We start from the raw sequence: 288,358 nt of genomic DNA, 5'->3' as shown, positions 1-288,358 counted from the left end.
CTGCATCGGCAGGCGGACTCTCAACCACTGCGCCACCAGGGAAGCCCAGACCTACCTTTTTTATGAGTGAAAAATAAAATTCTACAATTGTTTCATGACAGGAATCCCCACAAGTAATTAAAATATAGGTAGGTCACTTTAAAAGTGTCAGGGTAAGGGAGTAAAAAGGGCTTGAATTATCTTACTGAATTCATTGAAGAAGTGAATCAGAACAAATAAGAATAATTTCAATTTATTACATAATTTTTAAAGAAGCAGTAAAATTATTTTTAAAGGGGTCCCCTGAAAAAAAGCATGCCCTCCCTTTTATGAACAGAGACCACCCTCATGCAACAGTAAACTTGGCAAGATATTTCAGAATTATTTTGACAAAGCAAAAGAAAAGTTCCTAATGAAACTATAGTTATGTCACAAAAATGGAGAGACTGCATTAAGTATTCATATTTGTTTTAATGTCCCAAACCATGACTTTAAAATTTTTAAAAATTTAAATGCTATGTATGTTCCATAATTCTTTCCACAGGTCCCCATGTCAGTAAAGGTAATATAGCACTTCACACAGTGTCCAGAAACAAGCATAGTTATTGGTGTAGAATAAGTGCCCACTAAATTTCCTTGTATTAATTAATGAATTAATGTAGCTAATGAGAGGGAGATCTGTCACCTGAAGAAAAATAGTATCAGCCTGGCTGGCAATCATTTCAAAGTTAATTAAAAATCTTCCAGCTCATTTCACTTGACCTGACGGGTTTTCTTTTATGTCCTAAGTGTGTGAGCCCATAACAATTTTCAAGATTCATGTGCAAGGTACCACAAGATACAGCCCACATCCCCACCCCAACCTACCTAATAAATGGAAAATACTAGAACATGAAAGATAATAACAAATGAAGTAGGGATGCTGAATTCTAAAGATATATTCCCAGCACAGGTATCATTACATTCTTATTACTGATTTGTCTTTTCAAAGTACTTCATGCTGGTCTCCCTGTACCTGGTTGGCTTCCTATCGCTGTTCTTGAATCTTCTTTGCTTGAGATGCATATATGTAGTTTTCATGTTAAAAGCTAAGATAAAGGGGCTTCTCTGGTGGCGCAGTGGTTGCGAGTCCGCCTGCCGATGCAGGGGACACGGGTTTGTGCCCCGGTCCGCGAAGATCCCACATGCCGCGGAGCGGCTGGGCCCGTGAGCCACGGCCGCTGAACCTGCGCGTCCGGAGCCTGTGCTCCGCAACAGGAGAGGCTACAACAGTGAGAGGCCCGCGTATCGCAAAAAAAAAAAAAAAAAGCTAAGCTAAATGGTGCTATAATGAAAAGCACTCTGTGAGATATGAGTGCATTTGACATGGGCTTTAAAGGATAGAAGTGACCTCAACAGATACATGGAGACAACAGATGGTATTCACTGTAGAAGGATGAGGATAAGCAAAGGTATGGAGACTGGGAAGTCAAAACCTTTTCAGCACTTAGATACCCTTTGATTCTAAGTAAATAATGCTACCAATTGTGAAAGGAGGTATATTAAAACACACCTGTATGTAGGTACACACCTGTTAATTTTGGAGAATGCAATAGCCTTGACTTAGGTAAGCCACCCATCAACCAAAACAGGGAACGCCCAAGGAAGCATGAGTCATAACATTTTCTTGACTATTTAGCTGTAACGTTATTGGTCAAATGTATTGTTTAATACACACCCACATACACCCCAATAACAAAAAGAGTCATTTACTTTTTGACAAAAGGCTATCGTCAGGGCATAGCTATGAAATATGAGGAATCTCTAATAATCATACTATGGATATTATCAATACCTGGGGAAGATATGGCGACTGCCTCCACAATGTCCTCTCCAAATGGCTTCCAGAATCTAGTCTTCCTGGTAGGATGTGGCAAAATGATACCCTTGACCCTAATTGTAAGGAAGGTTAGACATAGTCTAGTCTCCAAGAACAGTTGTGACAGCAATTTCTCTGGTAGTACTAGACAATGGCTCATAGTACAGTCCTCTAATTACATGTATAGCTCCTCAGAAAAATAAAAAAATATGTTTTTGGATCTGACAAGCTCAATAAAGGACGTCTGTGATTCAGATTGGAGTGTTTATTCAGCTCACACATTAAATACACATGTTGATTTCTTCAAAAAATATTTACACATCTACTAAATGTTAGTCACTGTGCTAGGTGATGGAGCAGAAAGAAGAATAAAAAGATGCATAAGACTGAATTCCTCCCTCCAAAGGAATTTACAATCATACAAGGGAAAAACAAGGGAGAGAGAAAGCATGGAGGGAAAAGTTCACCTGTGACTCTTTAAATTTATATTTTTTATTTTTATCAAACACATGTATTTGATTCTTTGACCAAGTAGTTCTATAAGGCTTTCCCTATCTCCTTTAACTTTCCATTTAATAAACACAAATGTGTCATTCTTCCAAAAGGTGCGTGGAAGAGACAGCACAGATTTCTAACATGGGGTTAGTATGGAAAGAGATCGTCTGTTTGAGACTCTCCTAAGTAGGAGGGTTTGCTTGGGAATCACCATCTGGCCTAAATTTCACTAATATGAAGAAAAACCCATTAATCTGCATAATACTAAAGCATGATCTTTTCTTGTTTTCTAGACATCATCTGGAAGGAACTGATAATTGAACATGCAGAAAATCCCCATGTGGATAATCAAGAATTGGTTGCAAATGTATTGACATGTTTCCTAGATGACTGTGATTTCTCCTGATTCTCCCAACTCACTTAAAAAGATGACAATTTAGGAAATAAATTAGAGGCCAATCTTAAATTAATGGCCTAAGCATGACACTTACTTTGAATGTTTGAATTGATGATGTGTTCTTTGTTAGTAATAAAAGTATTACTTTTAAAATAGTATTAAAAAGTAGTATTTTTAAGTATTAGAAATTTGAACATATCTTGAGGAGGAGATTTGTAAATAATGTATATATTTTATAATATATATAAAGATACTACTATAGTTATTCATTTTATTTATTTTTTCCAGCTTTATGGGTATACTTGACAAATAATTCATTTTATTTAAATTAAATGCATTCCATCTACTACCACCTACATTCTTCAGGCTAAATACTGTACTAGACATTTGACAAACATCAATCCATCTTATCATCATAGCAACTCTTTGAATTAGATATACATAGGTCCATTTTATTACTCAGAAAACTGAGGCTCAGACTCCTGGGATAAGATGGGAGACTGAAACTTCTTCAAAGAAATTCTATCTTACTTCACCTAACAGAATGATCAAAAAACTTACTAGCAACCACCAAACTAGAAAAGGTGTTTAAGCTAATGCTACAGACCTCAGTAACAGGTGTCCAAAGAAAGAAACAGGAGATTCAGGAGCTGAGCAAAGGAGCAACTGGATCACCTCCTAACACCACCTCCACTATCCAGACATTTTAATGAATCCTGAGAATTCTCACTTATCTCAAGTCCAGAGGAAAGCAAACTGAGCAACCACCCTTGTCTTCCTCTTCTTTTTTTATAATCATTCTTTTTAGTAAGGAGCTATGGAAACTGGAAAAGAAGAGGATAAAACAAGGAAAGTGAATAGCGAGGCTGGTTTTCTTTAGCCAGTTAACAAATGAAGCCTTCAGTGCTGTACATAGTCTGCTCCATTGGAACGGTACACATATCCAAAAGAGGTGGAGTGAAACTTGGTTCTCAGCAAAACCTAGGTGCTATAACACAGACACCACCTCCTCCCACACACAGTCACACTACAGGCCACATTTCCTCAAGTTAAAGAAGAGAAAATGGAGAACAAAACCCCCCAGCTCCACATGAAAATTCAGAGGGAAAACGTGGTCTCAGAGCTGAAAGAGAGTCAAGAAATCTCTTGCATTTTATGGGAGCAAATAGCTCCCTGGTCAGGGAGCTAGATCCCGTATGCCGCAACTAAAGGTCCTGCAGGTTGCAAAGAAGATCCTGCGTGCTGCAACTAAGATCCGGTGCAGCCAAATAAATAAATAAATATTTTAAAAAATATATTATTCTGAGAAGGGGTCTATAGACTTCACCAAAGGGCCAAAAGGGTCTATGGCACTAAAAGTACCCCTACAGTCGTATCTCAGAAAAGCCTGCTGCTCCTCCAACATTACATGACGTGTAGAAAAGACCCATGCAAGTAAAGGATCCTGAAGTTGAATCTTCATTAGTGTTACAACAAATTGATCACTGGTTGTAGCTGAAACAGCATTTTCAAATGAGAGATAGAACCTGAGTGTTGATCTTGTCCGAATAACAAGATAGGGCTCCTGACACTATGGAGCAGTCATACTGTCACTAGAATGCCTCCCCAGAATTCCATGCGAGAAAGACACAGTCTGTCTTGCGTAAGCTACTATATTTGGGGTCCTCTTTTTACAGCAACCTAATCTGTTCCCTAACTAATATATTACTTTTTCAATATAACTCCCAAGAGATAAAATAATTTCCCACCACTGGCAATAGAAAGATGGATGAAGAAGGAGAAGAGAGCAGAGTTTGAGGCCAAAAAGGACCTTACCATTTATGGTAACCCAGAATTTAACCCACTGACTCCTAGTGAATGGTAGAACTGGGGAGATTTACATACTCATTATTAGCATTTTCCTTCACAGTATCTAATCTCCCTCAAATATCGAATCTGTTACAAATACAAATATTCAAGTGAAAAATTTTTTTCACATTAACCCCATAATTGCAATGAAAAATATACCTAAATTTTTAAAACTTTTCCATCAAAAAATGAAAAGCGTCTCCAATATTTGTTCAGCCCTGCAACAAAAGTAACATCATCATTCCTTACTCAAAACTCTCCAAAATCTTCATTTTATGACACTTTAAAAGATGAAAGATTTCATTAAAAAATCAGTGGATTTTTGGATGAAAAATCCTGGCATGAATTTATACCTTGCCCAAAGTTGTTTGATAATTGCTTTGGAAATTTGAACTCTGGGTATTTTGTTCCTTTAATGTAAAAGCAATCAGACCAGAAGTGATGAAACAACTGGTAGTCTGAGCACACCCACTTCCCAGGTGGTGCTCCTGCTGTGGATACCGTGAAGTGGGTTCAGTAATTTAACCACGTCAGAGAAGAAAATAAAGCTCAAGGATTCTAGGGCAGCCATACATCACCTCTAAGAGCATCCATGGGAAAATGGGGAGGCCTGGACCATCCCCACCTGGCACCCTCAGGACAGAGCCTTGAAGAAAAGGCTTGAAAGCTACAAGCCGTGTGGCTGACAGGGTCTTGGTGCTCTGGACTGGTGTCAGGTCTGAGCCTCTGAGGTAGGAGAGCCGAGTTCAGGACATTGGACCACCAGAGACCTCCCAGTTCCACATAATATCAGTCGGCGAGAGCTCTTCCAGAGATCTCCGTCTCAAGTTAAGACCCAGCTCCACCCAATGGCCAGCAAGCTCCAGTGCTGGATGCCCCAGGCCAAACAACTACCAAGACAGGAACACAACCCCACCTTAGCAGAGAGGCTGCCTACAATCATACTAAGTTCACAGACACCCCAAAACACACCACTGGATGCAGCCTGCCCACCAGAAAGACAAGATTCAGCCCCACCCACCAGAACACAGGCACCAGTCCCCTCCACCAGGAAGCCTACACAAGCCACTGAACCAACCATATCAACTGGGGGCAGACACCAAAAACAATGGGAACTATGAACCTGCAGCCTGCGAAAAGGAGATCCCAAACAGAGTAAGTTAAGCAAAATGAGAAGATGCAGAAATACACAGCAGATGAAGGAGCAAGGTAAAAACCCACCAGACAAAACAAATGAAGAGGAAATAGGCAGTCTACCTGAAAAAGAATTCAGAGTAATGATAGTAAAGATGATCCAAAATCTTGGAAATAGAATGGACAAAATATAAGAAACATTTCACAAGGACTTAGAAGAACTAAAGAGCAAACAAACAATGATAAACAACACAATAAATGAAATTTAAAATTCTCTAGAAGGAATCAATAGCAGAACAACTGAGGCAGAAGAAAGGATAAGTGACCTGGAAGATAAAATAGTGGAAATAAATACCTCAGAGCAGAATAAAGAAAAAGGAATGAAAAGAATTGAGGACAGTCTCAGAGACCTCTGGGACAACAGTAAACGCACCAACATTTGAATTACAGGGGTCCCAGAAGAAGAAGAGAAAAAGAAAGGGTCTGAGAAAATATTTGAAGAGATTATAGTGGAAAACTTCCCTAACATGGGAAAGGAAATAATCAAGTCCAGGAAGTGCAGAGAGTCCCATACAGGATAAACCCAAGAAGAAACATGCCAAGACACATATTAATCAAACTATCAAAAATTAAATACAGAGAAAAAACATTAAAAGCAGCAAGGGAAAAGCAACAAATAACATAAAAGGGAATCCCCATAAGGTTAACAGCTGATCTTTCAGCAGAAACTCTGCAAGCCAGAAGGGAGTGGCAGGACATGTTTAAAGTGATGAAAGGGAAAAACTTACAACCAAGACTACTCTACCCAGCAAGGATCTCATTTAAATTCGACAGAGAAATTAAAACCTTTACAAACAAGCAAAAATTAAGAGAATTCAGCAACACCAAACCAGCTTTACAACAAATGCTAATGGAACTTCTCTAGGCAGGAAACACAAGAGAAGGAAAAGACCTACAAAAACAAATCCAAAACAATTAAGAAAATGGTAATAGGAACAGACATATCAACAATTACTTTAAATGTAAATGGATTAAATACTCCAACCAAAAGACATAGTGTGGGTGAATGGATACAAAAACAAGACCTGTATATATGCTGTCTACAAAAGACCCACTTCAGACCTAGGGACACACACAGACTGAAAGTGAGGGAATGGAAAAAGATATTCCATGCAAATGAAAAACAAAAGAAAGCTGGAGTAGCAGTTCTCATATCAGATAAATAGACTTTAAAATAAAGACTATTACAAGACACAAAGAAGGACACTACATAATGATCAAGGGATCAATCCAAGAAGAAGATATAACAATGGTAAATATATCTACACCCAACATAGGAGCACCTCAATACCTAAGGCAAATGCTAACAGTCATTTGCCTTATGGCTGTTAGCTAAAAGGGGAAATTGACAGTAACACAATCATAGTAGGGGACTTTAATACCCCACTTTCACCAATGGACAGATCATCCAAAATGAAAATAAATAAGGAAACACAAGCTTTAAATGACACATTAAACAAGATGGACTTAATTGATATTTATAGGACATTCCATCCCAAAACAACAGAATACACATTTTTCTCAAGTGCTCATGGAACATTCTCCAGGATAGATTATATCTTGGGTCACAAATCAAGCCTTGGTAAATTTAAGAAAATTGAAATCAAGTATTAATTATCTTTTCTGACCACAACACTATAAGACTAGATATCAATTACAGGGAAAAAAGCTGTAAAAAATACAAACACATGGAGGCTAAACAATACGTTACTAAATAACCAAGATATCACTGAAGAAATAAAAGAGGAAATCAAAAAACACCTAGAAACAAATGACGATGAAAACACGACGACCCAAAACCTATGGGATGCAGCAAAAGCAGTTCTAAGAGGGAAGTTTGTAACAATACAATCTTACCTCAAGAAAGAAGGAAAATCTCAAATAAACAACCGAACCTTACACCTAAAGCAATTAGGCAAAGAAGAACAATAAAACCCCAAAGTTAGCAGAAGGAAAGAAATCATAAAGATCAGATCAGAAATAAATGAAAAAGAAATGAAGGAAACAATAGCTAAGATCAATAAAACTAAAGGCTGGTTCTTTCTGAAGATAAACAACATTGATAAAGCACTAGCCAGACTCATCAAGAAAGAAAGGGAGAAGACTCAAATCAACAGAATTTGAAATGAAAAAGGAGAGGTAACAACTGACACTGCAGAAATACAAAGGATCATGAGAGATTACTACAAGCAACTATATGCCAATAAAATGGACAATCTGGAAGAAATGGACAAATTCTTAGAAAAGCACAACATTCCGAGACTCAACCAGGAAGAAATAGAAAATATAAACAGACCAATCACAAGCACTGAAATTGAAAGTGTGATTAAAAATCTTCCAACAAACAAAAGCCCAGGACCAGATGGCTTCATAGGCGAATTCTTCTCTAAAAAACATTTAGAGAAGAGCTAACACCTACCCTTCTCAAACTCTTCCAAAATATAGCAGAGGGAGGAACACTCCCAAACTCATTCTACGAGGCCACCATCACCCTGATACCAAAACCAGACAAAGATGTCACAAAAAAAGAAAACTACAGGCCAATATCACTGATGAACATAGATGCAAAAATCCTCAACAAAATACTAGCAAACAGAATCCAACAGCACATTAAAAGGATCATACACAATGATCAAGTGCCGTTTATCCCAGGAATGTAAGGATTCTTCAATATATGCAAATCAATCAATGTGATAAACCATATTAACAAATTGAAGGAGAAAAACCATATGATCATCTCAGTAGATGCAGAAAAAGCTTTTGACAAAATTCAACACCCATTTATGATAAAAACCCTCCAGAAAGTAGGCATAGAGGGAACTTACCTCAACATAATAAAGGCTATATATGACAAACCCACAACCAACATCGTTCTCAATGGTGAAAAACTGAAACCATTTCTTCTAAGATCAGGAAAAAGACAAGGTTGTCCACTCTCACCACTATTATTCAACATAGTTTTGGAAGTTTTAGCCATAGCAATCAGAGAAGAAAAAGAAATAAAAGGAATACAAATCGGAAAAGAAGAAGTAAAGCTGTCACTGTTTGCAGATGACATGATACCAAATCTAGAGAATCCTAAAGATGCTACCAGAAAACTACTAGAGCTAATCAATGAATTTGGTAAAGTAGCAGGATACAAAATTAATGCACAGAAATCTCTTGCATTCATATACACCAATGATGAAAAATCTGAAAGAGAAATTAAGGAAACATTCCCATTTACCATTGCAACAAAAAGTATAAAATACCTAGGAATAAACATACCTAAGGAGACAAAAGACGTGTATGCAGAAGACTGTAAGACACTGATGAAAGAAACGAAAGATGATAAAAACAGATGGAGAGATATACCATGTTCTTGGATTGGAAGAATCAACATTGTGAAAATGACTACCCAAAGCAATCTACAGATTCAGTGCAATCCCTATCAAACTACCAATGGCATTTTTCACAGAACTAGAACAACAAATTTCACAATTTGTATGGAAACACAAAATACCCCGAATAGTCAAAGCAATCTTGAGAAAGAAAAACAGAGCTGGAGGAATCAGGCTCCCAGACTTCTGACTATACTACAAAGTTACAGTAATCAAGACAGTATGGTACTGGCACAAAAACAGAAAGATAGATCAATGGAACAGGATAGAAAGCCCAGAGATAGACCCACACACATATGGTCACCTTATCTTTGATAAAGGAGGCAAGACTATACAATGGAGAAAAGACAGCCTCTTCAATAAGTGGTGGTGTGAAAACTGGACAGCTACATGTAAAAGAATGAAATTAGAAATCTCTGTAACACCATACACAAAAATAAACTAAAAATGGACTAAAGACCTAAATGTAAGGCCAGACACTATCAAACTCTTAGAGGAAAACATAAGCAGAACACTCTATGATATAAATCACAGCAAGATCCTTTTTGACCCACCTCCTAGAGAAATGGAAATAAAAACAAAAATAAACAAATGTTACCTAATGAATTTTTTTTTTTTTTTTTTTTTTGTGGTACGTGGGCCTCTCACTGTTGTGGTCTCTCCCGTTGTGGAGCACAGGCTCTGGACCAGCAGGCTCAGCGGCCATGGCTCACGGGTCCTGCCCCTCCACGGCATGTGGGATCTTCCCGGACCAGGGCACGAACCCGTGTCCCCTGCATTGGCAGGCAGTCTCTCAACCACTGCGTCACCAAGGAAGCCCCCTAATGAAATTTAAAAGCTTTTGCACAGCAAAGTAAACTGTGAGCAAGACGAAAAGATAACCCTCAGAATGGGAGAAAATATTTGCAAACGAAGCAACTGACAAAGGATTAATCTCCAAAATTTACAAGCAACTCATGTAGCTCAATCAAAAAAACAAACAACCCAATCCAAAACTGGGCAGAAGACCTAAATAGACATTTCCCCAAAGAAGATATACAGATTGCCAACAAACACATGAAAGGATGCTCAACAACACTAATCATTAGAGAAATGCATGTCAAAACTACAATGAGGTATCACCTCACACTGGTCAGAATGGCCATCATCAAAAAATCTATAAACAATAAATGCTGGAAAGCGTTTGGAGAAAAGGGAACCCTCTTGCACTGTTGGTGGGAATGTAAATTGATACAGCCACTATGGAGAACTGTATGGAGGTTCCTTAAAAAACTAAAAATAGAACTACCATATGACCCAGCAATCCCACTATTGGGCATATACCCTGAGACAACCATAATTCAAAGAGTCATGTACCACAATGTCCATTGCATCACTATTTACAGTAGCCAGGACATGGAAGCAACCTAACTATCCATTGACAGATGAATGGATAAAGAAGATGTGGCACATATATACAACGGAATATTACTCAACCATAAAAAGAAACGAAATTGAGTTATTTGTAGTGAGGTGGATGGACCTAGAGTCTGTCATACAAAGTGAAGTAACTCAGAAAGCGAAAAATAAATAACGTATGCTAAGACATATATATGGAATCTAAAAAAAAGGTTCTGATGAACATAGGGGCAGGACAGGAATAAAGACGCAGCCATAGAGAATGGACTTGAGGAGACATGGAGGGGGAGGGGTAAGCTGGGACGAAGTGGGAGAGTGGCATGGACATATATACACTACCAAATGTAAAATAGATAGCTATTGGGAAGCAGCTGCATAGCACAGGGAGATCAGCTCGGTGCTTTGTGACCACTTAGAGGGGTGGGTTAGGGAGGGTGGGAGGGAGACGCAAGAGGGAGGGGATATGGAGATATATGTGTACATATAGCTGATTCACTTTGTTATACAGCAGAAACTAACACAATATTGTAAAGCAATTATACTTCAAAAAAGATGTTTAAAAAAAAAAAAAAAGATAGTGCAGGGCTCCCTAAGACTAAGAATTGGCAAACTAGGCTGGTAGGCCCCTTGCCTGAATTTATAAAAAAAATTTTATTGGAACGATTTAAAAAAAGAAAGCAATAGACCGACTGATGGACGGACGGCTGCCCGGGACAGAAAGGCTAAATTGATTACCCACCCAGCACAGCATCTTACAGGAAAAGAATAGCACTTCCTAGAGGAATATGAGCGTAACAGGAAGGTTTCATTGACTCTGAATTAAAATTTTAACCTGTCCCCTGAACAGCTACAGGATTTGGAAGCTGAATCAATGTTATCAGATGAGTTAGGATTCAAACCAGACCTCCTGTTACAGTTTGTTCAGAATACGTCCAACCCACTGGGACAGGGACTAGTAGAATCAGAAGCTAAAGACATTACTTGCTTGTCCCTCCTTCCAGTGACTGAGGCCTCAGAATGAAGTCGGCTAATGTTTCCAGATAATACTCTAAATATACTAACTCCTCCAAGGAGGTTCCTTACTGAGCTGTGTTGAGAAGCCTTCAGGTGAATGTGGGTCCAGACAGAGAAGAGACGAGGGCTCAGATTGTACAGAAGCCTCCGGAGTCTTTGTCCACTCCAGAGTCTCTTAGCTTGTTGCAAGATCTATAGCCAAGTGATAGCACTTCTTTTATTCTTCTTAACCTACCAAGAGTCTGGGCTCTTCAGCTGAACACTTCGTGTTTGTACAAGATGAGGCAAAGGATTCAGGGAATGATTTCTTCTCCAGTGAGAGCACAGACAGTAGCATTCCATGGATCCTCCGGGTTCAGGAGTTGGCCCATGACAGTTTGATTGCTGCTACTCGTGCACAACCGGCAAAGAATGCGCAAACCAGCAACAATGGAGAAATGTCCTCCTTGCTTCTGATGATGGGCAACCCCAAGATTCTGGGCCCCTTCCTCAAATGGAGAAGAAGCTAAGTGTACAGTTGAAGGCTGTGACCAGACATTTGTGTGGCCAGCTCACTTTAAGTACCACCTCAAAACTGATTGAGGGCTTCCGTGGTGGCGCAGTGGTTGAGAGTCCGCCTGCTGATGCAGGAGACACGGGTTCGTGCCCCGGTCCGGGAAGATCCCACATGCCGCGGAGTGGCTGGGCCCGTGAGCCATGGCCGATGAGCCTCGTGTCCGGAGCCTGTGCTCCGCAACAGGAGAGGCCACAACAGTGAGAGGCCCGCGTACCGCAAAAAAAAAAAAAACAACAACAACTGATCGAAATGACGCTCCTTTATCTGCCCTGCAGCAGGTTGTGGGAAAAGCTTCTATGTGCTGCAGAGACTGAAGGGACACATGAGGACCTACAATGGGGAGAAGCCCTTTATGTGTCCTGAGTCTAACTGTGGTAAGCAGTTCACTACAGCTGGAAACCTGAAGAACCACCTGCGCGTCCACACAGGAGAGAAACCTTTCCTTTGTGAAGCCGAAGGATGCGGCAGTTCCTTTGGTGAGTATTCTAGTCTTCCAAAACATTTGGTGTTTCAGTCAGGAGAGAAGCCACATCAGTGTTAAGTCCGTGGGAAGACCTTCTCTCAGAGTGGGAGCAGGAATGTGCATGTGAGAAAGCATCACTTGCAGATGGGAGCAGCTGGGAGTCAAGAGCAGGAACAAACTGATGAGCCACTAATGGGCAGTACTTTGCTCGAAGAGCCTTCAGTAACCAGTAAAACCTGGTGTCTGAATTCTCAGCCCAACCTTGGTGGAGAGTCCTTGAAACTACCGAATACCGATTCTATCCTAGGAGTTGATGATGAGGTGCTCACTGAAGGATCCCCATGTCCTCTGTCTTCAGTGCCTGATGTGACACATCATTTGGTGACCATGCAGTCATGGAGGCACCCATGTGAGGTTTCTGTCTCAACTGCCATAGATCCACAGGAGTCACTAAACCAAGGAGATCTAACTGACAGACATGAGCATGGGCGCTGACTTCTCTGATCCCAGAGCGCATGTAGTGGGAACAGGACGCTTATGGCTCACAGTCTGCCAGAACCAAAATTAATCTGTGAAGGACAAGACCCCACTTTTGCCTCTGTTCATCTTTCCTGGCCTAAAAGATGAATGTAGGAGTGCTTCTCTTCGACTACCATCTAATTCAGTCAAGGAAGAAGCAGTGAATGTGGGCTGGGTCACTGTACCTACCTCTCTTCCCACTGCAAAATTTTGGGATAGGCTTATCCCAAAAGTGAATCTGATTATGTGTTGGCTGAAGTTTCTCAGTAAGACTGTTGAGGGAAGGTTTTCCTTTGAAGAGTTTTCATCGCAGACTGAGCTGTCTTTTCACATGCGTGAACTAAATCCTGCCACCAACCATAAAACTTCACCAAGAAGTTGAGCTTTCAAGATGCCTTGTTGCTTTGTAGAAAGGAGTGATGTCAGTTCTGTTGTGACATTCTCCCTTTAGCAACCTGAGTAAGAGACTCTCTGTCACTGGTCTGCAAAAACATTAATTACTTCAATTCCTGCTTGCTCCAGGCTGAGGTACTATCTTGTCCTAAACACCTCTACTTGGCCACTTTGCTTTCTTTGTTTATGGAACATACAGTAGCATGTTTAGAGGTTGTTTGATTTTGCTTTTTGGGTCTTTTTTTTAAGTTAAAAATCACATGATTCAGAGGTTCAATTGTTTTTCCTTTAAAAAAAAAAAACAAAACGAAACAGCCAGTCCAAAAAAAGGAAAAGCAATATATACATCAAGTTGACTTTGTACCTGTGATCTGATCCTAATATTTCCTGTGGCTATTACTTTCAGATGATGTACCTCATCCATTAAAGTTCTCAACTCACAAGAAGCAAATGCCTATCTTTTTAGAAGTTATATATCAGAGATGGTTTCTCAAAGAGGAGTTAACTTTTTAAAAAAATTTTTTCCAAAACACTAACTTTCCAAATGGACTCTCTTTCCCCAGTAGCTGTCAAGGAACACATGGTGAGTCTCCAAGTTCACAACCAGCCCAGACTCTTTACTTGCCTAAAAATGAAGATCCCAAGAATCACAACTAGATAGAGAAGACCTGTGGTCCTTCTTCCTGAAATGTCCTTGCCTAACCTCTTGGCTTGGATATCCCCTCTTCATCTTTCAGAGCCTTTGTGTTCTTGCATCTCCAATAGCCCCAGGTGGAATTAGCTGCTTTGTCTTCTGTTTCCATAGCACTTGAGTTATGTCCCTGTTTCAGCACTTGCTATCTACTATTTGAATCTGTTTATATGGCTGTCTCCTCAACTAAATTGAGTTCTTCAAGGTTAGGGCCAGAGTGGTCAGTCCTCTGGGTGATGCAAGGATAATGTGGGTGTGGAATCACAAAACAGGAGCCAGGGAGAACAAAGTTTGATAGGGAGAGTGGGAGGCACAGTCCAGAGTAACTCCTCACGCCAACCTTCACCTGCAGTGACTTTTTCCTTTTAATCTGTTCAGTTTTAATGCAGAAGGTTAAAGGCGTAAGGTTCAGGGCCAAAATATTTACCAATTTTAGTAAGATAATTTTCTTGTACAAAAATCAAGGTAATCTAAGGTTTATCTCCAACTGTGCCTTTAACCCAGGCTGACTCATCACACATTGTGTAACCAGCACTAGCACTCAGTAAAATTGAAAGCTAGGTCCCATGCTTCCTCTTCTAGCAACTGTCTTCCACCCTTTCACTTTGCTTTTCCTGAATTTGTTCTTTGCTCCCACAACCTGCCACACGCCCATCTCAGTTTATCACACTAGGACTTCCTGATTTTTTTCCACTGGAAATCACTGGGACTGAAGCCTGGTCCATTATCAGGCTTCATAATGCATCTCTGCAACTCAAATCCCACATCTCAGTGATTTGGAGGAAAGCTGAAGAGATGGCATTGCTCTTCTCCTCCGAAGAGTTGAGGCAGGTATGCGTGGCCTCACATAGAACATGGAGCCCCACCAGGAAGGCTCCATGAGTTGCCGGGTCTCATTATGTGGTACTTATAATGCCCTCATCTGAGTGGACAGTCATCCCAGTGAGCTACTAGGTGGGATAACCCGTCTGTATCAGCCACCAAAGAGGATCCTAATAAGGAAAACAACTCTGCAGATATGAGACACTGTAAGACTGAATTCTCTACTTTCTATTCTTCACTCAGATTAGGAAGAAACACCCCTTCATGATCAGAAAGAGGGTCCCCTCCTCAACCTTAATTAGGCTCCCTCTACTGGGTGGGGGCATGTGGAATGTCATGAATGACATCAAATGCAGAGGCCCAGTTTGGGAATTATTGTGAATGATTCGTATGGTCCTTCCCAGAGGTCTCTGCTCTCATCTGGTGAATCATTCAGGTTTTAGTACAGACAAGGAAATCTCTCTAGTTATTTTTTTCATTTTAAAATTATTTTTAATTGTGGTAAGAGACATACAACGTAAAATTTACCGTCTTAACCATTTTTTTAAAAAATTAAGTAGAGTTGGGACTTCCCTGGTGGTGCAGTGGTTAGCAATCCACCTGCCAATGCAAGGGACACGGGTTCAAGCCCTGGTCCGGGAAGATCCCACATGTCACGGAGGAACTGAGCCTGTGTGCCACAACTACCGAGCCTGCACTCTAGAGCCCATGAGCCACAACTACTGAAGCCCGCGTGTCTGGAGCCTGTGCTCCACAACAAGAGAGGCCAGCGCAGTGAGAGGTCCGCACACCAGAACGAGGAGTGACCCCCGCTCACCGCAACTAGAGAAAAGACTGTGCGCAGCAGCGAAGACCCAACACAGCCAAAAATAAATAAATAAATTTTAAAAATGTAAGTAGAGTTGATTTACGACGTTGTGTTAGTTTCTGGTGTATAACAAAGTGATTCAGTCATATATATATGTATGTATAAATATATATTCTTTTTCAGATTCTTTTCCATTACAGGTTATTACAAGATAGTGAATATAGCTCTCTGTGCTATGTAGTAGGACCTTGTTGTTTAACTATTTTATATAAAGTAATGTGTATCTATTCATCCCAAGCTCCTAATTGATCCCTCCCTACCCCTTTCCTCTTTGGTAACCATAGTTTGTTTTCTATGTCTTTAACCATTTTTAAGTGTACAGTTCAGTGGTATTAAGTACATTTACATTGTCGTATAACCACCATCACCATCCATCTCCAGAACTCTTTTCATTTTGCAAAACTGACACTCTGTACCCATTAAGCAATAATACCCCAAACTCCCTCTTTCCAGTTCCTGGGAATCACCATTCTATTTTTTATCTCTTTGAATTTGATTACCTTAGGTACCTCACATAAATTGAATCATGTAGTATTTCACTCAATGTAATATCCTCGAGGTTCATCCATGTTGTAGCATGTGTCAGAATTTTCTTCCTTTTTAAGTCTGAATAATATTCCAGTGTCTGTATATACCACAGTTTGTTTATCCATTTGTCTGTTGATGGACACTTAGATTGCTTCCACCCCTTGGCTATTGTGCATAATGCTATAAATATGGGTATACAAGTCTCTCTTCAAGTCCCTGCTTTCAATTCTTTTGGGTACATATGCAGAAGTGGAATTGCTGGATAACATGATAATTCTATTTTTAATTATTTGAGGACCTACCATACTGTTTTCCATAGCAGCTGTACCATTTTACATTCCCCAAAACAGTGTGAAAATGTTATAGTATCTCCATATCCTTTCCAACACTTGTTATTTCTGTTTTGTTTTTCTATAGTAGCCATGCTAATGGATGTGAGGTTGTATAGTTATTTCAAGCAGAAAGGGAATTAGATAAAAATTGTTTGAAGTACTGAAGCAGCAAACTCTATACTGAGCTTCCAGAATGATTCCCAGAACACCATAAACTGATCCACTAGGGAAGCTATTACATTTGTCACAATTACAAAAGAGGGAACCAAAATGTTATTGGAACTACTGAGTTCAATAATAATCTACCATTACTGTCATACCAATTAACTATGACTACAACAACAACACTTAACATGACCACAAATCTTCATTAGCCTTACTTACATCAAGTGGTATTTATAGCTCATGAGCTTGTGGTTGGCTGATCTTGGCTGGGCTTGTGGTTGGGCAGCTCAAATGAGGCAGCTCTGCTCCATATGTCTCTCATCTACCTTCTGGGGCCACTGGGCTTATGGAGCAGGTTCATCTCATGGTGATGTCAGAAGCGACATCAGATGTGTAAAAAAGAAAAGTGGCAGAACTTAAAAGACAGATCTTGACAGCAATGAAATGCAAAACAGTAAATATTAGTACAGCACCTGTTATGGTTAAAGGGTCCAGTAGGACCAATTTTTAAACAAAATTTTCTTATTTTAAAACATTTAATTTTAAAATGCATAAGACACCTGCCTTTTATTTTTTTATTTTTTAATACATCTTTATTGGAGTATAATTGCTTTACAATGTTGCATTAGTTTCTGCTGTACAACAAAGTGAATCCACTCTATGTATACATATATCCCCATATCACCTCCCTCTTGAGCCTCCCTTCCACACTCCCTATCCCACCATTCTAGGTCGTCTCAAAGCACCGAGCTGATCTCCCTGTGCTTTGCAGCAGCTTCCCACTCGCTATCTACTTTACATTTGGTAGTGTATATATGTCCATGCCTCTCTCTCACTTTGTCACAGCTTACCCTTCCCCCTCCCCATATCCTCAAGTCCATTCTCTAGTAACACCTGCCTTTTAAAGAAGTATTTTCTGGTACCGAGACTTTCCTGGTGGTCCAGTGGTAAACAATCAACCTTCCAATACAGGGGACGTGGGCTCGATCCCTGGTCAGGGAACTAAGATCCCACATGCCACAAGGCAGCTAAGCCCACGGACCACAACTACTGAGCTCGCACGCCTCAACAAGAGAGCCCACATGCTGCAAACTACAGAGCCCACGTGCCCTGGAACCTGCATGCCACAACTAGAGAGAGAAAACCCGCATGCCACAACTAGAGAGAAGCCTGAGCGCCACAACGAAAGATCCAGCATGCCTCAACAAAGAACCTGCATGCCGCAAACAAGACCCAATGCAGCCAAAAATAAATAAATAAGATAAATAAATAAATAAATAAATTTTTTTAATTATTAAAAAAAGAAATGCTTTCTGATACTAATTTTACGTTATATTATTGAAGCATTCAGTAGAAAGCTAAATTATTAATAAATTAATTCATCAAAATTAGGTTTCAGAAAGTCTGCCCTATGACCTTTTCATAGCAGTATGATTCTGTAAGAGACAAACAGGTTTAGAAACCTAGAATGAGTCTTGTTTCTAATAATGACTACTGATTGTTTCTTTTTTTCTTTTTTTAAATTTATTTTAAAATTAAAGTATAGTTGAATTACAATGTTGTGTTAATTACTGCTTTACAGCAAAGTGACTCAGTTATACATACATACATATATATATATATATATATATAAAAATATATATATACATTCTTTTTCATATTCTTTTCCATTATGGTTTACCACAGGATATTGAATAGAGTTCCCTGTGCTATACAGTAGGACCTTGTTGTTTATCCATTCTATACATACCAGTTTGCATCTGCTAATCCCAAACTCCTAATCTAACCCTCTCTCATCCTACTGAATTTTTCTGATAACATGAAAGACAACACTCTATATCTTAATTTGAATACTTGACCATTTTACAATAGCAGCCAAATATACATAACATATAAATGATTATTGGTATCATTAATATGATCTAATACTTGGAGTGGGGAGAAACTCTTATGCTTTCTTACATGGGCTATGTGATCTTTAATGCCAGCTCAAATTATATAGTTGAAGATAATAAAAAATACATGACTATCTCTAATCATAAAGTTCATTAAAATATATGTTGCCCTTTGACAACAAATGGATTTGTGTAATCAGCTAAAACTCACTATAGTACACACAAATACTGTGTCCAGAAAATATTCTTTGTTTTAAAAGAAACAATTTCCAGATATTGGTGAAGTTGACCAATGTCTTTTAAAACTTTGTAACTGAGACTTTCCTCTGACAGCACATTTCATGTTTCCATCCAAGTCACTTCTTGGTTATATTTTACATTGAAACCAAAAAGCATTGCAGCCTGTTTTAGAATGTAGCCGTTGATCAACACAGGAGTGTTGTTCATCTCAGTAGCAAGATGCTTCTGGGCAGGGAATGAATGACTGCAAAATACCTCATAGCAAGACAAACCAACACATGAAAACTGTGCTGTCTGGTCATTAAGATCCATTAAGTGGTCTGAGTGAGTTTCAAAAATTTATCTTCAGGAAATGACAAATAAGATAGTTTCCAGAGAGCCCTTTTTTACTGTATTCTCTTCCTGACCTGATTTTGCAGAAACCTGGTGGCATGACCTTCAGGGCATGGAGGAAACATGCTGTTTATAAATATAGTTTTTAATACATTTTAATGTTATGATCATTGATTCTTTGTTTTGAATGATATACTTAACGTTATTTTAAAGCAAGCATCAGGGAACACCAACATTATTAGGTAACTATAGAATAAAGATGATAAAATTCCTACTAAAGTTAGCTTAAAAACAACTTCACCCAAACCTTTAAGACATCTTGATAAATTCTCGGTTAGTGAAAACAAGCAGAGCAGTCAACAAGGTATTCTAGAGTCTAATCTCTTATCTACAAACTTTTGCTCCTGTTCTTCATTCTAAACAGAATTCCATAAAACTGTCTCCTTGCCCTATCACAAGCTAAATATTTTTAAAGGCAACTCAACATCTGAAGAAGTGTATGTGTGTGCGTGTGTGTGTGTGTGTGTACAGGGATGTCCTAGTTAGGACTCAAAAACCCAGATATCCAAATAAGCTAACCCCAATGCAGATACACAAAGCATATAAAAGAATCTCATAAAATATAGTGGTAGGAATGTACCAAGCCTGTATAAAACTGGAACTGGGGAATGGAAAGTTATCTGGAACCAAGGCTACACTCTCTACTTCCCAGGAGCCATGTGACCTACCACTTGGTCCTCTCTCTCTTAACTAGATTCTTCTACTTATCGGAACATGGTCGTCAGACATGACTTCATAGCTTGGCTTCTCAGCTCCAGTGACAACCACCAGCTAGAATGTTCCTTTATGTTTCTTAGTTCCAGTTACTAAGAAAGGGACTGTGATTAGATCAACCTCGTGCCCTGTGATGGGCCCTCTTTGGGTTCTCTGGAATTATCAGTTAGATCAAAAAAGACATCACAAATATGGTTCCACAGCCATAACGGGCAGGACAAGCAAAAACAGATATGTGTAGTATGACATCTGTATGCCTGTATAATTATTACTTGTATGGTACATTACATACAGCTTCACAATATTACATTTTAAAATTTACTCTTTGTCTTAGTCAAAATTCAACCAGAGAATAGAAAACGTAGTTACATGTTAACGACAGAGGCACTTTAATACAGGAAATTGATAATACAGGTGATGGAAAAGGTGAAAGGGAAATGGGAGACAGTTGAGGCAACTCAGAGATGAGTAAAAGCAGAGAGCTGTTGGGCTTGAGAGACAAAAGGAGGAGGAGGTGGCATTACTGGAACCCAGGGCCATACTTCCCCAGCAAAAGCTAGAAGCACAGTCTGCTTAAATGCAGAGAGCTGAGTCATGAAAGAGGCTGGAGATGCTGCTGAGGCAGAGAGAAGAGAAATACTCTAGCTTTTCCCTTCATCCCACTTTTCAGTCTCCTCCTGTAACTGCCATTCACCTGATGCTCCTGACATGGGAACCTGGTGTCTTAGCTCAGGCTGCCATAACAAAATACCATAGATTGGGTGACTTAAAGAACAGACATGTATTTCTCACAGTTCTTAAGGCTGGAAAGCCCCAAATCAAGGTGCCAGCATGATCATTTTTTGGTGAGGATTCTCTCCCTGGCTTGTAGAATGCTGCTTTCTTTGTGTTTTCACATGGCCAGTGGGAGCAGGTAGGTAGAGATTGCTCTCTCCCCTTCTCATAAGGCCACAGTCCTATTGGATTAGGGCCCCACTCTTATGACCTCATTTAACCTTAATTACCCCCTGAAGACCCTATCTCCAGATACAGTCATATTCAATACATGCTTCAATATATCAATTTGACAGGACACAGTTTAATCCATAGCACCCAGAACATGCAGCCGCTTGTCACCTCCACTCAACTGTGATACAGAAAGAGCAAGAAATAGATCTGAGGACAATAGGACAAGTACTTCACAATACGGCAAGGTAAATATTATCACTCTTACTTTACAAATTAAGAAGCAGGGGCAAATTAAGTAAACTTGTTCAAGCTAGTAAATGACAGCACCAGATTCTAACCCAGGTCTTCTAATTCCAAATCCAGTTGATGATAACTTCCACTGAGTCTTCACTACATATTTCATCTACCCTGAGCTCACCGTTCTCTGAGTTTCCATACTAGTTTTATTCTTTATCTTGAAATTCATCAATGAGTACTATCTCATTTTCTTTCCATCATTCTTGTGAGGAATATCTCATTATTACACATCTCTCCAAATGAACTGAAAGTACCTTAAGATCTGGGATCAAACAGCCCCATCCTTTTGTCTAGTTGCTGAATAACTACTTTGATTAATTAATTTTCTCCCACAATATTTGCTACAGTATTATTGAGGAGGGTTCTATTATTTCATGTTAATAAAATCCTTCATTTATTTTGCAAAATGCCATAGTTCTCTAGTCACCAAAAAAAAATTTCTTTGACTCAAGGGGATCATCTATATAAATATTGTTTATTATTTTAGATGTAATTCCATAGAATGGCCTATTGGTATGAATCAGGATCTTTAAACACTTTCCAGTTTCCCTCTTAACTGAGTTATCTGTCAAGGTTATCTTTTATCTTCTTCATTATTCATCCCCTTTTGTCATAACTGTTCTGCAAATATCTGGCTTGGTCACTATTGATCAGCAACATGTCATGCCATCCTTTGCATATAAAATTTATAGAAAAATCAGAAATTTCTTTGCAAAAGCTCCTGAGGGAAAAATGATAAAGATTTCTTTCCTCATTACCCTCTATGTCATGAAATATGCCATGTATTTTGCAATCAGTCAGAATATTATAAGCATAATGAAATATGAAAGAAGACCAACATTTAGAGTACTTGTATTAAAATATCAAAATCACGCTACCTTTTACTTTAGCCTATCTCAGCTGCCAGTTCCTGGACCCCTTCATGACTAGTACATCTTTTCCTCAAGTGTCTAACTCCTGATCACCAGCAATTATTCTTCCTCATTACTTCCTCTGGCACCACTGCATAAACTCCAGCCCTTGGAGACCTCCAGTGAAATGACCCCCCACTTCCTCGCAATCTACTCCTCCACTCCCTCCTACCTTTACTGCCTTCTTTGCCCAAAAGGTCCTTTTCTGCATCTTTATTCAAGCTGCTGAACATTCTTGGAGAAAACAATGTAATCAGGCTAAACAATCTGTGGTTTTTGTCTTTCAGGGAGGGGAGGGTGGAGGGTTTTTGTCTTTTGTTTCTGTTCTTGTTTTCAGGGGGATGAGGGCTTCAGGTTCTCCTAAATTTTAGGGAAGGTTGATGGTTTCGTCAGACCCAAACTATACTTAATTTTTTTTTAAGATTCCTTTGATGTGGACCATTTTTTAAAGTCTTTATTGAATTTGTTACAATATTGCTTCTGTTTTATGTTTTTGGGTTTTTGGCCACGAGGCACATGGGATCTTAACTGCCTGACCAGGGATTGAACGTGCACCCCCTGCATTGGAAGGCAAAGTCTTAACCACTGGACCGCCAGGGAAGTCCCCTTAATTTTTCAATTTTATGCACTTGTAATCTAAAATTTCAAGTTATACAAAAGGGTATAGTGGGCAAAATAAGTCTCCCTCCAACCCCTGACCCTTTGTTCCCCCAGTTCTCTTCCCCAGGAGCAACCAGTGTTTTCATTTTTTTCATCTCCTTTGTGGCATCAAACTTCTGTGTACCCAGGAAGCAGAGGAGAATCGGCTAGCGGTAAACACTAATAAATCTGTATTGTATGTGTACTTACACACGTATTTTACACAAATGGGAGCATACTAGGCACACTTTTCTCCACTTTTTTTTTTCCACATATGGTGTGTGTGATACTTCTCTATGTGTGGTCATACTATAATTTCTTTATCTAGTATTTAATTAATAGATATTTAGGTTCTCATCTTTTATCACTACAAATAGTAGCTGTAATAAATATCATTGAAAGAGTAATATTAACAATAACTGACATACATTGAGACTTTACTATGTGCAAGGCACTGTTCAAAGCCTACTGTATGTTTTAACTCAGTTCACACTCTTAACAACCCTATGTGAGATATGACATAATTTACAGGTGTCGCATTTACAGTGGTAGAGCCTGGCCTCCAACCCAGGCAGTGAGGCCCAAAGCCTATCAAATTCACATAGATATTTGCACCTCTAAACACAAATATCTCTAGTATAAACTCCTGTAAGTGAAATTTGTGGATCATAGAGTGTTTACATTTTAAATTCTGCCAGATATTTTCAGAAGTACTAGATACCCTTCAATTTCACTCTACTCCTAGGGAAGCCATGCTGGCTTCTACAACACTTTTTCTTGGCACTCTCGGCGCTCACACATGGGAACCCAGAAGCGCAGGGAAGTTTAATACCCATGGTGCCAACCTTGACCGGTGGGAGCCAATTGATAAGTTCTTCTCTGTTATTGCCCTAGGCAGAAACTTCTGGGCTGAACTTCCTAAGGCTCCTGAGATCTCGCGCATTGAGCAGCAGTCTTCTAAAGCAGCAAACAACCATATAGCACGTCTTTGCACTGGCTTTTCTTCCTTATTTTTCACTCTCCTGTGCCTCACTCTTGCCCCCTGACATCACTTCCCAAATAGAGTATCTGCAGCAAAGCATTTGTCTTGACCCTACTTTCTCTTTAAAAGTAGTAAATGCAGGGGTGCACCCCCCCACCCCCACCCCAGATCTCGCCTTCAGCCCCTTCTGTCACTGGGACTGTTGCCGGCTGATGGTTCACAGCTGAGTACCTTTCAGGTGTGGCCCTGGCCAAAAAGAGCTGCTTCCCCCAAGCTGACAGCCCATCCCCCCAGCCCAACCCAATGACTGGTAGAGTTGGGGGTAAAGTAGCCTTGCCTCAATTTGAGACATCTTCGAAAGGCAAGCTCAGCTCCAGAGATTTCCATGGAACCCCCAAACCCTCTGTTGCAACTGTGTCACAGTTCATCCTCTCCCTCGCTCACTCCTGCTTTCCTCACTCCCTTACAGGTGTTGCTGTCGAGAACACTCCTCAGTATACCTCCTGCATGTAAATATCCACCCCAGAGTACGTTTCCTAGGAAACATGATCTAAGATACTAAACCAAGACAACTGGTACCAGTAGTAGACCTAGAAAGCAGGCCCTTGGGATGGGACTTGGGAACTGCATCACTCACAGCAATAAGACCCCACTGCAATTCCTGAGACTCTCAGTTGCCAGAGGTCGAGATGAAGTGCAGGTGGAAGGCGAAGTGCTGGGACATGCAGTAGCAGTGGTACTTAGTGGTGGTCATGTTAATGATAACGATTGTCAAGGTGGCCCCAAATATTTTTGATTTGAAAGGTTTTGTAAAGACTAAACAAGTGGATTGCGCAGGGATATAATGACCGCTGGTCTTCAGCGGTCCCCAACTTTTTGGCACGAGGGACTGATTTCACGGAAGACAATTTTTCCACGGACGGGGGCGGGGGGGGGGGTGGATGATTCAGGTGGTAATGCGAGCGATGGGGAGCGGCAGATGAAGCTTTGCTTGCTCTCCCGCTGCTCACCTCCTGCTGTGCAACCTGGTTCCTAACAGGCCCCAGGGGTCGGGGACCTGGGCTTTAGACGTATCCTGGATTCTTTAAATATTGACGGAGGCACCAGTCACTGCATTTTTCTCTGGATTAGGTATTACTTCTGATTCAGTCTTGGCTGAGGGCTGGAAGGACAGTTTCAGAGGTTTACAGAATGCCTGGTCTATCAGCACAACATTACCTTTAATGAGGGGACCCATTTTGTGGCAAAAGTGGTGTGTCAGTGGGTACATGAGCATGAGACACACTCGCTTTGTCACATACTTCTTTAGCACAAAGTGTCTAGCTTATTAGATGGTTAAATGACCTTCAATACGTTCGGGCAATTCTCCATTTCAAGGACAATGTTCTGAGAAGGTGGGAGAGAGCACAGTCCCAGAAATGTGGGGAAAGCTTTGAATCAGTGACCTATACGTGGCGCTAATTCCCAATGGTTGGCGTACATAGATCCAGAAAACAAGAGGTAGAAGAGAGATTAGTCCCTCTCATCATCATTACCAGTGACATATTTTCAGATTTTGTGCTTCTCTTTTCTGAAATTTTGGGCTTTGTCAGATTAACTTCTCATTCTCAAGGGACCACTTGTAGTAGAGAATGAAATAAGAATTTCACTGAACTTGCAACTATTAATACCATCTGGTCTCTTTGGGCTCCTTGTGCCAGTGGACCAGCAAAGGCAGAGGTTACTCTACTGTTAGAGAAAAATAGACTCTGATTATCATGAGAAGCTAGGCAGGATTTTTGTAACTCAAAGGATTCATGGGGGCATCTCTTGGTGCTTCCGTGCCTACTTAAGTTGTGAATAGGTAATTGCAGCAGCCATAGTCCACCATGGCCTGATCACTGCTCAGACCCCTCAGAGTCACCTTCATCCACCAACGCAGTCAAGCAACCTGGACTAGCTGAAGATATATAAATGGTAAGCAAATGCATTAAACAGCGTTAATCGTTAGGGAGATTCAAATCAAAGCTACAATGAAATACAACTCACTTCCATTAGGATGGTTATTATTTTAAAATGGAAAATAACAAGTGTTGGGGAGGATGTAGAGAAATTGAACCCTGTGCATTGCTGGTGGGAATGCACAATGGTGCAGCCACTGTGGAAAATAGTATGGTGGTTCCTCAAAAAATTAAACATGGAACTACCATATGATCCAGCAATTCCATTCCCATGTATATAAACAAGAAAATTGAAAGCAAGGACTCAGATACTTGTGCATCAATGTTCACAGCAGCATTATTCTTAATAGCTAGAAGGTGGAAACAACCCAAGTGTTCATCAACATATGAATGGATAAACAAAATTGTGTGTGTGTGTGTGTGTGTGTGTGTGTATTTGTGTATATATAATGGAATATTAGTCAGCCGTAATAAGGAATGAAGTTCTGATACCTGCTTTAATATAGAAAGCATTATGCTAAGTGAAATAAGCCAGACACAATAGGGCAAATATTGTGTGATTCCACTTACATGAGGTACTTAGAACAGGCAAGGTCATAGAGATCAGAAGTATAATAGAGGTTACCAGAGGCTAAGGGAAGAGGGACATGGAAAGTTATTTAAGTGGATATAAAGTTTCTGTTTGGGATGATGAAATAGTTCTGGAGGGCTTCCCTGGTGGTGCAGTGGTTAAGAATCCGCCTGCCAATGCAGTGGACATGGGTTCGAGCCCTGGTCGGGGAAGATCCCACATGCCATGGAGCAACAAAGCCCACGAGCCACAACTACTGAGCCCACGTGCCACAACTACTTAGCCCGTGTGCCACAACTACTGAAGCCCACGTGCCTAGAGCCCATGATCCGCAACAAGAGAAGCTACCACAAGAAGCCCACACAACACACAAAGAGTAACCCCCACTCACCGCAACTAGAGAAAGCCCCCCGCGCAGCAATGAAGACCCAACGCAGCCAAAAGTAAATAAATTAAATAAATAAATAGATAGATAGATAGATAAATAAATAGTTCTGGAAATGGATACTATTGATGGTTGTGCAATATTGTGAATATACTTAATGCCACTGAATTGTTCACTTCAAAACAGTTAAAATAATGACTTTTATGTTATGTATATTTTACCACAGTAAAAAATTCAAAAAAGGTTAAAAATAGTACATCTAGATAAAAATTCCATGATACTGATGCTTTACCTACTTGTTATCAAGGATACAATTAGATAGAAAATTAGACAAAGCAAAGACAATTTACTGGAGTTTTACATTTTTGTTCCATTTGTGAATGGCATAGCCTTCCGGAATACCAGTTAGAATGTGGATAAAAAGATTCCCACTTACTTTGCTTTATCTCTACGTGTGAACACACTACATACTATAAGAATAAGTCATTGTACAATTAAGTTGAAAGTGATAGCAAAATTATTCACTGAACCAGTATGTATTTCATTACTCACTAATCCAGCTATGGAAATTATACATGCCAGATAAATATGAATTTTACCAGTTTTACACCTTTTAGGGCATAGGCAGTCTTTCAAAAAATTTCCATGAGTAGTTAGTTCCCTTCTGTATTCGTATGCAGTATGGTAATTTCTTCGTCTAAGTGCATCAACGTATTCCTTGGGAATCCCCTCAGAGGTTGACAAAAATGATAAATTTGCTGTTGATGCAAGATCAGTTATTTTTTTTGTGTGTAATTTCACAAGAAATTTCAAAGATAAAACTCTGCCATATAACCTGCAATAGTAGAAAATATGCAAATGCACTCATAAACTGGTGCAGAGGATGTGTGGAAGAACTGATAAACAGTATAACAAAAAAACCATATGTTTTTGTTTTTATTACTTAACTGAAATATTCTCAGTGACACAGACATTGCTTTTGCAATACATAAAGGCAATTGCTTCTATATTTAGAATTAGCCATCTAGGGTATGGAATATTGATGATTATTTCCCCTGAGATCATATAAACCATTTTAATATGTTAATGTAGTTACTATTTCACGAAGATAATACTTATTTCTTTCACAATTATAACTCAGATAAATCACTCTTTTTAGCATCTTGCTTTGTCATTTTATTCTGCTCAATTTTATCTTAAAATTACTGCCACCCTTGGTTCTTTTTCTGTGATAATTCTATCTTTTCTTTTGATTTTACTTATTTACTGTTCATTGCATTAACCACTTTTTTGATTAACCAACTACCAGCAAGTAATGTGTCAGCAGAGTGTTCACTCTTAGATTAGTGTAGAAGGGCTCTGTCTTAATGACACCTTAGTATTCCTAAAATGTGTCATGAAAAGCTGAAAAATTTTAATAGTACAAAATTTATCATTTGCTATATAAACACATGAAAGTGTGGTGAAGTACAGAATAGCAGTGCCTGATACCTTGTGTTGCACTTATAGTAATGTTGGCATAAGCTGATATGATTTATAAAATAAATGACTATTTCTTGCCTTTGTATTTTTTAAATTTTTATTTTAAAAATAGAATGAATTGTTTGTTTTCTTGTTTTTTTGTTCAAATGTGAGGTTTTTGTTATTATTGTTTTAATAAAAGATGGGGGAAGGGAATACAAATATAACACTTTGCTTTTCAGACTTTCCAGGAATTAGGAAGCAACAAGAGAAGCTTTAAAATATATATTTTACAACTTTATTGAGGTAAAATTAACACATAATAAACAGCACATATTTAAAGTGCTGTTTATTGATGAGTTTATTGATGAATTTTGACGTATAACTACACCCATGAAATCAACCCCCAAAGTTCCTCATCCCCCTTTGTAATCCTATCCTCTCTATTCTTCATCCCTATCCCCAAGCAACCCTGATCTGCTTTTATCATTGTAAACTAGTTTTTTATTTTCTAGAATTTTATACAAATGAAATGCTACAATAAGTACTCTTCTTGTTTGGCTTCTTTCACTCAGTATAATTACTTCGAGACTCATCCATGTTGTCGCATGTATCAGTAGTTTGTTCCTTTCTATTGCTGAGTAGGATTCCATTGTATGGATAGAAAACAACTTGTTTATTGATAGAATTCTGGATTGTTTACAGTTTGGGGCTATTACAAATAAAACTGTCATGAATATATATATATAAATATTTATATGGAAATACGCTTTCATCTCTCTTGGGAGTAGAATGGATGCATTATACAGTAGGTATAAATTTAACTTTTTAAGAATCTACCAGCAGTTTCCAAAGTGGTTGTACCATTTTACATCCCCACCATCAGTGTATCAGAGTTCCTATTGCTCCACCTCCTCACCAAGAGTTAGTATGTTCAGTCTTTTTAATTTTAGATATTCTAGTGGGCATAAATTTTACAAGGACAAACTTGTGAGTGGCAGAGCTAGGATTTGAACCCAGGTAGCCTGGGTCCGGAAGAAAAGTTCTTATCTAGTACGTATTATACTGCCTCTCTCCATAGTTGCTAGCTTGGGTATGCAATAACTTTATATAACATTATTTCTGTGGGAAGATGTATTCTGATCTCCAGTCTTTTTTGCAAATTTCTATTAGAATACAACCTGTTCATAAATTGGTAACTACCCACAGATTAATACACTTCCATCTGGAATATGGAATATGCTCAAGGCCTTACCAATAATAGAATGGCAACTTTATTAGAAATATGTTTTAATAACAAAATATTTAATAAGTACACATGAGTTAAAGCTCATCAGTGATGCTCATATCCAGCCACTTATAGACAATGTGAGTGTTTTTCTTCTCACTTGATTATTTTGAGAGAGGAAGCAATCAATGAAAGAGAAAAAGGAGGAGACAATATATTAGTTCATTTTAGAAAGATGTAGAGGTGTCCTGTTATTTGTGCACTCACTTGAAGCATGTGACAAATTATGCCACTTCTGTCATTGCCTACTTATTATCTTTCCTCAAAAACTGACTGAGCATCTGTTAAGACTCTTGGTTACGAATAACAGGAGCCCAACCTAAACCAAATAGGAAATTTACCAGCTCATGTAACTTGGAAGTTTAACGGGTGAACTTCAGGCATGGCTGAATCTAAGAACTCGAGATGATGTCATTATAATTCTGCTTTCCCTCATCATTCAGTTATACTTTCTCCTGTGCTGACTTAGGTTCTCTCGAAGAAGTGTCAAAGTTGGCCACCGGCAACCCCAGGAGACAGATCATACCACAGGTCAAGGGCTCCAATGAAAGTCCCAAATAACACTCTCAGATGTTAAGATTGGCCCATGTTAGGTCAAGTAGCCATCCCTACTCCAATAACTCAGCATAGGAAGGTGGAATGGTATACTCCAATTCAGCCCCTGGTTGAACCCTGTTTGGAGCAAAATCAGGGTGATGCTACCAAAGGAAGGAGAAAAAATTTCTTTTTTCCTATTACTCCATTTTTTCTCTTCCCCCACTTTCCTTTCTGGGAAAGGACTTGAACCAAGTCCTCTTTGAACTTTTTCAAGAGACTCACTGTTAACTTGATAGTAATAAACAAAAAAGCAAGTTCTCTATTGTTATGGTTGAATTGTATTCCCCCAAAATTTGTATGTTGAAATCCTAACCTCCAGTACCTTAGAATGTAACAGTTAGAGACAGAGTCTTTACAGAGGTAATCAAGTTAAAACGAGGTATTATGGTAGGCCCTAATCCACTCTAACCAGTGTCCTTATAAAAAAGGAGAAATTTGGAGATGCACACATATTGGGTTGGCCAAAAAGTTCATTCGGGTTTTTCCATAAGATGTTATGGGGAATGGGAACATATGTATATGTATAACTGATTCACTTTGTTATAAAGCAGAAACTAACACACCATTGTAAAGTAATTATACCCCAATAAAGATGTTAAAAAAAAAAAAAAAAAAGATGTTACGGGAAAACCTGAACGAACTTTTTGGCCAACCCAATATATGGAGAAGGCAATGTATACATGGGGGAGGGAGACAGGCAGGGAGATATATGTAGGTAGACAGATAATAGAAGAATATATAGGTGGAGGTAAATTATTGGTAGTTATTGGCTTGGGTGAGTATTAGTCATATCTTTTGGGGGGATGGGAAGTAAAATTTTTAAAAATAAAATAAAAAGTTAAAGAAGGATTGTTCATGGATCAGTGATGGCAATGTATTATGGTTAATTCAGTTCTGTTTACCTGTGATCTAAATAAAACATAGTATGTAGATAGAAATCAATATAAGAATAGGGTCAATTACTTCCAAACTACAAGAATTAAAAAAAAAGAAAGTAAAAGTTAAGAGGGAAAAGGGAAAAGCACCCCCAAATATCTATTACTTTTTTTGAGGTGTTTTTTTTTTTATACTCTTCATTGCAGACTAGAGAAAACTTCTTCATGCCCCAATTACTAGAAACCAGTGACCTAGACTGAGCCCCCCAGAATCCCAAAAGGGTTAGAATCTCATCATTCAACTTCACATACTGTCTTTGGAACTGGGGCAAAGGGCTTGTATTTGTCTTGACTGACTGCATGTTCTTGAAAATGAAAATTCCAGTGACGGTTAGCATTAATGCTATTGCACCTTAGAAACACATGGCTTAAGATGCATGTTAGCAGAAATCAGTCTGAAGATGTCACTCAACAAAAACATTTCCAGAAGCTTAGCACTTAATTGGCCTTATTAGCACCATCTGCTCATCAGTCTTGCTTGTGGAAAAGTGTTTTCATCAGATAGCAACAAGTTGAAAACAAGGCAGATCACCACACTTTTTGAATTTGACACCACATTTCGCATGCCTCTTATCGCAGTTTTAAATCATCAAATTAAATAAGTGTGTCGAATCATAGCGCTTGCATTACATGTTAGACCCTGGTTTTCTTTGATCCCTCAGGCATGTACATGTGTCCAAAAGTCTTTTTTCCCCCAGATCTGCCTTCATCGGATTGCTTAGCCAGACATTTGGGGAAATCTTCTTTTAGGAGTAATATTGGAGCACAATTGTTTACACACTCCATTTTTTCATTCTATATATCCAGTTAGGTGTAGAAGATCATGCAGAAATTAAAATCAGATGCTGGGTGAAGATTTGAACTAAAATTACTCCTACTATAAAGGCATTTTGACAACTAAGCACTAAAAATAAGAGAGTTTACTGTATGGAGTCCCTGCCTTCCATGTTTACTTTAATATTATGAATTTACCGTAAGTTATTTTTAAGATATTTATATAATAAAATAAAGAAATATTGTAGTTAATCATTATAATGCTCATTTAAGAATTCGATTCAAAATTTAGAAGTTAAAATTAAGCCTTCACATCACTTTTTACATGGAAAAATAACAAACTGATAATTTGTAAAAATGACAATTTAGCCAAAGCAAACATAACACTTATTAAGAAAGAGAATATAAACAGCAGCTTTCTTTCTTAGCCATCTTGGCTGTTGATATAACTGTTTATATTGTACCAAATTAGTATTTTTTATTGAAAAAATAAAGTGATAAACAAGAAAAATAATACTATCCTCAGAGTTCTATCCAGAATATAAGACTCTGTCAGGGGAAAACAGTAAAAATGAATTTTAGAAAGATATAAGTTTAAGCTTGTTCTTCTCTTTTTTTTATAAGAGAGAGACACACACACAAACCCTGAAGTTTAGAATACATTACAGCATCAATAATGGCAATAAAATATAGCATTTTTGTAGACTGATAAAACCAAAGGGATTTAGAATAATGGCTAAAAGCTGCTTTGTTTCCAACCTATAAAATGCTAATATTTATATCTTTCTCCTATGATTGTTGTGCTAATTACAGGAGATACTTGTTACAGATCTGGCACATACTCAGTAAACAGCAGCCATTGTTATTGTAAACCATGCATTAACAGTTTGTAAATAAATATTGTAAATAAGCATTAGGCTATTTCAGGAGATTTTCTCTATTTCCTGTTTCTATAATTCACAATTTTAGCATTTCTCACCAAACACCTTGCTAGTTTTATTCCACATTGCAGCAAAGACTTATTAAGACTTGCTAAAAAGGGTTCACAAAAATAATGTAGTGCACTTGTTAGTCTTGTACACGGTAAATATATAAATATTTTAAACCAATTACATCCACACATTTTAGCTTGCATCATTCTTAATTTTTAAAATTTTCTATGAAAATATATAATCTGATAATCTGCAAAGGATTTCTTATTCATGACAATTAGCACAGACCACATTTCATCTCTTTTTTTTTTTAAAGATTTTTTGATGTGGACCATTTTTTTTTAAAGCCTTTATTGAATTTGTTACAATATTCTGTTTTATGTTTTGTTTTTTTGGCCCCAAGGCATGTGGGATCTTAGCTCCCTGACCAGGAATCGAACCCACACCCCCTGCATTGGAAGGCGAAGTCTTAACCACTGGACCACCAGGGAAGCCCCTCATCTCATGTTTAACAGCTTTGCGTAAAATTGCATTATAAGCCCAAAACAATTTTAATGTGCATATAAATTACTGAAATGAAACACAGTTTATGGTAATACATTTATTAAGAAAATGTGTTCAAATTAATCTTAACATCATCTATGTGGTACTCCCACCAAAAATGTTTTATGTGAATCTTATCATAAGAGAAAAAAATCATATTAATCCAAACTGAGGAACAGTCTACCAAACATTTGGCCTGGACTCTTCTATGAGATCAATGTCACGAAGGACCGAAATATTGGGGGAGTGTTCTAGACTAAGGGAGATTAAAGAGACTTGAAAACCAAATGCAATGTAGGATCTATGACCAGGTTCTAAAGCAGAGTTAAACCTGATTTATATTGGATATTATTAGGACATTGGGACAGTAGGAATGATTTGGAAATAGACTGCATATTAGAGAATAATAATGGACGCATGTCAAATTTGGTAAGTGTGATAAATAGGCTTGTTATTATGTAGAATGTCCTTGTTCTTGAGAGATACATGCTGAAGCATCAGGACATCTGCAACTAACTTTTAAAATAAGTAAGGGAATTCCCTGGTGGTCCAGGGGTTAGGACTTGGCTTTCACTGCCGAGGGTGTGGGTTCAATCCCTGGTCGGGGAACTAAGATCCCTTCAAGCTGCGTGGCCAAAAAAAGAGAAAAAATATAAATATATATAGAGAAGCAAATATGGCAAAATGTTAATTTTTGAACGTATATAAATAATATATGGTTGTTCACTGTACTAGTCGTTCAACTTTTCTATAGGTTTGAAATTTTTCAAAGTATAAAGTTGAGAGTAAAAAAGCTAAACCATCTAATTTTAAAAGTATACCTTATCTAACAATAACTGGGTGTTCCCTCCTCCTTTCTCACCCATGCCCTCCTGCCCGCATGTCCCCTCATGGTACCAGTTGTCTGTTGGCTAAATTGTCCTGTCATTGCCCAGGGTTTCTGGTGTCATGCAGAAACCACTCACACAATAAGTCCACTGTAGCTATTGACGTGTTCTCTTTCATAAGACAGCATTCATTCTCAAGTGCACATGATTTATTTAGTTCAGACCATCTGCGTGCATGCTTTTTTTTGTCTTTGACTATTCAAACCAGAATTTGTATGTTATTCCAATTAAAATAAAAATTTTATAAAACCCATGGGGAGGATCTTTATTACCTGTAAAAAATTATTTGTTTTTCAGTTATCCACCTTTGAATTAAGGGATCACCCTTTGCCTCACAAGATTGCAGTGAGGATTAAATGAACAGATGTACAAAAACTTGGGGCCAAGAGGCTGGCACTCAGTAAATTTATTGACATTTAATAAATTGTGGCAATTATTATTACCCTAACCTTAATTTAAGGAGCAGAGTCATCTTTGTTGTTTGCAAGGAAAATAGCCAGGTACTATGCATGAGAATTCACAATTAAGTCGAATTATCATCTCTAGTGACAGAAAGTGTGCAAAGCCTCACAAAAATCTTCTACTCTGAGCAAAATGACCTCTATTATAGATATTACCTGGTCAATAGGAAGCTGGTATTATGGAAATTCACAGGTGATATTAAAGTAAGCTAACTCGTTATATCTACAGTCTTTAATCCTAAAATCTTTCTCAGGTAAGCGCTACCTCTGACTTGTAGAGGTAACAGGCGATTCTTTTTCTTTTTCTTTTTCATGCCTCCAGCACAAGTAGATGCTCAATAAATGTTTCCATTAAAGTAAAAATGCAAGAACAAATAGAATGTTTGCATGCTAATGGGAATGACCATGAAGAGGGAAAAAATGATAATGTAGGAGAGAGAAGAGTTGATGGAGATGTACTTTAATAGAAGAGAAGATGAGATTGGCCTTTAAAAGGAGGCTATTTGTTCATTGAAAAATTACACTTCACTTGCATGAAGATATGAAAAGAGATGTTGGAGGTTTGAGGAGAAAAGAGAAGGTATGAATTTGTCACCTAAGAGAGTGGTAAAGTGAATGGACTAGGAGAACACAGGACGATTCTCAAAAATCATTAAGGGCCCAATGAGGTTAATGATCATGAATTTCCATTGAGACCAAAAGCACAGCTGTGTGTTGTTTCCTAGCTCTGTTCAGTTGTGGGGTTGCAGGCACTCAGCAGCAATGGCTAGATTAATCAGGGTTGTGGTTTTGCTATGGCAGTGATGAGGTAAGAGAGAAGGGCAAGGGATTTGAGGATGAATGAAAGTAAGTGATTATAGTGCTTATATAGTGATTTACATAGTGATTATATAGGATCAATGGACTGAGGTTCTGGTTAGATCCAAAGCTTGTTAAAGTTACTCTACAGAGAAATGAGTTAGAAAAGAGGTTATCAGGGCTTCCCTGGTGGCGCAGTGGTTGGGAGTCCACCTGCCGATGCAGGGGACGCGGGTTCGTGCCCCGGTCCGGGAGGATCCCACAGGCCGCGGAGCGGCTGGGCCTGTGGGCCATGGCCGCTGGGCCTGTGCGTCTGGAGCCTGTGCTCCGCAACGGGAGAGGCCACAGCAGTGAGAGGCCAGCGTACCAAAAAGAAAAGAGGTTGTCAGAGAATAGCATGCAGCAAATTGAGATTATGAAGCCATTGCAATTATTGGTAATGAGAAAGTCTAGGCTATAATTATGGGATGAGGAGCTAAGGTAGGGTCAAGATTATTAGAAGAGAGATGTGAAGGAACTAAGTGACCAGAGTGTTGGAAGGATCACCCACATGTTTATTGGCATTACCAAGAATTAAGATAGGAGTAGTGTACAGTGGGTCAGGAGATAAAACTAAGAAATGATGAACTGTGACCCGGGGTCCAGAAGACGGAAGTAATAAGGGAGGTAGTAGGGATAGTCTGATGACATGAGACTCACATCTGAGTATTTTTTAGGGAAGAGGGAGAGTGAGAATGCTCTAAAAGTGGTGATAAAGAATAGACCACATACTCCCCCCACCCTAACCCCAATCCTATAGGAGAAAAAACATCTTATCACTTGATAGTGTAGAAGTAGACTCAGGAGGGAGTCAGGTTTCGATTAGAGCAAGGAAGTGAGGGGAACCTTCAGAGAAGGTTGAGGATATAGAACAATTTGTTGATGATGGATCCATAAGTTCCAAAGGACATAGTGTTAGAGGTTTCAGAAGTTAGGGATAAGTGGGAGAAAGGAATTAAATAGAGGGTGTGAACAGTGTATGAATTCAAGTAGGAAATGATTAGGAAGGGGAGTCTGGGACTACTTGCAGTTTTAATATGAAATTAATTTTTGTGGGTTCACAGCAGATATTGGTGGCAAAGCTGTGATTAGGGAGTAATGTTTTTAGGGCTTCCTCTTTTCCGTACAGATGAAAGCGAAGACATCTAGGAAGGGACAGTCTTACGGCAAACACAAAGAGTGCCCTCTTGGCCTCTGACAACAGAGATTAGATTCCTTGGAATTGCATTATATCTATACAGTGGCTTGGAGAAAATACTAGGTGCTCAATAAATGCTCACTGAAGGAATGAATGAAACATGAATGAATGAAAACTTCCTTTTCGCTCTCTCAGAGGTGTTAGCATGTTTACACCTGCAGATATTTCAGTGCATTTCCCAAAGCTACTCCTCGGTCCTTAACACCCATGGGATTTCCTTCTCTCTCCCTCTTGGAATTGGAAATTTGAGAGCAGCTGAACGACGTTTAAATTTATCAAACAGATTTCTCCTTTAAGTAAACACCACCCTAGGTGAGGAGGAGGGGAAGTTTTGTGACTTCCCAGTTCCTTTTCTTGAGAAAGTTAGATATTAAGTAACTTCCTGAAGCATTCAGTCTCCCGTCACTGCCCCACCCTCCTTCCTCTCCACCACCTCCCATTCCCTTGATCCACCTCTGCTAACCCTAGCCCAATCTTGTAAGATGGATAATAATTCATATATCCATTTTTGTGATCCCTATGTCACTACTGTTGCCTAAAGATCAGGTAGCATAGTACAATTATGACTATCATCACATATATACCAGATGAACTTTGAAATAAGATTAACATGATTACAATACTTTTAGTATTACTAGCCTTTGCATACACATGATTCAACCATGCCAAACATTATTAGATAGAAGAATAAAAACTACTACTTCTGACTTCTGACAGATCCCTCTTCAACAATTATATAATATCTCTTTCTGTTTCCCAAGTGTTTCTCTTCATTTCCTTAAAGTATGGCACTGTCAAATAACTGTAATAAAGTGGCTGCCCTGTGGTAATAGTGATATTACTATCATTAATAATGTTCAAGGAGTTTATTCATAAATAAGAACTGAATCTGCATATAGCTCTGCTGCCCAAATTAACCCATCATATTCATTCATTTCCAATAAGTATTTATTGAGCACCTACTATGTATCAGTCACATGATATTTTTACCCTAGGTATATTTACCCAAAACCATGTTAGATAGTGAATTTTCCAATCCCTTTTTACCCTTTTCCAAAATATAACTTCTTATAAAATAGTTATATTTCAATAGCATTACTAAGTGAAATGATAAATATCATGCACAGTAAATTTTGAAGAAAAAAGTATATAGACACTTTAGTGCATTTCTCATTAACATTTAACTCTCAAGAGTCAGTGCTTAATCTAACCATTTGCCCAGACTTTATTAGAATGTTCTTCTTTTAACTCAACCTCCATAGGTTAACTCTTCTTTTTTTTTTTTTTTTTCCCCGATACACAGGCCTCTCACTGTTGTGGACTCTCCCGTTGCGGAGCACAGGCTCCGGATGCACAGGCTTAGTGGCCATGGCTCACGGGCCCAGCCGCTCCGCTGCATGTGGGATCTTCCCAGACCAGGGCATGAACCCATGTCCCCTGCATCGGCAGGCAGACTCTCAACCACTGCGCCACCAGGGAAGCCCCATAGGTTAACTTTTTATGCTATTTGATTTATGTGCTTTGGTTTTGTCAGTCGTTAGCCTAAATAATTTTAAAAGCTCTTGAATAAGTGAGAATTAATCAAATGGTTATTTCAATTAATTCACTTTTCAGTTTTTCAAAATCATATTTCAAATGATTATGAAAAGTTTCTCAGATCTCTCTCTCTCTCTCTCACACACACACACATACACACAGACTCATACACATACACACATTAAAACACTGTAATTTAGATTTAACTTGTTTTTCATTCTAAAGTCCAGTATTAAGAATTTGATAGTCTAACCATTTCAAAATGCTTAATGTTAAAATTTTAAAACCATTAACACAGATGGCATGTTTTTCATTCCTGAGGGAAATGAGATTAAAATCTTTACTGCTGTTTAATTGAAAGAAATTTCAAGAGAATCCCTATTATTGGGCCATTTTCCCGGATTTATTTTCCAAAGGCAAGGTTTTAGCTTAAAATGACTATATTGCACACTGTTGTCTGTTTCTTTCATATTTCAAGAATATTGTTTCAATATATTTCAAGATATTGTTCAGTTATTAAAGTTAAAGCATATTGCATTGCACCACTTTGATGCAACAGTAATTTCCAGTTTACTTAAGTGAAATTTAACTTCCTCATAAAATGTTAAAATATATCTATTAAGATATTACAATGTCAGATAAACCAATACCTATTTTTTCAATATTGTTCATATCAATAGAGACTTTAAGTATTTTAAATGTCAACAGTTATTAAATATACTCTTTCTGAAATAGAAATTAAATTTTTATAAAGTAAAAATTCCAATAACCATTAAGTGTATTGACACGAATATTAATGTTCATGTTTATTATTCTAAAATTGTTACAAAAGAAATAAAGTCCTTTGTTTAAAACAACTCTAATGAGAACAAAGTTGAAAGCAGACTTCCCAATTACAATTTACATTTTAATTTTGAAATAATATCCTTGAAAGTCTAACATTAGTTAGACTAAATTCATTTTTTAAAGATTAAATGCATTTTTTATCATTTTACATTATATATAATTTAAAAATAGTAACCTTATCCTACTTTGGTGATAGGCTGACATTTCTACTTATTATTATCTGTATTAGGTGCATTCTTTTAAGCCACTTCAAGTATTTTCGGAACAAGGCAAAGCATAAAATAAACAAATGCATTACATATATGGCTGACATTTTTTCTCCAACATGTCTAAATGCCTCGTGAGATCTCAAGAGCTGAAGATAAAAGCAAACACTACACAGTTCTATTTACCACAGTCTTTCATGGGAGTTGTAAGAAGCTGAAACAATACTTTGTTTTATATTCAAGTAGAAGGTGGTAAGATACTAAATTATTGCAATAAGCAATCTTACAGATAGGGTTTGAACATAACCAAAGATTATTAGCTTACAGAAGAGCTACAAGTTTGCTGTCACTTTTATTTTATTATTCTTTATGACAATACAAGCTTTACAAACACTTCTAGTTCTTACCAAGGCGTCCTCAACCAAGGCGTGACTGATCAAAATATCAAAAAAGAAAGCCAACTGTTTCTCCCACTCCCATCCCACTCCACCCTCTCACCATCCTCAGAAGCAATTCTGACCATAATCTCTCCCTCCCACTCTACCAACCCATTCTCAATGCATTCCTAGGATTCTGCAACCACTAAAATCCTAAGGCTAATTAAAAATCAAGGCAGATATGATTAGTTGCCTATCTATTGTTATTTCACCAATTCTTTATAGTTTATATATCAATATAAGAGACCTTGAGTTTTTTCCAGCAGCAGCATTTTCATAGAAGGTGGACTCTCCTTCCAGGCCAGGACATGGACCATAATTGGCATAAGCCAGGAGTGTAAACTCATTCTCCTTTGTTAATGTTTGGTATGAGTCAGTTCTGGCTAGTTCTGAACAATGAGATGAGGGGAAATCTGTTGGGTGCACTTTGGGGAAGAATTTTGCTCAAAGAAAGATGAACCTATTTTTCTTCCTTGAAAGTTTGAAGATGAAGCCATCTTGCGACCATGAGGTGGTAAGTCTGGAATAATAGGCCAACATTCTGAGGATGACAGAGAGGAGTGAGCCTGGATCATTGAGTTCCACATCTGGAACACCCTATTGGCAGGTTCCTTGTTTTCTGAGATAATTGAATGTCTTTATGGATTATGGATTATAGATTTAATGGCTGGGTAATCTGCTACTTGCAGCAGAAATCGTCTTAACTGATTTTTTGAAAATTAAAAGATGACACCTTGCCTGTTCCTCCTAACTTCAAGCATTATCTAAAGCCTTTTAATGACACCCCCTTTGAGGAGAAATGTTTTCATCTCCCATTCTTTTTCCTCTCTTATGCTGTGCACCTATTCTTGTTTCTAGCAAGATTTTGTTACTTGAAAGGAAGCTTTATGAAATTATAAAGAATTAAGTACATGCAAAGTCCCCATTGTAAGTACCCTTCCCCTACCATTGTGATACGCCAAGTTTTAAAGTATTCAGTCTCCTCCCAAACCCCACCACCAACATTAGAATGTGTTTTCAGAAAGGAATATTAGATAGTTATAACCTTAGTATGCTCTTAAAATAAGATGCTGGATTCCCGTATGCAGTGATTTTTCAACGTGTATACACAGATCATCTGCATCAGCAGCACCTGCAGGGCTCGTTAAAACAGAGTACTCAGTCCCATCCTAGAACTGGTGAAACTGAAGTCTCTAAAGGTGGGACCCAGGAATATGTATTTTAACAAGTTCCCCCATTAAAGGTTGAGAACCACAGGCTTAAGGTGACTTATTTTGAATAGAGTTAGGTTAGAGGTAAAGGAGACTTTGAGATGCGATGCCTGAGATCCTTAAATAATCCTGAAGTGGGCCAGCTGGGGGTTTTCTTGGCCATTTGCCAAGTTCCTTGACCGTGAACATACGAACTTCTAAACTTTCATCAGGAAAGTACAGCACAGTAAGTCTTCCCCCTTCTAATGAAGTTATTTATATAAATGATAACAAGGAAATAACATAGTTCATGGAACACTAATTTTTCTTTTAACTTACATTGGGTCACCTCTGATAGAAACTGCCTTTCAGTGCTCCACATGAGAAAGTAAAACTATTAATCAACGATTGTTAGGAAGGAAGCAACAACCAGTTTGTGGATATGGCTTTGTACCTAGACAAATCTCTTTTCTTTATGCCTCCCCTAAGATAAGTGGTCGGGCTGGGATAGAGAGCAGGGGATCTCTAATTTCTGGCGTTTTAAAATAGTTCAACCCTTAAGAAAAGAGACTTCATCACCAGAGGGTTCAGTAACTAGTATGAGTAATATTGCATATTCATTAATGTTACATTGAGCAGACAATAAAGAGACTTTGCTTAAAAATAATTATGACTGACATCTGAAACTTTCACTCACTAGCTTACAAAATGACCAATTATTTCCAGGGATCTAGCAAGGAAAAGTAATTTCCCCAGATCATTGGCCAAAAAGTCCCCTAAAACACATGGCAATCAAGGAATTTGGTTGAGTTGCACCTGAGATGTAGATACCCGAATAACTTCACCAGTTTATCTCCATTGTTCTGCACCCTCTGGATCTTCAGAAGACTCAGGAGCTAAAAAGAAGGCCTCTCAAAAACGGAAGATGGGGACTTCCCTGGTGGCGTAGTGGTTAAGAATCCACCTGCCAGGCTTCCGGGAAGATGGCGGAAGAGTAAGACGTGGAGATCACCTTCCTCCCCACAGATACACCAGAAATACATCTACACATGGAACAACTCCTACAGAACACCTACTGAACGCTGGCAGAAGACCTCAGACCTCCCAAAAGGCAAGAAACCCCCCACGTACCTGGGTAGGGCAAAAGAAAAAAGAATAAACAGAGACAAAAGGATAGGGACGGGACCTGCACCAGTGGGAGGGAGCTGTGAAGGAGGAAATGTTTCCACACAGGAGGAAGGCCCTTCTCGGGCGGAGACTGCGGGTGGCGGAGGGGGAAAGCTTTGGAGCCGCGGAGGAGAGCGCAGCCACAGGGGTGCGGAGGGCAAAGCGGACAGATTCCTGCACAGAGGATCAGGGCCGACCGGCACTCACCAGCCCGAGAGGCTTGTCTGCTCACCCGCCGGGGCGGGCGGGGCTGGGAGTTGAGGCTCGGCTTCGGTCGGAGCGCCGGGAGAGGACTGGGGTTGGTGGCGTGAACACAGCCTGCAGGTGGTTACTGCGCCACGGCCAGCCGGAAGGGAGTGCGGGGAAAAGTCTGGACCTGCCGAAGAGGCAAGAGACTTTTTCTTACCTCTTTGTTTCCTGGTGCGCGAGGAGAGGGGATTAAGAGCGCTGCTTAAAGGAGCTCCAGAGACGGGCGCGAGCCGCCGCTAAAAGCGCAGACCCCAGAGGCGGGCATGAGACGCTAAGGCTGCTGTTGCCGCCACCAAGAAGCCTGTGTGCGAGTACAGGTCACTATCCACACCCCCCTTCCGGGGAGCCTGTGCAGCCCGCCACTGCCAGGGTCCCGGGATCCAGGAACAACTTCCCACAGGAGAATGCACGGCGCGCGCCAGGCTGGTGCAACCTCACGCCGGCCTCTGCCGCCGCAGGCTAGCCCCGCCCTCCGTGCCCCGCCCTCCCCCCCCCCCCCCCCCGGCCTGAGTGAGCCAGAGCCCCCGAATCAGCGGCTCCTTTAACCCCGTCCCGTCTGAGCGAAGAACAGACACCCTCAGGCGACCTACACGCAGAGGTGGGGCCAAATCCAAAGCTGAGCCCCTGGGAGCTGTGAGAACAAAGAAGAGAAAGGGAAATCTCTCCCAGCAGCCTCAGAAGCAGCGGATTAAAGCTCCACAATCAACTTGATGTACCCTGCATCTGTGGAATACATGAACAGACAACCAATCATCCCCAATTAAGGAGGTGGACTTTGAGAGCAAGATTTATTATTTTTTCCCCTTTTCCTCTTTTTGTGAGTGTGTATGTGTATGCTTCTGTGTGAGATTTTGTCTGTATAGCTTTGCTTCCACCATCTGTCTTAGGGTTCTATCTGTCCATTTTTTTAAAATTTTTTTCTTAAAAATTATTTTTTATTTTAATAACTTTATTTTACTTTATCTTCTTTCATTCTTTCCTTCCTTCCCTCCTTTAGACAACGAATCATCCCAAATTGAGGAGGTGGACTTTGAGAGCAAGATTTATGATATTTTTCCCCTTTTCCTCTTTTTGTGAGTGTGTATGTGTATGCTTCTTGTGAGATTTTGTCTGTATAGCTTTGCTTCCACCATTTGTCCTAGGGTTTTATCTGTCCATTTTATTTTTGCTTTTTTAATTTTTTTCTCTTAATAATTATTTTTTTATTTTAATAACTTTATTATATTTTACCTTACTTTATTTTACTTTATCTCCTTTCTTTTTTTCCTTCCTTCCCTCCTTCCTTTCTTCCTCCCTCCCTCCCTCCTTTCTTTCTTTCTCTCTCTCTTTCTACTTCTACTAATTCTTTCTTTCTACTTTTTCTCCCTTTTATTCTGAGCCATGTGGATGAAAGGCTCTTGGTGCAGCAGCCAGGAGTCAGTGCTGTGCCTCTGAGGTGGGAGAGCCAACTTCAGGACACTGGTCCACAAGAGACCTCCCAGCTCCACATAATATCAAATGGTGAAAATCTCACAGACATCTCCATCTCAACACCAGCACCCAGCTTCACTCAACGACCAGCAAGCTACAGTGCTGGACATCCTATGCCAAACAACTAGCAAGACAGGAACACAACCCCACCCATTAGCAGAGAGGCTGCCTAAAATCATAATAAGTCCACAGACACCCCAAAACACACCACCAAACGTGGACCTGCCCACCAGAAAGACAAGATCCAGCCTCGTCCACCAGAACACAGACACTAGTGCCCTCCACCAGGAAGCTTACACAACACACTGAACCAACCTTAGCCACTGGGGACAGACACCAAAAACAACGGGAACTACGAACCTGCAGCCTGCAAAAAGGAGACTCCAAACACAGTAAGATAAGCAAAATGGGAAGACAGAAAAACACACTGCAGATGAAGGAGCAAGATAAAAACCCACCAGACATAACAAATGAAGAGGAAATAGGCAGTCTACCTGAAAAAGAATTCAGAATAATGATAGTAAAGATGATCCAAAATCTTGGAAATAGAATAGACAAAATGCAAGAAACATTTAACAAGGACCTAGAAGAACTAAAGATGAAACAAACAACGACGAACAACACAATAAATGAAATTAAAAATACTCTAGATGGGATCAATAGCAGAATAACTGAGGCAGAAGAACGGATAAGTGACCTGGAAGATAAAATAGTGGAAATAACTACTGCAGAGCAGAGTAAAGAAAAAAGAATGAAAAGAACTGAGGACAGTCTTAGAGACCTCTGGGACAACATCAAATGCACCAACATTCGAATTATAGGGGTTCCAGAAGAAGAGAAAAAGAAAGGGACTGAGAAAATATTTGAAGAGATTATAGTTGAAAACTTCCCTAATATGGGAAAAGAAATAGTTAATCAAGTCCAGGAACCACAGAGAGTCCCATACAGGATAAATCCAAGGAGAAATACGCCAAGACACATATTAATCAAACTGTCAAAAATTAAATACAAAGAAAACATATTAAAAGCAGCAAGGGAAAAACAACAAATAACACACAAGGAAATTCCTATAAGGTTAACAGCTGATCTCTCAGCAGAAACTCTGCAAGCCAGAAGGGACTGGCAGGACATATTTAAAGTGATGAAGGAGAAAAACCTGCAACCAAGATTACTCTACCCAGCAAGGATCTCATTCAGATTTGATGGAAAAATTAAAACCTTTACAGACAAGCAAAAGCTGAGAGAGTTCAGCACCACCAAACCAGCTTTACAACAAATGCTAAAGGAACTTCTCTAGGCAAGAAACACAAGAGAAGGAAAAGACCTACAATAACAAACCCAAAACAATTAAGAAAATGGGAATAGGAACATACATATCGATAATTACCTTAAATGTAAATGGGCTAAATGCTCCCACCAAAAGACACAGATTGGCTGAATGGATACAAAAACAAGACTCATATATTTGCTGTCTACAAGAGACCCACTTCAGACCTAGAGACACATACAGACTGAAAGTGAGATGATGGAATAAGATATTTCATGCAAATGGAAACCAAAAGAAAGCTGGAGTAGCAATTGTCATATCAGACAAAATAGACTTCAGTGCAATCCATATCAAACTACCAATGGCATTTTTCACAGAACTAGAACAAAAACTTTCACAATTTGTATGGAAACACAAAAGACCCCAAATAGCCAAAGCAATCTTGAGAATGAAAAATGGAGCTGGAGGAATCAGGCTCCCTGACTTCAGACTATACTACAAAGCTACAGTAATCAAGACAGTATGGTACTGGCACAAAATCAGAAAGATCAACGGAACAGGATAGAAAGCCCAGAGATAAATCCACGCACATATTGTCACCTTATCTTTGATAAAGGAGGCAGGAATGTACAGTGGAGAAAGGACAGCCTCTTCAATAAGTGGTGCTGGGAAAACTGGACAGGTACATGTAAATGTATGAGATTCGATCACTCCCTAACGCCGTACACAAAAATAAGCTCAAAATGGATTAAACACCTAAATGTAAGGCCAGAAACTATCAAACTCTTAGAGGAAAACATAGGCAGAACACTCTATGACATAAATCACAGCAAGATCCTTTTTGACCCACCTCCTAAAGAAATGGAAATAAAAGGAAATATAAACAAATGGGACCTAATGAAACTTCAAAGCTTTTGCACAGCAAAGGAAACCATAAACAAGACCAAAAGACAACCCTCAGAATGGGAGAAAATATTTGCAAATGAAGCAACTGACAAAGGATTAATTTCTAAAATTTATAAGCAGCTCATGCAGCTCAATAACAAAAACCAAACAACCCAATCCAAAAATGGGCAGAAGACCTAAATAGACATTTCTCCAAAGAAGATATACAGACTGCCAACAAACACATGAAAGAATGCTCAACATCATTAATCATTAGAGAAATGCAAATCAAAACTACAATGAGATATCATCTCACACCAGTCAGAATGGCCATCATCAAAATATCTACAAACAATAAATGCTGGAGAGGGTGTGGAGAAAAGGGAACCCTCTTGCACTGCTGGTGGGAATGTAAATTGATACAGCCACTGTGGAGAACAGTATGGAGGTTCCTTGAAAAACTACAAATAGAACTACCATATGACCCAGCAATCCCACTACTGGGCATATACCCTGAGAAAACCATAATTCAAAAAGAGTCATGTACCAAAATATTCATTGCAGCTCTTTTTACAATAGCCCGGAGATGGAAACAACCTAAGTGTCCATCATCAGATGAATGGATAAAAGAAGAGGTGGCACATATATACAATGCAATATTACTCAGCCATAAAAAGAAACGAAATTAAGCTATTTGTAATGAGGTGGATAGACCTAGAGTCAGTTATACAGAGTGAAGTAAGTCAGAAGAGAAAGACAAATACCATATGCTAACACATGTATATGGAATTTAAGGGAAAAAAATGTAATGAAGAACCTAGGGGTAAGACAGGAATAAAGACACAGACCTACTAGAGAATGGACTTAAGGATATGGGGAGGGGGAAGGGTAAGCTGTGACAAAGCGAGAGAGAGGCACGGACATATATACACTACCAAACGTAAGATAGATCGCTAGTGGTAAGCAGCCGCATAGCACAGGGAGATCAGCTCGGTGCTTTGTGACCACCTAGAGGGGTGGGATAGGGAGAGTGGGAGGGAGGGAGACGCAAGAGGGAAGAGACATGGGAACATATGTATACATATAACTGATTCACTTTGTTATAAAGCAGAAACTAACACACCATTGTAAAGCAATTATACTCCAATAAAGATGTAAAAAAAAAAAAAAAGAATCCACCTGCCAATGCAGGGGACATGGGTTCGATCCCTGGTCTGGGAAGATCTCACATGCTGTGGAGCAACCAAGCCCGTGTGCCACAACTACTGAGCCTGCGCTCTAGAGCCTGCGAGCCACAACTACTGAGCCCGTGTGCCACAACTACTGAAGCCCGTGCGCCTAGCGCCTGAGCTCCACAACAATAGAAGCCCCCATAATGAGAAGCCCGAGCACTGTAACGAAGAGTAGCCCCAGCTTGCTGCAACTAGAGAAAGCCTGCGCACAGCAAGGAAGACCCAGCGCAGCCATAAATTAATTAATTAATTAACTTTTTTAAAAAAAACAGAAGACAGCCTGGACCCTAGAGAATAGTGGAAGACAAAGGGCAGACAGGTGTGATGAGTTATGGAGGTTGCCAACTCAAGGGCTCAGATGAGGACAAATCTATCTATTATATAGAAGAAATGAGCCAGAGGTAATTGACCATATCAAAATAGAAAGAGCATAGAGCCTCTGAAATCTAGCCCAGCCAAAAGGCACCATGCGAGAAGATGGCTCAATGTGGATGAGTCTTCAAAATATTTAAGGGAAGCTAGAAAACTGAATGTTTATGTGAAAGCTCCTCATTTCTAAACAGTGGCTCAAAAGAATTTTAAACACTGTGTGTGCCAACAAAACGCATTTTCAGGGTTGAATTTCACCTATGAGCATCAGTTGCAACCACAGGGTTTTGCCTTCAAAGGTAAAATAGCAGAGTAAAAGACTATTGAGATTTCCAACTTAACCGGGAAGGGTCGAGTTAGGTATATTTTGGAAATTATTGTGTTGTTTTTGTTTTTGTTTTTTTCTGCCTTTCTGAGCACATGACATTGGCCCTAATTTACCTGAAAGTTTGAATCATCCATTGCCCTGGGGTAAAGATTAGGAATTTTCACAGAAAAAATTCAAAGAGAAAGACCAAGGTAATATTCAGCTTCTGATATTCAAAAATGGTTTTCCTCTGTCTGCAATGCCAGCAAGCAGTAAGCAGCCACAGGTGGATGTGATGACCAGATAATAGATTTATGTTCTAAGTAGTTAATCTCCCCACAGATTATTTAAGTGAGCCACAGAGAATTCAGCATGATTTTCCATTCAATGATACTTCTATAAAATAGAACTCTCTTCTAATGCAGAAAAGTCTAGGTAATTACTTATGTTGCATCTAGTAGGTAGCAGCAGGGCAATGTTAGTCCCAGGGAGCAGGTAGTAAGAGAGTCAGGCAAAGGAGCCATTTCTGGTATCAGCAATTCAGGAGTTTAAGGTTCAAGGTGAACAGAAATCTAGAAACAGGAAGTCACGTCAGAGCCAAGACAAGAGGCCCAGTCACCACAGGACAAAGTAGATTGGAATCACCAAGCCTCAAAAGTCAATGGAAGTAAGATCTAGAACTGCCCTATCCAACATGGTAGCCTCTAGCCACATGTGGCTAGTGAGCATTTAAATGTGTCTGGTCTGAATTGAAATGGGCTATAAACCTAAAACATACACTGGAGTTAGAAGGTGTTATGAAAGAGAATGTAAAATGTCTCATTAATCATTTTTTTATTTTAATTACTTGTTGAAATGATAGTATTGAATATTTTAGGTATATTGGGTTAAATAAAATATAGTTAAAACTCATTGCACCTGTTTTGGGGTTTTGGGTTTTTTGTTTTAGTTTTTTTACTTTTTTAGTGTGTCTACTAGAAAAATTTAAAGTAACATATGTATCTCATATTGTATTTCTGTTAGTCCAAAAGTCAGAACCCCAGAGTCACCCTGCTGGCAAGCATGCAGTCCACACTTTTCTACACTTCCTGATGAAGTATGGAAGGAGGCTTTGCCCTGTGGCAAAGCTGGAGGGCCACTTTAGTTCTTCACACACAGAAAGGGAAGTTAGAGAAATAGAGAACGCTAGTGAAAAGTATACCTGATTATGGTTACTAGAATGATAGAAGAGCTGAGATAATAAGAAAGGTTCATAAAATTTAAAAAAGAAAATTTAAAGCAAAATTAAAAGAAATATAAACACTGAAGTATAAGATATATTTATTAGTATTTGATAGGCTTTATTTTTTAGAGCAGTTTTAGATTCACAGCAATATGGAACAGAAGGTACAGAAATTTCCCATATACACCCTGCCTGCACACATGCATAGCCTCCCTCATTATCAACATCCCACACCAGAGGGGTACATTTGTTACAAATGATGTGCCTACATTGACACATCATAATCCTCCAACTTCCATAGTTTATATTAGGGTTCACTCTTGATGTTGTACATTCTGTGGATTGGACAAATTTATAATGGCATGCATCCACCACTATAGTATCATACAGAGTAGTTTCACTGCCCCCCAGATCCTCTGTGCTCTGCCTATTCATTCCTTCCTTCCCCACCAACCTTTGCCAGCCACTGATCTTTTTACTGTCTTTATCGTTTTACCTTTCCCAGAATGTCATATAGTTGGAATCATACAGTGTATAGCCTTTTCAGGCTGACTTCTTTCACTTAGCAATATGTATTTAAGTTTCCTCTATGTCTTCTCAGGGTTTGAGAGCTCCTTTGTTTTTAGTGCTGAGTAATATTCTATTGTTTGGACGTACCACAGTTAACTTATCCATTTATCTACTGAAGGACATCTTGGTTGCTTCCAAGTGTTGGCCATTATGAATAAATCTTTTCTAAACTCCATGTGCGAGTTTTTGTGTGGACATAAATTTTCAACTCCTTTGGGTAAATACCAAGGAGCATGATTGCTGGATCATATAAGTGTATGTTTAGTTTTGTAAGCAACCACCAAACTGTCTTGCAAAGTGGCTGTACCATTTATCATTCCCATTGAATGAACTCTCATTTGTTGAATAAATGAAGAAGGTGTGGTATATTTGTTTACAATGGAATAATATTCAGCCATGAGAAAGAATGAAAGTTTGCCATTTACAACAACACAGGTGGACCTAGAAAGTATTATGCTAAGTGAAATAAGTCAGACAGAGAAAGACAAATACTGTACAGCTTCACTTATATGTGGAATCAAAAGACAAAACAAATGAACAAACATAACAATATAGAAACAGAGTCATAGATCCAGAGCAATGAATGAGAGTTCCTATTGCTCCACTTCTTGCCAGGACTTGACTTTATTAATGTTCTGAATGTTGACTATTCTAATGGGTGTGTAGTATTATCTCTTTGTTGTATAGATACCTTTGTCACCAATCTTTTAGACTATTACATCACTAGTCAATGTAACCAAACCTGAGGCTTTCATGGGGTGACCTGGGAATAACAGTTGGTCCATAGCTTGTTCTTGGTTCCAAGATCTCTAGCCAGGCTGGCTCAACGCCAAAAATCAAAACAAAACAAAACAAACAAACAAAACCCCCAAAACTATTATATCCATGCTTCTGCTAGAATTTTTGTTCACCAAAATCTTCACCCCAACACGGAGCACCTGACTCTTTCTTATCATATATTATTAAAGATTTAATATTTCTTTTAAAATAAAATCTAGACCTCTTACCATAGTTACATAATTTAGTCCCTGCCTACTGCTACAGCCTTGCTGTCCACCCCTCATTCACTATGTCACTGACATACTGGAATAAATGGCAAAATCATTCCCATCCAGAAACTTTGCCCTTCCTTTTTCCTCTACCTGGAATAGTCATCTCTCAAATCTTTGTATGGTTGACTCCTTGTCATTCAGGTTTTGACTCAAATGTTACCTCTTTAAAGAGGCTTTTCTTGTGATATTGCTCTCATCACTCTCTATCTCATTACCCTATTTTACTTTCTTCAAAACAATTATCACTGTCTGAAATGCCCTTACTTTTGACATATTTATTGTTAGTTTCCCCACTCTTCCCTCAACTGTAAACTCCACAAAAGCAGGAACCTGTTCACTGCTGTATCTTTATTGCAGGGTTATCACAAACAGTTGTATAGATCGTGTACTGCACAATCAGGTCATAGTCTATGTGTGCACATACATGGCACCTTGCTGTCTAGGTGCCTGGCATATAGTAGGTGTTCAATAAACATCCAATAAAGTGAATGAAAAGTTAACTTTATCCTTCAAGATCCCCTACAATTCCTTCAGCTCCCTCTGTTTATTTGTGACCCAGGAGGATAAAATTGAAATATTAATATAGAAAAAAATGATTTCTAGCCTAGAAAATTCTTTCCAAGTCTTTTTCAAATCAACGAATTCCCTGCCATCTAAATTCTAAGTCTGAACCTGTTTATTCTAGTTTGGAAAAGCCTTCAGACATTACCCCCAACCTGACACAGGACCTATGTTATTCTCATTTTATTATCAGAAACTTCATCTTTTCATAATTGCTCTTGTTAGCTGAAAGATCCTGGCAAGTTTGAACTCATAGTACTCACTATTGATATCACTCATTTGGGAATTTTTTCGTGAGTTGCCATGTGAAATTTCTCCTACTTTTGTATATATTACCATCTAGCCCTTTGTTTTTTCATCTAACATTTCATAGTGTGCTCCAGTCTGCCTTTCTACATTTTGTTGAGGTAACACACTGATTATTTCACTTTAACTTCTGTAGACTATTAGTCAAATGTCTCACACACAGTAGGTCCTCCATATCAAATGCTAACTTGAGCTGATTTAACTTTTTTATGGCTGAATTTCTGATTCAGAATAAAATCTTTAAAAGAGACCAGGCTCCCTTTCTCGAGATATATCAATAAAAACACTTAAATATATGCCTCCAACTGTTAATAATGTTTATTTAAAGGTCACCGGATTATGGTGGGGTTTTTTCTTTCTGAAATTTTCCAACTTTTCTCATTGAGTTTAGAAAAATTTTCAGTTGGAAAAATAATGGAAGTACATTATGTTTTTTAAAGGCAATACCATAATTAAACATGTCAGAACTAGGTTTTAAAGACTTAAGTCCCGCTCAGGAGTCAGGAGGTTCTATTCCTGAGTCCAGGCCTTCCCCTTTGTTGCCTATGAATGTGGTTGCAGAGTTTGCCAGAGGGGGAAAAAAGGTTGGGAGATGGAGCAATCACTGCAGGTCAGACGGAACTTAAGCAGAGAGAGGCTGGAGAAACAGTTCGAGGCTGGAAATAAGAAGGCCATTTTATTTCATTTAATTCATCTTACTGAGCACTTACTACATGCCAGCCATTTTCAAATTTATGATCTTACTTTAACCCTTATACTACTCTATATAAGGTATTTATACACCCATTTTCAGATGGGGCAAGTAACTTTCTCAGAAATACAAATGATTTGCACTAGGTCACACAGCAAGTAAGTAACAGAGATGAGTCTCAACTTCACAATGGTTCCTCACAAGATTCAAGCAAGAGAAGCTTGTGGTTCAGTACTAAGGTGACAATTGTTAAGTTTCCAGAGTGATGCTGCTTGGAAAAATCTTGGTGCACTTTGCTTAGCTAAGTTCAGGCATTTTAAAGGAGCCCATCAAACCAGATTAAGTAGTTACTTACATTATGTTCATGCACTAGCAAGCAAGTAGGAGATATAAGGATTCCTGGGATTCAGACTCCACAGGCCTTGCTCAGTCATCACATTTATTCATATTTGCCTAAATCACAGGGTGGGGCTGGGAGGATGGGGAGCTCATAGATTTGCAAGCTTCTACTCTGCCAGTCTATGTAAATGTAAAGAACTGGCCAAGAGCCCAGTCTTTGGAGTAAGGCAATCTCAATTAAATTCTCTGTTCTGTTTCTTCCTAGCTGGTTGACCCTTAGTCCAGGTACTTAATCTCTCTGAGGCTTAATTTCCTTCTCTGTATAAAGGAGAAAACAGTAGTAATTATCTCATAGCTTTTAAGGAGTAAATGAGATAATATATGTATAGCATTTAGTTCAGTACATGACATATTGTAAGTATTAGATTCATGTTAGTCATTATGATCATCTCATTAATTCCTCATTGTGTTCAGCCCTGACTAGTTTCTCTTTCTGGTGATGACAGCCAATTTTAGTGCTCTGCCATCTCCTGAGTCAAGGCCATTGCCCTTCCAGTGCTGGTTCCAGCTCAGATGTGTGAGGTGAAGAAAATTTTACCCTTGTAGTTGGCCTGAGTGCCTCAGTTGCTGCTTCTTTTCTGTTTAGTTATGTCATAGGAGGAGGCAAAGTCCAGGGAAAGTATAGTTGTTTAAGGTCTCAGGATTCACAGCCAGATTGCTTGGTTCTGCCACTTACTTAACCTCTGTTCTTCAGTTTCCTCATCTGTAAAATGGTGATAATAAGAGTACCTACCATCTTACTACTAGTTTTAGTTTGGGAGGGTTAAATGATTAATTCAGGAAACATGCTTAGGACAGTGCTGAGTGCATAGAACGCTCAATAAATGATAGGTTGTGCTATTACTTACAATTTGCATATGAACAAATTGAGATTCAGAATTATATATCTGGTAAGTGTCAGAGCTGTGATTTGAATCCAAGTCAGTACAGTGCTAAAGTCTAAGCCCCTGTTACTAATCATAACCACTTTTTCAGGGAAACAAAATATGTACTTATTATTTTAAATTGTATAGTTTGTTCAAATAAAATGTTTATAAATAAATACATGTATGAATAGATATTGTATATACATATATTGGGTTGGCAAAAACATTCATTCAGTTTTTTACGTAAGATGGCTCTACAGTGCTTAGGTGTCTTTAACTTCATTCGAAACAATTTTGTTAGATTGTATTGTGACAGCTGTCATATCAGCGTGCATTAAAAAAAAAAACTTATCAGAATTGGTGAATTTTTGTGTAGCCATTTGAATATTGAAGATGGAAGGAAAAAAGCAACATTTTCAGCATATTATGCTTTATTATTTCAAGAAAGGTAAAAACGCAACTGAAATGCAAAAAAAGATTTGTGTAGTGTATGGGGAAGGTGCTATGACTGATCGAACGTGTCACAAATGGTTTGCGAAGTTTTGTGCTGGAGATTTCTCACTGGACAATGCTCCACAGTCCGGTAGAACAGTTGAAGTTGATAGCAATCAAATTGAGATAATAATTGAGAACAATCAATGTTATACCATGCTGGAGATAGCCTCATACTCAAAATATCCAAATCAAGTGTTGAAAATCATTTGCACCACCTTAGTTATGTTAATCGCTTTGATGTGAGGGTTTCACATATGTTAAGTGAAAAAAACCTTCTTGACCATATTTCAGCAAGCGATTCTCTACTTAAACATAAGGAAAACGTTCCATTTTTAAAACAAATTGTGACGGGCAATGAAAAGTGGTTACTGTACCAAAATGTGGAACAGAAGAGATCGTGGGGCAAGCGAAATCAACCACCACCAACCACACCAAAGCCCAGTCTTCATCCAAAGAAGGTGATATTGTGTATATGGTGGGATTGGAAGGGAGTCCTCTATTATGAGCTCCTTCCGTTAAACCAAACAATTAATTCCAAGAAGTACTGCTCCCAATTAGACCAACTAAAGGCAGCACTTGACGAAAAGTGTCCAGAATTAGTCAACAGAAAACGCATGATCTTCCATCAGGATAACGCAAGACCACATGTTTCTTTGATGACCAGGCAAAAACTGTTACAGCTTGGCTGGGAAGTTCTGAATCATCCGCTGTATCCACCAGACATTGCACCTTCGGATTTCCATTTATTTCAGTCTTTACAAAATACTCTTAAATGGAAACAATTTCAATTCCCTGGAAGACTGTAAATGGCACCTGGAACAGTTCTTTGCTCAAAAAGATAAAAAGTTTTGGGAAGATGGAATTATGAAGTTGCCTGAAAATGGCAGGAGGTAGTGGAACAAAATGGTGAATACGTTGTTTAATAAAGTTCTTGGTGAAAATGAAAAATGTGTCTTTTACTTTTACCTAAAAACCGAAGGAACCTTCTGGCCAACCCAGTATATGTATTTATATTGTGTTAATTTTAAACAGTAGGTTTTTTCCCCCAAAATAAATCTCACGTTGAATTCCAATGACATTATGAAGCAGATAAGGTGTGGTTGAAGGGACAAGTAGATGCAAGCAGAAAGTGGGAAGATCATGGGTGGGTCTGTGGCCTTCCCCAGGCCTTTCCATCATGGTCAGAAGTCCCTTCTCCAGGCTGGGTTTGAGAAACAGCATTAGTTTTCTATTGCTGCCATAACAAATCACCACAAATTTAGTGACTTAAAGCAACACAAACTTATCATCTTAAAGTTCTGTAGGTCAGAAGTCTGGCACGGGTCAAAATCAAGATGTCAGAAGAACTGCATTCCTTTTTGGAGGCTCTAGGGGAGAATCTGTTTCCTTTCTTCTTCCAAATTCTAGTGGCTGTCTGCATTCCTTTGTTCATGGCTCACTTCTTCCATTGTCAAAGCCAGCAACAGGGGGTGGAGTTCTTCTCACATCACGTCTCTCTGACCCTTCTCCTGTTGTGAACTTTCTCTCCAATTTTAAGGATTCACATGATTACATTGGGCCTACTGGGATAACCCAGGATCATCTTCTCATCTTAAAGTTTATAGATTTGATCACATCTGCAAAGTGTGGGATTAGGGCATGAACATCTTTGGTAGGCTAGGGGCAGTATTCTGCCTACCACAGCTCCACAGAACACAGCATTTTGAAAGCCACAGTATTAGGGTAAACATTACTAACTTTTTTTCTAGTTACTGAAAGTTGATGACGTTTTAGTGGATTACAGAAAAGTGAATCATACACAAACTGATTTTTTCACATTAATATATATTTTTAAAAGATGTCACATAGTAAAATGGGGGGAAAAAGGAAGGCAGTACAGTCCAGGTTTTAAGCTAAGTACAAAAATATTTATTTTGGGCTTCCCTGGTGGCGCAGTGGTTGAGAATCTGCCTGCCAATGCAGGGGACACGGGTTCGAGCCCTGATTTGGGAAGATCCCACATGCCGCGGAGCAACTGGGCCCGTGAGCCACAACTACTGAGCCTGCGCGCCTGAAGCCTGTGCTCCCAACAAGAGAGGCCACGACAGTGAGAGGCCCGCACACCGCGATGAAGAGGGGCCCCTGCACAACGATGAAGAGTGGCCCCCGCTTGCCACAACTAGAGAAAGCCCTCGCACAGAAACGAAGACCCAACACAGCCAAAAATAAATAAATAAATAAATAAATTTTTAAAAAATTTATTTTGGCTGGCTAATTACAAAAGTTATGAAGCTAGTTACAAAGGATACAAATTACATTTAGCATGATTTTATTTATTTGTATTTATTTATACCCTGTCTTATTCTACAAATATTATTTAAGGCAGATAGGCTTTAAAAGTTTGCCATTTATGCACACTGCATTTAGCCAATAGGAGAGAAAATTGTTTTATTTATGGTTAGTATTTCTACAAAAAAGGAAGACATTTACAGGTGCTTTCTTTCACCAAAAATGCATGGCATATATAATTATTTGTGAAATATTAAACTGTGTATTACTTGATATTTCTCATCAACTGAACAACAACAGAAAAAAGCATGGCTCTCATTCATATTAGCTTGAAAGAAATTTACTACATCTTACAGATATACAATATGTGCCTTTAGAAAGGTTATGCCTCTACTGCATGATATCACTTACATATGGAATCTAAAAAAATAATACAAATGAATGTATATGCAAAACAGAAACAGACTTGCAGATACAGAAAACAAACTATATAGTTTACAAACTACACAATGATAACCAAAGGGGAGAAGGAAGGGGGGAGGGGAAAATTAGGGGAATGGGATTAAGAACTACTATGTATAAAATAGATAAGCAGCAAGGATATACTGTATAGCACACGGAATCATAGCCATTATCTTGTAATAACTTTCAATGGAGCACTATCTGTAAAAAAACTGAATCTCTATGCTGTACACCTGAAACTAATATAATATTGTTAGTCAACTATACTTCAATTTTAAAAAAAACAAAGAAAGGTTATGCCTACATGGCAATTCTTCTCTCCTGCGAACAGTCCATGAAGGAAATATCGTATGATTTCAAGAGCTCCAGAGAAGGTGGCCTGCAGAGTTGACTAATCTCTGTTCACTCATTAAGGGCTCTCTGTTGCCACCCATGCCCACAGCTTCTTCTCATCATTTCTGCCCTTTCTAACCTCTGCCACTTCTGCAGTTACTACCTTTACTCTCCCATCTTCTTTCTTCTCTAACTCCCTCCACTAATCCCCTGCTTCATGGATTTAACAAGCAAAAGTTAGCAAAATTGCTTTTATGGGCAGGATTAATCAATCAGAGTACTCTGGTGGTTTTTTGTTTTGTTTGTTTGCTGGTTGGTGTGGTCAATCCAACCATCATGATGCAGAAGGCATAAACATAAGCTCTGATTTGACACTTTCTCTGCAATGTTTACTTTAATTATGGGCTAAGAGTTGTACCTGAAGATTCAGAGTTGTTGAAGGATGGATGTTGGATAGGCAAGGATTTACAGTAACTATATCAGAATAACAAACCAGTTCCAGATAAATTATTATGCTAAAAAAAGAACTGCACAAGTGCTAAAGAAAAACTTAATGATTTGAACACTTTCCCAAATATTAATTGGCCCTAAAATATGTATAAAAACAACGCACAAAGTATCAATTAGAAGCATGACAGGCATACATTATAAGCCTAAACCCATCTTTTTCTCTCTAAATCATTCATCAAAAAACAATTCTTCATTGATTAGTACAGACCGACAACAAAAATAAAGGGCCGATTAATTTTTTAAAGAAATCTATCTATTAAAAATATATGCTACCTTATATTTTTAATTTGGTAAAATAAGCTAAAATTGGACTTAAGTTTACCATAACAATTAGTTATGCTTAACAGAAGCTTAACAGAAGCATTCACTGAGATAGCATACCATTGTTAGAAAAAGAGAGCCTGCAATGATACTATAGACACTATTTTTTTTTAAAAAGTGAGGAAATATTTCTTTAAAAATACTGTGGTGTTAAAGAGATGTGGTTCTAAAAGGTAGCGCGATATTCACAGGATGAATTAAGAATGTTACCAAAATAATTAGATAGCAATTTTGGCTAGGTATTAAAAGTTATATAGTAATGGATTACTTTCAAATAGGATTCCTATCTGGTCACTGTAGAAGAAACCTAAATCAGGCATAATTAACTTGAATCAAATGTACACAAAAACTTCTTTGCCATATGGTTCATTATTACCTTATATGGATTTTTAAAAATAAATTTATTTATTTTTTGGCTGCATTGGGCCTTTGTTGCTGCGCGCGGGCTTTCTCTAGTTGTGGTGCGTGGGCTCTAGGCGCGTGGGCTTCAGTAGTTGTGGCACGAGGGCTCAGTAGTTGTGGCTTGTGGGCTCTAGAGCACAGGCTCAGTAGTTGTGACGCATGGGCTTTGTTGCTCCGTGGCATGTGGGATCTTCCCAGACCAGGGCTCAAACCCGTGTCTCCTGCATTTGCAGGCAATCTGCTGTGCCACCAGCGAAGTCCCCTTACATGGATTTTAAATCAAACTCTATACCAAGGAAATTAAAGCAATTTACACATAAAGGCCAGAATAACTAAGTCAGCCTATGAGGTAGTCCTATTTCTCATCAGCATTATAATAGGAAACATTTTTATTTTTTAAAAGTATACTATGGTGTTATATAATACTATGTCACAGACACTAGCATGGATATTAATGTCAGAGTATCTACCTAAAAAAATAGTAATTCTGAAGATTAAATATGAATACAGATTGGTACCTTATGGATCATGTGTCCTTAGTTCTCGGTACAGCGTCAACCAAGCTCAACAAGTATTTGGTGAATTTGTCAGCAAGTGGTTTAACTTTCAGTGTTACTCCTATGGACAGATGCTAAATAAAAGCCAAAACCAGAGAACTGTTTTTCACATTTTAATCAGACCTTCACATTTAGAGGAACTTAGATGAATGGATTCGTCAAATCTATATTTGTGTTATTAACAACATCTTTGAATAATTAAAATGTAACCATTTCAAACTGAATTACATTTATAAATATATAATTCTACCTGGATTTTTTCAAGTGACTTCCAGCTGGTACTTATTTTCTTACACTCCACAGCTAATCCATTCTTCAATCCTGTCAGCTCTATCTTCAAAATATATCCAGACTCTGACGCCTTTCCTCCACCTCCAATAATCCAATCACCTTTGCCTCCCATCTAGAGTACCCAAGTGACTTCCTGACTGGTCTCCCTGCTTCCACCCTTATCCCCTAAACACAGCAGACAGCGTGATCCTTTTAAAATACGTCATATCATGTTACTCCTCTGCTTATAACTATTCACTGGCACCCCATCTCACTGAGAATGAACCCAACGACCAACAAGCACCAAACAATTCTGACCCTGGCTACGAATCCAACCTCATCTCCTACCATTTCACTCCTTGCAAACTCTCCTTCACACTCCTTGCTTTTCTCTAAGCATCTCAGGGCCTTTGCACTCACTGGTCTCCTGCCTGTTTCACTCTTCCCTAGATATCTGCGTGGTTCGCTTCCCCTCTTCATTGAAGCTTCTGTTATCTCCTCTAAGGAGCCTTCTCTCCCCACCCTATCTAAGACAGCACTCATTTTCTTCTCCTCCTCCTTCACCTGATCTGCTCTTTCTTTCATAGCACTTATCACCACCTAACATATACTTATGTGATGGTTTGTTCATTTTATTTGTCTTTCTTCCCCTGGTATGGTGTAAGTTCCAGGAGAACAGGGATTTGTCATTTGGTTCACTCTTTCAGAAACACCACTCTTTCAGAAACAAAATGGCTTTTTTACTGTTGCTGAAACATGCCAAGTTCTTACTCATCTTTCCTCTTGTTTCTTCTTGTGGCTGACTTGTGCACAGTACAGACAGGTCAACATCTCCTAAAGACTAGAGTGGTCCATAAACTAAACGAACAAATGATAATTAGCTTTGTTTGTCAACATAGGTAAAATCTGTCCATTTATTGAGATTAAATGTTCGTTATTGTGTTGTCCATATAAAAAGAAAAATATTAAGAAAAGTGATAACTGCTTTAAACTGAATAATTTAAATTTCATTTTGTACCCAGATATGCTATCTTTTTGATCCCCATGACCCTGTAATAAAGGTAAAGCAGGTATTAATACCCAGAGGTGGATTTACTGTGACGATTAAATTTCAGGACCCTTTATTTGCATGAGGTTTCTTGGGAGAGGTGCATGGTATATGTTTCTGTATTATTTTTCTTAATGTGATCTCCATGTTTTTTAGAGATCCTTCCTTGACCATCTTCACCAAACTAAACAATATTCCAAGAGCCCTCTGAAGAATGAGGATCTGTTTGGTGAAAAGGATGTGGGAAAATCTTTCAAGCAGAAGGAATAGTGTATGGGGTACTAACGACAAGAGATTTCCTGAACTAACATAACAGAAGGCCAGGATTGACAGTGAAACTGGAAGAGCAGACAGAGGTCGGATCATGGTGAGGCTAAAAAGCAATGCTTAGGATTTGAGACTTTTATTTAATGGTCTTAAGCTAATATTTCTAAAAGATCATTCTAGCTGCACTGTGGAAATTTGTGGAAAATTTTAGGCCCAATTCTAAATTTGATTACACATGTAAAATGCCTGCAAAGATTAATGGAAAATGAATCCAGGGATTGAGACTAGAATGTATTGTTTTGTATTTTTATTATTTTTCTGCTCAAAAAGGTACATTTTCTTTATTTTTTAAAATGGGATTATTCCAGTTTTTTCCTGCCTAGTTTAAATCTCTAGAGATGCAGAGCAAATTTTATCATGATTTTAAAAAACTAATATAAAATATACACAGAAGAAAATAGAAAGCTAAGGCATGTGGGAAAATCAAAGTAATATGAATGTAAAACTATAATCACTTCTTTTACACTTAGTGAACTAACTAAAATAATTATTAATAATACTCAAAACTATTAAAGTTGAAATGAAATGAAAACACAAACAATTTTAGTAGTATTGTCCATTTGGAGAAAAATATAGTACTAGATAACAAGAGCTAAAAAAATGTTTATATTCTTCGATCCGAAAATCCCACCTTTGTGATTTTTTCCAAAGACAACTTAAAAGAAGGAAAAAGTTTTTCATAAAACAATGTTCAGGTGACAGTTGATAGTGACTATTAATGTCCTAAGGCAATGAGGCACAGGCCTGGTGATGTTTTTCAGGATATAAAAGGTTGAGAAGTTCTACAGCTTGGTATGCTTTTCTAGGGCTGGAGGCTTCAGGGTAGGATGCTTTCCTTGGCCAGACTAGAGTCCTTGTGAAGGTACTGAGTATCTGGAAAAGATGAAATAATGTGAAAATGAATTGTCTCTTATTGTATGTAAGCCATCCCTCAGATTAGGGTTATTTTATGGTTATATTATTGTTAGGTTGTACATTGTAATGAAATTTTAATGGGAAGACTTTTGTAAAAATACTTTTAGGAGGGCAAAGGATAAATCAATCAAACGAATCACCATGACATACCTCAGAAAATGGTGGTGCTGGCAACCCAAGGAAAGGTATCTACTTCATAATCCATGTATTCTCATACTTTAAAATACAACTCTATAATCAAGCAGTAAGGGTAGTAAAAATATGCAGATTTGATCACTTTAAATAAATATATGTCAAAAGTACATCATAGGCAAAAGTATAATAACTTAGAAAAGCATGTTTATATTTGTTAATATAAACAAAAGGTTAAAGTTCATAATATACAAAGAGTTCTTATAAATAATTGAGATAGATGGCTGCTATAATAGAAAAATATGTAAATGACATGAAAAATGTCAGAAGATGAAACGCAAATGGACAATAAACATAAGAAAAGATATTCAGCTTAATTAATAATAAAAGAAATGGAAGGAAAGAAAGACAGACAGACTTGATGGATTGTTAAAGTTTAAGAGGATTTATAATACTCAGCGACATTGAGAGTGTTGAGATGGATATTCTCTTGTGCTTGGTGGGATTGTAAACTGATATATTTCTGGAGGAATGATTGAAAATATGTACCAAATTTTTTTTTTTTTTTTTTAAAGAAGATGTTAGGGGTAGGAGTTTATTAATTAATTAATTTATTTTTGCTGTGTTGAGTCTTCGTTTCTGTGTGAGGGCTTTCTCTAGTTGTGGCAAGCGGGGGCCACTCTTCATCACGGTGCGCAGGCCTCCCACTATCGCAGCCTCTCTTGTTGTGGAGCACAGGCTCCAGACGCGCAGGCTCAGTAGTTGTGGCTCACGGGCCTAGTTGCTCCGCGGCAAGTGGGATCCTCCCAGACCAGGGCTCGAACCCGTGTCCCCTGCATTAGCAGGCAGATTCTCAACCACAGCGCCACCAGGGAAGCCCCCCAAATTTTTAAATGGATATAATTTTTTGCTCCCAGCAATTTCACTTCTAGAAATTTATCCTAAGGAGATAACCCAACAAGTACTCAAAGATTATACATAAGGATATTCTCTACAGTATTATCTACTATAAAAAAATTGGGAACAATCTAATTATCCTTTAACAAGCGTTGATTAAACAACTTATTGTTCAACCATACTACCCAGTTATGAAAAATAATGGTGTAAGAAGATACACACAACATACTATTTCATTAGAAAGCTGTGTACAAAGCAGTATGCATATAGAATGTCCAGTTATGTAAAATTATACGTGTTTGTGTGTGTGTGTGTGTGTGTGTGTATTATAAGATGACTAGAAAATTGTTTAACAAAGTTTTAGCAGTGCTTATCACTGGGTGGTGAGATTTCAGGTGATTTTACTTTCTTCTCTTATGCTTTTGTGTTTTGATTTTTTTAAACTATGATCATGTATTATAATTATAGTCAGAAAAATATAAAGCCATTCTCATTTGAAAAAATATACTTCACATTTTATTTTTCACAAACTTTAAACTCTATATGCTTCATAGTATGAAATTTATGCTTTATCTTTATAGTTAGAAATGCTTTATATTTAGAAAACTATTCGTGAAAATCCACTTAATTCATATTATTGTCAATTATGTAAAAAAGTAAAAATTAAACTAGGTCATTGTAGTTTGAGTAGCGTAATGCCGGTATGATTTCTTTTTTAATATTTTTCTCCTTTTTTTTCATTATTTACGTTTTAAAAAAATCTCTATTAGAATGAGCTAACTCTTTAAATAAGAAAACTGTCTTTGCTTTAGCATAATTTACAGCCTCTTGCCCTCCTGCTCCCCAGTTCACACACACAGCCACCCGCCCCACCTCACACGTAGCCAAATACAGGCCAATTTACAGCCAGCGAGCCACACGTGGGACTACTCGCCCAGCGCAGCGTGGACCTGCAAGCGCAGCTCGTGGACGCTTCCATTTTCCCCGAGCGGTGGGGGGAGATTTTCTTAGAAATATAACTTACTTATCCCCATATTTCATAAAATAACTTCACTAGCAACAACGAAATCAATAGAATAAATTGCACCAAACCAAGCTGTGCAATAAAATAAGTAAATGTGAGGTAAAAAATTGAAGTTGGTGTTCTCCTTCTCTAATACAGGAACTCGCTAGGAAGAATGGTTTAATCCGAAGCGTCCCACTCAGGTAAGCGACTTCACAGTTTTTTCCTCCTTATTACTAATTAGATAATTCTCTAATAACACCAAGGTCCTGCTAGTGTGTCAGCTTCCAGAAATACAAGCACTTCTGTGACCCTCTTCATGAATTTGCCCCAAACAATCAACAGCTAACAGAAATGCTGAGTTCTGGACCTCGTCCCTCAGGTGTGCAGGTCAGGGCTGGGAGGGCACGTGGGATGTGCTCCCATACTGTAAATAGAACCTGAATTTAAACTTTACACTTGAAATGTTTTAGACTCCTGACGAGGTGGCTGTGTACTATGGGAGGGGGAAAACCATACGTCTTGGATTTATCAGGATAGACCTGGTTTCACGTAAATGTATTATTTTCAACGAAGGTTACCTGTTAAATGTGTAAATAAATGTAATGTAATTTGATTTTTATGTCTTTTAATGTCGAAAATAAACAGAAAAATATCCACGTGCCCAGACTTTTGGTTATTAGCTGAAGCCAGACCCCTCACCACCCCCAAATTTGCGGTTTCTACAAGGAAAGACAGAAATATAGGTTTGACAGGGAGATACTAAGTTTTATTCAAGTAGCTACCTGGGGACCTACCTGGGACTTTACATGCTTTATCTCATTTACTGTTCACTGAAAAATTTCATTTGGGGAAGTTAATTTGCTGGAAGATACAGAACTAGTAGAAATTATAGCATAAGGATGGGAGCCCAGATCGGACTCCTAAATCCATGCTTTTTCCACAATATCTGCTGCCTCTAAGTAAAGGACTGCAGCAGTTACTTAGGTTATCTACCTGGCTTTAAGTTGAAACAATTTAACCAGAAAGACCAATTTTAAGTGGTCGGATTACTAGTTGATCGTAGAACCAAAATGAAATATAGACGTCGAGATTCAGGATGCTTTCCCATCACAGCATATACTAATTATACCATTTTGTCATTTGCTTTTAACCAAAGCAGAATTGAAGACGTGAAAAGCATTTTTAAATCCTTTCCTTTGAACCAACTAAGTCAAGAATATTAGTAATCTTTTTTTTTTCTCTAGACCATATAATAAGCAATAACCAAGAATGCTGTAGTACATATACTATTTCTATGAGAACTTGGATATAAGTAGCTGTATATAGCCTGGGCTTTTATTTCATGTGATGACGAGTTGAGTATCAGGACTTGCACAGCTTCTTTTTGCCTTTTCCTTAAATTCTCTGTGACTTGGGCCGATCATTTTCAAATAGTTTATTCATCAGTGAAGTTGGTACGATCTTATGTAGTTTAGTCACAGCATATTCTTTTTTTTTTTTTTTTTTTGCATTTTCATTTCTTAGTAAAGACAAGGATGTTTCTTGGTGTATAATTTCAGGAACGTGGAATGATTCAGAAAAATCTGTGGAAAGTTAATTGCTAATCTTTATTTTTGGAGGAGGGGAGAAATCAAAGAAGGAAAGCAGTTTTTAAATTCTCAAGTGGTATCTAATAATTTTTTAAATATTGTTTTTCATTGCAAAATATTTACATGAGTCCTATGAGCTAGACAGTATTATAAAATATAAACACTGAGGGGACTTCCCTGGCAGTCCAGTGGTTAAGACTAAACCTTCCAATGCAGGGGGTGCAGATTCCATCCCTGGTTAGGGAGTAAGATCCCACATGCCTCGCAGCCAAGAAAACAAAACATAAAAAAAAGAAGCAATATTGTAACAAATCAATAAAGACTTTAAAAAATGGTCCACATCAAAACAAATATGAACACTGGTTTATTTTGGGTAATTTGCCTAATATAAGTGTTAGAATTAAAACTTGAGATAGTCCAATAATCACATTTATTTAGAATTATGTGCCAGGCATTGTGCTAAAACTTTACAAGTATTATGTCCTTTAATTTGTACCCTTAGCCGTATGAGTTAGCCACAACTATAATTTCTAATTTATAGATGAGGAAACAAAGGTTTAGAGTTAAATGACTTATCGATAAGAGTTAAGTGATTATCCCAAGTCCTATCAATTACTTATTTAAATCTAAATTTTTACGGTGTGTGCTTGATGAAATTCTCTATTAGAAATGAAATTTCAATAATAAAGATTAGACTAAAATATAACATTTGCTTCTATTTTATTAAAATAGGCTAAAAATTGACCCATTCTTGCAATATTATATTTCTCCTTCCATATAAATCCTGCCACCTCAGAGTTTTAAAAATATCTTATTGATTTTACCTGAATAAATTACTTACATTTGCACAGCTTACTTTTTTAAAATTAATTAATTAATTTATTATTTTTGGCTGCATTGGGTCTTTGTTGCTGCATGCGGGCTTTCTCTAGTTGCGGCGAGAGGGGGCCGCTCTTTGTTGCAGTGCGCGGGCTTCTCATTGCAGTGGCTTCTCTTGTTGCGGATCATGGGTTCTAGGCACGCAGGCTTCAGTAGTTGTGGCACACGGGCTCAGTAGTTGTGGCTTGTGGGCTGTAGAGCACAGGCTCAGTAGTTGTGGCGCACGGGCTTAGTTGCTCTGCGGCATGTGGAATCTTCCCAGACCAGGTCTCGAATCTGTGTCACCTGCATTGGCAGGTGGACACTTAACCACTGCTCCACCAAGGAAGTCCACAACTTACTTTTAAAACTGAAGGTTTAATTTGTTAAAAGTATTGAGAAAATAACAGTAAATGTTAATATATGTTGAATTTAAATAACAGCTTATTTATATAGCAAAACTCCGTATGCTCTAACAATATGTAGTTAACAATTCTGTTTTAACAATGTGGGCCTATTTGGTTTATTTAAAAAAACACATTTTGAACAATGTTTATTCACTGCATGTGGTTTTCCACAGAAAAGTACTTTAATGTTAAAGATATTAAGAGCAGTTATATGACAAAAACTTTTCATGACCAAAAATGTTGTGTCAAACAAAATTTAACAACAGGCTTCTTTACCGAGGAACTTTTCAGAACATTCAATATGTTGATATGCATGATAAATCTTCAAGATGGAAATATGGCTAAAAAGCCTGTTTTTTTGGGGGGCCTGCCACATGTGGGATCTTAGCTCCCCGACTAAGGTTTGAACCCACACGCCCTGCATCGGAAGCATGGCATCTTAACCACTGGACCACCAGGGAAGTCCTAAGAATCCTTTATTTATGGATCATTTTGCAGGACTAATGATCTGTGAATTAATTTGGGAAATAGTGGTATAGAGACTCAGTCTAGTTAATTCATGTTAAAATTGATTAGGCACAGGCAATATCATATTGTCAACCTGTCCACAAAAAAAGTTAGTGATTTGCCAAAATGTGTAATTTAGTCAGCCTTATCCCAATTTACAGTCCTTGATTTTTTTCCCTAGTTTTGATGCCCTGATAGTATATGAGAAGGGGGAAAAAACCAGAAACTCTTAATTTTTTATTGAAGTGTGGTTATTTGGGGGTCATTCATTCAACACACATTTATTGAGTGCCTAGCCAAGCACTGTGTTGCTACTGAAACTACAAGAGTAGCTGAGGGAAAAGATATATTTTTTTAGAAGAGTAGGTATATTAAGAACATATTGATATGTATGTATTAAGTCCTGCACAAACTACCAAGGAACAAATGAAGAAAGTCTCTGATTTATCACTTACTGTAAAAGTCTGCTTAGCTTATACCACAAGGACAAATTTTCTACTTAGAATTTAGATTATATTTGATCATTAATCCCAAAAATGTTGGATTCTTTGGCCTATGATTATGAATATTATAATTTAATTTATCCATATTTTCTCTTTTAAAAAATTTCATACTTTTTTTTTAGTTTTGAAATTCTTCCTCATTAAAATATTTGGAATAAAACCTTTATATTTTCTTCAAGATTCGTACTGCTTGTTTTTTTTTTTTTTATTGAAGTATGCTTGATTTACAATGTTGTGTTAGTTTCTGGTGTACAGCAAAGTGATTCAGTTATACGTAAATATATATATTCTTTTTCATATTCTTTTCCCTTATGGTTTATTATGGGACATTGAATATAGTTCTCGGTGCTATACAGTAAGACCTTGTTGTTCATTTATTTATATATAGTAGTTTGTATCTGCTAATTCAAACTCCTAATTTTCCCCTCTCCCACCCCCTTTCCATTTTGGTAACCATAAGTTTGTTTTCTATGTTTGTTAGTCTTTTTCTGTTTTGTAAATAAGTTCATTTGTATCATATTTTAGATTCCACATAAATGATATCGTATGATATTTGTCTTTGTCTGACTTACTTCAACTAGTAGGATAATCTCTAGGTCTATCCATGTTCCTGCAAATGGCATTATTTCATTCTTTTTTATGGCTGAGTAGTATTCCATTGTGTATATGTACCACATCTTCTTTATCCATTCATCTGTCAATGGACATTTAGGTTTCCATGTCTTGGTTATTGTAAATAGTGCTGCTGTGAACATAGGGGTGCATGTATCTTTTTGAATAATAGTTTTGTCAGGTATATGCCCAGGAGTGGGATTGCTGGATTATATGGTAGTTCTATTTTTGGTTTTTTGAGGAACCTCCATACTGTTTTACATAGTGGCTGCACCAATTTACATTCCCACCAACAGTGTAAGAGGGTTCCATTTTCTCCACACCTTCTCCAGCATATGTTATTTGTAGACTTTTGAATGATGGCCATTCTGACTGGTGTGAAGTGGTATCTCATTGTAGTTTTGATCTGCATTTCTATAATGATTAGCAATGATGAGCATCTTTTCATGTGCCTATTGGCCATCTGTAAGTCTTCTTTGGAGAAATGTCTAGTTGTCTAAATGTCTTCTGCCCATTTTTCAGTTGGGTTGTTTGTTTTTTTTGTTATTGATTTGTATGAACTGTTTGTATATTTTGGAAGTTAAGCCCTCATCAGTCACATCATTTGCAAGTATTTTCTCCCAGTCCGTAGGTTGTCTTTTTGTTTTGTTTATGGTTTCCTTTGCTGTGCAAAAGCTTATAAGCTTGATTACGTCCCATTTGTTTATTTTTGCTTTTGTTTATATTGCTGTGGGAGACTGATCTAAGAAAACATCGGTACGATTTATGTCAGAGAATGTTTTACCTACGTTCTCTTCTAGGAGTTTTATGGTGTCCTTATATTTAAGTCTGTAAGCCATTTGGAGTTTATTTTTGTGTATGGTATGAGGGAGTGTTCTAACTTCATTGATGTGGCTGTCTAGCTTTACCAATACCACTTGCTGAAGATACTTTCTTTTCTTTTCTCTATTGGATATTCTTGCATCCTTTGTCAAAGATTAATTGACTGTAGGTGTGTGGACTGTATTTCTGGGTTCTCTATTCTGTTCCATTAATCCATATTGTACTGCTTGATTTTCAACTCTACCTGTTTGAAATCGGTAGAATTTGGTATGTGGAAATGAGTGAGACACTGAATAGATTTTTTCAGATGTCCAGTCAGTTTTCATAGCACCATTTATTGAATAATTTCTCATCCCTGCTGTCTTGCTTTCCAAGTGATTGTACATGTGATGGATGATGAATACCAATTTGGGCATGTTGAGATGATCCTGTATATTTTCTGATTTAATTGCTTGATATGATGTATTATATTTTATATTAATAAGTTCACATCTTTGCAATTCTGTTATGAGCATAATTATTATGGTGAATTCTTTAAATAACTATTGAATTGAGATTTTTAGTATTTAATTGAGGATTTTCTTTAGTCTCCATTTTAAAAAATTTTGGTCATATTTTAGTCTCAGAATTCTATTAGTCTAAGAAAAGTAAACAGGGTAATTTAAATCACTTTTAAGTTCTGAATTAATTATAAACATAGAAATCCTTCATTCCATAAAAGTTTAGATGATCTGTCAAGACTCAGTAATATTTCAGGATAATTTTTAAATAACATTAAAAGTATGTATCTTTGGTTGGTTGTTCTTGGTCAATGATAAAAAGTTTGTATTTAAAAAAAAAAGTATGGGAAAGAAAATTACTTTTAAGCCTACCTTTCAGAGATAACATTTGGTATATTTCTCTTAATCAATTTTTAACTTATAAAGTTGGAATTATAATATTTATGCGTATATATACTCTGATTTTTATACTCTATTATGTGCTTATTCTCTTAGAATCTAATTTTTTAAAAAATATATATACTTTTTATAACATTCAATTGGTAGACATTTAAGTTTTTACATCTTTGATATTATAAGCAGTGCTTTGTTTTTTAATGATTTCCTCCAAAATACTTGTTTTTATATATATATATATATATATATACACATATACATATATATATATATATATATATTTTTTTTTTTTTTTGTACGCGGGCCTCTCACTGTTGTGGCCTTTCCCGTTGCGGAGCACAGGCTCTGGATGCGCAGGCTCAGCGGCCATGGCTCACGGGTCCAGCTGTTCCACGGCATGTGGGATCTTCCCGGACCGGGGCACGAACCCGTGTCCCCTGCATCGGCAGGCGGACTCTCAACCACTGCACCACCAGGGAAGCCCCAAAATACTTGTTTAAAAAGTCTGTTCACATCCTGAGTTCTGTTAATTTACCCAAGTAATGTATAATTTTTAAGTGGATCTGTTTTGTTTTTACATTTAAAATTTAGAATTTTATCTGTAACTTATTTTAGTGAATGTGATCATCTAGTTTTTTTTTTCATTCATTTATTTTTCAGTTATTCATTCAGTGAATGTTTATCAAGTATATATTCTGTTAGGTGCTGGTAAACCAGCCATGGTCCCTGCTGTAGTGGAATTCACAGTTTAGGTGGTAAAGGCAGACATAAATCAAATAATCATACCAGTAAATGTATAAATGCAAACTGATATTAGTGCCCTAAAGGAAAGGAATTGTGGGGTCCTTGGCAGCAGGGAGCATGGTATCATTCAAAGCACTGGGAAGAGAGCCAGGGTGCCTAAAGCACAGATTGCAAGGTAGAGATTAATGTGAGATGAGGCTGGAAAGGTAGGCAAGCGCACACTATGCAGAGCCTTGCTCCACATTAAGAATTTTAATCTTTATCTTAAGAGTAATGAGAACCATTTAAAGATTTTTAAGCAGGAGGCTTACATGATCAAATTTATGTTTTCAAAAGATTGCTGTGGCGGCAGGAGAAAGAGTTGGAGGGGGGTCATTGTGGGTGCCAGAAGCCCAGAAAGTAAGCTATTGCAGTAACAGGTGAGAAATGATGGCAATCACTTCTGGCTACCAATGATAACTAGTGACTAAGACTGGAGACAGAGAAGTGACAGCTTCAGCAGGTACTTTGAAGACAAAGTGAAGATTTGGTGGTTGACTGAATTGGTGGGGTGCCTGGGAGATGAAAGGGAGGGGTGTTATGGGCACTAATCTCATAAGAGGGGCTGTATCCTCACGCCCTCATCTAATCCTAAAAGCCCTATCTCCTAATACCATCATATTGAGAGTCAGGGCTACAACATACGCATTTTGGTGAAGGACACAAACATTCAGGGCATAATAGAGCCCAAATAGCTAACATGATTATATTTTGTTTGGTATTGCAAGCAGGGTAACTGAATATACTGAACTTGAGACTGCAGAGAAAAAAATAAAAGAACTGATGAGTTGGTGAAAGAACTATACTTATTAATATTCAAACCAGAACATGGGGAGTGGGTAGATGTTACTTGGAGTGTGCATTCATGTCCCATATCAGAACTGCCTTGTGCTAAATGGAATCACAAAATTTGTAGAACTGCTGAGCTATTTAGTAGAAATAAAATCAAGATTTCTAAAGAAATTCACAAATTTTCATTAGCATGAATTATGCGTTGTTTCTGCAGCTGACTTTAGAGTGATGTATTTGAATGTTTTAAGCCTCTGCCTTGTAACGTCGCTGTACTTAAAGAAGTACTGATTATGCTGAAAGCAAACTATGTCCACGAAGAACCCTTAGAATCTCTAGGATATTGAGGATGAATATATACATCGTAAGTAACTCTTATGAAATTTCTGGCTCTGTGGCCAAATTCTTGCAATATACGAGTCTTCCACCTCTGTTAATGTGTATTATATTCCCTTTCCTGAAACCATGGAAATCAAATCTGAGGGCCCCTTTCAGTAATATAAACCTGGAGTGAAAACTGAGATGTGTCCTCTCTGTATAGAGTCCTTGTTTTTTTTTTATAATTTTTAGCATCTTTATTGAGATAGAATTCATATGCCATAAAATTCACGCACTTGAAGTGTTCAATTAAATGGTTTTTAGTATATTCACAGATATGTTCAATCATTTCCACAGTTAATTTTAGAATATTTTCTTCTCCACAAGAAAGAAACCCTATGCCCTTTAACTATCACCCTTCCCATTCACTCATTCCTGACACCCACAGCTCTTAAGCAACTACTAATTTACTTTATGCCCCTATAGATTTCCCTGTAATACACCATTGTATGGATATAGTACATCTTGTTTACACCTTTGCCAGTTGGTGGACATTTAGGTTGTTTCCACCATTTGGTGATTCTGAATAATGCTACTATAAACATTTGTGTGCAAATTTCTGGGCGGACATATGTTTTCATTTCTCCTGGGTATACCTAAGAGTAGAATTGCTAGGTTATATGGTAACTAGAGGCCTAATCATTTGAGGAATTGCCAGACTGTTTCCCAAAGCAGCGGCACTATTTTACATTCCCACCAGCAGTGTATAAGCGTTCCAGTATTTCCACATCTTTGCCAATGCTTGTTATCTGACTTTTTTTTTTAAGATTTTTTTTTTGATGTGGACCATTTTTAAAGTCTTTATTGAATTTGTTACAATATTGCTTCTGTTTTATGTTTTGGTTTTTTTGGCCATAAGGCAAGTGGGATTTTAGCTCCCCGACCAGGGATCGAAACTGCAACCCCTGCATTGGAAGGAAGGTGTAGTCTTAACCACTGGACCACCAGGGAAGTCCGATTATCTGACTTTTTTATTCTAGCAATCCTAGTGGGTTTGAAGTAGTATCTCATTGTGGTTTTGATTTGCATTTCTCTGGTGACTAATGATGTTGAGCATCTTTTTATGTGCTAAGTGGCCATTTGTTTTTCTTCTTTGGAGAAATATCTACTCAGATCTTTTACCCATTTTAAAAGCAAGTTATTCGTTATTTTATTATTGAGTTGTAAGGGTTCTTTATATATTCTAGATACAGATCCATTATCAGATATATGATTTGCAAGTACTTTTTCCCATTCTATGGGGTTTTTTTTCCCCATTTTCTTTCTTGATTGTGTCTTTTGAAGCACAAGAGTTTTTAATTTTGAAATCCAAGTTATCTTTTTTTGGGGGGGAGGGGTTGCTTGTGCTTTTTTCTCATATCTAAGAATCCTTTGCCAAATCCAAGGTCATAAAGGTTGCCCTCTGTGTTTTCTTCTAAGAGTTTTATACGTTTTGCTCTTACATTTAGGTCGCTGATGCATTTTGAGTTAATTTTTGCATACGGTATGAAGTAAGGGTCCAACTCCATTCTTTTGCATGTGGCTATCTCAGTGTCCCAGTACAATTTCTTGAACAGCCCTTTGTTCTTGAGAGCACAGTTTGATCTGATGTATAATAATATTCTCACTTACTTTTAAAAATTGATTGAAGACTAGTAATTAGCCCATAATTGGACTATTATATGAAGAAAGCTGAGTAAACTATTTGGACACTATAAAGCTAAATACTTTTGAAAAGTTAATAGATTATAATTCCATTATTGTTATGATTTAAAATGTATGTGGCCCAGAGATATATGGATTTCTTCTTTTTTAAGATTAAAAAAAATTTTATTTATCATTATTTATTTTTGGCTGCGTTGGGTCTTCGTTGCTGTGCGTGGGTTTTCTCTAGTTGCGGCAAGCGGGGGCCACTCTTCGTTGTGGTGCACTTGCTTCTCATTGCGGTGGCTTCTCTTATTGCGGAGCACAGGCTCTAGGCGCATGGGCTTCAGTAGTTGTGGAGCCGGGCTCAGTAGTTGTGGCTCATGGGCTCTAGAGTGCAGGCTCAGTAGTTGTGGCACACGGACTTAGGTGCTCCGCAGCATGTGGGATCTTCCCGGACCGGGGCTCGAACCTGTGGCCCCTGCATTGGTAGGCGGATTCTTAACAACTGTGCCACCAGGGAAGCCTTATGGATTTCTGATTGTTGTGTTTCACTACTGAAAAAATGGATATCTCTAGACTATGCTATGTTTGCATAATCTTCATTTCAACCCTGTTATGCTAGTTTTCTGTCTTACTAAATTAGGTGGCAGGAACAACGAAGACTGTGATATTACCCTTGACTAGAAGAATCAAAATGTATGGAGACAGTGGAAACCAATGATGACTAGATAGATATTATGAGAGGGTTAGTCGTAGGAGAAACAGGGGTTAAGAAGGAATGATCTAAGTGAAAACAGCAAGAATAGTCAGGTAGATAGGCTTGCAGATTGGACTGGAGTGGCAACTTGGGGCTAGTATAGCAGAAACTACTTGGAAAGTTTGGACGCTGTTGCTAAACTTTCTAGATCTGGGTTGTAAATATTATATAATGTTAAGAAGAATTTGCTTCTTAGAAATAAAATGTCATTAACCTTTTCTATTATTCTCTTTTAAGAAAGCAACCTCTGTTCTCTTACTCTCCCATTTCCAAGTAAAATGTAAGAGAAAGAGACAGTAATTGAATACTTCCAAGATTAGGTAATATTTTATAGGTTATTGATTTTAGAGCCAAGCATCTGTTATAATATTTAACTAAATGTGTTATAAATAAAAAGGGTTCTTTTCAAATATTTTAGGGGAAAGTGGTGGATTATTAAACCATAGCAGACTTTGGTAGCTTGCTTTTTCCTTCGTAGTCCTTATAATTCTTTGGCTCTTTCTCATTTTATAAACTCTCCCTGGGTTCAACTCTGTGGCTTCAACTATCATCTATATGAAGATGACTCTCACGTCTTTATCCCTAGCTCCCAAATATCCACACATATTTTCAGCTGCCTATTGGATATTTCTTACTGGGAGTCTAATAGGCAACTCGGATTTAATTTAACCCAAATTTATTCTTACTCCTCTCTGCTCTCAGCCTGCACTTTCTCTTGTATGTATTATCTCATTTATTGACACCAGAGCCCTTTTAAAGAACTAAATCTGAATTGTCAGTGATCCTTGAGTCCTCCCTTCCTCACTTTATCTTACTTTACACATTCATTGGTTCAAGGAGTCCTCAATTCTAGTTTATCTTCCAAATCTACCTCCATCTGTCTAGCCATGCTCCCATAACCCAGCCTTCATTGTCTCACTTGAACAATTACATTAGCTCTCTTATTCACGTTTCTCCAGGCTCCCTCACATAGCATCTTTCCTTCATTCAGTTTCCTAAGCTTCTTTCTGCTTTAATTGAAATTTAAAAAGCCACATCAAGAGTCCAAGTGAGAAAGTTCTGTGTCAAAGAGCATGAGTACAAAGAGTATGAATACTCAGAATATATTTCTAAATAGTATGAAACATGCAGGTTCACACTTTTATTTTTTTTCTAATGCAATAGGTACTTTTTAACGTTAATTTGCAGAGTGATTCTGAAATGCAAATTTTATCATATAATCTTGGGTGTAAAATTTTTTAATGTTTACCTGTTGAGTGTGGGATAAAATCGAAACACTTTATACTGGAGTAAGCAGATCCCAGACTCCTTACCCAACCTGCATTCTAACCAAACCAATTTTCAGATTATGAAATACAAGGAACTTTCTTATGCATCTATACCTTTTTATTTTTTAAAAAATTTTTATTGGAGTATAGTTAATTTACAATGTTGCGTTACTTTCTGCTGTACAGCAAAGTGAATCAGTTATACATATACATATATCAACTCTTTTTAAGATTCTTTTCCCATATAGGTCATTACAGAGTATTGAGTAGAGTTCCCTGTGCTATACAGTAGGTCCTTATTAGTTATCTATTTTATATATAGTAGTGTGTATGTGTCAATCCCAATCTCCCAATTTTATACCTTTTTATATGTTCCTCTCCCTCTTTAGAATGGTTGATTTCCTTTCTTCCTGTCTTTCTTTGCCTGGAAAATTACTTCTCCTCTACTAATGTTCAAATTTTACCTCTCCTGTGAAGCTTTTCTCAAAACCTCCAGGTATCTTTAGTACTTTCATAGCACTTTTGATACAACTCATAGTCATTTATTTCACTGTTTTAAGGGTATTTGATCTAGTCGTCCTCTTGGCTGTGAGTTGTATGAAGAAAGAGACAAGGCTATTCATTTGGATTTACTGTTTCCAGTAGATAGGTGCTGGGTACATGCTTGTCAAATGAAGGCTCTACAGTAAAAATGTTGTAAATGTAAGTAAAAAACACTTCTCTCTTAACTTTGCATATACAAATTCAAAATTTCTTTAAGAAGACCTTGTCTTCTGATACTCAGAATTAAAAGCACATTTATTCAGAGGTCACACTTAACTCTTGCCATACTGAATATAATAGTTACATTGTAATCAAAATAATTTCAAACCAGTTTTCCGATGAGCATTTCTTAAACCGAGATTTCACAACCATGATGTTTTTACAGGAATATTATAGGGAGAATTAAGCCCAAAATATTTAATGTAAACACAAGATTAAACATTAAATCATTATTAATTCTAAACTAAAACAAAATAGACATTAAAATTTTTTACATAACGCCTACAAGATGTGCAGTAAGTTCTTCAAATTAAAAATACATTTGCATATATAAAGTATTGTCAAGTACTACTATAGCTCTTCTAAATTCATAATAAGCTATTTCTCCTTACATAAAGCAAAAGTTACATAGTTTGTCTGGATATGATCTTGAGAGATCAGCTGAATATATTGGAGAAAGCTAATGAATGTTGATGACTGAATTAGGAAGAAGGCAATAGCGAGAAGGCTACACCAGAGAGGTGCTTTAGAAGAGATGCAGAATTCAACAGTGTAAGACCAAAAGAAGATGATAAACTAGAAACATGACTACTAAAGCAATTTGGATTTTGGTGTTGTTTTTTCAAAGAGAAAATAAAATATTTTAAATGTCTCAAGTGCAGTGTTAAAAACAGTATTCATGTGTGGGTATAAATTCCTGACTAAAATGTTGTATTTAATTTTTTTTAGGGAAAGCAAAATTCTTTACTCAGACCTCATTTTGTTCACTGGAAGTCACTGTTTGGGTGCTTTTCTTAATCTGTCACCATTCCCTACTCTGGAATAAGATAAGGTATGAGCTATTTTCTTTCCTTCCTCTGGTTTTATCTTTACAGAGCTTTAGATGTTAAATAAAAACTAGATAAAGCAGAAAAACATACTACGTATTTTAGACTCTGAAATGTTGACTTTGGTGACAAAGTTAATAGTTTCTATTGAATTTTGATGAATTAACCCATTATTATGCTTATCAATAAAAAAATGGTTCATGGCAAAGCTATTGCCACTTTATTAATGAAATTTTTAAAAGATCAGTATAGCATTTTCCATGGGTGAAAACACTAACAAAATTTAAAATATAATTAAAAGGTCAGGCTGTTTATGCACTTTTTAAAAATTAATTAATTTATTTTTGGCTGTGTTGGGTCTTCATTGCTGCGTGCAGGCTTTCTCTAGTTGTGGCGAGTGGGGGCTACTCTTCATTGCAGTGCGCGGGCTTCTCATTGCAGTGGCTTCTCTTGTTGCGGAGCACGGGCTTCACTAGTTGTGGCTCACGGGCTTAGTTGCTCCGCAGCATGTGTGATCTTCCCAGACCAGGGATAGAACCCGTATCCCCTGCATTGGCAGTTGGATTCTTAACCACTGCTCCACCAGGGAAGTCAGTTTATGCAATTCTAATAGCCCATATTTATAGCAACTTATGTGTAAAAGAAGCACATAATTCGTAGTAATACTGGTTGAATTCTTTTTTGGCACTAAAATGTCTCTACAGCTGCTGTTAGATGAATTTTACTTATTGGATATTATTGCTGTGATTAACTGATTTGACACCAGATGACAATATATAATGTCAGTATAATGTAGTATTATAAAAGAACTAACTTACAGAGGTTTACAGTCTACCTTCTAGTACTCAATATTAAATGATTTGCTTCTAAGTGTCATCTCCTTGGATTCAATGGGCTGCATATTGAATTTCTATGACTATTAACATAATATTAATGAAATTAAATCTTTCAACAAGATGTAAGAATGAATACATGCTCCATGTCCTGTGGAGATAGTATGTGTTCAAGAAGTATATTTTTAGAATGAACAAACACATAAGTAAATATACCTATAGCTAAAATCTCCCTGAGTCCATTGTCCTTCTATGCTTTGGACAGTATGTTTCCACAAACCTTACAATGAGTAAGCGGCTAGACTACCATTATTTAGTTTATTAAACTAAAATTGTTTGGGCCTTTAAATTTTTTAATTTTAATACAGTTAGCTAACACCCAGCTCTTACAATTTTACTTCGAATAATCATTCTATCGGAGATTTTGAGGTACTTAGAATATATTAAATAAGCTGACAGTACAACTGTCATTTAGCTACTATATTCCTCCAAACATGTCACAAATCAAGGTATTACTTTTTGTTTTGTTTATAAAGGGTAATGGAAACAATTCTATTTTTTATTTTTAAAGTGAAAAATCACCTCATATTAATTCACTGTAATCATTCTTTATTAAAATTTATCCTTTGTTTTTTAGATTATCAAAGTACATACAATTTTAATGTAAGATCAATCTATTTCTGCCAACTTGATCATTTTATAATGTGCCTATTAGAGACTAATTTCAGCTTTCAATAAAAATGGAATTATTAAGAAATGGTTTACTGTTACATCTAGTGAGTAATTCATCATGGCCCTAGGTACTATTTTCTTTGGTTTTCCATCTTAGGTTATAATACTGAGACATTTCCACTTTTATATTTCTACTTGAATTGCTTCTGCTTAATGGTTAATAAGCTTTGCTTTGTTCTGATCCACCTAAGTTTCACCACCTATAGTAGAAAGAAAACCAATGTTAGTTTGCGTATTTTACTCATTTAGTTTTTAACATGTTTTTAAAGAATTCTCTTTTATGCTACACATTCTTCGCAAGGCTGCCCTTAACTTAAGCGTAAGTGTTTCCTTTCAGTTTGCTTCCTGCAACGTAATTTTGACAGAATTGTCACCCTATCCACATCTGATACATTGGTAGCCTTCTTAGCCTTCTACTTGGCTTTTTGGTAGACTAAACTGAACAGCTGCCACAACAAACTCACAACAGGAAGTCATGTGGTCTTTCTTTACACTCCTATCTTTCAGGACTGACTTGGCTCCCTCTGCTGGTTAGTAATATAATTCCTTTCTTAGTTCAATAGGGTACATATTTGTATTGGTGAAGTATTTGGGGTGAATAAGCTTTGGTTCAATAATTGAGTTTGAGATTCTCATGTCAGTTCTCTAGAAAATTTTGTGTTTAGCTGAGGTTTTAATCAAACTAGGCCTTAAACATCTATAATCAAAAGGGAGCTGGTATCATATGTCTGAAAAAAAACCTTTCATTAACGCTCACCAACATTACAATACTGAAATCTATACTGAAATAAGATGAAATGGTAATGAAATGTTTAACTTTTTCAAAATGTCTAAATTTTATTAAAACATTTCAGTATAACATAATTCGCATTTTCTGTTTGGTAGGTAGTTTTCATCCCACTGATCACAGTATATTGCCTCCCTTTTAATTCTATACACAATTCTCTCATTTTAAAATTTCCCTTTTAAATTCTGCACACAGTTTTAAGTACATTTATTTAAATACACAGATGAGCTAGATGGCAAATGAAAGTTAACTATTTACTTAAAGTTAAGAAATTATTATTTACTTTGGCCAGAGAAAAACCTTATTGAAAGTTTGTTATTTTTCAGGAGTTTCATTTTCAGGGAATAACTTGTTCGTATGATAATCACTTTGTGAAGGCAGCAGTTTGCTTTGCACTCCTATGACTAGTTAATATCTGTTTTGAGATTGAAGGGAAGGTGGGAAGAAACAGAAAAACATTTTTGCGTTTTATTTATTATTCTGCTGTATTGGGCATCTGAGATTAGAAAATGCGCTATAACAAATCAGTAAGAAAATAGTTATGGACCTAAACACACCAAATTTAGCTCCACTAGGAAAATAATTCCTTCTCACAACTTCAACCAAATTTGATGTTTCCATTGATACATAGTTTATTACCTACCTCTTACCTTAAGATCACCTTTCTGTAACCAATATCAAACTTCTCTAAAATATCCTAGTGCCTCCTCTAAAATTCCTCACTATTTCATAGGCAATCAGAACTTTCTAGCATTTTTCTTTTTCATTTTCTAAGGGGGGAAGTAAAGGAAAATCTGAACGGTAGATAAAACGCTACATTTTCTGGCCTATACCCAGAATAAAAAATATATTTTACAAGGTAACCCAGCACATGCACACACATAAATGGAATGAATGTTTATAAATACAGACTTTACCATGTGTGATGTACTCTTAGATTTTCTATTCTTTCCTCTATTTCAAATAAAAAACGCTAGTCTCAACCCACTGAATTTATTTCATGACCCATAATGGTACATGACCCAGTTTTAAAACACTGGTCTAGAGGAGGTGCTTTGAAATGTGCATCATAAGCACTCCCTTCATACCTATTTTAGATGTTAAGTTTTTAATGGATTTTGTATTTTTCCTTCATTGATAAAATCTTTTTTTAAACAGTGTTGTTCCAGATTAGTTTAGTATTAAAATGCGTGTAGAGTTTAATTCTCTGGTTCACATTCAGCATATGCATAGGTTCCATTAAGATGAGGCTTTCATGATGATTTAATGACCCTAAATAATTTTATATTGAATTTATATTTCAGAAGTGCACTTTTTGAGGGCCCTACAGTAATGCAATGCACAGTGAAACTTGCAATGTAGTATAACACAGAACTAGTCACTTTGATCCAGGAACATAAGGCATAGCTACACAAAAATATAAACAACAATATAGGAAAGTCACAGGATTATAAATGGATAGCATGAATAATAAAATCTATGAATTTAGAGAAAATCCTTAATTAGAGGCGAGAAGGATTCATGAAAAGACAAAGCCTGTTCTCCAAGGCCAACATGAACTAAGTCATTCAGGGGAAAAACAATTCATTTCTATCATCTTAACAAAAATCGATAAGATATGCTGAATAACCTTCATAAACACTATCACAAATTTGATAAAGGTATTTACTTTGAGAACTTGAAATAGAAACATTTACAGACTATTTGATATTTTTGTAGCTCACCCTCAAATCAACATCTATAATTCTTTGTCAAAGTTTAAGATAAAAACATTCCTAAAAGTAACTTTAATTATCCGATATGTGAAATAATTTTGGTAGTTTGAAATAATCTATGAAACGTATATACACTACATGTCTATTTTTTCAAAATCTGTTCCTGTAAGTTAATTTTATCACTAACAAATGATAAAACTGGTAGAAAAAATGAGAAGAAAATTATTTTCTAAAATTTTTTATTCCTATCATTTTATGGCAAATTGTATTTATCTTAAAGAAAAATATTTTCAATAAAAATAATTCATAATTTGCCAATTGTACCAATTCCTGTTGATGACATTCAGTAGTTAATACTTAAAATCCATTTTAAAATATTTTATTAAATCTTTTGCCATTTATTGATCAAGAATACATACAGGAATATCCAGGAATCTCCTTGGCAAATAAAATGAGTAGTGCAACCCAGTTCTTAAAGCAAGGAGGCAATATTAGGTCAGATTAAAGGTTTACTGGGCTACCCTACAAACTAAGAATTGATACATCAATGATCTAACAATGAAACATAAGCCCACCATAAATCAACTGATTTTGGACATAAAGGTTTTAAAATGTAAGAGCAAAATAAATAGATGGTGGTGAGGAAAATAATTATTAAGCAAAAAGACCCCCAAAAAACAAACACCAAGAAACAATGAAATAGAGAAAACACTAAGATTATATTAATAGTCTACACAAGATCTCAACTTGGATACTTAAATTTAGGCAAGCAAAACACTTGATTTAATGGAGAAATATCCTGATATGCACTGAAACAATTTCATTAATTCTATGATTTGGAAAAAAATTGGTATAAACTATATACAAGTTAAAACACTTAAAGGCAGGGACCCTGTCTATTTTTAATTCACTAATGTTTAGGAGGTGCCTATTGTAAAGCTAATTATAGCACCTAGTTAAGTCCTTAATAAATGAGAGAAGAAACTAAAAAATATCTAAAATTTTAAATTAAATGCTACAATAATGCCAAGAATTTCGTTACCTGGACATGCAAAATTATCAGCTTACCAGTAACATTTAAGGAAGTATATAAGAAGATAATGGTGCTTCTCTAAGCAAACTGAAATATTAGTATTTTGAAAATGAACAAAAAACATATTCTAAACCATCTATATATTAAAGCTATTCTTTAAGATTAAAAGGTACACTTATAATGAACAAGCGGATTTACTAATCAGTGTCTAATTAATTGTATTAATGGTTATAAAATACCCTTTCTTGTCCAAAAATTCCATACATGAAATATGATTATTTGTAATATCACTGCCAAAGGCTTATAGCATAGTTGTTAGTTTCCTGGCATTTGTATTTTAATTTAAAAGCCCTGTTTATCCAACCACTAGAAAATAAAAATTCTCAATTTGTTTCAGTTTTCAAAAATCATTTATCAATTTATTGGTATACCTGGTGCTTATCATAAAGTAAGTAAATGTAAATGAACAGCAAACTAAGAGGTGGATTAAAATATCCACACTAAGCCTGACCTCAGCATTCACTGAACCTTTTCTTCAGAAGGAAACTGTAAAAATAAATCTCACTAGCGTTGGCTTTGCTTGACAGCATAATTGAGTAGTAACCAAAGTAGCCATATGTGGTCCTTTAAGCCTCAGAAACACAGCACCTTTTGAATCTTTGTGCCGGGCACACATTTTGTGCCCGATAGATACTTGCTGAATGAACTTTTACAGTAGTGCTGGGTTTGTGCTAAACCAACCAAATTTTCAGACTTTAATTTAGTGATTAAATGATTAAACGATTTTGCAAGAAAGAGGACAGACTGGATGAAGAACGCAGGTTGTCATTCAGGAAGAGAGCAAAGCTAACTGCCCCAATATGCATACGATTATATAATCCAATAATGCACTGTCCTCTAGCAAGCCCATTTACAGAAACCCCAAAACAAATAATTATCACAGTTTGTGGGCTTCTGGTGTTGTTGTGGACGACTTTCAATGTCTACAAGTAGTACCGTTTCCTAGAACTTTGTAATAAACTTGCATTTTTTTCCCTAGGTTTTTTTTTTTTCCCCACAAATCTTTCATAAAGTTCTCTGTAGTGTGTAAGTATATACATATGTAAGGGACAGAGTTCAGAAACTGGTGTATTGTGTGGGTGGGGTCAGGGCCCTTACAATCGTCATTCATTCATTAACCAAATATTAAGCATCTGCTGTGTGTCAGGAATTATTTTCTCCACAAAACAACAGTGGAGAAAAAAAAAAACCTCGCCCTCCTAGAGTCTACGTTATTCTATTGGTTAAAACAGATAACGAGATAAACATGTAAGATATGTAGAACGCCTGAAGAATAAAAATGGGGAAAAGGTACCGGGAACTAGCAGTTTAAAGAGTGGCCACGGAGCCCCGAGGACACAGTTGCGCAAAATCCTGAAGGTGAGGCAGCAAACTCTGTGGTCCTTGGGGGAAAGAGCCTGGCCGAAGGAAAAGCCAGGACAGACGTCCTGCATGCAAGGCGGCCGAGGAAGCCTCCCCCGGCCCCACCGCGCGCACCGCCTTTAGGCCGCGGTCAAGGCTTTGGCTTTTACTCCCAGCTAAACAATGGCAGGGTCTAGAGTCAAGGAGTGACAAGATCTGATTTAGTCCTTCGAGTGATGTGAGGCAAAAGGAATAACCTGTGGGGAAAATTTTCCTATTTAAGCGTACCGGTACATATGCATATATAATTAACATACCATTTAAGTAAACTCATGAAAATATAACACAGATTTCGTCCCGTTTGAGTAAAATTAGCTTACCTATGCACTTTTTACCTGAAGAATAGCCCCCTTTTAATGTACAGAAGTAAACTTAATAGTGACCTGTACGGTAAAGTTATTTCACGTGTTTCAGTCAGAGACTACAGGAGGCTTGGAACTGTACACACAATCACATTTGTACTCCAGCCTTGGCCAGTACCTCACTGTTTCGAACGTAAAGGAAAACGAAGTCTGAAATCGTCTGGCCCCAGGCCCCCCCGCGGCCCGCACTCCGCCGGCTCTCCCCGCGTGCTCGGCTCCACCCACAACTAGAGGGGGGCGCGGACTGGCTCCTCGCTCGAACAGCGTCGCCTATAGGCCCTTCTCCCGACTGCTAGGCAAGAGCCAAAACCACAGGCAACAAAATGCAAGACCAGAAAAGACCACATATTTCCAGAAATATATGCATCACAAACATGGTTCCATTTCAATCCAGCTGAGAATCTTCGTCTCCTCCACGCGTTGCGTTCTCACTCCTCAGAAATAATGCAGAGACTGGCGTAAAGTCTGGCCTCTCAAAAGGAGAGAAAGGTGTACAATACGATACATCCATCCACCCGGCTGCAGGGACACCATTTAAAAAATGCTCGGTCGCCGTCGGATCGCGGGCGTCCTCTACGCGGCCGCCCCGAGCTCGGCTCCCGAGAGCTAAAGACGAACAGTTGGGGCGGCGTGCGCGGGCTGCGAGACGGTCCGGGCCTGAGCGCCCCCCACGCACGCTACCACCACCGAACTCGGGCCCCGCTCCGGTCGGTTTCCAGGAAAATAAAGACCGGGAAGACCCGGCCCGCCCGTGCCGCAGCGAAAACGCCGCTCCGCAGGATCGACACTAAAAGGCAACATCCACAGCCGCCCTGAGGAGAAAGGCGCAGAGGAGAGCCGCCGCCGCCTTGCTGCCGGCCGCCGCCCGGCCCCGGGTGCGGTGCGGAGCGGAGCGGAGCGGGCAGTGCGGTGCAGCGCAGCCGAAGACGCGAACCGGAGTGGCGGCGGCGGCGCGGCGGTGGCGGAAGTGGAGTGGGGAAGAGGGGGTGGTTGTTAGTGTTTGGCGCCGGCGGAGGGAGTCATTCCTGCAGCTGCACTTCCGGTCGGCATTTTGTTCTGAGAGGGAGAGACGAAACGAGAGAGACACACACACAGGGCTCCTTCCCCCCCCGCCCTCCCCCCCCTCCCTCCGTCGGTACCGACTCACCCGACACCACCAAGCCGCAGGGAGGGACGCCCCCGCCGACTGGAGGATTGGTTCCCGGGCCGGCGGCGATGCCCCCCCGGTAGCTCGGGCCCCCGGTCGGGTGTTTGTGAGTGTTTCTATGTGGGAGAAGGAGGAGGAGGAGGAAGAAGAAGCAGCGATTTGTCTTCTCGGCTGGTCTCCCCCCGGCTCTACATGTTCCCCGCACTGAGGAGACGGAAGAGGAGCCGTAGCCACCCCCCCTCCCGGCCCGGATTATAGTCTCTCGCCACAGCGGCCTCGGCCTCCCCTTGGATTCAGACGCCGATTCGCCCAGGTAAATTCCTGCTCTTTATTTCGGCGGCGGCGGCGGCGGCGGCGCCAGGTCCTCAGCGTCTCTACTCCTCGCTCCCCTCCCCGCCGTTTCCTTAGCGGCCCCAGGTCTCCTCCACGGGCGAGTCTAGAGTTCGCTCCTCTCTGGTGGCAGCCGCCCTGGGTGGCGGTGGTTTGGTACCCTCTCCCGGCCGGCTCCGGTGGCGGGGACTGGGCTCCTGCCGGGCGGCCGGGGAGGCGTAGGCCCGGCGGAGAGTGCAGGCCGCGGGCCAGCGGAATCTACTTGAGCTCGGGGATTAGGAGAGCTTCGGGCTGAGCGGAGCTACTGCTGGTCGGTGACAGGCCTTGCCCGGGAGAAGAGCCGTAGCTAGTGAGGAGGCGGAAACAATACAACTAACAGCAAATGTGCCCTGACCGTCCCCATATTTACAACTTTCCTGGTCCGGGAGTGGGGAACGTCCCAGTGAAACAAACAACCCCCCTTCTTCCCCCTGTGACCCCATGAAGGGAGGAAGTAGTTTCAGTTAGTGAGACAAATGTAAATACTCAGACACGGATCCAGTGGTAATTCTTTTCCTGTGTAAAACTTGTTTGGACGTTGGAAAGTTAATAAAGACTCATTTTCTTTTTAAAAAGAATTAAGTCGTCCACATGAATATTTCATATAGGAACCCGTAGTGTGGTAGACAACTGCATATGACCCCCACCCACGCAAAGAGCTTTTATGTTGCTGTTTGACAGTGTGTTGCACATGGACTTTTTATTCAAAGACAAGTATAAAGTACTTGACAGGTTTACCCTGCCACTTTATATTTGTGTGCGTTGTATAAGGACAGTTTTAAACGATTATACATAACACACTTAGGTACTTCCTGATCTAAACGTGTAGAAGCTTAAAAAAGATTTTTTAAATGTTCTGAGAATTGTGCTGAGATACAGGTACAACCAATTTTCTTTAGAAGGATGGAAATTAAGTTATGCTTAAAATCCCTGGGAGGTTAAAAAAAAATGTAGAAGGTGCCATCCTTTCATGTCAGGGCAGATCTTCTTGAGGTCCCAGGATTGTCATTGGCTGTTTGTGCCCATGATGTTTGACTGTGTAATGAGAGAGGTGTCATTTTAATAGGTCAAATGTATCTGTAAATGCTGGAGAAAAAGGTCAGTTCTATCTTAAATTCTATTCACAAATAAGTTAAGTGTTTAGGTCTTGCTTATGGAGGCGTTGGTAATGTAGGTTGGCATAAAGGAAAAACCAGTTTAAAAGTCCTCAGCCATACAAGTTGCACAGAAAAATAAATGTACCTGGGTTAGACTGTTTTGATACTTTGTCTCATAGTCACTGAAGGAAACCTTTCATTGCTTAAAATGAAGCAACACTGATCAAAAAAGTCCCTTGTTTTATTAGTGGGTGTTAACATTGGTTCGAATTTTTTGTGTCTCATTGAATTATTATTGTCATTGTAGAAGTAACTTTTCTGAAGGTTGTTCTTGAGTTTGGCCCTCTGCTTAAAATAAATTGTTCCAGATTTCCTGCAAACGTATGGATAAATGTTAAAAAGAGTGAAGTTAATATAGCTGTCACGTACGAGGCATGTTTTTAATGCTATAAATCCGTGTAGTAGTCAGTAGCGTGTCCGTGATTTGTATTGGTCAGGGAGCAGTTTGAATTTTAAAAAGCCTGAAGCTCCTGCTGAGCCCCAATCCCGGCCTCCCTCCCTCCCACTAATCTCCCATTCCTGTCTTTGTGCTGCCTGCTCCTGTTAGACACTGTTTGCTACAGGGCCTCAGGCCTACACTGGGTGGGGGGCACGCTAATGGGGGCTGGGGAAGGGGGGGGAGAATACAGAAGGTAGGAACAGTTCACTTCTTAAGCGGAGGATTTGGGGGTGGGAGGCGGGGTAAGGGCTTCAATGTAAATGTTTAAAAGGCCCTTATATGAACCTGCGATTGTCTTTACAACTTAAAATACTGAGACCTATGTCAAGGGATGAACATACTTTTACTAAAGGTAATGGAAAGAGGAGTTCTGCTTGCTTAGTTTTCATCAGCAGGAACAACTTATCTTTAGCGTTTTATATAGTTAAAGGGAGCTTTCTTACACAGATGTTTAAATCAGTATATTAGATATCTATTTATGTGACTGATTTTTTATTGTGACTTGGAATTAAAGTGAATTAGTTCTTATCAGACCCTATTTTCCTAATTCTACATATTTAGTAATCTGTAAGTAATATAGGTTGTGTGATAGCTTTCGTTCAGATACCATAAATATTTCTTTAAATTACATTGAAAATATTTTTTGTTTAGTCCAAACCGATTAAATAGATTATTTTTAAAGGAGACATTGTGAAACTTGAGTAAAACCTAAACTTGAACTTTACATTTTTGATAACTTAGTTGGAAGGAATAATTTGTGTTTCCCTAGAGATTAGGAATAGTCTGCTCTACCTCCCCTGTATTGGTCGGGATAGTCACCAGTGGCTAATCTTGTATTTCCTTTTTTTTTTTTTAATTCAGCGAAAGGAAACAACTATAAGTGTTCCAGAAATCTTATAATGCTGGTTATATTATAGGATAAATATTTCATAATATACTTAGAAGAAATTTCAACAGTATGGTTTATTGTTTCTTTTGAGTCTGCAGAGTTACCAGTAACTTATAATAATTACTTGAAAAGAAAGTAGTTTTAAAGTATATCATGAAAGTCTAGTAAATCAAATTAAAGTTGAATAGTAAATAAGTACTCTAGTGTTTTGAGATGAGTATATTGGATGCTTCCTTTTGAAAGCCATTCAACAAATTTGTTTACTAAAGTTATTCGAAAGCCTTTTGAACCTGTGCTATGGATCATTATTAATACCGTCCACCTTTAAGAAGAAAAGAGTTATCTTCGAAGAAAGACTATTTCAGATTCTCTTTGGGGATGAAAAGTGAAAGTTTTCAGTATGGTAGTAAGCCTAGTTTTGGTTTTCTGCATAATGATCATTATTAAATTTCAAAAATATTATGAGCAAAGCTGTACCAATTCAAACATGAAGTTTTCTTTATTTGGAGCCAGGCTACCCAACTCAAACATGTATTTTCTAAGGCTTCCTAAACTAATTTCATATTTAATTTTTTGTATCAATTCATCATCAGACTGCTATAGAAACATTTGAACCCATCTGTGTTATATTTTGACATACTCTTCTATGGTATTTTTACTCTCCCAAAATAAGGTGTAAAAATTAATAATAAAGAGTAAATAAAAACTAAAGAGTTTGTGTTTTACACAGTTTCATTTAACTTTCCGCACTCTGTTGCTTATTAGGAAAAGCATAATTTGTAAGTAATTCTGAAATTTTTTAAATAATGTAAGATTTCAGTTTTATATAAAGTGACTGGGAAGACTGAGGTAAATAAAAATTCTTTTCATAGAAATGTAACTTCAATTCCGTTTATCACATTTATTTGCCATAAAACGAATAGGAAATTACTGACTAGGAACTTTATAGAAGCCTGGTAATTAAGTGTTTAGTTGACATCTTTAATATCCTGAGCATACTAAGTTGGCTTTGGTGGTAATGTATGGTCTTATGTAGCTTTTACAAATCATTTAAAAATATACTTTTTGAACAAAGTTTTTTTCTATTTTTAGCAGATGTCAATAATTATTCTCTGTATTTTTAAGTCAGTCCTTTTTCAGGGTGACCTGAGTTCATTCATAAATATTCTCATTTCCCTGCAAGGTAAATGACCAGCGTGATTTCCATTTTTTGATGAAAAACTCAGAGGCCACATGATTTGTAGAGATTCATGTAGTGACTCAGTGGGAGATTAGGTATTCTCTGACTCTTAGTAGTTTCTTATTAGATTATGTTGCTGTAAGAAACCTGTGAGCTTTGGTCATGAAGCTAGGTATTGCTCAGTGCTGACACTGATACCATTTGTGATTTTTTTCAATTATCTGAGTCCAAGGTGCTTTTCTCATCTCCATAGAGAGATATGATACTTGTCTTTTGGTTGTATTTTCCTGGTATGAAAATAGTACTTTTACATTAGAAATCTTGACCTTGTGTGTATATATTTGGTGTTCAGGTGATTAAGTTTATTTACATATGTCCCTCTTCAGGAGTGTAAGTGAATTAACTGTATGTGTAGTAAATAATGACTCCTTAAAGTTTTATTCTTATTCTGTTTTTTAACTACTAGAGTGGAATTTTAGTGTTTCTAATTGATTTAAATGCGATTTTAAACACCAAGTCTGCAGTCAGTTTTAATGAATTGAGTTTTGTCAGATTGCATTATGTTTTAAGGCAGGTTTCTTTCTATTCCCAAAGTGATATTACTAGGAGAGATCATTTCTTGATACAGCATTGCCAGCTAGGTAAGATTTTGAGGGGTTATTATTTGCCAGGAATTGTGTTAACGTGTGTATGCCCCCCCAATATTACCTCATTTAATTCTTCTAACAGGCTCCTGAAATAGAAACAATTATCATCCACAATTTACAGATGAAGAAACTGAGGCTGAAAATGTCAGAAAACTGTCTATTGTCTTATTAGTATGATCAGTCTGATTTATATTTGTTCTTAAGGACTTAGGATTCCACATTTCTGGTTTTAGTAAATTCTTAATTATTATCCTTTAGTTGCTCAGTTGAATCAATACTTAAAAGTCATGTAGTCAAGGAAATTATGTACTTTAGGCAAAGAACTAAAATAGAATCTAGACTATATATGCTATATATATTAATAATAATTTCAATAATTTTGAAGTCAGCACATCTTTACTGTCTTACATTGTAATTTTGAGTTTGTTAATCTGAATTTTTTACTTCTTTTAAGTTTTTTATATTGAGTTGAAACTGTCAGAGCATCTTTTTAGAAAGGGAAAATTGAGCTTTAGAGTGATTTTATTCATAGAAATGTATATGACCAATTTGTATTGTAGTAGATGAATCTATAAATTAGTATGACTGGTACTTTTTAAAAATTCCAGTATTTATATAGCCAAAGAATGTGGATTGTTTTGAAGTTCTCAGCTTGGGAAGTTGTGCACTTATTCCAGAGCTGTTGCCATTACATACACTCTTATGGGGATTCTTTTAGTGAATACCTTAATAGACCTTGAGCTAGTATTTTTTTCTCATTCTTAATGGCATACGTTTATCTTCAGGGGTGAATTTGAATTTTAGAGACAGTAAAAAAGTAATTTAGAACTTAGGAAAGCTAAGATTTAAGATCTTTTTTGTGTCAGGCATTGTGTTGAGTGCCTTACATTTGTAATATGTAATATTATTGAGTGATTCCCATGTGCCAAAAACTGTGCCAGGAGCTTTATATGGATTTTCTCAATTCTTCAAGGTATAGTATGAGTTTGGTTATATTTATTACTCTAAGATATTTGAGAAAACTGAGATATAGAATGATTAAGTGACTAAGGTCATACAGCTAACAAGTGGAAGAAAGTGGAGAAAGGACTCTGGAGTTGATGCTTCACCCACCACCCTTAACCACTACACTGTTTATCGTGATTACCTCCCAACTATCCAATGAGGTTAGTGATAATGTTCTTGTTTTACAGAAAAGGAAGTTGAAGCTCATCATGTTTAATAACCTGTCCAAGGTGGCAATTCTAGCAGGTGTTAGAGATAGGATCCCAACTCAAATATGTCTAATTCTAAAACTTCTATTCTTTCCATTCTGCCACTCTGTCTCTTCAAGATTTATAATACTTTTGTTTGTTTTTTTTTTTGATAAAAAGAGTAGGCTTGATTATAAAGTAGTGAGACTTGTTTTTCTTGTGTGGCTTATAAAGCTATCCTATGGCTTAAAAAGAGGAATTCTAAAGTTTTTTGGTCAGTTATAGCTGATACATTATCTGATTACAGTCTTTTAAAATACACCTTGTTAACTTTACACTATACAAAATGTTCCTATGTACAGATGTGCATTTAAATAGAATATTGATGTTAAATATAATGCATGCTGTATTTTTTGAAAGTGTGGAAAAGCCACTTTATTTTCATAATATTGTGATTCTTGAATTATTTTTTATAAAAACATTAAGCATTAAAAAATATTCTCAAGAATACACTAAATTTTTAACATAATTAATGTAGGTAAATTTTTTTGCCATCTTACGTTTGTGTAACATTTAACATGATATAGCAAAACTCTTAAAAATTTTCTTTTGTATGTATTTGCCTTTTGGCAGAAAGGAAAAACTTTTAACAGGATGGAAAAACATGGAATTAGCAACATTGATTAATTTATTTATTTAAATAATTTTGTATACTTTTACCTCTCCTGAGAAATTCAGAAGCTGTGACATAATTTTGAAATACTGGATTCCTTTTCGTTAGAATGAACACATTTGGGTCACTTATACTCTCAATTCTTTAGTCTTGTGCCAATAAAATGCATGTGTACTTCATAAGTACTGTTTTTTAAAAATAGTCATTGATTCTAGATACCTTAAAAACTAACAGTGCTTGAAACACTAATGAATTATTAAAATTCAAACTATAGTTTACTGTAAAAATATTAATATTTATGATGGTATATTTAATTTCTTTATTTACAAACAAACAAGTCCTTGAAATTAGTCCTAGTAAGGAAATAGGAGTTTTTTCAACACTCAGTTTTCTCAACACTGCTACTTGGCAACCCGTTTGGGATTTTATTTTATTTGTTGTTTTGCTTGGTTTTTTCCTATATTTGCTATGTTTTATTTTATTTGGTTTTTTTTTTAATTGAAGTATAGTTGATTTACAATATTGTATTAGTTTTAGGTGTACACCATATTGATTCAGTATTTTTGCAGATTATATTCCATTATAGGTTATTATAAGATAATGGGTATAATTCCCTGTGCTATCCTGTATATCCTTGTTGCTTATCTATTTTAACCCTTTCAGGATTTTAAAATCTGCTTTTAGTTCTCTTTGTCTGATAGGATTGCCAGTTTCTACGTAAAGAAATTGATGATCTGAGTATAGGCTATACATAATTTAGTTTTTCTTTGGTAATGACCAAATTGAAATTTTACATGGGTATATATTGGCCCTAACTCCCATTAAAAAAAAGTACTGTTCTTAAAAAATTGTTGCACATAACATAATCTTTTTCCCAGGGTTCTGCCTATGTCTCAGAAAACTCTTAAGGTTGAAAGTTGAAATGTAATGGCCTAAAAGCTACTGCTATCATTTTTTTCCCTTTGAGAAAAGAATTAAGAATCCAGTATTCATGCTGTAACCTACTCCAGGTTATCCTGAAAGACATATATGCAGTATGCTTTTTATTTAACTCTACTAATATTCTGTTTCCCTTTTCTTATGTATCTCTTTCTCTCTCTGTCAGTGTGCAATCTTTATCTCCCCCCCTAAGCAAATTTTTACACAGCTTGGTGAATATAGGTGATATTTTTAATGTTAATGAAACCTAGAGCAGTTTAAAAGGCCTCAGATTCTGAGATCTTCATAAGTTCAAAATATTGCTGGTGAAAAAGCATTGACACTAACTGTGAAAATATATACTAGGGTAGCATTCTTACTTTGTTCTGGAGGTGTGTTACTTCTCAAAACGTCAGCTCAAGGACCAGATATTTTTTTTTAAGGAGAAAGAGAAGGCATGGCCTTTTTTGTTTAAGTTTCCCTGGCCATTTAATTTCATAGCATTTGTCAGTTTATTGCTTATACCTCTTGATAAAATAATTTGTTCCTATGTTTTTCAGACATACTAAACTACCAGCTCTATGAGAGCAAGGAGACATTTTCATGTTTATGTCTGTAACACCATCGTAGTGCTTGTCCTGTGCTATAGGTATTCATTACATTTTTGTTGAACTGATTAATTAGAATTAAACTATATGATAGTATTTACATATATCCCAATCAGTACATACATCACATAACTTATGTATTAAAAGAATCAAAGAAAAACTTAAAACAGTTATTTTTTTAGCTGTTAAGATTGTAAAGCATAGGAAGGAGCTTTTGTTTTGCTCCCTTGGGCAGTAGAATTGAGAGTAAGATACTGGGATTTATTGTAAGAGGGAAAGTATCTAAATACTTTGTTTTAAGCTTAAGATTGGTTTATTGTAGTTTTTGTTTTCTTTGCTAATTTAAGTATTATATATAATAACAATTTAGATAATTAGAAATACATTACAGCACATTAAAAATGCTGTTTAAATATAATAGTGATATGGTGACTGAATTTTTTTTAAGTAAGACTTATTGAGGTATAATTTACACTATAAAATTCACTATTGCCGTTGTACAGTTTGATGAGTTTTGACAAACATTATCTTGCAACTGCTGCCTTAATCAAGACATATTAATATTTCCATCACCCCCCAAAGTTCCCTTATATCCTTTTGTAATCAGTTTCCTACCCCTAGTCTAGCCCCTGGCAGCCAGATCTAATTTCTGTCCCTGTAGTTGTGTATTTTCTAGAATGTCACGTAAATGGAATCATACTTATATAGGCTTCTGGGTCTGGTTTCTTTCACTTAGCATAAGGCTTTTGAGATCCATCCATGTTGTTGCCTGTATTAGTAGTTTGTTGGTATCTGAATTTTGAAATTGAATTTGATATACTCTTTAACTTTGGTACTACCCTGTCAAAAAATACTTTGAATAGTTTTAGATATTTGTCTCAGATTTTGCAGCTGCTTTATTATTGGACATAATTTTACTTGCCCATGTTTACCCCTCAACTCCAAAAATCTTGTAATTTACATTACTGTTGAGTGGCATGCATTTATACTAGTCAATTCTGTTAGGTTAGCTGCTCTACCAAGTAGGTAAAATAGACATTGCCCTCTTTTTCATCATAATTAAAATAGGTAGCATCGTGTATTTTGAACATACAGCACATAGAAACTGGAACAATGGTGCAGTGATAACTTATCCAGAAATTGAGTTTACACTTTAGTATAAAACTGCTGTTTATACTAAAAATAGAGCATAGGTTATAGTGAAGAACAGTCATCGCTTCTCCTCTAATCCTTAAAGTTAGAGAAGTAGTGCTATTTCCTGAAAGTTGGGGCAGATAATGATGAAAAAGAGTTATTTTGTTTGACCACCTATTTTGTTCCCCCTCCCTCCTCCCTTTTTGAAACCGCTTTCTCTCTTGGGTGCAAGGATATCAGTCTCATTTGTAGACTCTTTGCTAGCTCTTCCATCTCTGCGCACTCCTTAAATATTGGTATTCCCAAGGTGGTTCTTCAACCTTCATTCTGTTCTCTCTTCCTATTGATTTAATCTATTCATTTGACTTATTTTACATGCTGATGACTCACATATCTCTCTCCAGAATATAATTTTCTTCTGAGACAGATCCAGCTGTCTTACCAGGCACCTCCTGATGTCCCATAAATACTATAAATTCAAAAGTAGTGTAGAAGTCTGAACTCATGTGTCAGTTCTTCCCTAACCTTATCCCCTCCCACTCAAAAAGAAAAAGTATTCTTAGAACTATGTGAAGTAGGTTAATGTTCCCATCATTAACTCAAGTTGCCTAAACTAGAAACTTGGTGATAATGCTTGACCCTTCTTCTTTAGTGTATCTCCAAACAAGTTGTTTACCCAGTTGTTCACCCATTCATAGCACGTCCCTGAATGTCACTTGAATCCATCCCTCCTTTACAGTTTGATTCTGAGAGTGGGCGTGTACGTGCAGCTTGTTGGATGGAATAATTTATAGCATTTTAGGAAAGATTTAGAGGTAATTGTGAAAGATGTATTTAGTGTTAGGATACTTTTTGCTCATATGCTTGGGCTCTGATATTTAAAATTACGGTGTAACTTTCAGTACCTTTCATGTTTTATAGCTTAAATGTCAATGTTTTCTGTACCCATTTCCATATCTAAAATCCAGAACTTCTTACGTTAGAACCCAGTGTATCAAGTAGAACAGTTTGAACTCAGTCTTCTTTCCATACCTTACTTTTAGAGCACTACATTTCATGGATGTGTACGTTCATTTAAATGCTGCATGTTTATGTGTTCAGGGGCAGAGTCTGAATTGAGAAGAAAATGAGAATGTAGGAGCAAAGGAAGGCTTTTAATTGACTTTCCTGTACTGTGGAAGCAAGTTTACTTGTATAACATTTTCATTTTTATTGCAGGTAACAAAACTAAAGAAGCAAATGCAGTGGGGATATGATACTGTTCAGTTGCTAGGCATGCAAACATTTTTAATGGCAAGAGTCACATATACTGTAGCTGTATTACATGTTTGTGAGTTAGGAGGTTGTTGCTCATGGTTTTGTATAACCTTGCAATGTTTCTTCCTTAGAATAAGAAGTTATCTCCTTATTCCCCAGTTTGAACAGAAGGGTATGCTTAGAGTCACTGATTTAAATAACCCTAAGTATCTCTTGTGAAGGGCATCTTAAAATGTGATGCTACCTTGAAAAATGAAGTAAACATTTTCTTCACTGTATCTAGAATTTATAACTAAAGAAATAATAGGTGCTGTATTTTGTTCTAGTGCTAATTGCCATGTTTTTGAGAAAATGGGATCAATCCAAAGGCTGTTTACAAAGACTGACCAAGAACCTTGCCTAGTTATTGAGTTGTGGTGGCTTGCACATAGTAAGCATTCAACGAACAATTGTTGAATACATGAATTTGAATTATATTTTAGTTTTGAGATATAGGACTGATTGGAGTGACAGCAGATAGGTGGGGCTTGCTAAATATTAAGCAAATTTGATAGAGGAAAGAGAACACTGAGCCCGTAAAAGGTAGGACAGCCTTTAAAGCAAAGAATTGTGTAATTTAACTACTTGTATTTGGATAATTAGGTTTGTTTAGCTGGATAAGAGGAAGATCTATGTACAGAAGTGTTTTTGAATTCTTTCTATTCTTTTATTCCCACTCCAGTTTTGCTTCTGATTTCAAGTATTAGCTCTGGACTTCCATCTTCAGTGGTAAGGGACGATGTAATAGGCTCAGGGATAAAATGACCTGCATAATCCAGATATGCATATTAGGACATGGGAGGTGTTGGTGGGAAAGGGAGAGAGATATTATAGTTCTTCAGTCGTTTCCAATTATTCATGGTTTTTAGCTTATGTCAAAGTGCCATTGTCCTCAGTATTGAGATGAGGGGGCCTAAACACTAGAATTTAAAACGACTTAGAGATTACAACATGCTTGTTACTATGCTACCTCGATCTTGAGCCATGTTGCCATCTATGCTAATTATCATATGGTTTTAGTGATTCTGTTTTCAACTAGACGACAGCCACCAAAATTTTAATGTTCTTTATAAAAATTTCATACTTCAGCCATTCTCCATTCCCTTAGTTTTCTTGGGAACCAAAACTACTTATAGTTTGCTGGTATGATAGGTAAGGCTAAATTGTGGGATTTAGAGCTTAAAAAATTTTAAGAATCTCAAAGCGAAAGCTTTTCCCTCTCTTTTTTCCTTTAATTATAGAAGCAGTATGGAAAAAAACTACATGCTATTTGGAAAATAGGAAAAATATAATCTCATATTTTATGTTTTTCCCTACTATGTTTTTAATAAAAATATTTGTAGAATATAATTATGGTTAAATATGTATTTACGGTATAAATATATGTACCTAGTCCTGTTTTCTCTTAAGGTTTTAACGTAAAGATATTCCTAATTTTTTATATAGTGTTCATAAATATTTAAAATGTTACCCAACATTCTGTCAGTGGATGAACCGTAATTTTCTTAGTATTCTACTTTGGACATTTTACTTGCTGTCACTTCTTTCTGTACGAAAATGAGGCAGTGGAACATCTTTATATGTAGTTTTTTTCCCCCTTTGGGGACTTTATTCATTTAGAGTAGAATTCCGTTAGTGGTAGTTAGGCCAAAAGGTTTGAACCTTTCTGTGGCGCCTAATATGTATTTCCAAAAATAGTTTTACCCTTCCATAATCTTTATTTTCATTCACGTCTTAATTCATTCAGTGAATTCATTTCTTTCATATGATGCACCTTTCCTATTAAGATTATTGTTAGGTCATTTAAATGCTCATCTCCTCCACTGTTGTGGCTGTGGTCTCTTTTCAATATATTTTTGAACTTCATAATAAAAATAATGGGTTTTTCAAACTGGGTATATCATTTGGAGGTATTATATAGTGAAATTAGCATAGAATCTTGTCTGAACTAGCTTACTAGCCAAGTGACATTTAGACCGGTCATTAAGCCCATTTCTTCAGCTGTAAACTGAAGGAGTTCTCAGCTTTTAGGATTTTTGTGGACTAATAAAAACACAAAGCAAAGGGGGAAAAAAGGAATTTAGATAAATGAAAGAAGAGAGTAGGTAGGTCCTAGAGATACAGTTATAGTTAAGGGATCATCAGTCTTTTATCTGCAGAAAAGTAGTAGGTAGATTTTAGATTGGAACGTATGAAAAAGAAAAATCAGTTTTTTGGTAGGTCCTATTACTTAGACTTAATTTTTGAGATATGAAACATCTAGTGTGATGTGGACTTGGCTTTGATCTCATATTCATTCTTTTGTTCATCAAACATCAAGTGTTTCCTCTATCTCAGGAACTATAAGGCATTACAAGTGGTGAAATAAAATATTTCACTCTTGCCTTCAAGGATCTTACAGTCTAATAATAGATAAAGATTTTGTTACAATATCAAGATTAACAAAGAGGATACAGTAGGAACACTGAGGGAGATCACCTAATTTAGGCTAGAGATGATGTATAAAGTAAGTTTAGAAGGCCATTAATTAGACTTGGGAGTCTGGGGCAACAGTTTGATTTTGGAAACTGCAGATGCTTTGATTATTGGAGCATAGGGCTGGAAAAGGAGCGTGCCAAAAAGATTCGAAGCTACAGAGAGGGGCAGGGTCCAGATTATGAAGGAATGTATATGCCTTTAAGAATTCTGCATTGGCTTCTGAGTTGAGGATTGATTCTCAAGTTCCTTGTTTCTGGGCCTTGAAGTATGAAAGTTCCATTCACTAAAGATCAGGAATATAAGAGGAGAAGTTTATAAGAGTTGGAAGATGGGGTTGTAGAGGAAGGGAAGGAGATGATATTACAGTTTTAGGCATGTCAGTGGGACATTCAGGTTTGTGGTAGATATGAGAGTCTCAATACTTCAGAGCTGAGAAGACATTAGGCTTTTCTTTGGCAAAGTCATAATTATGAATTAGTCTATTAGAGAATTATTTTTATGAGGACATTTCTAAATCTATGTAGACTTTTAAAAAGGATATGTAAAATTTAAGTTTAAAACCATGTTGATATCCTAGAATTTCTTTTATTACCTTAACTGAGACTATCCAAGGCAATATTCAATTTATTATTATAGTTCTCGTATAGATATACAAATTAGAATTAGCATATAGCTTTTATTTATTTAATTTTTTAACATCTTTATTGGAGTATAATTGCTTTACAATGGTGTGTTAGTTTCTGCTTTATAACAAAGTGAATCAGCTATACATATACATATATCCCCATATCTCTTCCCTCTTGCGTCTCCCTCCCTCCCACCCCTCTAGGTGGTCACAAAGCACCAAGCTGATCTCCCTGTGCTATGCGCCTGCATCCCACTAGCTATCAGTTTTACATTTGGTAGTGTATACATGTCCATGCCACTCTCTCACTTCATCCCAGCTTACCCTTCCCCCTCCCCATGCCCTTAAGTCCATTGTCTAGTAGGTCTGCATCTTTATTCCCATCCTGCCCCAAGGTTCTTCATGACCTTTTTTTTTTTTTTAGATTCCATATATGTGTGTTAGCATACGGTATTTGTTTTTCTCTTTCTGACTTACTAGCATATAGCTTTTTTTTTTTTTTTTTTTTTTGTGGTACGCGGGCCTGTCTCTGTTGTGGCCTCTCCCGTTGCGGAGCACAGGCTCCGGACGCGCAGGCTCAGCAGCCATGGCTCACAGCCCCAGCCGCTCCGCGGCATGTGGGATCTTCCCGGACCGGGGCATGAACCCGTGTCCCCTGCATCAGCAGGCGGACTCTCAACCACTGCGTCACCAGGGAAGCCCACTAGCATATAGCTTTTGAAGCCAACATAAAATGAATAACTTTTGGCTGGTTAGTAGGAATACAGTCTACCAAACACGGTATCACTTTTCACATTTTGGATGGAATGGATATTAAAAAATTTAGTGACTTGGTCAAATTGTTGTAGATACTAATAGTCATTTGAAAATTTCTTTCAAGGCTGACCTAGAAGATCTCTCCAAACAGTCTTAAATCAGGGTTAAAAGTAGTATTTAAAAAAAAAATCTTACTTGGTTTAAATTACCAGAAGATAATAATACCATTTCTTCTTATGGCTTTGTTTTCCAGTGTACTATTACTATGAACTTAGGATAACAAAATGAATGTTCTTGTATGACTATTTTCTATTGTATAAGGCTGTTCTTAGGACCTTCCTGGTGTATTTATCTATCCAACATAATCTGAAGACTGCTTCTTTAGTTGGTTTTATACTAAATGCATACATATTATGAGATCTTTAGTGAGAACTATGTTGCTTTGCTCATGAGGGGATTGTCTTTACAGATATAATTTAAGGCCTGCTTTTAGAATAATTAAATAAAAAATGAAAAGCAGTAGCTTTTCAAAAGTATTATATGCAGGAATAATTATGAAGGAATCAAACTGATTTGTCAAAAATAATTTACCAGGTCAATATCAAAATGAAAATGAGTGCTTTCCTAGTATTTAAGTACATTTAAGTAAATGTACTTCTTGTTTTTTGTTTTTTTTTGGATTAGAGAGTTGGCGTGTCAGAATCACCTAGGGAACTTTTTCAAATTATAACCCTTTTATGGAGATGTAAGGTAAATTTTATAAGTTTCTCTATTAGCTAGTTCCTTAGTAATCATTCCACAAGAATTAATTGAATAACTATTGTGCTCTCAGCAATGAATTCTAGGCATTTGATGCTAGGAATTTTTTTCAGCCTCCCTCTCAAAGTTTACATGGCTGCCTAAGAGATGCCTCTATTTTATTTATTTTTTCTATTTCTATTTTATTTTTTCTATTCTATAAAAATATCATCTGCGAGGCATAAAGGAGCAAAGAACCATGGTGAGCAGAGTTATTAATGCCTTAAAATTAAAAATAGAGGTAGAATGGAGTGGAGTTTCTGGATACGAGAGAGATTGTAGTAGAATCAAGGAAAGAAGAGTAGCAGATACTACAAATGAATTTGGCAAAAGAATTAGTGAGAAAAATTGAAGTTAAAAACTCAAATACAGGGCTTCCCTGGTGACGCAGTGGTTGGGAGTCCGCCTGCCGATGCAGGGGACATGGGTTCGTGCCCCGGTCCGGGAGGATCCCACATTCCGCGGAGCAGCTGGGCCCGTGAGCCATGGCCGCTGAGCCTGCGCGTCCGGAGCCTGTGCTCCGCAACGGGAGAGGCCACGGCAGTGAGAGGCCCGCGTAATGCAAAAAAAACCCTCAAATACAAGTTAGCAACAGTACTTAGAATAAAATAAAAAATGATGAACTGACTGATCTCTTCGTAAGGGTGGCTTATGTTTAGAAAGTTTACTTAAAAGTCAAAGTGCCTTATTTTATATACGTTGGATATACACTTTTACAAAGTGATGTGTAAAATGCTTGGAACCGTGCTGTGCACTTACAATAAGTCCTCAGCAAATATTTATTCTTCCCAAACCCGTGTCCCCCGCATCAGCAGGCGGACTCTCAACCACTGCGCCACCAGGGAAGCCCATATTTATTCTTTTTATTTGTTGACAGCTACCTTTCTAATTGGTGATTTGATGAAAAACATACTTGTCAAGTATATTTTTAAATAAAAGTCTGCTAGTTTGTGACATAATAAATTATTATTAGGAAGGTATTGGATAAGAAACAGAAAGTTATCAAATCAACTCAAGTTCATCTGGTATTGAAATGTGATAAGTACTCCTTCACAACACAACTTGGCTATATACCCCAAATCAAGTGAAGTATCCCAAATAATAACTCTACTTATACAAGGAACTTCATTTAACTCATTCTGTTATCTAAAGTTAATTATGCCTCTAAAGGTATTGTACTATACTGCTGTGTATGGCAATATACATATATATATACAAATATATCCACTATATTTTGTTAGCTCATTTTGTATTTTCCAGCTTCACACCTTTTAGTCAAAACATTTACCTCCTTTTCTCTCCATCTATCCAAATCCTACCTTCTTTCTATCAAGATCTTAGGGGTTTTGGGTAGTAATGGAGGTGGGTAGCATATTAGAGTCACCTGGGGTTTTTGTGGGTTTTTTTTTTTTTCCCCAAGCTTACATTTTCTCTCTTTGCTCTTGCCCCAATTCATGTGATCTCTTCCTTTTCTAATACATACCTGAGTGTAGGAGTTAGTAATGTAAGTTATATGCTGACTCATCACATTTTCATATTGTATATCAAGCTATGGCTTATTTTGTTTCATTTTCACGTTATTTATATTATCAATCAGATTATAAACTCTTTGAGGGCAGGATCTGCCTGTGGTACCTTACAAAGTATCTTGCCTGGAGCAGGCTTTTAGCAAGCATTCACTGATTAAGTGGCTCATGTGAACTAGTTTGAAAAGGTTTGGAAACTATTTCACATTCTTAAAAACCATAAAATTCACTCTTTTAAAGTGTACAGTGGTAAAAATTCAGTGGTTTTTAGTATATTCACAAAGTTGTACAACCATCATCACTGTCTAGTTCCAGAACATTTTCATTCCCCTGAAAAGAAACCCCATACCCATTAGCAGTCACACTCCATTCTTCCCACAGCCCGCGGCAACCACTATCTACCTTCTGTTGCTATGGATTTCCTTATTCATATAAGTGAAATCATACAATGTGGCTTTTTTGTACCTGACTGCTTTCACTTGGTCATCCATGTTGTAGCATGCATGAGTAGTTAACTGCTTTTTATGGCCAAATAATATTCTATTGTGTGGGTATACCACATTTTACTTAACCTTTTGTCAGTTGATGGACATTCGGGTTGTTTTCACCTTTTGGCTATTATGAATAAAGCCTCTTCTGTGTTTTCAGTTCCCCTGAGCAGATACATAGGAATGGAATTTCTTGGTCATATGCTAACTGTATGTTTAACTCTTTGAGGAACTGCTAGACTGTTTTCCAAAGAAGCTACAGGGTTTTTACATTTCCATTAACACTGAGGTTTACACTTTCTCAGCATCATCTCTAATACTTGCTATTGTCTGTTTGAGTATAGCCATCCTAGTGGGTGTGCAGTGGTATCTCACTGTGGCTATGATTTTATTTTGGGCATCTTTTCATGTGCTTATTGGTCATTTATCTCTGGAGAAATGTTTATTCTAATCGTTTGCCCATTTTTAAGTTGGATTATCTATCTTTTTATTCTTAAATTATTAAAGTTTTAATATATTCCGGATATGTGTCCCTTATCAGATGTATGATTTGCAAATATTTTCTCCGATTCTGTGGATTATCTTTTCACTTTACTTTCTTGATAGTATCCTTTGAAGTGCAAAAGCTTTTCATTTTGTTGATGTCTGATTTATCTGTTTTATTCCTTTGGTTGCTTGTGCTTTTGATACCATGTTTAAGAAACCATTGCCTAATCCAAGATCATGAAGATTTACACCTATATTTAGTTTGAGCTCTTTAAGTCTGATCCATTTTGAGTTAATTTTTTGCATATGGTATGAGGTAGGGATCCAACTTCACTCTTCTACATGTGACTATCCAGTTGTGCCATTACAATATGTTGAAAAGACTGTTCTTTTCCCATTGAATGGTCTTGGCACCCTTGCCAAAAATTAATGTAAATATAAGAGTTTATTTCTGGACTCTCAATTTAATCCATCAATCTGTGTGTCTCGCCTTTTGCCAATATCATGCTATTTTGATTACTGTAGCTTTGTAGTAAGGTTTGAAAATGAGAAGTATGAGTCCTCCAACTTTGTTCTTCTTCCAGATTGTTTTAGTATTGCACTTCTTTTGTTAAATGTGTTCCTAAGCATTTTATTCTTTTTGATGATACTGTAAATGGTATTATTTTCTTAACTTCATTTTTCAGATTGTTCATTGCTAGTGTATGGAAGTACAATTGATTTTTATATATTGATCTTGTATCTTGCAACCTTGCTGAACTCCTTTATTAGCTCTAACTTATACTCCTTTCTCTAGGGACAATTTACGTTTGTTCAGTATGGTTCATTCTGTTCTCCGTTCTTCCAGACACTACATGCCAACAGTAGTTACAAGACAGAATTTTTCCTGTTGTCCAATTCTGCTGCTTTGTGGGCTGGAAAAAAACCAGACAAACTTGTACATATATGGAAAGTAAGATTAGATAGCTCAGAAGAAAAATTATGGTCACATTATGTCAAAATTTTCATTTAGTGCTATCTGGCTATAGCATAAGATTAAAAATTGAGGAATTGTGATCTAGAACTTAAAGCAGTGTGCTTTACCTGTAGTAAGGGCTATCTCAAATGTTTGTTGCGGGAATAAATAAGTGCTTATGATAACGATGTGTATATATGGATGCAGAATAAATTCTGTTGGTTAGTAATTTCTAAAGTCTTTGTCTTCCACTCGTCAGTAAGTGATTTTCATTAGTGCATCTGGAGAGCTTGAACCATACGGGATGTGGGGTGGGGGGATAAAAAGAATGACTAGGCAAAGAGGGTAAGAGTATTAGGGAAGAGGAAAAGAAGGTAAGAGAGAAGAGAGGCAAGGAGGCAAGATTAATAAGTTGACTTTTGTTAATACAAGCAATATAATGATATAAAAAATATATCTGCTGATTAGAAACAAAAGAAGAGAAACAGTGATAGTGCATTATTATTCCTCAAATTCAAACTTCTGTTTTCTTTTTAAATTTATTTATTTATTTATTTTGCGGTACGTGGGCCTCTCACTGTTATGGCCTCTCCTGTTGCGGAGCACAGGCTCTGGACATGCAGGCTCAGCGGCCATGGCTCACGGGCCCAGCTGCTCCGCGGCATGTGGGATTTTCCTGGGCCAGGGCACGAACCCATGTCCCCTGCATCCGCAGGCAGACTCTCAACCACTGCGCCACCAGGGAAGCCCCAAACTTCTGTTTTTTTAACCTGAGTCAGAAGTCAACCTAAAGTGGCAAGTACGTATATAAAAAGATGTTCATCATCAGTGGCAATTAGAGAAATGAAGAGGTATACTCTAGTTAGCTTATGATGTGTTCTGTTGATCAACAAGGATTAATCAAATGCAAAAGTACCTTAAAATTGTTCTTATTAGATAAATTTTAGCTTCCATTAACATTAATACTGTTCTTATCACTAACCTTTAAGTGTTGTAATACATATAAAAATGGGTAGGGTAGTTCTTCCTGCTCTCCCTCCCCCTCTTTAAACAAACATTTATCAAAAAATTTCTATATATTACTCATTGTCATATTTAACACTCTTAGAAAAAACCTTCTGGAGTAGATATTATTTGCATTTCCAGGTAAGGAAATTGAAGCTTAGGAAGTCAAGGTTATACAGCTTACACAGGAGGAAGGAGAATTTGAACACAAGTTTTTCTGATTCTAAAGCCTAGTTTTGAAATCTTAACTACTATACAAGTACTGCTTCTCCAGTTCCTTTGAGGAGCCTACACTGAGGTTGATAATGTTATACATAATACTCCTTGGATCCTTAAACTATAAATAACTATTAAGTAAGATTTAAAGCAGAATTTTAAAGTTGGATTTTAATTTTACTTCAGAAAAATCTCAGGTCTTTGCTTTTGGAAATCAAATATAGTGTTTGCCCATTCTTTTAATGTTGCTGTATCACTCAGTTTTTGTGGTTTCAAAAATTTCTTTAGTGTCCTCACTTTGGAAAGTTGGCTCTTAAAACTCACGGAGTCAGGCTTTGAGTCCAGAAGCTAATAGACTCAGTAAAAGAGGAAGTCCTGGGAGAGTTCCTTGAATAATTTTAGGATGATAAGTTTAGCTTAAAGAGATGATGGGTCAAAGTTAAGAGTAAAAGAATTCTGAGTTTTCTCTGTTTTGAAAACTTCTGTTTTATCTTAGATCTTAACCAGAGTAAAAAAAAATAAGTGTAATGTGGTTACCTTATAAGTACTTAAAAATTAATATGTATTATATTTCTTTTTGATTGAGCCTCTGTGGAAGTTTTATATCATTTGCTTTTTTGTTATACCTTTCTTGCGGAATTCCACATTCAGTGCACATCTTTGTTTTGAGTTTGGTTTTGTTGAGCTTTGAACAATAGGACTTTGTAGAATGAAATTTAGTTTAAAGAAATCATCCAAAACTTTGGATGGTGTTGTGCCCTTTTAAAAATGACTTTTTAAATAGGTTTAAAATAACTGATAATCCTTCCAAAGGATTGCTGTCTAAATCTTGGGTCAGAGACATGTTTGGCTCCTGATTTTGTGAACTTTTTCAATTTTAATCCTCAGTTTGTTTATTTTTTTCCTTTCCTCTTTTTTCATCAATTACTGCAGGTCTCTTATGCTGTTCAGAACATCCCTTCCAATGTATATCAGTTTCTTATTTTTAATTCTTAGTTTTTTAGATTTTAGGCCCATAGTGAATTTATTAATGTTTTCTGTCTGTTATTCAATATTACTTCTTTTAAAAAAAAATTTTTTTTTTTTTTTTTTTTTGCGGTACGCGGGCCTCTCACCGTTGTGGCCTCTTCCGTTGCGGAGCACAGGTTCCGGACGCGTAGGCTCAGCGGCCATGGCTCACAGGCCCAGCCTCTCCGCGGCATGTGGGATCTTCCCGGACCGGGGCATGAACCCGTGTCCGCTGCATTGGCAGGCAGACTCTCAACCACTGCGCCACCAGGGAAGCCCTAAAAAAAATTTTTTTTTATTGGAGTATAGTTGCTTTACAGTGTTTCAATATTTTTTTCTTTAAGGAAATCTTTTTTTTTTTAAATAAATTTATTTATTTAGGCTATGTTGGGTCTTCGTTGCTGCGCACAGGCTTTCTCTAGTTGCGGCGAGCAGGGGCTACTCTTGGTTGTGGTGCATGGGCTTCTCATGGCAGTGGCTTCTCTTTTTGCACAGCACGGGCTTTAGGCACGCGGGCTTCAGTAGTTGTGGTGCATGGGCTTAGTTGCTCCGCGGCATGTGGGATCTTCCCAGACCAGAGCTCAAACCCGTGTCCCCTGCATTAGCAGGTAGATTCTTAACCACTGCACCACCAGGGAAGTCCAGTATTACTTCTTAAGTACACTTATACACAGAGTTGGAAGTCCTGCTACTAATAGAATCAATCCCAGATTGTATCATCAGAGACTATGTCTGTGGATAGATTAAGTGTTATTTTTAGTACTCTTTTGGGGGGACATTGTGACAGACTAGGGGTACTTAGTGCCTTGGTTGATGACATTATTGCTTCCTATACTTTGTAGAACCTAGAAGGAGTGAAACAGAAAAGTGTCCTTTTCAGTTCCTTAATGATTTAGAAAACAGAAGAATTCTTTACTAAAACCTTTAATTGCCTTATTCTTAGCAATGAGGATAATAACAGTAAAAGCAATAATGGCTAATATTTATTGAGCTCACTGTTTTGAATATTTTACTTGCATTATTTAATTCTCACTACAATCCTTTGAAGTATACATATAATATTATCCCCAGTTTACATATTAGGAAACTGATGCTTACAAAGAATGTGACTTGCCCAAAGGATAAGAGAGGGAAGGAAATCTCATGAGCAATTCGGAGTTGGCATAATTAAAATGAAAATATGCTCTCCTAAGTTGAATTAGACTCTAAGTTCCCTGAGGTCGAGAACTTAATATCATGTTTATTGCTTTGTTTGTATTACCTAACGGGATTTGAGTTTTGCACAAGTGCCAGGTGTATGGTATATACTTAGTTTTTTAAAATGAATAAATGAGGTTGTGAGAGGATGGTTCATTAGCCTTAGCCATGAGTCTTCTGGATGGAATCCATATGAATCTCATTTGCATTGCATACTTGTTCTTTTTCTTTAGACTACCATTTTCCCTGTATCTGGCAGTGTACCTGGCACGTTTCTGTTCATTTTTCAAGTTCCAACTAATTCCATCTTTTCTGTTACCCCTTCTTGTCTCTTTTAGGCAAGATTTGTTGTTCTATTCTTTATCTGCCCATTTTTTTCCCTTTAGCCTTTATTATAATACCTATTATATCATATTGTAATTATCTTCTTCCCCTATCCTGGGAATCCGTATAGGTCAGGAGAAGGGTGGTGGTAGACTGTGTCTTATTCATCACAATTAAATTCAACAATGAGTATAGTTTCGGGCACTTTAGGTGCTCACTAAATGTTTGGGGCTGAATGATTTCATACAAACAAGCTAAAAGTAGACTTGTGGGTGAATGTTGAGGGACTTTATTTCAATGCTGTCCTGTCTGAATTACAGTCATTTGCTTTGTGACTTTAGATTAAGAAAAATCATTCCTCTAAACTGCTTTCTTTCAGAAATAATAATTGAGGAGATACTGTAGTATCTCAGGATTGTTACTAGGGCTTTCTAAGAAGTTCTTTGACATCCTTACCCTTTGGGGAAAAAGATTTAAGAAAGGAGGAAAAAACTTCATAAAAGATGTGCTCATAGATAAGCCAAATATCTAGGAATGAACAAGTTATTTAACAATTTGATTAATATTAGATTAAATTTTAGGATCCTTAAATACAGGACATAAGTCAGAATTACATTTGTTCTTACACATACCACATTGCACATGGAATTGTTTATGAGGTTCAGTAGAGATAATAAGAATAGAAGTGCTTATAAATAGGATAGTGCTATATGTTAGTTTCTGCAAAAGGAATTTTATTAAACTATTAGGACGCTGTAAATTAAATGATTCTTAGGAATTTTGTCAAAAACCATGTTAGTTACCTATTGCTATATAACAAGTCACTCCAAAATTGCACAACTTAAAACAGTAAACACTTATTATCTCCCAATTCCTGGTTTAGCTGGGTGCCATGTAAACTCTGGGTGTCTCCCAAAGCTACACTCCTCCTACAGTCAAGGCATCATTGGGGGCTGCCGTCATCACAAGACTCGACTAGCAGAGGATCTGCTTCCAAGCTTACTCACTTGGCTCTTGGTGGACTCAAGTTCCTCACTGGTTATGGGCTGGAGACTTCTGTTCCTTGTCGTATGGACCTCTCTGTAGAGCAGCTCACAATACAGCAGCTGACCTCCCTTAGAGTAAGAGAGGGTTCTCCTAGCAGAAGCAGTAGTCTGTTTATAATGTAACCTCAGAAGGACATGTTGTCACTTTTTCTGTTATTGATTTGTTAGAAGCAAATCACTAGGTTTAGCCCACACTCAAGACGAGGGGGGGTTACACAAGGGCATAAGTACTGGGACGATGGCATCATTGGGGGCCATCTTGGAGACTTCCTACCGCAGTGCCCTATGGGATTAGAGTAAGGATTTAAGTATTGCAAAAGTTCAAAAATGCAACAAAAATAAGAACAGGTCGGGAATTCCCTGGTGGTCCAAGTGGTTAGGACTCGGGGCTTTCACTGCTGGGGCCTGGGTTCAGTCCCTGGTTGGGGAACTAAGATCCTGCAAGACACATGGTGTGGCCAAGAAAAAAAAAAAAAGGAACAAGTTGAGTTTTTTAAACATACTTTTAATGCATAAAGGATAAATTGCCTAAAATTATTAGTCAAGATAAAAAATATGTAGTTTGTCAGGAATCAGTTGGAAGAGGTAGTAAGGAGTGAATTTGAGTAATCTAACTTTAAAGATAGTATTACTACAAAGTGTGCCTTCGTGGAATAGGGTCCTCTCTTGGTATACATTTCTCGTTTCTGTGTTGATTCTGATATAGAAATCTTTTCCTGGTTGAAGGAGATCCACTAATGGAGGATTCTTATTTGAAGATATGAGACTTAATAGTGGGTGATTGAGCAGAAAAGCCTACAGTTTGCTTATAAGATCAGGGTTAGACTTGACTATGGAATACTTTCTTAAATTTAGTTTTTCATGTACGAAAAGGGCAGTTTCCCTTGTGCTTTTTTTTCTCTTTCCTAAATTAGTCTTAATGAGGAATGTATGTGACATATAAAGAAAACTAAAACTTTGAGAAAGGCAAATACAGAAAATATTTTGAAGATACCTATTTCTGAATCATTTTTTGGTTTAATATATTTTCAATCAAAATTCAGTGAGGTGTTGTAGAAACTTGAAATAACATTTATGTAATTTATCTAAAAATAAATAAGAAAAATTTGAAAACTATGAGTTAATAGGGAGGGGAAAACAGACATGCTTTACCATATGTTAAAGCATATTATCAAGTGACAATAGCTAAAACATCACTATACAATAAATCATAATAGGTAAGTCAGTGAAACAGAGCAACCATAAAATAAATCCTGCTATCAACTTATGTCTGCAAATTAAATATGTAATCAGTATAATATGTAATATATAGTATATAATAAATATACATAAAATATGTAAATGAATTGTGTATTTTTAGCTCTCCTAGAACAATTTTAAATAGTGATAGTGATACTAATAATATTATGATATCTTGGGACTGTTTTAAGACTAGTTTTAAAAAGAATAATTTATGTTAAACATAATCTTGGGAGCTGTTTACGTAATTTTTCCCGTTAAAATCATTGTGTTGTCTTTATTAGTCTTTCTATTAAGAATGACTTTTTTTTCTAGCAAACTACTAATACAGTGGCTTTTTAAAATTTATTCTGTGTTCATTGAATGTATCAATGAAAATAACAGTCTTGGTGGCTCCGAGTCTTCAGTGCTGTCTACTCTGATTCCATCTCCACTAACCACTTTAAAAGTTATTCAGTAAATAACTTCTTTGGCAAAGTGAGATGTCCAGGAACCAAGGATCTACCTGATGCTGTTCCATTCAGCTCCAGGTCTTGCTCCAGTGGGAAATAGATTTATAATGTTAAAATGATTCACGTTCTCAAAGTCCCACCCCCCAGCTTACAGCACAGAAAGATGCCCAGTATACATTATAAGCCTGTATAGCTTCATCAGTGGTCTTAAAATGATCTTAGAAGTGGAAGCCAGTAGTCCTCTTAGGTAATCTTTCTTTTACTGTAGCCTCAGACTCAAGGTTTTCTCCTTTCCTTTATTTATTTATTTGTTTGTTTATATGAAACATACCACTGTAACCTGAACAGATTTTGTTTTATTTATTGTTAGCTTAAAATTGTTCTCTGCAGAAGGAAGTGAGGTGAAAATTTGATTACAATATATGGACTTTTCCTCTCTCCCTAATAATTTTCCTTAAATTAACTACGTACATTGATAAAAAAAAATTTAATTGACTTTGTTGCAACCTGACTTTTTATTTTGTCAGTATGTAGTTATCTTTCTCACTAAGTCTTAAATAGAAAGTATAGTTAATACTTAGTGATTTCTGAGTATTGGAGAAAAGGGCACAAAATTGAAGAGTGCTAGATTTTGAATATTTTCTAGAACTTTAACCTTTTTGTTCTTTGAGGGAATGATAGCTTATTAAACACTGTATTGCTATGGGAAAACTGATCCACAAGAAATACAAATGAGTTTCAGAGTAGTGCTAAAATGCTGTGGTGTGTTTCTTTGCACAGTAATGACTGTGGTAAACTATGGATTCCACCTGTCTTGGTGAGCCATTTCAGGTGTCTGCATTCTGAAACAGTGGTTTTCAAACTTTGCTACATATTACAGTCACCAGGAGGGTGACTTAAAATCCTGGTTTCCCAGCCCATACTCCTAACAGTGAAATCAGTATATACAGGGGTGGTACCCAAGGCATAAGTACCTGTTTAGAGTTTTCCAAGTGACTCAAGTATGCAGCCAAGTTTAAGAAACACTCTTAAGAGATGCTCACTGAGCATCTTTTTTTTGTTTTTGCAGTACGCGGGCCTCTTACTGTTGTGGCCTCTCCCGTTGCGGAGCACAGGCTCAGCGGCCATGGCTCACGGGCCCAGCCGCTCCGCGGCATGTGGGACCTTCCCGGACCGGGGCGCGAACCCGTGTCCCCTGCATAAGCAGGCGGACTCTCAACCACTGCGCCACCAGGGAACCCCTACTGAGCATCTTTTAAAATGCAGATTATGATTCAGTAAATCTGGAGTAGGGTCCGAGAGTCTGCGTTTCTAACAAACTACCAGCTGGTATGATACTTCTGGTCTGTATTCCACACGTAGAGTAGCAAGGTTCCAGAGTACTAAATTGCCTAGACAGACTTTAGTTGTTTTGATGTCTTTATTCAAAAAATACTTCATTCTGTTCTTGGTCTCATAATTGCAAGATATTTTGTTAAGTGAGTCCCATATGCTTTTTCTATTTTAAACTTCACAACACACCTGCAAGAGTGTAGTACATGTTCATTATGAAAAATTCAGATAAGTGATGAGAAGAAGAATAAAATTAGGTAGCTACCAGAAATTAAAATCATACTTTTTTATAGCTTTGTCTAAGACTCCAGGTAAAAGAACTTTAAGAAGCGTTTCATTATGTTGTCCCCTTAGGTAAAGGAAACAAAATACTGTGGGAGCAATATGGCTAAAACTGAAATGCATTTGCTCATAAAAGACCAGAAACAAATATGCCAAAATATAATGCAGTTACAATACATTAGGGTGACAGAATTATAGGTACTTTCTTCTTTTACCTTCAGTCTAAAATATTTATAACGTGCATATATTACCTTCACAATAAAAAGAAAAGAACCTTAGACTTCTCAAAAATGCCTCTGAAGAACAGGCTTGACTAAATAATTGACAATTCATATGAAAATCACCAAGATTTCAATAGATGAGCAAAGAATAGGTACATACTTTCTCCTAAAAGAAGTGCTTTAGAGCTGATTTCCAGTGCTGACAAGGTACAGTAAAACTAATATATTCATTAATTTCTGGTGGCACTCTGCAGCCTTTTGAAAGGCAATATGGTTAATGCAAAGAAAGATTATATTTAATATAATGGCAATAAAATACAAAAGTACTGTACACACTCCAGCTGCCACTATGCAGAATGTTTACATGCTGAAAGACAATTTTTTGAAGTAAAATCCCTGATTTGAGTGTAAAGAGATGAGACTGCAAAATGCTTTAATATTTACCAAAAAAATTATTTAATCTTGCAAACTGTCTCTTCAACTTAAAAAAATCAAGCCTGTCTAAGTTAATTTTACATATGATAGTCTTCTGACTATAGGGTGAACAAACCACATTTTATATATTATGGATGCTTAGGTTTTATTTGTTTTTATGTTTTTGGCCCTCTTCAGTCTATGTCCTATAGAAGTTTCCTAAATAATAAACCAATTTTCATCGAGATTTGTTTGTAAATTTCCTAATATTAAAGAGCCAACCTTTTATCGAAGGTTTTGTGTATGTATGTATGTATGTATGTATTTATTTATTTATTTATGGCTGCACTGGGTCTTCGTTGCTGCGTGAGGGCTCTCTCTAGTTGCGGCGAGCAGGGGCTACTCCTGGTTGTGGTGCGTGGGCTTCTCATTGCAGTGGCTTCTCTTGTTGTGGAGCACGGGCTCTAGGTGCGCAGGCTTCAGCAGTTGTGCCTTGCAGGCTCTAGTAGTGTGGCGCACGGGCCCAGCTGCTCTGTGGCATGTGGGATCTTCCTGGACCAGGGCCCCGAACCCCTGTCCCCTGCATTGGCAGGCGGACTCACAACCACTGCGCCTCCAGGTAATCCCCTAGTGAAGGTTTTTTGAGCTGACTTTGTATGTCGTACAGGTACTGTGTAGGGAACACAGAATTAGGACCACAAAGAAATTAAGATTTTAAGAAATAAAAAGGTATTAAAGATGTTGCTTCAGAAATGACTGAAGGACTTTGGGCATCTTTAAAAAATAATCTCTAAGTTCTGGTTTCAGTTTCTTCTTTCCAGTATCCAAGGTTGCATCCAAAATAGTGCAGCCACTGACAAACATATACCTTAAATCTTGGAGAGCAAAGAGAGAAATAATCTATGCCAGTAAGCCACAACAGTCAAAAGTTGAAGCAGGGAATTTCAGAAGTAATAAGTCAAATGCAGTTTCTTTAGAAACTTGAAGCCTTACCTAAGGAACTAGGTAAAGGAAAAGAAACTTATAATATTGCAGATAGTTCACAAAGCTCAAATTGTTACTGTGTCCCCACTTGAACCTCTTTGACTGTCTTTCCAGGCTTCTTAAACCTGAAATTGAGCAGCATACCCCAACTGTATATTTCCCAAACACAGGTTGGGTGAGTTCTGTTGGCATTTTGGGCAAGACATTCATTGTGCTGGACTGCTCTGTGGTTCAGTGTCTCACTCACTGTTGTCAGATGCATCCCTCAGGTATTATGAATACCAAAAATGCTCTCATAGTTTTCTGTCGGTTGATGAGTGAGTACCACCTTCCGTTGAGAATTTATCAGTCTAGTCTCTAGAAGAATGCCAGTTAACTCTTTTAAAAATAGATTAACTTAATGTTGTAGAGTTTAGATTGAAACTTCACATTGGACATGAGTGAAAAAGATTAGAGTTCAGTGTATTGGGAGGGATTTGGGTCTTCTTTTTTCATTCCAACAATTGATGGTTTAGAAATGCAGGAGAGGACTTGTTACAATCTTTTTGGAGGGTGATTTTGCACTACTGTGTCAGTCTAAATTTTAAATGTCCATTACTCACTAACACCACTTTGAGGAATCTGGCCAATAGAAATCTTGGAGGGCATAAAAATTCATATTTTAGGATGTGCATTTGCAGTATTGGTAATAGTGCAGTACAAATACACAGAAGTTGAAAAAAACAAACAATTAACCAACAACAAAAAACCCCACCCAACTAAGTGGCTATAAATAGCAGTTAAATAGTTGATAGTATATTCTGTACATCTACTTTTTTTTTTTTTTAAAGGAAGTAGGACTCTATATACTGGATAAATTGTTAACAAACAATATACCATTAAAGGAAAAAAAACAAGTTCGAACAGTATGATTATTGCAGTCCCAGTTTTGCAATAAAATTGTGTGTGCATTCAAGTATATGTGAGGCCTGGAAGGTGATTTTTGATACTGTTTAAATGAATAAATTAAAAAGTAGAACCAACCAATTGTAAAACAGATAGCTAGTGGGAAGCAGCGCATAGCACAGGGAGATCAGCTCGGTGCTTTTTGACCACCTAGAGGGGTGGGATAGGGAGGGTGGGAGGGAGATGCAAGAGGGAAGGGGATATGGGGATATGTGTATACATATAGCTGATTCACTTTGTTATACAGCAGAAACTAACACACCATTGTAAAGCAGTTATACTCCAATAAAGGTATTAAAAAAAAAAAGTAGAACCAAGACTTTCAAAGGTTGAGAAAGCGACAGTGTAATACTTTCTTTGTTCTAGCATACAGTTAGTTCCCCTATCATTTAACCTTCATTTCATCCTTTTCCTCCTTTAGAGAACCCAATTACATTCAACAGAAAAGCTTGCTTCTTGAATCTCTACATCAAAAGGCTTGAAAAAGATCTAGTAGCTAATGGGTCAGCACTTTCTTCATGGGCACCCTAGGCTCAAAATTATTTTTTGACTATTTCTCTCTTTCCTTGTACCTCTTCTTCACTTCAGTTGTTGGGTCCAACCTGCAAAACATTGTTCTCATATGTACCTTTGTTCTTATTGCTTTTACCCTAGTTCATATTCTCATTACTTTGTTTGGACTATTATAGTAACCTATGAAATTGGTTTCCTTTCAGCTTCAGCCCATTCCATTTCCTTGCTAAGCAGTGATTTCTGAGCATATGATAGTCAGGGTTAGTACTGTTATCTTAAATGCGCTTGCAGAAGCAGTCTTGTGTTGTGTATTTTCAGCTGTGCACAGGATACCCCAATAAAAAATGTTGCTTTTGCAATTTGTACCTCTTTCCTCTGTAAAGAAACAAACTTTTATCTCACCTCTTTTAGTAGTGGGGAGAAAAGGTAAAAGAAAAGGGAGATATAGAAGCTGTTACTACTGTGTTTCAGTACCAGTGTTCTGTCCCTAAATAATTATTACATAAGCTTATACACTAATTCAGCTCTTCCAGGAGGAAAGGATGTTATTATAACCAAGATTTAAAGTAGTTTTATTTATGGGAAGAGCTTGCATGGTGAATTGTGTTTTAGGATAGAAAGGCTATAGTGAATAAGCATGTCTGCTCTTTTCATATCTTTTAAAGTCTTGGTTTGCTTTATTCTTTTGATGTCATTCATCTTCCCTTTGAGAAATTCTTAGCCAAACTAAGAGGAAAAAAGGATTTTGTTATTGTGATCTGTGTCTTGACTAGCATTGTATGAAGACTGTAGAAATCTGGAGAAACTTGCTTAGAAATGGTCAGATGTCCTTTTGAGAGCAGATTCTTATTTAGAGGGCAAAAGAACCTCAAGAGCTTTTCCCCAAATGACACTTAGCAGATTCTGAGATGGCATCCCATTTATTACCATTCTCCCTTTGAGAATCGGTTTTAATGAGCCATTATTACTAAAATAATATGTCATATTCCTCATGCGTGTAGGGGCAGAAAACTGATTTAGAATAGTTGCCTTAGAGAAAGTGAGTTGGCAATAATTATGATTATTTTTTCACACTCATGCCCAAACCTTTCATATTCTTCAAGGCTGCCAACTGCCACCTCTTCTAGGAAATCTTCCCTGACTTCTTTCCAGCCTTTCCCACTCAGAAATAATTTCTCCCTCCTCTGAACTTACTTGGATCTTATTTATGACCCTGGTAGTTTTCCGCCTACCTGTAATTGTATGTGTACCTTTTTAAAAAATCTATGTTCTGTACTGGAAACTCTTGCTAGAACAGGGTAGATGTCTAACTTTTGTATTTCTCACAGTACTTAATACAATACCTTGCACATACTGTAGAGGCTAAGCAAATATTTCCTGATCAAAGTATTTGTTGTGAAATTTACATAGAATAAAGTTCATGAACTTCAAATGTCATTGTTCTTCTATCTCCGTGAAATGCCTTTTGCCCCAGAGAAAACTTATGGCAAAAATTATAAAGCTGATATCCAGTGACTAAAGTGAAGAGAGTGATGTAACTGAAAAAAGTACCAGTGCAAGTTAAGAAGTGTCTAGAAATGTAGATAGGCAATCAACTTTGTAAATCTGTGTAGGTGATGTTGAGTTTGAACTCTGTTATGTTTCTCAAAGAGGAACCATCGAAAGGTTTTAAGAGGTGAGTCATTTGATCAGATTTGTGTTTTGAATACATTAAACTGTTACAGTGAGGAAGGTATATCTTAAGATGGTAGCTGGGACCCAGTTAGGCTATTGTAAGAGGTCTAGTAAAGAAAAAATCCTAAAATTCTAGAACAAAGGCAATATAGTTTGATAGAAGAGAATGGATTTAAGAAATACAGATTAGGGCTTCCCTGGTGGCGCAGTGGTTGAGAATCTGCCTGCCAATGCAGGGGACACGGGTTCAAGCCCTGGTCTGGGAGGATCCCACATGCCGCGGAGCAACTAGGCCCGTGAGCCACAACTACTGAGCCTGTGCGTCTGGAGCTTCTGCTCCGCAACAAGAGAGGCCGCGATAGTGAGAGGCCCACGCACCGTGATGAAGAGTGCACCCCGCTTGCCACAACTAGAGAAAGCCCATGCACAGAAATGAAGACCCAACACAACAAAAATAAATAAATTAATTAATAATTAAAAAAAGAAATATAGATTAAATTGATAGGTCATCTTGGTGTCTTAGTTGATGTGGGTTAAGGCAGAGAGAAGTGTCTTGACTGGGCTTTAGAGATTAGATGAAGTGCTGATATTTGAGTTAGAGAAGGAATATAGGAGGAAGGAGAGAGTAGCATTAAGTTTTGTGGCTGAGTTGTTTTGAACATGCTACTGTAAATTTGAATTGTCTGTAGGACAGCCAGTTGAAAATACCCAACAGTCAGTTGGTTATATAAGCCTCAGGCTTAGGGAGCGTCATCGGCATGCAGTTTCAAAGTAAGAGTGGTTAATGTTTTCCTGGAGAGTATGTATTCTAGAGTTTAAAAACTCATTTCTTCTTCAGTGCTTTCTGTGATGACCCCACTAGCCAAGATTTGTTATGGTTTACTTTCTATATATTTTTTATTATAAAAACACAATCTCTTTTAACTTGACTCTAATCATGAGGGAAAAAAGCAAAGCAATTGAAATTAAGGAAAACTCTATGAAACAATTGACATTAACTCTTCAAAATATCAGTGTCTTGAAAGATTAAAAATGGGAATTCCCTGGCAGTCCGGTGGTTAGGACTAGGTGCTCTCACTGCCAGGGCCCCAGGTTTGATCCTTGATCCCTGCTCAGGGAATTAAGATCCTGTAAACCACGTGGCACGGCACCCCCCCCCCCCAAAAAAAAAAAGAAAGAAAGATTAAAAACACAGGTCGGGAAATGTTTCTGGGTTAAAGAAGACTAAAAGAGACAATGACCAAATATAATGTCATCCTTGGTTAATTGATTGAATGATCCTGGATTGCCCCTTTAGGGGACATTATTGAGGTAATTGGGGAAATTTGAATACGGACTATATAGCAGATAATTTTATCAACATTAAATTTAAGTGTGATAATTTATTATTGTGCAGGAGAATGTCCTTTTTCTTAGGGTGAAGTGTCATAGTGAAACTAAATCAAGTGGTTCAGCATCCAAAAAAAGAGAGTGTATAGGTAAAGAGAAAGGTGTAAAACAAATTGGGTTTGTATTGTAAGAGTTTTTTTACTTATGTGAAAGTGTATTTTCATAAAATTGTCTAGTTTTCCAATTTTCCATTGGCTTTTAAATATTTCAGCCATGAAATGATAAACAGGTCGTTTCTACTTGTAGCCCATTAACCAGAACCAGTTGCATGGCCCTACCCTATTGGTAAGGGTCTGGGACATGTGGACAGCACATGGATACTTGGTGAGCAATAAATGTCTCAAATTTTGTAGTTCACCTCAAGAAATTTTTAGCATCGATAGTCTTTAAAACCTATGGATAATGGCCATTGTTGCCATAACTCTGCTTATTAAACTGTAGGAAAAGTTTTTATTACTTTTAGTGTCAGGAAGTAGCTTATTACTTTTATATTAACTATTTCTCACATAACCCATTTTTATTTATTACCTTCAAAACTGTATAGTAAATGTAAACTGAATTTGAGGGAAGTTTAGTAATTTGCCCAGTTACAGAGTATATCATTTGGAGAACTTGTGTTTTGAGATTTTGCTTTGCCATTTTATTATTTTTTTTAATTAATTAATTAATTTATTTATGGCTGTGTTGGGTCTTCGTTGCTGTGCACGGGCTTTCTCTAGTTGCGGAGAGCGGGCACTACGCTTTGCTGTGGTGCGTGGGCTTCTCATTGCGGTGGCTTCTCTTGTTGCGGAGCACAGGCTCTAGGCGCGCAGGCTTCAGTAGTTGTGGCACGCGGGCTCAGTAGTTGTGGCTCGCGGGCTCTAGAGCGCAGACTCAGTAGTTGTGGTGCACGGGCTAGTTGCTCCTCGGCATGATCTTCCCGGATCAGGGCTCGAACCCACGTCTCCTGCATTGGCAGGCAGATTCTTAACCACTGTGCCACCAGGGAAGTCCCTGCCATTTTAATTTTAATGATAGCTACTTTTAAATACTACTTTAACATCAGACTTTTCTTGAGATTTTTAAAAAGGGGGTTTCCTCAGGTTTTATTTTTTATTTAAAAATTTGCATTATTTACATTTAAACTAGCATTAGGTACTGTTTTTTCAGTGTCGTCTATCAACCACTTGTATATAACCCTGTATATAATCATTCCTTTATTCTTAGGCATTTAACTTGACATTTCTCAGAGGTAAACATTCTAATGTATTTCTGAACAAATATCCAAAATGTTTATCTTAAATGCATTTGAAAAAGCTACATAGATTAATTAAACCTATATAAACTTTAGTAACATATTTCCGAGGTATGGTTCAAAATTAATTTCTAATATTAAAATTTTGGGTAGAACTACAAATAATAGAAAACTTCATTTTGAATATCTAACCTTAGGATGTTTGTTCTAAATCTATTACAAACAAAATCAGTTAACCAGACTCCTTGGTTGACCAAATTGGGTAAATTATAGGCCAAAGCTCTTGTTAAGTGAAGTTCTGAGGTCAGTATGGGTTCAGTACAGCCTTTTTGCCTCAGTAATTCTTTTTTTTTTTTTTTTTTAATTTATTTATTTTTGGCTGTGTTGAGTCTTCGTTGCTGTGAGCGGGCTTTGCGGCGAGCGGGGACTACTCTTCATTCCGGTGCACGGGTTTCTCATTGTGGTGGTTTCTCTTGTTGCGGAGCACAACAAGGCGCGTGGGCTTCAGTAGTTGTGGCACACGGGCTCAGTAGTTGTGGCTCGCGGGCTCTAGGGCACAGGCTCAGTAGTTGTGCACGGATTTAGTTGCTCCATGGCATGTGGGATCTTCCTGGACCAGGGCTCGAACCCATGTCCCCTGCATTGGCAGGCAGATTCTTAGCCACGGTGCCACGAGGGAAGCCTTGCCCCAGTAATTCTTGATGGGAGTTTTGTTCTCAAAACAATACCCTTATGAAAACACATTGGAGCTGTATCATAACTGTAGAATCAAAAGGAGATAATTATTTTAATATTAAGAATGTATTAAGGTTTATATGCTTGAAACAGTAACTTTCTTTACCTTTTGTTCATTCATAGTCAAAAGAGGATTTTTAAAAAATAGCCACTCCTATTCATCATTCTCATTTAAGTAGTTTCTGACCTTTCTTTTGACATAGAAAGATGGTATAAATCTTATTGCATGGTAGTATGCGGTAACACATGCCTAAGGCTCTCCATGGCACGCCTTCATCTTTTGTGGAAGTGATGCTAACTGAACACATCAGAAATTCCTTGCATTTGTATCAGACTCCCTAAGGATCCAACTGTTAGCTTATAAGTCAGTGAAATCATATTTCATCATTTATTATCATTGGTAGAACACAGACTAAAAAGAAATGCAGCTGGTATCCATTTCTTTACCCAGAGCATTATCTTCAGTGGAAAATATATGTGAAATGACTGCACTCAGCTGCAAATGAATTGTCATTGTCATTTTATTTGTGGCAGTTTTCCTTTCTTTTTCCCCCAAACCATCTATTTCCTGAAGAAAAGGAAAATTAGTGAAATTTCTTCTCTCAGAATACTTTATCCAAGTTTGAAGTTTCCTAATAAAACTAGATAATTGCCTTCTGGAAGGTACAAGTTCATTTTGATGTTTGAATTTGTTTTTCTGGTAAGTTAGACGGATGACCCCTGTTTTCGAAGTTATTTACTAAAGTATTGCTTTAATTGAGAAGAAACCGACAGCTTTCTCTGAAACTTTCAAAAATACAAGTAAGCACCTCGCCAAAGTAAAGCCATCTCTTTATTTTTGTATTGGACATGCCAAGGGTTTTTTTTGTTAAGTTTTAAAAGAATTTTATTTATTTAATTTATTTTTGGCTGCGCTGGGTGCTCATTGCTGCCCATGGGCTTTCTCTAGTTGCGGTGAGTGGGAGCTACTTTTCGTTGTGGTGCACGGGCTTCTCATTGCGGTGGCTTCTCTTGTTGCGGAGCATGGGCTCTAGGTGCGCGGGCTTCAGTAGTTGTGGCTCAGTAGTTGTGGCTCACAGGCTCTAGAGCACAGGCTCAGTAGTTGTGGCACACGGCTTAGTTGCTCCGCAGCACGTGGGATTTTCCCAGACCAGCGCTCGAACCCGTGTGCCCTGCATTGGCAGGCAGATTCTTAACCACTGAGCCACCAGGGAAGCCCCTGCCAAGGTGTTTAATACCAGTGTTTCACTAGATGAAATTGTGGGACAGAATTGTTAACCTCCCTTCCCCCCAGGAGGGGACACATTTAACACAAAAAGGGTAAAGTAGGAAAGATAAAACTTCAGAATCAAAGACAGTCCTTCCATATGTTAGTTGACAGTATCACATTGATATATTTATGTCTTGCATTTATCTTTAATTCTCTTTTCACCATGTGCTTCTGTGAACTTTATTTTCATCCTTATTTGAAAAGCATGATTTTGAACGTTATCTTGTGATGAACTTTACAGTGCTTATTGCAATAGAAAAGGAGCTTTTGATTTTGTAGGGAAAGTATGTGGCAAGTACATGACTAGTAAAAATATTTTCATTTGAAGTAAATTTGTTTGCATAAGCAGAGAATTCACTACTTTTTTCCTAACACAGCAAATTGATCCATATGCATGATGAAAAAATCCTCTGATGACATTGACATACAGATTCTCATTAATTGCAGTGTTCACAGGGATAGAATTTTTTTAAGTACCACACAAACCAGGTGTTTGGTAGCCATCAATACTGGGCTGAATACTCATTAAGCCAAGTACAGACTTTAACAGAACTATCTTGGTTATCTTCTAAAATTATCCTTTAAAACTTGTTGTCAGATATTCTAGTTTATCTTATTAATTCTAAAATGGATTGTGACAGGGAGTCCATATAGTGTAGTCTTTAATGACTTGGACCCTGAAGCCAGGTTTCCTGGGTTTGAATCCCAGCTCTGCCACTTACTAATTATGAAACTTTGGATAAAATGGATTGTTATATTTGAAACTCACTAAAATTTCTCTTGCACATTTGATGTTAATATTCTTTTGCCATTTTCAGGATATAGGCTCTCATCATTTTTAGCTGTTACATTAGGTAGCCTTTTTGGAAGGGATAGGGGATGCAAATATCAGAAAAATATAAATATTGCACATTATGTCCCTGATTTCATAGGTAAAAAGGAGTAGTTAAAAAAAGAAAAAGCTTCACAAATGACACAAATGCAAACATTTTCAAAGACTAGGAAGACATAAATAGATGATGGCAGAACTTGAAAGGCATTTAGGTCTGTGTCACTTGAGAAGCACTTGTTGCAAGCATCTTATCGATTTGTGCTGCGAGCATTTCAACAAATAGCCATTTTAAAGAAAAACATTAGGTAAATAATGGTACACAGGTGATACTCAGATATGGTGAAGTCGTACAGGTAAACCTTGCATTAGAAGTGAACGTTTTAGGACGTATGTGACTCTCAACTTTTGATATTTGACTATGCAAGTTTAGAGTTGATACTTTAATTTTTTAGTAGGGTGAATTTGGGATTTATTGACTGATATTCTTTGGATAACAAAGAACACATTAATGTAGAATAAGAAACAGTGTTCTCAAATGGTAATTACAAGACTTTCATATCTATGTTGAAGCATGGACACAGCACATTATGTTCTTTGGCTATTAAAATAGACTCATTTTATAATTGTTTTCCAGCAAAGAATAACTTTGCTTGTTGCCATGGCCACCACCACCATTGCATTCCTCACCTCAATGGCTTGGCTACCTTATATATTTTCTTTCTCCCCCCCCCAATTTTTATCTATCTATTTATCTATTTATTTATTTATTTATTTTTGGCTGCGTTGGGTCTTTGTTGCTGTGCGCAGGCTTTCTCTAGTTGTGGTGAGCAGGGGCTACTCTTCGATGCGGTGTGCGGGTTTCTCATTGCAGTGGCTTCTCTTACTGTGGAGCACGGGCTCTAGGCGCGCGGGCTTCAATAGTTGTGGCATGCGGGCTCAGTAGTTGTGTCTCGCAGGTGCTAGAGTGCAGGCTCAGTAGTTATGGTGCACAGGCTTAGTTGCTCTGCAGCATGTGCGATCTTCCCAGACCAGGGCTTGAACCCGTGTCCCCTGCATTGGCAGGCGGATTCTTAAGCACTGCGCCACCAGGGAAGTCCCAAGCTACCTTATATATTTTCAATGGCATCTTTAACCTGTGTCTGGGGTCTTGCATATCTTTTTGTTAGTTTCCTGTTTTCTTCAAAGACCACCTGAGCCTTTTCTCTCATCTTCAAGTACTTTGTTGACTAGTTTTAGCAACTTTTGAAAAAGCTTAAATCATAAGGTTTAACCATAATGTTTAAATCAAACTTTGAAGATGTTTAAGTCATGCCTAGACTCAGAAATAGAGATCTGTATTCCCCAGCCTCTTCTCTACATGTGCCATAGGCACTTTACTCTCCATTCCAGTTCTTTGTTTTAACTACTGCAAAGTTATCTTTTGATTTTGTCATTGTGGGCCTATGTAAATTACATTTTACCATGGGTCAGGTAAAATTTCTATTGCTGCCCATTTCCTACTCTCTTGTTTTTTACATATGACCTTGGGTTTTGACCCATTTCTTAAAAATTGTAATTTCTTTATTGTAATTTCTGTACTTTTACTGTAAATATGCCTGTTAGTTTGATTTTTGAATAAGGAAAATCATGCTATTCATAGTATAGGTTAAATCTCATTTTGAGGTTACCCAATTTGGGAGTATATTCTTAGAAAGAAATTTTTGAGTCTATTAAGAGCTACATGTGAAAACTGGAGTTCAATTTTCCTTTGGCCGTTAGCGAGTGTTACACTTTTAAACTAGGATGAGCTGTGGGAAGTATCAAGCACACTTCTAATTTCTCTGGGCTCACTCTGGCTTTCTTTCTGTGGTATTTGGGACTACTACACAGTGAAATAAAACTTATATTAGGTTTTATTCTAGAAAGTCCTGGATTTGACTTTCCTGCTTACTCATTTTATGAAGTTGGGCAAGTAACAGTCTCTCTGAGATTAATTTTTTTTTTTTGCTTTTCTAATATATCACCTAATTTATCTGAAAGCGTTGTTATGCCTAGAGTTGATAATTTTATGTATCATGGCAATTTTGTTGACAAGATAAATGAAATGTCAAAACGCAGACCCTTGTAAATTGGTTTATCTTCTTTACCCTTCCTTTGATAAAGGGGATTTTAAAGAATGTGAGTGGTGACAGGGTAGGCAGTATGTTTGTAGATTTGAACTACCGCTTTCTTTCCACCACCTTTCAGTACTTTTAGGTACTTCCCAGTAATATTTCTGTAGACAGAGTTAAAGAAAAATACATTTGAAATAAAATATTTGTTATAACTGAACTGATTAAAGTTGGCTTCTGTGGGCCAGTGATGCTGTTCTCTAAGTTGAGGGTATTATCTTTATTGATATATCTTAATTTGGTAACTGGGTTATTTTTACATTTTTAAAAAAGTTTTTATTAAAAACTACTTATCAGGGTCATCTGCAGAAATTGACCGTATCTCTCTTGTATAGTTCTTTTTTCTGTGACCTGAAACATAGAGTATTTGGTTATATTACTTTACAACTTAGGTGTATTCTTATAAATACTCATCTTGTGAAAACTCATATCCAGGAGAAATCCTTTTCTGCAGGCACAGAAGTTACTTATAACTTAGCTCAGTCTTTTAACCTCTTTTGGCTTTCTGTGTAAAGTCTGTGTTATATACCAGCTGTTTGGCTTGAATATGAGACTAAGGGGATATTTATTAATAAGTGATAAAACCCAGCTAACACTGGTAGGTGTCAAAGTGTTGACTACTATTTGTAGAAACTTGAAATATAGTAGTATATGAGAATTACAAATAGAGTCTTTTCAGTGTTTAGTCTTATAAGGTGTAAGGTGAGATCCAATTTCGAGAGTGTTTTATTGATGACTAATTTCCATTCTAGAAGTTCCTAATGAAGGTGGTTAAGAATTTTGTTTGCAAGTTCCAAGTTAGTTGTGTGCATTCTAATAATTGTCCTATAGATGGCATTGTTATAATTTGTTTGCTCATGCCTTTGCTTTCCACAAAGATCCCTTATTTTCATCTTTAGGACTTTCTGATTTATTAATGTTTGCTTAAGTGATTAATCAAACTAGATCAGATAATACAAAATTCTATGAATATAGCTGTTAACTTTGGATAACAGCTATTTTTCTCCTGAACTAATATCTGAATTTTTAATCTTTTAAGTGTTAAAACAAGTTAGCACAGAATATTATTGAATTAAAATTAAATAAAATCATTTTATTATAAATTATTAATAAAACATTTGAATAATGTGATTGCTTTTTATGTTTCTTAAGGAAGTTTTATATAAGTTCATATAGTTTCATAGTTGGTCAGCATTATAGAAGTTTTTTAAAAATTGTGTTAAGGGCAGGGACACGGGTTCGTGCCCCGGTCCGGGAAGATCCCACATGCCGCAGAGCAGCTAGGCCCGTGAGCCATGGCCACTGAGCCTGCGCGTCCGGAGCCTGTGCTCCGCAACAGGAGAGGCCACAACAGTGAGAGGCCCGCGCACCGCAAAAAAAAAAAAAAAAGAGAGATCATGGTTCTTTTGCTGTTTACAAAAACCTTAGAATATTTTATTACATACTGAAATTTGCTGTCATAATCGCAGAAAGTTAAAGTAGTTATATGTTGTCATTTAAGTTTTAAGGAGTAAAGTGGGAAATAAGTTAGAAATAGTACATATATTTGGTTTCCAGAAAAAAGGAAAAGAAAATATAGGTTTATTAAATTTCTTTGTTGCTGATTTAATAAAAATGTTACTATTTGAGTTATCTCTTGCTGTGTAACAAAATACCCTAGAATTAAATGTGGCTTAAATTAACAATCATTTTCTTATGTCTCAAGATTTTGTGGGTCAAGAATTCAGGTAGGGCTCAGCATTGTTCATGTGGTGTTGATGGAGATTACTTGAGAGATGTTCAACTGACTGGTTTGTATGGTCCAAGATGGGCTCACCCAATGAGTGCTACTTTAGTGGAGATGGCCAGAAAGCTAAACTCAGCTGGGACATCAACCAGAGTACAGAATCACAGACATAGAATCACCAGCATGACTGATTCATGGTAGTCTGACATTTGACATAGTGGATCAGAGCTCCCAGGAAGTATAATAAAATGCTTGTGTGGAAGCTGTAAGGTTTCCTATAACTTAGCCTTGGGAGTCCCAGGTCATTTTTTGCCATATTTTATTTGTCATGAAAGTCACTAAGGTCAGGCCAGGTTTAAAGGGAGGGATATTAGACTTCACCTCAATATGAGGTCTAGCAAAGAATCTATGGCCATTTTTAATCTGCTACAGTGAATCACACCAGTTATCTGAGATTGTGCAAATTCAAGTGAAAAATGAATTGGTGGTAGAGAGGGCAAATGATTTCATGTATTTTCTACCATGAACAGATTTAAACAATTATTGTTAGAGCAGCTGTAACTGAAGATCTTTTCCTGGAACTCAAGAAAAATATTTATTGGTTTGATTTGAAAGGAGATGGTTTTTTAACATTAGAACTATAAATCCTTTTCCCTATAAATGTGTGTATTCTCCCTGTAATATTTGTTTTATAATTAACAGTATAAAGCCATATACTTTTATCTCACATGTCTTGAGTTCAAGAAGTTAGCTGTATGGGATGTGATGAAAGACAAAGAATCCCCTGCTCCATTTCTTAGCTTCTGAGCCAACATTATATCTTTTTCACCAATTTATATAACACTTAAATATTATAAATAATGTTTCCTAAAATAAGATGCAGGCTAGTATTTTACTGAGCGAAGAAAAGAGTATTAAAGCACATTTCTGGTTAAGAAATATTATAATTCCTATTCAAAACTTGTATATCATTTTAAAGATTCTGGTTTTTATCCTGACTGAGAAAGGAAGTTATTGAAGGATTTTGATCAGAGAGGAGTGACATGATCTGACCTATATTTTAACATAATATCTGGCTGCTGTGTCAACTTGACAAGGAGTGGCTGGGTTAGAAAAGACCAATTAGAAGCCTATGAGGGAGGAAGGCGGCTTGGAAATGGTTGAATTCCAGATATATTTTGAAGGTAGAGGCTCATGATCCAAAAGTGGGGTGAGAAAGATAGAAGTCAAGAATAATAACAAGGGGCTTCCCTGGTGGCGCAGTGGTTGAGAGTCCGCCTGCCGATGCAGGGGACGCGGATTCGTGCCCGGGTCCGGGAAGATCCCACATGCCGCGGAGCGGCTGGGCCCGTGAGCCATGGCCACTGAGCCTGCGCGTCCGGAGCCTGTGCTCCGCAACGGGAGAGGCCACAACAGTGAGAGGCCCGCGTACCGCAAAAAAAAAAAAAAAAAAAAAGTCTTACAGCATACTTCTAATGAAGCATATTGTAGAGTCATTGAATTCTAATGAAGCATATACTGCAACCTGATTGCCACCTTCCTGGTTTCATATAACATTGTCAACAATTGTTTCAGTGATTTTTCTGTAGCTCAAAAAACAAACGTTATTATTTGTAAGGTTAACAGATTACTTGCTGCTTTTACTTAAAAGCCAATGTTAGTATTATGGAAATATATTTTTGTTGTTGTTTGTTACCTAAATTTTTTTTCCCTACCTAAACACTGTAAACCTTTTGACAGAAAACTTTCAGTCTATCAGAAACATTATAATTTTCAATTATTTGTACAGTTTCTTCACATTCGTTTAAAAACTTTGATTTTTAAGTAAGAATATCCAGCTTTATTGATGGAGCTGTTTGAGCTTTTAAGTGGATATAATCCCAATTCAAGAGCCTAGGCAAAAAATAAGAATAGAAAAACACAAGTTTAATAGAGGAATTAATTGAATTAGAAGTACAGGAATTAAAGCTTTTAAATGAGGGTAAGGTTTTAAGAATAGAAGAAAATTTCAAAGGAGGATGGTATTCAGTTCTGGAATAACACAATAATATCTAGAATAGTGGTTTCCAAAGTGGTGAATGTGTACAGGAAAAGGTGTAGTATGGTGGGACTAGGGATATGCAAAATAATTTAAGCTTATTGTGCAAAGGAAATTAGAACCTGTAGACATTTTAAAAATCTTATCCTTTTAAAATGTCTATATTGTGGCTTTTCTAATAAGCATAATTTTTGTATATTGGAGATGTAAGCACAAACAATATTTATTGAAAGGAATTGTTTGGAGATCACTGCTGTGAAGTATCTGAAAGAAGTGTGGAAAAATGGGCATGGGCTTTAAAATCAGATAAATTTAGTTCTTTTAAATTTTGGCTTTATTATTTATAAGATTTCTAGTAACTATGGCAATTTAATTATTATTATTTTTTTTAATGTTAGGGGTTTTTTTTTTTTCTTTTTTTAATTTGGGTGCACCAGGTCTTAGTTGCAGCACACGGGATCATCGTTGAGGTGTGTGGGATCTTCACTGTGGTGTGCGGGATCTTTAGTTGCAACATGCAGGATCTAGTTCCCTGACCAGGGATCGAACCTGGGTCCCCTGCATTGGGAGTGCCGAGTCTTAACCACTGGACGGACCACCAGGGAAGTCCCTATTTTGAATTTCAGTTTCTCCAGTTATTAAATAAGGTAATTCTCGGGCTTCCCTGGTGGCGCAGTGGTTGGGAGTCTGCCTGCTGATGCAGGGACGCGGGTTTGTGCCCCGGTCCGGGAGGATCCCACGTACCGCGGAGCGGCTGGGCCCGTGGGCCATGGCCGCTGGGCCTGCGCGTCCGGAGCCTGTGCTCCGCAGTGGGAGAGGCCACAGTGGTGAGAGGCCCGTGTACCACCAAAAAAAAAAAAAAAAGGTAATTCTCTTCATGAGGATGTTTTGAGTACTAAATGAGATAATAAATATGTAGAAGGCTCTCTAAAATTTCCCTTCCTTGTTTGTAGAATACAAAAGGAACCAACAATTGGGGTTACAAGAGATTTGTTCATAGGGTGAAAAATTAATCATTTGCTTAGCTGTTGCCTAGATATTTTCCCTGTGATTATTTTTTATAATCTTCTACCATTTTCTTCTTTCAGTAAAACCATAGTCAGTGCACAGAAAGAGCAGGAAAGTTAGGAGAAAGTTAGGAAGACCGGAAAAGATTGGGAAGCTTTACAATTAACTTTCAAAAGTGTGCTCTTGAATGTGTCATTTTATCTCTTTGCTCATATGTAAAACAAAGGGATTGGACTAAGTTATTTATAAAGATGCCTTCCTTCTCTTAAGTGTCAGTGATTCTATTCAAAGTAAGGTAATTGTATTGAATGTAACTGCCATCATAGGGTAAGTGAAATAGTCTTTACATGCCCGTGACAGTGAACTTTCTTAAATAAACATGATTGCTTTCCTTATTCCTCACTAGAAGTTTTAGTCAAGTGCAGGTCAGAGCTAGTTAATGCCACCAAATCAGTGTCTGTATTTGAATTCCCAGAAGTTGTTAGTATATGACTAATATGTACAATGTTTTTTAAAAAATTATGTATCATTATCTTTTTAACCAGTCTTTTTTTTTTTTTTTTTTTTTTTGCGGTACGCGGGCCTCTCACTGTTGTGGCCTCTCCCGTTGCGGAGCACAGGCTCCGGACGTGCAGGCTCAGCGGCCATGGCTCACGGGCCCAGCCGCTCCGCGGCATATGGGATCCTCCCAGACCGGGGCACGAACCCGTGTCCCCTGTATCGGCAGGCGGACTCTCAACCACTGCGCCACCAGGGAAGCCCTCATTATCTTTTTAAAGAAAAAAAATATTGAACTATGGAAAAACATATATAGCCAGCTCAGGGAGAGTAATTTCTCCAGTTGCATTTTTATTACTTTATTGAGGTATAGTTTACATGATATAAAATTCACCTGTTGCAAGTATACAATTTACAGTGTTTTTAGTAAACATTTAGAGTTGTGCAGCTATCAACACAATACAGTTTTAGGACTTGTCCATTACCACCAAAACACCCCACAAGCTGATCTGTGCTCAGTTCTCACTCCTATACCCCTTCCCCAGCTTCTGGCAACTACTGATCTACTTTCTGTTTTTATAAATTTTTCTGGACATTTCATCTAAAGGGACTCATACTATCCATGTAGTCTCTTGCACCTGGCTTCTTTCATTTAGCATAAAATGTTTTTGAGGTTCATCCATGGCATAGTGTTTATCAGTATTTTGTTCCTTTTTAATTTCTGAATGATATTTCATTGTATTAATATACCATATTTTATTCTTTCATTAGTTGATAGACATGTGGATCATTTCCAGTTTTTGACTATTATGAATAATGTGTTTTTGAACATTCATGGACAAGTCTTTTTGTGGGCATATGTTTTCACTTCTCTTAGGTTCCCAAGAATGGAATTGCTGGGTCGTATAATAAATTAGCTTTTTAAGAAACTGCCAAACTGTGTGGCTGTACCTTCCTACCAGCAATGTATAGGGTTTTAATTTCTCCACATTCTCCAAACACTTGGTCTTTTTTTTTTTTTTTTGCGGTACACGGGCCTCTCTCTGTTGTGGCCTCTCCCATTGCGGAGCACAGGCTCCAGACACGCAGGCTCAACGGCCATGGCTCACGGGCCCAGCCTCTCTGCGGCATGTGGGATCTTCCCGGACCGGGGCACGAACCCGTGTCCCCTGCATCGGCAGGTGGACTCTCAACCACTGCGCCACCAGGGAAGCCTGGTCTTTTTGATTATAACCAATTTAGTGGGTTCTCATTGTGGTTTTAATTAGCATATTCCCAGTGACTAATAATGTTGAGCATATTTTTGTGCTTATAAGTCATTTATATGTCTTCTTTGGTGAAATGTCTATTCAAGCAAGTCTTTTCTCTTTTTAGATTGTTGTCTTATTCAGTTGTGAGAGTTTATCTGTATTCTGATACAAGAGTATTGCCAGAAATATTATTTGCTTATTATTTTCTCCTAGTCTGTAGCTTGTCTTTTTCTTGTCTTTTTGGTGTCTTTTAAAGTGCAAAAGTTTTTAACTTTAAGGAAGTCCAGTTTATCAATTTTATCTTTTATTCGTCATACTTTTGTTATCTAAGAACTCTTTGCCTAAACCAAGACTCAAAGATTTTCTCCTGTAGTTTTCTTAAATGGTTTTATTGTTGTAGCTCATACATTTAGGTCTTTGATCCATCTGAATTAATTTTTGTAAATGGTGTGAGGTAAGGGTTCTCGTTTTTTTTTTTTTTTTTTTTTTGCAAGTGCTATCCAGTTATCCCAAAACCATTTGTTCAAAGACTATTCTTTCTCTCATTGCATTATCTTGGCAATTTTGTGAAAATTCAATCAAACATAAATATAAGGTTGTTTTTCTGGACTCACATTCTTTTCATTGAATTATCCTTATACCAATATTACACTGTCTTGATTACTGTAGCTTCATACTATGTTTTGAAATTGGGTAGTAAAAGTCCTCCAACTTCCTTGTTCTTTTTCAAATTGTTTTGGCTATTCTCAGTCCTTTGATTTCCCTATAAAATTAGGATCAGCTTACTTCTATTTTTTTTTTGCGGTACGCGGGCCTCTCACTGTTGTGGCCTCTCCTGTTGCGGAGCACAGGCTCCGGACACACAGGCTCAGCGGCCATGGCTCACGGGCCCAGCCGCTCTGTGGCACGTGGGATCCTCCCGGACCGGGGCATGAACCCGTGTCCCCTGCATCGGCAGGCGGACTCTCAATCACTGCGCCACCAGGGAAGCCCCTTCTATTTTTTAAAAAGGCCAGATGGGATTTTGAAAAGGATTGTGTTGAATCTATAGATCAATTTGAGGAAATTGCCATATTAACAATATTGAGTCTGTTGGTCCATAAGCATGAAATGTTTCTGTTTATTTAGATCTTTTTCTTTGAGCAGTATTTTGTAACATTGTATAAATCTTATACTTCCTTTTTTTCACATTTTAAAAATTGAACTTTTAATTTTGTGATAATTGTAGAGTCACATGCAGTTTTAAGAAATACTACAGGGAGACCCCTTGTACCCTTTACAGTTTCCCCCAGTGGTAACAACTTGCAAAACTATAGTACAGTAAGTATCACAGTCAAGATGTTGAGATTAAAACAGTCAAGATGTTGAGATTAAAACAGTCAAGGTACAGAATATTTCTGTCATCACAAGGATCCCTTTTACCTAACTCCCACTTCTCCCTTCTCCAACCCTGATACTTCTTTTAAAGGTTTTTTTCCTAAATATTCTTTGTGGTGCTATTTTGAATGGAATTGTTTTCTTAATTTCATTTTCACATATTTGCTAAAATATAGAAATGCAGATGATTTTTGTACTGTGATCTTATATCTTGTGACCTTGCTAAGCTTGTTTATTGGTTCTAGTAGTTTTTTAATGGTTTCTTAGGATTTTCCATATGCAGGATAATGTCATCTGGTAATAACAGTTTATTCTCTTTTAATTTTTTAAATTTAATTTTTAAAGTTTCTTATTTTTTGACAACACTGCGCTGGCTATAACCTACGGTACAACATTCAGTAGAAGTTGTAAGAACAGACATCCTTCTGTTATTCGGGGGAAAGCCTTCATCATTAAGTATGATGTTAGCTGTGGACTTTTCATAGGTATCCTTTAATAAATTGAAGAAGTTCTCTTCTATTTCTAGTTTTTTGAGCATTTTTTATAATGAATTGATATTGGAATTTGTCATATGCTTTTTCTGCATCTTATGAAAATGATCATGTGGTTTTTTTCTTTATTCTATGAATATGATGTTTTACATTAATAGATTTTCAGATCATTAAACGTACCTTGCATTCTTAGGATAAATCTCACTGGGTGATAATATATAATCCATTTTAATATGTTGTTGAATTCAATTTGCTAATTTTTTAAGAAGGATTTTTGTATCTATGTTAATGAGGGATATTGATCTATAGTTTTCTTGTGTTTACGTCTGGCTTTGGTATAAGGTAATAATGACCTCATAGAACGAGTTATTTCTTAAATATCTCAAAAGCTTCATTAGTTAAACCATCTATTCCTAGGCTTTTCTTCGTGCGAAGATTTTTAATGTGTAGTTCAGTGTCCTTAACTGTTATAGATCTATTCAGATTTTCTGTTTCTTGTAGTCAGTTCTGGTAGTTGTGTCTTTCTAGGATTTTTGACTTTTTAATGTAAGTGCTATGATTTGTTGGTTTAAAGTTGTATATCATATTCCATTGTGATCCTTTTCATTTCTATAGGGTCGGTAGTGGTTTCTTCTTTTCCATTTCTGATTTTGGTCATTTGTATCTGCTGTTCTCTTATTTTATTTTTTTTTAATCATTCTGAGGGTTTGTCAATTTTCTTGATTTTTTTTTTTTTTAAAGAACCAACTTTTGAATTCATTGATGTTTCTCTTTTGTTTTTCTGGGTTTTGTTTCATTCATTTTTACTGTAATCTTTACTATTTTTTAAAAAATAAATTTATTTATTTATGGCTGCGTTGGGTCTTTGTTGCTGTGAGCAGGCTTTCTCTAGTTGGGGTGAGCGGGGGCTACTCTTAATTGTGGTGCATGGGCTTCTCATTGCGGTGGCTTCTCTTGCGGAGCACAGGCTCTAGGCATGCAGGCTTCAGTAGCTGTGGCACATGGGCTCAGTAGTTGTGGCTCGCAGGCTCTAGAGCACAGGCTCAGTAGTTGTGGCCCATGGGCTTAGTTGCTCCACAGCACGTGGGATCTTCCTGGACCAGGGCTCTAACCCGTGTCCCCTGCATTGGCAGTCAGATTCTTAACCACTGCGCCACCAGGGAAGTACTACTATTTCTTCATGCTTTGGATTTAATTTGCTTTTTTCTGGTTTCTTAAGATATAGAAACTTACATTACTGATTTGAGACTGTTCTTTTCTGATATAGGCATTTGAATCTATAAATATTCCAATAAATACTGCTTTAGTTGTATCCTATAAAGTTTGATGTATTGTATTTTCATTTTTATTCAGTTCAAAATATTTAATTTCCCTTCTGCTATCTTCTTTGACCCAGGAGTTTTCCCAGATTTATTTCTGTTACAGATTTTTAATTTTATTCTGTTATTATCAGGAAACATCCTTTTTGTGATTCTAAATTTGTTTAGATTTGTTTGTGGCCCAGCATGTGGTCAGTTTTGGAGAATGTTCTATGTGTGCTTAAAAAGAATGTGTATTCTTAAAAAAAAAAAAAGAATGTGTATTCTGAACAGTCTTTGGGTGGAGTGTTTTATGAATGTAAGTTAGGTTAAACTGGTTGATAGTGTTACTCAAGTCTTTGGCATCCTCGCTGATTTTCTCTCTAGTTCTGTTTGTTCATTCAATTTCATTATGTCACTTTTTGCCTCACGTGTTGGCAGCTCTGTTGTTAGGTATGAGTGAATACATTTGTAAATGTGATATCTTCCTGATGTATTTATTAACTCTTTTATCATTATGAAATACTCCCTCTTTGTCTTTAGTACTGTTTATCTCAAAGTCTATCTCATTTGCTATTAATAATAGCCACTTGAGCTTTCTTATTGTTACTGTTGATATGGAATAAATTTTCCATTCTTTTACTTCCAACCAGTTTGTATCTTTGAATCTAAAATGTGTCTTTTGTGGAAGTAATGTCAGTTGGTCTGGGTAGTTTATCCATTATTTTAACGTCTTGCCTTTTGAATGACATGTTCAGTCTATTCCCATTTAATGTAATTATTGATATGATTGGATTTATGCCTGCCATTCTTATCTTACTGCCTTCTTTTGTGTTAAATATTATTCTAGGGTACCGTTTAAATTCTTCCTTTTTTTTTTTTTTGCCACTTTTACGAGTTGTTTTTTTAGAGGTTGCTGTAGGGATTACAATATGCATCTCAACTTATCACAGTCTACCTTTATAGTTGAATTTTTATCCCAATAGAGTAGTGGAAAAGGAAAGTTAAAACTAGATTTGTCTAGAATGGTAGTCGTAAAGTATTTTCTGAATAATCATACATTTTTTAATACAATGATGATTCTGTTTATATTTCTTTTTTTGTTTTATTGTGTTTTTTATTTGTTTTGTGTTTTTGTTTGTTTTAATTGAGGCATAGTTTAAGTTTCAGGTGCACAACATAGTGATTCACAATTTTTAAAGGTTATACTCCATTTATAGTTATTATAAAATATTGGCTATATTCCCTGTGCTGTACAATATATCCTTATAGCTTATTTATTTTATACATAGTACTTTGTACTTCTTAATCCCCACCTGTATCTTGACTCTCCCTCCCTTCCCTCTCCCTACTGGTAACCACTAGTTTGTTCTCTATATCTGTGAATCTGCTTCTTTTTTGTTATATTCACAAGTTTATGTTTTAGATTCCACATGTAAGTGATATCATTATAGTATTTGTCTTCCTCTGTCTGACTTATTTCACTAAGCATAATACCCTCCAAGTCCATGCATGTTGTTGCAAATGGCAAAATATCCATTCATCTTTTGATGGACACTTAGGTTGCTTCCATATCTTGGCTGTTGTAAATAATGCTGCTGTGTACATTGGGGTGCCTATATCTTTTCAAATTAATGTTTGTTTGCTTTGGATACATACCCAGAAGTGGAATTGCTTCATCATATGGTAGTTCTAGTTTTAGTTTTTTGAGGACGCTCCATACTGTTTTCCACAGTGGCTCCACCAATTTGCATGTCCACCAACTATAAACAAGAATTCTCTTTTCTCCACATCCTTGCCAGTGTTTGTTACTTATGGTCTTTTTTTTTTTTTTGGCTGCATTGCATCTTCGTTGCTGTGCGCGGGCTTCCTCTAGTTGTGGCGAGCGGGGGCTACTCTTCTTTGCGGTGCATGGGCTTCTCATTATGGTGGCTTTTCTTGTTGCAGAGCACAGGCTCTAGGCACGCAGGCTTCAGTAGTTGTGGCATGTGGGCTCTAGAGCACAGGCTCAGTAGTTGTGGTGCATGGGCTTAGTTGCTCCGTGGCATGTGGGATCTTCCCAGACCGGGGCTCAAACCCATGTCCCCTGCATTGGCAGGTGGATTCTTAACCATTGTGCCACCAGGGAAGTCCCCTACTTATGGTCTTTTTGCCGATAGCCATTCTAACAGGTGTGAGGTGATATCTCATTGTGGTTTTGATTCACATTTCTCTGATGATTAGTGATTTTGAGCATCTTTTCACATGCCTGTTGGTCATCTGTATGTCTTCTTTGGAAAAATGTTTATTCAGGTCTTCTCCCTATTTTGTTTATTTTATATTTCTAAGCTATGATATTGTTCTAGTGTGTTTTCCATGGTAGTTAACTATGCATTTCAGTATTTTTTTTTTTTTTTTTGGCTGCGCTGGGTCTTAGTTGTGGCACGTGGGGTCTTAGTTGCAGCATACGGGATCTCGTTCCCTGACCAGGGATCAAACCTGGGCCCCCTGCATTGGGAGCACAAAGTCTTAACCACTGACCACCAGGGAAATCCCATGTGTCAGTATTTAATAGAATTTATATCTAGTTAAAGGTGGTATCAGAAGCTATATTGAGTTCTGTTATTATGTGAGTTTCACAGTTAAAATAAATTACCAGTTTCCCTGTTACAACAGCTGTAGTAATGACATTTCTCCACACTGTTGCTCCCCAAAAGTTTTGTAAATATGCAGCATTCCTGTTTCTTATGTAAAATAAGCAAGTTGGACTAGTAATCCTTAATTTTTCTTCTACCTTGAAAATTTTCTGATTCTATTTAGTCAAAAGATCTGTGGAAATTATAATATTTAATTTGAAACATTTGCATAGTGGTTATTTAAAACTTACCCATTTTTTGGCTGATATCTGATCCGATAGCAGTAGAGACATTTCTGGGCTTTGGTTTTAGAGAACTTCATCTCTTAATTTCAAGAAGAAAAAAGAGGCTTGTAAATTTAGGAGCCATCACATGCCGAAAGTAGAAGGTTGTTTTTAATATCAACTTAATGGTAATTTTTGATAAAGAATTTAATTTTTTTTAAGGATTTAATTTTTTAATATAGTAATTAAATCTAAGACTGAGCAGATTTTAGTTGTGGTTTCAGAAGTCAATAGCGAAAATTACCAGAGTCCATTTAATTCAGCACAGATATCAAGTGGATCTGATTTTTTACCTCTCCTGTTCCCTCATCAGCTGTACAGCATTTATGTTTGATAAGTAAGAAGTTAGTAATATTACTAGCTTCTTATGGAGCTGTTTGGGGCTTTATTCTAGATTTTCCCAAGGATTTTAAATTATCAGTTTGTGTAAAAGTTCAACTCTAACTTTTCTAATCTCCTTAATAAGGTTATTGAAAGGGGGGAGGAGAATTTTAGAGTTTAACTGATAGGTTTCTCTTAAAATGTGTTTCCCTTTCCAATAAAAACAGATATGAGGCTGCTAATATAAGCTTAACGTGAAGATCATTGTTTTAAGGTCATCTGATTATGTTCAATTATGACTCCCTGCTGTCATCACCTTATATATGGACTTGCTTAGCATCCACATTTCAAATTCTTTTTACCTTGTGTTTGATTCTGTAAGGCCTTGAGTTATTTGTCTAATTCATCTTCTAGCAGTTTCCCACTGTTTTCATTTCTATTTAACCTACTAACCATGTGACCATCATTTTGTTAGGTATTATGGGAAAACGGAAAAAAATTAATGAGACAAGATTTTGCCCTTAAGGAGCCAATGAAATGATTAGAGAGAGTATAGCTATACATGGCCAGATCCTGAGTTGTATGCATGTAACACAGGAGTTAATTAAAGGAAAAGATAATGAAGTACAGTAGTGGAAGAAGATTTCAAGGAAGAGGAGCTTGAAGAATGGGTAGAAATGGTTGGATATAGAAAGGAAAAAGAACAGTATAAGGAAATGTATTGGTGCAAGATTTGAGGATAAGCATGTTTTGGAAATAGTGAAAAGACCAGTCTGGCAAGAATTGACAGTTTATATTGGAATAAAGGAAAATATACTTGAAGAAAAAACTAAATTATGGAAAAGATTAAATGTGAGGATAAAGGCTTTGGAATTAAGTTTGTAGATGTTTTTATTATAGTTAATTATGGAAATAAATAATAAAAACAATTGTTTAAAGGCAATTCATTGCATACCTATATGAAGGACAGCCGAAAGTAGAAAAGTACGGAAGTTTAAAGACTAGCTCGTTGGTAATCAGAATAATCCAGGTGCCTGAGAATGAGATTTTTTAAAAATGCAGGTTAGAGTTTGGGTGGATTTTTTTGTTTGTTTGTTTTCTGTTTTGTTTTGATGCTTATAACCCAAGAGTTTGGATTACTATGAATGGGAACAGTGGTAGAAATCATAAGATACAGGAATTGATTTTCATTTTAGAAGTGTTATTTGAGGTTCTGACACTTTGAGGGAGATGATTGTTGAATGTCAGACATATTGACACATTGGTACTGTAAGAGTTTGAAGTGCCAATGAAGAATCATGAATGAATTCTCATATAATGAAGCCATACAGGTCTTTGAGAAGCCCATGAAAGTAAATGAATTTTGGAGGAAGTATACATAGAGTCGAGTAGCTAGACTTGAGAAATGACGAAAGGTAGTAAACCATTGGAGAAAGTGGAATCAGTGAAGAGTTAATCAATAAGGTACAAGAGAGAAGATAGGGTTACAGAAATCAAAGGATTAAATTATTGCAGGATGGAAAGACGTATTCACAAGCAAAGTCATCCCTTGGTATCCACAGGGTAGATTAGTTCCAGGACCCACCATGGATACTCAAGTCCCATAGTAGGCCCTCTGAGTCCACAGATTTGCATCTGTGGATTCAACCAACTGCAGATTGTGTAGTACTGTATTCACTTTTGAAAAAAAAAAATCCACTCTGTGAGTGTGCCCCCACGGTTCAAACCAGTGTTGTTCAAGGGTCAACTGTACTGAATGTTTTAGTACTGTTTTTCTTTACCCTGATACCCCTATTTCTCATCTTATACCTTAAATTCAAAGGTCAGTCATAGGAACCCTCTTGCACTGTTGGTGGGAATGTAAATTGATTCAGCCACTATGGAGAACAGTATGGAGGTTCCTTAAAAAACTAAAAATAGAACTACTATACGACCCAGCAATCCCACTACTGGGCATATACCCTGAGAAAAACATAACTCAAAAAGAGTCACGTACCACAGTGTTCATTGCAGCTCTGTTTACAGTAGCCAGGACATGGAAGCAACCTGTACATCGACAGATGAATGGATAAAGAAGATGTGGCACGTATATACAATGGAATATTACTCAGCCACAGAATGAAATGAAATGGAGTTATTTGTAGTGAGGTGGATGGACCTAGAGTCTGTCACACAGAGTGAAGTAAGTCAGAAAGAAAAACAAATACTGTATGCTAATGTGTATATATGGAATCTAAAAAAAAGAGAGAAAATCATTCTGAAGCACCTAGGGGAAGGACAGGAATAAAGATGCAGATGTAGAGAATGGACTTGAGGACACGGGCAGGGGGAAAGGTAAGCTGGGACGAGGTGAGGGGGTGGCATGGACATGTGTACACTACCAGCTGTAGAGTGGAGGGCAGCCGCGTAGCGCAGGGAGATGGGCTTCGTGCTTTGTGACCACCTGGAGGGGTGGGATGGGAGGCTGGTGGGGGAGATGCAGGAGGGAGGAGATGTGTGTGTGTATAGCTGATCCACTTTGTTGTAGAGTGGGGGCTAGCACACCATTGTGGAGCAGTTGTACTCCAATGAGATGTGAAAAAAAATTAAAAAATAAATTAAAAATAAATAAATAAAAAAGTCAGTCATACTCGCTCCCTTGCATACATTTTCAGTTCCTTTGGCCTTCTCTGTCTTGGCAAAACTACAACTATGGTTAAATTTCACTCTTAACAGTTGAATAGAACTGGAGAAAAATAGTAAAACCATGATGACTGGTCTTACTCTAAAATAATAACAACAACAGTATACTCTTAATGCTCTCAGCATTTGTACCACACTTATTTGATCCTTTCACTTTCCTAGGTGACTATTTCATAATTTCTCCCCGTCCTTAAAACCTTCAGCATTTTCTCCCTCACTTTAATTTTAGCTGATGAACTTACTTTCTGTAACAGTGAGAATATTGAAGCAATCATAAGAGAGTTTTTATAAGTACCTGGCATCACATTTATTTATCTATCTACTTACCACTCTCTATACTATATATGCTATAGAATACATGTATACTCTATTTTCTCTTCTGTCACTATAGATGAGCTGTCCAGGTTCCTAAATCCAACCCTTCCACCGGGGTCTCACTCCCTCGCGTACTCAAAGATACCACACTCCTGTATTCTCCCCTCTTTCCTGTGTCATTTTTTTCCCTCTTGATCATTCATTTTCATGAGCATACAAACATAATGTTATATCTCTCATTTTAAACAAAAACTTCCTCTTCTCTTGACCCTCCTGCTACTGCTCAAAATCTCAGCTCCCCTTTATAGAAAGTTTGTCTGTAATTCACTCTTATTCCTCTCCTCCCATTTTTTCTTAAGCCTATCCTAAACAAGTTGTTGCTGTTACATTCCTCTACTTTCTAAATTGGTCTTCTCAGTGTTACCAGTAATTTCCATGCTGCCAAGTCCAGTGGTCATTTCTCAGACTTCAGTAGTAAGTGACACAGTGGAAGATGTTCTTCACTTGACTTCCAAGACCATATTGTATTTGAATTGCTTTATTAACACCACTGCCAAAATAAAACACACTAGGCAAGTTTCAGGATTTCTCTTCAATCTTTTTTGTCCTTAGAATATATCCCAGTGCATTCGTTTACCAGGGCTGCTATAATAAATTACCACAAATTTGGTGGCTTGAAACAACAGGAATTTATTCTCTGACAGTTCTAGAGGCCAGAAGTCTAAAATCAGGGTGGTAGCAGTCTCATTCTCCCTCCAAAGGCTCTGGGGAAGAATTCTTCCTTGCCTCTCTTCCAGCTTCTGGTGGCTCCAGCCATTGCTTGGTTTGTGACTGCGTAACTCCAATCTCTGCCTTCATCTTCAGGTGGCCTTCTTTACTGTGTGTCAGTGTGTCTCCCAATTCTGTCTTTCATAAGGACACGTTCATCAGAACGTTCTGATGAACGTGTCCTTATCGGCCCTGATTTAGGGCCCACCCTAAATTCAGGATGGTCTTATCTTGAGAGTCTTACATTCTTACATTTGAAAGACACTTTTCCCAAATAAGGTCACATTCATTGGTTCCAGGTGGACATATTTTGGAGGAGGCCGCAATTCAACCCACCACACCCAGTAATGGTTTACAGTAAGAGCACTGTGGTGAGAATTACTTGGATTAAATTTTTTTGTGTGTGATGATGTTATTATTTGATAGTATAGTTATGCTGCTTGTGTTTGATTTTAGGGTTTGCTTTTTTATTCAGTTTGATTTAATATTGATTTTTGAATGTAACATTTACATGGTTCAAAAGTCAACACTGTATTTGGAAGGTATACTCAGAAGTCTTGCTACAATCCCATTTCTACCTTCCCTATGGATAATGATTTCATTACTTTCAAGTTTATCTTTCCTGATTTCTTTTTATGATTAAACAATACCTATATATAGTTTCATTTCTTCTTCTTCATTAGAGAAAAGATTGTACTCTGTATATACTTATTTGGTACCTTGCTTTTTCCACTTAGTTTATCCTGGGAATTACTCTGTCTTGGTTCATAGTTATTGCTCATTCTTTTTAACTGCTATATAATATTCCACGATGCGGATGTACTATGGTTTATTCAGTCAGTTTCCCATGCTTGGACCTTAGAATGTTTCCAAATATTTATACTGCAAACAGTGCTGTAATGAATAACATTGTGCATATATGTTGTACATATTTGTGGAGGGTCAATTTCTAGAAGTGAGATTACTGAGGCAAAAGTTTTTGTAAATGCATATGTACTTCTGTTAGATATGCTAAATTCAACTACATTTTGCATTCTTACCAGCAATGTATGAGAGTGCCTGTTTCTCCACAGCCTCCACAATAGTGTCTTAACATTTCTCATTTATCAGGTTGGCTAGAATTCAAAAACTTGCTTTCTCAGTGTAGTTTTAATTCACATTTCTCATATATTAAGAGTAAGGCGGAACATCTTTTTTTGTGTTTAAGAGCCATTTTATAACTTTTCTATCGAAATGATGACAAATTGATTTTGAATACTGATTCCACATTTTAACTAATTATTATATTTTGGGCTAGTCATTTAAGTTTGTTCTCATCTTTAAAATGAAGATAATGAGACATATTCATTGGGTTATTATGAAGATCAAATGAAAAATAAAAGGAGAAGAAAAGCAACTGGCACAGTGCCTAGCTCATACTAGCAAGTGGTAGATACAAATTTTTTTCTCTCCTTCTATGCTGCAGAATATAGGCCATATACTGCCTACAATTAAGCAGTCTAGTAAGTGTATGGGGCAGGGGGGACTTTTCTATAATGGAGAATTTGTGATGTGTTAAATACTATAGGCAATATTGCCTAGAGTAAGATGTTTTATTAACTTTCTGGCTTTCAGATTCTGAAAATTGCAATAACATTTTGCATAATTTATAGTTAGTAGAAATTTGGCACCATGATCTGCTCATTCATCCATGTATTAGAGCAGCATCAGAGTTTCTTTTTGAAGAAGAAGATTCTAACCTGCCTGAGGTTTCTATGTAGAAGTGGGACATGTTTTGGGTAAACTTCTTAAACTTCGTAATGTTATCTTCTCTTCATTTTCCTTGCCTTGATTGATTGTTTGGTAAAACATATATTGCTGCCCTTAGTAATATTGCATGTTTGTATTCCACCATGTACTCTGGACCATCTCAATTTTTCAAAAGCCCAGTTCTGAGAAAATGTATTAATGGAGGACTGCTTAATGGCGATATTCTGTCCATTCCTCTGAATATTTAAAATTTTACTCTTAGATTAAACCATACCATTAGAGATCCGTGTACTTGGATAGATTGCATTATTTTGGCCCCTTGTAGATTTGCTTTTACTGAATTGTGCATTTAGGATGTGATTTTTTTTAAGACATTAAAAAAATTAACTCAAAACAGATTTTTGGTTTTTTTAGGGATGCTTTCAAAGACTTTCTCCATTATATCATCCAGAATCTTCTTTATGAGGACTCACTGGTGAAATTTCTCTCAGATTACAGTATCTTAGAAAAGCTGGTACTTCTCCTGAGCAACTGATTCACTTTTAACAGGCACTGTGTATTTTCTTCTTTGCCTTGCTAACTAGGAGGCTTAAGCCACATTTGAAGGCCAACTCTCGGAGTTTTGGAGAGCAATATACTGTGCTTTACTCTGTGCTATTTTTACTTATTTTCTTTCTCTATTTATTTTCTTTATCCCAGTGTATCCTTTGCCTTGAATCCTTCACCTATTTATTTTTCATCCTATGTATTCTTCTGGTAAACTGCCTCAAATCCTCGTGAAACAACGCAGGATGTGGTGTCTTATGTTTATGAATGAATGGGTATGTGCATATTACACCTTCAGTTGCCCAAGCTAGAAGCTGTAAGTTGTCCTAGATTCCCTCTCACTTACTCTCCACATCCAAGTTGTCACCAGATTTCTCTCTTTTATCTCTGTATATCTATCCCTTCCTTGCTGTTACCTTGCTGTGTCTTGGTTCAGGTCTCATTGCTTCATTACTTTATTTCCTACCTTATTGTTCTGCCTACCTTCTGGCACCTTCCTACAAGTCTGGCACCTTTTCCTTTTCCACAGTGCTGCTATAGAGCATGTTCTAATATCAGAACCTGTTCATATCATTTTCTTAATACAAAAATCTTCTACGACTGCCTGTATCAGTCCAGTCATATTTGGACTCTTTAATCTAGCACATAAGGCTTTTTAATGATCTGACTTCTGTTTAACCTTTCCTCAGTCCACATACTTGTCATGCAGTTTCACACCTATCTGCCTTTGCACTTGCTTTTCCCTCTGCCCAGAACACCCTTCCCACTCTTCATCAGTTCCTACCAAGCTTTCAAAATTCATTACAGGTGACATCTTCCTCAAAAGGTTTTCCCTGTCTCCCAGCCCAGTAGTTACCAGTGTGGTCCCTGGGTCAGTAGCATTTGCATCATCCTGGAAAATTATTAGAAATGCTAAATCCTTGGGTATTGCTCAAGGCTTACTGAATTAGAAACTCTGGGCATAAGGCCCAGCAATCTGTGGTGCCCATTGGTTTTCAGATTTTAGCATGCATCAGAATCACTGGGGGTGGGGGGTGGGGGCTTGTTAAAATATCAGATTCCATTTCTGAAAAGTCTTGGGTTGGGTGGGTGTGATGCATTGTATTAATAGCCCCAGTTCTTCACCCCTCCCTGCATCCAAGCCCTTTCCCAAGTGACTGTGTAGTTCCTCCCACTCTTAAAGAAGCAGAGAATATTTCCCTGCCCCTTGACTTTGTATTTGGTCACAGGACATGCTTTGACCATTGGAATTAGTGGGTGTGACATGACCAAAGGCTTGTAAAAACGTTTGCAGGATTGGGCTTGCACTTTTTGTGCCTCTGCCATGTCTGAAAACCAACATGTCCAGCCTGGCCCACTGGTTCTAGGAGGAGATTGAGAGACTATTGTTTTAAGCCACTGAGTTTTCTGTTGCGTATATACCTAGGAGTGAAATTGCAGGGCCTAGGGTAATCACCTAGCAGATAATGTCCCTTATCCAAAGTGGTTGTACCCATTTTATATGCTCCCACCAGCATTGTATGAGCATTCCTGTTGTTTACTGTGCTGCCATTCCAACAGTTGATTAGTCTTTTTAATTTTAAGTGAATCTCATTATGGTTGTAATTTGCATTTTCCTGAAGACTAATAAAGTAAAGCACCTTTTCATATGGAAAATTGATCCAGTTTTCCGTATTATGATCTAAGCTCTGTGAGGGCATACAGGGATTGTTGTCTGTTTTGTTCACTGCTGTATCCCTAGCCACAACAGTGCATTGCACATTGTAGGCATTCAATAAATATTTGCTGAATAAACAGTGTAAGAGCAGAACTTGATGAGCATTGAATTGAGAATTTGCTGACTTTGGCTAATAATTTATTCTGTGACCATATTCAGGATACCTGACATCACTAGGTCTTGGTTTTCTTGCCTGTAAAATAAAAGAGTTGGTTATCCCTGAGATATTTTTTGCCTATGAAATTGTATGATTCTGGAATTTATGAATTGCTTTTTCACGTTTATATTATTTTGGGACCCCTGCTTTTACATATTTGTTTTCTCTTGATTCTCTGTTTTTCATTTAATGTGCTTGACTTACAAACGATACACCAGTAGCAGAGAGCACAACTAGCACTGTATCTAAATATTATTCTCCACTAAATAGAATCAGAGCGCCTCCCTCAAGAAAAGGCTGGTTTCCACTACCGGGATAGGGAAAGTACGAGATAAAGTTGGAACATCTTCTTGCACTGGAAAGTAAGGAATCTCTTAAAGAATGATAGAGCATAACAGAAGGACAAGGAAGTCAGCTTGAAGGAGCTGCCACTGTCCAAATCTGGGACAATTTGAGCATCAAAATAAATGAATAATAATAGATTGTAACCCATTCAATAAAAAAGAAGTTCCCAGTCCATACTGATATGAATGAATGAATGAATAGGGAGGAAAGGATGTTCCATTACAGTAGAATGTCAACAAATAAATATAAAATCATTAATGGTGTTAAAATTCAGGAGTAAAAGTTCAATGGGAATCAGATATTTAATAGCCTCTCTCAAAGTCTCTCTCCGCAAATTACTTATTAACTGACTGCAAGGGGTAACTTTATAGTGGAGAACATGTCCCACACCACATTAAAGTGACCAAAGTTAACATCACCAAATTAGCAAAACAGACTGGTATCAGGTGCTTCCTGATATAATGCACTAAGAACCTTTGGTATACCTACCAAAAACGCATCACCTGAATCCCAAATCTACAGATTTCCCTATCTACAGTGATTTGAATTCAAGTTAATAAAGACTAAGTAGAGTCTGTGTGAAAACGGAGAAATGGATTAAAAAATTAAGCAACTGCAGTTGATGTGTTCAGTAACTAAGATATGTAAATGGCCAGTAGATTACTTTTTTTTTTTAAAGTGGCATGAATCGAAATCAAAAGCCCCTCAACCTGGCCCATCAGGCTAGGTATGATCTAATTTGTATGTACCTTTTCTCCTTAATCTTGTATCAGTCCATCATTATGTACAGCCACATAATCTTCTTTTCCTTTGTACTAGGTTCTGGCCTTCTGTAGGGACTTTAACTTGCTATTCACCCACCCCCCACCCTGTCCCCATTTCTTCTTCCCCTTTTGCCTATCTAACTCTTATTCATGAGACTTCCTTAATGAGTCATGGTTACTGCCCACCCTCCAATATAAACTTGTTACAGTCTTTTCTTCTCTCAAAGTGTCCAATTCTTTTCATTTAGGAAAACAGCAAGGACTCCAGAATGTTAAGATCAGGCACTCTGGAATCAGACCTTGGGCAAGTCACTTACCTTTATATGCCTCAGGTCTTATTATCTTAAATGAAATTAATAGTAGTACCTGTTTGATAGGATAAGGATTAACTGAATTAAAATATGTAAATATGAATGAACTAAATATAAATTAATATGAAATTAAATATGTAAATCCCTTAGAACAATTCCAGGCATATATTAGATGCTAAGTGTCACCCATTATTGTTGTGAAATGTATCACAATATGTAGTTATATGTTACATGGTGATTATTCATAATATCACTTCTACTGGACTCTCTAAGCTCTATGAGGGTATTAACCAGGTCTGGTTTTTTTTTTTTTTTACCACATTATACTCAATACCCACCATCTGTCAGATCCTATTCTAGGTGTTAGGTGCTAAGTGCATAACAGTGAATACATAAAGACTTAATGTTTTAAAAATCAGGAAATCAGGTCATCAAGAAAAAGGAAATGAGTCACTTACAAATTTCATCATCTACTGATAGGCATACTTAATATTATCAGGTACTGGTAAAGAGAAGCTAAACTACTTCCTCAAGTCCAGGCAATTCAGTATTCTGATTGAAATTGAAAGTGTTTATTTCCATTTTAAGTTTAGTTTGCTTTCGTGTTTATGTGTAATAGTGACTTGTGTCAAAATATTATTTGAGAAACCAATCTTTTTATTTTTTTAAAAAACTTTTTAAAAAATTTATTTATTTATTTATTTTGGCTGAGTTGTGGCATGTATGCGGACTTCTTAGTTGTGGCATGCATGCAGGATCTAGTTCCCTGACCAGGGATCGAACCCAGGCCCCCTGCATTGGGAGCATGGAGTCTTACCCACTGGACCACTAGGGAAGTCCCCAAACCTATCTTTTTACATCCCTCTTTTCTGCACACCTTCCTCCTCCCCACCAATTTTACCTAGATTTCTTAAACAACTATAAAAGTCCTCTATAACACACAAAGTCATTTTATTCTGTATTTCCGTTAACCTTCTACCTTAGAATATAGTTGATGTTACATTTTCTTTTTAAGTAAACTTTCATAGAAAGTTTACTTTTGTGTAACTCATCATTATATAAATCAGAAACTCCACTTAAAATTTAAAAATCCATTTTTCCTAATGAAACATTAGTCAGACTGATAATGAGAGAATTTAAATAACCAAAAATTGTTTTAATTTTATATACAGAAAGGATATGGCATTTGATGTTATAAACATCTGCATTTTATGATTAGTTCATTTTTCAAAAATATACATCCTTAATTTATATACTTATGTCCTATAAAGTGACATAGTGGGAGGGACCTAGTGGAAATTATTTAAAAGTTCCCTGTAGGTATGTGGATGAGAAATTGCTTTTTCCATTTATTGTTTCTTTTCCTATAAATTGAACTATTTAAAATAATTTTGATATTGAGCTTCTTAATAAGGAGTTGTTTGTTATTGGTTTTAACTGACTTTTTACAAGGTTATCTTCCCTGAAAAGGTACCCCAATATCTTTTCCACATTCATTAGTTATATAATAATTATATTTGGGTCTCTTGAATTCTTTTACTGTTTTTTTAAAAATACCAATTACAGAAATAGAGTCTGAGGGAAACATGGTATCTTAGTCCATTTAGGCTGTTATAACAGAATACCATAGACTGGGTGGCTTATAAACAACAGAAATTTATTTCTTACCATTCTGGAGGCTGGGCAGTCCAAGGTCAAGTTCCCAGCAGATTCATTGTCTTGTGAGAGAACCCACTTCCTGGTTCATAGATGGCCGTGTTCTTGCTGTGTCCTCATATGGCGGAAGGGACAGAGGAGCTCTCTGAAGTCTCTTTCATGATGGCATTAATCCCATTTGTGAGAATTTGACCCTCATGACCTAATCACCTCCCATGGGCCCCACTTCCAAATACCATCACACTGGGGATTAGGGTTCAATATACGAATTGGTGGGGGGGGGGGCGACACAGACATTTACTTCATGGCACATGGTTTAGCAGTAATAGGTCTGATAAAGAAAAGGCTTTACTTAATTCTGACTTAAATATGAGACAATGATATTTTGTACCCAACAAAAAATTTCCCTTAATTAAAAAAAAATTTTGAAACTTAACACATTTTAAATCAACTATATTCCAGTAAAAATTAAAGAAAAAAAAAGAAAAAGCAAGATACATATGAAAAAAAGCTGTTTATTATGGAAAACTTTGTATGTGCAAGGTAAACAGAAGAGTTTAATGAATGCCCAGTGTCTATCACTCAGCTTCCATAGTAATCAACATGCTATCATTTTAATTTCATCTATATCATCATCCATTCTCTAACCATTGCTAAATTATTATCATTATTACTTTTGCAGTATTTTGGAATTTGGTAATATTTAGATATATTGAAAAATAGAAATCTTGGATATACTCATGTAACCAATATCTCTCCATGATATAGAACATTTTGATCACACCAGAAAGATTCTGTATGTCTCTTTGTAATCAAATCCCACCACCACCATCATAAAAGCATATATTTATAAGTTGGACTTCATCAGAATTCCAAAAGATATTAAGAGGATGAAAAGGCAAAGCAAAAGATGATGATAAAATATTTTCAAATAGTATCTAATAAAACTTTTATCTAAAGCATATAAATCATGCTCTCAGAAGTCAGCAATAAGATTGCCAACCTCTACTCTAGACCTGTACTTACTGGACATCAAAGCAGAGATGTTGAGTAGGTAGTTGGATATATGAATATAGTGTACGGGGGAGAAGTCAAAGTAGGAGACATAAATTTTAGAGTCATCAGCATACAGGTGCTATTTTAAAATCATGAGATCAGGGACTTCCCTCGTGGTGCAGTGGTTAAGAATCCACCTGCCAATGCAGGGGACATGGGTTTGATCCCTGGGCCGGGAAGATCCCACATGCCGTGGAGGAACCAAGCCCGTGCGCCAAAACTAATGAGCCCACCTGCCACAACTACTGAAGCCTGCGCGCCTAGAGCCCATGCTTTGCAACAAGAGAAGCCGCCGCAATGAGGAGCCTGCGCACCGCAATGAAGAGTAGTCTCCGCTCACTGCAACTAGAGAAAGCCTGCAGGCAGCAACAGAGACCCAATGCAGCCAAAAATAAATAAATAAAACTTTTTAAAATGAATGAAAAAAATCATGAGATCAGATGAGATCAACAGCAGGGGTAGGACAGGAAGATGAGAAGGAACCAAAATAGGATTCAGGAGTGGCCTGTGTCCTATGAGGAAAAACCAGAAGAATATGTTGTTCTGGAAAACAGAAGATTGATCAACTCTGTTGAATGCTAAGTGAAATCAGATGAGATATGAGGTTTGTCCATCACGCTTAGCAATGTAGATGCATGCCATTACTAACCGTGGCAAGACTTCTGGTGGAATGATAAGAATAAAAACACATACAGTGTGGTTTCAAGAGAAAGAAGAATTAGAGATGAATATGGACAACTGAAGGAATTTTGCTGTGAAAGGAAACAGAAAATTAAGTAGTTGTTTGATGGAGGGTATAGGAGTCAAGGGTTTTGTGTTTTTTTTGGGGGGGGGGAGTAGTAGGAGTTATCAACATATAGATGTTCATATGCTGATGGGAGTGATCCAATAAGAGGGAAAATTGATACAGGAGAGAGAAGAAAGTTGCTGGAAGTGACATCTTTGAATGGGTTAGGGCAGAAGAGGGATCATTAATGCACATTATGCATGAATGATCATGATTTTTTTGCATATCTTCTGTGTATACCCTTTCTCAATTGTTCTTTTAGGTACTTTAAGTAATGATCTTTAACTCTTGAATTGGAAGAATTTCCTAAAGTACTTGAAACATATCCATTTATTCTCCTACTGAGTGTCTTAAAGAATTTATTGTTCCTAGGGAATATGTCACATAATGAGGATCAAAATAACCAGACAGAGGACCTGGATAGGCATTTTCCCAACGAAGACTTATAGATGGCCAAGAGGCATGTGAAAAGATGTTTGACATCACTAATCATCAGGGAAATGCAAATCAAAGCCACAGTGAGATAGCATCTCACACCTGTCAAAATGGCTACTTATCAAAAAGTCAACAAATAAGGGAACTCTCATGCACTATTGGTGGGAATGTGCAGCCACTGTGGAAAACAGTACAGAGGTTCCTCAAAAAATTAAAAATAGAAGTACCATACAATTCAACAATTCCACTTCTAGGTATTTTTCTGAAGAAAACAAAAATACTAATTTGAAAAGATACATGCACCCTATGTTCATAACATTATTTACAGTGTATGGAAGCAACCTAAGTGCCCATCGATAAGTGAATGGATAAAGAAGATGTGGTTATGTGTGTGTGTGTGTGTATACACACACACACACATTTTTTATGGCTGATGTCATTTGCGACAACATGGATGGACCTAGAGGGTATTATGCTAAGTGAAACAAGTCAGACAGATACCATATGATTTCATTTATATGTGGAATCTAAAAAATAAAACATATGAACAAACATAAGAAAACAAAAACAGAGATACAGATACAGAGAACAAACAGGTAGTTGCCAGAGGGGAGAGAGGTGAGGGGATGAGTGAAATAGATGAGGAAGATTAAGAAGTACAAACTTCCAGTTACCAAATAGATGAGTCACAGTGATGAAATGTACAGTGTGGGGGATATAGTGAATAATAATGTAAGATCTTTGTATGGTGACAGATGGTAACTAGATTTCCTGTGGTGGTCATTTGAAATGTATAGAAATATCAAATCATTATGTTGTGTACCAGGAACTAATAACATAGTGTTATGGGTCAATTATACTTCAAAAACAAACAAACTCGTAGAGAAAGAGATCAGATTTGTGGTTATCAGAGGCGGGGGTTGGGAGGTAGGAAACTGAATGAAGGTGGTCAAAAGGTGCAAACTTCCAGTTGCAAGGTAAATAAGTACTAAAGATGTAACGTGCAACACAATAAACATGATTAACACTGCTGTATGTTATATATGAAAGTTGTTAAGGGAGTAGATCCTAAGAGTTTTCATCACAGGGAAAATTTTTTTTTTCTTTGTATCTGTATGAGATGATAGATGTTTACTACACTTATTGCGGTAATAAAAAAAAAAAAATTTCCAAGTAGCCAGAGTTTTTTTGAAAAGATTCTTAGGGCAGCCAAATTCCAAGTAGCTAACAGGACCAAGATGGCTAATAAGACTATTACATACTTTTATCATTTAATATTAATGTAGAAGTCTTCATGTATTCAGGCTTTTCTTATATTTTATATGCATCCAAAAAATTTGCTTGTGTGTGTTTAAACAAAAAGAATTACAGACTTCAGGATCTCTTGCTTTCTAGTGGTGTTGAATGATCAATTCAGAAGAATCTGGCCAATATATTTGATGCACTAGAAAAAAAAAGTGAATTAAAAATTTTTACAGTAGTTGAAAGTGTGCCCTCTTGTGGACTCTTCAGTAATTTTACATAAAAGCATTTTCTCTCATAATTTAGATTAAATTAATTGTGTATCATCAAGTGTGTAATGGTCAAAAGTTGTAGGTTAGACCTACATCCAAATGTTATAGTTCTTTAAGACCTCAGCCTCATTTAGAAAGAAATAAAATGACCATTGTTTGATTTTTGCATTTCTGATACCATTGTATAGGAAATCATCTTGTGTTATAAGAATCAGTCTTAAACTATATTGAGATAGGCTCTTTCTTTTGCAGTGGAAAAGAATGAGAAATAAAATTTTCGATGTGAAGGTGTACTAGTAACCCAAATAACTCGTAGTAGCACTTGGAAATTTCCTCCATGGCCTCTATGTTTTAAAAAAAAAAAACAAAACAAATTCCAGGGCTCAGGACTATTTTTCTCCTGATGAAGCTTGCAGTTTTGTGTATTTTGTTATCATTAGACATCATGTAACTACTCTGCACCTCTGTAAGTCAGTTTAACTGTCATAATCAAGGGGGACCTTTTAAGGTAATATGAACTTTTGTTAAAGTCAGTTCAAATAAAAATGCATGTGAAATAAATTGATAAGAACAAGACTGATTAGAGAAATATATAAAGTTATACTAATTGTTTTACTTCTCAGTGAACATACACATATTCTATAAAGTGCTTTTGAGACACCCTAAATCTCAACCAGATTTACTTCTTAGTGACTTCTCTTTCTCTCTCTTTTTTTTTTTTTTTTTTTGCGGTACGCGGGCCTCTCACTGTTGCGGCCTCTACCGTTGCGGAGCACAGGCTCCGGACGCGCAGGCTCAGCGGCCATGGCTCACGGGCCCAGCCGCTCCGCGGCACGTGGGATCTTCCCGGACCGGGGCACGAAATCGTGTCCCCTGCATCGGCAGGCGGACTCTCAACCACTGCGCCACCAGGGAAGCCCTCTTTCTCTTCATAATAGTACTCAGTAATGTAAATATATCTTCCTATTACATACTAAATATATTAAGATACAACAACATTGCTGAATACGCGTTATTGGTATCCAGCATGGTGGCTGCAGAGAGCTCAGGATTCCAAAAGCAAAGCATGTGTTTAGAGAGAGCTTTAGAGCTTTGTTTTATTTTGCATTTTTCTTATTTAATGGAAATAATTTAGAACTATAGAAAGGGAGAAATGTTTTAAAGAAGTGAAAATTTTTACAGACAGCTGATTGGGAACTGTTTTTGAGCTAGGATTTGAAGAAGGTCTTTTGGAAGTGTCTTTAAACAGAATGAAAAATTCATTCTTAAATAGTAGGCAGCAAAAAGGAATCTGGAGGTAGCTTGATAAAGTGAAAGGATTCTGCTGGAGAGGTGCCACTCTAGGGGGTCGCTGTTACCTATTTAAAATAGTAAATAGTACAACATGTATTTATTTATTTACTTATCTAGCTACGTAGGATTTACATGCCACCTATTTCCCAAAAGAATTTGAGATAGCTTATTCTATTAAATGTAATATAAACTGAGACAATAAAACTGTACTAGTTTTAAGCCCTCTCGGGAGGGAGCCTCCTTCCTCACCAAAGAAAAAAGAAGGAAAAAAAGAAATTAACATTACTAAGGAAGAAAAGTGCTAATTAGCTAAATAGTCCACACATATAAAATGTTGGTTTATTCAAAATAATGTTATAATCATGTAAGACAATGTAGTATAAAGAATACTGAACTAGAAATCCAAACATTTGTAGTCTTGACTAGGTCACTTACAAGCTGTGAGACCTTCAACAAACATTTAGCTTCACTGAGGAACATTTCCTTTACCTTTTATTGGTTTGTCTTTTCTGTCCTAGCAATGTAGATATTTCCCAGTTTTATGCCCTTCAGATATGCTTGAGAATGTAAGGTTTGGTTAGAAACACCTGAGTTCACATATCATCTCTGCTGTGTGCTGTGTAGCCACAAGCAAAACATTTAGGCTTTTAGCCTTATTTTTGCATCTCTGAGATAGAGATCATCTTCACAATCCTCTGACTTTGGTAATTAAGGAAATGTATGTGTTAATGTCTGGCATGTAAGAAGTGCTAAAAAAATTTCTACTGCAAAAGTTACCTGGTCTCTTGCCTGTCTCATCTGTTATTATAATTTAACTGTTACCAGTCTTCTATGGATCACTTCCATATTTATAACTGTATTTCTGACCTCTTTTGTCGATTCCAGAATTTCCAAGTTCCTACTTTAGACATCTCCTACAACTGGATGTTACTTTGGCATTTTAATCTGAATGAATCCAAAATCAGACCATCATTATATTTCAATATTGCAGTATTCTTCCAACAACTTACTGCCTCTATTTTCATTCTCTACCACCCCATCTTCCTTATCACTCTTATTTTAGTCTTACTAAGTTCATTTATATCAAGGGTATTAAAAAAAAAAATCAGGGCTTCCCTGGTGGCGCAGTGGTTGAGAGTCCGCCTGCCGATGCGGGGGACACGGGTTCGTGCCCCGGTCCGGGAGGATCCCACATGCCGCGGAGCGGCTGGGCCTGTGAGCCATGGCCGCTGAGCCTGCGCGTCCGGAGCCTGTGCTCCGCAACGGGAGAGGCCACAGCAGTGAGAGGCCCGCGTACCACAAAAAAAAAAAAAGAAATCAACATTTCATAACAAATACTTTTGCAGGGTCTAATTCATCTTTCTGGCCTTATGCTCTGGCCAAAGTGCTTATTAATGTACCCTGCATATTATATTAGTCTTTAACACCTAGCACCGGGTCTTCATACAGTAGATTCTTAACATAGGTTTCATAGATAATTATACAAATATACCACAGAAATCTGTGTACATATAGCAGCACCTATTAGAAGGCTCATTTAATGTTTTTCATTTCAATACATATTCTATATCATTGTTGTTCTGATTTATAAAATAATTGTCTAATAGTTTTTTTTAAATCCAAGCAACACAGATATAAATATTACAAAACTAGGAATTCCCCAAAATACCAGAATACATCCTAACCATTGCTAATGGTTAAAAAATATATTCTTAAAGAACCTTTTTTCATGCCTATCATTTGTATAAACATGTATTTTAAGCAAAAATGGGCTTGAACTGTACACATTGATATTATTTTCAGTTTGCAGTATCTATATGAGAAGCTAACATCCGTCTTCTCATGTAGATACAATTTAAAAACAGGAAGAAAAAAGGGAAAAAATTTTTTTCTCCTTGTACCTCTTAGGATTTAGATTTATTCTCTTAACAACTTTCCTATATATCATACAACAGTATTAGCTATAGTCATCATGTTGTACATTACATCCCTGCTAATTATAACTGTAAATGTGAACCTTTTGACCACCTTCCTCCAATCTCACGAGCCACTCCCCCACCCCCGTGTCTGTTTACTACAACTCTTATCTCTTTTTCTGAGTTTTGTTGTGTGTTTGCGTGCGCACGCATGCGTGTGTGTGTTTAGATTCCACATATAAGTGAGATCATACGGTATTTGTCTTTCTCTGACTGATTTCACTTACCATAATGCCTTCAAGGTCCATGTTGTCACAAATGGTTCAGGTTTTAATTCAATTATTGTTTTTCCTTTTCTCCTCCTGGAAGATACACTCCCTTTATAACATTCCCATAGCCAGACTCAAATTTCGAACGATAGAGACTGTTGCCATCTTGTTAACCATTGTACTTTGCTTGGCTAGCATAGTGTCTGACACAGTGACACAGAATACGTATTTTGGATGCATCGTCATGAAGGGCTCAATACTATAAAAGCACAGTGTGTTCTTTTGGCTACCATTTATAACTCAAGGAGTAGCTAGCTGTGTGGGTTTGGATGAGCTATTGATCTAACCTAGTATGACATTTTGAGACTATTTTAACTATCAGGTAAAAGGAAAATGCTTTAGTTAGGTCCAAAAAAAGGTGACACATATTTTCTGGAGAACAATACAAAGTACAATTTAATGGAATTTCACTTATTAATTTAAGGCAGACTGAATGGCTATTATGGGAAAAGTTACCAAATTGATATCTTATATTTAGCATACATTTATCTCATCGATGATATGCTCAGAAATGGAGGAAATAAGGGGTTTGTGCTTGACAATATTTAATAAAATGTTATTATATTATGCCAATTTTTAGAAGTTATTAACTCAGCATAAAAAGTATGAGGGTGTTAACTTATTCTTTATAATCTTTTATCAAAGACTGATTTTCTTCAACGTGAGTTTTGCTTACTGCTCTATAGTCCGATCAAGAAGAAAGTAAGAGTACTTGAAGTACCATAAAATGTGAACCAAGTTCAAAATAGACATGGTTATAAATTATCAAGTAAGGAATCTGATTCCATAAAGCCATAGTCGCCTTACTTTATATTTACATGATATAGTTTACTGAATAATATTCATTTAAATTTGATATTTCAGTCGAGCTATAAAATAATATTAGAAAAAGAAGGAGACATATCTGCATTTATGAAAGATTTCTGAGATAATGTGACAAATCAAGAAGTTTCCTCATTAAATAAAACTGGAATATTAGTACCTCAGGTTTATATAAGAATTGAATGAGAGTACATTTTATGTGTTTATTACCAGTTTTTATTATATAGTAGGTCCTCAATAAATGTTAGTTATCATTTCTACCAGTTTTTCACTACTAAAAAAGTGCAATTGTTGAGACAGATTATACACATTTTGGGGCTGTGGGGTACAAAGTGGCCGTCCAGGAAAGTTTATCTACCATCAGATTATGAGATTGCCTTTTATTCCAAATCCATTTCAATTTGAATATTATTATTATAACTTTTACCAATACTGTTTTATTTTTATTTCTATCATTTACATTAGGAAATCATAAATTTTGAAGTGAAATTAAATGAGTGAAGGACTAGGGTCTTTAAAAATCTTGGCAAGTGCTTAGAAGTTCCCTTCAGACTCATTATAATGGGCTGAAATGGAAATTTACCAAAATATCTTCCACTAATTAACGATTAGTAATTGTAGGTGTCTTGTATTGAAAGACCCCTTTCCCCTTATGCACCTGTGTTTCCCCTCTGCTCCTCTGGAAGTGTTTTTCCAGTTAGCAGTAACATTGTTAACTTTCTGGATCACTTACTATGTGCCAGGTAGTATGTCAAGTGATTTACATGCATTATTTTATTTCATTCTCATTACCACTTACGCAGTGGGCTACTTTCTTTACTCTTCCATTTCTTTAAATCAGCAACTTTCAAACTGCTTTGATTTGGTGACCCATCATTAGAAAGACATGTTACCTAGACTCTCAAAGCAATGTGCAGTGTAGCCTTACAGTTCTATTCTCTCCATCTCTCTCAGTATTGCTCTCAACCCACTAAATTTATCTTACAATCTACTATCAGTCACCATTCACAGATTTTAAATAAAGCACTGCCTTAAGCGACAGTTCTAAAGCACTCATTATAACCTTTACCATTTGGTTACCATTTCATTCTGGACACATTCTTCCCCAGAGATAATGACTTTCAGCTTCAGTTTTGGTAGTTTCATGAAAGACAGTGTACTTTCACAGAGGCAGGTGAACCAAACACTACCCAATCCAGAGCCAGAAATGCCATGTCTAATTAGGAGTGTGTATATTCACTTTTAGAGTTCTAGGAATGTTGTTTCTTGATGGTCTTTGGTCACCTTCTAGCATAAGGCAGCAACATTTCTATAGATTACTCATATTCATTAAGATCTATGACCTTAGCTACAATTATAAGTCTGTTTCTACCAAAGTCTTCTGTTCTTCAAAATCTTCGATTACATGAAGTTGTCACAGTTCAGCAGTATGGTGTAAATATTTGTCAGTAGCCAAATACTTAATTCATAGTTAAAGCACCAGGCAAGCACTGTTGCTCCCTGCTTTTTCCCCCACTTACTCCCAGTTTTGAGTTGACATCAGAGTGTTTAGATGCCTTTATTATATCAACTGAGAAAAATATTATGGTTAGATTTATTAATCTTCCAATTCACACGTGGTAACTTAATATGTAAATCTTTTTAGGCTAAAAAAACCTCCAGCCTAGGGTTGGGTCTACTTTACATGTTACTCTTCTGAAATTCAGGAAAATAGAATAAAGTCAAATAGCCCACAATAGAATCCCCTAGCATATTGTTCTTTATGGGTTCCTATCCTCTGAATTAAATACTTAAACGTGGTCGCTTGTTACTTAATCTGCTTGAATGAATATGGCAATTTACATGTTCAATAGTGAGTCATGTATGAATAACAGGAGGTTTTGTGCTGTTCCATACATAATTTGCATTCAGTGATTTTTTTTCCCCCATCAATTACTAATCATAAAATGGAACTTTCTTATTAACCTAAACTTAGAAAAACTGTAGTGTTTTGATGACTCTGTCAGCTTTTAAATTCTGACTGATTTTTTAAAGTGCTTGATGCAACTGTTAAATATGCAGTGCTTCTTTAAACTTCTTTAGTGATTATTAAATAATCAAATTAATTACTTCAAAGTGTAAAGTCCATCGTGTAGCAAAAGGAAAAATAGAGGATAGCCAGTAGTAATTGTATCTTTCCTATACTATTTCCTGTGCCTTTTCCCTATAGTGGGCTTCTACTAGCAAGTTTTGTGTCAGTCATTCATCAAAGGAAAACAGTGTTTTTTCCTTAGCCAGCTACTAAAAAAGAATGTACATATAAAAGTCATTAAAGGAATAAAAAGAAAAGGAAATGATTACTGTTGATAAAAAGACAGGATAGTTGTTATCTTTAGAAGGAGCTAGATTGCTAGAGTGGTTCCATGGATGCTTTTTAACTGTTAAACCATACATATATGTTTTAGGAAGTTTCTCAGTATATCTCATTTATAATAAAAGTGAGGAAAAAGAAAGTTCTTAATTTTAACTACTTATATACTTCTACTTTTTTAATGAAAACAACTTAAATTGTAAAGTTGCATTAAGATAGAGGAGTAAGGGGAGTTATTATTATATCATTACACTGTTTTGAAGTTTTTAATTCAAAAAACTTAGAGGTTCTCTTAAAAGTTAATGACTAGCAGGTATAACCTCAAAAAACAAAAACATTTAAACTGTTTAAACTAAAAATTACAATTCAGTTTTCTATTTTAGCACTATGTCTTAGATAATTGATGTAGAGCAGACTTCTTTTGTTTGCCATTTATTTTATGAAGCTATTTAATAAGACAAATCTTTTAATAGTGTGCACATTATTTACTAGAAAGGCAAGTTGAAGCTAAATTTTTATGTATTTATGATGTGGAAAAGAAAATAGTGCTTGTCAAAATTGAGTATCCCTGTCTGGAAATATAGCCTACTAGTTACACGGACTCTTGAGCCAGATTGCTTGGGTTCTAATCTTTGCTCCACAAATTACTTGAAACTTCATGTAAATTAATTTCCTCATCAGTAAAATGCAGAAAATAATAGTACCTACTTTAGTTGGTTGTTGTGAGGACTAAATGAGTTATTGTATACAAAGCACTTTGCAGTGTGTAACATACAGTAAGTGGTGTATGCATGATGGCTATTATTGTTATATAGCTTGAGCAAACAAGAAAAGCAGAAAATTTTATTTTTTAAGCACTTCCCTAGTAGTAATATATTCGACATATTGTTACAAATAATTGTCTGTTTTTTGTTGCAGTGTTTGGGAAATGGGAAGTAATGACAGCTGGCACCTGAACTAAGTACTTTCATAGGCAACACCATTCCAGAACTTCAGGATGAATGGGGATATGCCCCATGTCCCCATCACTACTCTTGCGGGGATTGCTAGTCTCACAGACCGTAAGTTTGGTTATTTTATCTAATTTATGTTCTACTCTGACATTGATTTTTAAAGAGACTATAACATTAATTATTTGCAGCGTCATAAATAACAAAATGTGTAAAGATTTTAGATTTTGAATGACACACAACATTATTTTCTTTGGTTTATTGGCATAAATGTGAAAGTAACAGAATTAGTGTAGTCAACTAATAATAGATAAGACCTTAATTTCTGTTTCATGCTAAGGACCCATTAAGAAATGGTAGTGTGTGTTTGTTTAAAGGTCTTATATGATAAAGGGATAAATGCAAAAGTAAGGATCAAAGAAGATGAAACAAAGCATTAAGAAAAATCAAAACCAGAGAAGCATGGGTTTGCATATAGGAACTATTACAGACTTTTAAAAAAGCGTTTATGGAAATGGTAAGTGAAACTGCCCTTCAAAGAAGAAAATTTGATAGCCCAACATAATCTGATTTCTTAGTGACGTTTATTTTGGATGTCATGTTTAGTAATCTTTTGGAGTTTGTCATAGATGTCAAGAGCCTATTTTACCCTGAACACTTAAGTTTAAGAACATCTTCATTCTCTTGAGATTTAATTAGTGTAGCATAATATTTTAGGGACTCATTCTTTTGGTAGGCAACTCTGATTCTCAGTCCCTGGGTAATGGTGCAAAAAGCTCCTCACAATGTTAGTCTTTATCCTACCTGAATAAAGGGAAAAAGAGATATGAGAGGGGAGGGTAGACTGTGAGGAGATGACATACTTTTCTTTGTATAGCAAGCATTATGCAAGATATGGGGCTTCATAAAAGGAGCTATAAGAAAATAACTTCAAGAAATGTTTTCATCTGTTTTCCCCAAAATACTATTTTTTTCTGTTATTAATTTCCAGCTAGTTTAAGTGGGGGTAAAATAGATAACAGCCTACAGCTTTGCAGCAGGGCTAGTTTATAAAATCTGACATAACAAGAAAGTAGCCAGTAGGGTTAGAATAACTCAGGTAAGAAAGCTTTTGAAACAGTCTTTAGTTTTGGTTATCACTTTGTTATAGGTAAGGCATAAATTCATATAATATGTAGGAGTACAGAATCAAATATACTACCAGGAATTTCTTTGCTGGGGGGGGGTGCGGTGTCTGCCCATTATCTCAGCTGTACCTCATTTTAAAAATTTGCCCAATAAGCCCTACTTATTAAGTAATAATTTGTTTCCAGTGTTTTTATTAATAGAAACCGTGTTATTACCCATTGTGGCTGAGTGGCATGATAGTTATACTATATAGGTGATTAGAAATTAAACCAAAAACAAAGACACTGTAGTTAACTTTAACTATTAGTTTAGACAAATGAACAAATTTCATTTATATGAAGACATTAAATAACTGAATTTAAACTACTGTAAAACGTTTATGCCCTTTTGTTTGCTGTCAGAATAAAATGAAGAGAGACTATTTAGTAATTTATAACTTAAAGCAAAATTCCTTAGATATTTTTCTTCCTTCAGAATCCTATTCTGTGGACATTATTCTGCTACCAAAGTGAACTCTTTATTTTTGTATTTATTTAAGCTTTTAAAAACACACATTACTTGTCTATCTGGTGAAGAGTCAGGTATTGTTACTTGGTTTATTTATTTGATTCTGATAAATCTTATAACAGAAATAATACAGTCTCAGTTCTTGGAAATTACTTAGTTTTTAACCCTACTTTTTTTACTCACTTATTAAATTAATAAAGATTTAAGACATGAAAAGTTAGCACAGAGTTTTATTCTTAGAGAGTAGTATAATCTATTATGGTCCAAGGGACGTTTGGGGAGTTTTAATAGAGTTGTTTGGGGTTTGTTGGGGGAGAGACGGAATGCCTTTTAATAAATTTGTCACATTTATATTTATAACTTATTTTTAATCCCCAAATACATTTAAACACTAAAGAGATTTCTTTCTGTCACTCAGTTTCTAATAATATGATTTTATTCCCAATAGTCCTGAACCAGCTGCCTCTTCCATCCCCTTTACCTGCTACAACTACAAAGAGCCTTCTCTTTAATGCACGAATAGCAGAAGAGGTGAACTGCCTTTTGGCCTGTAGGGATGATAATTTGGTTTCACAGCTTGTCCATAGCCTCAACCAGGTATCAACAGATCACATGTAAGTACAATCTGAAATAAAATGAAAAGTTTTGGTCTTATTAAGAGAATCAGTATTCCTGGTTTTACTTTTATTTCAAAAAATTTTAATACATAGTTTATTTTAAATTATTTGAATATCCAAGTGAGAATATAGCCTGTGATGAGATATTAATGAGATTTAAATAGGCCATAGTTATTTTGAGACAGTAGTTCTGACCATGTGATTCTATGAGGATCTTTTCGATTCTTATAATAATCATGGGATTCATCAAGACGGATGTGTGCAGAGGTCTAATGTTGCTCACGAAGTTAGCTCTCTTTTTCCTGGAATTGCTGGAGTAGTTAGAATTCCCAGGCACTAGGGACTTTAATGCTGGCTTTATTTGGAGTAGGCTTATATGCTTTTCATGTAAAGTATAACAGGAACTCAAAGATTAACTTCAAGGCTACTACAGAATTTGGGACTAATTTTTTTCTAGAATTTATCATACAATCTGAACATAGGTGTGTATTTTCACACAATAGACTTTTCAAATAATATGCACTTAAATTACGTAGCTTGTTTACAGAACTTTTGCACGAGTAGACTTTTTAAAATTTACTTTTTACTACAAAAGCAGTAAATACGTGTAATATCTCAACACAAAAATGTAAAAAAGTTCAGAAGCCACTACTCAGCGGTACTCATGTGTCCTTCCATTCTTTTACTGTTGGTTAACTTAAAGTTCATTATTTAGGGGAATGAGGATAAAGCACATTATAATGGAGAGGTCTCTGCCATTAGCTGTAGCACATACTTCAGGGCCATTTTTAAAGCTGATGAATTTAGGTGAAATACTAAATGTGAATTTTCTGATGGAGAAACTGAGAAATGATTGGTTATGTCACTCCAGAAATTCAACAGTGTCTAAATATTATATCACTTCTTATACATGTACATCCTTAATCAAAAGTTTTCACCACATATTTAAAGAGATAAGGGAAATAGCACATGTATAGTTATGATTTACTATATGGAGAGCTGCTTTAACATTGCCCCCAGAAATTAATTTTATCAGTGGATACCATCTTTATGAATCGTACTAGATTTAATGAGTGGAACAGTGACGTGTAGAATATAAGATTTAAAATACTGCCTATATTTAATTTTTTTATCATTTACCTTCCATAGTTGTGAACTTAATTTGCTACTTCCTAATTGCAGCTATTCTTAACCACTTGCTTGGGTTTTTTCCCCTGATGGCTTTATTTGAGAAGAGAATAAAGAGGGGAAAATTATGTAACCTTGGGTCTTGTCTTAACCAATGTGCCAACATTATTTCATTCAGAGGACATGCTCAAAAAGACAGATCCACTCACATTCAGATGTAAGGGAGAAAATATATTCCAAGCCCAAATATCAACTTCTGTGCATAATTATCACTTCTACCCTTCCATTATTTTGAATAGTTTAGAATAGACACTATTTTCTCCTTTGAAACTAATATGAACATTCTTAAATAAACTTAAAATTCCATAAAATAATGTTTGGGGTTCTTTTTTTTTTTTTTCTGTTTAAAATAAAATGGGGGGGGGGAAGAAGTCCGTAGAAGAACTCCCCTCTATCATTTTTTTGATAATTCTCTTTCTTCTAGGATTAGCGTCTTCAAAAATCCACGAAACTGTTAGACATGCTTGTGTAATTTATTTTTATACCATAAGTCTTCTTGATTTTCTGCCTCAGCATTTTCTGAATTTCACTGGTGAATTCTTAATCATCCATCACTGTTTTAATGTTTTGTATTTATTTTTTCAATGCCAGAGAGTTGAAAGATAACCTTGGCAGTGATGATCCAGAAGGCGACATACCAGTCTTGTTGCAGGCCATCCTGGCGAGGAGTCCTAACGTTTTCAGGGAGAAAAGTATGCAGAACAGATATGTACAAAGTGGTGAGGTTTTTAATAATTGAATTTCATAGTATATATATATATTTTTAATGTGTCCCATATTAGAACTTGTTTCACATGTAATTAAAGTCAGGTGTGTCCTTTAACAAGCTAGCTTGTCATCTGTTAATGCCGTGTTGATACCTTGAATGAAGCCAAGAACGAAAAGGAAACTAAACGGATGTTAACATTCTTGCAGTTTAATATGTAACTAAATTCTTTGGGAATTAGGCAAAGCTTAATATGTGGTTTGCTAGATATTTCAGACTTTATTAGTTCATTCAATGAAAGAGCTTTAGGAATTTTTTTTATTTAAAAAAATCATAGAATAGATATGAAAGGAGTCTTCATTAATCAAATAATAAATAAAAATATCTGCAGAGCTTCTCAACATGTAGTACATGTATAAATAATTATACCAGGTATTAATTTTAGAATCGATGGTGACTATATTCATGGTTATGTAGTAATTGGTTTAACACTTCTGTTGCCTTAGCAATAGAAAAAGGTTTATAATAAGTATTACTATTAAGGAAAATTCTATTTATAGTAAGCATTAGAAAACCCATAAAAATGTGATGTCCAACACAGATATGATTTTTCTGTAGTCAAGAAGAACCTTTAAGTTAGGAGCATTGTTCTGGTCTGAAGCTTACTGAATCAGGCAAGCCCAAGTACTTGCTTCCCTCTCAAGATTAAAACAGTCAGAAGGGAATAGTTTAGAGAACCCAGGAAGGTCTAGTTTATTTAATTGGTTACTTGTATTCAAGAATATTGCCACATTTATTGACAATACCTCCATGAAGCTTGCCATTCCATTTCTTAGTTTTATTTTTTAATAGTATTACTTTGTTGATTCTTTATATTTGTGTGTAAGTTGTGTTTTTAAAGCAATTGCATAGTTACTATCCATTTCCCAAAGTGAATCCAGGGAAATTTCCTTTCAGGAAATCAAAGGTAGGTATGCAGGGCAAGACTGTATCTTCATCAGAACTAATAAGCTAGATGGCAGTCGTAGGAGACAGATAGGAATGGTGAAAGGAAAGCTAGAATTACACATACTCTGGAAGAGTGTTGGAATGAAAGAAAATATGGAGAGATTGTTGCTTGGAAGAAAGGCTATAGGCATACCTCGTTTTATTGCACCTCGCTTTACTGCGCTTCTCAGATATTGCCTGTTTTACAAATTGAATGTGTGGCAACCACACACTGAACAAGTCTGTCAGTGCCATTTTTCCAGCAGCATTTTACTTTGTGTCTCTGTCACATTTTGTTAATTATCACAATATTTGAAACTTTTTTATTATTATTGTATGTGTTCTGGTGATCTCTGATTGGTGATTTTTGAAGTTACTATTGTAATTGTTTGAGGGCGCTAGGAACCGCGCCCATGTAAGACAGTGTAATCAATAAATGTATGTTTTGGCAGGACTGGCAGTTCCCCTCTCCTTGGGCCTCCCTATTTTCTGAGACACAACAACATTGAAATGAGGCCAGTTAATAACTCTACAATGGCCTCTTAAGTGTTCAAGTGAAAAGAACAGTCACATGTCTTTCACTTTAATCAAAAGCTAGAAATGCGGGCTTCCTTGATGGCGCAGTGGTTGAGAGTCTGCCTGCCGATGCAGGGGGACATGGGTTCGTGCCCTGGTCCGGGAAGATCCCACATGCCGCGGAGCGGCTAGGCCCGTGAGCCATGGCCGCTGAGCCTGCGCGTCCGGAGCCTGTGCTCCACAACGGGAGAGGCCACAGCAGTGAGAGGCCCACGTACCGCAAAAAAGAAAAAAAAAAAGCTAGAAATGCTTAAGCTTAGTGAGGAAGCCATGTCAAAAGCCAGGATAGGCCAAAAGCTAGGCTTCTTGTCCCATATAGCCACCTAGCAAAGGAAAAGTTCTTGAAGGAAATGAAAAGTGCTATACCCCAGTGAACACTTGAATGTTAAGAAAGCTAAATAACCTTATTGCTGAGATGGAGAAAGTTTTAATGGTCTGGGTAGAGGATCAAACCAGTCAGAGCATTCCCTTAAGCCAAAGCCTAATCCAGAGCAAGGCCCTAAAACTCTTCAATTCTCCGAAGGCTGAGAGAGGTGAGAAAGCTGCACAAGAAAAATTTGAAGCTAGCAGAGATTGGTTTATGAGATTTAAGGAAAGAAGCTATCTCCATAACATAAAAGTACAAGGCAAAGCTGCAAGTGCTGATGTAGAAACTGCAGCAAGTTATCCAGAAGATCTAACTAAAATAAAAAATGAAGGTGGCTGTGCTAAACAAAAGATGTTCAGTGTAGACAAAACAGTCTTGTATTGGAAGAAGATGCCACCTAGGACTTTCATGGCTGGAGAGGAGAGTCAATGCCTGGCTTCAGAGCTTCAAAGGACAGGCTGGCTCTCTTTCTAGGAACTAATACAGGTGGTGAATTTAGGTTGAAGCCAGTGCTCATTGACCATTCTGAAAATCCTAGGGCCTTTAAGAGTTATGCAAAATCAACTCTGCCTGTGCTCTATAAATGGAATAACAAACCTGGATGACAAACATGTTTGTTTATAACATGGTTTATTGAATACTTTAAGCCCACTGTTGAGATCTGCTTCTCAGAAAAAGATTCCTTTCAAAATATTACTGCTCATTGACAGCACATCTGGTCATCCAGGAGCTCTGATGGAGATGTACAACAAAACTAATGTTATTTTCATGCCTGCTAGCACAACATCCATTCTGCAGCCCATGGATCAAGGAGTCATCTCAGCATTCGAGTCTTATTAATTTAAGAAATACATTTCATGAGACTCTAGCTTCCATAGATAGTAACTCCTCTGATGGATCTGGACAAAGCAAATTGAAAACTTTCTGAAATGTTTCACCATTCTAGATGCCATTAAGAACATTCATGATTCATGGGAAGAGGTCAAAATATCAACATTCACAAAAGTTGGAAGAAGTTGATTCCAGTTCTCATGGATGACTTGTGAGGGGTACGAGACTCCAGTGGAGGAAGTAACTGCAGATGTGGTAGAAATAGCAAGAGAGCTAGAATTAGAAGTAAAGCCTGAAGATGTGACTTAATTGCTGAAATCTCATGATTAAAGTTTAATGGATGAGGAGTTGCTTCTTGTGGATGAGCAAAGAAAGTGGTTTCTTGAAGTGGAATCTACTTGTGGCTGAGATGCTATGAAGATTGTTAAAATGACCACAAAGGATTTAGAATATTACATAAGCTTTAGCTGACAAAGTAGCAGCAGAGTTTGTGAGAATTGACTCCCAATTTTGAAAGAAGTTTTACTGTGAGTAAAATGGTGTCAAATGGCATTGCGTCCCACAGAGATGTCATTCATGAAAGGAAGGAGTCAATCAATGCAGCAAACTTCATTGTTGTGTTATTTTAAGAAAGTGCCAGAGCCACCTCAACCTTCAGCAACCACCATTCTGATCAGTCATCAGCCACCAACATTGAGCAAGACCCTCCACCAGGAAAAAGATTACAACCTCACTGAGGGCTCAAACAATGGTTAGCATTTTTTAGCAATAAAGTATTTTTAAATTAAGGTATGTACATTGTTTTTTTAGACATAATGCTATTGTACATTTAATGGACTACAGTATAGTGTAAACATAACTTTTATATGCACTGGGAAACCACAGGAAATTCATGTAACTCCCTTTATTGCGATATTTGCTTTATTGCGGTGGTCTGGAACCGTATCTGCAATATCTCCGAGGTATGCCTGTAATAGGAAATAGGATAAGGGCATTGAGTATAGGATGACGTAAATAAATGTAAGATTGAATAAAGGAAGTCTTCCGAGGCTATTTATACTACATTTTTATAACTTATATCTTTAATAAGAAACTTCGAGTATTCACCTTTCAGTCACATATTTTGTGGTTTTTACTATATATGCTTATTTTTTAGTCTGAAACATTGTTTCATTTCTCCATATCCTACTTTGTAAAAACAAACTAGCATTTAAAAACTGATTCATTGCATGTTGTGATTTTTTTTTCCTAAGCATTTTCCATCTGGCTTTAAAATTTTAAAAGGTGATTTTTGGTTGTTAAATATAAATGTGAGTCACACATTTGGAAAAAATTTAATAATGTGCAAATCACTTCGTTCATAGTTCTTTGGATCTCTGAGAGAATCAGAAAGGACTACTAGTATTTCATTTGCCCCTTTTATTTATAAAGCCACTGCCTCCAAACTAGTAATTCCAGCTTGTCACAGTGATGACTGTTAATTCAGGAGAAAATACTTTTTAATTCCCATCTCATGGAGTCTTGCCCCCTTTCTCTCAAAAAAAAAAAAAAAAATTCAGCAACAGTAGTTATAGTAATTAAATTATTAAGCCATGGAATGTATGATTTAGTACTGAATTTGAGTTGGAAGAGAAAATTCATAAATTGAAATTTAGACTACATAGAAAACACGCTATTAGTGTTAGACTTTGAGGTGCTCTCATCTCATTCAGCCACTGTGGTAGAGCTAGAATCCTTTCTGTAGTTCCTGGCAAATGAACATGTAACTTCTGTTTGAATGTTTCTGGTGAAAGGCACTTTTCATAGCAGCAGCAGGAAATGAAATTTGGGGAAATAATGTGATACTTGAAACTCCCAGAAAGATTGGCTATACATACCATAAGAAAGGTCAGAGTTAATCATAGATTTTTATCTTTGATTTTAGAGTGTCTAAATAGCTGAATTTTTCTGCATCTCCTATATAACAAAATGCCACTTATGCAACAATTGAAGGAACAGTGTCTAACTTGAAAAGAAATGTGAGAATCTGAAAGCTCTTTTCACACTTTCATTCATTAAACAAATATTCATTTAATCCTATTTTATGGCAAGAATTACTGTGGAAGAAAGAACAGGAGCATTCTGTTGTTTGTTAACAGACTTTCAGATGGTAATTTCAGTACTTCAGACTTTGGACCCTTAAGTAAAGTACTTTTTAAAACTTAGGTCCTGGGCTTCCCTGGTGACGCAGTGGTTGAGAGTCCGCCTGCCGATGCAGGGGACACGGGTTCCTGCCCCAGTCCGGGAAGATCCCACATGCCGTGGAGCGGCTGGGCCCGTGAGCCATGGCCGCTGAGCCTGCGTGTCCGGAGCTTGTGCTCCGCAACGGGAGAGGCCATAACAGTGAGAGGCCCGCGTACCGCAAAAAAAAAAAACAAAAAACAAAAAACTTAGGTCCGAATCACAATGAAATAGAGTTGTAAAATTAAGCTCCTAAGGTGGGAGATGTATGTAATAAAGTATTCCATGTAATAGAAAAACCATCCAAAAGCCTGTTGTAGACAGAAGTGTGTAGTATTTGGAAAGAGGTTAGATAGAGCAACTTCTGAAAGTTCTTTTCAATTCTAAGGCTAAATGATAGGACAATAAGTAAGCAAGTAAATTTAAAAACAAAAAATTATATCTCTGTCTCTGTCCCTGGATTAGTTATATGCTAAAAGGATGTTTTGGTAAAATTGGTTGTACTTGAAATTTATAGTTTCTGTATTTTGCTCTACAAACTTAACATGTTGGTCAAAAAGAAAAGAACAGAAAGAACTTTTGAATGTTTGTGAAAGAATGATTGATTTAAATCACTTAAAGAATGCTTTACCATTGGAAGAAAATAACATGTTTTACCATTTTTGTATGTTGTGTAGGAATGATGATGTCTCAGTATAAACTTTCTCAGAATTCCATGCACAGTAGTCCTGCATCTTCCAATTATCAACAAACCACTATCTCACATAGCCCCTCCAGGTAATGTATATATCATTTTATTAAGTACTGTTTTCTGTAGTAAATATGCTTAGGAATATATAGTGTATACATACATTTAGGTAATGGTGAATTACGTGCAGTTAAAAAGTTTAGATGCTTAGCCTTAAATAGTAACCCACATGAATATTTGCCTTAAAATGTTATATGTGGAAATGCTCTAATATACTAATTTAAATAAATAGTAACTTATTTTCATACAAACAAAAGAATGTGTTAAAATAACCAGCGTGTTTGAGATAAATAAGAAAATTCATTGAGTAGAATTTAGGGAGAATGTAAAATAAATGAATTACTCCAGTTTTTACAAACTGCTTAATATAACTCTTAGATTATGAATTGTGAATGACTTTTGTATGTTATTTATTTTTCAGAATTTTTCTGTGTACATATATTTTATACAAATTAGAGTTTGGAGAATTTTATGACAGTGAAATATCAAGGAATATCATATTTATTTCATTTCCTGATATTGTTTATTTGGATTTTGGGTTTTAGCCGGTTTGTGCCACCACAGACAAGCTCTGGGAACAGATTTATGCCACAACAAAACAGCCCAGTGCCTAGTCCATATGCCCCACAAAGCCCTGCAGGATACATGCCATATTCCCATCCTTCAAGTTATACAACACATCCACAAATGCAGCAAGGTAAGAAAGTTGCTTGTTTATTTAAAGGGAATGCCTCTAGTTCCCAGCAAATTCATTTTTTTCTTTTTATAAATTTTAAAACACAAATACTAAACTGTATACTTTTTTGTCAGTGAACGTTTCTTTTAAGCTGTGGCTTATATTATTAAAAATGTTACATTTATTACTTGGGAAGTCATCTGGGAGATAAAAAGATCAGTGTAATTTGACTCTTTGGATTACCTTATTATATTATACAACTGAGTATATCTGGTTATGAAATTAGGAACTGCTTTATTTAATTGGGCTTCTTACAGTAGCACTAAGTCAAGAAGAATTATGTTTTAATTAGTAAAGTATATGTTGTGTGAAAATTATAATATCAAGTAGATACAGTACTGGTAGAGGAAAATTAATAATCTTGGATTCAAAATTTTCTGGGATTAGATTATTAGTTCTCATTTGAAGTCAATTGTTGATAATATGATGTCTTTTTTTTTTTTTTTTTTTTTTTGCGGTACGTGGGCCTCTCACTGTTATGGCATCTCCCGTTGCGGAGCACAGGCTCCGGACGCGCAGGCTCAGCGGCCATGGCTCATGGGCCCAGCCGCTCCGCAGCATGTGGGATCTTCCCGAACCAGGGCACGAACCCGTATCCCCTGCATCAGCAGGCAGACTCTCAACCACTGCGCCACCAGGGAAGCCCTATGATGTCTTTTTAAGATCATACTGCGTTGGGCTCTATGTCATGGCTATTAAATAATGTATTTACTAGTATATTGTACTTTTTTAAAGAAATTTTGAAAAGTACAAAAGATAATATAACAGATATCTGTGTTTTTATCCCTCATAATTAACAGCAAATTTTTAACATTCGCAGTCAGTCATTAGTACCTGTTTGTATTCTTGGTTTTTTATTATGCATGGATCAAAACATGCTTCATTTATAAACTTTTATCTTACAAACTTTTAACTTAGTGTCATCTATTAAAACAGCCAACTTCTGGTTTTCCAAAGCTAGATAATGAAATGGTAGGTTGAGCCTATTTGATACAGTAAGTCAAGGAAAAACTTGGAGACCAATCACACCTTTGGAATAGACACCTCCAAAATTTTAGAATTTAGTGTGAGTACTGAACAGAAGTATGCGTGTATATGGGCTCTTGATACTTGTGAAATATTACTCTGGTATGCCAAAGTTATGTGAAACATTTTAAATGTAATTAATAAAGAGGGAAAATATTGAAAGGACATATTTGCTTCATACGGAAATATCCACATAAATATGTGTAGAAAAAAACCATAAATTTTTACTCTAAACACTGTTGTTGTTTTATAACAAGATAAACCCAGCTTTTTCAAAAGAATACATTGAAATCACAAAATCAAAAGAAAAATGTAGTTTGAGGGCCTATTCAGTAATGAGTCATTTCTTAGAAATTCTCAGATACTTGAGAGACCAAAAATAATACAAGGGATTAGCCCCACACAGATACCAAAATTACTGTAAATAAGAAAATTTAATGTGGTAAGGAACAAATAGATTGGTAAATGGGACAGTAATGGGTCCAGAAATAAGGCAGATGTCTGTGGGAATATAGAGTTTGTGAAAGGTAATATTTAAAAAACACTTTATAAAAAAAACAAAAAAAACACTTTATATTATAAAAATTTTAACCATGCAGAAAAGTTGAAAGAATAGCACAGTGAAACATTTCACCAACAGGCATTCTGCCTCTCTGTCCTTAAATACATCTGCTAGGAAGTCAGTTCTCCTTTATAAACACCAAGTGTAATAATTTACCCCTAAAAAAATTAAGAACATTTCTGTAGTATCATCTGATGCCATCTACATTGTTTTCACCAGTTGACCTCAAATATGTCTTTTATAACCTTTTTTTCCCCACATATGATCTAATCTAGTTTCTCACACATTGCATTTGGTTTTTACATCTCTTGACTCTTTTAATCTAAACAGTCCCATACCCTTTCCCCATGACAGTAATTTTTGGTTTTTTGAGGAGTCTGTGCTACTTTTGTTGTAGAATATCCCATATTCTAGACTTCACTGTTTCCTCATTGTGTTGTTTAATTTGCTTATATACTTCCTATATTTCCTACCAACTGGAAGTTATCTTTAAAGGCTCTGTTAGTTTCTAGTTGTATATTTTTGGCAAGGGTACTAAATAAGTAATGTTGTACACTTGATATTGCATCACATCAGAGGGCATATAATGGCAAGTGGCTTCATTATTAGTGACATTTAGGTGATGACTACTCCATGTCTTCTTTTATAAGGAACATAATATTTCTTTGCAATCAGTGAGCAATCTGTCAGGTGATATTTTGAGATCATGTAACTGTCCTATTTCCTATTAATCTTTATCCTAAAGGGTTTACCATCCAATAATGATTCTCTTTTCATCAATTTTTACACTGGTCATTGGAAAATGGTGATTTTCCAATTTTGTCATTCTAAAGATGGTATTTTGAATCAGTGTGTAATAATGGATTGTTTAATAAATCATGTTGGATTGGTTGGCTAGGCATTTTGAAATTTTATTTGGATTCCTAGATCATCTAGAGCAAAAGTGTTCTAGACGGATGAACTATTTACGTTTGTATTTTAAGTCATAAAATTATAAGAAGAAGGGGCTTCCCTGGCGGCGCAGTGGTTAAGAATCTGCCTGCCAATGCAGGGGACACGGGTTCGAGCCCTGGTCCGGGAAGATCCCACATGCCGCGGAGCAACTAAGCCTGAGTGCCACAACTACTGAGCCTGCACTCTAGAGCCCGCGAGCCACAACTACTGAGCCCGTGTGCCACAGCTACTGAGCCTGCGCTCTAGAGCCCACGCTCTGCAACAAGAGAAGCCACCGCAATGAGAAGCCCGCACACCACAACGAAGAGTAGCCCCCACTCTCCGCAGCTAGAGAAAGCCCTCACACAGCAAGGAAGACCCAATGCAGCCAAAAATAAATTAATTAATTTAAAAAGAAATTATAAGAAGAAAACATGGGGTGAATTTTGGATACCTTAGGGTCGAGAAGGCCTTGTTTCTAAGCAGGACTGGATTCTAGAAATGGAAAAAAAACCCAGATTAATTCTAAATTTCTGTGTAATAGGAGAGAACAAATAAGGACAAGTAAATTTAGGGAAAAAACTTTTTCAATATTTATTACAAAGTATTAATTTTAAATACAGCAAGATCTTATGCAGGTTGATAAGAATAAGACAAAAACAGACTAAAGAATTAAACTATTTACTGAAAAAGAAAAACAAAGTGGATACGGAAAGATTTAATACATATACGAAAGTACGGTCAACCTGGCTCACAATTAAAGAGATGCAAATCAAAATTAAATTGAAATAAAATTTTATATCTGTCAGATTAGTAACATTTTATAGTGTGCAGGGAAATTTGAACTTCATACAGTCTTCATAGGGACATAAATTGATAAAACCATTTTAGAGAGCAGTTTGACAATATCTGTTCCCGTTTAAAATACATACCTCCTTCAGTTGTTAAAAATCTATCTCCCTGGGCTTCCCTGGTGGCACAGTGGTTGAGAGTCTGCCTGCCAATGCAGGGGACGCGGATTTGTGCCCCGGTCCGGGAAGATCCCACATGCCGCCGAACGGCTGGGCCCGTGAGCCATGGGCGCTGAGCCTGTGCTCCGCAATGGGAGAGGCCACAACAATGAGAGGCCTGCGTACCACAAAAAAAATCTATCTCCCTTACAAGTAGGAGTGGGGCTAAAAATGCTCAGGCAGTTTTATCTCAAGTTCTAGCAAGCATTCATGGAAAAGATATTCTATTCTTACATGGATTAAAGACTAAGTGTGAAGAAACAAAACTATGAAACTTTTGAAAGAAAATATCAGAGAGTAATTTTTATGATTTTGTGTTTAGTAGGGAATCTGAATGTCCAATACACATGAAAGATGCTTGGCTTCACTGTTAATTAAGGAAGGAAATGCTAATTAAAGTGGCTATCAGAGACATTTCCCATCTTCAAATTGATGAAAATCATTGGCAAGGATATAGAGCAGTATGAACACTTATCTACTACCAGTAGAGTGGACATAAATAATTTGGAAAGCTATTCGTTAATATTTAGTAAGGTTTAAAAACAGGAATATCCAGCAATTTCACTCCTAAGAAACATTTGTAAAAAAGTCATATACAAGCATACACATTACAGCATTGTTTATGATGACAAAAATACTCAAGCGATCGAAACTACTAACAGGGGACTTCCCTGGTGGTACAGTGGTTAGGACTACACGCTTCCAATGCCAGGGGCCCAGGTTCAATCCCTGGTCCAGGAACTAGATCCTACATGCATGCCACAACTAAGAGTTTGCGTGCTACAACTAAGAGTTTGCATTGCCACAACTAAGGAGCCAGCAAGCCTCAACTAAGAATCCCGCCTGCTGCAACTAAGACCTAGCACAAACAAACAAATAAATATTTTTTAAAAATAAAAAAATAAACTAGTAACACAAGGATGGATAAAGTATGTACATTATGCAGCAGAATATATGTATTTATTCAAAGTAAATGAATTTAAAACTACATATATAAAAATGGATACATTTCAACACAATATTGAATTTAAAAAGCAAGTTATAGAAGGATATATACAATACATATACCATTTATACAAAGTTATAATGTGCAAAACAGTGCTATGTGTTATTTAAGAATATATTCATTTATAGCAAAGGTAAAAAGGTATTCATAGGTAGAGTGAACTCTAAATTCAGTATAGTGATTACTTTTAGGGAATAAGGGGAAAGAAATAGAGGAGAGGAATATGCAGATATATGGAGAGCTTCAGCCATATCTAATGTCTTATTTCTTTTCAAAAATCAATCTGAATGACTTGTGGCAAAGTGTTAAGATTTGATCAAGCTCTGGATAGTCAGCCAGCTCATTATATTAGTCTTTGTAATTTATGTATGCTAAAATATTACTTGTGAGCAATTATTATTGTCCTGTAAGAATTTTAACAGTTTATTTTTATAAAGCTTTTTTAAAATTCTTATTAATTTCAGCATCGGTATCAAGTCCCATTGTTGCAGGTGGTTTGAGAAACCTACATGATAATAAAGTTTCTGGTTCATTGTCTGGCAATTCTGCTAATCATCATGCTGATAATCCTAGACATGGCTCAAGTGACGACTACCTACACATGGTGCACAGGCTAAGTAGTGACGTATGTAATATATTAGTTGTCATTAAGGTAATAAAATAGTTCTAATATTTGTCTTATAACCTAGTATTTCAGTTCTGTAATTTGAAGGATATCTACCTTTTATTGAGGATTATACTGGGTCTGAGAATCTAGCTGTACCTGTAGAGCAGGGTTGATAAACTGGCCAATAGTCTGACCCATAAACTAAGACTGATTTTCACAGTTATAATAAAGAGTTTAAAAGAACAACAACAAAGAATGTTATGTGACAAACTGTATATGATCCATAAAGCCTGAAATATATACTATCTGTCCCATTACAGAAAAAGTTTGCCAACCTCTGGTCTAGAGGTTGAGGTCCTTAATGAAATATACTTCATTTTTAAATGTTTGCTCACACAGATGTCCTCTTAAATAATGAGCCTTTATTTATTAGTGCTTAGCTCTTTTTCCCTCTAAGACTTGTACAGAAATTTTTTCCCTGAAATTTAATGTTGCTTTAATGTTACTGAAATATTCCACATACTGGAAATCTGTCTTGTCATTGGTTTGGTGGTATTATCGCATAAGTTACATGTATTTAAGTTTAACAAAGATGACATTGGACTCTGCCCTCAAGACATTTACATTTACAGCCTGGTGGGATGTTCAGAGCTCCTTTGGTAGAAAATAGCAAACAAAAATGGAGCATACTAGTAATACCAGTTTTCTTATTCATTGCTATGCTTAGGCTGTTGATTCTTTTGGATACAATTTCAATTCTTCTAAGATATACCACGAAGAAAACAGGAAAGTGCAGAAGAATAATGCTTTTGAATACCAACACTTTACCTGTCAGTAATTTATGTCTTTTATTGGTTCTCTTTAAGATTTCTATAAAGCCTCTTCTATCATTCAAGATATAAATGTTATACTCTATTCCTAGGATGGAGATTCTTCAACAATGAGGAATGCTGCATCTTTTCCCTTGAGGTCTCCACAGCCAGTATGTTCCCCTGCTGGAAGTGATGGAACTCCAAAAGGTATCATTGTAACTAAAATTTCCTTAAATTTTTCACATTTCAAGTTGAGTAAAGAATTCAGACTTCTTAATGCAGTTACCAAAAATTATTCTCTATTGTTTTTCACTTATTGTAGAAAAAAATGAACCTGTACTTACTGATACTGTTTTCAGATATATACAGTATCATTCTTACTAATAATCCAGTGGTCTTTTCAAACCACAGTCTTTTTCACTTTCTTAAATATTTGAAATTATTGATCAGCTTTCCCTAATCTTCACCCTCCCCCCCAAACTTATTTTATATTGAATCCACCTATTTTCCTCATCCTTTTTTCATTGATTTTTTTTTTCTTCATTAGCTCTTTTCTCTGCTCTATCGTTTCTCAAGATTTCTGTCATTAGATTTTTAATCTTCCATTGTACTTTTTTCCTTGGCTATTTTACTCAGTTTTGGTAATAGCGTTTGTTACTTTTATGAACAGGGCCCCCAAATCAATGTCTTTTGCTTCCAGTCCTGTCTCCCAAGTTGTAATTTTTCATTTCCGGACAAAACCTCCTCATATCTAGCTGGTATTTCAAATTCATGTTCAAAATTGTACTCACTGTTCTTTCTGCCATTCCTGTTTCTCTTAATGCTATTCCAAATCCTGAATTATCTTTAAAGTCTTCTCTTACTTCTTAGGTAGTCATTTATCAGAATCTGGCCTGTTCTATGTTAATTACTTCACTAGATCTCTTACACCTACTTTCATCTCTGCTTATTAAAATCGTATTAATTCTTCAAATTCTAAGTTAAATGGGTGATCTTCTATTGACCCTTCCCTGGTTTCCCCAAGCCGTTAGTTTCTGTTTTTTCTAATAACTTATCCTGTACTATCTTATGGACGTGAATTTTATTTTATTTATCTTCAAATTCCCAAAGAACCTTGCGTGGTCTTCTGTGTATAATAGAGTCACAAAATTCTGAGTCCATGTTTGAACTATTTTTTAAAATACTTAAAACTAAGGTCTAATAATTGGAGTCATCCAAGTTTGTTGGAAGAGAATATTGTATCCACTTTAAAGAAGTAGCTTTTAATTAATTGCAATATAGCTGATAATAAATTTTATCTATCTGTGACAAATTCTAATTATAGCCGTCTAAAACATGGACTGGTCTGCCTCATTGTAAAGATTTTTTTTTCAGAGATTATGTTCCAACTCTTTGATCAGGGATATTCTTCATGAGGTGAAAGTTGAACTTTTATGAGCCATTCTAATTCTATAATTAGAATTATGAGCCATTCTAATTCTATAATTCTGTGAATTTCCAGACATAGAAGTAACCCAGCTTCTGAAAGAGAGAACAACTTCCAGAGTAACTCTATTTGTACTTTAGGTGTCAAAGTTAGGTACATATCTCACAAGTATTTTCAGAGTAAGAAATAATCAGAGTGCCAGGGAGGAATAACAGTGGGATAGCTGGTTGCTCTAGATAACCAGACCATTTTTCCTCTAACTGTTGAGGATGGATAGATGAGTGAATGGATGAATGGATTGTTAGGTGGATAGATAACTTTAGATAGAAAAAGAAGAAAACTTTAGGACAGTTAACCTCACGAACACATTAGTCATCAGAAGCCTCTATTTCTGTTCGTGAGGGGTTTTTCCAACTAGTTTTGAAGGTTGAATGCATCTTCAATTAGCCTAGTTTAATTTTTAGATAAATTGTTGGAATTTAAAGTTTGTTCTAAAATATATATAATGTGACATGTAAACTTTAAATAAAAAGGCAATATGACGTGTTATAATGTGTAAGATGTTATGGAAAACCCGAACGAACATTTTTTGGCCAACCATATATAAAGCACTTTTAGCTTGACTGATTTTTATAATTTCCTATGGGTTTTTTAAATTTTTATAATTAATTCAAAGAAATGTATGTATTATTCAGATACAATTATACTTTTATTTCTGAAGCATATTGATGTAGTTCTTCCTCATTGACAACTTGTTAACTAGGAAAAATTTTCCCATTCGGTTAGCTTACTTTTAACACTTCCTTATATCGTATAGTGTTTAATTTAATGGGATCTGGGCTGAAGATATTTTATTTGCTGGCCCTGCATATTTTTCTAATAAAAGGAGGATTAGCAAGCTGAAGAGAGTATGTGAATGATGTTAAGTGGAGGGAGAAAGAGAAGACCACATAAAGGTATAAATTAATACTTTACCACCAATTTTTTAAGTAAGTGAAGACTGATCATTGTAATTTTTCCCACTTCCTTTTTCTTATACCATTAAGTATTCCTGTGAGTGTACACCCTAGGATTTTTTTTTTTATTTTTTTGTAATTTGACAGACTTATTTTTACTTTATACACATCAGTTTTCTTAGATAATAAGTGAGAGAATAGAGATTATCATACCCAAAATATTTGTGTTGCATCTTTAGAAATAGTGAAGTCTTTGCCATTTTCAAGCTAAGTATTTATATTTTCTACGTGAAAAAATAGAAATAATACTGGTCTGGAAGATGGAATACTCATATTTTAATTCAAACCTGGATCATCTGCCAGCAAGCAAAAAGACCATGGGGGACACATCTTTAGGCTTTCTTTTCATATTCTGTAAATAAGTAGCTTGGATGAGATAATTTAACATTTTTTCTAGTGGTACTGTATTGTCACTTATTTAATGTGTCTATCACATTGTCTGAAAATGTAAAACTAGCACAACTGTTCGTTCCTGTTGAATTGTTTTTCTAGGATCAAGACCACCTTTAATCCTACAGTCTCAGTCTCTACCTTGCTCATCACCTCGAGATGTTCCACCAGACATCTTGTTAGATTCTCCAGAAAGAAAACAAAAGAAGCAAAAGAAGATGAAATTAGGCAAGGATGAAAAAGACCAGAGTGAGAAAGCTGCAATGTATGATATCATTAGCTCTCCATCCAAGGACTCTACTAAACTTACATTAAGACTTTCTCGAGTAAGGTCTTCAGACATGGACCAGCAAGAGGATATGCTTTCTGGTATGGAAAATAGCAATGTTTCAGAAAATGATATTCCTTTTAATGTGCAGTACCCAGGACAGACTTCAAAAACACCCATTACTCCACAGGATGTAAACCGCCCACTAAATGCTGCTCAGTGTTTGTCGCAGCAAGAACAAACAGCATTCCTTCCAGCAAATCAAGTGCCTGTTTTACAGCAGAACACTTCAGTTGCTACAAAACAGCCCCAGACTTCTGTGGTACAGAATCAGCAACAGGTATCACAACAGGGACCTATATATGATGAAGTGGAATTGGATGCATTGGCTGAAATTGAGCGAATAGAGAGAGAATCGGCTATTGAAAGGGAGCGCTTTTCAAAAGAAGTTCAAGATAAAGGTAAAATAGTCTCATTACTACCACTTCATGCTCTTGGCAAATATTTAATTATAATGTCAAAAAAGTTTTTTAAAGTAACTCTTCTTTTTCTCATTATATTTTATAATTTTTAATGTTTCTCCTCAATTATGGTTTTATTACTAAAATGCTCGTCCCTCAGAAGTTAAAGCTTAATTTCATTTTTTATCTAAAACCACTATCTGAGATATGGTAATTCTATATAACACATCTGTCACCTATTATATACCAAGTGATTTTATCTGTGTTTGTCTACTAAAATGAACATAAGCATTTCTATATTACATGTGTTTTCCACAAGTTATGTTAATAGAATTTTGCATCTTTATCTTTTTTCTACCAAAACAAGGTTAACCGCTATAGAATTATTTTGAATCATTACATTTAAGAAAAGTTTGTATGTTTATTATGCGATTAGATTTTTCACTTAGTTTCTAATTCTGTCATCTCTTAATAAATGTGAAGGTTTTTTTAAGTAAAAAAATTAGGAAAGAATTTTAATATGAAATAGCAAACTTTAAGAATCAGGGATCTTTTGTTGGTGATTATGGTTAAGTGTTCTCTTTTGTCTGACTAGTGTATTAGGATGGGTTTTCAAGACACCTGTTCTATGAGTTTATGGGCTTTCTTTTTGTGCTTTATAAAAATTATAATCAAAGTAAGTTTTGTTAATTTCTTGATTATTTGGTGAACATTATGTATAAAATCTCTTAAATTTTTAGAGAGACTAATGAATCAGTGGTTGAAATTAGTAATTTATGAATTTGATGTCTCTACAGTAGACGCATATACATATTTGAACATTCAAACCAAAGAATACTTTAATATTTAATTTTATAGTTAACTATTCTAGATTAATTTATAGTTCTTAGAGTTTCTATTTGGTCATTATAAAACAAAACTTCTTGATGTTGACTAGAGCTCATTTTTATCTATGATCTTGTTCATTATGTGACAGGATCATTTCTAGATAATTGTGTTCCTCTGCTGAGAAACATGCTGAAGATTCATACTATGTTTCCTGTCTATCATTTGTCTCTTTTTAATGTTACTGGAAAAACAGACTGTATTTGGTAATTGTTGTATTACAGTGTTTGCTAAGTGCGTAAATCACGGGTAGATGCAAATAAAGAGATTGCTAGAAATCTTCATTTTATTGGCTAGGGAACTGGTGGTGTTTTTTTGTTTTGTTTTTAACTAGCAAATCATGGACATTAAAGATGAAATAAAGTGTTGCTTGCCCTTTTTCTCTTTGCTTAGTAGTGTGGGATTTAGGAAATAACTCTATGTGTTCCAATATATATCTCTTCCTCTAACCTCTTATAAAAGTATACGCATGTCAAATGAAGAGAGCAATATTATTCAGCTGCTCTCAATAATATTAACCTTTCCAAAATTCCTGAGTCCTGTGACAGTTTTGCAGAAAACATATACAATTGTAATTTCTTGACCAAGAAATATTAGTTGCCTTGAGAACTGAACTTTTGCATGACGTTTTAATCTGTGTTTTGGAAAATTATATTCTTTAAAAGGAGTATAATCTTTTTTTAATGACCTGATTGTTGGTAGGAATGAAAGCAGAGGAAATGGTGAACTTTTTTTCTTACTTTTTTGAACTTTTACTCTGTCATATTTGTTAAAACCAAAGATTTTACTTATAAAAACTGAATGGAAATAAGGATAGTAAATAATGCTAATTGCATGTTAGCAAACTTATTTTAGACTACTAACTTTTCTTTGGGAGATTAAAACAAAATCGACAAACAGCATCATACTGTTCTTCCTGACACTTGTTATGTATATTTTAATTTTAATTATCAGTTTTCTCTGTAATCTCTGATGGTGTGACTATAACAAAGATAATTGAAAAGTTGAGTGAGCAAAGTTGACTTACAATTTTGAAACAATGTAATTTGACTTACAGAGGTATCTGGTTCTATGAAGATTTAAGGGAAAAGATGAACTATCTGATTTTCAGTTTGATTTAGATGGTTTTTCCAAATTGGTTATGCTGATTTGGCCGACCTCATATTAGTGCTGTCATCTCTAAATTGCCTTCTGACAGCTTTATTTGAAAGCCTTTGGAATTTTAGGTACCAGCTAACATTTGTATCTTGTCATTTTATATTCAACTTCTGCATTGTATGATGAGATAGTGTTTTATATATAAGCAGTTATCTTGAGATTTTGGAAAGATTAAAGGGTTGGTATGTTGCTCTAAGTTTGTAGGTGAGGTCATAAATAAAAGTAAAGTTTTCTGAAGTGGTAGTCTTACAGTCGGCCCTTGAGAGACGAAATACTTCTTTGAAATGAATTTATCACTAGTTACCACTACATTTTAGAACTACTGTATATTGTAAAATTGATATTTACTGTATTCTAAAGTTTGACACTGAGTACTTTTTTATAACTATTTTATTGCTGGTAGCAAGGAGCAAACAAGACTACTTGTGTGGTATACATGGTTCTACTGAGTGCTCTGCTCTAGTTTCTGAGCTTGTTTCCCATTATATTCATTTGTTACGAATGAATGAAGCGTTCCCCTCAATAGACCATAAATCAAAAACCTGTACCTTGTAAATAGATTAGAAAGTTTGGCAAACATGGTTGTTTGATAACTATGGAATTCAGGAAAAGAGATAGAATACTCTTAGAAATATTTTACACAGGCTGTGGTATAACCTAATACACCTCTGTTGCACACACAGAAGACACTTTTCTGGCTGCTAGATATTTATGTTCCTTTGGCCTGTTCTCTCTTCTTTGGAGAGATTTATATACACTGATAGGTTAATTCTGTGCAACCTAATATTTTATAATATTCCTGAAGGACCTTCTTCTCAGTCTTTTGTTCAAACTTTTAACATCTGTAATTACATAAATTAATTTCAAAAGGCTCTTTTTCTTTGCTTTTGGGATGAGCTGTCATAGACATTAATATCTCCATGTGCTGAAAATTCCTGCTTTCACTTGTTTAAGAGGGGGTTTCTTTGTTCATCTTTGCCTGTTTCATCTTTTCCCAAGGTCCACTTTCCATGTTAGCAAGTATAAGGAATGGTCTAGCTTCACTAATGTTTTTTATGATGTTAAAATATTCTTGCACTGTAACCCTGATTAGAAGTAAATTATTATCTATTGTCATTTGGAATAAGAGACTGGGATTTGGGACAGGAATAGGACAATTAGGCACTTAGCCTGTACTGTGGTTTAGGTATGGGACTTTTTCATTTTTTAAAATTGGCTATTGTGTGTACAGTTGTTCTGCTTTTTGCTTTAAGTGTTTTCATTTATCACTTGTAGATTTAGGCAAGTGATATAGTTTGTTTCGTACAAGCACAATTGAGTTCACAATTTCTTTAAGGGCCAGATATTATTTTCAAAATACCAGTATCAAGATGACAAGTGTTGTTGGTCTTAAAATTATATCTTTTTGTATGCATTTTCTTCAGGAACACCTGTATTTTGATAGCTAATTTTATGGCTCCCAGTGCTTTAGAGGGCTTACAGGTAATAGTGTCCCAAATATTAAAATTATTCTTCATAGAGATGGCTTTCCATCATTAGGTGAAGATTATTATATAATGAAGACTGATAACAAAAGTGAATAGACAAAAGTGGCCTGTGCTGATTCAGAGCCACTTTACAGGAATAAGTTCGTGGTGGAACTGAATCAGATGAAGTGAATCAGAACCTGCATGCTCTTAACGTATCCAGGAGTTCTTGCAGCAGTAATGTAATTTTTCCAGGTTTTACAGAACAGGTGTAGTACCTTTCAATAGTTGAAAAATTTGAACTTTGTATTTAGCAATATTTTATGCATAGTAGAGAAAATTATAAGATCTTCCCCAATCTTCATACACCACTCATGTGCAAATGCTTTTCATGTTTTTATTATAAATAATCATAGTATCTATAAAGATAACTAAATCGAACATGATAATTTCTTTGAAATTAAACACTTTGCTAAATTTCCATTTTAATAATGAAAGATAAATTAGAATGAGGTTAATGATCTATTAATTATTAAGTATTTTGTAATCTTTTAAAATTTAGCCTTCAAGTTATTTTAATGTTCTTCTGAAAGACAGATTGTTCATATTTATAGGATGAGCCACAGATCTCTTAAGAGAGATCTTCAGATGCCTGAGATCTATGTTATTAATAGTTCTTAAGTATGCTTAGGTTACCATTTTAATGACTTTCATGAAGCATATTTCATTGAAAAATATAAAAATCTTAGGTTAGATTATACTATTTAAATTTCTAGATCCTTAAAATTTTTTTCTAAATGCTTATCATAGAAGTTTAAGGGATAAGTATAAGGTTACAAGCATCCTGTTTTTGAGGTAATAATTATTTGGTGTGCCCATTGGCAAGATATAAAGATGATTTTGTGTGGCAGAACATTCAAAAGCAAAATTCTATAAATTAGTATTCTAAGTGCTTTTTTCTTAGGTATTGATGCAGAAAGCTTCATATAAGTTCTTACCAGGTTAGTTTTAACTAGGGAAAACAGTTTAATGATAATATACTTTATTATTATCATCGTGTAGTTATTTCGCAAGTGGAGTATATGTGATGATAGATTTGACTTCTGAATTACTGAAAAAGCAGAATGGCTTAGTTCTTCAAAAAATTACTGGCAAATATCTGAAGTAAATTTTAGTAATATTTGATTAGATTGTAAGCTGTAAGGGACTGCTACTTCTCACTTTCAAAACAAAATGATGAAACTTTGGTGTATAAAAGCATCATTACTATTAAAAACATTTTTTTCAGAACTTGGTTCCCTAATATTAAGGGGCTGTTTTTAGTGGTCATTTTGACTTTTCACCTTGTGATCTTTTCCTTAAGTGATACTGTATCACATTAATGAATAGTATAAGAGAATCTAAAGATTCTCCTGAATAATAAAAAAGATTAAAAATAACTTTTAAAACAGCCAGGCAATTCAGCAAGTATCATTAAAGCAGGCAAAGTCTCAGGGTGCTATAATGTTATAGTTATATATCATGTTATGATTCCCAAGACCTAATTGGAAATTCAATTTATAGAATTTGGAAATTCAGTTTATAGAAAATGACCTAGGAGCCTCTTGAGTCAAGTGGAATCATGCACAGAAATACATAGCTGTTAAAAATACCATGACATTTTATTATAGTGGTAGATTTGTGTTTGTGTGTATTTTTGTCTTTAAATTGCACATAAATACTGTAAATAATTTCTTCTTAAGCCAGTATATAGACCCCTAGAACTTTATGTTGAAGAGCTGAAGCATTTTTCTTCAGTTGAAGTTGCTTAAGAAAGATAGCATTCATCTAAAAAGTTCTTATTATAATGCTTCTCATTTTTATAATTATGTTTCCTTGTCTAAAGATACTTCTAACTGTGTGTTAGCTTTTAAATTCCATTTGTGCTGTTGACACCTTGAAGAATTTGAATCCTGGATCAAAGGTTAATAACAAACTATTAAATTCTTTTTTTTTTCTTACTCTCCTCATTTACCTATTTTCCAGTGGCATGATTTCTATTTTCTTTTGAGTTTTATTCTTTTCCATACTTCTCTTACATGTGACAAAAGCACCCTGTTTTGTATGTTGGCAAATTTGGGGCTCTTTGTAGTTTTTATTCAGTTAGCAGTTTAAATGATCTTTATACTATACTTGTTAATATTTATTGAGGTACAGCAAGCATGAATATTTCCTCAAACATTGGTTTAAAAGTATTATGCCATTCGTGCCTACTATTTTATATATGTGTATTGACATTTGCATTCACCACATTTTTAAAAAATGTGACTTTAAAAAATAGTCAAAGTCCATATGGTTTTTAATAAGATAAGAATATATGTCTATTACTGATACTGAATATTTATCTTTGAATTTCAGATAAGCCTTTGAAAAAAAGAAAACAAGATTCTTACCCACAGGAGGCTGGGGGTGCTACAGGAGGTAATAGACCAGCTTCTCAGGAGACGGGTTCTACGGGAAATGGGTCAAGGCCAGCATTAATGGTTAGCATTGATCTTCATCAGGCAGGAAGAGTGGACTCTCAGCCCTCTGTAACTCAGGATTCAGACTCCATAAAAAAGCCTGAAGAAATCAAACAATGTAATGATGCACCTATTTCTGTTCTTCAGGAAGATATTATTGGAAATCTTAAATCTACACCAGAAAACCATCCTGAGACTCCTAAAAAAAAGTCTGATCCTGAGCTTTTAAAGAGTGAAGCGAAACAAAACGAAAGTAGATTGGCAGAGTCTAAACCAAATGAAAACAGATTGGTAGAGACAAAATCTAGTGAAAGTAAGATAGAAACTAAAATTGAGGTACAAACAGAAGAACCTAAACAGAATGAGAACAGAATGATCGAATCCAGACAAAATGAGAGCACCACAGCCGAGCCTAAACAGAATGAAAACAGAGTGTCTGACACAAAGTTAAATGACAACAAACAAAATAATGGCAGATCAGAAACAACAAAGTCAAGACCCGAAACCCCAAAGCAAAAGGGTGAAAACCGACCTGAAACTCCAAAACAAAAGAGTGATGGGCATCCTGAAACCCCAAAACAAAAGGGTGATGGACGGCCTGAAACTCCAAAGCAGAAAGGTGAGGGCCGACCTGAAACTCCAAAGCAAAAAACTGAAGGTCGGCCTGAAACACCAAAACATAGGCATGAAAATAGGAGGGATTCTGGAAAGCCATCAACAGAGAAAAAACCTGAAGTGTCTAAACATAAACAGGACATTAAATCTGATTCACCTCGGTTAAAATCAGAAAGAGCTGAAGCCTTAAAGCAGAGACCTGATGGGCGATCTATTTCTGAGTCACTAAGACGTGACCATGATAGTAAACAAAAGTCAGATGACAGGAGTGAATCTGAACGACATCGGGGGGATCAATCTAGGGTTCGAAGACCAGAAACATTGAGATCCTCTAGTAGAAATGAACATGGCATTAAATCTGATGGTTCAAAACCTGATAAAATAGAAAGAAAACACAGACATGAATCAGGGGACTCACGGGAAAGACCATCTTCTGGGGAGCAGAAAGCAAGACCTGACAGTCCTCGTGTTAAACAAGGAGATTCTAATAAATCAAGACCTGATAAGCCTGGTTTTAAATCACCAAATAGTAAAGATGACAAAAGGACAGAGGGTAACAAGAGTAAAGTAGACAGTAATAAAACACACCCTGACAATAAGGCAGAATTTCCAAGTTATTTGTTGGGGGGCAGGTCTGGTGCATTGAAAAATTTTGTCATTCCAAAAATCAAGAGGGATAAAGATGGCAATATTACTCAGGAGACAAAGAAAATGGAAATGAAAGGAGAGCAGAAAGACAAAGTAGAAAAAATGGGATTAGTTGAAGATCTAAATAAAGGAGCTAAGCCTGTAGTAGTCCTGCAAAAACTGTCTTTGGATGATGTTCAGAAACTTATTAAAGATAGAGAGGATAAATCAAGAAGTTCCCTTAAACCTATCAAGAATAAACCATCAAAGTCAAATAAAGGTAAGAATACTTACTCTGATGTCATCTGTGTTCTAGTGAGTTTTCTTTTAAGTTTTAGGGTTACTATGGATAAAAAAAATGGAAATTTACAAAAATTGAAACACTACTGCATGGAAAGAACAATATAAAACAACAGTGAAATTATTTGCCGTAATAATAGATAAAAAGTTCTCATTGAAAATTCTTTTTCTCCCACCCCTACTACTCACCGTAGTCGTGATTTTTACTGTTGGTTCACAGAGAAGAGTTCCTTTTGCTGTTTAATTATTTCAGTATTTTTGAAAGTTGCTTGCTAATCAAGTGAATGATTTGAATGGATGACTGAAATAGATGTATTTAACAACTTTTTAAAAAGTTATTTTGACTGTAGAGAGAATTCATTCTCTATAATTAGGTAATAAATTGACTGAGTTTTAATTTCTAAAGTCTCAGTAAAGCTATGTGGTATAAAAAACTCAACATTATAAATTCTTTTAAGAATATTAAGTGTCTCTTAATATTGTTTTCTCACAGATCTGTCTCTGAGTTAATTACTGATGAATAGTTTGAATGTATATAGTTTAGAAAGTTATATAAAAGGTTATTTCATCTTTTTGTGGAGGAGGTGATTAGTTATGAATGTTTCATTTTTTAAAATATGTAGTTTTACCCTTTTCTGTGGAAGAGTAATAGGGAATGGTAGTTACCTCTTAAATTGGGTTAAATCATCAGTTTTAAAGGTTTTTTGGTATTTTTATTTGTTTGGGTTTTTTTTGTTTTGTTTTGTTTTGGGGGTTTTTTGTGGGTTTTTTTCTCATGGTTCTGAGTTAAATTCTCTGGTTACATAAATAGTATTGTTTCCAGGAGGAAAAAAAAGTCTTAAGTGCTGAGAATACAGTGGCAGTTTGTATAGAAAATACTATTTTGTGTTCTTTTGTATACTATTTTTTTATATATGTATATATAAAATTTAATGATGCTGTGTGGTAAGACCTGTTTAGCCCGTGCAATATAAATAGATTGGGATATAGTTTTTAAGGCAACAGAGGTGATAGTTTGATTTTTAAATTCATATTCTATGAAAGAAGTTCATTAAGAACTTAGATTTATACTTATTAACAAATACGTGAGGGGCTTCCCTGGTGGCACAGTGGTTGAGAGTCCGCCTGCCGATGCAGGGGACACGGGTTCGTGCCCCGGTCCGGGAAGATCCCACATGCCGCGGAGCGGTTGGGCCCGTAAGCCATGGCCGCTGAGCCTGTGCGTCCGGCGCCTGTGCTCCGCAACGGGAGAGGCCACAACAGTGAGAGGCCAGCGTACCGCAAAAAAACAAAAAAACAAAAAAAAACCCCCCCAAAAAAAAAAAAAACAAATACATGAAACTCTAGAGTTGTGATGTCCAATATGACAGTCACTAGCCTCTTTAGGCTATTAAGTTTAAACTATATACAATTTAAAATTTATATTTTCAGTAGCAACATGTGACGTGTTTACCTTATTAACACAGAGAGAGAACATTTGCATCATCACAGAAAGTTGTGTAACTGCACTTAATGTATTAGGAGATACAGAAGGTGTATTGGTTATTAGTTTTGTAAAATGCCGTTGTACCTTCTCTATCAAAAAAAGTTCGTTGAAAACAGTATTACTACTAAGAACTGTATTCGAATAAATAACGTGTCACGACTAATCTGTTTTTATTCTTGTCTTCTCAAACGTTTACTTTCTCACTGTTAATTTATTTGGTTTTGTCTTTCAAAAATGAAAAAAGATTGCCTCTGAATCACTAATATTTGTACTATTTTAGTGAAGCTTTCAGATTTTAAATTACGGCTGTCAGATCTATAAAAATTAATTAAGATTTTAGCTTTAATTAATAGTCTTTAGTATTTAACTTGAATGCATCTTTTCAGAATCGTTTAGGTAAAAGAGCTTGTTAGAATGTAGTAGCTTGCACTAGAATTGTTGTCTTTTAGATAAAGATTGTCTTTATTAATTTTCACTGAAAGTTTGGAAGTGGCTTATATATATAAACTAAAGAGTATAAGTTATACAACTTTAGAAGAGTCAGATGGAAAGATGGAAAGTGGTACCCTCTTGTCCCCTTGATCTAGACCATCTTTTTCTCCCCTGCCCTCTGTCAGCTTATTTATGCCAGCCTTGCTTTTCTAAACTCTGTTCTAACAAAGAATCCTTATAGCTGAATATCAAGAAATGAATATAGCTCCTAATTAGTAACTGCTGTATTATTTCTCCTGGTTTTTTCCACATGTGATTTCATTGCTTGTGAATACAAAGTTTTTAGTACTAATCCAGTGTTTTTCCTAAATATACCTTTTAACACAAATGTATATACTTGATATGTTGATGTTAGTGAGTAACTAATCTGGGTGTGTCTGCCTGTTAGAGTATGGTGTTTGTGTGTATGCATGTGCATGTATGTATATACACACACATATATCAATATATATGCAACTATATTAAGTGAACCTTTTCATCAATGCTTAGGTTCATTTCGGGATCCCATGTAGATATCTTTTTGGCTTTATTTATACCATAGAATTAATATCTGCTTTTCAGCAATGTACTAATTTTGCTTTTATTTTAGATCTCTGCTACTAAGTTAACAATAGCAGAGGTATATAATTGTGGACTTTTTAAATTACATGCATAGGAAGGCCAGTTGTGGATTACTGACGCTTTGTAGTACACATTACTTGGTATTTTCTTCAGAGAGTCACAGAAAATCACATATTCTGACATATTGGTGTTTTCTAAGTAAAAACTGAATATTGCTGGGATACTTTTTTGTTGATCCTTAGGGCCAGAATTCTTGGTAGGTTTTCCTTTCTTGGAAGAGCCATAAAATTTCATCTGATACCCATATTTAAAATAGCCATCCTTTAGGGTAATTTTAAATTCCTTGAATATGCTTTAAGCTGGTAAATTTTGAATGGTAGGGGTATAGGTTTATGACTCCCAGTATAGGTTACTTACTTTTGTCTGTTGTGTGAACTTATTAAATGTAAAGTGACATTGTTACATTTAATTTTATTTCTGTGGGGATCTGTGTATGCCCTAGTACCTAGCATAATACCTAGTACGTAAAAAGAGCATATTGGGCTTCCCTGGTGGCGCAGTGGTTGAGAGTCTGCCTGCTGATGCAGGGGACATGGGTTCGTTCCCCAGTCCGGGAAGATCCCACATGCCGCGGAGCGGCTGGGCCCGTGAGCCATGGCCGCTGAGCCTGCGCGTCCGGAGCCTGTGCTCCGCAACGGGAGAGGCCACAACAGTGAGAGGCCCGCATACCGCAAAAAAAAAAAGAGCATATTAAATGCCTGTTTAATGAATAGACTGTATTGCTACCATGTTAGAAAAGGCTTTTGTGTGCAGATTAAAATTGTATATGTATCTTTTATGTTCCCACCTGTAGATCCTAGCTCAAAAGCTACATAATTTTCAGCTGTTCCCTGAACTTTGTAATACCTCTTTCCACCCTGTCAACTACTAGTTTTTGTTATGCTCCAAAGGAGACCTACTCATATTCATGTCTGTTTAATTTATTCTTTACCTTTATTTTGCTCTATAGCTGTTACAAGATTGGCTCAGAATCCATTCTGTTCTGATTTCCTGGGGCTGTTATCTTCCCAGTCTTTTTACCATCACCTTGTTTCTTCCTTGCCAAGGGGAGATGGGAGTGGAGAACCAACATAACCTTTGTAAAAACTTTAAATTAAAAAAAATATCTTCTATCTATTAAAATATACTTCAAGCAGTATACTAAATGCAAAAATAATGTCTTTATGGTTAAAATATTTTTACTTAAAATATTATCCTAATATACCCTAATGTACAGTATGTCTCCAAATTAAAATATAAACTTATACCATCTTTAAGTCTGGGCATGATCATTAACTAATTTGCAGTATGTGTTGCTAACAGTGTATTATTTGTAATTACACACCATAACAATTTGATTTTGGTTTTTTACAATTCCTGAGTGTCTCAAAATACCTAAGCTTTATATCCAAGGAAATCACTTTTTCTTCTTCCTCCCCTTACTTCCTTCTTAATAGTGTATTGTTTTCCATCATTTGCACTTACTGCTTTCAAGAATATAACATACCATCTGTTATTTGAGATCATGGCCTTTAAACTAAAAAGTTATCTAACAGCTCTAATAGTCAATAGTGTTTAAAATATAGTGCTCATTTGATTAGTTAATGATTGCAGTTATTATTAGAGGCAGTTATTTCACCTCAGTTACTACTGTAGTAAAATGTTGGTCACTAAAATTAGTTTTTGCCTTTTATGTAGCATTCATATTTTATGTAGTATTGGATTGTGTTTAGGACTCTAGGCTTCGTAAGTCTGAGAGAAAGTACTGTTTCTGAGAGTGAATTTTTGGCATAGTTTATGAATTCCTAAATTGAGAAATCCTCAGTAAAGTAGTTATGATTATAATATTCAAAATCCTTAATTATGCTACAGTAGAAATTTACTTTGGCTCATTTGAACAATATATAAAATACTTTTCTAAAAAAATAAAACTTTTAGTTTCCGTAAAGACTTTATCATTAGTTATATCTTTAGGAAGTTTTTGGAGAGTATTTATTACAGAAGTTGGCATAATACACACTTGACTTGTGATTTTAGAGCAATACTTTGAAAAATTTTGTCCATGATTTCTATTTATAGAATTTCTCTGGTTCAGATATTACTCAGTAGATAATTGATATAACTATTGATTTAAAGAGATTCATTAAGTAGAATTTTTTCATAAAAATTAAATGTATTGAAGTTTGCTAGCAGTGTTCTCTTTCCTTCCCATTCATTATCTCAGGCCAGCTAAGGTCATAGCTTCTATAAGGTTTTCTTATCTGTAGAAATAGATATATGGTTGAAGGGTGAGAGAAAACAAATGATTAATTCTAAGAGAACCCTCTACTGTTTATGAAGAAATACACATTACTCCAACATACTGAATTCTCTCATTCTAAAAAATGTTTTTGAAACCCACCCCTACAAGAGCGTGGTACAGATATTAAGATAATGAATACCTACTTGATAACTGTAACATGGTATGTATATCATAGTATTATATTAAATAGTTAATATATTTTAATATTATTGTATATAGTATAATACAGTATGTTATAATACATATTATAATGTATTATAGTATATCAAGTAGGTATTCATTATCTTAATATCTGTATCAAGTTCTCGTATGGGGAGGTTTTCAGTAGTTTTTTTAAGAATTCAGTATGTTAGAGTAATATATATTAGAGTTAACAGTATATGCTGTACTATACTATGATATAATATGGTACAATATAATATGAATTTTTAAATATGGATCCTCTTCTGCACCTACAAAAAAATAGCATTCTTTGACTACTGACATGCTAACTTTTGACAATTCCGTTAAGCCCATTATACATTGTAGTTCAAAGAGCACTGGAATCAGAGCCTTCAACAAATCATAGCCTTTCAAAGCTCTGATTCAGAGTTCATTCACTTTTAAAATAGAGGAACCAGTTTTTTTCCTACTTTGTGCAGTTATGAAGACCAAAGTGAATCTTATAGTCAGAGCTAAAATTTGTCTAGTTTTTTTATATAAAGAAATGTAGTCATCCCTTTTTTTTTTTTTTGCATTACACGGTCCTCTCACTGTTGTGGCCTCTCTCGTTGCGGAGCACAGGCTCTGGACGCACAGGCTCAGCGGCCATGGCTCACGGGCCCAGCCGCTCCGCGGCATGTGGGATCTTCCTGGACCGGGGCACGAACCCATGTCCCCTGCATCGGCAGGCGGACTCTCAAACACTGCACCACCAGGGAAGCCCCAGTTATCCCATTTTGAATTGAATTTATCTAATGAAGTAATTTTTTAAGATAAGTCTCACTTGTGTTTACATACTTTATATTCAGTGTATATCTGAAAACATTGCTGCCATCATTTATTTCATTCCAGTTTTATTGAGATAAAATTAACATATAACGTTGTTTTAGTTTAAGGTATATAAAATAATGATTTGGTATACAGTCATCTCTCGGTATCCACAGGGAGTTGGTTCCAGGACCCCTCACAGATGCTTTCAGGTCCCTATATAAAATGGTATCATACAGTCAACTCTTTGTATCCGCAGGTTCCCCATCCGCAGATATGAAGGGCTGACTATACGTATTTATTGTGAAATGATTACCACAGTAAGTTTAGTTAACATCCATCATCTCATGCTGTACATTGTATTCCCAGAACTTATTTATCTTATAACTGGAAGTTTTTACCTTTTGACTGCCTTTACCCATTTCATCCACCTCCTACAGATTGCAAAGATCAATCTGTTCTTTGCTTCTGTGAATTCTGTTTTTGTTAGATTCTACGTATAAGTGAGATCATACAGTATTTGTCTTTCTCTCTCTAACTTATTTATCTGTCTTAGCATAATGCCATCAGAGTCCACCCGTGTTGTTGCAAATGGCAGGATTAACTTCTTTTTTTGGTTGAGTAATATCCCATTGTGTCTATATGCCACATTTTCTTTATTCACCCATCAATGAGCTAAACAACTTAGGTTTTTTTCCCATGTCTTGGCTATTACAAATACTGCTACAGTGAAAATGGAAGTGCAGATATCTTTGAGATAATGGTTCCATTTCCTTCAGATATATAACCAAAAGTAGAATTGCCCAATCATATGGTAGTTCTATTTTTAATTTTTTAAGGAACCTCCATACTGTTTTCCATAATAGCTGTACCCATTTACATTCCCACCAGCAGTACATAAGGGTTCCCTTTTGTCCACATTCTCATCAACACTTATCTGTTGTCATTTTCATAATAACCGTTCTAACAGGTGTGAGGTGATATCTCATGGTTTTGATTTTCATTTCCCTCATGATTAGTGATATTGAGCACCTTTTCATATACTTGTTGGCCATCTGTATGTCTTCTTTGGAAAAATGTCTGTTCAGATCCTCTGCCCATTTTTTAATTGGATTGTTTGGTTACTTTACGTATTGAGTTGTATGAGTTCTTCATATGTTTTAGATATTAGCCCCTTATCAGACATTGGATTTGCAAATGTTTTCTCCTACTCAGTAGGTTGCCTTGTTTTGTTGATGGTTTCCTTTGCTATGCAAAAGCTTTTTAGTTTGATGTAGTCCCATTTGTTTATTTTTGCTTTTGTTGTCTTGCTTTTGGTAAAAATCATTGCCAGGACCAATGTCAAGGAGCTTACCGCCTGTTTTCTTCTAGGAATTTCATTGTTTTGGGTCTTATATTCAAGTCTTTAATCAATTTTGAGTTGATTTTTGTGTATGGTGTAAGATAGCTGTCCAGTTTCATTTTTTTGCATGTGGCTGTCCAGTTTTTCAAACACGATTTAATGAAGTGACTATCATTTTCCCATTGAATATTCTTGGTGCCTTTTTGGTAAATTAATTGACCATATGTGCATGAGTTTATTTCTGGACTCTCTGTTCTCTTCCATTGATCTATGTCTCTGTTTTTATGCCAACACCATACCACTTAAATTGCTGTATCTTTGTAATATAGTTTGAAATCAGTAAGTGTGGTGCCCCCAGCTTTGTTCTTCTTTCTCAAGATTGCTTTACTCTTTGTCTGTTTTGTGGTTCTACACAAATTTTAGGATTTTTTGTTCTATTTCTCTGAAAAATGCCATTGGAATTTTGATAGGGATTGCATTGCATTGAATCTGTAGATTGCTTTGGGTGGTATGGACATTTTAACAATATTAATTCTTCCAGTCCATGAGGATGGAATATTTTTCCATTTATTTGTATCTTCTTCAGTTTCTTTCATCAACTATGCCTTACAGTTTTCAGTATACAGATCTTTCACCTCCTTGGTTAAGTTTATTCCTAGATGTTTTATTCTTTTTGATGAAGTTATAAATGAAATTATCTTAATTTCTCTTTCTGGAAGTTTGTTAGTGTATCAAAAAAGAACTGAATTTTGTATATTGAATTTGTATCCTGCAAATTTACTGAATTTGTTTATTAGTTCTATCAGTTATGGTATAGTCTTTAGGGTTTTCTGTGTATAATAACATGTCATCTGCAAATAGTGACAGTTTTACTTCTTCCTTTCTGATTTGGATGCCTTTTATTTCTTTTTCTTGCCTAGTTGCTCTGTCTAGGACTTTCAGTACTATGTTGAATAAAAGTGGCAAGAGTGGCCATCCTTATCTTGTTCCTGATCTTAGAATGAAAACTTTCATCTTTTCACCATTGAGTATAATGTTAGCTGTGGGCTTGTCATATGTGGCCTTTATAATGTTGATGTACATTCCCTCTGTACCCATTTTGTTGAGAGTTTTTATTGTGAATGGATGTTGAATTTTGTCAATTTTTTTTTTATGCATCTATTGAGATAATCATGATTTTTATCCTCACTTTGTTAACGTGGTGTATCATTGATTGATTTGTGGATGTTGAACCTTCCTTGCATCCCTGCAATAAATCACATTTGATCATGGTATGTGATCTTTTTATTGCTAATATTTTGTTGAGGACTTCTGGATCTCTGTTCATCAGGGATATTGCCCTGTAATTTTTCTTTTCTTGTAGTGCCCTTGTCTGATTTTGGTATAGGGGAATGCTGGCTTTGTAAAATGAGCTTGGAGCTGTTTCCTCCTCTTCTATTTTTAGAAGAGTTTGAGAAGAATTGGTTATTAATTCTTCTTTAAATGTGTGGTAGAATTCACCAGGGAAGTCATATGTCCTGGGGTTTTCTTTGTTGGGAGGTTTTTGGGACCAGTCACCTAGTAATTGGTCTGTTCAGATTTTCTATATCTTCATGATTTAATCTTGGTAGATTATATGTTTGTAGGAATTTATTCATTCTTCTAGGTTGTCCAATTTGTTGGTGTATAATTGTTCATAGTAGTCTCTTACAGTCCTTTGTATTTGTGTGGTATCAGTTGTAATGTCTCCCCTTTCATTTTTAATTTTATTTGAGTCTTCTTTTTTTTTCTTGGTAAGCATAGCTAAAGGCTTGTCTACTTTGTTTATCTTTTCAAAAATCCAAGTCTTACTTTCATTGATCTTTGCTATTCTCTTTTTAGTCTCATTTTTGTTTATTTCTGCCATGGTGTTTGTTATTTCCTTCCTTCTTCTACTAACTTTGGGCTTAGTTTATTCTTCTTTTTCTACTTTATTCTTCTTTTTCTACTTTATTCTTCTTTTTTAGTTCCTTGAAGCAAGTTAGGTTGTGCTTCTGTCATTTCTTTTTCTCACTGTGTATATATATTAAGGAAAGGATCTTATGATCCCTGCTCCTAGTTTCTATATTAGGTAGTAGTAAATTGTCATTTACATAAAAAACTTCTAAAATAAAATGTTTCCTTTTGTAGTTCTTCCTCATGGTAATTTGACAACTGCACAATATCAAAACCATGATGCTTAAAACAAGAGTTTTCTTAAAATCTTTTCTTGTGCATTCTTCATTTGTAACAGTGTTCTTTCAGTTGCTTTAAACCAACTCCTTGGTATTTTTCTTCATTAAATAAACCAATTTGCAATGGCCTAAACTGTGCGGAATATACCTATATAGTGACTGCACTTGCAGGGTGGGTGGCACTTTGTTTCATATTGAATAAAGTATAACAGGATATAAATTGGGGGTAGGCAAACTTCTTGTGTAAAGGCCCAGATAGTAAAATATGTTAGGCTTTGTAGGCCACTTATCTCTAACATTGTAGTACGAAAGCAGGGATAGACAATATGTAAATGATTGTGTGTCAGTGTATTCTAATGAAACTTTATATACAAAAACAGGTGATGGGGCAAATTTGACTCACAGGCTTTAGTTTGCTGAACATAATATAAATATAAAATTGAAATTTTATATAGGTGCATCTGATAACTAGATTCCGTATTCTGTAGCAAATGAGACTCAAAATTTGTATTTCACACTATCATTTGAGTATTAAAAAGACTGATCTAGATAGAGTTTTGAATTATTTTCCTATTTTTTATCCAATATTTATAAATGTAGTATGAAATTAGCCAAATATAATATTTTTGCCAGGATATTTAATATTTGTGAGCACTTAGTTTTATGTAGTAGAATTATATATGTTATTCGTATATTAATATATAATTGATATATTAAATATAAACATATAACAAGTGTATACAGGCTGAAATTACCTTTAAATATTTTATACTTGTTGCATGTCAATTATGAAATCTTCTCTCCCATCTTTTCATTTTGTGGATAACTTCTCTGTAATTGTCAATGTAGAACAACTAAGAACTGCTTTCAGGGTTTAAAAAAGAATTTTCAATTGGAAAAATTTCTTGAAAAATCTCATAAATTTATTCTAATGATTACACTAATCATTCAATAAATATTTATGGCCATCTTCAACATCCCATGCGTTCTGCTAGATGATGCAAACTGGAACACAAGTCTGTGACTTTATCAAGCTTATGATCTCATGGAGAATATGGGTAACTAAAGATACAGTGACAGTGTAATATTCTTAAGAAAAAAGGTGTATATGAATCCAGAGGAATAAGGAATCACATGTGTTTTTAGCACAAGGGCAGAAGGGAAAAGCACTACAAGTTTAGAGAAGTTAAACATTTGGCTAATTTAGAGTACAATGTGGCAGAAGTAAGGTAAGAGTAGATTAGTTAAAATTAAACATTGTTTTACAGCCATTAGTAGTAAAAACATAATCAGGAAATATGCCATTCCTAGTGTTGTTAGAAAATGTTTTTCTAGCATATTATAAAATAAATGTTGCTAAAATTCCCTACGTATTCAACCTAATTTAATAGTAGTTAATTGAATAGCTAATAAACATAGTTTAATACTTGATCAAATTGATTAAAATATTTAAATAACAGATGTCAACAGTGAATTTTGTTGTCCTTGATTTCATATTTTCTGGTTTCTTCGTGATCTTAAACATGTTAAATAGTTAATATTATTTTGAGCTAAATATTCCTTTCTAAAGTTTGGCATGATAAGTATATAATAGTAACATTACCACTTTTCGAAAATGGTTAAATTCATGGCATCTACTTACTTTTTTCCCGAGACATATTGAATATCTTTTAGAAGATTTCCTTTCTAATGTCTTTCCCCTTCCAGTCCATCCCACAAATTACTGCTAGAGTAACATTTCTAAAGTACATTCTGATTCTGTCCCTCCTCAAAAAGACTGTAACATCTAAACCCTACCTACTTTTATGGGCTTACCTACTTTTTCTCCCTATTGAATATCATGCTCTGTCCAGAGCAGACAGAGCTGGAATGCTGTAAAAGGGCTACCAGTTCCTAGTGCTTGTCCCCTGTTCTCCATCCTCTACCTCAGTCCACCTCATCTCTGTTGAAAACCCACTGTGTTCATGAAATACCTCCTAATCCCTCACAAATAATCATTGACCTTTTTCTTGTTTCCATAAAATATAACTTTTATTTCTTTAGGAAAATTCATCTCAAGTTGGTATAATATTAGCATTCATTTCCTTCAACTCCTGTTACAAATATCTTTTACAAAGGTGCAATGTAGTATACCTATCATTTTGCATTCTGTTTTCTTTACATTTACTATCTCTGTACTAACATTGTTCATAATTATACTTAATATGATTTACTCTTCCACTGTGTTCCCCTGTTGTTGGACATTTTGATATTACAATAGATAAAACTGATCTAAACATCTTTCTTCATAGAACCTTTTGTTATACAAATTTCCTTGGAATAAATTTCCAAGGATGGTATAAATGCGTTGAAGGATTTGAACACCATTTGCTGTGTGTTATATATTCTATCTACACTGTTAGCAGAATCTGAGTGTACACATTTCAGCAAATTGCAAGCAGACCTACAGAACTCAGAAGGAAAGCATAGATCATTTTATATCATTTCAAACAGTCTTATGCATAGCAGTTAACTCCTAAAGGCATTGCCATGTAAAGCAAAGTGGAAAACTTGATCTTTTCAATGATGATCATGAGTCAAGAAACTTGTCTTGTTAAAAAAAGATGCATAAAGTGCTTTTTTAGAAAGGTTTACATAAAAAATAATTAAAAGAGTAATTTCTGAGTATCCAAGGTTTTATTGTAACAGGGCTTCAAAAGTGTAGTATTGGCAACTTTTATATCAGACTTAAAAATGTAGATAATTAAGTTCTCTGATACAAGGTAGTGAATATTCTATCAACATAAGGTAGTGAATATTCTATCAACTTAAGGTAGTGAATATTCTGTCATCTTATAATGAGTAGAATCACTTTGATTTGAGTATATTATTTAAATTATAGTTTATTTTTCACTGAACCTGTAGTTTAAGAAACAATGGGCTGGGAATTCCCTGGCGGTCCTGTGGTTAGGGCTCCACGCTTCCGTTGCAGGGGGCATGGGTTCAATCCCTGGTCAGGGAACTAAAATCCCCCAAGCTGCCTGGCATGGCCAAAAAAAAAAGAAAAAAAGAAACATTGGGTAGATTAAGTTAGAAGGACCTTTTCAATTTGAATTGATTCCTGTTTTGAGAAACATGGCAACCATAAAGTTTGATTGTGACCTAAGACAAATAAGATGCATGTTGTGACCTAATATGCACATACAAACACATAATAACAACACCTACCTTTACTACAGGCATAACACTAACATCTTCTCTTTCATTTTAAACATATTGCTAGTCAACACCTACAAAACTGATTCCACAACTTGCTTATGGGTCACAATCTGCAACTTGAAAAATTGCTGGCTAAAATTTAAAGGGAGACTTGCCAGTTCTTAGGTTACAGCATTCTTTATATAGTGATTATATAATGATGATTTACATTAGTTTCAGGAGTATTTCTCAAAGACCATCAGGAAGAGAATAGCTTCAAATTTGACCCTGATGACTGCTCCATAGCCACAAATGAATAACTAGTCTTTCTTTTTAAATTAAAAAAAAATAATAATCCTGAACAAGCTTCTAGCTAATGCTTAGGATTTCTGCCTCTTTACCAAAATTATGACAACTTTAAACATGATTATCTCATTATACATCATTTCTTTTTATCCTGAACCATCACAAAAAAACATACCTTTCAGTTATTTCTTGATCCTTTTCTTCTAGAGGGTGTAGTCTACCTGATCCCCTCTTTCCTTAAATTAAGACCTCCTCTTCAGTTATAAACAGATCCAACCCCCTTATTATCCTGATGACTGTTAACATCTACTGTAGAAGATGTGAATTTCACTCCCCTCATTTTCACTCAACCAAGGAGCCTTAGCACCAAAAAGTAATATCTCCTTTTTCCTAGTTTGCTATTGCTCTTTCCAAATAATTGGTAAAATACACGTCAGAGTTCTTTGTCTAAGGTCAGTGTTTTGTGACCTCAAAACTTTTATTCATCAATATTCAATGTCCCTACGTTCACTTTGGATTTTGGCTGTTAGTGCACAGTCTTCCTCTTCACCCCTTGTTCTGCATCAGATTAGGTAACGTTGGGGGTGCCTGTGGAAGGAACATTCAGTGTTCTGGTCTCATAGTTAAACCCCACGTTTTTTCAGCTTCTCTTCACGTAGCCTCCCTTTGTTTCTGCCTCCTAAATGTTAACTTTTTTCAAGGCTGTGTCATCAGCATTTCATACTCTTTGGATGCTCTTCCTATTAGTGGCTTCAAATAAAGAAGTTGACTTGCATTTAGAAACCATTTGCACCAAAAAATACATGTCTTCAAACCATATTAACTTAGGATTCCAAGAGGGGCAGATTGACAACCTGCACTTCTGAACTTTTTTTTTTCTTTTTGACCCTGATTGAAGTAAAAGATCCATTTGTGCTAGGTTATTGGAAGGATTGTCACTGAACTACATTATGCCTACTTAAGGTTTTTTTATGACTTACCAAATTTGGAGGTTTATGTGAGTTTCTTGGTTTGTTTCTGAACACGACTGGCTTCCATTGTCTGAAGCTTCAGTCCTAACATTGATTGAAGTGATTTATTTTAATCTCAGGGTTTCCGCATTTAAAGAAACAGACAGAACACAATGTTAGTTATCAAATCAGTGACTCTTCGGGACTTTTAAGTCTTTTGATGACTTCTGGTTTTAATAATCTGGTAAATGTGCTAGCTAGTATGAGTGATTTATACTGGAAAACCAAGGTTGCTAAAATGTAGCACATCTAGAATTAAATGTATTCTTTAGCTTTATTAGAGCCAGAAAACAGAGATACACTGTATCTAATGGAATATATATCTACAGAAGTGTGTTGCCAAACAAAATTGTGACTAAATGGCATTATCCCTCAAGCCACTAAGTTAAAATTTTGTGGTATTTCAAACAACCTGATGTAAAGCATAAAGTAGCTGGGACGAGAGAAATGAGGTGAGAAAGATAATCATAAAGTATTAGCAGTCTGAAGGTTTTAAGAACAAATAGCTCAGCAAACAACAATAATCTCTAAAATCATCAACGTATTAAGAGGTAGCCAGTTAAACACTGTATTTGCATTATTTAAAGGACTATTTCCTACCTAATTCAGGGAAAAGAACGTAACCAGATATGTTCTAGGGATCATTTGCAGTACTCACGTTTTTTTCATTTCTCTTGAAGCTGAGTCAGTTATCCAAACTTTCATGTATTAAAGATCCTGAGTGTGAGTATGGGAATGTCAAGCATTTTATTGATTACCCTTTATAATCAAGGGACCTTGCTGAGTCAATTTATAAAGTGTTTTATGAAAAGGAAGAAATACAGAAAATACATAAAACTGTGGAAGAGATATTTCTATTCAAAATGAGGCAGTCCACTTTTGGAGGACAGTATAGTGAGAGACATTAACCATTGCTGGATTTTTTTTTTTTTTAAGTTGGTCATCTTTAGAAGTGGAACAGTTGGTCTTTGAAATATACTGCCGTAACTTTCAGAGTTGTACAGAGGTTAAAATGATGTACAGAATAGTAGAGCTCTTAAATCTGATAGTATTATTTTTAATTTAGGGAATAAGAAATGGTAAACTACAATGAATAAACTTTGTTACCTGCTTTATCAGATATAAGACATAAATTTTCTGTATTTGGCTATTGTGCTGATTTTTTTTTTTTTAAAAAGAGAACAAAGAGAGCAGAGTCCTTGTTCTTGGGATATAATAAACCATTGTAAGGAGAGTGCAAGTACCCATACATATCTTAACCCTTGATTATTTATTGTATATTTATCTGCAGAATAATTCTATGATATTTTATCAAGTCAGCATATCTTTGTGAATGGAAATTTAAGCAGAACATAACAATTAGGTAAATCTGCTTCTTAAAAAAAAATCTCATGGTGAACTAAAAGCCAAATACTTTGGGTTATCCATATTTATAGACTCCAAAAGGTTATGTTTCATGTAGTACAAAAAAGAATTTCCATTAAAAAAAATTTGGAACTGCCTTCATTTGTATAAAATATAGCAATTCTGAAATTATACAGGAAGTACATCTGTAAGTGAACATAAGAAATTGTGAACCAAAGAGTCAGAAATCATTTATTGACCATCTATATATACATACTTAATATTATAGGTCATGTGGAAAGGGGAAGATACATACTAGAAGACATGATCCTTCCATCAAAAAACCACATATTTAGTTAGAGGTGCTCAGAGCATTAAGGACTTCTAAATGAGATGAAGAGTGTGTTTACCTTGGGGGGTTGAAGATACTGACGATCCAAAGCTAAAGTTGATTTTTTACCTCTAATAATATTCTAAAAAGTGGAGCTCACTGATAAGATACAGTTAAATTAAGAAAGACAGAACAAAGAAATGTAACATGATTTGAAAATGACACAGATAAGTTAAACTCAACATGAATATGTCACAATTCCAAGCAGTGAAGTCTTTGGAATATTACTAGTCACGAATGTTACGTCTTTGTTGGGTAAAATTGTTGCTGTGCGTGTCCTTAGAAGAATAGAGGTTAACAGTTACTGAAATAACTCCATGATGTTGAATAAAAGTTTCATGATGAATAAAAAAAGGATTATTCTTCATTTGAGATTAATAATTTATGTTTCATATTCTTATATTATTAGTATTGTATATTCTTGAGGCTTTTAAATTGTCTTAATCAGTACCCATTTATTTTTGGAATTACTTATTTTTATTCTTTATTATCATTTGAATGTTATAGTCTTAATGTTGATTATAGTTACTAATACTTCCTGCTGTAAACCACTAAGGTACTCTTTGCTCCCAGTTCTTAAAATTTAGCAGGTAAGACATCATTTTTATACTTCCACTCAAAGATTTGCATGGTTAAGTTTAAATCATCATGTTTAGGCATCAAGGACAAATTATCCTGAATAAATAACTTTTTCTAGTTCTGCTTTATTTTTAAGCTCTCAACAGGATGTTATGGATTTATTTCTTCATAGCAGCTGTTTGTGTGTTTGTGTATATGTGTGTAGGATTAAATAGTTAATATTATGTTAGTAGTTCTAATTATATTTTGTTGATATATGTTTATCCTGTCTTTACTCTTTCATGGAAAAATATGAATTTATTTCATAACAGGCTTGAATTTACTCTTTTCAGTTATTGACATTTATATATTAAAGTATTGTTTTCCATTTATCTTGCCTTTCATGTTCCTGTTATGTTCAGTTAAATGCATATTTTGGTTTATCTGTTTGAGGAAATTTTCCATAACAGTAAAGGCATTACCGTGCCTCTCAAATAGACAGTGATGTGTAAAAGCATATAAAACTCTTGTCACAGCCACCGCACAGGGCCACCAGGATGATAGCGGATGAGAAGCAAGTGTTAAGTAGAAGAGAATGAGGTGATAAGTGTCTTCCAACTCTTCTCATCTGTACTGATGGATAGCATTGCTTTCAAACTAACTGCTCCAGACCTCTATAAAACAAATTTGGGTGCTACCAAGAATGTGAGATGTACCCCCGACTACAAATACACCTGATAATGCAAGTGGATCTCTAGTTTCAGAAAGTTTTTAGTCAATGCAGACAAATGAAGGCACTAATTGTAGTAAAAATTGATGATATAACTACCCTCCGTTGCTATGATAATAAGTATGTATTTTAAAAGTTGCTATATGATGATATATGTATTAAAAGCTGCATTATCAGTTTAGGATTAAGACTGTTACAGTTGTAAATATGAACGTGTCTTATTAAAATACAAAAGTGACTTAGAAAACTTACATAAATATTAATATTTCATTTTCATTGTGCTTAACTTAGTTAAAATTTCCCTTTTATCTTCAGATTTATATTTTTTCTTACCTTTTATTAATAGGTAGTATAGATCAATCAGTGTTAAAAGAATTACCCCCCGAACTCCTGGCAGAAATTGAATCCACCATGCCACTTTGTGAACGTGTGAAAATGAATAAACGCAAGCGTAGCACAGTTAATGAAAAACCAAAATATGCTGAAATCAGTTCAGATGAAGATAATGATAGTGAAGAAGCTTTTGAATGTAAGTATATAACTTTATTATTACTTTAGAATTAAAAAGCAGATTGATATGTTTGTTTCATTTATAATTCTGGGGGGTTAGCAAGAGTACCGTGATCATAATATAGTATAGCAACTTTTTTTCTTTATACTTAAAAATGTGTGAAAGATGAGATCAGTTGGCACCAAGAAAAAAATTTTTAATGAGTTATAATTAGTGTCAGATAACACAAGTATGCCTCTATATGCATTTAGCAAACATTTATTGAGCTCCTACTATCTGCTAGGCAGTGAGAATAAAAATATAACAAATAGGATGTGGCCCCTATCTTTGAAGAGCCTTCAGTCTAATGGGGGAAATATGTAAACAATTGTAGTACAGTGAGAAGAGTGCAATGATAATAGTAAATCCAGGGTGCTGTGGGAGCACATTGGATTGGCATCAAAATTATACTGGGGTTCAGAGAACGCTTACTGGAAGAGGTGACACTTGAGTTGAGTCTTGAAGGACACGTAGGAGATAGCCAGATGAAGAAATATTTTAAACCATACTATCACTAAATTATGAATGGATTAGCCACATTGCCAATTATCTGTGTGGTTTGGACCTGGCTTCTCCTTTTTGCCCAGCTGTGTCCTGGAATTCCTCCCTTGTTTCACTGTTTTCCAGAGCTGGCTTCTTCACTACACAGCTACCTCTCTACAACACTGTGATCACCTGTCTTTGCACTAGACTTGCTATACCTCGCCTGTCTTCCTACTGGTCCACTGAAAAAGTTCTTCTCTTTTATCCCTATCTTCCTTCTACTGGAGCAAGAGAATTGAGCCTAGCCAAGAGGGGTCAGCAACCTTGTTTGACTTAAACGGCATTCAGTGGAAACAGACTATGGGAGATCTTCACTTGTGTGCCAACTGACTTAGTCATTATGACCAAAAGAAGTGGGAAGACTACCAGTGTGTTCTACCTTTTCCACCTAGTGTCCGTAGATTGAGGTGTGACAAGCAAGGGCAGGAAGGACAGATGCATGCTGCCATTTTAAAATGTATATCGCTGATGGAAGCCCTTCACCTCCAGAGTTTTTAATCTATGTTCGTTTACTCTGATCTTCTCAAAATTGTGAGCTCTTGAGCTATGAGTAGTAGATTATGAATACTGAACAAGTCTGAACAAAGTTTTAAAATTGAAATAAAATATGGCAAAATTAATCTGACATTTAATTATATGTATAAGTGTTATAATTTGTATTATCATGAGATGTATTTACATGCAGTATATTTCAATGGCTAAAGCTAATATTTTTATTATAATCAAACATTTTGTTCATACGGGAACATATGATCTGGAAAGAGAGAAGAGTAAGGAGATCTGGTGTCCTAGAAACTCACTCCCCTTTGTATACATGCCTCTGCTTCACTTTCCTTCCTTTCCCCTGATACCTCACCCATTTCTAAAAGGAATAACTAAAAAGGAGTTCCTTAATTGCAGACTGATTTCAAATCACACTTCAACTCCAGTTAATTGAGAGTGGCTGCCTGCATTGCTAAGCTGATGAGAATTTTGTAGCTACCTCACAGTTAAGTAAAAAGGGTAGCATAATCAGAAAAGCCCACCAAATGTAAAATAGAGGAGAGAGCCACACATGCCTCATGTTTGTCCTCATTGCAACCTCTGTTCTTTGCTTTCTATGATGAGAGATATTGTCTCATCTTACGGGAGCACATAATTACATCTTAAAAGCCATGGATCTATGCCCCAAAATATTGAAAGCTAATATTAGTTAAGGAACCTTAGCTTCAGCCCCTGCTAGGAAAAAGGGAAGTTTCTCTGGGTTTTTCAAGAGACCTTAGAATATAGTTCCCTGGTTTGGGGGGGTTTATTTCTGTACAAGTAACTATAGAAAAGTTGACTCTGAGGCCACTGAAATGAGTGATGAAAGAAGCTGACATAAACAACCAAATAGCCATTATACCACACCAAAAATAATGTAATAAAAATAGAGTACAATACAAAATGTAAAAATATTATGAGAACATAGTAGCAAGCATTATCCTGATTTGAGAGAGAGAGACCTTTTTGAAACAAAATTTTATTGCAGTTTGATCAAACTGGTTTCCTAAAAATCTAAAACTACGGAAATAGTTTTGTTGAAAGATAGGGGGAACTATTGAGGGTTAACTTTGAAAGTTCAGCCACAAAGATTTGGATAGTCATAGCACAATTACAAAGTCTCTGGGTTGCCGGGGAAGGAGGAGGGGAGATAGAAGAAGCTAAAGAGACATACAGGTGAAATTTGGAAAGGGTTAGGGTGGAAAACACCTAAGTCATATTTTACATACCTCTCTGTTGAATTCTTCCCCTGCTTCTTCCAGGGTAACAAGACATATAGAGAATGAACAGACGAGTCATAATGAATTGGGATCCTGATAGAACCTTATTGCAGCATACAGTGTATCATAGAAGTTGTGTTTCTTTTTTTCCTTAATTTGCCATTCCTTTTTTTTCAAATTGCTTAGTTTAATGAATGTGAAAAAAAAATCTCCAAGACCTATAAAAATTACCACCGATACAGCATATTGTACGTACTTGCTAACCATAAGGTTTTTCAAGCATTTTCTACTCATAGAATTAAAGGATTGAAATAAATTTCTTATGAAATTAATTAAAATTCAAAAAGACTAACTAGGTCATATTTGAGGTCATAGAATACTACTTTCTGAACAAGTTTGCTTGTTAGTTGTTATTCCTCAAAGTAGGTATTTCGGTACTTGTTGAAAAAATGTTTAGTGAATGCTATACATAAACGACCTGTTTCTCTGACACATGCATACACACCTACTTTTATTAGTATATGAGACAACCCCTCACTAAGAGAATGTTCCAGGGCGCACTAATCATAAAAGGGGGGAAATCCTGCCTCTCCTTCATATATTTCATAGTCAAATTTTTGCCTACTTATGAAGAAAATCACTGAAGATTTAAATACATCCGTTTACATTCGTCCTCTTGCTATGCCAAACGTATGACCACAAAGAAGAGGAAACAAAATTATCTTTGCCATGCTGTCAGTAGATTCTTGAATAGGAATAACTAGGGCAGCATATAAAGGTAAGATTAGCCAAGGTATAGACATTGATTACCCACACAGAAGGACATCGGCATAAGCATAGAGTGCATGGGCCAAAGGTTGGCATCCTTAAATCTTAAGCCAAGTAGGGGACTAGGGACTCAAGCAAGAGTTTTGTCTTAAATACTTGGGTATTTGTCATAGTTAAGGATTCAGAATAGAAGTGAGTCACAAGAAAGCAAGGGAGCCAGATTCAGATTAACAGACTAGAAAGTAATTCACTGTCAGCAACAAGTGGTCACTCCAACAACCAGTGTATGATCCCAAGATGTAGAACATATCAGTTCTCTATCCTGGTTTTAACGTGGTAGTGCTTATACTCTAGAGCAGGTATAGTAAATATTTTTCACTTGTATTCCCTCCAGTTCTCACTGGACAGGCATTTCTAATCAGTCTTTCTTGCTGAAATATAGTGCTTTGTCTCAGGGCTCAGAATTATTCTCAACATTATGCTTTAGGCAGCTACTACCAGTTGATCAGAGTTGATGTGTCAGATGAGATCTGTTTGCCAGTTCTGCCTAGAGGCTCCTGTCAGTACTGATGATTTTAGCAGAATGCTTATACCTCTGGAAGAATGGGGAAGGGATTGAAGGTAACATACATAAATATGCTTACCTAGCATGCATAAGCTCACAAGTTGTCTCCTTGGGTTTAAGCAAGTATATTGTTGGAGAACTGAATTCAGTATGTGAGTATTTACAACTATACAGGTTTATTCTGTCTTTGTAGTTTGCAATGTTAGGTTATCAGAGTTTGTTGAATTTATAGCTGAGTTGTGGGCTTAACTTGGCTGTTAATTGACAGTATGCGTGGTTACCCACATTCTGTAACACTTTCTCAAAAGTTTACTTTTCCTCCAAACCCCACTCCCCATTAACAATCCAAGTGCTTAAAGGTGTTTCTGGTTTTTATCCAAACTCTAGATAAAGTTTGTTTTATATGTCTTAATTAACCCTGAAGTTTAGATATTATCTTTACTGACTCACTGAATACCTCTTTGAAATGAGCACTGTGGTTTAATTCCCAGAACATTCCTATCTACATTTATTAGCAAACCCATTTCATGTAAAATTTTCTAAATCTAGATAAATGCTAAAATAAGTGATACCATTTCTGTACCACAATTTATATTTCTGCTTAAACAGAATGATTCAGAATTTCCTAGACCCCCACAATGAAGATTTTTTCTTCCATGTAATTCATTTTAAAGTACAAGTTTTAATAGTCTTTTAAATGAGGTAAATTATTTGTCATGGGGATTTGCTTCTAGCCTCTAGGAAACGACATAAAAAAGATGATGATAAAGCTTGGGAATATGAAGAGCGTGACAGAAGAAGCTCTGGGGATCATAGGAGAAGTGGCCATTCTCATGAAGGAAGAAGGAGTTCAGGTGGTCGTTATCGAAACCGAAGCCCGTCAGATTCTGACATGGAAGATTATTCTCCTCCTCCCAGCCTTAGTGAGGGTAATTCATCAGTGTCAATGGATTTCTTACATAAGCTGATTTTAAATTTAGGGCTTTAACTTTGAAGAATTTTTATACCTTTTTTATGGACTAATAACTAATTTTTAATCAAGACAAAAGTTTGGATTGGCAATGATTATTGTTAAAGTATTTAATGTTCAGGAAGAAAGTGAAACAAATACATATATTTTAAGTTGTAATTACTGCATTTCAGTATTTCTTTTTGTTCATTTTAGTTGCTAGAAAAATGAAGAAAAAAGAAAAACAGAAGAAGCGGAAAGCTTATGAACCAAAATTAACACCTGAAGGTAACATTTTAGTTTGTCTTTATTCATAGTCTTCAACTTCAGTTTTCTACTTGGAATGTGGATAATAAGTTTTGGGTTTTTTTCCCTCTGTTCCAGAAATGATGGATTCTTCAACTTTTAAGAGATTCACAGCCTCAATAGAGAATATTTTGGATAATTTAGAAGATATGGATTTTACTGCATTTGGTAAAATCATTTTAAAATATATTTGTTTACCTCTAAATATAAACTGAATTTAAGATATATTTATTTACCTATGTGTTAAGCTTTCTGCCAGTTACTCTAGTGGATACAGAGTACAGAGGCATGGTCTGTGCTCTTAAGAAACTTGAAACCTAGCTGTGGAGTCAAGTCTAGTCTGTGTTATCAAGTAACTGAAAACTTTGGTATAAAAATCAAGTATTAAATTAGTTAAGTGTTGATAGTGTTTTTTTAAGAGTCCTGAGAGTGCAGCTACCACAGTAGGTTAGAGTAATTAGTAAAGCCTTTATGCAGATGAAACTTGAATGGGCCCTAGATAAGACGGGTACTAATATGAGTAAAGATGTAGAAATAGGAACATATTTAATTTATTCTAAAAGCCAGTATTTATTAAATAATTGCTGTTTGTCAGTAGTATGTTAAGTGCAAGAGGTGCAGAGATAAATACCCCAACCTCTGGCTTTAAGTAATACAGAATCTAATATGGAAAACAAAATAGAAAAGCAATCAATACAGTAGGATTAATGTAATATTACATTTACGGTAATATGTAAAGGTCATATCTATAGATCTAAAGGTGTTAGGCTTATAAAAAAACACTGCTTACAGTGTTTAGAGCTACTCTCAACAATTTTATGCCACTTTCAGTAGATACAAACACTAATTTATACAACAGCTAGATGGCGTACAATAATTCTGATATTAGTATATCTATTTGAAAATGCATTAAAAGGTATATTACCCTTTATTTTAAAAGTATTTGTGACAGTTACTTGCCTAAGTATCATTAATGCATTTCCCCATTATTTGAAGTATCTATCTCATCATTTCTAAAACTTTCCAATTCTGTGCTGGGAAACTGTCTTCCATGTCATTTAAGATCCCAACAGGAAGTCATATGGCACTCTCAAATTAGGATAATTTGAGAAGGAGTTATTTACAAAGAGACTGATTACAAAGATTGGGGCAGAATACAACCAAAACCCAGACTTGGAACTTTTACCATCCCTACACCCAAAGGAACAAGGGTAAAGTGAAATCAACAGAACTCAGTCAATAGGAAAAGGAAAAAAAGTTGTAGAATAGGTTGCCGTGAAAAAAGAAGTAATCTTTTGGTCAGAGGACATAAGCAGCTTGAGCAGACCTTGCAAGGAAGGAGTCAGGGATATAAATACCCTGACCTCACTCTCCTTCTCTTTGATCTTCTGACAGGGCAACCCACTGGCTGAACCCAAACAGAAGCCAGAGGGCATGGGAGACTGTTGATGTAGTCCATACAGGTCAGCCTCCTGGGGCAGAGAGTTTGGTTGAGAAGGGTCATAAAGTAGTAAAGATAAGATATCTCATCTTCCCATCTTAGTCAGAGCTCTAATTTTAACCTCTGTCCCCTTTCATTCAGGGTTTGCTTGAGGTTTACAGAGGCGTCCTAGGATGTTATTTTAGTTTGTTTATATCTGTTTGTATATCCAGAAATTATTAAGAAATAAAGCTTACTATTTTGAGCTGTTTCTTTTACCTAAACTGTGTATGTTTGGATTGGTTTTTCAGGTGATGATGATGAAATTCCTCAGGAACTGCTGTTAGGAAAACATCAACTTAACGAACTTGGCAGTGAATCTGCTAAAATTAAAGCAATGGGTATAATGGATAAGGTATCTACTAAAGTAAAATTTATAACTTTACTTAATTGAAATTAAAGTTTTAAAGGTAAATTGCAAAGTTTACATAAAGTAATGATGAAAAGAAAATTCACGGTTGCCTTCTGAGAGTGTAACAGAATTATTATTTATTTTTTTAAAATATATTTATTTATTGTATTTATTTATTTTTGGCTGCATTGGGTCTTCCTTGTGGTGCACAGGCTTCTCATTGCACTGGCTTCTCTTGTTGAGGAGCGCGGGCTCTAGGCACGTGGGCTTCAGTAGTTGTGGCTCTTGAGCTCTAGAGCGCAGGCTCAGTAGTTGTGGCACACAGCTTAGTTGCTCCACAGCATGTGGGATCTTCCCAGACCAGAGATCGAACCTGTGTCCCCTGCATTGGCAGGCGGATTCTTAACCACTGTGCCACCAGGGAAGTTCCCAGAATTATTTCTTAGAAAAAAGAAAAGAAAAAAAAAAACAGGGCTTCCCTGGTGGCGCAGTGGTTGAGAATCCGCCTGCCGATGCAGGGGACACGGGTTCGTGCCCCGGTCCGGGAAGATCCCACATGCCGTGGAGCAGCTGGGTCCGTGACCCATGGCTGCTGAGCCTGTGTGTCCGGAGCCTGTGCTCCGCAACAGGAGAGGCCACAACAGTGAGAGGCCCGCGTACCACAAAAAAAAAAAAAAAAAAAAAACAACAACAACAAAGCTTGAATCCAAGAAATATTCTGCAATCATTCTAAAGAAAATCATTTTTGCATTGAAAGAGGCACAGTCCTGGATTTTTGTCACTGTTTGTTTTTTCATTGTCTCACATATTTAGATTATTTAAATGCAGAAATACACTAAATTTTTCTTTGACATTTCCTTTAGCCATTTACATTGGTGAAAGAGTAAAGCCACGGTTTTAACACATTAATTGTTGGGGTTTTTTTTAGTTTATTTATTGAAGTATAGTTGATTTACAATGTGTTAATTTCTGCTGTACAGCAAAGTGATTCAGTTATACATCTATATATATTCTTTTTCAGATTCTTTTCCATTATAGTTTATCACAGGATATTGAATATAGTTCCGTGTGCTATATACCTTGTTGTTTATCCATCCTATATATAATAGCTTGCATCTGCTAATCCCAAACTCCCAGTCCTTCCCTTCCCCACTCCCCCACCCCCTTGGCAACCACAAGTCTGTTCTCTATGTCTGTTAACACATTAATTGTTAATAAGTACAGAACCTCATTGCTGTATGCTTTATAATGACTTTCGTGAGTTGTCTTTCCTCTGAGCTCTCTGTTGCTGAGTAGTCTCATTACACTAATGGAATAGCAGAATATTTTTTCATTAATAATAACTTTAAACAATAGTGACAGCATCAAGGGCTAGCTTCCCATAATCTTTATGAGCTACCAGTCACCCCCTAAACCGCTGCATGATTGCTATGCAAATATAATTTCAAGACAAATCCTCTCTCCTCATCTTCTAATCAGTCTCCTCTTATACACAATTATCTACTCTTAAGTCTTAAGTTTCTTAGTCTATAATGTAGAGATAATGATTTGTTCTCCAGGAATAGTAAAAGAATTAATAGAAGACTATATTTACCTGAAGAATTTATCCTCTCAACAAATTAAACTTATTTATTGAGTTTTAAAGTAGACTGGGAAATATTTTAATGTTTTTTTCCAAAGTTAAGATATAATCACTTACTCATTTTGTATTCATTTATATTAGTTTCAGGTGTACAAGGTAACAATTCAATATTTGTATGTATTGCAAAATGATACAACGGTAAATCTACTTAACATCGTCACCACACATAGTTACAGATTTTTTCTTATGATGAGACCTTTAAGTTCTATTCTCTTAGCAACTTGCAAATATAAACTGCAGTATTATTACCTATAGTCACTGTGCTGTACATCATATTCCCAGGACGTACTTATCTCATAACTGGAAATTTGTACCTTTTGACCACCTTCACCAACTTCACCCACCCCCACTTCCCACCTTTAGCAACCACCAATGTGTTCTTTATATGTATGAATTCTTTTTTTTTAGATTCCACATATAGGTGAGATCATAATGGCATTTATCTTTCTCTGTCTGACTTCTCTTAGCATAATGCCATCAAGTTCCATCCATGTTGTTGCAAATGGCAAGATTTCCTTCTTTTTCATGGCTGAATACACACACACACACACACACACACACACACACACACACACACACACACACACACACACACACACACACACACACCACATTTTCTTTATCCATTCATCTACCAGTGGAGTGGACACTTTGGTTGCTTCCATGTCTTAGCTATTGTAAATAATGTTCTACTGAACATGGGGGTGCATATAGCTTATGAAGTTAGTGTTTTTGTTTTCTTCAGATATGTACCCAGAAGTGGAATTGTTTGATTATATGGTAGTTCTATTTTTATTTTTTTGCGGAGCCTCCATACCGGTTTTCCATAGTGGCAGCACCAATTTACATTCCTACCAACAGTGCACAAAGGTTCCTTGAGTTTGGTTTTTAAAGCTATACAGACATATCACATAATTAACCAAGAATTAATGTACTATTAGTTCACATTGCTATTACTGTGTGCAATGAGGAATATGTTGATTTCTTTTGTATACAGGAATATGGCTTCAGTTTTCTGAAGTGCCAGTGCCAATCTTAGGTTTTATTTCATAAGTTCTATAGTTACATGTAGCTAATATTTCTATTTCAAAAGGTGAATTTGCTGAATATTTTCAAAGCATGGACAGTTTACCAAAAGTCTCAGTAGTTTAATCTGTTGTGAAATTATCTAAAGCAATATTTGGAGGAAATTTTTTCTGTAAGCCAGCATACGAATAATCAGAATGTACTTAATGTCAGGTTATTCTGTTGATGCTCCCATTTGACTCTTCTGGCTGATTCCAGTAAGTGTCCTAGCTGCATAAGAGTCTAAAAGGAGACCTATTCAGTCAAGGGAATGAGTAACAGTTGCTTCCTCGCAGAACCTCTAAATCAACTATTAAGTTTTTAAATATAGGAAACATTATTTGTAAGAAATGAAACAGATATTTTAAAAATAAGAAAAATTTCTACCAAATAAAGCAGTGTTATCACATTTGTAACTTTTATCATTCTCAGATTCAGGCTTCTGTTATTCAAAATATTACCTGGGATTTTAAGACACCCGCTAAATAACATTGTAGTGTGGAAACCATGTTATAATTAATTCAACAGATGAAATGTTTAGAGAGTGTGTGTTTGTGCCTGTGTGTTCGTATGCATGTTCAGTGTCACTTTCATGAGAGCAAGGGGCCAGACATCAGAACAAATTCAGTCTTAAGTAGCTATGTGGTAAGATTTGAGTTAGTAACATACATATGTGCCCATTCTGTGTTTGCTATCTGTCTTTCAAAAACAAGTAATTAAGTTCTCTACATAATCAGATTTTAGTAGAGGATCTAAGTAGGAAAGTTTTATGTTTCCACTCTTTAAGAGGGTGTTAATGCTGTATATTCCATTGGCCAAAGGGAATAATTGTACAGAATAGTTCTTGAATAATTTATTACATTTACCAATGATTGATGAAAGAATTTATGCTTCAATTTTAGCTTTCCACTGACAAAACTGTGAAAGTCCTAAATATCTTGGAGAAGAATATTCAAGATGGGTCAAAGCTCTCCACTTTGTTAAATCATGTAAGTTTAAGATCCATCTTGTTAATTTTACCCTTTCTATTGTTAAGATGTAACATTTTTCATATGGAACTTTGATTTATAGGGAAAATTCCAAATTTCATTAATTTGAGCTTGTTACCACATTTACTAGTTCACATTTAGCCTTGCAGTTAGAATTGGATTTTTAGCTGTTTAAAATTAATGTTACACATTATCAATTCACAGATTTGATATAAATAAGAATAGTAACAGATGTAAATTCATTCAATTCAAAAGACCATTCTTTAATCTTACATTATGCTCTTCCTTTTGTAAGTGGATGAGTGTTTAAAATGTCTTTTCATTTATAAAATGTTAGTAGGTAGTAATTCTTTTCCTTGAACTTCCCTGGAGAAATAAATAGTTGGAAACCTTATGGTGATTTCCTAATGTATCCTAAAATGTTAATCCTTATGTATTGTTTTTATATCTAGCTCAAATGGTTGTTGAAAGGATATTAAATAAATTCATTCATGTAACCTGCTTAACAATGTCTGGCACATTATAAGTTCTCAATAAATGTTAACTGCAACTGTCGTTACATTTTAGTGTGTTTTATCAAAAGCAGTGGCAACGTGGTATAATGATTTATGAACTGGGATCTACCTTCCTAGCATTATAGCAGACTTTCAAAATCATATGTGCATTTGAATTGATCTTGGTGTCTAACATTAATGAATTCAAACACTAATTCTTATTGGAATTTAATGTAAGAGATAAGGATCTGGGAATGTTTTGAGTTAATGAAATTTCTTTATTTTTAAATGACTGATTACAAAAGTAGTGTATTATAGAAAATTTTCAAAACACAAAAAACAGAAAGGTTCCATTTTCATCCAGCAGTAACCACTGTTAACAGTTTTGGTAGATAATACTTCCATTCTCATATGTACATATATACTATATGTATTTAGCACGTGCACTGGATTATATCTTGTGAGGGAAATGTTCGTGATGTTTGCAGAAGCCACAGGAGTGCTAAGTGATCTACATGGAATTTAAAAATGTAGAGAAATAATGTCAGGTGGTATTTCTATGCTTTATTAAATATATCCATATTTTTCCAATGCCCTTTTTAAATTAGTTTTTGAATCATAGAAACTAAGGGATTAGAGGACCTATAGTGGCAATATACTACATTTTTAGTCTACACGTTTTATTTAAAACACTTTGGCAAGAAATTGTGGTAAATATCAAGAATCTACAGTTCTGGAGAACTGGCTGAGTCAGTTTTAATGAAATTATTTTCATTCCTGAAAACCTTAGCACTATTTAGTGTGTTGCATTTAAGCCTTAATGTTTGATATGAGTGATGAGCCTCCTAAACTGACTCTTCGAAACAGCAATTTCAATATCAAAGAAAAGTTACTTTATTTTTTTAAGTAGGTATGTAAGTAGTAAAATGAAAGAGATAGAGTTTTTAGGCATGAGTGATTTAGAAAGCCCTTCTGTGTTTTACAAACATTATATTTTATTTATTCCTTTTCCCAATGTTATAAGCTTTGAATAGCATGCATACACAAGTATTCCTAGAACATAAAGTTGATATTTCATAACTAAGGATGTGATAGAAGAATTTTCACTTTAAAAGTAAGATTTAAAGCACTTTTTCCCAATTGTAATGCAGGTTGCTGATGTGTAAATTAAAATATAGTCTGTCAGTTGTTGAATAATCTATTTTAGAAAATAAATTATGTTTTCAGTAGTCTACATAATCACCGCTTTTTAGTCTCAGTTTCAAAAATACAGTATTGTTGAAAAACAGTTATTAGGAGTGATTTGAGTCGATAACATTTTACTACTTTTAAATAAGGGTCTATCCTTTGTTGTTAATTTTTGTTTTGCTCTCACAAGAGCAAGCAGAACTAAAAAGCTTTAATATTATCATAATGTTTTTAACCCCAAACACAAAATGATTTATGTATAATTATGATCTTTAACTAAAATCGTAGATTTGAATAAATTACACAGAAGATAAACATAACTATAAGTTTGTGATTGGAATGTCATTTAGTGGTGAAATTAGGAGATAAGAGTACATTATGTTTGAAAACATTGAAACAAATCATACTTAATGTAATATAAGTATTTGTACTTCATTCCTGATATTCTTTAAATATACATACACACACCATAACTCTCACCAAGTTTTCAACCGTGAAAATCAAATATATTATAATTTTTTAAAAATATTTAACCTATAAATGTGTTTATTTCCATTTCATTAACAATGTACTGTTTTATAGAATAATGATACTGAAGAAGAAGAAAGGTTATGGAGAGACCTTATTATGGAGAGAGTGACAAAATCAGCAGATGCCTGTCTTACAACTATCAACATTATGACATCCCCTAACATGCCAAAAGCTGTATATATTGAGGATGTAATCGAAAGAGTTATACAGTACACTAAATTCCATTTGCAGAATACACTTTATCCTCAGTATGATCCTGTTTACAGATTAGATCCTCATGGAGGTTAGTTTGCCCTTTTATACTGATAGTTTTTTAGTATAATATCAAAATTACCTGTTATATAATTTTACCACGTCGGATGGGTCAGAATGCAGTGACTTAAAATGGCACCGAAATTGTTTGATTATATAAATTGTAATAAACACTGGCTTACATTTGACTAGAATATAGAACTTGTTTTAATCCAGTACTTGTTCAGTAATAATTTCTTTAGCAACTATTTACATATAATAAGAAGTAATTTCTACTGGTCTGAGATTTTCCTAGGTAATAGTAGCTTCTGGTTCCATTTATCACTTCCCCCAAATTTTACCCAAAATACTATCTACAAAATGGATTGATTAAAGATATATAATTCTTTCTCTTATTTATAATCTTTATAAATGAGTCATGTATGTTAACATGTATACATTTAAAGAGGAGGGCAAACTTGGATCACGAATACCTACCGTTAATTACCTGTTGTTTAATTATTGCAAGTTGATTTCAAGGGAAATATAATCTTAATATCCTGCTCCAGTCAGTGGAAAAAAATAGAAATAAAGTAATCCTTAAGATACAAGAATTTAATAGCCACTGAAATGTACCATGAATTATCTGTTATAAGAATGTTGACTTTCTAACTGAATATTCCCTAAAGAATAATTTTCTCTTTTGATAAATAGACAGCTTTATTTGCCAGGTTGTATTTTTATATAGGGGGGAAAAAAAGGTGTGTTCTTTTAATTCAGAAAGCGGTTTTATTATTTTTTAATAAACATTATTAAAAGTTGATATATTCCTTGTTTTGATTTTTTTTCATTTTAGGAGGCTTGTTAAGTTCAAAGGCAAAACGGGCTAAATGTTCTACCCATAAGCAAAGAGTAATAGTAATGCTTTATAATAAAGTTTGTGACATTGTTAGCAGCTTATCAGAACTACTAGAAATACAGCTTCTTACAGACACAACAATTCTTCAGGTAAGTTTTTTTCAAGCATTTTCCATATTTCTAGACCAAAAAAATAAAGGAGAATAAGGGACCTAATTGAGTTCAGTATAACCTCGCTCACTCAATAATACCAGCACTATGTTAATTTTTTCCATTCAGAGTATTTTATATCTAAATGGAAGAAATAAGAGCCTAGGGAAGTTTTAAAAAGAAACGTTTGGGGCAGAAGACAGGTGAATGTAGTATAAATTCTAAACTGTAAATTATTTGAAAGATAAATGATCATTTCCTTTAAAATGTGTCAGGATACTTCTTCCAGAACAGTGAACTATTTTTTGTTTTTTACATTCCTGTGACATTTATCAATCCAGAAGTTAGAAATCAGAGGAATGGCAGCTATGAAGGAAGGTCTGTGCTAATTTGCTTGAGGGTGAAAGGGAACAAAAGGAAAAACTAGGTGCTGATTGATGAGGGAAAAGAAAATGCTCTCGTTGTTTTACAGAAGTTTATGAATGCTTTGGGATTTAGTAAGGCAGAATGTTACTGAAATCTCTTACAGATGTGTACTGATTACTGTCTGTGTCTGTGCAGGTATCATCAATGGGAATAACACCATTTTTTGTGGAAAATGTCAGTGAATTACAATTGTGTGCCATTAAGTTAGTCACTGCAGTAAGTATAATCACTTCACATTTTTAGTTATCTCTCAGAAAAATAACAGTGGTATCCTTCAATCCAAATGTGCAAAAACTAATGCAGATTTGAGTTTTCTGTGAGGACTATTTTAGTATGCCTTAGATTTCAAACACTTCTAAATATTTAAAAATATTTCAGTTAATTCCTTAATATTTACTATAAAATCAATTATTTTAAATCATTTAAATCTTGGCTTACATTTCATACCCAAGATATCATATTCCTCTAGATGAAACTAGCATACTATGACTTCTACAAGAATGTCATAATTAATGATAGAAAAGTTGAGCAAATTAAGTCATTGCCATTGAAGATGATGAAAACATTTTCATTCTGAATGGCAGATAATATTTTTTATCACATGGTATAGTATCATTTTTGTTTATTTTCAAATAATTATAACAAACTAAATTTGGAATCTTATAATTACTAAATAGGTATTCTCAAGATATGAAAAACATAGGCAGTTAATTTTGGAAGAAATTTTTACTTCACTTGCAAGATTACCTACCAGCAAGAGGAGCTTAAGGAACTTCAGGTAACTAACTATAGCAAAGTCTGAGTATAATGAAGAACTCCATTGTACTGTAGCCATCATATTTTAATTCTTTATCATTTCTGTCTGATTTTTATTTTGATGATCAAATAAAAGAGAGGCAATTCAGTCTCAGAACAGCGTGAAGAATACCGTAGGTGTGAGAAATAACAATGCACATTTTAGAGACTTAAAAGTTCAGTGATTCTCAAGTGTAAAGATCTGTGGCAAGAATTTTCAGTCTTGGCGTTATTGACATTTGGGGCCAGATAATACTTTTTTGCAGTGCTGTCCTGTACATAGTAAGATGCTTAGCAGCATCCTTGACCTCTACCTAATAGATACCAAAAGAAATGCACCTTTTCAAATTACAATTACCAGAATTTTCACTAGACACTGGCAAATGTCCTCTGAAGGGCAAAATCATCCCTGGTTAAGAACTATTGGCCTGTGAGAAGAGCAATAGGAAATACGGCTCCAGAGTCAGAGGCAGTTCAAGGATTTTATAAGCCTTACGAAGGAACTTGAACTTAATCCTTTATACAATAGTAAGTCATTACATAATATTTTTAAAAGAGAGCTGAAAAATTACTCTAACAGAAGTATAGAAAATAGTCATGACAATTAAACGCTCTTAATCACTAAGCACAGAGTAACTAAGGAATGTTATCCACTGCTGTGGTCAGCATTATTGCCTTTGTTGGCATAGGTAATCATCATGATTTTCATAACTATCATTATAATATTCCTGGCTGATTAAATGTGTTGACCTAGCATATAGGGTTATATTTAGATTGCTTTGAAGGCTGTCTTCTGTAAAATAATTGTTTTTATCTTAATTTTTTAGACTGTGTATTGATAAACATCTATTGTCCATTAAAACCTGAAGAAAAGCTATCAACATCTAAAGGAATTCTTACGTTTTTAACTATCTTTTAAACAAAAAGATTTAAAATTTGATTTTTTATATTCTATGTCATAAAATATTCTATAACATAGATTATTTTATATTCTATGTCACTCATACTCTAACATATGATCAGGAGCTGACTATGTAGCAGTTTTTAATAAGAAAATGAATACCAGAATGCCTGGGCATTGGGAAATCCTGAAGACTTCTCATTTTAAAAATCATTTTGAAAAATATTGATATTTTTTGTTATAATTGTTCAATCTGCAGTACGTATATAAAGTATAGAATTTTATATTAAATACTGCATTTTTCCTTTGACTATTTTAATTATCTATGCATAGGCATTTAGTTGGTTTTTTGAGAAGTTAGAAATAATTAGACTTAAGGATACTATTATAAGCAGTAAAGACAATGCCTAGAAATATTGGTAAAGAAAGCATCCTGAAACTTTCAGATCATAGATGACATGTAAAATGAAATTCTCTTCATACTCTGTAAGATTTAAATATTTTCTTCTCCATTAAAGGTTAAACAGTAGTGATAAGGATGGAGAGCCTATGTATATTCAGATGGTTACAGCACTGGTTTTACAACTAATTCAGTGTGTGGTACACTTACCATCATCAGAGAAGGACTCTAATTCAGAAGAGGACTCAAATAAAAAAGTAAGGAATCATTTGTAAGTTTTATAACTGTGTATTTTTGTAGGAGGAAGCAACTATATTCTCTGCCATTCTTATAAAACTGAAGTTCTTAATTAGGGCTTCATGACTGGGCTTACAGATCCTTGTAGAGCATTAAACTAAGTTTTAGGAGACTTGTGTTCTTATCCTGACTATTATATCCACCAGTCATGAAACATACAAATCATTTTACTCTGAGTTTGTTTCTTCAGCTATAAAATGGGGATGATAATACCTAACAAGCCTACTATTACAAGTTGTAAGACTCAAGTGAGATATTGAATGTGAATAATATTATAATTATAATATGTAGTATCTATAATCACATACAGTAAATAATCGTTAATATAATTAATGTTAAATTCATGCAGAAAATGAGTTTATGCCCTCACTATTGAATAACTCATAGCTAAGATTTGCTTTTGGTTTTGTAGCTCTTACCCATCAACACTTAAAATTTTTCCAGGTTTTATAGTTTTACCTCAAAGAAGTTCAAAAGAAAGAGGGATAATTTTATTTCCTAATTCTGTTATAGTCGTGGCTGTGTGTATAGTAATAATAAAGTGACTGGTTAATAAAGTATAAAATGAATATCAAAAATGTTGAGGTCCCTGTTGTTCTCCCCTTCTCCTAATCTCACTGTTCTCTTTTTAGTTTTTTCCTTACCATTGGTGAATGTTTATCTTCGTCCATTTATTTATTTATTTATCTGTATAAATTTGATACAGAATTTTTTAATTTACATAAATGATATAGTGACATATTTACAGCTAATTTTTTCACTCACCATTGTTTTTAATACATGTAACTAATGCTAGATTCTTTTTGATTTAGGTTAAACACATCATATATGACATACAGCAACTTGAAGCAAAAGTTTCTCTAGATATACTTAGAAATAGAATATTAAATCATAGTGTACATGCACTTTTAACTTCACTGGAACTTGTCAGTTTTCTCACTAAAGTGGTGTTCTAGTTTACATTCTTACATTTTGATTTTGCCTAGTCTGGTTAGTATGAAATGATACCATGTTTTATTTTGCATTTTTCTGGTTACTAGTGAACTTTTTCATATATTTATTCACTTTTCGGGTTTCCACAACTTTGAATTAACTATTTATATCCTGGTCTTTAAATTTATAATGAAGGAGTTGAATTTTTTTAGTATTCTAGCATTCCATAAACTTTGAGCTTGGAATTTTTTTTGAAATTCTTTTTGTGTTGATATTTTCAATCAGAACTGTTCTGATCATGATAAACAACTGTTGATATTTCATTTGTTAAACACATTTGTCACTCTTAACATATTTTAATAAATAAAAATGAACTCTTGTCAATATTTTAATTTAGTTTTTATGAAGTATTGAAATATATTTAGTATGCTAATTGTAGCTTCTCTTTTTATATCTAATAGTTAAGATTTTTAGTATTTAAATGTATTGCCCCTATATTCAGTAATAACATGGCAATAGCAACTGAAATAACTTGTAGGTTATTTCTTATATCTGTATAAATTCATTTTTCTCAATCTAGGTTGACCAAGATGTTGTCATTACCAATTCTTATGAAACAGCCATGCGAACAGCCCAAAACTTCCTTTCCATCTTCCTTAAAAAGTGAGTAAAATTAACATAATCTGATTTTTATTTTCGCCATATAGAGAATAGTTCATTTATTTTATGTAAAAGATTAATCCAACTTCCTGCCATAATCTGAACCTTGACTATATCTCCCTGACCCCTGATTTCCTTATCTTTAAAATGAGGAAATTAGAATATTAAAAATCTAAAATTTTATAAACTCGCTCATATGTTGAACTTCCAAAGTTAAAGTTCTAGATTGAAATTCTATAATTTTTTTTCTGTGAATTTTGGAACTTTCTAATTGAATAGGAAAGTTTGGGGAGAGAGGTTTCCTTAGCTTTCATAAGAATTTATAGTAATCTCATAGAAAAACAGTGGTCATTATTTAAAATGTGTTACACTTACCAGAAAATTATGTTAATGTCAATAAATGAATTCCCTGTAGTAGGGGGAAAAAATGAAGATTGAGAAACAGATTCATTTTAAACCATATTTTATTTAATGTACTCTCTTATACCATGTTTAGATGTGAGAGAAGAGGAAAACTTAGTTAACAAAGTTTTAGTCATATTGGTGAACATGTCACCTAAATTCACAGCCTTTCCATTATTTATCTTTGAACAGATGTGGTAGTAAGCAAGGTGAAGAAGATTACAGACCACTATTTGAAAATTTTGTTCAAGACCTTCTTTCAACAGTCAATAAGCCTGAATGGCCAGCTGCTGAACTACTCCTTAGTTTGTTAGGGAGACTGTTGGTAAGAGTATAGCATTTAAAGATTATTAGATTACTAGAAGACAACATAATGAGGATGTACTCTGATTCACAGATGATGAATTCTTTAAAAATGTGTAAGGAAATATGACCATTGCATCTCTATTTTTGCATGTGCATAACTGTACACAATACTGTCAGTACCTCGTAGAAACTTTGAAATGTTGTGACTTTCGGTGCTTTCATTTCATTACATAAGATAACAGTGCTTTAAAAAACTTTTTTTTGTTGTTGTTTTTTGTTTTGTTTTGTTTTGTTTGGAGGTATTGTTAGTTAAAAGCATCTCAACACTGAGTCATAAGTTATTGTAGTTAATTCATTTCAAAGCATGAAACTGATTAATGTGAACTCTGTCATCTTTAAGAGTATTTCTAAAAACATGACACGTTTTAGTCCTAATGTAATATTGTATTAGGGAAATGCAAAGAAATACTATTGTGATTTTTCTTTTTATCTTTAGACTACATTTGGACTTGTGCAATTGTTACAAAGTTTTTGGGACCTTACTTTTTGTCAGCTGGAAAACTTAATACTATTCTGAAACCAAGATAATTTTTCATAGGCATCAGAATTCCAGCCTAACAAATTCTTACTCAGTAATAATCCCATTTTATAGAGTTTAGCCTACATTTAAAGAAAGTGACTGTGTTCTTAGGAAGGTTTAATTTTATATATATATATATATATATATATATATATATATTTTTTTTTTTTTTTTTTTTAATGAAAATGTTAAAAATTCCAGAAACTCAAAAGGCAATTACTGGGAGTTTCCTGGTGGCCTAGTGGTTAGGATCCTGGGCTTTCACTGCCGTGGCCTGGGTTCAGTCCCTGGTCAGGGAACTAAGATCCCATACGCTCTGGGGTGAAACCAAAAAAATAAAATAGAATAAAATTTTTTAAAAAGTCAATTACTTTGTGGAACAATATCACAGGGGAAAAAAGTGTTTAACTTTCAAATAATACAACATAGATTTGGTACTTATAAGTTGCTATTAAAAATAGTATAAATCGGTTAAATTAAAAGAAAATTATTTTTCATGTGTAGGTTCATCAATTCAGTAACAAGTCAACAGAGATGGCTTTAAGAGTGGCATCTCTTGATTACCTTGGAACTGTTGCTGCACGACTGAGGAAAGATGCTGTTACAAGCAAAATGGATCAAGGGTCTATAGAACGAATTTTAAAACAGGTATTGAGATAAAGAATTTGAATTTGGGGGATAAGTAATAGTTAAGTACTTTTTTTAGATATTCTTCTGTTAGTGTTGCATTTTATTTTGTAGATTCAGAATAAAATGTTACTCCTAAAAATGGGCTTTTTCAAAAGCTCCACTGAGAAAATTTATACCATAGGGTGAATTATGTGTAACAGGAACTTTCAGATGATTTATATAATCCTTAATTTACTTTCTTTTTGTGAACTACTGTTATGAATGTATGATGCTATTTTTCTATTTGGTTTAACAATACCTTTTTTTTTTTTTTAAACTATGGACGAGATGGTAGTAATACTAAAAGTTACTTAAGAAAATTGATAGGTAAATAATCTCTAATTGTACCATGCACAATGTTTTCATTTTCTTTCTACTCTTTTTTCTTTTTTTAATGTCCATAACCATATCCATTGCTGGCCATGACAAATGCCTCTAATTTTTTTTTCTTGTTACTATACTTTGTATTTTGAAATAATTTTAAACTTACAGAAAAGTTTTAAGACTAGTACAAAAAGTTCCCATTAATCTTTCACCCAGATCCCTTAGTGGTTGACATTTGCTTTATCATTCTTTTTCAAAATACACACGCATGTGTATCTGTATATGCATTTTTATTTTCTTCTGAACCATTTTGAGCAGACAGGATGCCCCCATGACCCCTGAATTTCAAAGTGTGATTCCCTGGACAAGCAGCACCAACTTTTACATCACCTAGGAACTTGTTAGAAATGCAAATTCTCAGGACTCTCTCTGGAACTACTGAATCAGAAGCTCTGGTGGTGGGGACAAGCAGTCTGGTTTAACAGACCCTCCAGGTGATTCTGTTGAATGCTGAAGTTTGAGAACCACTGCTTTGTGTATGTTTTCTACGAACAAGAACTCTCACTTAAATATCCACAGTACAGCTATGAAAAGCAAGAAATTACCATTAATATAATACTACCATTTAATGGAATATTACCATTCCTGTTGTATTTGATAGATTATCATTTGTTGCTGTCATTATTGTAGCACTCAAATTGAACTAGATTTGACCAGTGGGAGCCCCTTTAAACTGCCTTTTGTATCTTTTTGATATCTTCCCATCTTTCCTTGAGGACTTTGTGGCCCAAGATGTTTCAGACTCATCTTTTACTTTCCTTGTGCCAGCCCTGGAATCAGCCATTTCTCCAAGTATTGCTGATTCCTTTCATTGAAGAATGGTAACTAGGTGATTTTCAGTATTTCTGAGAGTAGACCTAGGACCTCTTATTTGCCACATACGACCATGTACTGTACACTGTAAAACTTGAGGGGAGTGATCCTTGGTAAATATTTTTATGACTCTTGACAGACTTCCGAAAAGCTTTTGGAACTTTACAGTGTACTAGTTTACAGTTCTATGACTAATTTCTGAATGTATCCATTTCACTATACTCCAAGAACATAGGTTATTCTAATCTTTGTTTTCTACTTAGATATATTCTTAACCATATATTTGGCATTTCACATGGTAAACCAGAAAATAAGCTATAGACATTAATGTCAACTCAGAGTTAATTTCTCCTTCTGTATTGTTCTTGACAGAACCAAAGACTCAGTCCCTTTCTGATTCTAGATCAAATGCACAGCTCAAATATACCTACTGTATATTTAATATCCTACATGAAATAAAGTACTATTTTATGTTAATTGCAAATAAAAATATTTCCCTTTCAGAATGTTTTTTTAAAATAATATCCCAAAGACACCTGTAACACATAATAATTCAGGCAATAATTAGTTTCCATTTACTAGATTAAAAGTTTGGAATTATCTCTTACCAAACAGAAAACCAGTGCTAGACCTTCCTACCTCTGAAGATTTACATACATGTTGTTCTAATAATTATTATGTCAGCTACTTACGAGCTTCTTTAAAGAAAGTTAACATGTAGTTCATAAAAATAAAGGTTAACCTCAGCTATTAGTACACTTCAGCTATCGATATATAACGTTTTTCAAAAATAGTATTCTTCTGTTTCTTCCTATACTTATATTTTTATCATTTATCAGATTTTTCCCTCAGATTTGTATGTGCAACTGGATGATTTGTTAAAAAACATTAGTAATATCTTTTTCGTTACTACTTGGTTTATTTTGTAGGTTTCAGGAGGAGAAGATGAAATCCAACAGTTGCAAAAAGCATTGCTTGATTACTTGGATGAAAACACTGAGACTGATCCTTCACTAGTGGTAGGATTCTATTCTCCCTTTTTATTGGAGAGTTTACATGTTTGTTTCAAACTTGGTCTGTAAGAAAATTGAGAAGTGTTGTGAAGAGGAAAGTTGTATTGGAATCTTGATTTATAAAACGGGTACATGATAGTCTAAACGAAAAAGAATGATTATGGAATGATTTGTCTTAAATGGAATTCTGGTACAGATATTGTAGTGTACTAAAATTGTGTGACATGGGAAATATTTAGAAATCTTTCCATAGGTTATCTTTGAGACCAAGTGAGATCATTTGTCCAGGTGGTGCATGAGATGATCTGTTAGCATATAAAAAGAATATTAGAATTTTATATCTATATTTATTTTTAACTATAATCCTTAATTCTGTTTTTTTATATATTAGGTATCCAGAATATTAGTAAAAGAAGTTTATATGTAAAATTTATACACTATATTGGGGCACTTTTTAATTTTTTTTTTAATTGATGGGATATGCATCTAAAGTGGTTGGAGATAACTAAGCTGTTCAGCCAACTACTGCAGGTTTTCAGTCTTCGTGGAAAGGAACAGATTATACAGTGATGTACGTCCATTATTTCTCAATAAAAGTGAAAAAATAAACAGGAACAGATTAAAAGGAACAGATTATAGGTGTACCTTAGTGTTAATATATTTCAATAATAATTGGCTATGTATTTCTTGAAGAAGTAAGGTGAAATTTTGAAAATAACTATAGAGTCTTCTACCTTCAGCATTTTATCCATGTGTTCTAAACTTTTCTAGTTGACCCATCATCTCTAATTTTACTAACTCGTGTGATACCGTCCTTAGTTAAGTAGTTATAGTAGTATTGTAGACTTAATACAGTTGTGTTTATAAAATTATCTTTTGATGTCATTGATATAACTGTTAGGACAAAGTAAAATAATAAGTTTTCTATCATTTAGATATTCTAAAAGTTCTAGCTTTCTTAAAATCTGTCTTTATCTGATGGAAATTTTTTTAAAGTAAACCTTGATATTTGTATTCCTGATTGTGAACACTTTATCAGTAGGTTGGAAATTTTGTTACTAATTTCATCAAACTCAAATCTCACCAAATTTCTTTCCAGTTTTCTCGTAAATTCTATATAGCCCAGTGGTTCCGTGATACAACTCTGGAAACAGAAAAGGCGATGAAATCACAAAAAGATGAAGAATCATCTGAAGGAACACATCACGCAAAGGAAGTTGAGACAACTGGTCAAATTATGCATCGAGCTGAAAATCGGAAAAAGTTTCTTAGGAGCATTATCAAAACCACACCTTCTCAGTTCAGCACATTAAAGTAAGATCCAAAGAGAAAACATCTTTACTTTTTCAGTTATCTCTTTGATATCTATTTACCTACTTTACAAAAAAATTAAATAAATTAAAATTTAATGACTTTTTGTTGCAGGATGAACTCTGATACTGTGGACTATGATGATGCTTGTTTGATTGTTCGATACTTGGCCTCTATGAGGCCGTTTGCCCAGAGCTTTGATATTTATTTGACACAGGTAAACTGGACCAGAATTCCTTATACAATGAAATTGATTTTTCTAATTCTGGTTACTTGCGTTTGAGTATGATGTCTATTCATTGTTGAGAACAGATATTTTAAAAAATCATGAAAGTAACATTTGTTTCTGTGTTCCATATTTGTTAAAATATCTTTGTTCTGCATGCCTTTTACCTATTGATTCTTGTTTTACAGATAAATGGATATGTATCTGTATGGTACAGGTAGAGTGATGGTATATAGGTAGAGTGATTGATGTTATAAAAATATTCAATTCCAAGTTATTATTTAAATGATACTAAATATCCTTGATTAAAGTTACAGATAGGAAGGTTTCAGTGGGGCTACAGGTTCTTGCAGATGAAGCATAGCAATAAAAAACAGGTTTAATTGAGAATGCCAGGCAGGATAAAGGAAAGTCCCTAAAGTATAGAATGCCATACCATGTTTTAAGTTAAAGCTTTGGATCAGTAAGATAACAGATCTTTTACTCACTTATATAAAAATTAAAGGAAAGTGAGTATGATATTTATTTTAATTTTTTTGCATGTTTTCTTTCTATATTTTGTTAAATGTTATGTGTTCTAAAATTGATGAAAATGTCAATATTTGCTTGGCAGATCCTTCGAGTTCTTGGTGAAAATGCAATTGCCGTTCGAACAAAAGCCATGAAGTGTTTATCTGAGGTTGTTGCTGTAGACCCCAGTATTCTGGCAAGGGTAAAGAGGAGCACAGATGATTCTTTTTATTTGAATTTTCTATTCAAATTAAAATATTAGTTCTACTTAGTATAAATTACGTTTTCTTTATTTTTCTTTAGCTGGATATGCAGCGAGGAGTTCATGGACGATTGATGGATAACTCCACTAGTGTCAGAGAAGCAGCAGTAGAATTACTAGGTCGATTTGTCCTTTGTCGACCTCAGCTTGCTGAGCAGTATTATGATATGCTGATTGAAAGAATATTGGTATGTTTGTTATGTCATTTTTATTGTAATTTATGAGTATAATTTTGCCTTCCTAATGTCACTTTTTAAAAATGTTAAGCTAGAAATGTAGATATCAATTATGTATTTATATTACCTAATCTGTAAACTATAGCAGCTTTCTAAAGAAGAACATATTTCAAGAGGAGGGCTGCTTAATATTGTAAAACAAATCATTGGCAAAAATTGGATTCCTTTTTACAGTTACTCTTGCCTTTTGATTATGCCAGTTTACAATTAGTAAATGATAGGAGCTACATGGCATAGTTAAATATTTTGGACAGGAATCTAGAGTAATTATATATGTACATATATAAACAGGAAGAATTGTTTCAGTGAGAACTAGGTATAGAACTTCGGTGTCTGACAGTATTTTTGGCCATTATGTATATTCGCATGTTTCCTGAAAGCTGAATTATGACAAGCTCAGATACCTGCAAGTTAAACAAGAAAGTCATTTGAGTCTTAAGACCAAACTTAAGAAACACTATTCTAAGATATTCTTTTCTTCTATGTCATTGAATTCTCTGGCCCTGAAGTATTTCCCTGGAAAATGAAAGAATGAAAAAATGAAACACTGGCATTACAAAATATCTGTAGAATTTTCATACCACCCACTGAGGACATATTGATTTCTTCTGTAACTCAACAGAGATGCATTAGGTACAGGATTAGGTATTTCTGAAATAAGAGTTTATTTTATCACCTTTAGCCCAGCATTAGAATACAGTGGGACTGAGAGTTACAGATAATTTCATCTTCAACTAGCATAAAATCTTGATGGAAACAAAGAATTTTAAGGAAAGAGTGGAAGAATTTTTTCCATTTTAGTGCCTCACTCTTTTCAAGAGTGAAAGACTCCTCAGGATTTTCAGATATAATGAACTCTGACAGTGTCTACCTTAGTAATGTATCCTAAAATATTTTCACAATTGCTAAATTGCATAATGGAAATAATTTTACACAATAACTGTTCAATGCTTTTTATTTATTTTAAAAATGCTTTAATTATGAAAACTTGTAAAGTTAAAGAAAAATATTACAATGAACAGCCAAGTATCCACCACAATATTTCACCTCTATTTTTTTTTAATATATAAATTTATTTATTTATTTTTGGCTGAGTTGGGTCTTCGTTGCTACACACAGGCTTTTTCTAGTTGTGGCAAGCGTGGGCTACTTTTCATTGCGGTGTGTGGGCTTCTCATTGCAGTGGCTTCTCTTGTTGCAGAGCATGGGCTCTAGGCACACGGGCTTTAGTAGTTGCGGCACGCGGGCTCGGTAGTTGTGGCTCGCGGGCTCTAGAGCACAGGTTCAGTAGTTGTGGCACATGGGCTTAGTTGCTCCACAGCATGTGGGATCTTACTGGACCAGGGCTTGAACCTGTGTCCCTTGCTTTGGCAAGCGGATTCTTAAGCAGTGCACCACAAGGGAAGTCCCTCATCTCTATTTTATGTAGAGTATTCTCTAGCTCTTTTTTACACATATCCACCATGACATTGACTAATTTAAAAAGGCCAAGCCAGAGACTTCGCTGGCAGTCCAGTGGTTATGACTTTGCCTTCCAATGCAGGGGTGCAAGTTCCATCCCTGTTCAGGGAGCTAAGATCCCACATGCCTTGGGGCCAAAAAACCAAAAGATAAAACAGAAACAATATTGTAACAAATTCAATAAGGAATTTAAAAATGCTCCACATCAAAAAATCTTTTAAAAAAAGGAAAATATCATTAAAAAATAAATAAATAAAAATAAAATAAAATGGCCAAGCCAGTATTGTTATTTCCTCATGGTTTTTTTCATTTAATCTGTTCCTTTGTTTCTTATATTTACTATAAATCATAATATAGTGACAATGGTTTGAAAGAGTTAGGTTAAACATTTTTGTTAAATATACTTCATATGCTGTTTAAGCGCCAGACACTGTCCTAAAAGTTCCATGTTTGTTATCCCATTTAATTTTGGCAAGCTTATACTCTAGTCTTGTGTTCAGTGCTATTTCATATTTTTCCATGTATTAGATATATTTTAAAAGCAAAGACAACATAATAAAATAATTTAAATTTATAGTAACATTAATAAAAGAGCATATAAAAAGGAAATATATAGACCATGTTTATCATGTTAATAAATAGTGTATATACTGCTTGTTGGTATTTTCTGATTTCATTTTACCAAATTTCCCACACCTAAGCATCTCAATTTTTCTGATGTTTAAAATACCTTTCTATTCCTAGGATACTGGTATCAGTGTCAGAAAAAGGGTAATAAAGATTCTAAGAGACATCTGTATTGAACAACCAACATTTCCAAAAATTACAGAAATGTGTGTAAAAATGATTCGCAGAGTGAATGATGAAGAGGGTATTAAGGTGAGATAAAAATGTTGACTACTTTAAATTTCATTTTTTAATTAATGTTTTAAATAATTTAAATGTTTATTTTATATAAATTTTGTTAGTTTACATATATATACTTTAAAGTGAATCATCATTTTAGATTATAAATTCAAGAAAAAGACATACTTATATATTTTTATTTCTAGATCTTGCATTAATTAATAAGAACTGATCTTAAACAATTTAGCAATTATAATATTTAATATCATTGTAGAGATTGCATTGTATATAGGTAGTTTATTATCAAGTTAAATTTATTTTGATTTTCAAATGGTATATGCTTGGTTTTCTAAATTAGTAAATACTTTGTTGAAAGTTTAATCCTGAGTTCATTAGTGAATTTATGTATATATGATTGTCCCCATATTTCTTTTGGGGGTTTTTTCTTTTGTTTTTTAACAACTTCTCCCCCAAAAGTAGAAAAAATGTGTTTTTAGTTTGATTAAAAGCATTTGAATGTGTACTCTCCAGAAGTTCTATACTAGGCATCGTATTACCCATTTAAAATCATTGCCAAGTTGAAAAATATTATAATTTTTGTAAGTTAATTGCTGATTTTAAAAAAAAAACTGAGGATGTCATACCAGTAGTTTCTGGTAATTTGTGTTTTGTTTAGTTATTTATAGGTTTTTTTTTTTTTAATAGTTCTGTTTTGGGCTTTAATGAGAATTGGGGGTTAAGAATTTTGCCACATTCGTTGTAGTTACTTAGTTTGAAATTTTTCTTTCTTCTAGAAATTAGTAAATGAAACATTCCAAAAACTCTGGTTTACTCCAACTCCACACAATGACAAAGAAGCAATGACAAGGAAAATTTTAAATATCACTGATGTGGTAAGAAGGACTGGAACAAGGGTGGTCCCTGTGGATGCAAACCTCATTGAGGTCTGCCTTGTCTTACAAAGGGAGAGACAATGACAAGATATTTGGTTATTCTCTACTGCATCCCTTCCTTTATATTTCTGGATGTACTCAAGGGATGCAAATAAGATGAGAGTGTTGTTTTCACCTAGCCCCACTTGTTGGCATCCACTGAGTTAAGCGCTGATATTAAAATTCTCCAGATTCTTCCAATGATTGAAAACTGAAAGGGAAAGGAGAAGTGGGTAAAAAGATAACAATAACCCATGGATGGCAACCTGAAATGAGATAGTAATTTCTACCTTTTTCAGAAAACATGAATTAAGATTAGTTTCATTATGTTTAATTATACACATAAGCCTCAATTTTTCTTGACCCAGAATACTGTTCATGTTTTGAACATAAGAAATTTTATATTATGGATTACATGATCAACTCTGTTTCACTAATGTCTTTAAATCTTCTATCTAGAAGGAAAATAAGAAGCAAACATTTCCATTTTTATTGTTTTTAGACCTTACAGATTTTTCTGATAGTATGTGATTCAATAATACTGTTCAGAATGTATACCATTTTTAAAATTTCAATACATTAATTTCTTGAATGTCTTCTAAGATATTTTTAGAATAAAGTTCTTTAACATGGTGAATTATTGGCTCACTGAAAAAATAGTTTACTCTAAAAATAACTTTTTTAATTTAGAACTTTGGATATTTATATACTTGAGGCTACAGCATAGCAAAAGTATATTTTAAAGTAAATTTCTAACTTTGATAGCTTCACCATTTCTCCCCTTAGGTTGCAGCATGCAGAGATACTGGCTATGACTGGTTTGAGCAACTTCTTCAAAACGTGAGTTTTTGTAGACTTTATGATTTAAAAGAAGTTTTTCAGTTATTTTTTAAGTATATACTTTGTGGTAGGGAAAATTTATTTCAATATATTAAGCTGAATGTTTTGGTTAATATCCCTGTTTAATGAATTGTTCAATTGCTTGCTACAAGTAAGTTTTCTAAATCACTAATATTGATATTCTGTCTTCCCATCCTTCTAGATAATTTTTTTATCCCTTTAATCTAGATGATAGACATGAGATCTATAAATAGGTATATAGATTACATTAAATATATATTTACATTATTTGACATGTTATAAAATATGTAGAATTTCCTATAGTAGTGCAGGATTAAACCACAATTAGTGTTCTTTAAAAATTTTGTAAATTGAAATGTGAATTTTTTTTATTTAAGAATTTTCAAATAGATAGAAGTACCCATCACCCAGCTTCAAAAATTGTTAGCACTTTCCTAATATCTTATTTATCTCTATCCCTCCCCCATCTTTTTTTTTTTTATTTTTATTTTTTTGGCTGTAATACCTTTAAAGAAAATCCCATACTTTGTATCATTTCACCCATAAATACTTTAGTATTGATCTCTAACAGAAATGACTTTTTAAAAAATAACCAGAATATCTTTATCATCTATATCAAAATAAATATTAATAAAATTATTTCCTAATATTTAATACCTTGTTGATGTTCACATTTCCCTGATTGTCTCAAAAATGTATTTTTATAGTTGGTTTGCAGTTGCTTTGGTTGACATGGCTGTTAAGTCTTAGTCTATAATAGTCAACCCTTCACTCCTTTTTTCATGCCACTTACATGTTTTCCTGTAGAGTGTCCCACATTCTGGATTTCATAGACCTCTTCTTTCTGGTGTCATTTAAGTTGTTCCTCTGTCCACCGTTTTTTTCTGTAAACTCTTAAGTTAGATCTAGAGGTTTACTAATACTGAAGTTCAGTTTTAGGAGTATAGACAGAAATACTTCACAGGCAATGCTAAATATTATTGCCTCACATCAAGAGGCACATAATGTTTGGTTGTTACATTTTCAGTGATTTTGATTGCCTGGTACATCTGTTATACAGTCTTTCAGGACTGGTTTTAAATGATCATTACCTAGATTCATTATTTTCAGTAGAAGTTGCAAAACACTGATTTTTTTCTAGTTATTTTATTTATTCCATATTAATTAGCAAGGATTCTTCTTTAAAGAGGAATTTTGTCCTAATATTTGGCTACTGTAAAATATAGTTTGTACAGGAAGGGCAGGAGAAATACTTTATTCTTTTCCATTACTTAATCAAGTTTCAGAATAATGAATTTTCCTGTCAATATCAGTGTGAACTAAAAGATTTTTGTATCTCTGTATTTTAATTTATTGCAATCATAATTCTTTTTGAAGCTCAAATTGTCCCGTGTTTGCCCAGTGGTAGTCCCTTCAAATGGATCTTGTATCTTTTTGGTATAAACTCATTATTCTTTTGTAGCCTGATTACTTTCTGCCTCTAAAAGATGCCCCAGACTCAACTTATACATTTTCTGTCCCAAACCTGAAATCAACCATTTTTCCAAAGAGCCATGAATCCCTTTGGTGGGAATAATTTGGGTGCTGTGGATGTTCATTGCTAACAGGTTATCATAGCTTTGGGCCTTTTCAGAGGATAGAGCTAAAAGACATATATTTCTTAGAAAGAAAAACATAAATCAAGAATTTATATTGTTGTTTTTTTTTTTGTTTTTTTTTTTTGCGGTACGCAGGCCTCTCACTGTTGTGGCCTCTCCCGTTGCGGAGCACAGGCTCCGGACGCGCAGGCTCAGCGGCCACGGCTCATGGGCCCAGCCGCTCCACGTCATGTGGGATCTTCCCGGACCGGGGCACGAACCCATGTCCCCTGCATCGGCAGGCGGACTCACGACCACTGTGCCACCAGGGAAGCCCTGTATTGATATTTTTAATTCAAATTTAAGATTATGAGATTCTGCTTCTTTGATTTTATTATTTCCTTTAGGCTAAAAATCTTATTTCCAAGGAAATGGACATAATTTCCTATTTGCTTTGCCCTACTATATTGACAGGAAGATTACTGGATACAGTTTAAGATTTTTTTTTTGCATTTCTTTTTATCTGTAGCTCACTAAACATATACCATTAAAAATCTATCATGAAGTAATTTTTTCTGTTCGATTATGTCAACAATTTACTATCTGTTAAGTCTGTTTACTTTTTTATTTTTAATAATACTTTTAGTAATAAAACTGTATTTAGCAATATTTTTAACAATCAATCAAAATTATTTTATTGAGGCATAATTTACATGCAAAAATATTCACCAGTTTTAGGTGTACATTTTGATTAACTTTAGTAATTATTTACAGTGATGTAAAGAATATCACTCTTAAAAGCTTCCTTGTGCCTCTTTGTAGTTGATCCTCTCCCCTTGGTCCTTGGAAGACACTGATTCACTTTTTGTCACTACAGTTGTCCCTCTTGTAGAATTTCATATCAGTAGAATCATACAACATGTAGTCTTTTGTGTTTGACTTCTTTTAACTAGCAGAATGTTGCTGGTGTATTAATGTTTTATTCCTTTTTATTGCTGAGTAGTGTCAATAGTATGGATGTATCATAATTTCTTTATTCACAAATTTATGGACTTTTGGGTTGTTTTCAGTTTGGACTATTATGAATAATCCTGCTATGAATATTGGTGTGCAAGTTTTTGTGGGGATAGGTGATTTCATTTCTCTTGGGTAAATTCCTGTGATCGTAGTTGTTGGGTCATGTGGTGAGTGAGAAACTGCCAAGCTGTTTTTCCAAAATGGCTGAACCATTTTGCATTTCCACCAGCAATGTTCCAGTTGCTCCACATCCTCACCAGTACTTGGTATTGTCATTCTTTTTAACTTTAGCCCTCTGGTAGTATGTAGTAATATGTTGCTTTTAAAAAAATTTTAAGATGCCTTTTTTAAGCATCCTCATGGTGTTTGCCTCTGTTATCCAGTCTGTAATATCTTCGACTCTCTTCATCAGTCATCTTCCATTTTATAATTTTACATGATATATTTGACATCCTTTCCCTCCTAAGTCAAATAATTAGCTCTATATTATAGAGCCTTATGACTGTCTTAGTTATATTTATGTCAGCCATTCCAAAGGGGCATAATTCCTAGAAAACTCTACAACAACGTTTCATGTGATAATTGTAATAAAAGTTAAAGTAAGAATTAAGTATAGCTATCAGAAATGTCATTAGTTAGTATTAATAAAAAGAATCTAAGATAATATCCCTATGTGTTATTAGCAAGTTGAAAGTAGAAAAGAGAACACTAGATTTATAATCTCTTAGTAGTTTTATATTCTTTATATCTTTACTCTCTAGTCCTCTTTTAGTTCATTGCTTTCTGTTGCTCCCTATTCATTGCTTTCCTCCTTTAGTTTCTGCCAACAATTTAGTTTACCAAAATGACATTGTGACTTTCTGATACAGTCATTAGACTAGCAGAGTTTAGTTTAATGAAATAAAGAAAACTAAAAAATATTTATATAAATACATCTGATGGAGATATAACCACTCTTAGCAGTTGTAACAGCACTGTGCATAAATTTTAAGAGAAGCTGGGAAGGATACATAGAAGGGACTACTGGAATTGTTTGAAATTCTTGAATCAAAAATAATTAGCACTCTTACTGTTTCCACATGGATTCATGTACACACATTCCATTCTGTCCAATTTCAGATATTTCTCATTATTATTTTTATGTTGGGTCGGCTTCGTATAGATCAGTGATTCCCAATTCATGGAATATGATTTCCTAGGCAAACTTGAAGTACTACATGAAATAGCTTCATATTTACACAGGCATCAAACTCTGTCCACTAAGTACATATACACATTTTGTAAATGTATGGAAATTCAATTCCCTTATAACTTAATGAATTCATAGCTTTTTTGTGATTTTTTTTCCAGTAGTATGTGAAAGAAAAAGTTCTATCATGAAAGTCCTTACATTTTTTTTATTTCTAAAAAGTGGTTCAATTAATTTAAACCACTGTCATAGCCTATGGTGGGTACACAAAATTAATTTTACAGAGCCACTCATTGTCATCGTTTATGATCTAAGACTACAGCCTTTTTTTAGTTTACAAGAAAATGCAGGCAATGAAAAAACTTGAATAAACTATATTTCATCTGTTCCTGGCCTTTGTAGTCCAAAACAAGATCTCCTTCTTGAAGTTTACAATCAAATACTCTTATTGCCATCAATCAGTGAATGAATAGAGAAACCGATATATCCATACAATTTGATAGTGCTCCACATCATAAAGGAACAGACTGCTGATACATACAGCAACATGGACGGTTAATGAAAACACTGCAGAATGAAGGAAGCCTTACACAGAGGAGTACATACTCTGATTCCATTTATATGAAGTTCGAGGAGAAGCAAAACTAATCTGTATTGGAAAAAATCAGAGGAGTGATTGCAGGGGTCAGGGATTGACTCAGAAGGGACATGTATTAGTCATGTTTCTCCAGAGAAACAGAACCAACAAGATACTGAGAAAGGGAGACAGATTTATTATAAGGAATTGGCTTATGTGATTATGGAGGTTCTTAAATCCCACAGTCTGCTGTCTGTAAACTGGAGACCCAGAAAAGCCCCTAGTATGTAGTTTAGTCTGTGTCCTAAGGCCCGAACCACGGAAGCTGATAGCGTAAATCCCAGTCCAAATGTGGGAGGAGACCAATGTCCCAGCTCAAGTACTCAGAAAATGGTTGGATTCTCCCTTCCTCTACCTTCTGTTCTATTCAGCCCCACCCACATTGGAGAGGGCAGTCTCCTTTGCTGAGTTCACGAATTCAAATGCTAATCTCATTTAGAACCACCTTTACTCACCAACACATCCAGTAATAATGTGTAACCAGATAACTGGGCATCCCTTGGCCCAGTCAAGTTAACACTTAGAATTAACCATCACAGTTCTACCCTTTGTTAACTTGGTACCCATATACATCTACTTAAACGATACTAAATCTCCAAATAAAGACAATAACAAGGTCATGGTTCTACCTAACATGATACAACTATCATGCATGTAACCAAAAATGCACCAACCCCTTCCCCAGAAGTCCTTGAGTGATGTTTACTCTTCTTGATATCCCATAATTTAAGTACTGTGATGTCAGATTAACAACATTTAAATACTGTGATATGAAGTCAGTACACTTTATGTTATGTGATAAAGGAATAAGCGGGGGGTGGGGAAGAAAGATATTTTCTCACTTTCCCTCTCCCCCACCTCTGTACACACAACACACACACACGCACACACACACAAATGTATTCATGACAAAATAAGTAGGAAATACTCATGGCAATTGAAGTCCTTATTTCTATAACTGGTAATGTGATCACAGCTGGTATAATACTAAGAGATGGCCTAAGGGATCTCTTGTATTCCAGACATACTCTTCCGTACCTCCATTATAGAGTAGTACTCCAGTTTCTTCTTGGTAGTCAGGATCAGTCACTCCATCCAGAACCCTAACTCCCTTCTTTGTTGTTGATTCAGAAGCATGAGGAGCACACAGTAGTTGGGTGACAGTACTAACTTTCAGTTCAGTGGGATTATGGTTGTGTTTCCTGGTAGAAACATTCCCTCTCTAGAACCTCTCTCTAAGCCAGCAGAGCATAAAGTAGATGGAACAGAAGCAAAAATTTTGCTAATGGGTCACTAGGGGTAATAGTGATGCCCCTCAAATTTCCACCTCTTGATTCCTGGACTAATCCTGGCTGTGGACTAAACAGCACCATGTATCAGTGCTGACTCAGAGCATAAGAGCCTGCTGGAGAATCTTGCCTGAGCCATTGCAGGATATTGCCACCTATCTGGTGCTGTAACTGAATCTTTAAAGGGACATTCCACATTCTATCAAGTCAGCTGTTTCAGAATAGTCGGGAACATGAGCATGGGCTCGTTGCTACACTTCTTTTGCTGTGAAGTGAGTTTCTTAATCAAAAGCAATGCTGTTGGGAGTACCATTATGGTAGATAAGGTATTCTGTAAGTCCGCAGGAGATAGTTTTGGTAGAAGCATTGCCTGCAGGAAAGGCAAATCTGTATCCAGAGTGTCTATTCCAGTAAGAACAAAATGCTGCCTCTTCCATGATGGAGGCAGTCCAGTGTAATCAACCTGCCACCAGGTAGCTGGCTGATCACCACAGGAAATCATTCCATATGAGGGACTCAGTGTTGGTCTCTACTGCTGGCAGGTTGGGCACTCAGTGGTAGCCATAGCCAGTGTGGCCTTGGTGAGTAGAAGTCCATGTTGCTGAGCCTATACATGGCCTCTATCTCTGCCACCATGGATAGTTTGTTCATGAGCCCATTGGGTGATGACAGGAGTGGCTGGGGAAAGAGGCTGATATCCTCAGAGAAGGTATCTGCAGAACAGGTCATCCTATCCACTTGATTTTTAAAATCCTCTTCTGCTAAGGTTACCCTTTGGTGAACATTCATGTGGGATATAAATATTTTCATGGATTTTGCCCATTCAGAGATGTCTCCACATGCCTCTTCCCCAGATTTCCTTATCAACAACTTTTCAATCATGTTCCTTCCAAGTCCCTGACCATCCAGCCAAACCATTGGCCATGACCCATGAATCAGTATATAATCACACATCTGGTCATTTCTCCTTCCAAGCAAAGTGAACAACCAGATGCACAGCTTCAGGTTCTGCCCAGTGGGAAAATTTCTCTTCACCACTGTCCTTCAGGGATGTCCCAGAAAGGAGTTGTATTGCTACAACTGTCCACTTTTGGGTGGTACCTGCATATTGTGCAGACCCATCTATAAACCAGGCCCAAGTCTTCTCTTCCTCTGTCATCTGACCCTAGGGTCTTCCCCATGGTCAGCTGAGGCCATAGGTGCAAGCTGGGAGAGAGAAGGTAGTGTAGCAGAAGTGGGAACCACAGGCATTTAGGCCATTTTTTCAAGTGCCCCTTAGCCTGCTCTGACCTAATCATGTATATACCACGTACATTTGATAATAGAGTACTGCTTTTCACACCCAACTTTATGGCTTGGTGAGTCAGAAAACACCCAGTTCATGACAGATCGGAATGCATGATAATTTGGTGGCCCATGGCTAGGCATTCAGTATCTACTGAGGCCCAGTAGCATGCCAAGAGCTATTTCTATGGAGGATGGCAAGCCTTTGCTCCGAAATCCTAAGGGCCTGTACTGCAGTTCACCTATGGGGGCTTGCCAAAGACTCCAAACAGCATCCCTGTCTTCCATTAACACTTCAAGCACCACTGGATCTGCTAGATCATATGGCCCAAGTGGCAAAGCAACTTGCACAGCAGCCTGGACCTATTCCAGAGCCTTTTCTTCTGTTCTGGGCCCCACTCAACACTGGCAGCTTCTTAGGTCACTCAGTAAATGGGCCAGAATAATATACCCAAATGAGGAATTTGTTGCCTCCAAAATTCAAAGAAACCCACTAGATTTTGAGTCTCCTTTTTGGTTATAGGAGGGACCAGATGCAACATCTTATTCTTTACTTTACAGTGAATATCTCAACATACCCCACACCACTAAGCCCCCAGGAATTTCTTTGAAGTAAAAGACCTCTAAATTTTTGTTGGATTTATTTCCCACACTTTGACACGCGCATCTTACCAGTAAGTCTAGTGTAGTTGCTACTTTTTGCTTACTACATACAGTCAACATAATGTCATCAATGTAATGGGCCAGTGTGATATCTTGTTGAAGGGAAAGATAATCAAGAACATGCAAACTAAATTATAATGTATGGCTGGAGAGTTAATATACCTCTGAGACAGGGCAGTGCAGTGTATTGCCGGCCTTGCCAGCTAAAAGCAAACTGCTTCTGGTGGGCCTTTGACAGGGATGAGAAAAAGGCATCTGCCAGATCAGTAGCTGCACACCAGATCCCAGAGGATGTGTTAATTTGCTCAAGCACTGATACGTCATCTGGTGCAGCAGCTACAATGGAGTCCCAACCTGGTTAAGCTTATGCTGATTCACTGTCATTCTCCAGGATCCATCTGTCTTCTCAGGCCAAATAGGCAAGTTGAATAAGGATGTGGTCGGAATCACAACCCCTGCATCCTTCAAGTCTTTGGTGGTAGCACTAATCTCAGCAGTCCCTCCAGTGATACAGTATTGTTTTTGATTTACTATTTTCCTAGGTAGAAGCAGTCCTAGTGGCTTCTAGTTGGCCTTTCCCACCACAATAGCCCTCACTCCATTGATCAAAGAACCAACGTGGGGATTCTGTCAGCCTGTGAATAAATCTATTCTAATTTTGCATTCTGGAACTGGTGAAATAACCAGAGGATGGGTTTAGGGACCCACTGGACTCACTGTGAAACAGACCTGAGCTATACCTTCATTGATCATCTGACCTCCATAAGCTCCTACTCTGATTGGTGGGCCACAGTGATGTTTTGGGTCTCCTAGAATTCGTGTCAGTTCAGAGCCAGTGTCTGGTAATCCCTAAAAGGTCTAATAATTTTTTTCCCCCAATGCACAGTTAACCTGGTAAAAGACTATAGGTTCCTTTGGGGAAGGTTGGAGACAGGATTAACAGTATAAATTTTCAGTAGTGCATGGAACTCCTTCCTCAAGAGGATTCTTCAAAGAATGCTGTGGATTGAATCTTTGTTGAATCTTCAACATAATGTTGAAGCTTAATCCCCGGTGTGATGGTATTAGGAGATGGGGCCTTTGGAGGATAATTAGGTCATGAGGGTGGGGCCCTCATGAATCAGATTAGTGTCCTTCTAAGAAGAGACATGAGAGAAATTACCTGTCTGCTCTCTGCTGTGTGAGGATACAACAAGAAGACAGCCATCTTCAGGCTAGGAAGAGGATCTTCACCAGAAACCAACCATACGTTGATCTTGCACTTCCCAACCTTCAGAACTATGAGAAATAAATTCTATTGTTTAATCCACATAGTCTATGGTATTTGTTAAAGCAGCCCATACTAAGAAATTGGTATCAACAAGTGAGGTGCTGCTGAAATAAATACCTAAAAATGTGGAAGTGACTTTGGAATTGGGTAGTTGGTAGACACCAGAAGATTTTTGAGGTGCATACTAGAGAAAAACTGATATTGCTGTGAAGACATTTAAAGGCAATTCTGATGAGGGCTCAGAAAGAAAAGAGAAGAACTATAGGGAAAGCTTCCTTCTCTTTAAAGCATATATATAATCATGTACAGAATGTTGGTAGAAATATGGATGGTTAAAAGCCATTCTGATGAGGTCTCAGATGCAAATGAGGAACATGTTGACATTCTCAGTCAACAGAGAAAAGTGAGTCTTTGTTATAACGTGACAAAGAACTTGGCTAAATTGTGTTTCTGTTCTAGTGTTTTGTGAAAGGTAGACCTTCAAGTGATGAAATTGAATGTTTAGCTGAGGAGATTTCTAAGCAAAGTGTTGAAGGTGCAGCTTGATTTCTCCTGCCTGAGTTTACAATCAAATAGTGTCTGTCTCCATCAACCAGTGATGGGTTAAAAAAAACCTGATGTATCCATACAACTTAATAGTACACCATATCATAAAGGAACAAACTATTGATACATACAGCAACATAGGTAAATAATAAAAACATGCAGAATGAAAGAAACCTTACACAGAAGAGTACATATTATGATTCCACTTATATGAAGCTCTAGGAGAGGCTAAACTAATCTATATTGGAAAAAAATCAGAAGAGTGGTTGCAGGGGGCCAGGGATTGACTGGAGAGGAACATGAGGGGACTTTCAGGGGTGATGGTAATAATCTATATCAGTGGTTCTAAAAGTTATCAAGATTACCTGTGACTTGTTAGAAGTGAAGTTCTAAGGCTTTACCCCAGACTTAATCCATAACTCTGAAGTAGGAGCCCACCTAAACAAAGTCTCCAGATGATTCTGATATAAGTTAAAGATGGAGAAAGACTGTCCTTTATCTTGATAGGGAGTTTGACTTATATAGGTGAATACACTTAACAAAACCGGGCGAGTACACACTGAAGATTTGTACATATTTCATGTAAATTTTATCTCAAAAGGAAAAAAGAGGGCTTCCCTGGTGGCGCAGTGGTTGAGAGTCCGCCTGCCGATGCAGGGGACACGGGTTCGTGCCCCGGTCCGGGAAGATCCCACATGCCGCAGAGCGACTAGGCCTGTGAGCCATGGCCACTGAGCCTGTGCGTCCGGAGCCTGTGCTCCGCAACGGGAGAGGCCACAACAGTGAGAGGCCCGCGTACCGCAAAAAAAAAAAAAAAAAAAAAAAGGAAAAAAGAGGAAATACACTGATGTCTGCAGCTTACTTTGAAATGCATCAAAAAGATGGATAGAGATGTGTATATGTTTACATATACATATGCACACATATATCTATGCATGCATATCATGGGGCTGGTTTAACATCACATGTGTGTATGATTTAACATTAAACAAAAAATAATCATGTCAGGATACAGGAGAAATCGTTGATAAAATTTAATACCCTTGAATGATAACTTCTAGTAAACTAGGAATAAAATCTGACAGAGAATAAACTATAAAACCTAAAATGAAAATCGTGCAAAATGGAAAGATATTAAAAGATCTCATCAAAATCAAGAACAAAAAGTATTCATCAACCTGTCAAAGTGATTAAAAAATGTATATGGAAAAGTAAAGAGCTGAAAATAATTGTCACTTCTGAAAATGCAGGGACACTGATGTGCCTTAACACACATATCAGGACTTATTTTTAGAGATACAGTAATTAAGGTAGCATGGATTTTTCAATAAATGAGACTGGGTCAAGTGGCTATCCATAAAGTTTTTTTTTTTTTTTAATTCTTCAACTCAGCAGTCAATTCCATATAGATTAAAGGAAATCTTTAAAACTTACAGAAGAAAGTATATGTGTGAATATATTTTTGACCTTTCTTAGGGAAGAATTTCTTAAGTCACAAAAGCCATTAACCTGGAAAGATTGATAAATTTCACTGCCTTAAAATGAGGAACATTTATGAATCAAGAAAACACAAGTCACAAACTGGGAAAGATATTTGATACACATATAGCTAACAAAGGATCATTGTTAAAAGTATGTAAAGAACTCCTGTCCTGCAAACCAGTGTAAAGCAGGAGTCCTGGCAGGAAAACAGGAGAAAGTCATGAATAGGCAGTTCATAGAGGAGATAGCACACATGGCCTATAAGGTATTCAGCCTCATAAGTAATATAGGAAATACAAATCAAGACCCCATTTTACACCCATTTGATTGGCGAAAGTTGAAGTTCGGTGATAACAAATGATGGAGAAAAGATGGATTAAATAGCATCTCTTAAACACTGGCGCTGAGAAAATATTACAACAAAAGTTTTTAAATTTAGTATTATTTCATAAAGTTGAACTTTCATATATCCTATGACCCAGTAGTTCCACGCCAAGGTATATACCCAAGAGAATCTTGCATATGTGCACCAGGAGACAAGAATGTTCATTATGCCACTAAAATTTTAATTAACCTATCTTCAGAAGAATGGATAAATGAATTGCAGTATGGACATAAAATGGCCTGTCGTATAGCAGTGAAAATGAATAAAGTTGTTTCATGCAACAACCTGGATTACAGTTAGTGACATGTGAAGTGAAAAAGGCACATCTCAGAAGACTACATCCAGTATGATACCTTTCAGAAAGTTGAAAATCCAGCAAAACTATAAACAGTATTTAGCTTAGACAATTTTTTTTAAGCAAAGAAATGGTAAAATTCCTGATAAGTGGTACCTTGAAAGTTAAAGAGGAAGATGGGATAAAGGAAGGAGCACATTGGGAAATATAAGTTATTGGAAATATTCTTGAGTTAGGTTCATAGTGCATCATTATATTTATAAGTAAATAAATTAAAAGGGCACATAACCAGTATTGGCAATGTCATGAACTAAAATTTATGACTAATACTTTTATGTAAACTTGATGTCTTGGAGAGCAGAAAGAAAAAACAGGCGAGGAGATTGTTTTCTACTCCTGCCTGAAAAAGACCAGACTAGCATATAATTTTAATAGCTGCTTAAGGTTGAGTTATAGAGCAGGACAAGGAGAATTTGCTGTTCAGAGTTGTAACTGGGTAAATTGAAGTTCTCTTGCTTACATTTATTTCTTTAAATTGGAGGGAGCAGGGGAAATGTGTGTGATATGTTATTCTGATTGCTATCAGTTTTAATCATCCACGCATATTGTAGTGAAAGTTTAAACTTGTGCTGTCCCATACTAGCCACACATATTTTTTCATTTAAATTAACTTGAATTTTTATTTACTTTTAATTCCTCAATTATACTATCCACATTTGAAGTGTTTTGTAGCTGCATGTGGCTTGTAGCAGCAATAATGGGCAGCACAGATATAGAACATATCCATCATTGTAGAAAGTTACATTGGACAGCACTGGAACTCTTTTCAGAAATTAAACATTTCAGTTTCTTTAATAGCTCCAGAATTGTATTAGCTATTCTTTATTAACAAAACAGATATACCTTAGATGACTTTACCATTGACCTCTGATTATTATGAAAGATTGGATTGGTTTTATTTTTTGGCTATAGTTAAACTGATCTCTTTTCCTCATATCATTATTCGTAACACTTTTCTAACATTGTTTATTAATAACTTGGTAAAAGATAACACAGGGAAGAAATCCAGCCTTGTGTTTTATAATTGCGAATTATAAGGTGCAATTCAGATGTAGTTACAATTATTTTAAAAATGTACTTAACCCATAATATACTTTTTTGAGACATCAAAGAACTTGAAATAATAAGGAATGGAATTCTCATTCTTTAAAATCATTCAACTAACATTGAGTGGTACTCTTAAAAGAAGGTCACCGTTCTCATTTCTCTCATATTCTACCTTAGGTCCTACACATAGCAATTTAAATAACTTCATACTAAAATTGTTTGAAAGTATCTATAAATTACTGGTTTATAAGATATTTTTAAATATTTGTTACATATTTTTGTTTATTAATTTGCATTTTCAGTATTAAATTGTTAATAACCAATTGAAAAGCTTATTACTTATGGACACATTTAATGCGTTTATATTATTATTGTCTAATGAATAATTATACTGGGATTTTTTTTTTTTATATATATACATATATAGTTGTTGAAGTCCGAAGAGGATTCCTCATATAAACCTGTGAAGAAAGCTTGTACTCAACTTGTTGATAACCTAGTTGAGCACATTCTTAAATATGAGGAATCTCTAGCTGGTAAGACATTTTATATATTGGTCGTTAAGTTGATTTTATAAGATATTTTAAAATACTTTGGGCACATTTCTCATTTTTGCCTCTAGCTCTGCTTAGCCTAATAATTAACTACTTCACTTTTAAATGAAATCTGTTTTTTGTTTGGTGTTGAATCCTAGGTTATATTGTTATGGTTGAGTAATATTATCTAGAGCAGTACAATAAAAGCATAGGACTTGTCTCTTCCACATACCTTTCAATAGCACATAATTTTAGATGTCATAATGAACAGGAATTAAAGTAAGTCCAGGGGCTAATATGTATTTAGCTAAATGCACTCATCCAAAAACTGTTCAATATCTTTTAAATTATATAAAATTTTCTATCAAAATGAAATTGTTTTAATTATTATAAAAATGTGTTTAAAAGATTTGTAGTATATACCTAATATCATTTATAATTATTATATAACGTGCTTAATCTTGACCTAGAAAGCTCTTAATATTTTTTAATTGAGAAATTCCTTAAATATTTAATATTTTATATTATTTATCACACTGTCAGTCACAAAATTGAAGTTAATGAAAATATAAATAATTATATAAAACTTATAAAAGTCATAATGGATATCTATTGCTTAAAAGCACACAAGACTAACATTATTTCCCATCCCCTAATGTACATTAATGAGGAACAATAGTCAGCCTCAGTCAGTTTTCAGAATTGGGGGCCAGTTGCCTCTATACAGAGGTATCATTTATGGTAAAATTGTTGATATTCTTTATATTTTTATTGCAGTTTTTTTTCTTTAATTTTTTTTTCATTTTCCATGTTTACCTCTTTTTCTTTGTATATTTTGTTGTTTCCCCTACTTTTCCCTATCCTAGATTTTAAGGGTGATACTGTTGTCACTTAATGTTAAAAAGTTTCTAATCTCCTCTAAAAACTCCTGAGAACCAAGAAACATTTTATCTCCTAACTAGCAACATTTTCCTCTCACCTGAACAGCATTTTGTTTACTTTTCTAATATAGCACTGGTCCACCTTCTTATCATTCCTGTCTTCTAACATTCTTCTACCACAGCAGCATCTCTTTTTCTCCCCAGTACCCTTAAACACAGTATCACCTCAGCTAAATTGTCTTTGTCCTCCTTTGCTAATTTTCTTTCCCATACTCATTTCCATCCAGTTTTAGATATAATCAATACCATGTTTATTCTGAAAATTCCATCTCTAAACTTCCCAACTTTCATTCTACTTTTTAACTTCAGTCCTACTCCCCTCAGTGTAAAACTTGCCTTCCCTAGTGCAGCCTCCTTGTCCTTTATCCTTTACATATGTAATATAACAAAGAAAAAATGAAATGCAGGAAGTCTAGCATCATAAGAAATGCTAATCTGTTGTATTCAGGCATGCACTGAATCTATTCAGGGGATAGTATTGAGTAATTTAAATAATATTCTGTATGATTTCCATTGCCTTGTCATATTTTAGTGTCTTATTTCTCTGTTTGTTTTTCCAGACTCTGACAATAAAGGTGTGAATTCTGGACGATTGGTAGCTTGCATAACCACTTTGTTCTTATTCAGCAAAATAAGACCCCAGCTCATGGTTAAACATGCCATGACTATGCAACCATATCTTACCACTAAATGTAGTGTAAGTATTAGAGCTGTCCTATTTTTCTCTTATATAAACCATGTAGTAAATATTTTAAATTTAAAATTCACATTGTGTCATCCACATTTTCACTGACAGATGACAGTCATTTTCACTGACAGATCAACTGGGTTATGTACTCAAATGTTTGTTCTAATATTTGTGGCAAGTTATCTACAAACATCCTTTTTCTGATGTATTATAAATAAAGTTCAAGTCCCATTTCTTTGTGAACTCCTCAAGCTAAATCCTCAGTAATGCTTAATAAACGTTGTAATTATCGTTAGGACTTAAAAGGTGAATGAGACAGAGTTCCTGTCACTGAGAAATTTACTGTCTTTCGGATTCTGATTTTGCTTTTCATTTGTCATTTTTGATATATTTTATTTATTTTTATAACGTATCAGTATATTGAATATGGAAGACCTAGGATCATCAGAGATGCTAGGCTGTTATTTTAAGTTAATATTACACATACTATATTTTCCTAAAATCAAATGTGAAGATTAAATATTACTTGAGTAAGATAATCTAGCAACTTAACATGACAGCTTGGTGAGTTAAGTGGCTTATTATAACACTAAATTTTAAAATACTCTAAAAACCTATAAATGTAAATAGTTTTTTACTTACTATGTTCCCAGTGTTCCTAAGGAGCTAATTTGAACTGTTTACTAAATTTGTTTTGTTGCCACAGTCAGGTTTTTTTGGCGATCTAAATTAACAAATTCTAGGTGAAAATCTTCAGGATGTCCTGAGAAATTTTAAAGACAGAGGAAAGTACCAGAAGATAAATGCATTAAAAACAATATATAAAACAATATATAGGGCTTCCCTGGTGGCGCAGTGGTTAAGAATCCACCTGCCAGTGCAGGGGACATGGGTTCGAGCCCTGGTCCGGGAAGATCCCACATGCCACGGAGCAACTAAGCCCATGTGCCACAACTACTGACCCTGCGTGCCTAGAGCCCGTGCTTCGCAACAAGAGAAGCCACCACAATGAGAAGCCCACACATCGCAACGAAGAGTAGCCCCTGCTAGCCACAACTAAAGAAAGCTCGTGCGCAGCAGCGAAGACCCAATGCAGTCAAAAATAAAATAAATTTATTTTAAAAAAACAAAAACAATATATAGTACTTCTGAAAACAACATTTAAGACAACATTTAATTCTATCTTTAGGACTTAGATCTTGGTGTTAGATCCAGAAATAAATTGATTAATATGTAATCTGTGGCTAATAATAATAGATAATATTTATTGAGCACAGTGCCAAACACTGTGAAGAATTTTACATACATTATCTCATTTACATTGTGAGGTCGGTACCGTTATTAATCTCAGTTTTACAGATAAGGAACGAAAGCTTAGAGAATATAACTAACTTGCCTAGTGTCACACAGCTAACAAGTCCCAAAACTAGAATTCAACACCATGGCTTGCCTCTAGAATCTGAACTATAATGGAACCTTTATAAATTGTCCTCTTTTCAGTCAATATTTTTTTAAAACAAGGTTACTTTGAAAACATTTTGTATAATTTGTTATGCATATATACATATTTTTATATATACACCAATATAGAGTTTTATATAAATAAGGCCATCTCATAAATACAAGACACATTTTAAAATTGTTTTTGTTTTTTATATCCTACCCCCATCTTTATTCCTCCTCTTCTCAAGATAAGCAATCTGGAATATCCTGGCCACTTTATCCATGTTTCTATAATTGTAGGCACACATAGACATGTAAACAAATGGTTGACCAGATTTTTTAAAAATCAGGTCATGTTATATACATATCTGTTAGGCATTTTTACTAATCTCAAAACAACTGATATATGTTTAATTCATCCTTTTGAATGGCTACATAATATTCATTTTATGGACGTCCTGTGATTTATTTAACCATTTCCCATCTTGGCAGGTACTTATTTACATTGTTTCCTATTGATAGCCACTACAAACGATTCCTTAATAATCATTCCTATTCATATACTTCTAAATACTGGTGCTTTTTTTCTTTTGGGGTAGATTCTGAAGAATTAACTTCCCAGATTGAGGGAATTTTTTTTTTAGTTTTGGTTTTGGTTTTGAATAGATCTTTCCAGATTGCTGGTGGACATGTTTCATAGCCTCTTTGGAAACCAGTAAATGACAATCTGTGTCATTTTTGTACTCTTTGCCAGTCTAACAGGTGTAAAAGAGTATAGTTCATTGTTGCTTCAGTTTCCTTTCCCTGATTTCTAAGAAGGTTGAGCATCTTTTTTATGATATTAACCAATTGGACTTGATTTTCTGTGATTTGACTGTTGTTATCATTTGCCCATTTTACCTTTGAATTGTGGACCTTTTTTTGAAAACTCTTTAAATGTTTGAGATACTGAACTATCTTATGTATATTCACTTCAAATATTTCTTATGTTCTACAGCTCTTTTCCTTCATGATTTACATCTTCATTTAAATTTTCCTTCTAGAATTTAAGATACTTCATTTACTTGATTTTTCAAGCCAGTTATGTTTCAAAAATTTTTTACTACATATTTTTAAGTAAAATTTCGGCAGTGATTCTCAAATGAATTTATCTTACTTGACAAAAACTAATTTATCCCTACACCCACTTTAACTCATCCCCTGTTGCTTAAAGGAGGTGGGAGTGGGAGATGGCAGGGAACAATAGGATATCTATGTTACTTAGAAAAAAAACATTCATCTTAGCCTGTTTTTTTATTTAATCCTCTGTGTATCCTGAAAGGAAGGATGAATGTAAGGTCAGAAAGTTTTTAACCAGTGCGGTAATAATAAGCTCAAAGAGTTCAAAATGAGTGTCAAAAACCTGTTGCTAAGAATAAGGAATGAGGGACTTCCCTGGTGGTCCAGTGGTAAAGAATCTGCCTTACAATGCAGGGGATGCGGGTTCAATCCCTGGTCAGGGAACTAATATCCCACGTTGCCACAGGGCATCTAAGCCCATGTGTCACAACTACTGAGCCTGCGTGCTGCAAACTATAGAGCCCACACGCCACAACTACAGAGCCCACGCACCCTGGAATCTGCACACCACAACTAGAGAAGAGAAAACCCGCACACTACAACTAGAGAGAAGCCTGTGCACCACAATGAAAAATCCCGCCTGCCTCAACGAAGACCCCGCATGTCACAACTAAGACCTGACACAGCCAAAAATAAATAAATAAAACAAATAAATAATAAATCTTTAAAAAAGAAAAAAGAATAAGGAATGATAACTTGGCTAGATAAAAAAACGTATGTTAAAACCTTAGTCAAGGAAGAAAGAGAAAGGAAGGAAGGGAGAGAAGAGGAAAGGAAAGAACTAGTAACTTTATTTGCCTATGGGCAGGGACACCCCTGGGTGACTGGAGGACAGGGGTAGGAAAGAGACTTTTTACTGTAAATCCTTTAATATCTTTTTTTTTTTAATCACTAGCTTTTACTTTATTTATTTTTAAGATGTTTTATTTGGCCCTGCCGCCTGGCATGTGGGATCTTAGTTCCCCGACTAGGGATCAAACCCGCGCCCCCTGCAGTGAAGTGCAGAGTCTTAACCACTGGACCGCTAGGGAAGTCCCCTTTGTTTCTTGGTTTTTTCGTTTCTTAATGTTCTACCTGTTTTTTAAACCGCTTAGTTTTTAATCAGCTTTAAAACTTTTAAAATTAAAAAATAATTTTAATAGAATATTTTAAATTTTAAAATAAAGGAGACTTATACCTAGTTCTGGGATTCCACATTTTCATCTATCATAAGAAGGGTTAACACAGGGCTTTTCAACCTCAGCACTGTTAACATTTAGGGCCGGATTATTTTTTGTTGTCAAGAGCTATTCTGAGCATTGTAGGATTTTTGGCAGTATACTTAGCCTGTATCCACCAGATGCCAGTAGCACCCCTGTGCCCCTGTTGTGACAACCAAAAGTGTCTCCATATATTGCCAAATATCCATTGGGGGGCAAAGTCACCCTCAGTTGAGAACTACTGAGTTAACATACCCTAGTTTGAAAAATACTAATCTTGAAAACGATACCAGTCTTGGTAAAATACTCTGTTAGTTAAACCCCATTGTTCAGAATTGACTGTTAGTGCATTTTAGGAAGAAAAAGAGTAATTGTAGCATTGTGATTAAGTGACCCAAAGATCACATGGTAAGTTAGTGACAGAGCTAGAATCCAGGTTCCTGTCACTATCTGCTGCTCTTCCCTTCATTCTTTAAAGAAGTTCTTTTCTACTAATGTTTTTGTTTTGAAAAAAAGCTTTATATAAATATACATATATATATATATATAAATAAAATACCAAACCTCCCAACTACGTAAAGCTGTATATAGTTTGTTTTCAGATTTTGTTTTTCATAAAGCACTAATTTTATCCTTATAGACACAAAATGATTTCATGGTTATCTGCAATGTTGCAAAAATCCTAGAGCTGGTTGTACCACTGATGGAGCATCCAAGTGAAACTTTCCTTGCCACTATTGAAGAAGACCTAATGAAGCTTATCATCAAATATGGCATGACTGTAAGCATTCACTTTACCATCTCTGTGTTGATCAGTATATAATTCACAAATGATAACTTAATCATGTGTTTTTACCTTTGTCTTTAACTTTTGTCTAAACAGTAACATTTTCTCTCTTTTAGGTAGTGCAACATTGTGTAAGCTGTCTTGGGGCAGTTGTAAATAAAGTGACACAAAATTTTAAATTTGTGTGGGCCTGTTTCAATAGATACTATGGTAAGTTCAGTGCCTGGGCTTTAAAATCATTCTGCTAGATCCTGCAGTGTATACAGTTCCTTTTTAACACATCTGATAAGAGGTAGTGTCAAGGGAATTATAAGAGGTGTGATGATTGTCCTCTCCGGTCCACTCTCAGAAGCAATATTTTCTGGTGTCTTTTATATTCCCTTAATACCCAGTATGATTACTTCAGAAATTTATCTCCTCATAAGTAAATGTTGGTAAGTTTTTTGTCTACCATGTAAAATAAAATTTAAATATCATTTTTTTCTTACATTAATTCTTTTAGGCTCAATGGAATGCCCTTATATTTCTAGACGTTTAATACTTAGAACCGTTAGTAAAATTTAATTTTAATTTATTAGCAGTAATTATTTGAACATAACAATTTAAGGATAGAGGGTTTGTTATAAATAAATATTACTTACTTTATTAGGTGCCATTTCAAAATTAAAAAGTCAGCACCAAGAGGACCCAAATAACACTTCACTGCTAACAAACAAACCGGCACTTCTTAGATCCCTTTTCACTGTTGGAGCACTATGTCGGCATTTTGATTTTGATCTGGAAGATTTTAAAGGCAACAGTAAGGTAAAGATCCTAATATTAATTATTTAGTATGCTTTAAAAACAGAACTGTGTGACCCTGGGCATTGAAAATGACTATAATGACTCAGGATGAAGGTGGCATTAGGGTAGTCTGGTTTAGTTCTGAAACAGTGCTACTCAAAGCATGGTCCTCAGACTGGCTTCTGATCCATGAACTGTTTGTTACAGGTCCATAATAAGATAAGTTTACGCAAGTTATATCAGCTTTGTGTTAGTAGGCACACTGCTTATGTCAGCAGCAGTTCATTTTTTTAACATTCTCAATGAATGTCACTGTTCTAAAATTCATGGATTTATAAATGTATTGGTGAATTATTCCTTAGTAAAGTTCACATGTGGAAGTTCTCATTGTTTGCTTTTAGGTATTTTTTTCCTTTATAGTTGAAAACCGATCTAAGTTAACTCTTCCTTATACACTTTAACATGGTTTTTTTCCCCCTTAGGTTAACATAAAGGATAAGGTACTTGAACTATTGATGTATTTTACAAAGCATTCAGATGAAGAAGTACAAACAAAAGCTATCATTGGTCTAGGTAAGATAAGTCTAAATTTCTGCATATTCTTTAGTTGTTTGAGAGGTTGAGCAAATTTTAAAATGTTGTGAATTTAAATTGTTGAGTTATTTAAGTATGTTTTTGTTTAAAGTAGGATCTGGTATCTCAAATATAAGTCTGGGGATTAAAACAACTGGGTTCCATTATTGGTTCATCCAGTGACTTCCTGGGTGACTTTGAGCAAGTCGTGTAACTTCTATTTGTCAGTTTCCTCATTAGTAAAATAGAGATGACAATACATTCTTCTACCCCTAATTCATAGGGTTTCATAAAAACATTCATTAAAATACTTTAATAAAGAAAGGTGATATAGAAGAATTTGTGCTGTTGCATATTTTTTAAATTGTTCTTTTTCTTTGCAAAGTTTTGTCATTATATGTGTCTGCCTCTTCTAAGGTGAAAACAATGGGCAGTCTACCCAAACATTTATTTATATAGAAGCACAGGGTAAACAACCCCACAGGAACAATTTGGATGTATACTTTTCCTGTATTATTGTTCAGGGATCATTGATGTGATAAATACATGTCTTTGCAGAAAATTAGGTTTTTGTGGCTTATCTGGAAAGATATTGGTATATGGGAGAAATATGAGAAGGGTAGAATTAAAGTACCTGAAATGAATGCACTGTAAAAAAAATTAGAAGAGCACTCTCTCCAGGTTTTTGTGTTGTTGTTGTTTGTTCTGTTTTTTACAAATACGTGTAAAGCTACTCAGTAAGGTTAACAACTTATTTAGAAATTTTATTTTAGCAGCATTAGCAAGGTTTATAATTTAATATGCATGGACAGTTGCTAATATTTCTAAGTCACCCAAACTTCATTAAATGTTTACTGATTTCTTTAAATAAATTTAAATCTTAATATCTTATTACTTATTCATCTCTTTCAGAAAATTACATATAGCAAATATAGTAAAAATTCAGATATCACTTACTAGAGAGTTATATTGATAGAGTATTATCTTTTAAGTCACATGTATACATTTGAATATTCAATCTGGACATACATTCTATAAAGTGGCAAAAACTAATAGTGTTACATCTAATTCAGAGAACAAAGAGTGTAAATTTTAACTTGCAGCACTATCCAGAAAATAGTGCCTTTAGACTAGTTGATAAAAGACATCTTGCCTGGGCCATAGTTATCCTGTGTCACCTTGGGCTAGTTATCTGATCACTCTATGCTTTGAATTTAGTTTGTTATTTGGCATCCATAATACTTGCTTTCATCAAGGATCTTCATTTTATCTCACATAAATAAGCATTTTGTACAAATAAACATGGACAATATTATTTTGCTGCTTATTAGCTTGTGGTTGTAGAATTCAGCATTGTGGCTTCAATTATAATGACATATGAGAAACAAATAGAAGATTTTAAGCTTTATTTTAGAATTATTCCATTTCATCAAATGAATATATTTCAATATATATATTTTTAATAGCTCCAAGGTAGTACCTTCTGCTAGGAATCTAAAAAATGTTTGCAGACATTACCTCTTAAATCCTGAAAATATCCCATTGAGGTAGGTGGGTGGTAAATATTATTGTCCCCATTTTACAGATGGAGAATTGAGGCACAGAGATATTATGTGACTCACCTAAGGTCACACTACAAGTCAGTGGTGGAGCCAGGAATAGAACCCAAGACTCCTGACTCCTAATCCACTCCCCTAGCCACTAGGCCCTGCTCCCTCCTCAAGGTTTCCTCTTGTGTGAAATTCTCCTTTGAAATGCAATTTCTTGTTTTTAATTCATGGGGAAAGAAGTACCTGCTGTAATACTTCTCTAGGTAAGGCCACCAGCATATTCTTCCAGTCATTTTAAGTTTTAATTTTTGAAATAAGGAGCTGTTTATATAATTTTATCAACATTAAATGTTATATTTAATTTTAATGTGAATATATCAAGAGAATTTTTGTTTTCTCTCTTCTTTAGGATTTGCCTTTATTCAACATCCAAGTCTAATGTTTGAGCAAGAGGTGAAAAATCTATACAATAATATTTTATCTGATAAAAACTCCTCAGTAAATTTAAAAATACAGGTGTTAAAAAACCTCCAGACCTACCTACAAGAAGAAGATACACGTATGCAGCAGGCAGATAGAGACTGTAAGTAAAAACATACTTTCAAAAATGCAGAGTGTAGCTGCAGTTAGCATACCCTATGACTCTTTTTTAATCCAGATATCTAATAGATAAGGAATTTTAGGTAAAGGAGTTCCGTTAAAGAAGAATCCTTCATAAACTCCCTGAAGTAGTTTATAAAATTTAATATATGTGCAGACGAAAACATTTTGATGGAGGGAGAGAGATTATAGTTCTCATCAGGTTCTCAAAGAGTCTCTAACAGACCCTCCTCCCCCCAAAAAAAAAAAAAAAATTGAGAACCATTGGGACAGCTATAACATTTTGTGCTTTTGGTTGTGGCCTAATTTAGAGTATTTAGTAAAGTTAATGTACATGTTCTTAGTATGTTTACTTCCTTTTGTAGGGAAGAAGGTTGCAAAACAGGAAGATTTAAAAGAAATGGGTGATGTTTCCTCAGGGATGAGTAGTTCCATCATGCAGCTTTACCTCAAACAGGTGCTCGAGGCGTTTTTTCACACCCAATCAAGTGTACGCCACTTTGCCCTAAATGTCATTGCATTGACTCTAAACCAAGGTCTTATTCATCCAGTTCAGGTAAGTATGTTTTATAGCAGCGGCACTTAGCAAAAGAGCCAGATTTGTTGCCATTTGACGACTTGGTGATTAGAAAATAAGTAGTTCGTTATTCCTCTTAGTTGTTGATTTTTTTTTGTCCCAAACTCTTAAGAATCCAAGTTTTAGTCCATCTTTTAGGTTGTCTTTACTGCAAAATACCCATATATTCATAACATCTCTATTAAACAAACTTCCAATTTATATTTGTAGAATACGTACTCCGAATTATTTCTTCTGAAATGATAGATATGTTTTAATTGATATTGACTCTTATCTCTAAGAACCAACCATATGTAATGTCAAATATGTAATGTAACTGGGGTTAAGAGTATAATCTGTCTTAAACAGGGTGGATTTTAGTCCACAGAAAAATAACCTATATAATCTGAACTCAGTTCCTTCATCTTTAATTGGAAGTAATATCAAGTACCCAACACCTCAAAACACCGATGTGTAGACTAGATGATGTACTCAAGACATATTAGTACTACAAGGAATTGGCAGCTAATTCTGATGTTGTAGTATTCACCATCTGACATGTTCAGGAGGGGCAGAAGTAAATTTGTTAGATAACCAAAGCCTGTACCCTCAAGATTTTTATTTTGGCTATGTTTTGTGGAACTTTTCTAAAATATGCTCTATGTTGTTATGCTGTGTTCTTCCCTGTGTCCTGAAACAATGCTAATAATGCGTATTTAGCCTGTTCTTCATGATTCAGGGCAAGATTACTTAATTAAGTATACAGTACTATGTTGATACTCCTGAATTTTTTAGATACTTAGGGCTCTTTGCTGGTATTCTAAATGGTCTCAGGTGGTTGTGCTTTTATTATATCTTCTCTTTTTAAGCTTTTCTTTTAAATTTTACAATTATAAAAAAAATTGCAAGAGTGGTACAATAAACTTCTTTATACTCTTCACCTATATTTCACCATTTGTTAACATTCTGCCACATTTGCTTTCTCTCTCTCTCTTAATACGTACACTTTTTTCCAAATCATTTGATAGTAAGTTTCAGATATCATGATTCTTTACCTCCAAACACTTCAGCGTATATTTTTTTAAGAACAAGGACATTCTCTTACAAAATCATAATGCAGTCATCAAATTCAGGAAATTTAAGATTGATACAATATTATCTAATATATAGTTCATTTTCATATTTTGTAAGTTAAGCTAATAATATTCTTTGTGGATTTCTCCTCCCCACCCCACCCCAATTCAGGATTTAATTCATGATGACCCATTTCAGTTAGTGCTGTGTCTACTTTTTTTAAGTTGTTTTTTGTTTGTTTGTTGTTGTTTTTCTCACCTCCTCACCTCCATCTAATTCAGATTCACTTAACATAGTAGTGGTGTTTCCTGACTTTTAGAAGTGTACAGTGAGTATGGCTGTTACCAAATTGCTAGCTATCCAACTGTCTGACCATTGAAGCCATATTTAAAATCAACTTTGTGAGAAAAAATTTATATTTTTCTAGTTTTGAGTATGGAAGACAAATTACTTTTTCCCCTCTATTATCTTTACATAGAAAATTCAGTCAGGCTTGAAAAATTATTGAATTATACATTTGTAGTATATATCATAATCTTAAATGGATATTCTTAGTCTGGGAGCCCTTTAGTTTTAAAGAACCTTAAAATCACACTGAAATTGCTTAAATTTCACCACATTATTTTCTTACTGATACTCCAGTGCTTTTTTGCTTTAAGGGAAAGATTTAAGGGAAGGTTAATAGTTTTTAAAAAAAAACACTAAACCATGGCATTTATAGGAAGGCCTATAAAGCTAAATTCATATGTCCCAGATATATAGCAAGTTTTAACATATATCAAGATACATACAGAGCTTTTACTATGGTGATGTCTTATGAATTCTTTATTTTTATTTCCAGTGTGTACCATATTTAATTGCTATGGGCACAGACCCAGAACCAGCTATGCGGAACAAGGCTGATCAGCAGCTTGTGGAAATAGACAAAAAATATGCTGGATTTATTCATGTATGTATTTTTAAATTGTGCAATCTAAATTTAAACATCGTTCTTTGGTAAACCATTTCTTTAGCAAATGTTGTGCTCAGATTCATATTAGAATAAAATATTTTGCTTAGTAGTTACTTTTAAACATGCAACTAAGTTTGTCCCCCAGGGTGTTTACTCTAGTTTAAAATTAACTCTTAAAATTGAGCTAGAGGTAACAGTACAGCACGCACACAGGATAAAAATCAGGATGCATGGGTTCTGGTCCCTACTTTGTATCTTGGCAGTGATGGCTCTTCTGAGTCTCCATTTGTTTCTTCTATAAAATGAGCAGATTGCAGTAGATGATCTGCAGTATTCCTTCCAGCACTTGCATTCTATGATTTTTATTATTTTAAAGAAAACCAAATAATGAAGTTTGCCTTGAACTATAATACTCAAAATTATATTTTTAATTTGACTCTTCTAATTTCTGTGACAAAAATAAGGCTTTTATTGATTTCAGATGAAAGCGGTGGCTGGTATGAAGATGTCTTACCAGGTACAACAGGCAATCAATACATGCCTAAAAGATCCTGTAAGAGGTTTCAGACAAGATGAGTCCTCTAGTGCTTTGTGTTCACACCTTTACTCCATGATCCGTGGAAACCGCCAACACAGACGAGCCTTTCTAATTTCTTTACTCAACCTGTTTGACGACACAGCAGTAAGTATTAAAAACTTATTATTTTAAGAAAATAAGTGTTCTATAAATTTTATGCCTAAAGTAGTCAACATTTTAAAAATATTACCATTTTAGTAAATAATAGAGGCTATCTTAAATGTGTTTATTTAGGTCTATGTTAATTGCAAGGTATACAGTCAAAATTGAAGGGGAAATTTTGCATGAGAATAAACACAATGAGGGATAAAGTATAATTGTGGGATAAAGTATAATTGTGTTTCCATACTGAGTGTCTTATAAACTTTGATAGCAGTTCCTTTAAGCATACCTTTAAATAAGCTACGTTACTAAACTGTCACTTCCAGGGATAGATTACATAGATAGATAGATGGATAGATGAAGTGAAATTTCGCTTGTTTCTGTCAGACTTGAATGCTGTTAGAGTAACTATTCTAATACGGTTTTGGCTGCTGAGATCCCTGGTTGTTCAGCCTGACCTCCTTTAATGAAGAGCCCACTTTTGTGTAATTACAATTTTGACCCTTTAGGGGGCTATTGCACAAGTTGTATTGGCCACGACCATAAGGCAAGAAAATAAAACATCCTGTTCTTTAAGCTTATCTCAGTTTTTTCATTCATCTTATATCAATATTTATTCAGCATCTATTTGCATTATGGTAGCATTGTGCTAGGAGATGAAGATAAAATAGTAAATGGGACAGATGTGGTATCTTTCCACGTAGAGCTTACCAATTAGTGTATTGTGTAAAGCTTTAAAAAGAAAAAAAATATTTTTTTCTTATTTTAATCACTTGATAGCTTAACTTTGTTGCTGTTCCAACACCAGATTTTTTCAATAAAGTAAAATTAAAATTACCAGAATGTAGATGTCTTATTAGACCTCTTCTTTTTAAGTACAACATGAAATTTTTGGATATATTATCTAACAAATAAATATAACAAACTTCTATTTTAGAACTACTTGGACTATAATTTTAGTCATCATCAGGGCTGTCATCAGTATTAAGCTTTCATTGTGTGTAAGATATTTAGATAGGAGTACAAAATGCTATGATATAGTGCTCTTTTCCTCATTGGATCTTACCTCCAGTTGGAGGGATAGGACACTAAGTAAAGGAGCTAACGGTTAAGATTAGCATAATCTGAGTCCCGGTGGTTTGTATCGATACTGCCCTAGTCTTTATCTCCTTTCTGAGCTTAATTCCTACGTGGTTTCATTGCCTGCTGTATATCATTAGCTGGATGCTCTGTCACCTCAGCATGTGAAATGCTAAACTGGAAATCCAGCTGTCATAATACAGTGGATGTCAGAGGAGGAACAAATCTCTGAAGGCCTAGGGGATAAGATGGATCTACTCTTAAGGCAGGGCAGGTGTAAAAACATGAATAAAGGTACAAAGATAAGAATGTGTGGGAGGGACTTCCCTGGTGGTCCAGTGGGTGGGACTCCATGCTCCCTATGTGGGCGGCCTGGGTTCAATCCCTGGTGGGGGAACTGGATCCTGCATGCATGCCACAACTAAGGATCCCACATGCTGCAACTAAGGATCCCTCATGCCGCAGCGAAGATCCCGCATGCCACAACTAAGACTGGTGCAGCCAAAATAAATAAATAATAAATAAATATTTTTTTTAAAAAAAGAATGTGTGGGAAATAATGAATAGATGTTATTTAACTGGAGCAGCAAGATCATAATGAGGCATGGTTAATGGAGGATCTTGTAGACAGTGGAAAACTGTTGAAAGTGTTAAATTCAGTGATGAGGACAGGTGCCAGAGAGCATTTTAGGAACACAGATTTTTTAGCATTGTGTTCACATTGAAGGTAATACGGGATTGACCTGTTACGATGAAAGCTGGAAAGAAAACAATGACAGTAGGAAAGAAAAGAAGAAACGTTGTGAGGAAGGAATAAATTAAATGAGAGTCTGTGAGAATAGTCAAAGGATAACTGAAATATTTTTGTCCTAAGCACCTAAAAGAACAGAATGTTCCTAAAAGCAGTTTGAAAAGGAGTTGGTTTGAGGAGATAGAAGAGGAATAGTCAAAGAGCTAGGAAGAGAAAACTAAAGAAGAAGGTTTCAGGAAGGAAAAGGCTTGTCTGTATTTTTCCAACTTTAACATGTAGGTATTGATACATATTTAAAAATAAAAACGTGGGGGTTTCATGAGTACTAACAGCAAGTTCATTCCGTCTGTCCTATGGGATTTTTGTTATTACTACTGCTGATACTGTATTTTATGTTGTTTGGACAGCAGGATAAGGGAGATGGTAGGAAGGAGTGTTTTTTAATTGCCTATTTTTTCTTTTTTTTTAAGCTATAAATGTTTTAAAGGAATTTAAATATTAACATGTCTTTCTGTTTATATTCTGTATCATCATGTAAATGCTGAAAATCTCAGTTTGTTACTTCTTTTTAAGCAAACAACTAGTAGTAACCATAATTTGCCAGCATTAGTTTTTTGGTGTGAAACTGGTAACACCGTCAGAATGACTCTGATATTCTAAATTATGTACACATAGGAAACTGACAATTGTTTTATGAGTACATGAACTTTGATTTTTTTTTTTAACCCACATATTAGTACTATAATTACCACTTACTTTTGAAGGCAGAATAGTAACTGTGTGTAACTGATCTCCATATGGGTTAAACTTTTAGAGGCACAATGACAAATAATTATGAATTCATATGTATACTTTCTGATGTGGTATGGATTTATCTTAAAGATTCTATATACTCTATAAGAAAACTTCAGGGACTCCCACTTGGGTGCACTAAAAAAGTTCACCCCTTCCCTTCTTAAGGTACCATGGTTTAAGTCATTATGCAATCTCTTAAAATGGGTTTAAGATTATTCTGTAAAATCCGTTTCTGTTCCACCTCCTCCCTTCTTCCTTCCCTCTTCCGCTCCCCAACTCTCTCTCTCGTTCTGAAACATTAACTGAGGTGAAAGTGCCCTGTAATATTTTCTCTAAAAAGGCTTTTGTGATGGATTTCTAGATTATCCACTAAACATGTGTACCTTTTTTTCTAAAATTTACAGAAAACAGAAGTGAATATGCTCTTGTATATAGCAGACAATCTAGCCTGTTTTCCATACCAGACACAGGAAGAGCCGTTGTTTATAATGCATCATATAGACATTACACTCTCAGTTTCTGGTAGTAACCTACTGCAGTCGTTCAAGGAGGTAAGTTACACACATTACTATTCTTAATCTTTCAAAGTACAGGCATGCTATTTTCACTGTTTTGTTTCTCATTGTTCTTTTTATTCTTTTCATAGGTATATAAAATCTTTCTAAATAAACTTAACTGAAATCTGGGTAGTGCTTGAATTGGGGAGAGGAAGTGGGTTGCCATTTCATTTCCATTAAGAAAGATCTTAAAACCATTTCATTCCAGATCATTTAGGTGGAATTTATACACACACACGTGCACGTGTGCATGCGCGCGCGCGCACACACACACACACACACACACACACACGTGGATTGTTCTCTTGATAAGCCATCCCGCTTTATTTATCTCACTTCAAGCATTGACCTTAAGTGTTTGGTGTTCATTCATATATTTGTTTAAACCCCATTTTAAAACACTTTGCTATTTTATAAATCTGGTAATGCTGTAGATAATAGTAGTATACTTGAAGAAATACAGAATAAATATAAGTAGCTTACTTACAAGTAAACACAGAAAATTTATACTATTGATTTGCTTATTATCCCTGAACACCAGCATCATAATGGAGTTGGCATATTGTATGCCCAAAATCTTTACTAACTTTTTTGTTGTAAACTTTGTATCTTTTCTTTCATGGTTTTTAAGAAGGAAATATAATTGGTTTCATTGTAAAAGTACCTGGTATAGCCCTGGGTACATAGTAGGTGCACTCAGTAATTTCCATTCTTTGTAAATTAATTGGAGTATTTTCATGTACCTGATGATATAAGTATATATCTCATTTTACAATATCGTAGTGCTCAAAACTCAGCCTGGTCAGACTCGTAAATCAGGGAGATCCTTTTTTGGTTTTGGTTTTGGTTTTTTGTTCTTTTGGGGGTTTTTTGCTGTATGCGGGCCTCTCACTGTTATGGCCTCTCCCATTGTGGAGCACAGGCTCCAGACGCGCAGGCTTAGCGGCCATGGCTCACGGGCCCAGCCGCTGCACGGCATGTGGGATCTTCCCAGACCGGGGCACGAACCCGTGTCCCCTGCATCAGCAGGTGGACTCTCAACCACTGCGCCACCAGGGAAGCCCAGGGAGATCTTTTTAATACCTAAGGGTTGGAATTACAGAAGTATCTAAACCCTTGCTACTTGAAGTGCGGACCGAGACCAGTAGCACTGGCCTCACCTGAGAGCTTGTTAGACCTGCAGAACCTCAGGCTCCACCCTAGACCTGTTGAAACAGAGTTTGCATTTTTAACAAAATCTCTAGTTGTTTAATATGCACATTAAAGTTTGAGAGGTTAATAATTTCCCAGGAACTTGATCCATCATGTTATCTTATTTTACTTCACTTACTGTTGTACATATACTTGTATTCTCCTGTTTTATTTTTTAGCAGTTACATTTTGAATATTGCTTTGTAATCTGGTCTTTTCCACCTTGAAACCAACTGACTTTGTTTCTTTTTAAAAGCTAACAGTTTCGTAAAGTACAAAAAACCAGAATTTAAGTATTTAAAGAAAGTTGCACATTATCTTGCTGAAAAGTTCTTAAAAGGGAGAGTTTGATAGAAGCTGGGGAAATCAAGCCTATTATATTTTCCCCAGTTAAATTATAATTACTGGCTTCCCTGGTGGCGCAGTGGCTGAGAAGTCCACCTGCCAATGCAGGGAACACGGGTTCATGCCCCGGTCCGGGAAGATCCCACATGCCGCAGAGCGGCTCGGCCCGTGAGCCATGGCCGCTGAGCCTGCGTGTCTGGAGCCTCTGCTCCGCAACGGGAGAGGCCACAACAGTAAAAGGCCCGCGTACCACAAAAAAAAAAAATAAAATTATAATTACTTCTTTTCCTCTATAATGGCTTACCTGTATATCAAATTGTTACTTCTATAACTAATTTATCTTTCATTACTATAAGAAAATTCTCTCCCTTTGAATGATATTTCAGAATGGTTTAGGGAGGGTGGAACAGTGGTTGAAGGAGTGGATTTTATTTAGTCTTGGAACATAATTTTTTCCCCCAAGGATTGCATCCCCAGTTGTTTATGGAAAATCAGAGGGTTTCAGTATATAAAATATTAATATAAGGATACTTCTGAAGCTGTTAAATGGCGCATATGTATAGTTGTAGTGGTATTTTTGTTTTATTATTTTTCAGACAGAATAATTTCCTCTTTTTTTTCAGTCTATGGTAAAAGACAAAAGGAAAGAGAGAAAATCATCTCCTGCTAAGGAAAATGAGTCAAGCGAGAGTGAAGAAGAAGTCTCCAGGCCTCGGAAGTCACGGAAACGTGTAGATTCAGATTCAGATTCAGATTCAGAAGATGATATAAATTCAGTGATGAAATGTTTGCCAGAAAATTCAGCTCCTTTAATTGAGTTTGCAAATGTCTCCCAGGGTATTTTATTGCTTCTGATGTTAAAACAACATTTGAAGAATCTCTGTGGATTTTCTGATAGGTAAGGTTGCATAAGCAGTGAGAGAAAAAACTTGCTGTGTTCAAATAATGAACAAATATGAAACCCAGTTTTGATTGCATGCTGAATATTTAAAATGCTCTTTTTAAAAAAGGAATTTGTTCCTTTTAATTGGTGTATACTATTTTGTTGTATAATCTACCATAATTTGTCCATTCTGTTATTGAAGAGGAAAACTATTCCTCTAATTGGAGATAATGCATTATAAATTATAAATTAGAGGACTTAAATCCTTAATATACTTAAAAAGATACTAGAGAATTAGACTAACCTTAAAAATAGATAACAAATTCAAGTTTTTAAAGAGCTGTGGGGACTTCCCTGGTGGTGCAGTGGTTAAGAGTCTGCCTGCCAATGCAGGGGACATGGGTTCGAGCCCTGGTCTAGGAAGATCCCACATGCCGCGTAGCAAGTAAGTCCGTGCAGTACAACTACTGAGCCTGCGCTCTAGAGCCCGCGAGCCACCACTGCTGAGCCCGCATGCCACAACTACTGAAGCCGGCGTGCCTGGAGCCTGTGCTCTGCAACAAAAGAAGCCACCACAATGATAAGCACGCGCACTGCAACGAAGAGTAGCCCCCGCTCACTCGCAGCTAGAGAAAGCCTGTGCGCAGCAATGAATACCTAACACAGCCAAAAATAAATAAATTTTATTTAAAAAAGAAGAGCTATGAATGAAGAATAGATGCAGACCAACTAGGCTAAGTTCTAACAGTCTAGCAGCCTTTAATATACACTATCAAGTAAGAGATAGAAAAGTACTAATAACTTAGAGTGCCCTATAATTTTACCCATTGTCAATCACTATAGGTATCTCTTTTCTGCCTGTACCCATGGAATTCTGGACATTTTTCACATTCATTGAAACCCTATGAAGTCACATGTTCGTAGGGACAGATAATGAAATGAGTAAAGTAGACCTGGTAGGTCAGTGGCAAAATGAAAAGAACATGTTTCTTCTAAAGGGTTTAGATATTACTCAGATGTTCATCAGCTTGTTGCCATGGAAGAGAGTGGGAACAATGTGGCCAGAGCTTCCATCTTTTCAAGAGAAGCTAGATAATCCAGATTTTAATGAGAACTATCTCGATGTTAAATATTGGCAGCCACAGGCATACCTTGTTTTATTGCACTTCGCAGATACTGCATTTTTTTCAAATTGAAGGTTTGTGGCAACCCTGCATCAAGCAAGTCTGTCGGCTCCATTTTTCCAACAGCATTTGTTCACTTTGTGTCTGTGTCACATTTTGGTAATTCTTACAGTATTTAAATTTTTTTATTATTATGTTTTGTAGTGACCTTTGATGTTGCTATTACAAAAAGATTACGATTCACTGAAGGCTCAGATGATAGTTAGCATTTTTTTAGCAATAAAATATTTTTAAATTAAGATATGTATGTTGTTTTTAGACATAATGCTGTCGCACACTTAATAGACTATAATATAGTGTAAACGTAACTTTTATACACATTGGGAAACAAAAAAATTCATGTGGTTTGCTTTATTGCAATATTTGCTTTATCACGATGGTCTGGAACCAAACCCGCAACGTCTCCAAGATACGCCTGTAATTCAGAATAATTTAAAACCTTGTAAAGTCTTGGGGCAGTGCTAAGGTGTTGGAAAAATTTTGAAACAGAGTTGTTAATAATGTGAAACAGGTTTGTAAGCAATAATTCTGGTCACTGTGTAGAGAATGAATAGTTGGGGCACAAAACAGTAGAAGGAGGTAAACCAGTTAGGTAGTATTGAGTAGTTACATTAAAACTGTCCTACAGTCACAATCATGGTGCTAAGAAATAGACATGAGAAACTACTTTCATTTAAATGATACCTCTATTCAAGACAAATACTGACAGAAACAAGAGAGTATTCTTTTTAATCTTTGATTTTGTGTCTTTACTTCCCTTTTTAAAATTATATTTATTTTGTATACAATTTGGTTAAAATCTATATAACAAAAAGTTTAATTATAACTAAATAAAATTTAACTAGAATCAATTTAAATGTAAATGCCTAAAAAATTTGTTTTAAGTTAATGGTTTTGCTTTCCCAAAACAGTAAAATTCAGAAATACTCTCCATCTGAATCTGCAAAAGTGTATGATAAAGCGATAAACCGAAAAACAGGAGTTCATTTTCATCCCAAACAAACACTGGACTTCCTGCGGAGTGATATGGCTAATTCCAGAATCACTGAAGATGTGAAGAGGAGTATAGTAAAACAGTATCTAGATGTGAGTAGTGAAACCAAAATATATTTAATTTTGATAATGACTTTTTTAAAAAGTAAATTCTTTTGAGACAGATAGCTACCTCCTTTCATTGAAGGTATGCTTCGCGACCCATCACTCCTTATTTTTGTCTATGTAGTTTTAATGAGTTAGTTTAAGCTTGTCTTTCCCGCTTCACCCACTGCACTACAATTGTTTTTTCCCAGGAAATACCAGCTGACCACTAACTTTATTTTAGTGAAAAGCAAAGTTTTTAGGCAAGTTTTAGAGAAAAGCTGTGACTATATATGTATTTTTTTAATTCAGTGGATTACATGGTTTATATTTCATCAAAGGAAAAACCATGAAAAGTCATCCTCCTGCCCTCTTCAGCCATTCTATTCCTCTTCCTTTTGGCAACCAATATTACTACTTTTTCATGTATTCTTACAGAAGCAGTACAAGTGTGTGTGTGTGTGTGTGTGTGTGTGTGTGTGTGTGTGTGTATTTGTATATCTGTTACATATAGACCCATCTAAGAAGTATGTGAGTATGTGAGTGTATAAATTGTGCTTTTAAAGTGTCTTTAAGAATAGGCAAATTCAGGGAATTCCCTGGCAGTCCAGTGGTTAGGACTCCGTGCTTTCACTGCCGAGGGCCCAGGTTCAATCCCAGGTCAGGGAACTAAGATCCCTCAAGCTGCAGTGTAGCCCAAAAAAAGAAAAAGGCAAATTCAGAGAGTCAGAAAATAGAACAGAAGTTACGGGGTGCGGGGGCAGGAATGGGGAGTTGGGTGGGTTTTTTTTAGACTTTTTTTTAACTTTTTATTTTGTATTGGAGTATAGCCAATTAACAATGTTGTGATAGTTTCAGGTGCACAGCCAAGCAACTCAACCATACATATACATGTATCCATTCTCCCCCAGATTCCCCTCCCATCCAGGCTGCCACATACTATTGAGCAGAGTTCCCTGTGCTATACAGTAGGTCCTCGTTGGTTATCCTTTTTAAATATAGCAGTGTGTACATGTCAGTGCCAAACTCCCTAACTATCCATTCCCTCTACCCTTCCCCCGCAGTAGCCATAAGTTCATTCTCTAAGTCTGTGAGTCCATTTCTGTTTTGTAAATAAAGCTCATTTGTACCATTTTTTTTAGATTCCGCATAAAGCAACATCATATGATATTTCTCTTTCTCTGTCTGACTTCACTCAGTATGACAATCTCTAGGTCCATCCATGTTGCTGCAAATGGCATTATTTCATTCTTTCTTATGGCTGAGTAATATTCCATTGTATATATATGTACCACATCTTGTTTATCCATTCCTCTGTTGATGGACATTTAGGTTGCTTCCATGTCTTGGCTATTGTAAACAGTGCTGCAGTGAACATTGGGGTGCATGTATCCTTTCGGACCATGTTTTTTTCTGGGTATATGCCCAGGAGTGGGATTGCAGGGTCACATGGTAGCTCTATTTTTAGTTTTTTAAGGAACCTCCATACTGTTCTACATAGTGGTTGTACCAATTTACATTCCCACCAACAGTGTAGGAGGGTTCCCTTCTCTCCACACCATCTCCAGCATTTATTGTTTGTAGATTTTTTGATGATAACCGTTTTGACTGGTGTGAGGTGATATCTCATTGTAGTTTTGATTTGCATTTCTCTAATCATTAGCAGTGTTGAACACCCTTTCATGTGCCTCTTGGCCATCCGTATGTCTTCCTTGGAAAAATGTCTAGGTCTTCTGCCCATTTTTTGATTGGGTTATTTGTTTTGATGATATTAAGCCACATGAGCTGTTTGTAAATTTTGGAGACTATCCCTTGTCAATCACATCATTTGCAAATATTTTCTCCCAATATGTGGGTTGTCTTTTCATTTTGTTTATGGTCTCCTTTGCTGTGCAAGAGCTTTTGAGTTTAATTAGGTCCCATTTGTTTATTTTTGTTTTTTTTTCCATTACTCTGGGAGATGGATCAGAAAAGATATTGTTGCGATTTATGTCAGAGAGTGTTCTGCCTGTGTTTTCCTCTAGGAGGATTTATAATGTCCAGTCTCACATGTAGATCTTTAATCCATTTTGAGCGTATTTTTGTGTATGGTGTTAAAGAATGATGTAATTTCATTTTTTTACATGTAGCTGTCCAGTTTTCCCAGCACCATTTGTTGAAGAGACTGTCTTTCCACCATTGTATAATCTTACCTTCTTTGTCATAGATTAATAGACCATAGGTGGGTAGGTTTATTTCTGGGCTTTCTGTCCTGTTCCATTGATCTGTAGTTCTGTTTTTGTGCCAGTACCATACTGTTTTGATGACTAAAGCTTTGTAGTATAGCCTGAAGTCAGGGACCCCGATTCCTCCAGCTCCATTTTTCTTTCTCAAGATTACTTTGGCTCTTTGGGGGTCTTTTGTGTCTCCATACAAAGTTTAAGATATTTTGTTCTAGTTCTATGAAAAATGCCATTGGTAATTTGATAGGGATTGCATTGAATCTGTAGATTGCCTTGGGTAGTATAGTCATTTTGACAATATTTATTCTTTCAATCAAAGAACATGATATATCTTTCCATCTGTGTCTTCTTTGGTTTCTTTCATCAGCATGTTATAGTTTTCGGAGTACAGGTCTTTTGCCTCCTTAGGTAGGTTTATTCCTAGGTATTTTATTCTCTTTCATGCAGTGGTAAATGGGATTGTTTCTTGAATTTCTCTTTCTGATCTTTCATTGTTAGTGTGTAGAAATGCAACACATTTCTGTGTATTAATTTTGTATCCTGCAACTTTACCAAATTCATTGATGAGCTCTAGTAATTTTCTGATAGCATCTTTAGGATTTTATATGTATAGTATCATGTCATCTGCAAACAGTGACAGTTTAACGTCTTCTTTTCCCATTTGGATTCCTTTTATTTCTTTTTCTTCTCTGATTTCCGTAGCTAGGATTTCCAAAACTATGTTGAATAAAAGTGGTGAGAGTGGGCATCCTTGTCTTGTTCCTGATCTTAGAGAAAATGCTTTCAGCTTTTCACCATTGAGTATGATGCTAGCTGTAGGTTTGTCTTATATGGCCTTTATTATGTTGAGATAGGTTCCCTCTGTGCCCACTTCCTGGAGAGTTTTATCATAAATAGGTGTTGAATTTTGTCAAAAGCTTTTTCTGCATCTACTGAGATGATCATTTGGGGGTTTCTTAATATATAGATTTATTTATTTTTGGCTGCATTGGGTCTTTGTTGCTGAGTGTGGGCTTTCTCTAGTTGCAGCAAGCAGGAGCTGCTCTTCATTGCAGTGCACAGGCTTCTCATTGCTGTGGCTTCTCTTGTGGCGAAGCATGGGCTCTAGGCGCGGGGGCTCCAGTAGTTGTGGCACGTGGGCTTAGTTGCTCCACGGCATGTGGGATCTTCCCAGACCAGGGCTCAAACCTGTGTCCCCTGCATTGGCAGGCAGATTTTTAACCACTGCGCCACCAGGGAAGTCCTGATCATATGGTTTTTGTCAGTTTGTTGATGTGGTGTATCACACTGATTGATATGTGGATATTGAAAACTCCTTGCATCCCTCGGATAAATCCCACTTGATCATGATGTATGATCCTTTTAATGTATTGTTGAATTCGAATTGCTAGTATTTTGTTGAGGATTTTTGCATGTACGTTCATCAGTGATAGTGGCCTGTAATTTTCTTTTTTAGTGGTATCTTTGTCTGGTTTTGGTATCAGGGTAATGGTGACCTCACAGAATGAGTTTGGGAGTTTTCCTTCCTCTGCACTTTTTGGGAACAGTTTCAGAAGGATAGGTGTTAGCTCTTCTCTAAATGTTTGATAGAATTTGCCTGTGAAGCCATCAGGGCCGGAACTTCCGTTTTTGGGGAGTTTTTGTTTGTTTGTTTGTTTTTTGGCTGCGTTGGGTCTTTGTTGCTGCACGCGGGCTTTTTCCAGTAGCAAGGGGGGCTACTCTTCGCTGCAGTGCACAGGCCTCTCACTGCAGTGGCCTCTCTTGTTGCAGAGCACGGACGGGCTCTAGGCATGCGGGCTTCAGTAGTTGTGGCACGTGGGCTCAGTAGTTGTAGCTCGCAGGCTCTAGAGTGCAGGCTCAGCAGTTGTGGCTCACGGGCCCAGCCACTCCATGGCATGTGGGATCTTCCCAGACCAGGGCTGGAACCCATGTCACCTGCATTGGCAGGCGGATTCTCAACCACCGAGCCACCAGTGAAGCCCGGGAGTTTTTAAATTACAGTTTCAATTTCAGTGCTTGTAATTGGTTCATATTTTCTAATTATTCCTGGTTCAGTCTGGGGAGACTGTACCTTTGTAAGAATTTGTCCATTTCTTCCAGGTTGTCTATTTTATTGGCATACAGTTGCATATAGTAGTCTCTTATGATCCTTTGTATTTCTGTGGTGTCAGCTGTAACTTCTCCTTTTTCATTTTATTGATTTGAGTCCTCTCCCTTTTTTTCTTGATGAGTCTGGCTAAAGGTTTATCAGTTTCGTTTATCTTTTCAAAGAACCAGCTTTTAGTTTCATTGATCTTTGCTCTTGTCTTCTTTGTCTCTATTTCATTTGTCTCTGCTCTGATCTTTATGATTTCTTTCCTTCCACTAACTTTCAGTTTTGTTTGTTCTTCTTTCTCTAGTTGCTTTATGTGTATGGTTAGGTTGTTTATTTGAGATTTTTCTTGTTTCCCAAAAGTAAGGTTGTATTGCTATAAACTTTCCTCTTTGAACTGCTTTTACTGTATCCCATAGGTTTTGGATCGTTATGCTCTCATTTTCATTTGTCTCTAGATTTTTTTTTTATTTCCTCTTTGATTTCTTTAGTGATCCATTGGTTGTTTAGTAGCATATTGTTTAGCCTCCACGTATTTGTGTTTTTATAGTCTTTTTATTGGAGTTTATTTTTAATCTCACAGTGTTGTGGTCAGAAAAGATGCTTGATATGATTTCAGTTTTCTTAAATTTACCAAGGCTCACTTTATGGCCCAGGATGTGGTCAGTCCTGGAGAATATTCCATGTGCACTTCAGAAAAATGTGTATTCTGCTTTTGGATGGAGTGCTCTATAAATATCAGTTAAGTCCATCTGATCTAATGTGTCATTTAAGGACTGTGTTTCCTTACTGATTTTATGTGTGGCTGATCTGTCCATTGATGAAAGTGGAGTGTTAAAAGTCCCCCACTATTATTGTGTTACTGTAAATTTCTCCCTTTATGGCTGTTAGTATTTGCCTTATATATTGTGGTGCTCCTAAGTTGGGTGCATATATGTTTACAATTGTTATACCTTCTTCTTGGATTGATTCCTTGATTGTTATGTAGTGTCCTTCTTTGTCTCTTGTAACAGTCTTTATTTTAAAGTCTATTTTGTCCTATATGAGTATTGCTACTGCAGCTTTCTTTTGATTTCCATTTGCATGGAATACCTTCTTCCATCCCCTCACTTTCAATCTGTATGTGTCCCTAGGTCTGAAGTGGGTCTCTTGTAGACAGCATATATATGGGTCTTGTTTTTGTATCCGTTCAGTGAGCCTGTGTCTTTTGGTTGGCACATTTAATCCATTTACATTTAAAGTAATTATCGGTATGTGTGTTCCTTTTGCCATTTTCTTAATTGTTTTCGGTTTGTTTCTGTAGGTCTTCTTTCTTTCCTCTTTTGTTCTCCTCTCTTGTGGTTTGATGACCATCTTTAGTGTTATGTTTGGGTTGCTTTTTCTTTTTTCTGTATCTATTGTAGCTTTGGGGTTTGCTGTTCCCATGAGGTTTTGATATAGCAGTCTGAATATGTACAAGATTGTTTTAAGTTGCTAGTCTCTTTCCCACCTAGAGGAGTTCCTTTAGCATTTGTTGCAAAGCTGGTCTGGTGTTGCTGAATTCTCTTAGCTTTTGCTTGTCTGTAAAGCTTTTGATTTCTCTGTGGAATCTGAATGAGAGCCTTGCTGGGTAGAGTATTCTTGGTTGTAGGTTATTCCCTTTCATCACTTTAAATATATCGTGCCACTCCCTTCTGGCTTGCAGCGTTTCTGCTGAGAAATCAGCTGTTAACCTTATGGGAGTTCCCTTGTATGTTATTTGTCATTCTTCCCTTGTTGCTTTTAATAATTTTTCTTTGTCTTTAATTTTTGTAAATTTGATTACTGTGTATCTTGGAATATTTGTCCTTGGGTTTATCCTGCCTGCGACTCTGCACTTCCTGGACTTGGGTGGCTATTTCCTTTGCCATGTTAGGGAAGTTTTCAACTATAATCTCTTCAAATATTTTCTCTGGTCCTTTCTCTGTCTCTTCTCCTTCTGGCACCCCTGTAATGCAAATGTTGGTGCATTTAATGTTGTCCCATAGATCTCTTAGGCTGTCTTCATTTCTTTACATTCTTTTTTCTTTATTCTGTTCCGTGGCAGTGATTTCCACCATTCTGTCTTCCAGGTCACTTATCCGTTCTTCTGCCTCTTATTCAGCTATTGATTACGTCTAGCATATTTTTCATTTCAGTTATTGTATTCATCTCAATTTGTTCATTAATTCTTCTAGGTCTTTGTTAAACATTGCTTTCATCTTCTCAATCCTTGCCTCCATTCTTTTTCCAAGGTCCTGGATCATCTTCACTGTCATTATTCTGAATTCTTTTTCTGGAAGGTTGCCTATCTCCACTTTATTTAGTTGTTTTTCTCGGTTTTATCTCGTTCCTTCATCTGGGACATAATTCTCTGCCTTTTCATTTTGTCTCTCTGTGGTTGTGGTTTTCATTTCACAGGCTGCAGGATTGTAGTTCTTCTTACATCCACTGTCTCAGGAATGGGGGGGAGTATTGAATGGGTACAGATTGAGTTTCTTTGGGGGATGATGAAAAAGTTTTTGAAGTGACTGTGGTGATGATTGTACAACAGTGTGAATATACTTACTGTCAATGAATTAAACACTTTTAAATGGTAAATTTTATGTTATGTATATTTTACCAGAATAAAAGTTTTTTAATGTTTTCAAAAAATTTTTGAGATTGTCCTAAAAAGTAAAAATAAAGTCTTTAATTTTAATCTACTTAAAGCTGGTAGTTGAACACAACTAATAATGACTTTTTTTGACCAAGAATGTAATGTACACAATGGTTTTCATATTATTCATAGACTGCAAACCTTGTACTCTAAATTTGACATTTATTTTAGTTCTTTAAAATTCTTCAACATTTTTTGTTTCCTGTTGTATCCTCTTATCTTGGTGGAGAGCAGAAAATGGGGGCAGAAATGTTTAAAAGTCTGTCAATAATTAGTAATCATTTGGCTGCTTGATAACTTGTATCAGGGTCCGCAACATCTGGCTTATGGGCCAAATCTGGCCAACTGCCTGTTTGTGTAAAATAAAGTTTTATTGAAACAGCCATGCCCATTCATTTTTGTATTGCATTTTGGCCTGCAAAGCCAAAAATACTTACTATCTGGCTCTTTACAGAAAATGTTTGCCAGCCCCCAACTTGGACAATAGCTAAAGTCTGTTTCACCCACACCAAACCACTACCATGGAAAACATTTAGGAAAAAATTTTAAATAAAGGAAAACATTTAGGAATTTGGCAGTCTTGTTTGAAAAAATTTACTTAAAATTCTAAATTAATATCTAATTTTTGTAGTTCAAACTTCTCATGGAACATCTGGACCCTGATGAAGAGGAAGAAGAAGGGGAGGTGTCAGCTAGCACAAATGCTCGGAACAAAGCAATTACCTCGCTGCTTGGAGGAGGCAGCCCTAAAAATAATGCAGCAGCAGAGACAGAAGATGATGAAAGTGATGGGGAGGATAGAGGAGGAGGCACTTCAGGGGTGAGGCGGAGGAGGAGTCAACGTATTTCGCAGCGTATTACGTAAAATGATTTTTATGTGCTTATATATGTCAGTCTATTAAATGTACACCAAGTAATGTAATACTTATGAGAGAAAACATTTTGTAGATAGAAATTCTCTACTTATCCATTTATACATCCTTTTGTAGAAAGTTTAACATAAAAGACAATAAAAAAGAAAAAAACAGAAATGAGATTTATCCAGCATAAAGGGTTATTAATTTTTCTTTGGATTGTATTAATGTGTGTTATCCTTTTTTATTGTTGATAAGTTTTATGTAGCTTTATGGTTCATATGTATATATAATTTTATATATCAATAAGAGTAAAGACACGGGTACAAATTAAGAGTTACATGGTTTTACAAGTATATGTTAACCCCTTGGCGCTGGCGGTCACGGTGCGTCTCATTGCCGGCAATGGAAGTGTGCTGGGAAATCCCAACTCCCGGCGTCAAGGGATTAAAAGCAATAAAAACAATAATTTCACTAAAATTATTTTGTGTAACACTTGGTCTTTTTTCCCCCCTCCCAATGTTTTAGTCATTGAGAAGGTCAAAACGAAATTCAGACTCTACGGAGTTGGCAGCACAGATGAATGAAAGTGTTGACGTCATGGATGTCATCGCTATTTGCTGTCCAAAGTACAAAGATCGACCACAAATTGCAAGAGTAGTACAGAAAACCAGCAATGGCTTCAGTGTTCAGTGGATGGCAGGCTCCTACAGTGGCTCCTGGACTGAGGCTAAGCGCCGTGATGGCCGCAAACTGGTGCCTTGGGTAGACACTATTAAAGAGTCAGACATTATTTACAAAAAAATTGCTCTAACGAGTGCTAATAAGCTGACTAATAAAGTTGTTCAGACTTTACGATCCCTGTATGCCGCCAAGGACGGGACTTCCAGCTAATGAATTTGTACATGCAGCCAAATTTACAGGAGTTTTTTTTTAAAGGCAGAAAAACTTGAAATATCAACATTCTGGCAAAAAAAAATCAGTTTTATGAAGAGTAAGAATGGAACCTGGGATGCAGGAACAAAAGAAGGAAATGTTGGGCAAAACATTTTTGTGGGAGCTCCCTTCGCTGTTGTGCAGCAGAAACAGATTCTCAGTTCATTTTTACTCCCACTGTATTATAGTTTAACAAAAATTGTTTATATCTTGGAAAAAAAACTTTCTGTTTAAAAAATAAACAAGTGAATGTTGGAAATTAGTCTGTTAATGTTCTTAATAAAGTGTTCTTGGAGTTTAACCTAGCAGCGGATGGCTTTCTTTAGCTTAGCCCAGTTTCCAGGGAAGCATTGTTTTTTCCAGGCTGTAAAATGGCAGAATCTCCTGGATATATAATTTATTCTGTTGGAAAAAAAAAAAAAAAAAAAAGCATGCAGTATCTATGACCTATCTGCAGAAGGAGTTTTTGTAAATGTAGATTTTGATGTATTAGGTCACCCTGAAAACAATACAAGAAAAGGGATCCCCAGGCAATCTGGTGGAGCGAATACTGCAATAAATTTTTTTACTTCTCTTTGTTACTTGTCTGTTTCCATTTGAATTTCTTATTGTAAAGATCTGTTTAAATCCATTTATATTATTTTGCAGTCTTTTATGTAAAATTTATTATATCACTGGTTTTCAAAACAAAACATGAAATATTGTTTATACAGTTTGTATAGGCTGACTTCTGAATAATTGGTATCTATTATTTTCATTCCCATAAGAGGGTGTAAACAGTTAATTCCAGGGTTTTATTGTATCCTGCAATATTTAGTATTAACTATATATGATTTAGCACTGTGCCAAACACATTTTCAAGAGTACATTTTGATATAAAAAGAAACTATAGTTTATTCCTTGTATGCTTCAATTTCTTTCTAGTAATGTCATGATGGTAATATTTATTTTTTAAACCTTGGGAAAAGATAACAGTCTTGGGGAAAGGTAACAGTCATGCTATTTTGGAAAACTAGCATTTCTCTTAGTTAAAATTATGCCATGTGTTATTTTCAAAATAGAATTGAGATGACTATGACACTTCATAATAACATTACATTTTTCACAAGTTATTTTTTAATGCTGAAAAAGGAATAATTTTACTAGTTGAGATGTTTACTCATTTTCTATTCTAAATGTTTTATACATCTTTTGGGAGCAGTTGTCATTTATCTGTTACTACAGATGGGGAGGTGGGTATTTAATTAGTTGATTTGCATAGTTGATGCTCAGAAATAGTAATGCCTAAAATTTACAGGGAATGAGGTCTGTTTCAAAGTTAAGTCTTTTTAAAAATATGTACTATTTTTAAGTCAGCTTTTTAAATCTGACCTCTAGAATGTTAAGTTTTATGAAATTGGCCAATAAATGAAGATACTCAATTTGTGAGGAAGAGTGACATTGCCATAAAATACCTTTTTGTGAACACCTATTAAACCACTATGAACATACCTTTACAGGATCCATTTCCTATGTGGAATTATTTCAGAACATTTTCTTGAAGGAAATGTTTTCTCATTCTTCTTTTTCTTCCACTTAATTGCATGTTTCCTCTTCCTTTTTACCATGAACTACGTGGAACAAAACTATTATAGATTGGGTTTTTTCGCCTCTGGAGTTTTATTAGCAAAAGATTTGAGGTGGCTTTTGAAAACAACAATGATATATCAATAAGAGTAAAATACCAGTTAGGAAAAGTAGAATGTAAAACCCAGCCTCTAGAATTTTAAAGAATAGAGATGTGGGTAAAAAAAAAACAGCCAGTTTTGAATGCTGACATTCAGTGATGCATGGTGTTTGTTTTTTTTTAAAGGAACATTTATTTATTTGTTTGTTTGTTTTTGGCTGCGTTGGGTCTTCGTTGCTGCATGCGGGCTTTCTCTATTTGCGGCGAGTGGGGGCTACTCTGCAGTGCGTGGACTTCTCATCGAGGTGGCTTCTCGTTGCGGAGCATGGGCTCTAGGCACGTGCGCTTCAGTTGTGGCACGCGGGGTCTAGAAACAGAGGCTCAGTAGTTGTGGCACACGGGCTTAGTTGCTCCGCGGCATGTGGGATCTTCCTGGACCAGGACTCTAACCTGTGTCTCCTGCATTGGCAGGTGGATTCTTAACCACTTCACCACCGGGCAAGTCCCCATGGTGTCTTTTAATTTTTACAAAAACTGCTAGTTAAATCTTTTTTCCCCATTTTGTAGATAAGGAAAACTGAGGCTCAGCAGGATTTAGTAATCTGCTTTTAAGTGTTATAATAGGGATTTAAATTTGGAGTTGGAGTAATTGCATCTCACTACTCTAAGTTAATTGAACATCAAGCATTAAAGGAGAGGATCCCTCTTGAAAGTAAACAGTTCTTAGAGGATCCTTGGAGTATATATACTTGGGGATCCTATTTAGAGTAATGCTTCTGTTAGCTTGGTTGGTCATAGATGAATTGCTGTCTTCAGGAATTTTCCATCTATTCTAAGCTCCAATATTTTAGCTATTAATATATTAATATTGATATAATTGATGAAACCCTTAAATATACAAACCAAGGTTTTCAAAAAGTAGATTTCTCAAATGTGATTTTAGGTCTTAACACTAAAATAAGTTAAGGCCTTGGCAGTCAGTTGTACAAAATCAAAATTTTGAAGTGTATTGGGAATATACAAATTTCAATCTATAGTTTGTTGATAAGTAGTAAGCTGTACCATGTTTTATTGATTTGTATTGAAAAGAGGTTATATTTGAAATGAACATTTCTAAGTATGCCTTCACTTTTTATATTAATATGAAATTTAATATTTTCTTATTTAAATTATTTGTTGTTTTGACGAATGGGTCATTTTTTTAAAAATCCGTACCAAGATACAAATTCAGGAAATAGAATTTAGTAATCTCTAGGAGAAGAAATTCTGAACTTTTAGGGGAAAGTAGTATATGGCTTATTCTGTTAATATGTTGAGTATTTGAATTGTTAGCAGGTAAACTGAAGGACACGGCAATTTGTAACAACTGTAGTCTGTTTCATGAAGACAGGTAAGTCTTTTTGGCCAACCCAATAGATTTCATGACCAGCAAGCAAATTTATCATACCTTCATTTAGAAAATGAATTTAACCAAGAAGGTGTATGGTTCTCCCTCTCCCACACACCATTTTTAGTTGCATAAAGCACTCATCCTGGTCCCTATCTTAATGTCCAGGTAGTCTGCATCTTTAGAAATATTGATATCAACTGGAATAAGATTACTTTTGCAAATATAAAATGCATCAGATTACCCATTAAAAATAATAATTTGAAACATTCGATAGTAATGTTTGCTCTACAAAAGTTCTGCTTGTGTGAACCTTTTGCCTTGCTCATTTTAAAACTATTTATGAAGTTTAACCCTTCGCTAATTTTTGTCATAGGAGATACTTACTACACAAATTGATTTTATTTTTATTTATGTGAAGGTTTTTTTAATTCACTTGTCCTATTGGTCCCATCTGAGAAACATTTGTGTGTAAATTTGGTATGATAGAAAGGTCACTGACCAAATTCCAGTTTGTATAGTATATTGACCAAGTGGTCATAAAATCCTCGTACGTTTTGCATGACAACCAAGAGAAAACCACCAACCCACCCTTCCTTTTTAAGACTCCCGTTGTGTATGGCTTCATTGCTCATAGTGATGCCATATGCACACAATTTTTTTTTCTCATCAGAATTTAACTTTTAACTTTTTGTTATGGAACCACCATGTAGTTACCACTCAGTTTCAATCAATTCTGAATTTCTGATCAAGCTTGTTTGCATTATACCCTATACACTCCTCTCCCTCATTTTTCTGAAACAAATCCGAGGCATCATATTATTTCATCTATAAAAATATCTTTAAATGTTAAATACTCCTTGACCTCAAGTATCCAGTAAGTGTTCATATTTTCACTTTCCTCAAAAATGTCCTTTTTTTAGTTTTTATATGTATCTTCATCTGCCTTTTATTTGCAAATTTTTCATGAATAAAGTCTTTGGATTCTTAAGAAAATAGTTAATTCTAAATAGAGGGATAACAGTTATTTTCTGGTTTGTAATCATTTTTCTTACCTGAATTTATTGTACATTTAAGAGTCGTTGTCTCTCATCCAAACTCATGTATTTATTCTTGAGCGTGGATAATTAGAACAGAGGTACCATTACAGAGATAATGAAGTAAGGAGATAGGTCTAGTTTTCAGACAGATGGTGATAAACATCCTTTGAATTCTACTTGGCAAATGCCAAGCAAGCAATTGGAGATAAAGAACTGAAGTAAGGAAACAGAGGTTTAAATAGATAACAGAGGATACCCTAGGATTATAGTCCCTCTGTTAGAAACTTTTGTGTTAATTATTGTTTCAAATAAGTGGACTACAAACTGATTATTTTTTACTCTATAGTTCATAGGCATTACAGTTTTTGCTGAATGGAATTTTGCCTCTGTGTTTGTATTTGTTATTTTTTTCAGTCATTGTTTAATCTCAGTCACTTAGACACTTAGAAATGAAAAGTTATTTTGTGTTACTTTGTCAAGTAGTTCTAGGGTCTTCACCTTTGACATTAGCCTTTCTTCTGCTAAGACATGCCTGTAAGTTTGGCTTGATCATAACTTGCCTAGAATTATAATTTAGGCTTACCCTTATTAGATTTAGATTCTGAAATGAATGGGAAAAGTAATTATAATCTAGGTTTGTCATAAAAGCTAAACCAACAGTGGATCTGCACATTCCATAGTTTTAAAAATACAGAATTACACAATATGAGGAATCTGAGAAATCCTTTAATCCAGATGTTCTTAACCACTTTGTAATTCATGAACTTCTTTGAGAACCTAATGAAAACCATGAACTCTCTCTCCTTAGGAAACTGAACAAATTTATATCCAGAATTGTGCATACAATTTCAAGGGATTTATGGTTACCCCACCCAGGTCTGTGTATGAATGACCTGACTTGAAAATCTATGGATTACAAGTTAAGAGATCCTTTCTAATCCAAACCCTTCTTTTTAAGGTGAAGTTGAAGCTCAAAGAGGTGACTTGTTACCTATAAGCTACATACTTACTTAGAGCCAAGAGTGAGCCAAGAGCAACCCTCCAGATGTGCTTAATAAGGAAGATTTCGTCAGGTCATTCTTCAGGCACAGGTTGAGATCTGAATGAAGGCTACTTGATGGCTAAATGTAACTTTTGAGATGCCCACCATCCTGTTAGATAAATGGATATGGTAAAATGTAGTATGTATATATATATATTTTTTTAATTTATTTTTTGGCTGCGTTGGGTCTTCGTTGCTGCGCCCGGGCTTTCTCTAGTTGCGGTGAGTGGGGGCTAGTCTTTGTTGCTATGCGCAGGCTTCTCATTGCAGTGGCTTCTCTTGTTGCAGAGCACGGGCTCTAGGTGCACAGACTTCAGTAGTTGTGGCTTGTGGGCTCTAGAGCGCAGGCTCAGTAGTTGTGGCGCATGGGCTTAGTTGCTCCGCGGCATGTGGGATCTTCCTGGACCAGGGCTCAAACCCGTGTCCCCTGCATTGGCAGGCGGATTCTTAACCACTGCGCCACCAGGGAAGCCCAAAATTTAATATTTTATGTGTTCTATTTTTAATTATCTTTTACATTACCTGGCTTAATATAGAAGACTAAAACTTGGATTGATGAGAAGTCAGAAGACATAGTCTGAAGCCATTGTTTCAGAAATAAGTGTTACATGAAGTTTGGTAAATAAAATCATTTAGCCATGTTAAGTGGGAACTTGAAGTGTGAGCAGCACAGGGTGTGGGTAGTAAAGTATCGAAAAATGAAGTTACAGAACTAAGGAGAGGTAAGTATAGAATTACGAGAATTTAAATGTGTAGGGAGTGGAAGGACCTTAAGCAAGGGATTACTGAAAGCTCACTCCGTGGGTGTCAAGAAGAGGATATTAGTGCAATGTAGTCTCAGGGATGGTTAGAGCCTGAACTAGGATAATGATGATAGTAGGGATAAAGAAGATTGGAGAGATTGCAGATGTATTTAGGAACTAAAAACAGCAAGACTTGACAGTTGACTGATAAGGTAAAAGAAGACAGTTGTCTAGAATAGCTATCGGGTTTCTCTACTTCAGATGACTAGGTTCAATTTTAAATCTGTTGAAAGTGAGTGCCTATGGGATGTTCAGGTGATGTGCAGAAGGTGGGAACATGACACTTTCAGGGGGACGTTTGGTCAAGGGCTACATTTGGGACTCATCAGCCACGTAAGCTGTAGTTACAGCGAGCAGTGCAGAGCCGAAGAACAACCTTGGAGGCTACTAACATTTAAGGTGCAGCAAGAAAATATGCATTTGTGATGGAGGCAGGTGAAATGATTAGAAGAGTCTGGGAAGAATCCAGAACTAAGGGATTAGAGAGTTTCAAGAAGGTAGAGAGCAGCACGTGAAATGCCACAGTAAGACTGAGACTGAAAAATGCTTGATCCCGCCATTCAGGATGTAAATGGTAAATTTTAGGGAGAGTTGTTTCAGGGAAGATGAGAGCAAAGCCAGATTGTGGTTGAGTTGAGAAATAAATGAGAATCAGGGAGAGTGGCAAGGGCGGGAAGAGAGACAACAGAGTACTGAAATGCTGAGTAGTGAAGCTAGAGAGAAAAGCAGATAATAAAGGGCCTAAAAAGCATATTTAAGAGTTTGGAAGGGCTTTAAACAGTAAATATCCTCAGGGTTGTGGTTCAGAAAAAGCACTCACTGGCTACAATGTGGGGGATTGTGAAGATGCCAAACTGTATTATTTTTCCCAGCAGCACTCAGCTGCACAGCAGGAGTGACTCATCAGTGAGCCAGGGGCGGGAGTTTGTTGGGGGTATAGTTGAAGAGCTGGATTGAGAGAAAATGGAAGGATCAAAGTTCAGAGGTCTCCAAGAAGTGGGAGAGCAAGTAGAATGAGAGTGGCGGAAGTGGAGTAGTGGAGTGATAAAGTCAGAGGACTGTGTGGGATTTCTGAGGTAGAGTGGTTCTGGAAACCGGGTAGGGAATGTGACCGTAAGAATGAATGAATCAAGTGAACAGGTGGAGTTTGGTACTGCAGAGATGAAGGAATCACAGGCTACATTCTGCACTCCTTTCCTGAGCTTAAAGCATTGGATTCTACCTCTTTTTTTTCCTGTCATACTGTTTGTCTTGGAGATCAGTTGGTATTGACACTGGTTCATTACTTTTAGTTTTTGCAAATTCAGTTATTTTACAAGTATTTGCTGAGTGCATACTATCAGCAACAAACTGCTGGACCCACTGGCAACAAGCTTGTGTTTCTAGTGGAAGAGATAGGAAATGAACCACAAAGTACACAATTATAGTTATTAAGTTACAGTTGAAATGAGTGCTTAAAAGGAAAAGTAACAGAAATCATGAGAGTATGTAGCACTAAAATAGTCTGGAGGGTTGGGGGAGACAAGAAAGGCTTCCTTCTCCAAGTGAAACTAATCCTCGGATAAAGCCTGACATGTAATATATATAATAGATACCAAATAATGTTGGTTGAACCACTGATAAAAGGGAGAACTTCTCTTTTTTTTTTTTTTTTTGTTCCCAGCAGTTCATTCCTTAGGGACATGATAGTTGAACTCTATAAAGTCTGAGGGAAAAAAATTAGATGAAAGAAGGGGATGTGAGAAGAATCCCAAATTGATGACAAGGCATATGCAAAGGGCCTGAAGAAAAGCGCATATCGCTTAAAGCTTTGCAGTTCCTGTGAATGGCAGAGAAAAAAAGAGTAATGATGAAGCTGATGAAATAGATGGGCCAAATCACGCTTTTGTAGGCCATGTTAAGGATGTCCTATGAGCAATGGGGAGCCATTAAGAAATTAAGATAGGTGGGAAGTGGAACAGGGATTTGCTTTTGTGAAGTCAGATTTGCATTTTTATTTATTTTTAAATTTATTTTATCTTATTTTATTTTGGCTTTATTGGGTCTTCATTGCTGTGCACGGGCTTTCTCTAGTTGTGGAGAGCGGGAGCTACTCTTTGGTGCTGTACGAGGGCTTCTCATTGCGGTGGCTTCTCTTGTTGCAGAACCCAGGCTGTAGGCACGCGGGCTTCAGTGGTTGCAGCATGCAGGCTCAGTAGTTGTGGTGTGCAGGCTCTAGGGGGCATGGGCTCAGCAGTTGTGTGGCTCGCAGGCTCTAGAGCACAGGCTCTGTAGTTGTGGCGCACGGGCTCAGTCACTCTGTGGCCTGTGGGATCTTCCCGGACCAGGGATTGAACCCGAGTCCCCTGCATTGGCAGGCGGATTCTTAACCACTGCACCACCAGGAAAGTCCAGATTTGCATTTTTTAAAGAGCACTGACAATGATATGAGGGGGACCAATAACGCCCTGTGGAAGGTGATGATGATAACTCTGGCTGGGGTGGTGGTGGTAGAAGGAGAGAAGTAGCCTTATCTGTAGAAGTGGTTAGGATGTTTAAGTTGGTCACATAGCTTTGGTAGGCTAAAATAATGGCCAACAATTAAAAATTAAATTGTAACGAGGAGAGAACAGGTGTGAATTTCCTTAGTAAGTTTTGATGAGTGAGACAAATATTCCTGGGTAGATATCCACACAAAAGACAACATGACTTACCCCTGATTCATCTGGAGGACAGCCCATGAGGAATAACCATGATTTGAAGTGAGGAAAGGAACCAAAAAAAGAGAAAAATAGTCTTGGATAGCTTAAAACTGTCAACTGAATCTTTAAAATCCTGCTTTTTATACAGTTCAGAGTAATTCCAAAATAGATTTTAATGAGACAGGCTTTTAATATAATTACAGGCAACCACTCTGATTTCCTTGGGTAGCTAACATGCATATTTCTAAAGAATGTACTGTTGCAATGTATTAACTCTGGAACTTAGATATTGAGTTATATTATCATCTATTGACTGATTTTAGTTTATTTTTGCGGCACACGGGATCTTTGTTGAGGCATGTGGGATCTTTTGTTGCAGCGTGCAGGCTTCTCTCTAGTTGTGGCATGCAGGCTCTAGAGCACGTGGGCTTAGTTGCCCCGCGGCATGTGGGATCTTAGTTCCCCGACCAGGGATCGAACCCGCGTCCCCTGAATTGGAAGGTGGATTCTTTACCACTGTACTACCAGGGAAGTCCCCTATTGACTTTTTTATGATAAAGACTTGGCTCTTATAGTCTTTCCCTCTCCTCCCAGTATGGATATCAGTATATTTAATAGGAATTTATGTAATATAAAACTATGTAAATATTGTTCAATCAGAGCTAAGTTTACTATGAATACATTTCCTTTATCGTATATTCTTGTTTTCCTTTTAGTGAAATTGCTTTGCTTTTTCACTTACATAATTTCCATATAGAGCTCCAAAAGAATTACAGATTTCTTTCATATCATTCATTTGTTTGAGTCTTCTCCCCCGCTGCCCCTCTTGCATTCCTCCATCAAGAAACTCCTTCCTGGAGCTGTTCTTACTTTTGCACCAATCTGGACCGATTTTTCAGGACTGCTGCAAAGGTGTTCTACCAGACTTTTTCTATCCCTCTTCTGGTAAGATCCAGAACCCATGTCTGGAACCCAAAACTTCCTCCTTTTTGCTTAAAAATGTTCAGTTTGCTTGAGCATATCCTGCAGTAGTTTCCTAAGAATGGACACATAAGGACAAAATTTTCGAATCATTAGATGTCTGAAAATGTCATTATTCTCACCTCATGGTTGATAGCTGGGTCTAGAATTCTAAATTGAAATTTTTCCCTTTGAAAGTATTTTCACCATAATCTAGCCTGTGTTGTTGTTGTTAAGAGGGCTGCTACCATATTGATGATTATTCCTTTGTTTATGACTTGTGCTTTCCCGCTCTAGAAACTTAGGATATTTTCTCTATTTCTCATATTGTAAAATTTCACTATGGTGTTTCTTAGTGGATCTCTTTGCGAAATTCATTCTACAGGGCATGTTGTAGACTTTTGATCTGTGTTCTTAGCTATGGAGAATTTTCTTTGATAATTTCTTCCCCTTGGTTTCTTCTATAATTTTTTTTAAATTAATTAATTTATTGGCTGTGTTGGGTCTTCGTTGCTGTGTGCAGGCTTTCTCTAGTTGCAGCGGGCAGGAGCTACTCTTCGTCGTGGTGCGTGGGCTTCTCATTGTGGTGGTTTCTCTTGTTGTGGAGCATGGGCTCTAGGTGGACGGGCTTCAGTAGTTGTGGCACATGGACTCAGTAGTTGTGGCTCGCAGGCTCTAGAGCATAGACTCAGTAGTTGTGGTGCATGTGCTTAGCTGCTCCGCGGCATGTGGGATCTTCCCAGACCAGGGATCGAACCCGTGTCCCCTGAATTGGCAGGCAGATTCTTAACCACTGCACCACCAGGGAAGCCCCTCTCTATAATTTCTGTTAGTCAGATATTATTCTTCCTGGACTGATCTCAGTTACATTTTTTGCTTTTTTTTTTTTTTTTTTTTTTTGTCTTTTGAGTCTATCTTTGAGAGTTTTTCGACTTTATCTTCTAACTCTGCTATTAAAATTTTTATTTCAGCTATATTTTAAATTTCAAAGAGTTTCTTCTTGTTCTCTGATTGCTCCTTTCATACAGTAACTTGTTTTATTTTATGAATGCAACATCTCATATTTATCTATCTGTCAGATTAAAAAGTAGCATCCTCGCCATTTGGAGGCCTGAGCTCAAGCCACAGCCAGTGCTTCACGTGTTCAGAGTTAAGGAGGCTGATAAATCACATTCCTCAGTCCTTGGAATTCTGATTAGAATTATAAACTGAAGTCAGATACAGATAAAACTAACAGCTTTATTGTCAGTGGAGCCAGGGGAGAGAACATATTGTAGCCTGGACTTGCAGTCCAGCTTGCTGTCATTTGCCCCAAATCTAGACACCCATCCATCTGCTGGGGGAGTGCTCTGCAAAGCAAACATTTAATCATCTACTTAGCTTCCTGAAGTAGCTGCCCCTTACTCGTCAAACGCCAGAAGTAGGGACTTGGTGAATGCATGTATACTCATTTTTAAAATGGGAATCAATTGATGTTGAACTCTTGCCACTCACCAATAAGAAATATGTCTTCTTTATTAACGGAAATGTGAGAATAGGGCTTCCTCTGTCGTTGCCTGAGCCTTCCAATTTGTTAGCTTTAAAAAACCACTTGTTCTGTTTCTTGCATGACCTTTTTGTTGTTGTTTTGCTCATTTAATTTTGACTCTCCCTTTCATGAAAAGGGCTTTCTCTTTGTGTCAAGTGATGCCTAACTGTCCATTCAGGTTTTTGAGCAAGGTACTAGAAAGCTTATTGAAGCTCTTTATTGAAGCTCTGAAGGGTTAGAGGTGGATTTCATCTGGTGAGCTCCACTCTAGAGCAGTGGTTGGCAAACTTTCTCTAAAGAGTCAGAAAATAAGTATTTTAGGCTTTGCAAGTCACATGGTCTATGTAGCAACTATGCAACTCTGCCACTGACAAGCAAAAGCAGCGTAGATATCATGTGAATGGATGGGCAGGTTGTCTTTCAGTAAAACTTTATTTACAAGAACAGAAAGCAGGCCAGATTTGCTGATCTCTGCTCTAAAGTAATCAGGTGGGAAGTTGGACTCCTGCCTCGGGCATAGCTACTGGGAGCTCTTTGCACAAGGGATACAGAGATGAGTTGCAACTGTTCTAAGACTTACACCGTGATTGTCTCACTGGGTCCCTTTCTGTGCTTGTCAGCTCTGAGTCTTAAATTCACTGTTCATCACTATCCTCCTCTGCACAAATTCTATTATGGCCTCCTCACCCTCTTACACCTCCTGTGACTTCTCTCCTCCAGTGATATCTCCTCTCCAGTTCTCTTCGTTTGTGTTGATTTATACATTTAAAAATTCTTTTATTATCCTTTCACTTAGGTCTTAG

At 35.9% G+C, this 288,358-nt stretch overlaps 1 protein-coding gene, 1 long non-coding RNA gene and 1 pseudogene across 5 annotated transcripts; 2 read left to right on the top strand and 1 right to left on the bottom strand.

The window, feature by feature from the left end:
- Nucleotides 1-11,275: 11,275 nt before the first annotated feature.
- On the top strand, nt 11,276-13,077 carry LOC101287034 (zinc finger protein 410-like; annotated as a pseudogene).
- Nucleotides 13,078-76,074: 62,997 nt separating this feature from the next.
- Nucleotides 76,075-84,849, bottom strand: LOC125964125 (uncharacterized). Its single transcript, XR_007476821.1, has 2 exons — nt 83,765-84,849; nt 76,075-78,648 (listed from the first exon to the last, which is right to left on the bottom strand). It is a non-coding gene; the product is annotated as an uncharacterized LOC125964125 (long non-coding RNA).
- NIPBL (NIPBL cohesin loading factor) lies at nt 84,850-277,029 on the top strand. 4 transcript variants are annotated; one of them, XM_004265995.4, is made up of 47 exons: nt 84,850-85,266; nt 159,367-159,509; nt 161,482-161,647; nt 163,430-163,557; nt 169,203-169,302; nt 169,819-169,970; nt 175,011-175,171; nt 176,076-176,172; nt 178,900-179,526; nt 185,433-187,058; nt 204,324-204,506; nt 208,880-209,074; nt 209,311-209,382; nt 209,479-209,568; nt 211,132-211,235; nt 214,842-214,928; nt 217,193-217,424; nt 218,229-218,380; nt 218,942-219,022; nt 219,484-219,584; nt 221,021-221,159; nt 222,713-222,795; nt 223,387-223,519; nt 224,585-224,728; nt 226,876-226,965; nt 228,059-228,273; nt 228,385-228,487; nt 229,110-229,208; nt 229,310-229,456; nt 231,710-231,844; nt 232,606-232,704; nt 233,530-233,583; nt 246,773-246,881; nt 248,383-248,519; nt 252,912-253,052; nt 253,175-253,268; nt 253,708-253,862; nt 254,324-254,414; nt 256,374-256,547; nt 256,930-257,120; nt 259,036-259,143; nt 259,628-259,828; nt 262,856-263,002; nt 265,168-265,442; nt 267,523-267,697; nt 275,290-275,478; nt 276,041-277,029. In XM_004265995.4, exons 2-47 carry the CDS (start codon nt 159,446-159,448, stop codon nt 276,404-276,406), a joined length of 8,412 nt encoding a protein of 2,803 aa, XP_004266043.1. In that variant the 5' UTR covers nt 84,850-85,266; nt 159,367-159,445; the 3' UTR covers nt 276,407-277,029. The 4 variants fall into 4 exon arrangements, with proteins under 4 accessions (XP_004266043.1, XP_033277148.1, XP_033277150.1 ...); XM_033421257.2 differs by having other exon boundaries at nt 84,931-85,266; nt 275,290-275,519; XM_033421259.2 differs by lacking the exon at nt 185,433-187,058 and having other exon boundaries at nt 84,931-85,266.
- Nucleotides 277,030-288,358: the final 11,329 nt, after the last annotated feature.

The sequence above is a fragment of the Orcinus orca genome, chromosome 3 (genome assembly GCF_937001465.1).
Source record: "Orcinus orca chromosome 3, mOrcOrc1.1, whole genome shotgun sequence".
NCBI classification, from domain to species: Eukaryota; Metazoa; Chordata; class Mammalia; order Artiodactyla; family Delphinidae; genus Orcinus; species Orcinus orca.
This window is presented reverse-complemented; position numbering and strand designations above follow the sequence as displayed.

Bases quoted from the DNA above. Each gene is read 5' to 3' on its own strand.
- NIPBL (XM_004265995.4), top strand. From the start codon at position 159,446: ATGAATGGGGATATGCCCCATGTCCCCATCACTACTCTTGCGGGGATT. The intron at 232,705-233,529 runs GTAAGAAGGACT...TTCTCCCCTTAG, and splicing joins TTTTAAATATCACTGATGTG to GTTGCAGCATGCAGAGATAC. The intron at 259,829-262,855 runs GTAAGTATTAAA...TAAAATTTACAG, and splicing joins ACCTGTTTGACGACACAGCA to AAAACAGAAGTGAATATGCT.